The sequence below is a fragment of the Porites lutea genome, chromosome 5 (assembly GCF_958299795.1).
Source record: "Porites lutea chromosome 5, jaPorLute2.1, whole genome shotgun sequence".
Classification (NCBI taxonomy): Eukaryota; Metazoa; Cnidaria; class Anthozoa; order Scleractinia; family Poritidae; genus Porites; species Porites lutea.
In genome coordinates, this window is record NC_133205.1 from 40,450,513 (window position 1) to 40,690,512 (window position 240,000).

At 39.1% G+C, this 240,000-nt stretch overlaps 14 protein-coding genes and 1 long non-coding RNA gene across 16 annotated transcripts in view; 9 read left to right on the forward strand and 6 right to left on the reverse strand.

The window, feature by feature from the left end:
• The first annotated feature begins 11,885 nt into the window (after window positions 1-11,885).
• LOC140937624 (AFG2-interacting ribosome maturation factor-like) lies at window positions 11,886-18,924 on the forward strand. Of its 2 annotated transcripts, none has more exons than XM_073387179.1 (5): window positions 11,886-12,209; window positions 14,749-14,825; window positions 15,515-15,617; window positions 17,341-17,459; window positions 18,197-18,924. In XM_073387179.1, exons 1-5 carry the CDS (start codon window positions 11,944-11,946, stop codon window positions 18,238-18,240), a joined length of 609 nt encoding a protein of 202 aa, XP_073243280.1. In that variant the 5' UTR covers window positions 11,886-11,943; the 3' UTR covers window positions 18,241-18,924. The 2 variants fall into 2 exon arrangements, with proteins under 2 accessions (XP_073243280.1, XP_073243279.1); XM_073387178.1 differs by having other exon boundaries at window positions 18,423-18,924.
• LOC140937626 (coiled-coil domain-containing protein 180-like) lies at window positions 18,599-57,038 on the reverse strand. The gene is made up of 47 exons (XM_073387180.1): window positions 56,875-57,038; window positions 56,325-56,503; window positions 55,480-55,568; window positions 55,189-55,246; window positions 54,923-54,974; window positions 54,720-54,786; window positions 51,663-51,700; window positions 51,003-51,137; window positions 49,648-49,810; window positions 48,663-48,759; window positions 47,519-47,638; window positions 46,638-46,717; window positions 46,131-46,219; window positions 45,262-45,309; window positions 44,619-44,693; window positions 44,402-44,530; window positions 43,482-43,526; window positions 42,908-42,967; window positions 42,744-42,799; window positions 41,922-42,048; window positions 41,445-41,531; window positions 40,943-41,096; window positions 40,071-40,155; window positions 39,561-39,642; window positions 38,656-38,749; window positions 37,348-37,460; window positions 36,649-36,716; window positions 36,510-36,552; window positions 35,861-35,964; window positions 35,160-35,220; window positions 34,514-34,629; window positions 33,594-33,678; window positions 32,724-32,822; window positions 31,654-31,847; window positions 28,683-28,792; window positions 28,077-28,147; window positions 26,836-26,885; window positions 26,444-26,536; window positions 25,880-25,946; window positions 25,130-25,274; window positions 23,930-24,090; window positions 23,330-23,467; window positions 20,562-20,673; window positions 19,907-19,978; window positions 19,696-19,788; window positions 19,256-19,332; window positions 18,599-19,029 (listed from the first exon to the last, which is right to left on the reverse strand). The coding sequence occupies exons 1-47, from the start codon at window positions 56,947-56,949 to the stop codon at window positions 18,901-18,903; spliced, it is 4,485 nt and encodes a 1,494-aa protein (XP_073243281.1). The 5' UTR covers window positions 56,950-57,038; the 3' UTR covers window positions 18,599-18,900.
• Window positions 57,039-59,388: 2,350 nt separating this feature from the next.
• Window positions 59,389-79,441, forward strand: LOC140938378 (uncharacterized). Its single transcript, XM_073387865.1, has 13 exons — window positions 59,389-59,572; window positions 62,248-63,034; window positions 63,529-63,731; window positions 66,633-67,114; window positions 68,281-68,795; window positions 69,185-70,064; window positions 70,412-70,678; window positions 71,398-72,352; window positions 73,127-73,780; window positions 74,214-74,374; window positions 75,477-75,728; window positions 78,696-78,851; window positions 79,046-79,441. Exons 1-13 carry the CDS (start codon window positions 59,389-59,391, stop codon window positions 79,310-79,312), a joined length of 5,763 nt encoding a protein of 1,920 aa, XP_073243966.1. The 3' UTR covers window positions 79,313-79,441.
• Window positions 79,442-81,280: 1,839 nt separating this feature from the next.
• Window positions 81,281-86,836, reverse strand: LOC140937632 (26S proteasome non-ATPase regulatory subunit 5-like). Its single transcript, XM_073387188.1, has 3 exons — window positions 86,008-86,836; window positions 83,800-84,285; window positions 81,281-82,128 (listed from the first exon to the last, which is right to left on the reverse strand). Exons 1-3 carry the CDS (start codon window positions 86,828-86,830, stop codon window positions 81,920-81,922), a joined length of 1,518 nt encoding a protein of 505 aa, XP_073243289.1. The 5' UTR covers window positions 86,831-86,836; the 3' UTR covers window positions 81,281-81,919.
• A 2,295-nt stretch (window positions 86,837-89,131) lies between these two features.
• LOC140937623 (DNA polymerase subunit gamma-2, mitochondrial-like) lies at window positions 89,132-97,226 on the reverse strand. Its single transcript, XM_073387177.1, has 5 exons — window positions 96,656-97,226; window positions 94,116-94,305; window positions 93,067-93,217; window positions 91,045-91,239; window positions 89,132-90,071 (listed from the first exon to the last, which is right to left on the reverse strand). The coding sequence occupies exons 1-5, from the start codon at window positions 97,102-97,104 to the stop codon at window positions 89,860-89,862; spliced, it is 1,197 nt and encodes a 398-aa protein (XP_073243278.1). The 5' UTR covers window positions 97,105-97,226; the 3' UTR covers window positions 89,132-89,859.
• A 78-nt stretch (window positions 97,227-97,304) lies between these two features.
• LOC140937622 (dual specificity protein kinase TTK-like) lies at window positions 97,305-111,517 on the forward strand. The gene is made up of 14 exons (XM_073387176.1): window positions 97,305-97,421; window positions 99,176-99,512; window positions 100,078-100,184; window positions 101,206-101,412; window positions 102,031-102,294; window positions 103,179-104,038; window positions 104,761-104,912; window positions 105,500-105,752; window positions 107,318-107,440; window positions 107,740-107,916; window positions 108,489-108,692; window positions 109,308-109,553; window positions 110,502-110,592; window positions 110,924-111,517. The coding sequence occupies exons 2-14, from the start codon at window positions 99,280-99,282 to the stop codon at window positions 110,953-110,955; spliced, it is 2,949 nt and encodes a 982-aa protein (XP_073243277.1). The 5' UTR covers window positions 97,305-97,421; window positions 99,176-99,279; the 3' UTR covers window positions 110,956-111,517.
• Window positions 111,518-118,374: 6,857 nt separating this feature from the next.
• On the forward strand, window positions 118,375-119,485 carry LOC140938379 (somatostatin receptor type 2-like). The gene has a single exon (XM_073387866.1). The coding sequence runs from the start codon at window positions 118,463-118,465 to the stop codon at window positions 119,483-119,485; it is 1,023 nt and encodes a 340-aa protein (XP_073243967.1). The 5' UTR covers window positions 118,375-118,462.
• Window positions 119,486-123,958: 4,473 nt separating this feature from the next.
• Window positions 123,959-125,269, forward strand: LOC140938811 (neuropeptide FF receptor 2-like). Its single transcript, XM_073388339.1, has one exon. It carries the CDS (start codon window positions 123,959-123,961, stop codon window positions 125,000-125,002), a length of 1,044 nt encoding a protein of 347 aa, XP_073244440.1. The 3' UTR covers window positions 125,003-125,269.
• Window positions 125,270-129,351: 4,082 nt separating this feature from the next.
• On the reverse strand, window positions 129,352-130,640 carry LOC140938772 (tachykinin-like peptides receptor 86C). The gene has a single exon (XM_073388301.1). The coding sequence runs from the start codon at window positions 130,520-130,522 to the stop codon at window positions 129,467-129,469; it is 1,056 nt and encodes a 351-aa protein (XP_073244402.1). The 5' UTR covers window positions 130,523-130,640; the 3' UTR covers window positions 129,352-129,466.
• Window positions 130,641-135,815: 5,175 nt separating this feature from the next.
• Window positions 135,816-136,730, reverse strand: LOC140938380 (tachykinin-like peptides receptor 86C). Its single transcript, XM_073387867.1, has one exon. The coding sequence runs from the start codon at window positions 136,728-136,730 to the stop codon at window positions 135,816-135,818; it is 915 nt and encodes a 304-aa protein (XP_073243968.1).
• A 7,787-nt stretch (window positions 136,731-144,517) lies between these two features.
• LOC140938611 (MFS-type transporter SLC18B1-like) lies at window positions 144,518-172,521 on the forward strand. The gene is made up of 13 exons (XM_073388109.1): window positions 144,518-144,658; window positions 145,382-145,450; window positions 149,165-149,252; window positions 151,490-151,570; window positions 151,747-151,817; window positions 154,686-154,784; window positions 155,602-155,699; window positions 159,258-159,353; window positions 160,536-160,610; window positions 165,058-165,124; window positions 166,856-166,882; window positions 167,289-167,335; window positions 171,915-172,521. The coding sequence occupies exons 1-13, from the start codon at window positions 144,539-144,541 to the stop codon at window positions 171,982-171,984; spliced, it is 1,008 nt and encodes a 335-aa protein (XP_073244210.1). The 5' UTR covers window positions 144,518-144,538; the 3' UTR covers window positions 171,985-172,521.
• A 4,089-nt stretch (window positions 172,522-176,610) lies between these two features.
• LOC140937807 (tachykinin-like peptides receptor 86C) lies at window positions 176,611-178,566 on the forward strand. The gene has a single exon (XM_073387379.1). The coding sequence runs from the start codon at window positions 177,117-177,119 to the stop codon at window positions 178,233-178,235; it is 1,119 nt and encodes a 372-aa protein (XP_073243480.1). The 5' UTR covers window positions 176,611-177,116; the 3' UTR covers window positions 178,236-178,566.
• A 2,697-nt stretch (window positions 178,567-181,263) lies between these two features.
• LOC140938381 (MFS-type transporter SLC18B1-like) lies at window positions 181,264-203,042 on the forward strand. Its single transcript, XM_073387868.1, has 16 exons — window positions 181,264-181,465; window positions 184,549-184,644; window positions 186,048-186,121; window positions 187,245-187,392; window positions 189,764-189,832; window positions 191,318-191,405; window positions 191,931-192,011; window positions 193,447-193,517; window positions 194,279-194,377; window positions 198,086-198,183; window positions 199,001-199,096; window positions 199,971-200,045; window positions 200,465-200,531; window positions 200,934-200,960; window positions 202,240-202,283; window positions 202,979-203,042. Exons 1-16 carry the CDS (start codon window positions 181,340-181,342, stop codon window positions 203,040-203,042), a joined length of 1,323 nt encoding a protein of 440 aa, XP_073243969.1. The 5' UTR covers window positions 181,264-181,339.
• Window positions 203,043-212,645: 9,603 nt separating this feature from the next.
• On the reverse strand, window positions 212,646-213,548 carry LOC140938382 (short transient receptor potential channel 4-like). Its single transcript, XM_073387869.1, has one exon. It carries the CDS (start codon window positions 213,546-213,548, stop codon window positions 212,646-212,648), a length of 903 nt encoding a protein of 300 aa, XP_073243970.1.
• Window positions 213,549-237,542: 23,994 nt separating this feature from the next.
• The window catches only part of LOC140937540 (uncharacterized), a 2,467-nt gene continuing 9 nt past the window's right edge, over window positions 237,543-240,000 (forward strand). The window contains exons 1-3 of the long non-coding RNA XR_012165486.1: window positions 237,543-237,862; window positions 238,323-238,407; window positions 239,156-240,000. The exon at window positions 239,156-240,000 is cut by the window's right edge and continues 9 nt beyond it. This is a non-coding gene — a long non-coding RNA (uncharacterized lncRNA). The remainder of the gene's footprint in view (window positions 237,863-238,322; window positions 238,408-239,155) is intronic.

Here is a 240,000-nt window from a genome sequence, read left to right on the forward strand (position 1 = left end):
ACGAAAATTAGCCTTACATAAGGAAAAAATATAAAAAATTAAACTTCAGAAAATTGTAGGGAAGTTTTTAGATAAACTTCGAAAATTGTACCTGAATGGAACGCTCATCTAGAAAGTTTTAGCTTTATTCAGGCGCAAAAGAAAATTCTAGACAATATTTGCTTCTCTGAACAGATTTTTTACAGAAAGCTGTCAGATTTCATGGAAATCTCGGAACTTTGCTAAAGCATCTTCTGACATAACACAATAATATTTCCGAAGTAGCTTGTTGATTTATTAGATATTTCAATGAAATCACTTCCCCCAATCAGTTATACTTATAATTACGCTACCTCCCTACTTGTTTTTTGCCACCTTTTACTGTGCGGCCAATTCTGTGAACCTAAGTGACACCTGAAGATTTAGGCTTCGATTATTCCATTCCTTTCTTCTACGTCCCCTTTTCTTCTCAAAATTGAAACTGGCAAAAAAAAAGTGACTGCAGGTTATAGCGGGATTATCCTCTGCTAGCAGAGTGCAGAGGCCTCCTTTCCCTGGTGTTTCGCAGGCGGGAGGAATTAGACTCTCTTCCTGTCCTCTATTAAGCGGTCACCTATCAGTTTCCAGAAATTTGCTTTCCATATCTACTGTGAATTTGACTTCTATTTAAGCGGACGCGGGAAAAAAGCTGAGGAAAAAAGCTGGCCTCTGCCAGCAGGGGGAGCGAGATTGTTTTTTTGATTTATTTATTTACACAACAGGGCGTTTCCTGGTGTTTAGAAATGTCCTCGATTGCAACATTTTTATTTAAAACCACCATTGGTTGGCTCGTGAATTGGGGAAGAAATGTGACGGCAGAAAAGCTAAATGAAGGCGACGTGGCGGATAAAAAAGTTCGTGATTTGATCGTGCGTGAAGTACAAGATATCAAGTCAAAGTTGGACGGATTATCCAGAAAGGATCTCCTGGCAGCTGTGGATTTCTTTGAAACAGGAGTCAGGTTTCTCTTTGGAGCACTCGATGTAAAACCTAGTGGTGAAGCCAGTACCGCAAAAGAAAAGTACTCTGTGAGAATCAAAGAAGAGAATGATGACTTAGCAGATGTCGTAAAGATAGTTTCCTTTGCCTCAGAGATGGAAAAGACTCAGAAGATTGATCTTGATGAGGCGACAAAGATTACTTTTTCTGAAGCCGAAAGGAGATTCAAAATGGCCCGTGAAGAAGCAACAGATGCCTGCTACAACGAAGCTCTTGAGGTTTTTGACCGGATCTCAGCCATTCGATATGGTATCATGGCAACAATACTAGAATCAGTGGTAGAAACAGCGAGAACCGCGGGTGAAATGTCCCCAGAATCTGTAAAGATTGCATTGAAGAGAGCGTTACCCTGGTGCGAACAGTGGCTTGAGGAAATTCATTGTCTTCCGGCTGTTGAGGAGTGTTTTAAAGCGGAACTGGAGAACGGTCTCCTCGGTCGTTTTGGAAGAGAAGAACGGAGGAAGATAGTTTCCATTGTATGCCAGATAAATCGCGCTATTTACAGCACGACACAAGCAGCCGGTGCACCCTGGGTGTGGCCCTCTCTTAACACTGGGAAAGAGGAAGTTGTCCCTCTGCTCCATCAAAGAATTAGAAACGTCTTGTGTAAAATTGATATGGAGCACTACTGTTGTGTTTCGAAGCGTCCGTGGGGTATTGCTGCAAACAGCAAGGCACAATTCCTGATAGCAGACAATGATGATAAAACAGTGAAGGTATTTGATAGCAACGGCCAGTTTGAGTTTAAGTTCAGTCCTGAAACTGATGACGCCGATACAAAGTTAGACATTTTGGATGTCGCCACAGCAGACAAGGATGACCAGATCTTTTTACTGGTAAAACTGGAGAAGCCTGGGGCTGAGGAATGGAACAGGGAAGTGCAGGTTTTTAACAAGAACGGTGACCTACAACGAAGACTTCCTGTGAGGAGAGGGGACTGTGACAGACTAGCAGTGTGCAGCGGCGAACAATGCGGTAAAAATCTGCTGTTGGCAGGTGACGTTATTGATGTTCACGAGCTGAGTGGTGAGTTTGTTCGCAGCTTTGGCAAAGAAGTGTTCAAGGATCCATCAGATATTACTTCTACTTGTGATGGTGACGTCATGATACTGGACCGAGACGATGTTTTCTTATTCGATGTGAAGGGACATCGGCTTGGCAAATTTAATATCAAACGCGAGAGAGATGACTATTATCGCATTTCATGTCACCCGGCAAGCAAACATTTCGTCGTTGCTGGTAATGAACGAGAGACACACCGCCTGACACTTGCTATATACACTGTTAATGGCAAATTTGTTCGCAGAATTCAGTTGGATGAAGAATTATTCAATGTGGTAGATGGAATAACAGTGACCGTCGATGGTCGCATTGCTTTGGCGGTTCAAGACAAGCATTGCAATGGCAAAATAACAGTTGTTTAAAACTAAACAATTTGAAGACACAAGTCACCAGTTATTAAGTCTATTTTCATGAATGGATATACTAAGCTTACTAATGATAAATTTTTGGTGCATTTGGTTGGCATCACTGAACATGACTGGATTAACCACTTATACTGTAAAAAAAAACTTCATCCCCTCTTCAGTTTACTTATACTTGAAATAAATCTAATTGTGTTATAGCGCTATAAAGTTTATAACCTTTAAAAGGAAACCAAAAAATGAGATACATACGGTAACGTTCTCTTGTTTCTTTGATCAATTAGTGATATAATAATTATCAACTAATACAACACAAGGGACAAGGCAGCCAAGGGACAGTTGAGCAATTTTATGAACGGTAACATGTGTTAGGTCAGGGCGCTAGGGGTGTGAGTTTATGATGTATATACACTTTATACCTGTATCTATTTCGCTAGTTTTTTTGTATGTATAGCCAATCATGTAATCCTTTCCTTCAAACTTGTTACTTTCATTTCCTATGACGAAAACGAAGAACTGATATTAGGGAGCCGTTACAGTGTAAACAAAGGCCGTTTTGAGGAACGCTTGACAACTGGAAGTGAGCCCTTTTTCCTTTGGTAATATGCCATGTGCTGGGTTTCAAATTTGTTTCATTTGCTTAATGTCGTTAGGGTTAAAAAGATGCTTTGCCTGAAAATCTGTAGAAAACCGGCACTGCCCAGAAACTATTGATGCTTTATTTAGTGAAAATTTGGAATTATTTTCTTACCAATAAGCTTGATTACCAAAATACAAATTAAGATCGACCTAAGCGAGGCTTTTGAGCCCATGAGACTGAGCATCCCCCACGTCCCACAAACCAAATTGCGTTACTTCCGATCGCCACCAAATTTGGCCCACAGGAAGTAGATAGTTTAAACCACTCACGGTATTAGTTTCAGTCCCCAACCGTTGATATATTTCACGTAGCGAAAAGTTCTTCTTCCTGGAGCAGATTTCAAAAGTAGCCTTTGGCATGAGATTGTGTTAGAGCATTTTAAGTTTCAGGTGGCCCGAACCTATTTATATATGCGCGTTGGTTATTTTGTTAAATCGCGTTTTTCGGCAGGAGCGATTTAACCGATTTCTATGATTTTTGGCATCCTAATTAGTAAAGAATGGTCGAACTTTAGGAAAAAGATATTTATTTATCTTTTAGGTATAAAAACGTTTGAGATATACCCTATCAGACAGGAGATAGTCCTACAGCAGTTTTCCTCTATTTGTGCGTCAACTTTCACAAATGTGTTAGAGTTGCATTTTTAAGTTAAATTTGACCAGCTATTTGTACAGTGAGAGTTCTACGGTCACGACTGACTTCAAACTTGCAGATATAAAACTAGAGAGCTCTGAGGCTTATTTGCTGAAGTTAGAGAAACATCTGTCCTAGGGTTTCAAAATTATTGACATTTTTTTGTAAAAATGCGGTTTTAAACATCTGCCAATATCTCAAACGTTTTCATACCTACAAGAAAACAAATATTACCTATTTCCTTCAAGTTCGACCATTTCTCATTCATTAAGGATGCTAAAAATCATAGAAATCGGTTAAATCTTTCCTGCCGAAAAACCAATTCAAAAACGTAACCAAGGCGCCTATAAATAGGTTCGAGCCACCTTAAAAACCTGAATCTACAACAAAAAGAGTTAGAGAAGCTGTTAAATGACAAGGATGTTTTTCTAAACCAAGTGAATCTGTATTGTATTATTTTCCATTCTGTACAAATGGTTGTTGACAGCCTTTAGTGAGCTTAAGCAAAGACATTTCCTGAGCAATGCTCATCAAATAACTGGAATCCAGTTATTTGATGAGCATTGGACTTTTCGGCATTGGGCAACGGTTTGCCCAAATTTTCATAACACTTAGGTCATGTTTTATTGCGACCAACCAATTGAATCAAGGCCGGTTTTGGTTGATTTGGTTGAAGTTCCCGAAAGAACACTTTTCCGATTGATTTTGGTTGAAACGCTGTTTTGACTGGGTATATTAATTTCCAGACCTTCTTGACCTCTGTCTTCTTCTGAACAATCAGATGATGAATTAGAATAGGTAGCATAACTGTTGATGGAAACTATGGGGAAACCTGAACCTCACATTACAGTCTACTTTAATTTGAGAATGAAAGATCTGAGTTACCAGCGCCGCGACATGCCGGATGAAAAGAATCAAGATAAGAAGAAATGTGTTTTATTTTTGGTGACTGACCGGGATACATTTCATTAGGGTGGAATTTCTTTGAATTAGATTTTTTCAGGTAGAAAATAAAGTTGTCTCAATAACTTTGATTGTCATCCATTTGAAATTTATGGCAGTGTCAAAACAAAGACCGAGTTTTTAAAATTATTTGTCCTCTTCAAATAGTAAAATATATAAAATATTTGAGGCATTGGTTATAGTTTATATTTTAAAACATCGTTCCTTTTCTCCTGTCATTTTATGAAGTGCTTTTGAAGTTGCTATCATGGTATGTTTACAAGTTCTCCTCTCAGTATTTCGTGAGAGTCACACTAGCATTTCACGCAAAGTTTTAGCGCGAAATTCGCGGCAAATTACACAACACTTGAAACTCGACGCCTTCTAAAAGATCAGCGGACGCTACCCACTTATTTCAACCAAGTTCTGAGCTGGTTGAAAAAGTTGATCAACCAAACCAACCAAAAACGATTTTTTGCCAATAGAACACGAAAAAACCCAGCGAACCCACCAACCAAAAATGGTTGGTCCCAATAGAATACGAACTTAATAAAGACACTTTGCAAAACAAATCTGGAGGCGTTGTGGCATGTTAAAAAGGAAAAGGGCTATGTTCTGGTTGACATGGGTCACTGAAAAATTCCTTTGCTTAGGTGAAAGAGACAACTTTTCTGTTGTGATTCACCCCTAACTTTGCTTATGTAAGAAGGTCAATGGAAATACCTTAAATCAGACGGGTAGGCACCACTGGTTGCCCAAAGTGACTAAGAGGCAAAATGACGTGTTTAGTGCTGGCGTCATTTTCCGTTTCCGGCGTTTCGGAACAATGCTTGAATTGATGTCACGGGCAAAATCAGCCAATCACACATACGTCTGTCTCCTCTCGTGTTCTCGTGAAGGACAAGAGCGGACCCAATGAAAGGGAGTGGTGGAGATGGAGCCTACCTCACTAGTTAAGTAATAAGTGACGAAAAATTAAACTGAACATTTAAGTTATTGTTTGTTCATTAATAGCTGTTTTTTCTGTTAGTTTTTTAGTTCTAAAAAAAAGTTAGCTTAATTGGCACTCAATCAGGCTTATCCGCAAGGAGTCTCTGTGGATCTTACTAAAGATCCTTTATGAGTATCATTGTCTTCAGCTAATTATTTTAATGTATTTTGCCATGTAACTTTAAAAAATCATATCTCTGGTGTTATTTACAGTTCAATATCAAGCTATACCTCATTGGAAAGGGAAAAGAATACCCTTTCGAAAAAAAAATATTTCGGTCATAGGAAACCCATAATATTCCGCCACAAAAAAATTAAAAAAGCATATTTTGCAAAAAAAATTTTTAAAATTTTAAAGAATGTCATTTAGCTAGGAAACTTCTTTATTTTGGGTGATATGGTAGTAAGAAATTTTTTTCATCAATATGTAAGCAAAAAAACCCGAAAATCGTTCTAAAATATGGAGCGACTAGAAATTTTCTACAAATTCTTTTCTTCACGCTCTCATGATTATGCTAATTGGATTATCATAATTAGCATAATCCTTTGGCGTCACCTCGTGACCCCATGTTTACTTCACTGAGACGCTTTGTTTCCTCGATTCCCAAAAAAATATCGAGTTAGAGACAAGCAGACATGAATTTGCTGATAGAATTCATCAAAATAAGCAAGAATTTGACAGCGAAAAGCGAAGCGAAGGCAAAACGGGAAGGAAATCGTCGCCGTTTCAAGAACATGTGGCACAGAGTCGGCGATCGGCGATTTGCATGCACAGATTCTAATTGTTTCCTAACCTCGATTTTCGCGTTTAGTTTGCTTGTTATCCTCCAAAATCCTTCAGAATAGTTTGTTTGACTTGTATTTGGTTGATATTCGTCAATACAAGCTTTCATTATTCGCAAAACCGGCTCAAAAAAATTCCCCGCGACTCGCCATAAAATTCCAAATTTTCGAAAGCTCGGTGTGTCACGGTCAAAAGTCCACAGGGGCTGGAACTAGGCAGGTGATTGGCTAAATCTGTTAACTTCCTGTGAGCCAAATTTGGAGGCAATCGGAAGTAACGCGATTTTTTGCGAGTTTATTTTTCCGGATCGATGTCACAACATCGACGGCCCTAGCCGCCGGAGACAATGAGTTAACAAAGATGATTTTAATGATGATCTTGCATAATTTAGGAAAGTCCTTCAAGTTTCAATAGTGAGAAATTACATTCTCATCACTTTTAGGTAATGTTACATCCGAATTCTGTGAGTGACCTTTAATTCTTTAGTTTGGATGATTTTTGTCTTTGTGTATACAGTGTATAGGCTTTGATAAATAGGCCATTTCCGAGTTCCAAAAAATCTCACTTCCAAAGCGAGGCTAAGTGCGAAGCCATTGATATGAAAATGATTTTTAATTATGATGCAAATAAAACTCATTTTCACAACAAAGGTTTCGCACTTAGCCTCGTTTTGAAAGTGAGATTTTTTTAAAACTCGGAAATGGCCTATTGTGCTGGCAAACATAGCATGCTATGCTACTAACAGTGCTCGTATATTTCTTAACTATTTCCAATAATTATGCTAGTTTTTGTAACAATAATAAATATTAAATGAGAGATGATCATCGCAGTTATATACGCAACTTTTGCAGTTTGGAAAAGAAAGCCGGAAAAAAATTCAGTCTTGTACGGGATTCGAGCCCTTGACCTCTGCGATACCGATGCAGCGCTCTACCAATTAAGCTAATTAATAAGCCATCTGGGAGCAGGTCGTTGAATTGGTTCGTTATAAACCCGTGAAAGGATGATGATGAAGTTATGAATGTATGAAAGTCATGTAATATTGTGTGAACTGCGGAGTGAATAATAAATTAAGGCTTTCTTTTCGCAACTGCAAAAGTTGCGTAATAACTGCGATGATCATCTTTCATTTAATTCTTCACTCCGCAGTTCGCATATATGATTTTCATATGTTCATAGTAATAAATATGAAACTTATATTGCGCATATACAGTAGGAATATTTTCATTAAGTACATACTAAAACAGTGGATAGTGTTTTTCGCGCGATCTGATTGGCTACTCAATCAGTGCATATCCTGCATTAGTATATACACACTCAGTGATCTTGGTGATTTAAGCAATCTGATTGGTTCGCTATCTCGGCTTATTCAACAATATTCACCTCCTAGCGAGTGGATAATGTGTGAGCTCAGTGTTTTTCCCACTTTTTTTAGAGAACGATCTTTTAAAAGTCGACAAAATTCAAGGGCTGACTTTTTTTAAGGCAAGAAAAGACTTGGAAGGATTCAATACGGCGTTTTTCAATTTACTGTGGCTGAGTTTTGTGCTCAATGGATTGTTTACAACTCCCGTGTATTCGCGTAGAAGAAGCCGTTTCGTGAACCCAGCGTTTCCTAACAAGAAAATTTGGGCTCAAAAATCGAAGTTTATTTATGACAAACAAATTTAAAAGGAAATGTGTGCAGAAATTCTACGTTTCAAGTAAACAGGAAAAAGAATGATACAAGAAGGCGACGTCTTACCTCGAGCAACGGAGCCGCCATTTTTGTCAGCACTTCATGCGAAAAACGACACAACAAACCCTTTTGGCTATAAACTTGACGAGTCAACACAAAACAACAAAGCTCTACTTTTCTTCTCAGGTAAGGAAACGGTTCCATTTAAGCCATTTAAGCCATTACGCTGTTGTTTGCGAAATGATAAACTTGTGAATTGCCATGTTTGAAAACTCTGCAAAAATCTATTTTTAAACTTACGCGTGATTTGATCTGTCAAGCAAATCGTACTTTTTAACGGTTTCCTCTCTGATTTTGTTGAGATCACTTCGTCTGTATACTCTAAAACAATCATTCTTTTTAATCTCGGTGAATAGTGGCTTTGGGAATATTTACCTCGCCGCTTTCGCGGCTCGGTAAATATTTAGCCACTATTCACCTCGATTTCAAAGAATAATTGTTAACTATTCACTGATTCACCTCCAGTCCCTCCGAGCGAGTGACGCCAAATTCGCTTAAGTTGCGAGCAAAATGGCTTCCGGGTTTGCCGCCGTAACAAACAAAGAAATTTCACAACTAATCAAGCAAGCTGAACCCGAAATACACGAAGAAGGTGACGAAGTTCAGTTTGGAAGTTTTAACAGGTAAAGCTTTGTCTTTTTTACTTGAATTTATCGATTAAACCGGTGAAAAAGTTTTTTGTTTACAAATGCAAATTAAGGTTAAGTCTTGCGTTACTTTATTTAGTTGACTTGTGCATAATTATAAATAAGCTTAAAACGAAATTTAATAATCTTTTTTACAGAATGATTTCAAATACAAAAATAATTCACAACTCCTTTTGAAGAAATTTCCCCGCAAGAGCTAAACAAATGCCTTCAAAAGTTTTATTTGTCGGCAATCAAAAGCGACGACCGCGGCCGTTCGGTCATTGTGCTCAATTATCTCAGTGTTTTAGTAAATACTAAAACAATTATTTACCTCAGTGTCGGTGGCTAGTGGTGGTTATTTACCTCGCCGCTTCGTGGCCTCGGTAAATATCCGCCACCACTAGCCACCTCCACTTCGGTGAATAATTGTTATTAATTTTTTTCCAAGGTTGCAATCTGATTGGTTTCGAGAGCGGGTGGTATTTTAAGATCTTGCCCGTTAACCCGGGCGGAATCTTTGGTAACCTGAGATCAGGCCGAATTTTAGCGGTTCTCGTACATTCTCTCTAACGGCTACCGCTAAAATTTTCGTTTCGCCTTGCCCGCCGGAATGTTATTACAAAGCGAAACGAAAATTGAGCCTGATCTCAGGTTAAATCGTTCGCAGCTTCATGTAAAAGTTTGTTTGTTATTTGTGAATGAGCAAAAACCGTCATTTTTCAAACCAATTTCTCTTAAAACTTGCGCTATTAGAGAGTTTTAGATACGAGTTTACCGCGAACCTCTAACCGCGGTTTGCGGTTACCCGTTTACGGTTCGACGTGCAAACATAATTCGATTTAGATTGGCAGTGGATTAAAGAAGTGGACTCTGGTTTATTTTTCCATTTAGGAATAGAAGAAATATCAATCAGTGAAAATAAAAGAAATTTACAATAACACTTGGTTATCTAGCAGCAAAGAGCTGTAAATTCTTACATTAGTTCTTCTTGCAAATTTACGGCCGCCATTTTGAATCAGCAGCCATGAATGGCACTTGTTTCAAGATCCAATAGGATTTATCAAATTTAGCATTTCGCCCGAATTTGTGTCTCTGTTAATGGATAAAGACCTGCTCCACAAGATTTTTGTATCAAACCCGTCCTACTTCAATACACATAGGCTGGCGAGTGAAGGAAATTTTTCCTGAAACTTTTAAATCTCAGTAACAAAAAAATAAAAGCGCTATTCACCAGCCTAGGTCAGTTCGTATTGGGAGAAACTGTGCCCTCGGTCTGAGTACCGCCCTCGGCCGTCAAGACCTCGGGCACAGTTTCTCCCACGGACCTGGCCTGCCGGTGAATAACATATCATATGTATATATGCGCATTAGTGATTACAGACGATAAGATATAAAAATAAGTCAATTTAAAACCTATCGTCAGTTAAATTCTATGTTAAAAATAATAATAATAAAATGAAATAACATAAAATAAAAACTAAAAACTAAAAATAAATGAATAAGTCAAGTAAAAAGCTATCTTAAAAAAGTTGTTTTGAGAGCTCGCTTAAAAGATGTGAGGCTCGGAATGTTTCTGATCTCCGCCGGAAGACTGTTCCACAGTTTGGGAGCTGCGAACTGAATGGCTCGGTCACCAAGGGTAGGTAGGCACCGTGCGCTGGCTGGTACCAACAATTAAAGTTGCATTCCTGGACCTACGATTATATCTTGACTGGGCAGCGACAGCAATAAGATCAACCAGGTATTGTGGTGCCAGTCCATAGAAGCACTTGAATGTTAATAACACAATTTTAAATTCAATTCTGTATTTGATGGGCAACCATTGAAGTTCCTTTAAAACAGGAGTGATATGACAGATACGAGGAGTGTTAGTTACAAGTCTGGCAGCAGCATTTTGGACTCTTTGAAGTTTATTAATGCGAACAGTAGGAAGGCCGAATAATAGGCTGTTGCAGTAGTCCAATTTGCTGGTAATAAACGCATGGATAAGGGACTATGGTGGTTTGATGAGACAAATACTTTCTGATCCTACATATTTTAGATATAATAAAAAGACGTGCTGCAGATGCTATTGACATGACCAAGCCTATCTAGATTAGAGTCGAACCATGATCCCAAGTTTTTCACTTGTTTTGAAGGACTTATCCGAGATTCACCAACAAAAAGGTGTGAAGTCTTTACTCAGGAAAGAGGATCGGCTTCAAATTCAAGGGGTTTTTTGTCGTGGTGGCCATGGATCTAAACATTGCTCATGCCGATATTTAATAATTTTTCGTCGAGCCCGAATGGACTCGATCTGAGTCAATATCGGCCTCATGGGCTATTGACTCAGAGGCCATGAGAGGGAGAGGAATAATTGTTTTAGTAAAATCCAACTAGTTGGTCAAAAATATCGAAAATAACAAAAGTTTAGCTAGTTAAAGCTAGACTTTAATGCTTTTTTGCCGCCAAAAAGCCCGCGCTTTTCGTTACTAGTGGGCTATAACATATAGCCAAGAGAGAATGAGGTATATATAGCCTAGTAGTAGCTCAACCAATCAGAACGCAGCATTGATAACAGACCACTAGTTATCATTGTTTATTTGATACGTTTCAGTTGGTTCGTATCTTTTCGTCGTTCCACCTACGAGTCGTTTCGCCAACGTCCTATTTAGGTCCTTTCGCCAATGAGCCAGGTCAGTTCCCCAGCTCAGTTCTTTACCTAATCAACGGGCGTAACGAACGAGTTGTACACATATTTATTGATTTTAAGTATTGATCATAGCTGAAAGAAAGAGGAACATACATGTGTGGCGCTCGTTTTGTTTCGTACGCTAAATGACTTAAGACGTTTGTGAAAGGGGCGTTGACGAAACCACGCGTTGGCGAAATGATCGGTCACCTTTTTAGCCTGTTCCAAGCGTTCAGATAGTGGAGAGCGGTGCGGAGTGAAGAAGGCGATGTAAAGTAGAGGGGGACTGGGGATCACCTTTTTGGACGACGTTACACTTCGTTACCACTATAAAAATAACGAAACACGCTCCATATAGACGTACATGACGGGTTCCGCTGACCAAACTTCAAAAGGCCCTGGGGGCCCTGGGGGACGATACTGGCAAGATGGCGTCGAAAGTAGAGTATGTCCTTATTTCTTGAACTGCGATGGAATGGAAGAAAGAGAGTCTTTGTGTCTCGAAAAGATCGCAAAAACTTATAAAGAAGTTGAGCGGCAGCTTAATCTTTGGAAGGAAACGGATCGCCACTCAACTGAACAGATTCAGTCTCTGAGAAGTCCCCTGGAACAGCTTCACTCGTGCGAGAAAGATAACTTCAGTGACTCCCCACTAAGTAACTATGAAGGATTGAAGCAGAAACTTCAATTCAAGCTGCTTAAACAAACAGAGTGCATTATGGCAAAACTTCAGCAAGATCTGTAAGCATATTCATCCTTTTATTCTGTTCTTGGTTGGCGACCACATTAAAAGGTGCCATAAATTATTTGTTGACAAGTCAATAAGCTTGTTATCTTATCTCGTGCAAAATGCAGACGGTTTTAGTCCCCTGCAAGAGAGAAAAGCTTTTGTTTTTGGCAACCAAGATGGCCGCCGCTATGATGTCAGCTGAAAACCAACAATAGGCCATTTTTCAGTTGTGTGCTCAGTGCCCTGGCCTTTGAATAGAAGCAAGGATGGTGGTGACCTTGTTTTGTTACAAACCGTCCTACTTTTCATGTGCAAAGCATGGTATTCTCATGCTAACAAGCCCGGGAACATGATCATTTACATATGTGTCACAGCTACCGTGAAAATTTCACGCAGTGAAAAAGTTTATAATCGCCGTGAAAATATTTCATGCTGTGAAAAATTTCAGTCACCATGAAAATCTTCCACCCCGTGAAAAAGTTACTGTCTCTGGAGAAAATCTGCTCATACAGACGAAACATTTTACTTTTCCACTCACTCTTTAATTATCTACAATGCCAATTTCAGAGATTTAGTGCTGGTGTGTATAAGTCATTCAAGATCCAATTACCAGTATTGAAAGCTACATGTTATTCATTGTTATCTAATAATTGCTACCTTTTTTCTTCTGAACATGCTAATACAGATTTTTTTTTTTTTCCTATTGTAAAACAGTTTTTCTATCATAATGAAATGTAACATTGTTTTCAAAAGTGAATTGTTTAGATGCCATGCAAGCCTTTATTTCCCCCAATGAATGTAACGTGTACTTTTGATTTTTGATTTTCGGTAAAACAAATGAAATCGCTTAAAAAGTGAATCACCGAAGATCGCCAAAGATAATCAACAACTGCATGATTCTTTCTTTGTATTCTCTAAATTTACAACCAAAATATCGTCTAAAATTTGAAAGAGTTTGCAAGCTTTTATCTCTTCCATGAAGTATGCAAATGCTAGACTCTGTGGTGACAAGATGAAATATGTAACGCATGTTTTGATATTGCATGATATCTTTTGGATTTATTTCATTTTTACCCTTCTGTTCAATCAGATCGTTGTAACGGTGAAATTTTGAGTATAACATTTAGTAAGAGACAAGGAACTTGAAATGGAGCATGATAAATCAAGTAGAGTTTGCACGTGTGATGGGGCTACAAAACTGCAGATAAGAGCAGTCACTTCACTGCAATGCGCCTCGGTATCCTGGTTTTAGGAATTGCAGTAATAGTTGGTCTTTCTGCAAAGAATTTTGTTCGTTTTTTTGAGTGAAAACCTTGCCATATTTGGTAAATAACTAAGCATCTCTGACATCGACATTGGGAATATTTGCACGTTGCGATGAAGAAAAAAAGAGCCAAGTCACCGACTGTTGCAATTACAGACAACGTAAACATATTGACATGAAACACACGCAGTTCCAATCGTGCATATCTAATGAAATATTTGCCGTGGACACATACAATATGTAAAAATATTGACAAGAAATTACGAGATTTTGTCCCTAGTGTGATTGTGATTTGTGGCTTTACAGGCCTGAACACAATACTCTAAATACATTTTTTTTATTTTTTTCATTAGCTATTTAAAACGGGTGAATATTCTGAGAGAAATATTACTTTTTGCATGGATCAACTTCCACAAATTTCGCTTGACATGACCAGGTATTCTCGTTTTTTACAGTTCGAAAAGCGGCCAAAAGAGGCGAGAAAAAACACAAAACAAAAAAACAGGTTAGATTTCATTCACCCTCGATATGTTTCTCGGCGTGAAAATGTGTTGACTCTTAATTTCATGGCGTGAAAGTTTACACCGGTTAAATAATCACAGCATGGAAGTCTTCACTGATCTTTCACAACATGATTAGTTTCATACCAAGAGTGAAAAATTATCACATGGAGTGAACGGGCGTAGAATTTGAAATTCACGCCGTGAAAACTCTAATTCACGCACCGTGACCGTAGAAAAAAATCACAGTTTTTAGTGAAATCCATAAGCCCCTTTTTCGCATGAAGGGTCACATATGAAAAATAAGAAGGTTTGTAACAAAACAATGTTACTGCCATCCTTGCTTCTGTTCAAAGGCCAGAGTACTGAGTACACACTGTAAAATGACCTATAAAGATTTTGTAGCTTATTTTTAGCTCATTATTAGTTCACTTAGGAAAAAAACCCTTTTTGGAAAACTTGTACAGTGGAACCTCTGGAGGATACTTTGGGTTTTGGTGACAACCAGAGGTACAGATGGGGTCATAATTTCAATTTAATCTCCCAAGAATTCCTCTGACTTGAAGCAAGCTCCATCCCCCCCACCGCCCCCCCCCCCCCCCCAAAAAAAAAAAAAAGGAATGAATGCTGAATGTCTTTTGGTGTGCTCTATAAAATCCTTGGTCAAATCAAATTACCTGGAAAAAAAGTACTAGCTAAACTTTTCTTAGAAACTTAATACCAAAACTCTCAAAATGTCCTTTGAACCTATAATGCAATATTTCATCTATAGATTTTTTTTCCTAGGGAAATGTACAAGAGTATTTCAATGAAGTTATCATCACTCTGGTCTAGTACTTTGCAAGTTTACAGCCTCCATTCAAGTATGTAGTAATCACTGAAAAATTACAACACAGATGTTGCTGAAGGCTGTAATCTACGAAAAAATTCAAGGGAGCCCAGTACTCTGAACCTGAGAAATCCTGGGTGCCCCGCGTATGATTCCTTTGAAAAAAGGCTAAGGTTTTGTAGATGCTCAGGAGAAAAAGTTAGGCACCAAGGGCCACCGGGTGCTGCTAAAGCACAGCCTTGTCATTCCAAGAGCAATGACACCCTCGTTACAACTAACATCAACTTGAATTGTTCAAGCTTTTAATACCAAAATGGAGGTGGCTAGCTAGGGAAAGGTACAAGCTCTTATGAGAAATTTCCTAAAGCAACCACCTGGTGACATGACATGCCGCCACAAATAGAATCGGTGATTTCACTTATAACCTGAGTAAACAGCCAGAATTTTGCAATGCCACTACAGGTTCCACATAAAATTACATCTGTTAACAAATGCAGAATTGGATTTGAGTAGTGCTTCTGATTGGTTGTCCTCTGAGGAAAATTTGTTTCAACCAATCCGAAGCACTACCCAGACCTGGGTAGTGACATGTCATCAGTATGGAATTTCTGCAGTCCTTCCTCAGATGTCATTTCTCAGGGAAAACAGTGGTGGTGTCGTGAAAAATCTTTAAAAGTACATAATTAAAAAAATTGACAACTAACAGATTTTTTTGTGTTTCAGGTGCTCTGCCCATGAGTGTAGTATGTGAAGGAAGTCCCACTCAGCCATCAATAGCTGACCTTCTGGAGTGGCTTAGTGATCTTGAAAGAATCCACAATGAGTTGTATCCAAAAAAATTTAATTAGTTCCTCCCTAAAAACTAGCTTCCAAAAGTAAAGTACTTGTAGGCAACTGGCCTCAGATGTTCAAATTCCAGTGGATTCTACCCACTGGGTAACATAATTGGTTTCTCTAAGTAATTATCTCCTGGATGGTGCTTTATACAGTGGGAAGCACTATCCAGCATTTGAACAACTGGGGCCAGGTACTACTAGCCAGTTGTTGTCCAAAAGTGGATAGCACTATCCACCAAATATAAAATCACTATCCACTGAATAACGCTATTAGTTTTCCTAATTTGTGTTTTACTTATCCACTAGACAGGGATTTATCTTGCCTAGTTGTTCAAAGGGTGGATAAGATTATCCACTGGATAAATCTCTATCCAATGGATAGCGCATGGCAATTGGTTTTCCCGCGATACATGTACACTAATCCACTGGATAGTGATTTATCTGGTCTCGGCCAGGTTGCTCAAAGCTGGGTTAAGATAACCTTAGGTCAGTGCAAAATTTGAATTCTATAATAGAGGTTTAAGTTCATTTTCCATAATTTGGTGATTGGACGCTCTAAAAAGGATACCGAAAATTATCAGAGAAAATGCTTTTGAACAAAACAATAAGAAACCTGAGTTAAAATTTATCCCTGGGTTAGGGCTAATCGGCCCTCAAACAACTGTGCCCTGTAGGGTAGTGCTATCCTGGCCTGTTCTCAAACTCATCATGAAAATGTACTGTGAAGTTTTATTTGGGTATGGATAAACCATCAAATGTTTTGAAGGCTTGTATTGAGTTTTGTCTGTTTACAAGAATTGGTGTTGAACATTTGAGTGTCAAAACAGCTGACATTCAGTCATTTGTAAGTTCATTTCAAAAACCTTTATAGCTGCTCCTTGTGCTTCGAATCCACTTCTCTGTGACTGGATATCAGATGAAAGACTCCCTCTCATGTTTGCTATATAACAATTATTCATTTTAATACAAACCTTAGGAATGCTGAAAATGCCTTTCCTTTTTTTTAAGTTCCAGGCAGTTGAAGAACACGCGTTGTCATTAGATGCAGGGGGTCAATATGATGTTTCTAGTGTTAAATAGCCTAAAATCAGCATTTCACCATATATATCGCTATCTAGTGGAAAAGCATTATGAAAACCAATTGCGATATCTAGTGGATAAAGATTTATCCAGTGTACAACGTATAGTGCTCTCCGTGCTCTCCACCTTTTGAACAACTGGGGCCACTAGACTATTAATTTGTTTTTGTCAATTACAAGACTCTTCTGGGCTCGAAAAAGACTTTAATTCCAGCTTGTCCTTTGGGCAAGCAGCTGTGACATTTTACTTCCCCGAGGCAACTTCTTGCTTGTCTTAGTTAATGATTTTGTAAGAGGATGACTTGCCTGAACCCTTGCTTATTGGGTAAGTAAGCTTTAAACGTTTCTTGCCCAGCAAGAAAATCTACTTTTCTGGACTGCGGAGTGGGACTTATTTTGAGCCCTGCTTTTTATGGATTCTGCAATTGGATGGGATTTAAGATCAATTGTGCAAAATGGAATCAAATTCACTGTCATAAGAAGTAATGGGACTTTTTTCGAGCCCTGCTTCTTATGGATTCTGCAATGGAGTGGGATTTAAGATCAAATGTCATGATAATGTGCAAAATGAAACCATCACATAAGAAGCCTGTTGAAACAACCTTTGAGCAAGGTCCTTGACATACTTATCCAGATATGAAGAGAAGACTGAAATACTGAGCAAGATAACATACACAACAACAATGGTTGATGTACACAAGGCTGTCGGAGACTGGAACTCCACACAGGGCAGGCATGCTCATAAAATAAGAGGTAAGGGAAATACAGGATGTCTGGCTATAACCAGATGTGGGAATTGGTTAATGTGTAACGATTTGATTTAGCAGCTTTTGCTCAGCTACTCCCACCTAACCAACTGGCAAGCTTTCCTACCCTAAGCAGCTGCATTACCAGCAGTTAAGGCTCCTTTCACTAGATTTTTCATAATAATTTTATAATTGATTCACAATAACAAAGTCTTCTTTAAAATGTCAGGCAACTTTCAGATGGCCCATTTAAGGTTCTTGGTTAGTCAGGACCAGCCAAATAAAAGCGAGTGCAAGAAAATTGAAGAGGCAAGGACTGGGGATTCCACCCTCTCTTCCTTCCCATCTTTTTTTTATCCATGTTCGCTTTTCTTTTTGCTTGTCCCGACTGAAAGAATGGAACAAGCAAGTTTATGTCATTCCTTTCTATTCTTAGTCAAAGAAATCTTTAAATCGCCTCAGGTAAGGGAATCTAAGACAGCCTTGAATTCTGGATTCAACACCATGGATTCCAGATTCCATGCACTGGATTCTCTGTCAGTGGAACTTGGATTGCGGATTCCTTGAGCTGTATCCTGGATTCCAACTTCCAGGATTCCAGATTTTACAAGATTCTATGAGCAAAAAATTTCCCAGAATTCCCTTACATGGGGCGACTTTAAATAATTTTTAGGTCGTAGTAAATTTACTTTTGGGTATAGTGTAATTTCGACAGTGCATATTTTTCTTTTTTTGACTGCTTAGATATCATGGAACAAGTGGCGGTATTTCTGGCAAGTAGGACTTAAACAAGCTGGGTTTGGGCAGCGGCTGCTACTGTAGACTGTCAACCCTGTCATGAGCCTTGCAAGTCAGTCTTTTGTCATGAACATATACTTTTGAACCTCCATCGATATAGTTTTGAACAATCAATGGAGGATAGAGCGCACACTTGCTTTACAATCTCAGTTGTGTTCTCGGTTGTGGTTAGGCCAGTGGTGTGACAAGCGGTGGTATCAACAAATGCTACATCAACTAACAACAGAGGATTCACTGTCGATGCCGACAAGGATCAGTACGATCTGGAGCTACCGTTGAAGCAGATTTTTGAGTCAAACAAAGTCTATTCCTTGCTGTTTGTTATAAAGAAGTTTGGGTGAAACGAACTTTGAAAACAAATTCTGTTTATTTACATCTTGACAGTCGTGGTCTGGGAGACTCAATACACGATAATAAATACCTGTACAAGTACATCAGTGCCAAAAGAAAAGCGCTGGGTATAATAATTTTATACATTTGTTTAGTATCCAATGTTTACTCCACTACAACAGCAAGCGTGGAGTGATCTCAAGCCAAACTGTACATAAAAGTTAGACAAACTTCCAGGATTAAGGACTTGAGTTAACTTTGGATCCCAGGTGTTACACAAAGCCAAAGCATGTCTTTTCTCACTTTTTCGCAATGCAGTCTCAATAAAGTTCTTTGATTTTGCTGATTGATCGCTTCCAGCTTCGTGTCCATCTTTCTTCATTCTGGATTTGTGCATTCATTGCTTCTCGAATGGCCTTCAATCTAGCCTCGAACTTTTCTTTGTAATCCTAAAAGATTTGACAGATGTTTATAATCAATTACAAGATAATCGTGGGCAAGTTAAAGAGAACTGATTGATAAGAAATGATTGTACATTTCAGGGCCCATAGAGCGGCTCTAATGACGATTAGCTGTAACTCAGGATTAGAATTTTTTAGGATGAGCAAAGAAGAAGAAGAAGAAGAAGAAGAAATTACGAAAAAAATTTATAAAATGAGTACTACTATCCCTTACATCATAAGCCTTGTTCCGTGAATGGATCACTGCCAAATGACCTTGTGTTGTCTTGACGGTTTTGACGGTGGGGGTTCGTGATGAAAGTTAAGGAAAATACGTTGCTGGATCTTAATTAACGCGTCGATGGGTAGTCGCCATTTTAAAAGGTACCTTTCTTTCCTTTCCTGTGTTTTTGGACAAAGATCGAGGCCATAACTGTGGAACTTTCCAACACTGATAATTCAATACCATCCCTGTTCTAGTTTTGAACAAAACAAGCAATAATTGTGGGACTTTAAAATACGTATTGGCATTAACAATGCCATAATTCAAGTTTTTCATAAAATATTGGTCGAAAGACCCGAAAACTAGAAGAAGTGCTTCTAAATAACAACTTGTTTAGATGTTCGGTCTCTTCAGCTGGGGAGAAGCAAACTGTGAACTACACAAAAGGATATTAATCTTCTTGTCAACAGACTCTTCCAGGACAAGTTCGTTAGTTGGTAAGCCCTCCCAAACAGTACCTCCAGACGGGAATGGTGCCAGTTTATCTAAAAATGAGATAGGGACAGAAGATTACAGAAAAACAACAACAGTCAATGGGCTAATTCTGTATAAATTTACGACTTCTCAGGTTTCTTATTTCTTGGGTCAATTTCTGATTCTTACCTTTGTCGTCCTCACTACCGGTCATTTTCTCTCTCAACAGTCTCTTGGTACTCTTTGGTTTGGGTTCAACCTCTGTGAAATCAAACGGTTAAAATGTTAAGCCTACCCCAGGGGTGAACTAGTCACTCCTATTTGAATGTTTCATGAAGTGACCTACATCGCCGGACGCGCGTGAATAAGCTCCAGTTGTCTTCCGCTTTAATTCTAGTTGCATTTGGAACCCCATGACTACCGGATTTAACATGAAAACATTGATTTACGTCATCGGTATGGAATTTCTGTCGCTGAGTCGCAGACGTTCCTCCTCGTGAAACGTCCCTTAGCGGCGATGAGCGAGGAGAAACGTCTGCCGTTCGCTGGCTAGAGGAGACTTACCCACACTCAATCAACAGCCTTTCGATGCTACACGCAAAATCATTTTCCTCCTCTATCTTCGCTAATCCCATATTTTTTTTCTCGAACTAAGTTAGCAACTGTAACTCTGAAAAGGCATACACTATTCTTAATTCCGTGCTGGCCGGATTTGTACTTATGACCTCCCACAACGCCACTGAGGGGTTCCTTCACTCGATGAACCCATTGTGAGGTTGACAATTTCCCTGCCGTTTGAGATACAACTGTCCTAAACAGATAACACTGAAGTGAAATCACTTACTTCCGACTTCAACATCATCCAAGGAAAGGACTGCGTCAAACTGAAGCAACATAGTCTCACATGTCTGAGCCAGCTTCTCGATAAACGAATTTGCAACCTGAGCTTCTAGTTTCTAAAAGGCAAAGTCAACAATAATAACGCGTCAAATTCGAGTTTCGTAGAACAGGCGCCTGAGAGTAAGGCTGAAAACTCTTTAAAGAGAAAAATAATCAAGCAACAGTCTTAAATCATGAAGTACAGTAAGACATGTTGCTGAAAGCAGACCATTAATTTACGCGCGCATTCATATCGAAGTTAAAGTAAACAATTAAAGTGCCGCCATTTTGGTGTAGCTGGCCAATCCTAGGGGAGTAAAATATTGCTTTTTTGTAAACGCGCCACAAAGCTCTCACTGGCGAGTTGTTCAAGTGGCTAACGAAACACAAACAATCTCCTTAGCCCTAGCAGGTAAGTTTATAATTCATATCCGAGAAGAATATAAATCTTGATGTACGGTATACTGTCTCAGACTTCATTTATTTGATCATCTAACTGTTGTCCACATGATGATAATACCGAAAAATTAATTAACAATTGTTGAATGAGGCTGAGTAGGATGTGAAGAATTACGCAGATCAAGGAGGGTGTTATCCTCCGAGGCTGAAGGCATCACCTCCTCGTACACTTTCAAACTTTTAGCCTATTTATCGGCACTGTTTCAGGATATAAACAGATGTTTTATCTTGCAGATACTCCTCAAAAAGTATACAGTGGAACCCCGCCTTACGACCACCCCGTTAATGCGACCACTTTTTTGTGGCCCGAACAAAAGCCCACTCATTTTCTTATCTGAAAATCCCGTTAATCCGACCACCCCGTTATTACGACCAACGACCACCTTTGGGAGTCCTGAGTCGTTATTTTCTTTATAAAATTACCCCGTTAATACGACCAGTCAAAATGCTTGGTGGGGCTGCTGAATGAAAACAGACACAATCTGACAAACAATAACCCATTACTAATATTTTATTTTGTATTTTATTATATTTTTTATATTGTGTTAGTGGTAAGCATGACATCCGGTAAATTGCTGTGTGCAGTAAAAAGGATGCATGAATAAATAATACAAAAGATCTGAAAGACTTCACTTTGCAGCATTTCGAGGCTCTCTAAGTTATTTTGCCTTCTTGTTTCTACTGCCTTCCACTGTGGCTTTTCTCTTCAAGTCCATTTCCTTATCTTTTCTCCCAGAACTTTAAACTTTGTAATAATTGTGAAAGTGTTGTAAGCTACAATATAGAAAACGGCTCTTTGAGACAAATATAAATCAACCTTTTTGCAGTTAATTAACAACCTTACAACCGCAATTCAATGCAACTGAACAATGTAACAGTAAACGAAACCGAGTAATGAGAAAAAACACTGACTTGTTTCAGTTCCTTGTTATGAAAGGAAAGGGTTTGTGATGTAGTACAATGTAGTTTAAAAACATTTTGCATCATAATTTGACCCTACCCCGTTAATACGACCACCCCGTTAATACGACCAAATTTCCATGGCCCGAAGGTGGTCGTATTAACGGGGTTCCACTGTATAACATCCATCGAACAACGTGTTTTCACAATTCGTGCATTTTTCCCCTAATTTAAGTCAGAAAATTAACTGAGCTATTTTGTCTACGGATAGCCGTAAATGCAATTTTTTTTTTAGTTCACTATTGCCCAAGCAGCCTCGTTTCCAATCAAATGTACCATCGATCAACCTCGTTTCTAATCAAAATACACCATCGAGTCGATGGTATATTGCTTGCCCAGTTTTCCAAATATGGTGAGCGCCAGTTGGTTATGAAGAATTAGCTGGGGAATTGGAGCCAGTCAAACACGGCCAAATATTTTGAATGAATGATAAGGTCTATTATTATTACTTTGTCGGGCATTTTGGGGTATCTTGCGGGTTAAAATGGAGAATTTGGCGGGTAACAATGTATTTTAGACCGCTGAGGTTGACCAAAGACTCAAAGAGAGGATATGGACAGTCATACGATGTAAGCAGCCAATCAAAATCTAGAAACCAGTGCAAAGTTCGCGCCGTTTTCTTGCATCATTTGTGTAAAAAAAAAAAAAAGCTCAAATCACGGCTGAAAACAAAGAGAACAACAATTGAAACAATTTGTAAATTCACCATCTCCTTAGCCAGAGGAAGAAGATCTACAGAAGTTAGAGAAGCTTCTGATGTACATAACCCTGTTGTAGCTCCATGGCAGGCGGCGAAGTGCATGTAAGTTTTGCGGCTTCAAGCCGAAAGCATTCAGATCAACCCACTAAGCCAAACTGTTATAAGTTTAACACCTGAACATTTAATTTCAACGTTTACAAATAACCTTTCTTGTCATTATAATTGTTGAACTCTCAAATGGCACAATTTTGTAATTTCTAGCCAGTTTCACATGAAAGTGTATTTTTCATTGAGAGAAAATAAAAGCCATTTAACTTGTAAACGCCAGACTGGCTTGCCATTTTTCTCAATGCCCTCCAAAGTAATAATGGTAGTAATAGAGTTTATGCTCTATAATATTGGTCTACAGCACCTTGTCTACAGTGCATGTCAAACTGGTTTCAAACGAAATAGCCAAGCCTGCGAAAACAGCCACCTCTTATCGCTCCTCGTCGCTGAGGACCCCATATAAGCGACCGTATTTGCAGGATAGAATTACCCTGATTAAGCCCAGGTTCATAAAGATTTAGTTGCTGTACGAAGCCATATTAAAACAAGCTATTCTGGTAACGCACCGCTAACGCTTCTGCATGTTGTTTAGCTCCATCCAGGGCCTCTTGTCTCCGTCTTTCTTCACTGGCGCAAAGTGTGTCCATCTCTGTTCGGTTGTGAGGATGGCCCAGAGACGGGCGCAGCTGAGATTGATGATGATTCTAAAAATAAGAGAAAAGGAAAGAAAATGTTACAAAGCCTTGTCACTTGATTCGCTAATTCGAAAGGCGGCATTTATCCTGAGAAATAGACAACTGGATGGCCTTTATTCATAAGCTAGGTAACCCTGATGCAGCATAGCATACTGCATGGGACTCAAACTGCATTTACTCCTTATGACATGCACATACTTGGTCTGTCACAAAACTTGGTTTTAAAAACTACTTCAATTAATGTGGAAAATAGATCGTAAATTACTTTTTAAAGACTGCGATAAAATAGTGTTAGGTTTTTTTGTTGTTGTTTGGTTCCATATTCCTTGGCCAATCCCAACTCTTGGAGGTGCTGAGCCATTGAACAAACTGGCAGTTAGTTATTATCGAGCCTAAAAACACTAGGTTCTGCCTGGTGTGTAAGTGTGTATAACAATTATTTTAATACTCGACACTAATGGTTTTAAATACCTTTCTTTTCTCTAATTCTTGTACTCTGAGCTGATAGTCATTTTCCAGTGTTTTTCTGTCTTTCTCTAATTCAGCCAGTTGGTCTGTGATTATGATCTGAACAACCAGCGGTGGAAGGTGAACTAACATCACAGAAAATTTCTGTAACTGCGAGCGAAGTTCTGCAAACAAACGAGGCATTCAATGAATTAGACAAAATATAATAACGTACCTCGTGCCGTGCACAGATAAAGAAATATTCAAATTTTGATGAGGGAAAAAGAGTATCTGCTTTAGAGAAGAGAAAGTCCACATGCAAATTTCGAGTTTTCAAAATATTTTAAAACTCCCTAAACTTTCATGAAGATTGCGAAAACCGTCGGAAACCGGTTATAAAAATTACAGATTGTAATTGTCTTTATGGACCATGCATAAAAGGAGGTTTGCAAAACCAGTGATTTTGTTACCTCTGCGTCCTGCGTCCCTGACGTATAAAAATCCCTAAACACGCAAAATATTTCATCTCATGCGTCCCGTAGTACGCAAAGATCGATCGATCGATCGATCTGAATATGTGTCTTTGTAGAAATATCCCGTTCGTGTAATTTCTGTGGCAGTTATTATGGTTATTGTTGAACGACGCATATTTCTTTTAGCCTTTGTTGTGCTTTAAAATAGAAGGAATATATTTTAATTTCAGTGTACTGTAACACAGAGTGTTGCAGTCTGTCTTCAGATTAACTGTCTGGTGACATAATGGCCCAAGCATTTTCAATTTCGCACTTGTTTTTGTTGTTGTTGTTGTTTTTCATTTAACTAGGACTCATTGGTTCTTGACTGGGACTCGTGAGTTTTCACAAGATGAGTCCCAGGAATCACCATAACTATTTGTAACAAAATCACTGTTGCAATGTATAGTTGTGAATAAATACTTTATATTTACGGACCAAACTAAAGTTTCTTTATATTTCTGGTAGTCATCAGATCTCCTTGATAGAAATTAAGAACTTAGTTAAGAACCTACTTAGCCTTAATTGCCAATACCTACCCTTAAATAAAAGAACCTTTTTTTGCCAGACCTCAAAAAATGTAGGTTCTTATACGCGGATGTTAACTGTAATACAAGGACTATTGAACGCCAAGAAAAATCTTATGGTAATCTGAGAATCAGGCTTAAAGCTTTAGATATCGAAAAGGTCAACGAATACCCTGTTTACTTACCTTGAATGCAGGAGTTATGATACTCCTCGGACTGAGTCTTATATGACGTCAATCGCTGAACTAAGGCCTCTGCACACAGGTCAAAATTATCATGGATAGCCTGGGGGCGAGTAGGAGTCCGCTGACCTTTTTGGCGATAATACATCTGTTGAAATAAAAACAGATAAGAAATGTGCAGCTGAAGCCTGAGAAAACAGCCGACATTTCGCGAAGCCACGAAAGATTTTCCCGCGAAATGACGTCTGAGAAACGAGCACAGAAATTCCATACTAATGACGTGTCATTACCTAGATCAGGGTAGTGCTTCTGACTGGTTGAAACAGATTTCCCACGCGGCACGACCAATCAGAAGCACTACCCAGTTCTGGGTGGTGACACGTCATCAGTATGGAATTTTTGCGTTCGTTTCTCAGACGTCATTTCGCGGGGAAACCGTTCGTGGCGTCGCGAAATGTCGGCTGTTTTCTCAGGTTAGTGTAGGTGACGAAAGCCTTAGTCGCAGGTAAGTGTCTGGATGTTTGCCGACATGATTCCTTTATTTAAACGGAGAACACAAAATCCCTAAACTCAAAAACCACCAAAAAAATCCTTTCTCTTGGATTTTCTCGACGCATTCTTGTTTCTTCCAGGCTTAAAACTTACAGTCTATAGGTACCGAGTCTTTTCAGGATCTCTTGAGTTTCGGACCGAGCTGTTTCAATACGTCGTCTTAGCATCATCATGTTAAGATGCGTAAATCAAAAGAATTACCTCAGATGTGGCAAGTAATCCCTCTAAGCCTTCTCTTAATATGTTCCTGATTCGAGCCATGAAGTGCCTTGTACAAAAAATGCAACACTGTTAAAACACTTCCGAAAAAACAACACTGTTATAACACTTAAGAATTATTCACCGCTTCACTCAACCATAACAGATCCCTTGTGTGTTAATAACTCTTATTCATACAATTTTTTTAGTACCCTCAGCTACTTGTCAGGCAGTGTCGCTAAACATGAAAATAACATTAAGTAAATAAAAGAAGCTTTCAAAATCAAGAAATAGGGAAAATAACGTATTACACACAAAAAACGCTGCAATGCTTTCAAACTTATAACCTGATGTAAACCTTGCTGGGGTCTGTTATTGCGCATCGAGTTTTCAGATCAAGAAATATCTACCATGATGAACAGACCTCATTCTAAGTAGATTCTCAAATTGATCGTTGATTCAAGGGAGAAAGAGCAACAAAAGCAACAGATAAAAAAGCCCCAGTGGACCTTCAATAGCCACATTGTTTTAAGCATGCATATGGAAACAGAGATTTTTGGTTCTTACCTGTCTTCCTCCATCTTCTCGCCAAACACCAGGTATTTCTTGTCGTATCTGGGTCCCATAGTATCCCGTCTGGATGCACTTGACTTGCGATTTCTGAAAAAGAATTGGATAAATACAACTAGAAAAACTTATCTCCTAAACCCTTGCAAGCAATTGACCTGATGAAGGAAATCGGCACACACCGTAATATTCTAAGCATGGTCGGCTACTGGATGAAGACAGACCCTATTATGTTAATAATGGAATATGTACCATACAGACGGGGATCTTCCTCAGTGTCGGCCTTTGAAGCAATATAATTAATCATATCACTCATATGATATAAAAGGAAAATACAGAATGATGTTTAATAACTCAACACTTTTTATTTATAACAAACATCTCAGTCTTACCCAGCGCTTCTCTGTCTTCCTCCCTGTTTGTCCTGGTCCTTTAGCGTTCCCTGAAAGAAACAGGCAGTTTCATTGTACGGCCTTAATGCTCAAAGCAAACATTTTGCTACGAACTGCTTCAAAATCAGGACCCAGTTGTTCAAAAGGTGGATGTACCGATAGCGCTATCCACTGGATAAATCACTATCCAGTGGATAGAGTGGTTTTCGTTTGAGTGTCGTAAAACCAAAACCAAAGTAATTACTCTGGCCAATCACATAGGACACAGACAATACATTGAACCAATCAAAACTCGAAGTAATTACATGTGGCTGACGCAAAGCGCGGGAAAATGCATGCGAGCGCGTTACAATTGGCTTTGGTTTTACTTCTGATTGGATGAAAAGGTGGCGCGAATCTTTTAAGCCAATCGCATCGTGTAGAAAGTGCAAAACCAATTACTTTTCGACACTCAAATGAAAACCGCTCTAAATATTAGGGAAACCAATTGCGCTATCCAGTGGTTAGAGATTTATCGGGTGGAAAGCGCTATCCACCTTTTGAACAACTGGGACCAGGTCAAAAGAATACGGATCCGTATCTTTCAATCTTTCTCATTCCATTCTCCACTTCAAAAACGTGAAGGAAACTGAGCCCAGTTAACTAGCGCAAAGACTCCTGGGATAGTTACTTGGGACACCCCGGTCAGCTATAGGCCAATTTTTTCCACTGTCCCCGGGAACAGTCCCAAAAGTCTTTGCGAAACTTAATCGATCTAGTTTCCTTCTTGTTTCTATAGTGACGAATAGTCCAGTTTCAAATTCGTCGCGGCCACTGAATAGAAGCACTGAAGACTTATTTATACAGGGTTAGTCTCGACCTGAAGTAAAATATTCACAAATACAGGCGAGAAGGTGCCTGAATTTGAGTTTAAAACAATAGACACAGTTGTACACAGGTCTTCTTCTGACTCGAATTTGAGAATATATTTACCTTGTGTCGAGGCTAACCCTGTACAAATGAGCGTTTCAGGTGCTTCTATTCAACGGCCGTAACGAATTCGAAACTGGACTACTGAAGAGGGGATGTCTCTTAGTGTTACGGAAACCACTGTTAACAATTGTGTTCTGGGCATTGTACAGCGCTTTTGCAGTCCTTTTTACGACGTCAAGTGGTCATGGAAGCATTCGCAACACTAACAGCCTACTAAAGGAAAGAGATCGCTATAGTTCAGAAAACAAAAGACAATTTCTTTCAACTACCTTTAATTCTGCTGGGACTGTTTTTGGTCTTCCATCGTCTTCTGCGGCCTTGGCTACTCTCGACAGAGATGCTAGGAAAGTTCGAAAAATAATAATGATAATAAACAGAGTATCTTCGTAAGTGTATCATTAATAGACACGGTCAAAAAAATGGGTTACTTAATTGCATCTACGAACCAAACATCAACGTCCGTTTTAATCACAAAATCTATGTTGTTGATGCTATCTAAATAACAAACAAACAACAACAAAACGCGAAAATGCGATTTTCTTAATCACTATTTTTGTTCAATCAAATCTTGCAATTGGTGAGCAGAAGAAATGAAATCTCGATTTCCAAAGGAGCTTCGCTTCCTCCTTCCAGTCGAAAAAGGACGTGGGTTACCCTCTTCTACCAAGTTTAAAGTAAATATAGAGGAGACGTCGTTCTGTCACGTTGCCATGTTAGCAAAATTTCTGGATCTGGAGGATCGAGAAATTTTGCATCCATGGTAACATGAAGTCACACTTTCACTCCATTTAAGCCTCCTTTAGACTATCAACTGGCCGTGCTGTATTTTCAAGACACGTCATATCGCACAAAGAAAAAATAAATGTCTAACTTACGAGAGCTCTTGGGTTTGTCGCCTTCTTCACTTTGTGGGTCTAAGGCATCTCCTACCTCGCTGCTTTCGATTAAAACTTTCTGTGACAGTCGCTTTTTACTTTTCTTTGATCTAAAAACGATTTAGAGAAGAGCAATATATTAAGCGAAGCATATACAAAAGAAAACGTCTTCGCACAATGCAGAAAAAAGAAGAAGAGCACAAAACAGCATGGAAAATAAAGAGAACTGAACAAGAAGACATTCGGAGGTGGAACAGTAGCAAGAGGAGCCCAATAACGAAGGAAAAAAACCATCACATAAAGACTTCTCATCCAGTCATTCTAAGAAACTTTTAAGATGTTATTATAAAGTATAAGGAAGGCGAAATTGTTAAGTTTCGCAGACATGCAAGATTTAACCTTTGGTTTACAATAGCAGTCTTAAAACGGGCGTCTGGGGTTGAAGCCAGGGAAAGGTAAGAGCAGTTGCTAATTGTTTCAGCATTTATTTTGAAAAGTAGAAAGGGTTTTTCCACAGCTAGCCTAAGAAAACAGCCGACATTTCACGACACCACCACTGGTTTTCCCACGAAATCACGTCTGAAAAACGACTGTACGTAGAAATTCCATACTGATGATGCGTCACTATCCAGATCTGTGTAGTGCTTCTGATTGGTTGTGCCGAGAAAGAAATTTTCTTCAACCAATCGGAAGCACTACCTAGACCTGGGTGGTGACACGTCATCAGTGTGGAATTTCTGCCCTCGTTTCTCAGACGTCACTTAGCGGGGAAACCATTGGTGGCGTCGCGAAATGCCGGCTGTTTTCTCAGGCTATTCCCCAGCGTGAACGCCATGCTGCCTGTGTAATTGTCAAGTTTCGCAGACATGCAAGATTTAACCTTTGGTTTGAAAAAACAGGCGTCTGGGCTTGAAGGCACGGAAAGGTAAGGGCATTTACTAATGGTTACACAAGTTATTCTTAACCCTTCACGTCCCAAGAGTGGCCGCAACATCAATCTTCTTCTAACAATATTAATACATGAACAAGAGAAATAACATGAGAATCAATTAATTGACCACCAACGGAAAAAAGCATTGATTTGTTAACAAATTCTCTCAACTGATTTCTTAAGGAAAAGTATAGAAGTCAGTCTAAAGAATTTGTATGTGGATATTGGGGCTTAAGGTAAAGGGTTACAACGAGAAAGGGATCCACCATCCAGGCAAACATCAAAGAAACAAGAAAAAAAAAATGAATGAAGTTAGTAGTAAGAGACCTTGAAGAAGAAGAAGAATTAAATAGAAAACGTACTTTGGAGAAGTTTTTCGTTCAGTCGGTGGCGTTGCAGGAGGATATTGAAGAAACTGATGGAAGGTCTCAGGAGTAGGAAAATAACACGTCCAGGGCAGATTTGAGTCCGGGTTTTGGACCTTAGCCAGTTTTAGACTTGGGGTATGAGTCCCAGGGCTTAGCTGCCCAGAAGAATCACTGGAATAGGGATCTTCATCTTCGTCTTCTTCCATAATTGTACTGACAGAGGATATGTCCAGTCAGGCGAGAGAGAGATAGAAAAACACGAGTTGATAGTACAAGAAATGAAGCTTTCAACAGAAAGGAGTTGGAGCAGTGCAATAAAAGGGTGTCGCTATTCAGGTGACACGAAGAAGAGAATTTACTCAGAAGAGGAAATTGAAGAGCGAGCGATGACGAAAAAAATATATCAACGACAATGAGCGTTAACCCTAGTAAAGGGAATCAACCAGGAAACCACACGAACCTCCGCGGAAATCCAATCCACGACCTCTAGCGACCGAGCTTAAAGGCCAGACGGGGGCAAGTAGTGTAAAGGGGATTGAGGTGGTAAATCATGGGCAAGAGAGAGTGAGGCCTGGTACATGAACATCATGATAAATATTGTGCTGTGTAGCAGTGTGACAGAGAAATTGAAAAAGAAAATTAATTCACAGATAATATCCTCTTTTCCATCATTTAACGCCTTTCAGTGCTACGCAGCACAGCATTTGCAGGTAGTTATAGCTGTAAGGCGCATTTGATCATATTCAGATTTTAATTTGCGATGGGCTTAAAACAGGAAGAAAGACAGAGTAGAACGTCTTGTCGATTCTTGTGAAGTGAGGTATATTTTTGCCCAACAGTAAGACGAAACAAAAGTATAAGAAGACCATAATGACGAGAAAATGTAACAAAATGGCGCCACTGTTTAGTAGGGAACAGAAGGGTTTAAAACTTAAAGAGAGGCTGCAGCATGTTACGTGTAAACTGAAGGGATTAAACTTTATGTTAATTGCACTGAGAATTTGTTTTTGCCCTTTTAATAGAGGAAAAATAGCGGGATTTTCCACTGTTGAGAATCAGATCACAGATTCACAGTCAAAGAAAGAGATCATATCAATAACCTGTGGTTACTACAAACGTAACCTCGAAGACATTGGGACAAGAGCAAAGATAAGAGCTCTAAAAGATGAATTAAGGCTCTGATCCCATTTCAAGTGCAAAGTGGCAAAACAAAAGATCGTTACGTAACAGGTGAAAGATAGGAATCTGGCTATCATAGAAATAAAGGGGCTAACAGAGAAGAGTTTGATTGATACGACAACGGCAAATTCAACATCATTGCCTGGCTATAAAGAAGAAAAAATCATTTCAACCCCATTAAAAATCTAATTCAAATGGGTTCGTGATAAATAAGCAAAGATATCAGTGCGGTATGCGACACTTGACTGAAATGAACAATTCGAAACAAGACGGCAGAAATTCTTTTCGTTACGTTAAATATATATATGCACACTTGTTTAAAAAAAAAATGTTGATCCCTCGCTCTGGCAAAGATATATTACATTAAAAGTTTCCTAATTCTGAGCGACTGAGTTTCAATTTTCGAATATTTCATCCGAATCGCTCTGAGTGAGGAAGCTTTTAATTTAATACGAACATCGTTATTTCATCCTAAACAGGTTTTATAACTCACTTGAGAGCTCCTTTCGGTGCTTTATCCTCCTTTTTCCCCTCGTCTTTTTTCTCTTCATTCTTCTTGAGTCCAGCGTGTAGTATAGCTAAACTGGGTGTGGCCGGATTCAGAAGACAGTTCAAGTACAGCGATCGCTCATGGAATGTCTGCAGTATCGGAATCAGGCTGCTCTGAACCTGGCGGGCTGTTACTTGCTAAAGAAAAGAAGCATAACGCTAGCTAAAGGGCCTGCATGTGTCTCGGCTATCTAGTTCCTTTGTTAATATCGCAAATTACAACAGCAAAAATAAACTTTGAAAAACTGCTTAAGTCTAACAAGTTTTCAAAAACCCACAAATTCAATCCGTTACAATCTTCTTCAAGTCTGTCCATACTTGCCTGCTTTTGTATTTGCTGTGTTATTAATACCTTCTTTTAATGTTTTGGCGCGATTATTTTCATGTTTCACTCAATTTAGTGGCAGTTCCTAAAGGTGATGTAACACAGAACGATTCGCAACCACGATTTGTAGCACAACACAGGGTTGCAATATTGGAACAATGTTGCAACCATTCGAAACAACGTCGCAGCAATGATGCAACGCTGTGTTGCGCTAAAATCGTCTCCTGTAACATCACCTTAAGGTCCGAATTTTGATAAATTTCGTGACACAGCTCCTTTAAGTTTCCTTGGCATAATATTGATGTAGTAGATCACACAAGCTATAGCAAGATATAATGAACATTGAACGTTGCTACATTTCAGTACATGACATTGACGATATTTATTGTGATGTCCCTGCTTGTTTGTACGACCTTTTCAAATAAGCTGTTACAAAATTTAGTTTTGATTCAGTTTGTAGATTCGCAACTACGTAGTTTTGTTGAAAAGATACATGTTGTAGAAAACTCACAAAGAAACTCGGCACGCATACAGAAGAACTAGTGAACAAAATATACCAGTAAAAATTCTGAAACCTAGTGTTCATAACCATTCGATCTTAATTCTCCAGTTCTGGATTGCTTAGCTGGACGCACAAAACATATACTTTTTCGCACATAACAAGGGAATATTCAATATGTTTCTCTGACCTCCTTATCTAGGTTTGGTTTTTCCACTGCATCAATGTGGCGCTCAAAGGTAGACAGGTAGAGAGCGAGCTTTTTAGCTTGAGAATTACTGAATGCGACCTAAAAAACAAAAAACAAAACAAAACAACCTCACACTATATCCCTGCTGCAAAACTGAGAAGATGAACTGGGTCAAACGACAGACAGTTAAACCTGTATTAAGCGAACTGGTAAATTAGGAAGTCACCCAAAAAACACCCTCCAACTACTGTGAAACTAACCTGTATTCATGAGTCACTTCTGTGAAGTGTTTGCGGTCACCTTTTTCAGAGGTGCCAACGAGTTATTTTTATTTTCTTTACCTCCATTTAACGACCACTTTGTCAAGATGGGGCAAAGGATGTACTGTACATGGTTTTAGTGATCTTTAGTGTTCTTTTCTTTTGGCACAAGGAGAGGTAGTAATATCTTGAGGTCATTCTTGTGATGGATATTTCACTTTGTCCATATCCTAGTTTTCTTGATTAACTCTTAAGTTTTTTTCAAACCTGTATTAATCGCTCAGTTGGTCATTTCCTAAGAGTTGTCGTTTAACTTTAATAAATTTTCAGTTATAAAAATACAAGAAATAATTGTATTTCAGAAAATAAGGAAAACCTCTTTGGCAATCCCTTACTTGGAGGTCACCACAAGTAAATAAGACTATTTTACAAATGTATAATTAATTAGCAGAAGTAATAAAAAAAAAAATCAAATAGGTTAGTGTGTCTTAAAGTGTACGGTGAGGTGCCAATATAATACAAATAATACAGGTTTAACGGAGGTTTAACACAGATTTTTATGTTTAATACAGGTTTGACTGTGTTCACTTTTTTTGTTAGTGGAGCTCACCTCGCTCTTGACTTTAACTTGCGTATTTGTCAGCCACCGCGTCACCTTTTCCATGAAAGTTAAGTCGAACAAATGGTTTTTAAATCTGAAAAACAAGAGGTTAATTGTGAACGCGCCCAAAAAATAACACTGCCCGGAAACCAGAAAAACAAAACACACACACACAAATACACCACTCTCCAGACATCATGACGGCTCCTTTTAATTGTATTTCAATCAAAAGATTTTCCACCAATTATTTTTCTAGGTTTACAAACTTCCGGGAAATAACACGAAAACTGATTTCAGTGCAAAGCTGATCTTAAAGATAAGAGGATTCCATTGTAATGCAAAGAAGTAGTAAATAATTAGTTCTAGACTGTGAAGAATATTTTACCTTTCCTACTTTCTTTAAAAACAGAGAAAATATTCCATGCGAGACGAAACGGGCGAGTGGTGATAACTATTATCACCTCGCACGCTTTGTACTGTTGTAAGACAAGAAAACGATTGCTTGAAGCCTATCATTCTGATAAAACTCGCTCCGGTTGTATGCGAAAAGAAAGACAGCACATGAGTAAGTTCAAGTTCTCATTGAGGGGCTAACTAATCTTGGACCCAAATCTCTTGTAGACAAAGTCGACGAGATCTGGGTTCGAGATTACTACGGAGATTACTATGTTACCCGGACAACTCGCAACAACGAATCTTAGCGCAACAGAGCGATGCAACATTGTTGCGACATTGTTTTGCATTATCACAACATTTTTCCAACATTGTTCAACTAAAAATCGTTGTTGCAAATACAATGACTGTAAGTATGCATCTCAGAGAACCGCTTCTCCCTGCCTTCTTATGGCTCGTTCTCCAGGATCCCTTTAGATCAAGAGAATCGAATCGCAATTCTGGTACTCAAATTAACTGCACTTATGACAGCCTACCTATCTTCCAACTTTCCAGCATAATCGGTGGCTGCCTCTAATCTCCTGGTCTCCATTCCCTCCAGTTCTGCCATGAACGATCCTTCAGAAGTGTCGATCTTGTTTGCCATACGTTCCTGTAAGAGTGTTCAGTTTATTTTTTGCCATAACATATACAAAACTAGAAGAAGTTCCAAATAGCGGTATTAACAAGCTAACAGCGAGGAAGCCCTAGCGAAACCACCAAGCTTATAACGAATAGGCTCCCTCAGTTAATTATTCCAACGAGGTATAAACAGAAGTATACATGCAAAATCAATGGCAGAGCTACAGTAAATATTATAGTATATCAAATGATTTTATTAATCATAGTTAGGCTAAAAATGGAAAGCGAAAGGGAAAAAGAATGCGAAAAAAATGAAAATGAAAAGCAGAGGTAAGAAAAAAAATTAAATCAATATTTATGAAAAGAGGAATGCTTTCAGCTTAAAATATAGCAAAAGGAAGAGATACTTATTGCATTTTGAATTTCAAAACTAAGACGGTTAAAGAGTTTAGGACCTTGGACCTTGTAGTCAGAGTAAACATTCTCTTACAAAATCGTCACAGAACAAATAAAAGAACAAACAGAAATGAAAACGTCAAATCTTAGCAAAAGTGCACTCACTAATTTCTTTCTGTACTCATCAACTTCGTCCGTCGAAAAATTGCCTCCATCAGAAAATACTCTGAAAATAGAAAGTTATCTTGTTAACTGGAACGTAATGGCAGCCTCCCATTACACATTTACATGTCTTAAATATTCAATATGAGATTTGACGGTCTTTAGCCTCCATTTCATGGAAAAAAGGGAAAGAAAAGAAAAGGAAAAATGACAGAGAGAGAAGAAAGGATAGCGATATTACTAACCAGGAAGGTCAACTCAACACACAGGTGAACACGAACATTATTGGAGAAAATTCCGTTAAAGAGGCTATGTGACGCTATTTGCTATCTTCTAAAAAAGCTAAAACGTTTTTTCGCACCATGCAATTGAATTCCAAAAATAATGATCCAGTTTTGTTATTTAACACTACATTTAGGCATTGAAACTGTTTCGTCTGATGCAACGAATGGCGAGGATGGACATGAATTGTAACTTGAAAAAGTCAGCCAAAATCAGTAAAACAAAGTAAGTGCTCCCTGCTAAGATTTGTTTGATATGTTCTTCATAACTCATTTTGTGTATGTTGGGTAAAGGCACTTAGTAATGACCTCAGCACATAATTGGCTTAAAATAGCAATATTCTCGTGACAGAGCCCCTTTAATGATCAGTGTAAATTGATAAAACATAAATGAGTAATCAATGAGCAGCATAGTTGTCTTACTTGAAAGTTTTTCTGAATCTTGCATTGGAGTTTCGAAGAGTGCTGAGCATATCATCCAGATCATGTCGAAACTTTCTGAGGGAAGTTCTGATCACATCCATGTACTAGGAACAAATACAGAACAAATGACCGTCATCCTTTTAACCTTACAGAGAGTCAAAAGATGTAAAGAAAGGCAGGGACCAACTCTAGGTGTCCGTTTTACAGAGGTATCCGTCTTATAAAGAGTCAAATGAAGGGAGTACAGAGAGGCAAGGACCAACTCTAGGTGTCCGTTTTACTGAGGTGTCAGTCTTATACAGAGTTAAATAAAGGGAGAAAAGAAAGGCAGAGACTAACTCTAGGTGTCCGTTTTAGAGAGGTATCGGTCCTTACTCGTTTTAGTTGACTCTCTTTAACACAGGCACCTGCTAAAACGGACACCTAGAGTTGGTCTCTGCCTTTCTATACTCCTTTTTGTTACCCCTCTATAAGAAGGACATTCTCAAAGACCATCTGGCGACACATAGTGCCGGCACCAAACGTTTCCGTCTTAAAGAGCGTTGACTGTATGTCAATGTTTAGCATTAAACTTATCTAGTGTTCACAAAAGAAATGAATGAATGAAGAGAGAGATAAAAAGCAAAGATTACAAAATCGTAGTTCTTACTTGCTCCACACGCCCAGAAACTTGATCTTGGATGACTAAAAGCCTGGAAATAACACAAATCAGAACGTCAATTTCATAACATTCGATCAAGAACATAGTTCAATCATATTGATTGACAGTTGACAAATGAAATACTCACTCGTGAGTCTTTGTTGCTGAAGTGAAGGTCGCCTCAAGCTCTTGAACCGACTGTTTAAAAATATCCGTCTGAAAAATAAAATGGAGAAATTAACTCTTTATTTTGTGGTTAAAATATTAAGGGAAATTTTAAAATCTGCATGGCACCTTATGAGGTAACGTATATTATGGTAATTTTATTTGTTACCATCCGGGTGATCATGCATGCATTAGGTCGACAAAATATGTTGATATTTCTGCGAATATTTTCTTAACCTATCTCTGTATTGAGCAAAAATGTTTACAGGCGATCATTTGACTTCAGTCACAAGTTAAATAAATAAATAAATAAATAAAATGATTTAATAAACAAACAACGATTTAGAGGTAGCACATCTTCTTCTACCTGAACCCTGGTCGAATTGAAATTTGGAAATGTTTGTTTTTGAGGAGAGGAGTACCCGGAGAAAAACCTCTCCGAAAAAATGAGAGAACCACCAACAAACTCGTCCCACATCCAGCGTCGACGCTGGGATTTGAACCTGGACCACACTAATGGGAGGTGAGTGCTCTTAGCCATGCGCCACCCTTGCTCCACCTATAGGACTACACAGGACCCTATGCAGGACCTTCATATAAATAGCGGTTGTGAGAGCGTTTCTTATCAGTGTTTATACTAGATTGACTAGTTCAAGTTTTGATTTACAGCTGTCATTCTTACCTCCTTATCGTGTTCTTCGACCATCTGCTGAAACCTGGCTTTGAATTCATTGAGTGACGTAGTGACACCTTTGCAGTGGCGCTCAACTCGTTCACGGTGCATCACCAACTCCGCTACAGATTACAATCAAAATGTCCTCATTAACAAGTTTAAGCTTAGCCTGTAAACATGCTCTCTAGCTGGAAATAAGACGAACAGAAGCATAGACGAAAAGTCCAGCTTGGAAACATTGCACGCTTTAGATATAATAATTTCGATCGTTAAATGAGTAATTGGCAACGTGACGCAGTGGACTAGGGGTCGTCCAAGCATGAAAATGTTCCAGTTTCGACTCTCGGCTGAACTGTTTCCTTTCCTTTGTTTGTTATTTTTTCCTTTTGTTTGACTGTTAGTTTTGTAGATCATATTTTTCTCCCTACTGGCTTGTTTTGCATTTATTTATACTGCTGGCCCCTTACAGTTTCACGCGTTTTGCGATAAACGTAATTTTAGTACGATGGAATACCGGATTCAGAAATGTCGAACTGTCCATCGTTCCTTTTTTTGAGCAGAGTATCAGACAAATTGGTACTTCAAACTAAAATTCACCATTTGTTTTTCAAACAACACTGCACAAACAAGAATTTAAGCACAGTTTGCCATGAAAAAAAAAAAAAACAAACATCTAAGGCCCAGTTCAAACGTCGAACTTTTCATGTACCGAACCTAATTCCTTCAATTAAGTACATGAAAAGTTCGACGTTTGATTTGGGCCTAATTCAATGCAACATAAACACGCACAAATCCTTGAATTTCTATCGATGCTTATTGTCCTAAACTACCCATCTCGAACCTGGAACAAGAGTAAGTGAAGCTCACTAGGGCCATTTATACGAGGAAAAATAAGACGCGTCTTACATAGGACGCGTCTTAAATAAGACGCGAACTATCCATATAAACGGCACATTTCGTCTAAGACGCGTCTTATTTTAGAACAGCCCTTAACACGTGTTCTTAGATAAGACGCGTCTTAGCTAACACGAGAAAGACTTCGTATAAATGACCTTCGTGTCTTATATAAGATGCGAACGCACAGTACGCATGCGTTCATTTTTGGCGTACCACGTTGGATTGCCGTTGCTACGGGCAACATCATGACATGAAAATGAGTCAAGAACAGAAATAAGACGCAAACCATTTATACGAGCTGTTCCCATCTTAGATAAGACATGCTCGTATAAATGGTACTGTTCGCGTCTTATTTAAGACGCATCTTATGTAAGACGCGTCTTATTTTTGCTCTAATGGCCCTACTGTCTGTCTCTTTACCTGCTCTCACGTTATGGACATCTTGTTCTGCTCTGGCGGCTCTTGGTTCATGCAAATGGAGGCGCAAATCTAATTCACTGTTTAACTCCTCGACCTATGGTGGAAAATGCAGCAACATTAAACTCCCTCTCTTTTTCTGGGTCATGTTGTTCAAAGGCGGATTAGCAGTGAAAATCCTGCGTTAGTCAGTACGATAGGTAGTAATTATGCTCTGTTTAGAGTTCACGGGTTTTGAAAGATTCAGCCCAGGTGGATGACCTTTTTACGTGCGTCCGTTAGGGAAACAAGCAGTAAGCTGCTCAAAAAACAATAGAAGAAAGAAATGCATTAAACACCCGCGTATAAGAACAAGGGGATTAAGGACATCAGTTGGCCATTAAAGCTCCATATATATAAGAACTAATTCAGTCTGATAAATTAAATATTTTCTAATATAAAAAGCAAGAGGGTAACAGAATAAGAAACTAATACAAAGACTTATACTGACGTACTATAGAGTGCTAGACCAAACTAAGTTTAAGAGCCATAAATGTTATGTAATGTTACAACTACTTAAAAACTTGATGTTGAGCTGTATTGCTTGATCTCTTTTATGAGAACGGTAGCAATTTTTCATCCACAGTCCTTAACTTTGGACAGTAATGGAAAACTAAACAGAAAATGTCGTCATGTGGTCGAAATACAGATTGAAACGAAGCCACTGTAAAAAGCCTGAAAAATATAAGTTATGAGCCCTAGCCGCCCGTCAGGCCGAAGGCTGGCGAACTGATACTTAACTTCACTTTGAACTGTATTTAGAAATTTATTCTTTACATAAACTTCATTTCAATCCATCACCGCACACAAAAACAATGGAAAAAATAATTTCAACCAAGGATAAAATTCAACCACGACAAATTCGATACCTTGGCTGACACCACACTGTTGGCTCTGTCCAAGGCCTGGATTTTCCATTCTTCAAGGTGCTCCAAAAACTGCATTCGAAGGCTGAAATATTAACACAAAAAATTACCCGGTGCTTCACCGTGTCAGATAGCACCTCGTATGCCACGTGCACCGTGTCAGAGAGTACCTGGTATGCCACGTGCACACCGTGTCAGAGAGTACCTGGTATGCCACGTGCACCGCGTCAGAGAGTACCTGGTATGCCACGTGCACAGCGTCAGAGAGTACTTGATATGCCACGTGCTACCGTAACCTTCTTTTAGTGAGCTTAATCTTTACCTATTTTTTTGCATGCACTACCCGTCTCAAAAAGACTTGCACTTGCGGACAATGCTTTGTTGAATGACACGTAATTACCAATAAAGTTTTGTTCCCGTTGCTGCACTAAACTGACTTCTCGGGAAAATCGCATCGACTGAACTGTCTAAATGGTGCAAGTCACACACCACACTCAATTCAAAGCAACTTACTGTCGTCTAAGTTCTAAGAAAAGGTCTTCTCTGAGAATAATGGATTCGATGTAGCATGGTAAAGCATCGTCCTCATCTTCCTCGTCTGAAACACAGAAGAGACACGCTTTTTCAGACAAAGATCAGTTCTCATCTGGGTCTTGTGAAAACAAAATCACACTACATACTGTGACATTGAGTAGTGTTGCGCGAACTGTTCATGAGGTACTTAATATTTTAGCTGGCTATCAGTTTTGAGTGAATATACAGAGGATTATCCCTGTAGATTCAGGGCATAAGCTGGAAAGACGTGCTACCAACGAACCAACGAAATGTTAAAGATAGGTGGGGCATTACATAGGCCAAATGGAATGTCACATCAGCTGCAACCTCTCCCGGAGACAAGTGATATAGCGTGATTCGGTGGGTGTTGGGGTTCATTTTTACGGCTTATAACAGAGTGAGCGGGTATTTTCTTAGCAGAGCTTCTTTGTTCTGTTTGTTATTGCAGCGTCCTGACGAACCACAAAAATGGCAAAATAGAAGTTGACGGCTACACCCCGCTCTATTTTAGGTTCTATCGAGGTCGTGTAATGTCTTGCAAAGCTTCGTAGTATGCACAGTTTTGCGGATTTCAATGTGTCTACTTGGTAAATTTTTGCTGATAAGGTCTCCTTCGTCCCTTGCAGTTAGTGTTCATGAGGCTATTAGGCCTGGGTTTGAAACAGTATCCTAGCAACATGCAGCGCAAGCTTAACAAAGATCTTACTCGACTCATGCAGAGTCTTCCTCAAATACGCCAAAATTGAGCAAGCGAAAAAAACTCTCAGCTTGCAGGGTGTGGTAATTCCAAAGGCGCAAATTTGTCTACAGTCAAGATTGTGGCACTGTACCTTGTGTATCCGTAAGAAAGGTCATGCAAGTTTTCATGCTTTTAATACCGTCTGGAGTCTCGGGAAGCAGACCGTGTTCCCCTGGTTCAACCAGAATGTAAAATGTGGTACCCTTTGATGTTGTCAGCACATCATCAATGGACGGAGGAGTTTTCTAACCAAAAAAAAAACATCAAAAGCAATCGATAAGTCTTCTCCAACTGAAGCAGACAACTGCCTATTTAGCATCTGTATGTCCGGGTTCCAGCCTGGCGTCGCATTGTTTTCTTAAACAAGAAACTTCAATCCACATTTTCTCACTTCTCCCAGGTCACTATATAAATGGGATCGGGCACCATACTGCTGGGGCGAAGCTGTGATGGACCGGCATCTCTCGCCTACATAGCAACTGTTTGCACTGTTCCAACTTTCGCAAACAACTTGTGTGGGAACATTTGCTATGCAGGCTACACCCGTGCGGGCCTCGGGGTAACTGAGCGGTTTTAACCTTTTTCACACTCACCATAGCTTTGCTCGCTTTTTTCTTGGACTTATCATGGTCGTGTTTTTCCTTCTTGTCCTTTTTCTTTGGTTTTGGATCTAGTGTCGACTACAAACAAACACAAAGAATAAGGTGATGTTCTACTACAAGCCACGCATAAAACCATTCTTAATCAACGGTCCCATATTTGCCAATGCAGATTGTCTAGAGAAAAAAGAAAACGTGTTATCAATGGACTCACTCTGAGCAGGGAGGAGAAATCAAAGTACAGGTTGGCGTCGCCAGTCATGACTTGACGAGAATATTACACCAGTCAGGAAGAGAAATAAAAAAATTGCAACTCTCTAACGAACAACTCCGTGGTATGCGCCCAGTTGTGTGAATTTTTGAATTTCTTTGTCCGTTTGTTTTTCTCTTTGCCCGCTCTATAACAGGGAGTTCACAGTCCCTTTGTGTATCTAAATTTATAAATCTAAATACACAAATTTGTTAACTCACTAATGATCGTCGTCGATCCACTTGAAAATACTTGCACACTTCGCCATCATACTTTGTCAGTTCCTCTTGCACTAACTCAGGATAAGAGCACGACGTCTGTATTTGTTGGCCGTGGAAATCACTGTATCTGTAGACATAAAAGCGCGTGAAATGTATACGTACTTATTATCGTCCGTACAAATAATGGCATTCCAACCATACGAGCTTCCTTTACACGGGCTGACTCAAAGTCCTAGACTTCGCTTCACCTCCATTCATAAGTGTTAAGAAATTGACGAAAGTAATTTAAGTGAATCAGCCTCCATACCAAAATGGCCTCTTTTTAGCAATTTTATGGTGCAGAGGGATAGTCCTTCTGCTACGAAAAATGCTTTTCTTTTATGCTTTAATCGTAGATATATCATTCATTTTCAATATTCTGTCAATGGATTTGTCATTTTTGAGCTAAAGAAGTCAAGCGAATGAGTTTTATCAACTCTGCTGGGCCAAAAGAAGCTCTATCTTCTCTTATTCACAGCTTGTTGAAAGAGCGCTCGTGCGTTCGAATTTGCCGCTTCGGCGGTCAAGAATAGCTAATGATGTCCACTCATTCTGCGCGATGCGTTAAACTGAAGAACTGGGAACCCTATGCAAAAACGCCAGGGAAGGGATACGTAGAGAAATCGCGAAAACAAGACAAGGGGAAATAAGATGCTCGTGACCACCTCCTCTCTCCCCAGCTTCCGCGCGTCTTTTGCATCAGTTTTCACGATCTCTGAAAGTGCAGTAGCGAAGCTTTGTTTGTCATATATATTTGTTTTCATGAGTTATGGCCACACTTACAGTTGCTTGATCTCCCCAAGGGCTGCTAACGCCTTTTGAAGGCTGTCTGCTAAAGCCTACGAGTGATAAAAGAAAAAGGAAATTTAGAAATTAAAATTAAGAAATTCAGTGGTCGATCAACTGTCAAAATGTCCCATTTTCTTAACAGCAAACAGATACTATACCTGCTCCGATGAGTCCTGTCTCATCTTGTCCATGATAATGTCCAAGTTTGCTTCTCTCACCTGCAAAATAAACGCAAAAATAATAGATGTCGAGTTTTTCATCAATCAGAAAAAGCTGACACGATTCCTTTATAAGTTTCCAAACTTAGTTTTTGACTCCTTAGTTTTTAGGACCTGATAATGAGCAGATACAGAATGAAGTCACTATAGGAATTACCTACTACAACAAATCAAAACCTAGCCAAAGTTTCAGCGGTCTGGTCGATAGAATACGAAATTAAGCCGCATTATGCAGCATTTTGTTTCTTTCTTCAAAACCTGATATATACCACACAAAAACACTAACAGAAAAAACAAACGTAACGTTACCATAACGCCCAATAAGTAGCAGCCAAGCAGAAAACGACTGACAGAGCAAGAAAATCGCACAATATACCAATATATAAGTCGTTTGTTCAGGTACATTGTACATTTAGTCGGTTTGATGAACATTTCCTGTCATGACGAATATAAATATGTTTTCTTTGCCGCAAACTAAACGTACATGTGCATTTCGTTCGTTATCTGCGCTCACCTGGTTGAGACCATCATGGTCGCGCCGATTGTTCTCAAGCTGCTCCTGAAAGCAAAATATTAGAAGTACACCTAAGTACATATGGACGCAAAGGGAATGCTGCTTTTACCAAACTAAGTTAATTGGCTCAAATGAAATTTTATCGAAGTTCTCGAAGCTATAAGTAGCGGAAATATTTCTCCAAATTCTCAAAATTATTCATACGCAACGAGTTATGTCGCTAATGTTTTATGTCATACTCAACACAAAAACTAGAAAACGCAAAAAAACAGAAAAAGAAAAAAAGGCAAGATTACAGAACGCCGCGTACAGCCAACACTCATGCTTCTACTCTTTGCGGTAGAACTTAGGGATTAGATTTAAAAACAAACAAGAAACAAAGCGATGTAAGTGATACCTTAGTTTTTAATGCATGTAATATCATCAATAAAGTCTCATTAAGAAAAGAAGCCGTTTAAAGTCGGGAAGTTTCTGCTAAGAATTAAACTTCAGCTTGACTCTGATTGGCTTTAGATTTCTGCGCTGGTTTTTTGGATTAGTCTTGGTTAACTCTTCAGCCAGGGTACGCTCAAAATACCAGACATTTAATATTATGTTTTGCTCCAAATGCTATTGGAATCCGAGGACGACAACGAGAGTGAGATTTTCTCAATACTGAGTAGTGCCGTGCGCTTTCGTGAACAAACGTCATTTTCTCGGGAAAACGCGATAACCGTCATCGTTCTACTACGGGTTTTAGCGGCATAGACCATAGTGTCACAAACAGGTTATCAAATGTCAGTTGCCATTTTGCGATCGGGAGAGGGCTCAATCTCCTTCAGCATAAATAACCATGCTAACTTTCATGGTGAAAAAAAGAGTACAATGAAGCTTAATGAAGCATAATCTCGTTCTCGAATCTTATATAATCAATATTGTACCTGTAGCCTTCTTTCCTGTCGAGCCAAGCCGATCTCGTGTAAGTCCCACATATGAGCAGCTCCTTGCACGAATTTGAACAACGACTTGATAAGCATCTCGTGAAAACTAGTCAAGTTGTCCAAAGCACGCTGAAATGGGTAACAATCAATCATCCGGTCATTAATAGGACAAGAATAAAAATAGCAGTAATACTGTTAACAATTTCACAACATTTACCTCCATTTTGTCAACTTCGTGTTCGAATTTCGTCTGCTTTTCACCAACAAGAGGCAAAAATGATTCGTTCATCACCTAAAAAAGAAGAGCATGAGACGCAGCCTTCAATAAAGAAGATAAGAAGTCAAAAATTTAAAAGGCTAGTATATCCTAGTATTTTTTTAAATTACAAAATGCAAAGTTCGTCGTCCGAACTTTAATTAACTTGATCACAATATCTTCGTGTTACAGGATAATGTTTTCTTTTTTGGTAATTTAACAGCTTTTACTATTTTTTTTTTTTTTTTTTTTACACTAAAATAATAAACACAAAAACTGAAAAAAAAACTTAAAACCACTACAAAGCTACAAAACGCAAAACATCCAAACAAATCTCATTACACATATTCGTTTATTAAAGAACACATAGGCCGCAGGCCTAAGGACTAAGAGTTCAAGAGGTGCCATGCACGATCGGTTTTCAGTAAATAATTCTTTACCTCGGTACTTCTTGCCTTATCCGGATAATTATAATAAACCACGGCAAATTAATTGTTCAAAATAATGACAATAAGTGTATTTACAGATGTGAGCTTCGATGAGTGAGAAAGAAATAGCAAGAACTTTTTTTATGTAGGAATTTACAACTGACAATTACGGATACCTCTTCAGTCCTAACTGCATCTAGAATACCTCCTGTTCGAAACTCTTCCTAAAAAAATAAAAGAAAGAAAGAAAAAGAAGAAGAAAAGGAGCTTCGTTTTGGTTTCTTCATAGCGAATAGAAAGACAAAATAAGTTTTGAATGATACTACTTCTTAATAAAGATTGTATTTTTTTCTTAGTTATTATTGTTACTGCGGTGCTTTCAATATCAGGACGTTTCATGAATCCAGTCTTTCAATATCTTCCTCTATTCTCGTATAATGAGTGCGTTTTCTTTCACACGGCCTGCAGCTAAGCAGATTTACTCTGACATGTGCAGCCATGCAAAATACGTTTACATGGATGGATGCTTACTAAACACTAAGCTTGACAATAATACCGAAGTAAACTGATATCCAACAACTGTTTCTCTTTTAAAATTTACTGAAAAAAAAGTGTGAAATCAGTAGACCTCTCTGCAGGATTGGTGTGGCACGGCAAAATGAACGCTGTTTTGCTGCTTTTGTTATACCAACATGACCGCCGTGTAAAAGCTCTATTGTCATAAATTTAAAATTCACAAGGCCATATACTACAGAGAGGATGGTACAAGACTGTGACGGAAATTTTTCGTTTGGGCGAACAGCATAAGCAATGATTGGTTAAAGGTTGTCCTTGTCCTTGTTCTCCCGAACGATCCCAGAAGTTCTTGCGCCCAAAAGTTGTGTTAACTTTACGTTTGTATGGTTTCCTTATGCCCCAATTAAATTATGAGTCTCCGTCACCATGGTCTAAACAATTTAAATTTTAAAAAAGTAAGTCTCTCTCCGCATTCTAAGGGAGAAAAAAAATATACATGAGAGATACCGCTATATACAATGGATACAACCTTGACGTTGTTGATTTCGTCCATGCACTGCTCAATAACACGGTCGTACTCTGCCTGGATGATGTCTTTGTATCGTGCATGAACTCCCTCTGAAAAATAAGAAAAGGTCAACAAATGTGGAAGCATACATCATTTAAATCTGAAAATGATGTATTGCTTCTTCACGCTCCTCACTCCGAACATAGCCCATATCGGACTCAAACTACTGTTACGGCTAAGATTCATACAGAGTTTTAATTTACTTTCGTAATAACTTTATTTGCAGTTTTCCATAAAAACGTAAAATGCCACAATTTTGGAAGCAAGCTTTCATTGGCTAGGAAAAATCGTTCGTCTGAATGGGAAAACTTGCCGATTTTTTCCACTTTCAAAATTATTAAGGAACAATCGCCAGATGAAGGCCAGCAGTACGCGGTTATTGTTGTGAAATCCGAAAAATTGTTCTTCTACATGCCTTAACTATGGCGTTTAGAGAAAAATTGGACAAGGGTAATCAACGGTTCCTACCGAGTTGACGGTTTAGGTCAATGAGAGCAGAGTTCCATTGGTACACAGCGGATTTAGTGGAATTGGGAGGCCTCATGTTCCTGTTATTGACAAGATCATAAAACAGCTGTTAAGTCAAGAACTGGATAAATATTGTATAAATCCTTGCACATGTACAATGCATTTTTTAGTAGCAGTTAGTTACTTACTGGCTTGCTCGAGTTTCTAAATCTTCCTACCCAGTTGCTATCGACTTTATCTCAAATAAGGTTTCTGACTTCTAAAACCGTACCAACATCTCAGTTGTAAAAAGAGGGAACTGTTAGTGAAATGGGAGGCCGGGGAGCGCTTAGCTTGCCCAAAGTGACCCTTAGTAGTGTAGTGCACAGGCAGAAAGCAATTATAAGTCATGAATCGTCAGTTTGACGAAGTCTAAGTGGAACAAACGTCGTCCTCAGCGATTTCGGATGTGACGTCACCTGTCAAGCTTGTCGGGAAAGTTCGCACTCGGTTCCAAGCCTCCTCTGGTAACTCGAACAGCGCGAACTGGCCTGGGTAGGAGCCTGGAAAAGGGCGTCGAGTCAGTAGTCCGAACAAGTCCTGTGGGATTTGAACCTTCTTCTTGCGTTAAAACATTCTTTGTTCCAATAAAATTTCATAGCTGCCGCCAAGCTAGTGAAAAGGCTCTATGTAATCCCTAAGAATAAAAAATCCCTTCGACAATCGGGCCATTGTTACGAGCGCAGCGATTGTAGACACAACCATTTCAGAGATAGACTTAAGTTCCATTTTAAGCTTGGCTTTCATCAAATCACTGCAATCACTGCCATCCATCAGATCGCTGGACTTTTCAGAGCGATTATATGAAAATCAGGCTTAAATTAACACTTCAATAAACAAACCTCAGTGATTCAAGGAGCTCCATCCTCTTTTTGTTCACAGCACTTTGTTCGGCAGTGAACAACTCCATCTTCCTTTTTAATTCCGGTGGATCTTTGACGGAAGAGCTGTTCATGAACTCGCTAAATACATACACAAAATATAATAAATTCTTTGCCTGTTCCCACCTAGCCTGTTCTAGGCTCCAAGATAGTCGGGTCCGCGAAATTAAGAAAGCGCGAGGCCTTTTACTGACCTTCACTTTCGCGCCATCGCTACTATCTGACAGCCTGGAACAGTTTAGTTCTCGCCAAGTATTCCCATGTAGATAGTGGAGAAGACGCGAGGAGAACGGAGCAAAAATTGGGGAAGGAGCTAGTTTCATTGTTTGTTTGTTTCTTTTTGTGTCTTTGCATGCTTATTTGTTCGTTCGTTTTTTTGTTGTTTTCTTTCCACTCCTCCCTCCCTTTTGCGCAAATCCCCGCTACCTGAACGCCAGGGGCAGTCTGATGCTGAAATTCCCTTCAAATTCAGAGGAAAACAAAGGCGTTCTTTTCACAAAGGGGAACAAGAGTGATAAAATACAGAGATAAATCAGGCCTGCGCAACAAAATGAGTCTTACAAGCGAAGCTCAACAGCACTCGCACGAACTCTGTGAACTTGATACCGTATATAAGTTGGTGGGCAACTTTAAACATTCAAAGCACCGAAAAAACGCGTTTTTAAGGTGTTGTGTCGTGCTCCTCGAGTGTATGTAACACCAGTGCCCTGTCAACACTGCTTAGTTTTCAGCATCTACATCTACATCTGCAGTTTTAATTCACAAAGGTTGCCCCAACGCGGGCGGTTGAGTTGCGGGAGTTGAGTTCTTCGGTGCTTGGCGCCCTTACTACAAGAAATGTACAATTCCAGCAGGTTTTCCCTTGTTCCCTTCTTCGCTGTTATTTTTATCTGAGCACAGCGCCGAAGCCGAACATACAGTGTGCGCGAACAGTAGCTGCAGTTTTAAGCAATATGTGACGTGTTTCCGTGACGGGTGCTACCGTTTAAAATATTACTTACATATAATTTTCAATGTAAAATGGTAGGACGAAAATGGCTGTGGGCTGAAGGGCGGGTGTTTGAAAGGACAGGGAAAGGGGAAATTTAGGCGCAGATGATCTTACTAGAATTTCTCTATTGCCTCTCGGCACTTCAGTTGTCTCCAGTCCTCTACTCGACCTTGCCACGCGATGTAAGATTGCCTCTCACGCTCCACGTCAGCTTCAAAATCAAAATCATTTCAGAAAATATTAGATACGTGAAGGGGAATACTCAACAGGGCGTGGTTTCTATCCCAATTCTCTTCCATCCTCTCTCCCCTCCAGCGACAGTGGAACATCACACGTTGAACAAACGTCATATGTTCCTCAATTATTTTTTGGAAGGCAGTTAAGTATTGCTCTCTCTAATGCCCGTTTCAAACGTTGAATTAGTCTGCGTGCAAGCTCTCTCGTGGCGAGCGAAGCGAACCGTCAGTGAACGCGCCATCGAGCGGCGAAACTACAATCTACGCGTACATATACTCCGTAATTGTCGCTGGTCTGTCAATGGCAACGAATGAATGTCCATAGCAGACATGTCTAGGAATGGTACAAGGAATTATTGCTTATCAGTACAAGTAGTTATTGCTCATTAAAGCCAAGAGAGAACGTGTGCAAACAAAATTCGATATTGACCAGATAAAAATTTCTACAACCTCTGCTCATTTCAGTTGGTCCTTACGAGCAGAGGTACTTTAAGAAGACAAAAGAGACGCTTCATTGCGGGCGACAAGAGGAGCCCGCATCCTAATCTCCAGGTTGTTATTACGCATGCATCGCATGTATGTAGCCAGCATTCGTTTTAACTTCCACTAAGAATGAATAGAGTGCATAGAGCGTAATTTGACCACGCGCGTTTGGACCTTCTACCCCTCGTAATTTGATCACGCGTGTTTTGACCATCTGTAACGTGAAACTTACGCAAAGCACTTCGAACGTTAGAGCAAAAGCGTTTTGAACTTCGATCGTTGCCACCCGCACTCCGTAACGTTTGGTTATTACTAGTACAGTTATTATCAAATGGGCAATCTACGATAACTGCACCACGAGCCCCTTTCCCCTGACTTACCACTCAGCAAGTTAGAGATGAGGTCAGCATACGCCCTTCTGTTCATCAGAATAGTAGAGTTGACACGCTGAGCCTCTCTTTCCAGAAGTCTGTGTACATCAGGTGGCATCAAATGTGCCACTCTTTCTAGAATTTTGTTAAACCCTCTCAGAGTCTCACGAATCTATCATGGTAAAATAAAATAAAATAAAAGAAACTAATGAGCACAGTTTAATGTCACGCCCCAAGGGAAACAGTGCATTTTGTTGGCCCTTGACACTCAGTGTTCCCCAAGGCAAAGCTAAGGTCACATACCAGTCATGGAAATCAATTTAAGCAAGACACTCCTCGCCCCATTAAGGGAATCCAGATTCCGGAATCTGCAAAAATTTTGCTTGTGGAATCCCCAGAATCCTGGGCTTTGGAATCTGCAATCTCACTATTAAAGGATTGGAATCCAAAATCCAAGACCCAGTGACAAAGACAGGGATCCTTTGCCTGGAATCCAGAATTCAGGACCCTTGCATGGGGCATCACTGCTATGAACCGGTCACTTGTACTAGGGGTTGCAGTTACCTTTTCCTACTTCTGATAAAGCTATACTGTTGTCTTTACCTAGACGTAAAGTTGTACAACCGGTGGAATTTGCTGGAAGCAATGTATGTCCCAGGCCCGAGTTTTTACGATGTTGGACATAGCATTATCCACTGGATAAATTACCATCCAGCAGATGCAATTGTATAGGGGAAACCAATTGCCTTATCCACTAAACAGAGACTTAAATCCAGTGAATTGTAGTGTTATTTTAAACAACAGTTGTTCAAAGTAACACTATAATTCACTAAAACCAGAAGTAGATTCAGAGATTAATTTCTGTTAACAACAATCTCGGGGATGAGAGGACACTACAGTTTGCACTAAGTATTCATGGATTGAAATTTGTGAGCTATTTGATGCCAATGTCTCTGTCAGTATAAGTAAATTATATAGTATTGTAGGTCACGCAACATCAAGACTGTTAACAGTCACATCTTGGAGCAAAGCCTTGGGAAGGATCAGGGATGTCACTAAGATTTCAAGTTGCTGGGTAAATACAAAAAGGACGCAGGGAATAAAATAGCTAGGGATATTTTTTGGTCCTATTTTTCTTCTATTTTCCTATGAAAGTAGCCAGGGGCCATGTACATTATATTACCTGGCAGAAATCCTCGGCCCCCGCCTCTTAATGACAGTCCTGGAAGGATGCAAGAACTATTTTTCACACAACCTCATTCACTCCCTCAGTCTCAACCATGAGCAGATTTAACACCCTTTTACAGCCAGTTATACTTGTCTTGGTACAAATAAAAATAAGAGACTGTAATTAGTCTACTCACTAAGTCTCCTCTGTCAATTTCAACTTGATCCAAAGTGACATCCAGCTCATTAATCCATGATTGTCGATGGACAGAATGTTCTGCAACACTCTCCCACAGCGCTTCCAAGTCAGATAAGTTATGAAGAAGTAGGTCCTAAAAAAACACTTGTCTACTATAAAATCTGCTGGCGCCTATACCGTTAGCACAGACCTATCAAAATAGTGTTAGTCAGACATAACTGAGTGATTTCTGGAATGCTCATTGGTCTAAACTATGGCCTGCAGGAGCACAAATACATTATTCAGTATAGACTATGAATATAATGTTCAATAAATAATATTAAGTACACAGTTTGTTTTTCTTTACAACTCTCCTTACTGATTTTCCAAGAAACTTCATTGGAAAGCTAGCACTGAAACAAGGAACATTTTGGTAGATAAGGAGATAAATTTTTGATCACAAATACACCTACCTTTCCTTCAGATAGAATTTGTTCTTAAAATTTGCCAAAGTTTACAAAAGCTCCTGATAAGAACCATAATGTGTATTCTTTTCTTCAATTTTTTTTAAAGGAGCCTTGTTGTTGCCGATTAAATGCTCATGCATGAATTATACCAAGAAAAAGATTATAACGTTCAGTAACTTGCATATTCTGTGACAAAATTTTTAAATACTTACATCATCACATTCTATTGTTTGAAGTAGTTGCTCAATTTCTGAGAAACAATAAATGAACAAAAATAAGTTCATAGTAATTATCAAATGCCATAAGTGCAAATTTCTTTCATTTGAATTTTTTTATAATGCATTGTACAAGAAATGATGTTTCTGAAGCTCAAAAAATTACCAGAATGTAGAGGGACGTAAGTGCTACAGCTAGTGCACTGATTACTGCTAATTAAGTTTCAGCTGGAAGTATTACTAGAAAGAGTTTATTAAACGAAGAAGGTTTTGTATGCTATTAGAAAAATATCATTATTCACAGAAGTTCTCTCTAGAAGATATTTAATAGAAACTTTATAATCATTCATAAATACCTGTCAATTCCCGGAGTACAAAAATCTGGAGACATCTAGCTAGAAATCTTTGCATTTGTAAGAATGTCATTTCCGACAATGTCTGAATACTCTCCGAAAATCACCCGCAGGCCTTCTAAATGTTCCCGACATTAATAACAGCGTGCAAAACCCGTACCTACTTTCTACCGGGCGTCGATAAAACCCGGAACATGGAACATTCCGGAACATGCCGGAACATTCCAGAACATTCCGGAACATCCCGGAACATGAAAAAATGAAAATAATTTTCATGAAAATAAATAAATATTAAAAATAATAATAAAAATAATAAAATCAGTTTTATAAAAATAAATAATAACGTAAAATAACAAAAAACCGAAAGAGAAAGAAATAAAGAAAAACAAACTCGTATCATCTTCGGGTATGAGAAAACAATATTTTGTCGCAAATAATTTGTGGGGCGAGGGTCCATGGAAATGACAGTAATGAGTGAGGGTTTGCTTCTAAATTCAAAATATATTCAAATGGGTCGCAAGGAGGAGGGTTTCAAGCTTTACTCACACAGCCACATCTTGTAAATGTTTGCCATGCGGTTTAACGGTTATTCATTTATGGCTTTGCGACCGTAAGAAGAGCTTAGGGGCCCATCGCAACTTAATTACCGACTCGGCTTGACATGACGTACTGCACCGACATTTCAGACCATCGCAGAACCGTAAATGGCTAACTGCCAAATGATTAACTCATGGCAAACAATTACAAGAGGTAGCTGTGTGAGTAAAGGTTGTAAAGCTTGAAAACCCCCCTCCTCGCGACCTATTTTAATATATTTTGATTTCAGAAGCAAGCCTTCACTCATTACTGTCATTTGCATGGACCCTCACTCGCCCAACAAATTATTTGCGACAAAATATTGTTTTCTCATACTCGGAGATGAGTTTCTTTTTCTTAATCATTTCTTTCTTTATTTTTTTTTTGTTATTTTATGTTATTTTGTTATTATTAATTTTTACAAAAACTATGTTATTATTATCATTTTATTTAATTAATTTTTTTTTTCATGAAAATTAAACTCATCGCTAATGATGAGCTTGGGAACTGGTGCCTTAAAGGTCAGCGGGGGGCCAAATGCAATAAGCAGAGAGGAGGTATCCATGGCAACCCTGGAAGCGGGAACCACCCCAGGAGCAGCCACTAACCGGCACCGTCACACTGAAAAAATTCAGTGGAGATACTTACCTGAGAAAATACTTACCAAACCACCAGGCAGGGAGGGAGGAGAGGGAGCAAGAATCCGCAATGATTCGCAAGAAGGCAAACATTGATCCGCGACTATCAGCAAGAATCCGCACTGATTTGCAAGAAGGCTAAGAAATGATCCGCTACAATCAGCAAGCAAAGCTACAATGCAAAGCAACACTAGCAAAAGGGCACACAAGGAGCCCTGCAATTCCCCGCGGGCCGCCCTGTAGGTCACATACTGAAGTGGGAGAAGACTGCTGGCCAACTCGCTTGAGTTTAACTTTGCCTAAATGATATTTAGCCACATTTACTTTTATTTTTTCATGTTCCGGGATGTTCCGGGATGTTCCGGGATGTTCCCGCGTGTTCCGGAATGTTCCATGTTCCGGGTTTTATCGACACCCCTTTCTACCAGGTATTGTGCAATTTGATTGGTCGATTTCTGACCAATTACAATACTCGTTAACCCATTCGCCCCTGAACCGCCCGTAACCCCCCGTGCGGATCCACGTCCTTTCTACCCTTTGTGACGTCATCAGTTTTAACGGTCAAGGACAACTTTGTCCGCTAACTTGTGCAGAGTGAAGAAATCTTTCAAACCATACCAGAATGAGCACAATTCAGTCAAGGACACCGGAGAAAGAGGCAAAAAACCATGTAACATTGACCTGAAAATTATCTCCATGAAAATCTTGTTCCGTTGCCCACCTACCTTTCCTTTCACCTAATCCTAAGATCCTAAAAGCTTTCCTAAAAACTATTCCCACCAAAATGAAGCCTACTAAATGCCCAGCAAGAGAAAAAAAAATGAGGCAAGAAAAGCAAAAAAAGAGGAGAGGAGAGAAAGTGAAAAGTAAAAGTCAAGACTGCTGTGTCACTTTTAAACCCAAAAACTACGTCGAAATTTTGCTTTCTGCGCATGCCAGAACTTCGCAAGCTGATATTTTGCATCTGGATCAGAAGGCCATCAAGTGTACGACCTGTAAACCGGTTTTGTGGTAAGTTTTAGCTCTTTATAGCACGACAGTGACCAGAAAACCACTCGACTAGCTTCAAAACGCGTTTTTCGGCAAAATCTCCAGGAGCGAATGGGTTAAAGATATATCAATTTGGTTGCATTGCTCTGTTTTACGTTTTCCGATCTTGAACAGCTCAAATAAGAGCACTAAATCCACTTCTTGTTTATTTTCCTTTTTGACATCTTGAAAATAACAAAATTAATGAAAGAATTTTGACAAAGGCCACGGTGGGTATTTCCCGGGAGATTTGGTGCTCTAACCGGGAGACCAGGAGACTCGATGAAAAACTTGGAGATTCCCTCGAAAACTGGGAGAGTTGGCAGGTATGATCCATATGACCAAGCATTAAATTCACTATACTTTCCCTAAGATTAATTTTTACTAAAAAAATTGAAGTGTATTAAAAAAATAACAATTTAATGATTAACTTAGACATGTCATGAACAAACTCTCACCTTTATCATTTTCAAGTAGAACCTCTTTTAAATTTTCACATGATTCAAGAATGCGGGGCTCCAGTTCCTGGCAAGATTGTGAAATAAGCTATGTTAAAAAAGGAAATCAAAAGACTTGCAGGGTCCTTATTCCTCATGTCCCGCGAGGTGTTCGGAAGTATCTGCTTGCTTAAGAAACCTCACATTATAACGAAGTCACTTACAGCATTGATGACTCCAAATTCCTGATACATATCCTCCAAATAAGACTCATGCCTTCAAGAAAAAAAAGGGCATTAGTATATAAACAGTCCCACGTAAGTACCTGTATTCCTAAAAAAAACACACTCACACACACACAAAAGAAACCGAGAAAAATAGTAAGCTGGAAAGTACCAGTAGACTAACAAATTCACTACACAATGTATTTGGCACAGTATATACACAAACAGTTATAGTCAATGTGAATTTTCAAGTAGCTGTAGCATACCTTTCTTTTCTGCTGGACTGTAGTCTTTCTATGATGTTTGTCCTCTTTTGAGTTGATTCTTTGAAACACAATGATTTTTTTGGTTACAAGGAGAGTTTATTAACGTTCATTGCCACTATAATGTAATTTCAGTTCTACCACTCCACGAGACACGACACAATAATTACAGTTACAACAGTATAATGTTGCACATGTATTGTACCGGTTGTTGTATTCTTATATTACAAAGAAACTCAACTGATAAAACAAAAATGACTTTGAATACATGACAAGGAAAATAGTTTTTCTTACTTGGTGTATCTGGAAGTCCTCTGACTTCTAAGGCTTCAAAATAGCTTTCTGGTGTAGAATTTTTCTCTATAGAATCAAGAGCTGCATATCTGAAAAGGTGAAATTAAAAAATGATAAGGCAGTTGAAGTTTACAATCACATACTATCACTATCATACATACACTGTAAGGACTTTTTGCATGTTTTAAAATGTAGGTCTAAGGAATATTTTATTTTGTTAAACCCTTCAAATGTTTCTCTTTTTCTGATTTGCTAAACCTCCAGCTTATTGCTCATATTACTAGCTAGCATTGACCAAATTTAGAAGATGTTTGCTGATATCAATACAACTGCCACATCTAAAAAATCAACATAAAGAAGGCCCACATCGGCCTTTGGCTGCCTACTATTGACCTTTCAATAAAGTATGTATTTATGAGGCTCTGTAAATGTACTTCACGCCCCAGTTGTTCAAAAGGTGGATAGTGCTATCAACTGGATAAATCACTATCCACTGGATAGTGCAATTGGTTTCCCTAATACTTATCCACTGGATTTAGTGATTTATCCAGTGGATAGCGCTATCCAGTTTTTGAACAACTGGGGCCAGCGGTTTTGGTGGGGCTAATAATTGTTAAATATTAGCCAGCGGGCAGAGGTTTCTTTCTTGATGGCTTTTAGCATTTACAAAGTAGTTTGCGTGGCAACTATGTGACAGACAAGGCACGCAAACGGTTTCGTAAATGCTAAAAGCCATGCAACAGAGAGGACCTCTGCTCGCAGGGTAGCTAAATATCTGTCAGCTTGCATATTCTCTTTCCACACCATTTTACATACATAGAATGGTTTTCATACATTGGACTTACTTTAGATGTACAGGATTCTCAATGCTGCTCTCATTTGGTCGACCATGCATCCACCGCTTCTGCCGTTTTGTCAGAATACCATGGCCTGTTGTAGCCCTGGCTTCTCTCACCAGTGGAAGTAATGGCTCCTTAGGTTTTGGTGGGAGCTTCTCTTTTTCAAGTGCTTCTACTAGACTAACCTGTAAGGTAAATTAATGTCATAAATTTCATTAATTTTAAATTCATTCAATTTACAGTCTGAAATTCGCAGTCTATCATAAATCGTGCCAGAGGTGTCTTATCATGCAATTGTAATAAAATATTGAAATTCAGATATTCCACAAGGTGAATACACAAGCAGCGCGCTATTAAGTTATTAAAGTATGAGCTAACGGCTACCCTGCAGTCGGCAAAGATATGTTGAATATTGATCAACGATTTGGCTTCGTAAATAGGTCGTATATAGCGACGAAAGAAATAACAAATTTAACCGTTACCTAAATGCCGATCGACTGCAGTGAACAAGAACAAAATAAGCTTCATTCACTCAAAACAACAACGGACAACTGACCTCTGCATCAAAGACTTGCCGATAAACCTCATCATCGGGTAGTAATCGACGCGGAGTTACTTCAGTCTGGGCCATAACAAAGTCTCCTCCTTCTTCTTTAGGGCAGAATTAAAGCTAATTTCAATCGTTCACAAAATCCGCCATTTTGATGAAGAGTTTGTTTGTTAGCAACACAGTCTACCCAGTCTACCAACGGCCAAACACATAGCTTAGTACCTCATGTACAGCGACACAAATTGTACGCTTTGTTGCTGGGATTGGCAAAGGGATCATGAGGGATTGAGAATCGTAGGTTTATAACTTTAGTGCCCAAATCCGTTGGTCACAGAGTGGTATTTTCTTTCTCATAAGCAATTTTGAATATTCTCCTTTATTCCTTGCTCATCCACGCGAGGATCAACTGGCCCTGCATCACATGTCTGCGACGATAGAGGCTGATATCAAGTCAGGTGGGTAGTGACTACGTCGGACAGGTTCGGATATTTTAGTCCAAAAAAAGCTCTTCCTTTTTTAAAATTGATACCAATCCTTAGTGTTACATAATGTCCCAAAATTGTCTTTTGAGCTACTGATGCAAACGAAAACTATGTTTTCAATCAAGAGACAAGACAGTGCGCCGACGACAAATGAAATACACAGATGACCACTTCCGGCTTATTGCTTCCAAGAACTCAAGGCAGAACTTCTTCATTAGTGTTCTCCTCGATAACTAGAGCAAAACAAAAAATGAAGCCTGTGAGTTAGCAAATGAGAAATGTCTGCAACAAGGCAACAAAAAGATCCAAAAATAATGCAATTGAATTAAAATGAGAACAAGTCAAGTCATAACGTGATGAAGGCGTACCAATCCTCACCCGCAGGGATATTTTGAAGAACGCTGAATGTCGAACGTCGAATGGCTTTGAAGTTTGGTCATTTACATTAGGGTTAGGAAACTGACTGAGTCAAGTTTCAGGTTAGTTTTCCCAGTACAATGACCCTAAATAAAACCTGATTCACTCAGTTTCCTGATTATGCTGTGGCTATATGTCCGGTAGCCGGTCAAGAGGTTTTCAAAACACCAAATGACCGGCAGTCCTATATTCTCAGTAGATTTGACAAATCGAAAAAATCCAGCTAAACCAAACTATCAAATGTCGATTAAGAAAAGTCAAGCGATCCTGAAATGCTTTATAGATCTCAAGTCTAGCGTTTGGTTTACGTGGGCTCAGAAAACGAAACCATGTTCTGTGACACTTCAGAGAGAACTTTTGTTCAGCTCGACTGCCGCTCAAGGTGTTGATAACACTAAATGACCAGCAGTCCCTATATAGGGTTCACAGAAAAATCCGGATCAATTACAAAACGAAGACAAATACGTTGCATCAGGCTAAAACGCTGTGCCTGGCCCCAAACTGATACTCGTTATCGCTCGCTCACACTTTTTCCGGCGTTGAGATGATCAAGATAAGGTATTTGTAGAAAAGGCCGGGTCAAACTACAAACCCAAAACCTATTGCTTTCGTTAAGGATCGGAGACTAGTTTGCTGGTATGGGTACGTAAAAATACACGTACTAGGTAAATGTTTGTTCCAAAGCAGGACAGGGTTGTTAATCGTGTTTTTATTGGCTGCAACATATATCTGCTGCGTTCCTTACCCTTTGCCGGGCGTTGAAATTCTTGTTTTTGATAAGCATTATTGATAAGGTCTTCGTTTTGTAGAAAAACCCCTTCAAACTACCAAACGAAGACCTTATCAGTAACGAGTTTTTCAACGCCCGGGATCTGGTAGAGCGTTTTAGCAGGGGTCTTCGTCTTGTCGTTTCACCTGGTCGTTTCTACAAAACGAACACCTTATCTATATTATGTATCTCAACGCCGGACAAAGTGTAGCGAGCGATAACATGTAGTATTTTGAGGCCAAGCAAATCGGTTTAGCCAACCGGTGTCTTCGTTTTGTAGTGTAACGCAGATTTTTTTACAAAATGAAGACCCTATCACTGACGTGCCTGTTGCACTGTGGAAAAGAGTTCTATGAGTTAGTCTTCATCAACGTGTTGTCTTACATCACTTTGTCTATAGGTCTTCGCTTTTAATGGGTCTTTGGTCATTGATCTTTGGTCTTCGGTCTTCGTTTTAATTAGACACCCCAGCCACTGCAGACGATTTTGGAGAGACGAGCAACTTAGTTAAATTATAGTGAAAAGGCTATTGAGGCGATTTTTTCGAAGAATCTTATTTGAAGTAGTCACTGATTGCAAAGGTTGTCACTAATTTTTTTTGTAACAAGTTGAACACGTAGCGTCTTTGTACAGGTAAACAAGAGTCGAGAAAAAAAACGAGACTCCGATTCAAGATGGCGGTTTAACAAGTCAAAGCTTCAGTACTGAATTTAAGACGGTCACGCAGAGTCACGCAGTACTAGGATTATTGTAACATCTTCTTTTTTCTCTATTCTTGGAAGAAGATATTCCTAAAACACTAGAAATGAGTTGAAATCGAGGAAAGGATAATAACAGAAATAACTGTATAGTATGTCCAAAATCAAACGGAAAACAGTTCCTGATGATAAAAAGCAATCTAAAAATGCTAACACAGTTTCAAGGTCGTATCATAAGACACCTTCGCTGCGTCGGTTCTCGAATGGTGGGGTCCGCTTAGCTGGGGGCATATTACAGCTTTCTTCTGAATGGTGTAGCTTTCGGCTGGACTGGCCAGGTGAGGGTGTTGAACGTGACTCTACAGAATAAAGTTTCTTTGGACTGGACTGCAATGGGTTCGCCTCTGACCTGGTTTTTTAAGTTGGGGCTTGAGATGATAGGTGGATTAGGAGTTCCTTCCTTATGTTTGTCTCAGGCAACTTAACGGTCTTATCGAGCTCAGGAGCCGTGTCAAGGTGCTGTCTGTTGCACCTGTAGGTGGATCCGCTTGAATGCACTTTGTCGAGTCACCTCAGGTTTATTCCATGAGTGAATGGTTTCATTCCAACGGTGTCGTCAGTGGTTTCAAGGCGGGCAAATTATGAGCTGATCGAATGTGATACTTGTCGCAGCTGACTCCGGGCAAAGTTGCTCGGACTCATGAGCACTGATTTTCTGCTGGGCGCAAGCAAAAATTTTAGAGTTGGTAGAAAAGTTCTGGTCTTTTTTCCCATGGGCCTTTGAGCTGGACTGCTGTCTACATCTTGTGTAGGTAGTCCCTAATGCTAAGTAGTGCCATTTACTGATCCTCGCCAGATTTGATGGTCTTGCGAAGCATTCGCTTTGGCAACTTTTATTGGCGACTGAGCTTTACCATCGGTGTTTTTACTGTGATGGGGAGAGATTGTGCGGTGTTTGAATTAGAAGTTAGCAGAGACGAATTGTAAGCCATTGCCTGTAACCAGTTTCTTATTAACTCCATTCCTTGCGAGGTGAACCTTCAGCTTTGTAATGACTGTGCGGACGACTTGGTGTAGTTCCTTGAAGTACAGTTGGTAGGTGGGTACAGGTGTAGCTGAAAATATCAGCCCCGATCTTCCGGTAGGCTCTTTCGGGAATAATCATGGCTTATGAGTGACTCCTTACATTGGGTGTGCTCAAATTCCATGCACGTTTCACAGGTTTGGATCCACTCCTTAAGTTCTTTGTTCTTCGCAGGCATGATGCAACTCCTTGATGGCCACAGTGGACGTCTATCTCTATTTCAGATCTCAGGCTCCCAGGCTCTCTCCACTACGAAAAAAAATGAAATGGCCATCAGTGACTGCAAATTCATCACGACAGTCGAGGTGTGACAAGAAGTGAGAGACGTGGTTTTTCCTTTAGCTAGCCGTCTTGGATGTTTTTCTTCAACTGAACCGGGTCACCATTGGATTGTTCGTGCATCTTGCTCATTCTTTCATCAGACGTGACGAAATGGGTAAAAGAGGTGACAGTTTCAAATTCATCTCCGCCATAACTGGTGCCTTTCGAAAGGATTGCACTGCCAATTAAGCCTGTTATCTGGGCTAAGCATTACTTTGCCTTTGAGGTACTGCACTTTGATGTTGCAGGCCAGGGCGCGTACTAACCTAACCTACTAACCTAACCTACTAACCTTGAAGGCGTTTGGGAGTCCAGTCAATTGGCTTCTTAATAATAGGCTCCAAGGACTTGTGCTCTAAACATATTATGACAGGTCAGCCAAACGTATACTGATGGCATTTTTCGAGAGCAAATGCAATGCCAAGCATCTCCTTTTCGATGGTAAGGTAGTTATTCTCGGCATTTCTGAGGGTTCTGCTCTCGCGGGTTTGTGGTTGCTTCTTACAGGAGATCGCCTCCCAGACGTATCCCACTGTTTTCACAATGAATTGACAGTTCCTTCGTAGGGTCAATTTAAAGTAAGCGAGCACAGGAGCTTGTTTTAGCAGACTCTTGTCTTCCTCAAAAGCTTTGTCCTGAGCAGCGTCCCAGTTCCTCGCAGTATTGGCATGGGCGAGAGCGTTTATGGGTTGTTTTATTTCTGAGAGTCTGAATACGATCTTTGACAGATAGTTAATATTTCCCTTTAGTCTTTCCACCTCTGCCTTGTTAGTTGGGGCTCGATCCTTATGACAGCTGCTACCTTTGAGGCGTCAGGCGTAAGGGCTAGGCTATTGAAGATGTGGCGGGTCCATGATTTCCTCGCCCTTTAAGGGCTTTATGTGAAAGGTTGCTGCCTCACTGGCGCGGCATATAAAATCGTGCGTGGACAAGAGCTCTTCGTGCTCCAAAAATAAGAAATTGCAAAGGTGCTTAATCAATTGCAAACCCAATTAACAGGAAAATATTTCTTAAGTGTTGCTTATCTTATTTTAAGCCATTTCCATGCTAAATGGACGCAAACCGGCCCCAAAAGGAAGATTTTGTCAAAATTGTGTTTTTTTTTTCGGTCGCCAAAGGGTTAAATACTACTTTAAGCTGAAAGAGGCTTTTATCTACAACAAATCCATTTGGTATCACACAAGTAGATTTGCTAGGAGAAGAAATATTTTCTCACGTTATCTCCGCGTACTCTAGTTCCAAAGAAAGGTTTTCCACACAGCCGTGTCCTTCCTTTCGGAAGTCCACCGTTACGTTGCATTTTGCACTTCATTATGCTGCAGAACGTTGACGTGTAAACAAAGATGTTCGTGTCGTGACCTGGGAAAAAGTTCACAATTCACGTGAAATCTTTTTTTATGATAATAATTTATCTCAGTTTAAAGACGGTATAAGAAAGAAACTGCGGTGGAAGAGCTATTCCGAGACGTCACTCAGTCTGTTGGTGAGGCAAAATTGAAAACTATTCATGGCTTTAGAAATGGCAAGGAGCTTTTAAAGAAGAATCGATTGAGCGTTAGTTTCGCATCATGATAAAGTTAACGTTGTATTGATTAATTATTAATTTAGTCATTTATTTATTTGTTTTTACAGGTGGCAGTCCCTTCTCTCAGTGGTTTAAAGTTGTTTTTGTTGGCGATGTAAGAGTTGGCAAAACCTCACTTATAAAGGCAGTCAAATGTGAGGTGCGACCTAAAGAGTACAGGCCAACAAGAGGAGCCTGGATAACACACTATGACTTATCAGAGAGATGTCGGCTCCACATAACGGACACCTCCGGAAAACAAGAATTCAAAGAACTTACTAACCTATATTTGAGGAATCTACACTGCGTTGTCTTCGTGTTTGCTCTTGATGACCCCTCAAGCTTCAAGCGGCTTAATCACTGGCATCAAATCTTCACTAAAGCGTGTACAGGCGATCCTTCTAACGTTGTAAAGTTTGTCGTAGGTACCAAGACAGATGCACCTCGGGAGAGCTTAACGTTACAAAGAGAAGCGATGCTGTTCGCCGAGAAGATTGGTGCGGAAATGTGGATCACATCAGCTGCTAAGTCGTTTAATGTCTCTGAGCTATTCGCTAGAATTGCTGAGAACGTCAGTCGGCAAATGTCCAATTCATCTTACACTGAGCTGCTACCGAGAGAAAGCGACTTTCCAGATGGAGAAGCTGGTGACTTGTACGCTAACATGCTGGATGACGTGATTATTGCCCGCGGCGCTCTTGTAAGTTACCCTGATCCAGTTCTTTTGGACACCAATGGAGAAGAGATCTCCGATCTTATCTTATCACATCACTGTGTTACTATGATAGGACAGAGCAGGACTTTCAAGTGGGGAACATGGTCCAGTCAACGGTGAGAATATTAAAAGCCTGTGATTATACCAATCTCCCATACCAGTTTTCTACAGTAGGTTCTATGAAATGTCACTGCCAAAGTCCCTGGATGTGAGTATATATTTATACGGAATTGATGTGTATAGCTGGTCTTCTAATGAGAGAATTAAATAATTGAGAAGCCAGTCCATGTTATACCATTTCATACCTTTTCACGTATAATTAGGAACCTATGCAAATGTTTTGGCTAAAATCTCCACCTATTATCAGGATCTGTTGAGTATACGATAGTCTCTCAATTGGGGCGGCTGGGTCGACCAATTAAAAACTTGGGTAGAGGTGAACCGCTGAGAGAATGGCTTTCATAAAGCAAATAATTTTATTTGCTTCCAACCATTCTGCCCACCTGGCACGTGCTCCTGTGAGTGTATCAGCGCCGGCAGCACGCCTGAAAAAAATTATCGTTTAAAGTACTTAAACTCAAAATATATATATATTACTCAATTATTTTAGATCGAAAGAAGCAGTGATGAAGGAGAGCCCAGGAACGTTAAGAAAACCAGCAAACAAACTTTGGTCTTGCGCCATGGCGAATGCACCACCAAGCACCTGGCAGCACGAGAGCCTGGAGGGTGTTATCAAGTTTGGTACTACAATCAGGCGACAGCCCACTAAAACAGAATTTAAGAACATCAAAAAACTTCTTTTCACTTCACGTAAGTGATCACTTTCATTCAGTAGACGCTTGTTGAGGTAACGTGATCTTCCTGGCTAAAAACCATGGGAAAAATATTTATACTTGAAATCGCGTCTTGCAAAACCGCGGGAGAGAAGATAGACAAAAGCGAAAACAAATCATATCTCTTAGCCAGGAATCAAACGCGTCGTCAATCGCATGATAGTAGGGAGTTTAAGCACGGACGTTGTTGAGCGACGAATGTCAACCGGAAGTGGACTTTTTGCGCTCCTTGGCCGTGATTTTGAACAACTTATAAGGCAAATCATCTCTATAAGTGTAAAGACACTTAGCAATACAAATTTGGTTCCGTCAAGGCATATTAAAAGAGAAAAAGGCTCACTTCCGGTTGACTTTCCAACCTCAAAAACGTCGCTACTTAAACTCCCCAGACAACTCTACCCCTATAAACATCACGAAATGCTAAACCCTCCATTTTATGTGTAGCCAATTTTTTTAAACCTACCAAACAAAATTTGCCGTCATTTGAATGGAAAGACGTCAAGAGGCAGGTTTCTTGAGCCCGATTTGCTCCAAAATCACACGAACGAAGGAAAAGGAAATAAGTAAAAGAAAGAGCGAGGAGGAAGAAAGGAGTAGAAGAGAAGGCATATTAAAAGAGAAAAAGGCTCACTTCCGGTTGACTTTCCACTCTCAAAAACGTCGCTACTTAAACTCCCCAGACAACTCTACCCCTATAAACATCACGAAATGCTAAACCCTCCATTTTATGTGTAGCCAATTTTTTTAAACCTACCAAACAAAATTTGCCGTCATTTGAATGGAAAGGCGTCAAGAGGCAGGTTTCTTGAGCCTGATTTGCTCCAAAATCACACGAACGAAGGAAAAGGAAATAAGTAAAAGAAAGAGCGATGAGGAAGAAAGGAGTAGAAGAGAAAAATCAATGGTTGCACTCTTTATGTTTACAATGGCTACTTTGGCCGAAAAAAAACTGTTGGACACAAAAAGTCCAATTGGCGGTAACGTTTTCAAAATTTCGGCCAGATGTGTAACCTTGAAAATTTTTCTGAAAAACGCCGTTTGAAGCTGCTCGTACCACGTTTTGGTCATAGTCTGCCTAAAATGGCAGAAAACATTGTTTACAAGTCGAGCATTAGGCTAAATTTTGTTGCTGATGGAAAATTACAGCTTCCGATGTTGGGACATGTAGTTTTGTTGCTAGGCGACTGCGGACACCATTCCATATATGTAAAGGCACCGGTTATCCCTTCCCGGAAATAACCGATTTTTTAACGACGTACTTGTTGTTCTTGACTTTACCTTAAACTGTTGGGTTACTTCCAGCTCTAGTAGCTGGTGAACGTGCTTTTTTTAGGGAAAAAACGAAGAAAAAGTGAGAAATTGAGAAACGAGAGAGGAAGAGGTTCACGCGTCAAAGCAACTCACCTTCATGTTCACACTTCGCTATACCTCCGCTCCAAATATTACTAAATAAACTTAAGTACTACGGATTACAACAAAGTGAATACAACTGGTTTCAATCCTACTTAAATAATAGGAACAGCAGGTGCATGCAAATGGTGTTGCTTCCAATACACGTTTTATCTCCACTGGTGTGCCTCAAGGATCGATACTAGGACCTTTGCTGTTTATTATTTTCATTAATGACCTTCCAAAGTCTTCCACCTTTTTTTCTACCAGATTATATGCAGACGATACATCTCTAACAGCTTCTGGAAGTGATCTTGACAGTTTATTGCGTGAAATTAACAATCATTTACCAGCTGTCTACGAATGGTTATGCAGTAATAAATTGACCTTAAATTTGACAAAAACTAAGTTTCTTATCTTTATGCCTCGTCAAAAGGAAAGCTACAATCTTTATCCACCACTAACCGTAGCAAATGTTCATCTAGAGAAGTCCTTTTGTGTAAAATATCTTGGTGTGTATATTGATTGTCACCTTACTTGGCATGACCATATTGATTACATATGTGGCAAAATTGGCAAAAATGTAAATATAATGGTTAAGTTGAAGCATTATGTATCAAAAGCAACACTTATTAGTGTGTATTATTCTCTTATTTATCCTTACCTTACTTATGCTTGTACACTTTGTGGAAATAATTATAACGCTCCATTGTCTCAAATCGTAAAGTTACAAAACAAAGCGGTTCGTGTTATAAATGATGTTCCTTTGATGGAGTCAATAACTCCACACTACACATCCTTAGGCCTTCTGAAATTTCCTGATATTGTTAAACTGAACACAGGTATGCTTTTTTATGATTATTTCCACCATGAAAAGTTTGCTAATATACCTGTTTCATTAGTATCTGAACTACATAATTACAGTACCCGCAGTGCATCATCCAATCAAGTTGCAATACCTACATTTCGAACTAATCTTAGGAGATTTTGCCCCAGCATTATTGGAAGTTTCTTTTGGAACGATATTCCGCAATCCATTAGAGACAAACCATCTAAAAAAATGTTTAAAAAAGCACTTTTACGCTGGTACCTGGCTCAATACTAATGAATCAATATCCCTTTTACAACTTTCTGAGCTATTTTGTCATTTTTCCTTTACTTTTTTAATTAGTAATCTTAAGTCCTTTGTTATACATAACTTTAAAGGGCACAATATTAGTTTATCTAGATGTGCCCCTCTCCTCTCCTTCCAATATATAATGTAATTCAATTTAAGTGTCGTAATTTCTATTTTACGCGTTTATTTCCTTTGTAAATCTTTATCTGTTACTATATTATTTTTTTTTCAGTTATATTTACATAACTTTGTATCAGCTAGGAATTGGAGGAATAAATAAAATGACAAAAAAAAAATGAATGAAAATACCTCCTCTCCAGGGAATACGTCCGAGATGACTGTGGTGACTTTTTGTGGTTCAATTCCATTTAGGTGACCATTTAGGGTGGGAAAGAAACCATGGATTATTCTACATGATGCTCCACACGGAAGAGGACAGTGTTTTGGAGGTCGGCCTGCACTCGGTGTTTGACCAGCAGAGTAGGACATCATCTGCGGAAAGAGTCGTTGTTGAAAACAATTTCCATTTCAAGCCTACACGAATTTGTGGACAAGCTGCCTTTGTTAGCTTGTCTTACACTCACTCGGCCGTTGTTGCGGGCGAAGCCAACGGTGTTTCAACATGGGGACACGGAGATTGTGGAGCACTTGGCCTCGATGAGTACCTGATTGCGAATTTCAGTCCTCCTTCTCCAATCGCTGTAACGTCAATCAGCTGCCAAGTCAAACAGGTCGCCTGTGGTGGAGACTTTACATTGATTTTGACCACCGAAGGGCTGGTGTATTCTTGCGGCTCGGGTGCATTTGGAAAGTTAGGTCATGGAGACGAACAAGACAAGAGGTTGCCTTCTTTGGTACGTATCCCTTTAGAGTTCCAAACTGCATTTTTCGGAAGAATGAACGTGATAAATAGTCTCACTCAAGTCTCTTTGTAGCGCTGCCGCCTGATGTCGGAGAATCATTTTTTTCTTTGTTGCTTGCTCGCGACATGACCATTTTGACATTTTTCTTGTTTAACGCTGTTTTTATTCACTATTTTTGTGGTGTCTGTTTTCTCTTAAACTCTACTCTGCTCAAGTAATATCTAACACTGCTGATCATGTACGCTGTTATATTTGTCTGGACCCTCAGCTAATCAACAGAAAATCGAGAACAGTTGTTTCTACGGCTGTTTTAGGAAATTTATCTTGTTTCATCCTCGAGGACTCGATCATCGTTACATATATTTGTGTTTTGGCCCGTGTCCAATTTTCCGCAGGCTGAGCTCTATGGAGTAGAAAAACGACTGAAAAAAACGATAAAATCTGGTCCCTAAAACTGGTCAGAAAAAAGCGATTTTTTTGTTGAAAAATCTTTGGTTTTGATCTAACATATATGTTTTTGTCAAGGAGTTGTTTCAAGGCTGCTCGGACCCTCATAAAGAGCCAAATAGCTCTTCTTCTTCTCCTTTGATTACAACAAATACACTATTCATATTCTCCACACTAAAACTCCTTTGGAACCAGGAAATATTGTTTAGGAGACAATCAAACTAATTTGTCTATTTTATGGTTGTCATTTTCCCTCAATATTACCTTGATCTTTCTGTTTGTGTTAATACGTAGAGGCGTTAAAAGGAGAAAACATATAGAGGATATTACATGGCCGCGCGGAGATACGAAATGTCTCTTCTCGTGTTGAAAAATATTTCACTCGTTCGCTGCGCTCACTCGTGAAATATCTTTTCAACACGAGAAGATAAATTTCGTATCTCTAAGCGGCCATAATGTTCTAGTTACTACATAAACACCAATGAAATACCAAACCATTTCACTTTAATTTTTTTTTGGTGTGAAAGGCGCGATTAATTATGTAGCTATAGTAACGGTGATCTTTTCACAAGTGAAGATAACATGTTATTTTCACTTGTGAAGATATCTTATTTTCGCGCGAAAGCTCTCCTGGTATTTCATTGGTGTTTATATAATAAAAGTAAAAACTGGTTTCTGTTGTGGTCAACGCATTTCTCTTATACTTGTAGATTGAAGCCCTGTGGAACATGAAAGCCATTGCAGCAGCGGGTGACCATGCCGCGGCAATAACCAACAGAGGATTCTTGTACCAGTGGGGAATGGAATGTGCCGATGAGCAGCTAACACAGTTTGTATCAACACCCACTAGGGTGGGGCAAATCGACAACATCACTGTGACGTCACTCTCGTGCGGCACGCACCACACTGTCGTCGTAGGAAATGGGCGGTGGTACACTGGAATCCCGTATTCGTGGGGACGGGGGTCGTATGGTCGTCTTGGCGTAGGTCATTCTAGAAGTCTCTTTTCTCCAGGATGTGTCAACGAACTTTACTATAACTCAGGCAAGGTTATCACACAAGTTTCGGCTGGAGACAAACACACCGCATTTTTAACAAAGGATGGAGAAGTTTATACGTGCGGTAACAATGCTTTTGGACAGCTCGGTTATCTCACCGCTTCCGGCTACAGCGATGTGCCACGTATAGTTTGCCTCGGGAAGAACGCCACAGGAGATGAAACCAGGTTTGTTGTTTGCATTGTGTTTTGGTTTAGGATAAACTGGATTCCTATAGTAACAAATAAAGTGATAAATCGCCTCTTAAAAATGGCGAACGATTTCCACGAAATATTGCCCTTTACTCGAAAATTAAACTCAGTTAGAGCATCATCGTCACTATCATCTGGTGGAGTACGCCACATTCTACTGTTCTGCAAACAAAATTCGAAAACTTCAACTATTACAAACATTCGTTTGTTGCCGTTGATAGTAATCCGGTTGACCTTCAAAAGACAAGAAAATAAAGACCCAGTGTAAAAAATTTTTAAAAAGGTGCTCTTGCCTCAGTATCCTGGATAGATGAATTTAATATCCTTCTATCTTCTTTTGACAACTTTTTGTTCTTTGAACTTAGGGCTAAGGAGCTTTTTTGCAACGACAACTACACAATGGTCTTAACTAAAGATGATGATGTGCTAGTGTGGGGAGCCTGCTACTATGGGTCAAAATTGGAAGATCCAATTCCTTTCGACGTCAACGACAAAACTAGCTTGAGAATTACTGATATCACCACATGCCGTATCTTGGGAGGAGAGACATTTTTTGAGCTCGTAGTTGCCTTGACAGATGACAGCAATCTGTTATTTTGCGCTGGATTGAAATCTGATAGTTATTGCCAAGCTGCCGACGATTCAACGCCTCCAGTCCCATGTAACAAAACAAATCTGAAGACGCTTTGCTCCGTGGAGTCTGTTCTCGTCAGCGTCGATCAAGAAGGCAATGTCTATTACACTGACATCGGTTCATGGATTTCAAGGTTTTTACCTTCTTTCCCTACAGGTCATAACAGCCCGGAAGATTTTATTCAGGGTTTGTTCTGCCAGATGAGAGAATATTCAGACTCATCGAGTCCACAACCCGTAGAGTTCACGGCCATTACATCATTTAATGAAAGTACTGTTGCAGTTGTTGAGGCAAGTCTCAGTACCTTCCTCTTCTGTTCAGACATCGGTGATGTGTTCAGTTGGTCTCCGTTAGTAGGCGGGCATCTTGTTCACCACAAGGAACTGAACAGTGAAATAATCGTACAAATCGCCTGTGGAGCAAGCCATTTTGCCGCTTTGTCAGACAAAGGCATTCTGTTCACATGCGGCGAGGGTCGTTCTGGCCAGTTAGGTAATGGCAGTTTTCGCAGTATCGAGGCATTCCAGCCCGTTCCGGTAACAGAATTTGACAGGGTGCAGACTGTATTCTGTGGCTGGGCAAGCACGTCTGCTATCACAGAAACCGGAAAGGTAGGTGCAGTTTCTGATCAGAAACATATTATTTGCTTTTCTTGCTTATTGTGTGATTGACTCTACCATAAAAAGGGGCGTGGATGATCGCCTCATTAGGTGGTGACGTTAAGCCGTTAGCCTTGCTTCCTTCATCGATGAACTCGAACTTCAGTGATCAGGCATATCATACATTAAGCTTATAAATGGACTGATAGCGAAATCCAGTAGTGCCTTTGTATGCTGGCATCCGAGTTCACTGTCCATAAAGAAGACGAGGCGTACTGTCGTCTTATCGTCCGCGAAATGAAAAATAAACGTACCCTATGTTTAAGAAACTTGATTCTTTCCATTTTATCGTCCTTTAGGTATATTTTTGGGGACAGCTCGATCTGCGACGAGGAGAGAAGATAAGGAGAAAAGAAACGAATGTACGTTCACCGATGAACCGCTTTGACCTTGTACAACCCAAGCTGAATCAAGACAACACTTATTCTTTAGGTCCAGTAGAGTACCAAGTGGAAGAAAGTGGTGATACCTGGGGCGCAGAACATCAAGTTGCTGTTGTTGGCAAGCCATTTTTCGTCAACATTTTGCCAAGAGATCTGGACAAAACTGAATCTGGTTCTCGTATGGTAAGAGCACATTCCTGAACTCAGAAATTTATGTTGATAATATTAAACTCTGGTAATTGACCTAACTGGTCAGAGTCTTCAGACCCAAAAACATCACGGTTTAACGGACGGGTGACCGATAACATGGCGATCTAATTGAACAATCAGGCCAATAACCACAGCCACCTTGACTTTTAAGATGCCTGGCTTCTGCACAGTACAGCTTGTCGAAAGGTTCGTCTTTGTTACCAACATTCCTATTCAGATTCAAGACATTCAACCGGACGATCATATTCTAGGTATATTCCACATATCAATTAGACTGTCAGATCTGGCATTCCGCTCAAAACTGTTTCTCTATCGTATAGCACAAAATCCCTGATGATTGGTCTCCATAGAAACAATTCATTTTTTGGCTTTAAGAAACATTGAGAAACTCAATTACATCTAGAGCAACCATTCAGTAAGTAACACTTATCTGGCCCACGAAGAAAAACATCTACGTTTTCAAATGAATGAAAGTAAGTCTTGGTGAGCGGTTAACATTCGACTAACAGTGCATTGTTAGTTTCTTTATGTTGCCTGCTCAAAGCTTTTTGGCGGGAAATAGTTTCAATTTCTTGCGTATCAGGTGACCTTGAAGTAACTAATAATATGCGCGCTCTTAGGTTGAAACTCCAGAACTATTCCCACTTTTATGAGAAATTTATAATAGTCACTTTAGTGTATTCTTTTGACAGGAGTTTCGTGTGGTTGCAAGCAACTTCCAAGACCCAAGTCAGTTGCACACTAAAGGTCGCATAACCGAGTCTCAGACTATTGAACGGACTTTCGTTGCTTCAATATATTTTCATTCAGAAGGACCTTTCAACGTCCATATAACTAGAAATGGTCGAGATGTACTCGGAAGCCCATTTAAGGTGACTCTGGAGAAAGGTGTCATGGTGAAAAGGAGTAAGCTGTCTTTGATTGGTTCTGACATTGACTGCATGAGAGTAGTTGGAGGCGTTCTCCAGAAAGCCATCGATATCAAAAAATCGGAAATTGAGTTATGGGGAATACCCAGTATAACCGCCGACTTGTTGACGCAAGAGGCACTGATGCTGGCGTCGATGACCGACAGTGGAACGTACATCTACGTCTGGGATGCCAGCTGTGGCAGCCTTGCGGAAGAGAACCTTAACTTTTGGTTGCACCAGCTTACCGTCTACGCTCCCTCAGCCAGTGTGATTCTACTGGGTGTGAATCTCAGTTCCACGCACGCCAATGAAATGGACTTGAAGCCTTTCCAGATGGTAAATCCACAGTTAGGTCAATCCATTTTCGCCGGCACCACTTTCACATCGGAACCAGTTAAACTCTTGGAGGAAGTGTTACTGGTGGCTGGAGGAACGAACACCTGCCTAAATCCTGTGTGGCACCGATTCGAGTCTCTGGCATCTAAAGTTATCAAGAAGAGAGAGAGTGGCGTTGAAATTCTTGACGAGACAACCTTTAAAGACCTTGCTGGCGAATGCGGCATCCACGGCGATTTTCTCTGCAAGGAAGCTGTTGAGCATCTTGAGATGTCAGGTATAGGTCTTGCTGTAAGAGAAAGACCTTTCTTCACAGTACTGCAGCCTCTTTGGTTGGCGAGACATCTTACTGAGATTGCCAAGACAAGTCAGAACGGATCATTAGACAGGAACCTCTTAGGTATGCAAATGTGTGTGTGATGAACGTTGGTGGTGTGTTATTTTCAAAACCTCTAACCTTAACAATAGCTCTGATTTAGACTTCATTCTTACATTTACAAAAGGTTATTTTAAAATAGGTCAAAGGCTTAGCGTGTACTATTGAGTCGTGGTCGAACGTAGCAGGTTGCTAAGCACGACAATCGCGTAACGACGAGTGCAACTCAAGCTTCTTGAGTGCATAGCAATCCTCCCAAGTGTACCCATAACTCAAACATAACTCAAAAGTACACGCTAAGGCGTCTTCCATTTGTCTTAAACCATAATCAAAGGAGAAAAACATATTTGCTAACAGATAATAAGGTCGGGAATGACGTGAGTGTTGCCATCCGCGCGTATCATGGCGTATGCGGCTCGTTCTTTTCAAACGCTTTTCGATCGAAAATGTTTTTGCTGAGTAAGTTATTTCCGCCTTAATGTGGTTTGTAAAATCCTTTTTACGTTATCTTCAACGACTTTTGCCACTTTCTCTATGCAAACAAAGCATAATCATGCAGAAATTGGTGAGCATTCACTCATGGGAAAACAGTTTGACTCTTGGGGGGTGAGGGGCTTTCGCCCATTTTCCCTCCCCCACCTCCGACGACTTACACGCAGGTCACCGTACAGCTCATCTGTTTTTGGCCCGTCTGTAAATGTAACATGGGATTTAATGGTGTTACAACAAAACTGGTGTTTTCCTTCTTTGTTTTTTTTTTAATAGTAACTGATTGATCGTGCACTTTCGTTTCCTCAGACATACCCAAGCAGCATGTTGTTAACTTCCTTATCAGAAGACACCTAGCTTTGGAACAGCTCGACAAGAGAACTGTTGATATCATTCCTTACCTGTCGTCCGTTCCCGAAGAGAGCTGGCTATTGGTGGATAAGTCAAAATATACGACTTTTAGACATCTGGTGTTGTCCGTTCCACCATATCACCTCCATTCAATGTTTCAAAATCTCGCTGCTTGTATCCTGCAAAAATTCCCCTCTGTATCACTTGGGAAATACACGCTAGTATCCTACGCCGGTCAGTTTCACTTCCGTCTTGACTGTGGTCCTTGTATCGTCAATAGGAGTGTTGCAGAGGTGCGCTTAACAGTAAGAGCGCCTGGTCAAAGCATTTGTACAAAAGCCACGGAAGAAGTTTTGTGTTTTCTCCAAAATTGTATCAAGGAATTAGATCATTCATACGAATTCACCGTTAAGGTATCGTGCAGCGTGTGTAGGCAATACTATATTGATTTGATCGAAGTTCAAGAGGCGGCAGGACAAGGCGAGACTGAACGTTCGTGTGGGCGATGTCATGGCAACCAAATGTCGCTTTCAGACTTACTGAATGGTTTCACTGAGAGTCGACCAGCACCAGAATTTGATTGGCGTCCTTTTTATAGAGCTCTAGATCCAGGTTTGTATGTACACCAGACTCAATTTACCTTTTTCTTTCTAATCAAAGATCAAACGCAGCTTCTATAGACGATGAAGATTGTGAAAACTTTAGGTGTAATCGAGTTTGACATTTAAAGAAAAAAACACGTTAGTTTTCCACTATCAGTCCGAAGTTGTTAGGCACAGTTATTGTCATGATTATTATTTTTTATGTTTTACGTTTTTCAAATAAGCTTTGTTCTCTCTAGGATCAATGAAAAAGATAGCGTACGTTGCGAAGAATTTTGGAAGGCATGTCAACCTTGTGTTTCCTGAGATCCACTTTTGACTCATACTAATTTGAAAGTAGAGAAGCGACAAAACCTCCATCCAATATTTCGCATTTTATTTACTTGACAATCGATTTATTTACTAACTTAAATTAATTTTTATTCAACTTTTTGTTCCTACAGGAAGTCCCTACTCCAAGAACGATATTCCCTCCGCAGACACTCTGTTACGTCCCTTGATTCGCTACATTGGAGATAGGGAGGACAGACAAGAGGCAAAATTGTTGGGGGAAATAAAAGGGATGTTCGAAAACATGACCAAAGCGTTCGTGGACATGAAAAACGTAGGTTTGTTGTTTATAAACTCTACGTACATAATGGTCAAGATTACACATGGTATTTTGGTTAGTACAATGTATTTGAAGCCGTAAAGTTTCCAAGATATGTTCACAAATTTTATACTAATGGCTGTTTTGTTTTTTGCATGTTTGTTTGTTTGTTTGTTTTCCCCCACGTTGTGCGCAGAAGAGTGAGAATGGACCTTCACGGCGAATTGAAAGGCTTCGTGTGTTTATTAGTATGCATCCGTCGGTATCATCACCTCTGTTTTGACTGGCTACAAGCCCGTGTTTGATTACTGTTAGCACGTTTTCTCTCCCTCATACCTACGGACAATTGGATGAGGTTTTTGTGATATCCAGAATATTTTAGGTCAAGATAGGTAGCCTACGAACGGGCTTCCATGTGGAGCGGGGGGAGGGGGGGAAGAGAAAATCGGCAAGCGTGAGCATGAGCGTGAGCGCGAGCGCGTGGAGCTTGTAGACTTTGTTTTGTTGCCGCCCATCCGCCCATTTGCAATTATCCTGTAACTCATATTTCAATAACATGTCATGTACATTCCGTGCGCAAACAAATTCCACAGGGGGCCCTCACAAATTGTGGGAATATATCATGCGATGAATTCTTTTATAAAAGGTCGGAACAGACATCTTTTTACCTGAAATGTTGTGTATTATTGTTCTTCCGCTGAAAACGGCGAATTATAGCGATTTGAGGAGTTTCACCTTCGACGTTTACCTGACCGTATAGTAGAGAGACAGGTAAAGGTCGAATGTAAAACCCCTCAAGTCGCTGTAATTCGCCCTTTTTAGCTGCAAGAATGACCTCATAGAAAAGAATTAATCGCATTATATTCAATTCCTCTAAATTGAAAACAGTACAACGCTCAAACAAATTGTGTGGGCCCCATTTGGATTATTCAATTATCTGCTAGCAGATAACTTATCTTTAGGTTGCGCTGTCTTTCTAAAAAGAAACTTTAGCTAGGCCCTTAGCCAATGGGTCGACAGATATTGCAATGACTTATAATAGAGAAGTGAAATTCTTCGCTTTTAGGTTGCTGGCTTGCTATAATTGTTTATTATCATTAACCTCTTTGTTTTTCAGTACGACACTCCGAGGACTGTCTGCATTCTTCCCGAATTCCAAAGAGCATCTGTTGCTAAACGCGGTGCGCTGAAAATGTTATTGACGTATGGCAAGCCAAAGTACCGGCTCTTCCTTCTTTGTGAGGGGAACGGGGATGGAACGGGTGTGCACTTTCTAGACTACAGCAGACACAAGGGTTACAGACTAGAAACTCCTTTAGCTGCTGCCTTTATCAAGGATTGTGCGGAATTGCTGAGGTTTACTTTCCAGGTGCTTGCTGTCGCTTATTTTCGAATCCCTCATAATATACTCTGTTTGGTCCCCACTCTCCCGTATATTCGATATATTGTTCTCCGTTTGCAAGGTCCATTAGAAAACAAAATTGATCCAAAATGAATCGCGCAATATTTCGCCTTTGAACATGCGTTCTGTTGCACACTGCGTTACATCATTATTGACCAAGCGTGAGGTGAAGATGGCTAAATATTGACCACATTCGTTTTGCGTTTCAGTTTTTATGGATCGAGAAAAAGTCCAGAGTCAATGACAAAGCACAAAAGAATGAGGCCAGCATTAGTAGTATGGTAAGGGATGGTATGTACCTTTTTCGCAGGGGAATCTAAAACCGATGACGTCATAGCCTCTTAATCAGTCCGGAATATCCCTAAATTTAAGGACAGGGCCAACTGGTCATGCGACACTTTTCAACCAATGAGAAGGCGCGCTTGTGTTTATCAACAAACAAATCAAAACATCGCCCCAGTTATCAAAATTTTCAAAACAACGGTCGGAGTCGGACAGAATCAGTCATCGTTTCGGGGCTCTCAGGCATATTTTTAAGACTTTTGATGAGGCATACACAATTTTTTTAAGTGGATAGCGTATCGGAAGCCATATTGGAAGTGTCTCGTGAAATATTCAGCAAATTTCGTGGCTTATTTCTTCTTTTATCTTTTAAACAACGCGATGTATAGGTGAGATTTTAGTCGGTTTTCAACGTAGGTGAACAAGTATCTATTATTTTTTCGATTCACAGAGTTTTTACGAAGTTCTAGATATTTTTCCTCGATTGTCATATCGATTAATTTTTGTCATGTTGAATGTGGAGATGGTAGACAACCTAGAATTTTGGTAGACAATTTTTGAATTCCGAGGTCCAAAAAACGTACGTTTTCCACTCCCGGGTTTCTCACAGAGCCGTGTTATTACTTTTTTTCGCATTAGTACGAGCCTTTACCTTTTTTCTTTTCAAGGCCAAAACAACTTTATAAGTCTTATTGATCTGATGGATATTCACGTCTAACATCTCGCCTCACTTTGCCGAATTTGCGGAGATGAAATTGAAGATCATAAGCGCAAGGTAGATACTAACCGCTTTGTTTCTGAAATTCACTAATCTGGAAAGATTTAATGTTGTTGGATTCTCCAAATGTTCATCCACCGGTAAAAAACAATCAAAGAAACAAGGCAAATCTCAATTATAAATGATGTATTTCGCAACTCATTGAACATGCAATGATTATCTGGGATAAAATTAAAACATTGCAGGTACTACAGCAAGCAAAGAAAGCACCAGATGCGTGAAGTAAACGCGAAACAACACAAAAAAACAAACAAGAAAAGTTAATAAATTTGAACTACTTTCTATTCTTGTTATGATGACTGGTACTTTGATTCTTGTCCTTCAGAAGTTAATGGGTAGTACAATCCTGTTTTGTACGATCTCAACAAATTTTCACACTCTCTTTAAGGCTATTTTTACACGGGACCAGTTTGCTTCTATCAAAAATCTTGCAAGCCATGCCAGTGAAACCACGACCTCTGCGATCGGTCCGGAATCAGTTCGAACACCCCAATGATTCCTTGCAATGATTAATGCTCTTATTCTATTACATGAAATGTTTTCTTTGAAATATTAAATGTGAAACCTAGACGAGTACTGAAAGCTCATCTTTAATTCTGTCTGACTCCGTCCGTTGTTTTGAAAATTTTTGATCACTGGGGCGATGTTTTGATTTGTTTGTTGATAAACACAAGCGCGCCTTCTCATTGGTTGAAAAGTGTCGCGTGATCAGTTGGCCCTGTCCTTAAATTTAGGGATATTCAGGACTGTTAATAAACTGTGGAAGAATCTCATTATAAGGATAAGGTCATGTGCCTTTTGAAGTGGTTCAACCGGTTCGATGGGTTTGTGCCATTTCCAAGTGGTTCAACCGGTTCGATAGAAGATTCATGAATGTCCCGCTAGATATTGAGATTCCCCGGCATAAAAGGTTAATTTCATCCTTACCATACTTCTAACTTCAAGCCATCTTGACCGAACCGAGAAGTTTGATCAAAAAAGGATTTATTGTTATATGGCAAAAAAAAGCCCGGCGTTTTACCTGCTTTACCGCTGGTTTTCCAACATCAGATCTCCCGATGCCGACATAACAAGTAGATCATTAGAAGCACTGGGTGCGGTTCCTAGAAAGATGATTAAGTTTAACCCAGGATTAAGCCAAAGTTTTAAGCAAGGTTTTCTTGTCTAAGAACATGCAACTAGACCTTAAAAAAAGCTGTTGAGCCTTTACCCCTGGTTACGGTAATAACAACACAAAACGTTACTCTAAGCAATATATAAGAAAGTCACTGCCATGAAGTTGAATCCACTGCAGACCCTTTTGGACCTTGCTTTTCAGACAGCCTTTTGAAGATGTCCATTGTGCCGTGTTGAAGGTGTTTACAAGCCTTGCTAAGTACAAATGGGCTCAGGAACACATGACAACTTGTCTAGCCGTGCTAGAAGGAGATCATAATGACCCTAGTACAAAGCATTATTTTCAGTCTTTTAAACTAATTCTAGTAACTATTCGAATCGTATTTACAAATAGTGACTGAATAAATTAATGCCATGTTTCTATTGGTCAGTAAGTATTAAAATGAAGGTCCAAAATAGCTAACAAAAACAAATAACAGAGGCGTCTAACGGGTTTCATAACCAGTCCACTTTAATTACTATGATCTTTTCAAGTTCTGTCCATCCTGCCTCCTTTTGTAATTGCTGTGTTATTTATGCCTTCTTTTATAAAGCTAAAGCAGTTATTTTAATGTTTCACTCAGTTTGGTGTCAGTTCTCACGGTTTTATTATTATTATTATTATTATTATTATTATTATTATTATTATTATTATTATTATTATTATTATTTATTTTGATATATAATTTCGTGACTCAGTTCCTTTAAATTGTTTTCAGATTCTTCTTTCTATTGGCGCCGTCTATGCATTTGGAGTTGGCGTGGGTCTCTTTGCGTTGAAAGATGTTCAAGAAACCTTAACCAACCTGCTCGGTATTACTGAGAACAGTAGTGCTGTGCTATGCGCTGTTCAGTGGAAAAATATCTTCAAAGAGGTTTGTTCATGTGAATTTAATTTTTCTTTCCAGGTTCTCATTTATTATGAACTAAAAGAGCTTAAAGGAGAATTGAAGGAAAAAATGTATCCTTTAGTTAAGCATTTCTTAGACAGCTCTATGTAATTGAACATTTACAAAATATGTAGAAATATATAACCTTCGTTGACATCTCAATTTCTTCGTTGACACAGATGGACGGGTTTCTAAAGGAAGTCCAGGAAAGTTCAAGCTCAATTTCTCAACCCCAGGGCCTCGAGACGCTGTCTGGAGCAGGGCGTGGCTGTCAATTGGGTGGTAAAAACTACGAGCATCTCCGAAAACTTTTGTCCGAGTGGGGACCTAAAGATGACTTCGGTGGATTGCGACAGGAACCTCGCGATGGATTAGGAGCAATCTGGGTGTGTGAGGAACACAGAAAATACAGCAAGGAAACTAGAAACGTCATGGTCATGCCATGAGCTGAGGCGAAACTAAGGGCGCTTTCCAAGAGTCAGAACTGGCCGGCCGGACCAATGCCGCACCAGTCATTTTGACACAGCAATAAGCTTTTTCAAATAGTTTTTGCTAAAAAGGTCATCTTCGTGCATACCATTTAGGATTTAACATATCTGGCTGGATAGTTTTGTTTAAAAGTGAAATTCTCATTACGAAGGGAATGGTCCGGCCGATCAGTTCCGACAAATGAAAAGCGCCCTAAGAAACTATTTTTGGCCGACTTACTACCTTTACGCCATTTCGAAAAATGCTCAACAAATCGAGCTCATAGAAATGACGAAGTAGTCGCAGCAGTCGTTAAAGCATATTTCCCTTTGTAAACGGTCGTTGCCATTTATGTTGGCTTGACATGAAGTACTTACCTCTTCAACGGTCGATGCTACCATTGGTAACCAACCTTTAGTCAAGATAGATGTAATATATTCCCTGGGTTAAGTTACCACAACGCGCTTCTATAATACGTTGTTGAATAGTCTTAGAAAGAACAACGTTGAAGTCCAAGTTGAATTTACGTTAAAAGTTATGGAAAGGGCTAGGGAGACCTGTTATTGATATTTAAGTTACATCGACAGTTGGCTAATTTTTGTTTTTTGTTTTGGAAAGGAAGATACCCTGCGAGCAGAGGCTACATTTTTGCTGTGTTAGCTGGCGTACGAAAAGTAGCCTGGGTACTTTTCGCACGCCCGCTCACACTGCGAAAATGTAGCCTCTGCTCGCAGGGTAAAAGGAAGAGGGATTAGGATACAAAAGGCTATAGGTCCGGGTTCGACCCTAGGTTGCGATTTTCGTCGGCTTTTTAATAGAAACACATTCAATCTGACAGGTTAAAAATTTTCCAAGTGTCTTAAAAATGGTAGCGACAGTTTACGAATATTTCAAAGGACAACTGGGTCGTTGACGTTGTCGTAGTAGGGAGCTTTAGCAACGATGACGACGACGGCAACTATAACGTCGAAAAACAAGTTGTTTTGTAAACAGGACAACAGCTATGCAAGTGCATCACACTTTTTTGGTAATACACTGCTCGTATTTGAAGAAGATCTGCGCCTGACTTAACGTCCCTTTATGTCCTGAAACTACCGAGGAACAGACAAAAGTTTTGAAAATGGAAAATTTACAGAGATTAGGAAAGGATGTCTTTAAAATGGTTAATAATCTAAACGAACAAAAAATCAATTAATAGATTCAGTTTTCATGTAATGGGAATTATGTAGATCGAGGAGGTTCTTCATATCATAAGAAACGCGAATAGAATACCTACTAACAATCAACTTGCCTTTGCTACTCGCGTTTTCAGCAAATATTGGAGAGGTTAAGCATCAGGTTTACGTCAAGGGCTAACGCGAATTTGTACCACGTGACCAAGTTTCCTCTTTACTTGTAGTTTACGGTTCATTATTTCTACACAAGCCATAATTTAGTAGTTTTACGCAATTTTTAATCCATAAGAATTGTTTCGAGCCGTTTTCAGCTGCTTATTTTCTATTTTGAAAAATTCTTAACTTGAATCTGACGTTTACCGTTTGAAATGAAGCTTAAACCCTCTCTTGATATTACCTTGCAATACGTAATATATATCTTTGGCGTCATCCACGCTAGTTCCAAAATTGACGAGATTCGCACTTTGCGATATTTGTGATGGTGATATTAGTGATATTTGGCGTAAATACCACGAGCGATATTTCGAAATTGTTATAGGTAATTTCACGAGCTGTTAGGCGAGTGAAATTTGAGACAATTTTGAAAGATCACGAGTGGTATTTATGCCAAATATCACTACAAATCATGCTGTTATTTGTTTAAAAAGTTACTACCCACAAAGGTTTTGTAATTTTCGCATGTAGGTATTTCAAATTAAGCTGAAATACCACTGCTCTAAGCCAATCAAATTGCAGAAATTTCTCATGTAGTAGTATAAAAGTATAAACACCTTTTTGAAAAAATATAGATTCAGTGTTTATTAAGTCAGATTGTTAAGTCGGGTCAGATTGTGTTCTTTCTGAGAAACTCATTTTCGTATTTTGTGAATAATCAAAAAGGGCAACCTTACATACTTTCAACAACCCTTTAATTTGCTTAAGAAACAGTCTGTCGTCTTCTTTAAAGGATTAAAACTAAGATGAAATCATTGAAGGCGTTCGTGAGCCTTGTCTTTTTGTCCTCTCTATGGATTTCAAGCGTTAATGTTAAATCCCACCCTTAATCATGGTGACAAAGCAATGAGAGTGACTTTTTGGATGAGTTTTAAAAACTGTAGCTAAATGCTAATGTCGTCAGCAGGATTTTTTAACCAAATATCACGTTTGGTCTGGAGAGCATGCTTGATTCGAATAGTTATTAGACTTAGTTTAAAACACTGCTAACAATGCTTTGTACTACAATCATTATATGATCTCATTCTAGCAGCTAGTACCTTCTTTTTCAAAATTGTTATCGATTTTTGCTTAAAGTTCTTTCAGTGTTTTTGTCTTGTAAATTAAGTACCTTTTTTAAAATAAATTTGTATAAATATCACAGTCAAGCTATCGAAGTCAAGAATGTCTTCAAGCTGCGTTCAATGCACAGCTGTTCTAGTCTGCTCCTTCGAAGGCTACAGCGGCCTGTACTCGGACGTAGAATGGACCTTCGCGTTCATATTCACGCAGTCGCAAATGAAACGGCTTCTCAAACGTTTCCTTGGAGAATGGAGACCGCAAAAGTGCTACGATAAGTTCATACTTCTGCTCTTTGCCAGCTTTGTCAGTTTCTGTACTCCTGTCCATCAGGTATTCCAGGAAACCTGAGAAAAAGAAATTTCCTCAGAAGTTCGTTTTAAAGTAGCACCACGCAAACTTACTTTGATAGACCCAAACTCAGACAAACAAAATTGAAATTAAAATAGCGAATTCCTCACTAATGAAGAAAAAAAAAACCACACGAACAAACAAATAACAAAACTCACTCTGACATCATTCTTGTGCTGTGCTATTACGCCCTTTGGGGTTGGGCAAGTGCTAACAAAGGCTCGATGCTATCCAAAGGTGACCGGTCGTTTCGCCAACGTCACGTTCGCTAACGTCAAGTCGTTTCGCGCACGAAACAATTTAATAATAAGAAGAATAATAACTTTTTTTGGTGTCGATGTATTTAGCTTAACAGTTTTAATAAGCTAATTGGGGACTCTCTCCTAACTGCTGGAAAACTAATCTATTACATGACTTTTAAATTAATGATCTTACCTAAAACCTGAAAACTATATACAAATGTACGTGACTCAGGATTTACACAGGTCACAGCAGTTACTATTATTATCTATATGGCTCGAAAGGTCCACACCGCGTATATGTTTCTTGAATGCTTTGAGGCTTGTTAAGTTTCTTAGCTTACCACTGACCTTCGACGAAATAAAAGGTCCCTGGTACCGCAGCGAATACCTCCCATAGGCCACTGTATCAAAGTGGGGTAGTTCAAAATCCGAGTTTTTCAGGCGTTGTTGTGTACTATTGATCCTGCATGAGCAACTCAGAATCACACCCTGGTGACAACCAGTATTTTACTTTATACATTAGTATTGCAATTGAAAAACGAGTGCTGTACATATAACTCGTTATTTAAGCTATTGTTTTTTTGGGGGGGAACTGACCCAGCACGTTGGCGAACCGACTTAATGCGTTGGCGAACAGGACGTTTGCGAAACGACTCGTAGGCGAAAGGACCGTTAATCTAACCAAAACTCACTCACAAGGTACTTAACGGCCATACTGGAAGAGATATAGAGACGCACTGGGATAAGACAAACAAATGAAATAACCATTTTTGCCAATGCCTCTCTGCTCTCCAGCATGACTGTTTTATACCACCCACTCATATGGCAATTCCTTACGATATGATGAGATGAAGAGAAGTATTGGCCGGTTTGCACCAGCCTGTAAATATACAAAAGGTTCACTTCAAAAGGTTTTGTTTCCATTAGAAAAGCATTTTGTTGCTCTCGCTACATTTCAAGCACCTCCATAAAGTAACAAAAATAAATATAACGTGATAAAAAAAACCACAGAGCAGGCTATTTACCAGCAAGGCCAAGAAGTTACTTTCGGGACTACCGAGAAACAATTACAAATCTATCTAGTGGATAGAGTAAGACATAAATCTGCCTTGTGAGTTCCTCAGCCTAAGTCACTCTGCCTTCCTGAAAACTTGCCTTGGGCCCGTTTCTCGAAATTCCCGATAACTTTTCGGGCCCGAAAAGCTGTTTTACGTTTGCCGTGTTTGCATTCAAGATCAAAGTTTCAATATTAAATTTTGAAGAAGATTAGATACAATGAAAGTATCAGTTAAGCAAAATTGGCCGTTTGTGAGAAAGGAACTGTGCTACTGTTCAACAGTTGATTTTAAAATTTGCCTTCGGATACGAGAAGTTACCGGGCCTTTCGAGAAACAGGTCCCTGGTTGGTAACAGATGCTATTTTACCTGGACACGTTGTCATGTGTTCTTGAGCCCATTTGTACTTAGCAAGGCTTGTAAACACCTTCAACACGGCACAATGGACATCTTCAAAAGGTTGTCTGGAAAGGTCCAAAAGGGTCTGCAGTGGATTCGACGTCATGGCAGTGAAGAGCGACTTTGCAAGCAACGATAGCTCATCAGAAGGAACATTGGGTGAATAAAATATAGATACCAGTGCTTCTAATGATCTACTTCTTATGTCAGCATCAGAAGATCTGATGTTCGAACACAAAATTTTCATCACCTCGTCATTACAGATTGTGTTGTCAAAGACAACCCTCAAGCCTGCCTCTGACAGTGAAATAGCACCGACTGTTTCTATTGCAATAAGCTTAGGTGCTGGATCACAAGCTGTCAGGAAGGAGAAAACATTCTGTAGGAAAGCAGGGTACTGCTCTGTCACCTCCACTGGTCTGGATTGAGCTAGAAAGCCAAAAAACCTGATGATGCCTAAAGGGTAAAAAAAAATAAGATACTGTATTTATTTGATTAACCGCCCTGGGCCCTTATTAGATTTTTGGACGTTGAGAGTACGCGCTTATTCGAGGCTGGGTGCTTATTAAATTTTCAACATTTTCAGCAAGTGTAGTATGTTTATTTTGCAACAAAATAATAAATGGTACTAACAAATCATGAAGATGTAACAAGGCAAGGTTTCTGTAAAATACTCTGAAGAAAACTCCGTCTTATGGAAGTCTCTTATTAGTACTTATTCAATTTTGGGAGGGTGGGGGGGGGGGAAAGTGGGTGGGATGGGGGTGGGCACTTATTTGAATCTGACTGGGAGTGGGAGGGACGTGGGGTGGGGGTGGGTGCTTAGTCGAGGCTGGGTGCTTGTTAACGTTCTGCCTTTAGGACAGGTGCTTATTCGAGGTGGGCGCTAATTTGAGGTTAGGCGTTTATTCGAATAAATAAGGTACTTTAAGTTTGTAAACAATATAAAAAATTCATCACTTAATGAAGTTTCGAACTCAAATCTTCTTTCATGACAGACGAAAGGCACCCCAAACTGCTTTTTAAAGAAGCTGTACCAGTTTTAACACTTTCAACACTGTTAACAAAATCCTTCCATAGCCCAAAGACTAAAATTAAGGCTGCTTTCAACAGGCTGTACAGTTGACATGGAAACTAATTTGTTGTTAGCCTGCCAGGTATGGATCAAGATGATTATGTCCTCTTTGGTTAAATAGGAAATGTCATCAGAAAACAAACATGTGTTGTAGTTTTTTCCTTTCAGTCACTTTTGTCAATAAACTTTGCAGCGGTACCTACTGATTTAGGGTACAGTGGTGTATTTCCATTGACTTTCCATGAGTGAAGTTAAGTGTAAAATTACAACAAAAATGGCCTTCAAAATCATCTCTTTTATGCTGAATGTCAACAACTCTAAGTACTGACTGGAAAGTATTTACAATCCAATTCCAGTTGGTTGAATTCACCATTTAAACCAGCTTCCTTAATATAACTCTTTTTGTTGTACAGTACTTTCAGGTTTTAAGCTTAAAAAGCTGTCAAACACAATAGAATGCCACAATAAATAATGTCAATGATAACATGTCCTACTACTTTCAAGAGATGGGGGAGGGAAGCATTATTTCTTGAACAAAGGCTAATAATCGAGCTCACTCATGAGATTACCTGTTGTGAGAGCATTAATGGCTACTGCAAAAAATACCATAATAATATTCTGAATTCACTGTTGGGGCACTGCTTCATGTAAGCCCTACTTTTGCAGTATCTTTTCTGTACGATTTTGAACATACACTGTACAATGCATCAGTTTGTTGAAAAATTCCCTATTCAGCCTACCAGTATTTGCCCACAAACACAACTGTGCTAACGTTAGTACCTTTGTGTTTTTAATACATTGAGGAGTCTGGCAATGAGGACTAAAGGACTCTTAAATAATTAGAAACAGAGCAACAGGTTCTAGTGCAAGCCTCCAAAATGTACCCTTAATTGTGCTATTGTAACAAAAAAGGCCAGAATTATTATGCATTATAGATTACTATGGTATTTTTGGAAATCAGCCAAAACTGCACACGCACAAACGATAATGTGAATGTGAGGTTTACATGAAGCTTTACCCAAATGGCAATTTCATTTACAAAAATATTATGGTACTTTTCAAAGTGGCATATTTGGAGAGAATTCTCAATTCTAGACACTTACTTGGTAACATAAGAGACATCAGAGGGTCAGCATCACCACTTAGTAAAAGGTTATACAGCCTTTTGACTACACCAATCTCTTCAGCAAACATCAGACCATTTTTCCCTGAATCAGCCATCTGTGTTAGTAGTTCAATGCAGTTTAAACGGAGCAACATATCATCACCATCTAGCTCTTTTCCAAGCTTCTCCAGGATTCCACACCTTTTGCAGTATTCAAAGGCTCTGTCAGACAAAGCCTGGATAGTGACTATCAACTCGTATACTCTGAAGCGAATGACATCTTTTTTCAACAGAAGGGCCTCGAATTCACTTTTAATCTGGTGTTGAAATAAAAGTTCGAGTCCTGAATCATGTTTAGCGGTATTGACCAGAGTTTTTGTAGCTAACTTTGCACAGGAAAGGTTCTCATCGCTCAGAGCACGAACGGTGTAAACCAGGACATCAACGTTGCCTAGAAGAGCTTCAAGCCCATTTATTGTAGCAGAACATCTTTCCAGTTCACTCAAACAAAGCTCACGGACTTCAAACACTGGATGATTCATTCCTTCGATGACAAAGTCGTGGTACTGCGTTATGACTGCGTCTGCTTTTTCCAAAGACAGCAGTTTCTTTAGGATTCCTTTGCACACATCAATTTGTTCTTCGTTTTTAGCGCTTAAACACCCGAAAAGCAAATGTACCGGGATGTGGGGTACCAACTCCCTAAGACTGAAGGAAGGGCTGTTGAAAAGCGCACTGAGGTCCTGTAAGGCTGCCATCAGTTCTTGGCCAGATGAAATTGAAATTCTTTGAACAATTTCCGCACACTTCTCGGCAGCCATCTTTGTCAAAGATGAGCCCACGATGATTTTGCTCTAGCGGTGTGCGCCCGAACAGAAGGTAAGTACGTCATGTATTGGGAATAATTTTTACCGCTGTAGGAAGCCCTTCCAAAAAAAATTTCATTACATGTTCAGGTAGCTGAACACAGTTTCTCTAGCCTGTGTATAGCCGTCCCCTCCGCTCATAAAAAGGGAGGGGACGGCTGTACACAGGCTAAGTTTTATTTATCATGAGGACATATGCAGCCGAGCTCTTGGCCGAGGACAAGCTGAGAAAAATGCGCAGAAGTTGTCAGTAGAAATACTGTACAGTCGAACCTCTATATAACGAACCTAAGGCCTGAAAAAGAACCTCGATAAAAAGAAAACCTTGGTATAGCGAACACATTTTGCCAGTCCCTTGACCCTTCGTTATATCGAGGTTCCCGTTGTATCCTGTTTTGGTCGCCTTTGAAAGAGCGTGATCTCAGCGCGCGCACAAGGGTTATCGGGGGCGCCAACCGCGGAGGAACAAGGATCGGACGTCAGTATTAAGAGGCGCACAATGCTGCCGCTTCAGTCCTTGATTCATCTCACTTCACCCACTCAGATCAATGAAGGGGTTCGAAAAACGTGGGTCTCGGAAAATTTTGCCCCGATCTCGAAATCTCGGAAGCTTTTTTAATGAGTCTTGTAGTTTCGTTTTCGAGTTTGATACAATTTTTTCGTCTTAAATAGAGTCTATTTTTTTCTCGGATTTGTCATTTTTTCGTTTGGTTTCTAGAAGTCTAGCCTGAGAAAACAGCCAACATTTGGCGACGCTGCCACTGGCTTCCCCGCCAAATGACGTCTGAGAAACGAGCGCAGAAATTCCATACTGTGGCCTGCGTACCATGGCGGTTTTGTCGAACCGGGCGCACGAGCGGCGAAGCCGCGAGAAAAATAAAGTTGCTCCAGCCCCAAACTCCGCGTGGTTTCTCTGCCCTCGCCCTCCTTTATTACTTAGCGCGCCCAACGATAACCGCCATGCTACGCAGGCTATCCATACTGATGACCCGTCACTACCCGGATCTGGGTAGTGCTTTCACCGTTTTCAAACTTTACGCAACAACCTCCAACAACATGCAACAGGGTGTGCAAACGGACGCAACATGTAACATCCAACAATGTTGGGAGTTGTTGGCCAACAATGTTGAGTCCGTTTGCACGAGGCTTAAGGATGAAAGAAACAAGGCTTAACGTCACCGCTCAATGACGCGACCATCTGAACCGAGAAAGGGGATTTAGTCACAGCTGGCATGATCTCACCAGATTTTTAAATGAGACTTTGGTTGTTGACAATTTACATCGGAAAACCAGTTGGTTCACGGTTTGGCTAAATGGTGAGCAATTTCGTCCAGAAATCGCGTTTACTATTTCTACAAATCAGTTCTATTTACCGAAAAACGGCCGCGAAAGCCTGAAACTGGTATCAAAGATGGCTTTGAAGAAACTGAACACGAATTTCCGTTTGGAATATTCCGTCCGGAAAAACTGGACTACCTTTTTAAATGTTTCGTTGCGTCAGAAAAATTCTCGCAGGAACGAACCAAAAAGTCGTGGACTTTCCAACTGAATTTTCCCGAAGCATGTTGTAAATGGTAAACAACCCTTGGTTGATGGTCCGGCCAGAGTTTGAATTCACGGCCTCCCGCTCACCTGAGATGAACTCTCCCAACTTAGCTAACCGGGCGGCGTGCTTGTGGGGAAATGTAAGAACGCTTGTTTTGCAGTCTTCTTACGGGCAATAGGGAGCTTAAGCAACAAAGACGGAGATGGCTATGAAAACGTCACTTAAAAGTGAAGTCGCGCTGCGTCAAACTTTATCGCGGTCATTCCATCTCGTTCGATTCGTCAAATGTTAACATTTTTTCCTGGAGGCTACAAGTTTGATCGGCTAGGCGTCTAAATTGTCGCGCGATAAAGGTGTTTCCGTTTAAACGCACGAATTTTCGATCGATGTAGCCTGCCTCGCAGACGCTCTAAACCTATATGGTTTAGACAAGTGCGTGGGCCGACTGCAATGCAGGCTAGTCCGGTGCCGTGTCATAGTAGCCTTAAACTCCCTACTTGATGATTTGACGCTGGCGGGGAAATAACTTACTTTTGGTCACTGTACTCCTTACTCTACAGAACAGCTTCTGTTTTGTGTATTGTTAGGTAGTTACGTGACAGACGTTCGAAAGGGAAAGGGAAAGGGAAGGGAGTTTCGGCGCGAGACCGCCGGCGAGGGAGAAGGGAGGAGGGGAACCCCTGCAAGGACGCTATTGTTTGTTAGGTTGTCTCATTTTTTTAATTGCTTTCTTTACCTTCACTTATTTCCTGCCTCGATTTTTTTGCTAATAGTCCTTATTCACTACATCCGCCATCTTTGCACGCGATTTAGGATCGATGAGATAAATGCAATGTCACGTGGGATTTAAGGGGGGCAACCAAATGATAAAATTTGCCAATACGAGTGATCGCAATCGAATTTGATCATTCTGTGAAGACAAGATGATGGCGGGTATCGTGAATAAGGTCTATTTGTTGGGTACTTGTATTGCAACTTGTAAATAAAGTTTTTGTTATAGTTTGTTTGCTTGTAAAGGGAAATTTAAATACGTCTTAACGAAAAATAAAAGAGCGAAATTAAATCCGTTTTGCATTGAATGCCATACGACGACGAAAAACAAAATACAAATCCGTTTTTCAGTATGTGTTATAGGAAAACGAAATATAAGAATCCCTCTACCAGTGCCATATGAAAACAAAACTCGAAAGGGAAAATTCAAATACGTATTCCAAAAACATAACAATACAAGATGCCACGGAAGACATGGAATTCCGTTTTCCAATGCCATACAAAAACGAAAATTAAATTTTAATTCCATTTTCCCATGCCTTTGAAAATCGGTTGGCACGGCTGTGTTTGATGTCGTCACCCATTTCTCGTCCCCATCTCTTCCCTTCCTTGTTTGTGGGTAGGAGCTTTGCGTGACGACCCTACAAAAACACTTTGTTTTGTCACATTACGGACTCAAACCAAGGTGCTTTCTGACGGTGCTAACAACGTCGGAGACATGCATAAATTCCTGCAGAGTAGTGTTCCTGCTTCTAAACATGACTATTCCATTGTTCAGTGTTGAATCAATGATTGTAACACAGTATGGGGTCCCAATTTCGTCATGGTAAGCGTAGCACTCATTTGTACTACCTTGCAATAGGCAATGTGTGGTGATACCTGAAAATATCAATTGAAAGGAGAATAGACATTCAACAGGATGAATAACATCCTTCATTTTGTCACCCTTTTTTTAAAAGGCTGGTTTCGAAGGCGAACGAAGGAAAGCGCAAAGCGAGCAAGGAGCGCGAGACACGCGCGATGGCGGAAGGCGCAGAAAAGATAAAATTGAATGGAACAAACAGTGGGGTGTGGACAGGCGTCCTTTTTTCTACGCCTTCCCCCACCGCGCGTGTCTCGAGCTCTACGCCTGTTTCGTGCTTCGCTCGCCTGAAAAACGCCAATAAATCGCGCCTGCTCTGAAGGCTAAGCGTGCCAAATGAGCCAATCTTGTTTTTTGATTGGCTACTCGAGCGGGCAAGATGGACTAGTGGCCGATCCAGGGGAGGGGCCCGGGGGTTCCGCCCCCCTTATTTTTAGACCAAACTGAGGTTCAAAAGGCGGTAAAAAAATTTGTTTGAGAAAGATCTGAAATGAATGGCAGAATGATGAATGTATCAGTATGTATATAATAAAAACAAAAACAATACCACATGGAAAGTGTTTTGTACGATATTTACGCACTCATCATTCGTAAATAGGGAGTTTAAGAAAAAGGAAAACGACGGCCGGTGTGATAACGTCACTTAAAAAGCACATTCGCGTTACTTCAAACTTTATCGCGCTTATTCCATCTCGTCCAATTCGTCAAATGATGGCAAATTTTTCTGAAGTTGAATTCTAAAGGAATGTGTCGAAGTAAAGAAAAAGAAAAAGAAAGTCGTTGTCTTTTGTTCACGGTCTCCACAAAGCGCATCTCAGGGTCTGGACGACCGGGCCCCCTCCTTATCTAAGGGTCTAGATGACCGGAACCCCTCCTTATCTCAAGGTCTGAAACTGGAACTGTATAGTGCTATGCTACATACACTGTAACACAAGTCTCGCGATAATATTCAAAATCGCCAATATCTCTTTCACTGGCTCTTTCACTTACCTGCTTCTCGAAGTTCTGATGACAGCTGTAGTACCACATCACAATGCTCCTTTTGTTGCGGTGTTTGACAAACAACAGCCACCTTAATAGGAGCCAGACGTGGGTGCAGATGAAGCACTGTGTACACGCCTACATTGCCACTCTCGTTTGAACGCTCCTTTTCCAGGTATGCATCCATCAAAAACGAAAGAAATCCTTTAGCAAGAGCAGAGGGTGCATGTTAAAAAAGCAATTTCAAACACACACATACTGCAAAACAGCTGTACCTTTAGCCTATGTTCACATCCTACAGTATAGCTCTTGCGCCGGCACGAACACCACGCCGGATTAGCCTCCTCCGCAGGCTTCACCATAGACTTCAAAACAGTCGGGTTTTTTCTCAAAACCAGTGAAGAAATCGGTAAAGCGTGACGTAAAAGTCTTAAGCCCGCGAAGCGCGCAAGTCCAGACCTTTTGTTTGACTGCTCGCGCGTACTTGAATGCGCAAAAATACGGACTGTTTTGCAGTCTAGCTTCACTGTGCTCTTGTAGAGAACAAGTTGGAGAATGGGGAGAGAACAGAAAGTGACGGTCAGTGTAACCGTTACAATATGAGTTGCCTGCGGAGGAGGCTAATAGGTGAACGACTTTGTGACGCCAAGGCCCGTTGCTGTTCATACTATATACGATAGCTTTGATAGCTTCGTGTCTACACGAAAACCATCCAGTGTAGTGTGAAGATAGCCTTTAAGGAGCTGAAAATTCATCAAAATTAAGTACCGTTAAAAGACCTTAAAATGATCAAAAATATTAAAGCTCAAAACATTAAAAGGGACGGTATATATAACACATCAAATAGAAAAGAAGGCAAGGATTAGCAAACCTAAAAAAGATAAAAAATGAATTAGGAGCCCATGGGCACTTTCGGTTTTTTGTAAACTTGACTTGTTAGCCTAACATTGACAAACTGTCTGACCTACATACATATATTACACTGTAAAATACAATAGGATTGAATATAGATATTGTAGAAAACGTACTTCAGCCACTTAAGACAGAATCCATTAGTAAATTGAGTAATTCTAAAATTCAGTGGACAAAAAATCTTGAACCAGAATAATTTTGATCATATTGCATTCTTTTTCACATTTTTCAAGGGCTATAGACGTAATTAGTAATCTGTAATAACACCAAAGAAAATTTCTTATGAGCGCACGCGAAAACAAATTTCCAATTTCACAAAATGACATCTTACACATGAAATTTTCAGAATTTTATCTGTGTTTTCACATTTTGTGTGAAATTGACATTTATTTTCTCAGGCTATCATGAGAAATTGTCTTTGGTGTTATTACAGATAACTAGTTATACCCATAGCCCTTGAAAAGTGTAAAAAAAGAATGAGATATTGTTTAAATTATTGTGGTACAACGTTTTTGTCCACTGAAAATTAAACTTACTCAATTTCCCATTGGATTCTGTCTTAAAGTTTCACTTATAAGCCCCCCTCCTCCCACCTATAAGGTCATCGACCTGTCAACAAAAGAATACATCAAGCCATTTTAAGCCCCCTGGCCCTAATATAAGTCCCCCCCGCCCCCCTCCCCACCATCTAGCTTGCATTGAAATAAAATTGATTTATTAATGGAGCTTTGAAGTCCAAATAACCAGTAACTGCAAAACGTATTTTGATCAGCACTGCTATAGCTTGTTTTGAAGTGCTCTTTTTCTCATATAGACCCCCTCAGATATAAGCCCCTCTGTTTACAGGCCTTCCTAAAACACCTTATGAAGATGTATAAGCTCAGGGCTTATATAAAGCAGCAGTTTACGCTATCCAATTTTACACTGTCTTAAGGCCTGGCCCCGGTTGTTCAAAAGTTGGATAGTGCTATCAATGGGATAAATCGCTAACCAGCGTAGGAGTACGAAAACCAAATGCTTTGTCGACTGGATAGTGATAATTTTTATATTCAGAGGATAGCGCTATCCCATTTTTGAACAACTGGTGCCTGGTGAGTTGGCCAGGACATATTCTAATACCTTTATTAAGGTCAGTTTTGATCTGGATGGCATGTAACTTTGATTCTTCACTAAAGGGAAGTTCACTGCATTGCTTGGTGTCCATGTGTTGATGAAGATCAGATATAACAATCACGGAATCAACTGTTTCTTGTCCCCATGGAAATGCATACTGGAGAGAGATGCGAGCATTTTTAACATAATGACCTTGAAGCATGATGATAATGATGACTATTGATGATGATGATGATGATGATGATGATGATGATGATGATGATAACAAAAGCTGATATACAGAGAACTCCTCGACATCATCATCATCAGTATCATTAGTTACAAGATTTACAACATCAAAAAAGATATACGAAAACAAAGAAATAATCATTGGTACAATAAAAACCTTGTTTCAGGTAAATCCCCCTCTAGTGAGTGACCACAGGGCCACCAACTCTATGACAACAGTTTAAGAGAGTCTGTAACAACCAAATGTGTTACACCACATGGTAAAAACAAACAAAACAACAACAACAAGTCAGAAGAGGTGTGACAGTAACAGTTGGAGCTGGCTACCAAATTGGCAGTTAATGTAATTCACTCTTCAATTGAAAGTCTTCAGAAATTAAAGAAAATGTCAAAAGATGTAGTAAAAATAAAAGCATTTTTTAGGTGGCAAGAGTAGAGTAAACATTATTGGGTAATTTTTACTGTCAATATTCTCTGTTTAGATCTTTTAAGATCTTTGATTTTTATCAAATTTTATATTCATTTTTCTTTATTTTTTACAGCTTTTGATATTTCTTGTTAAGCACTTTAGAGCCATGTATAATACACTATATAAATAATGAATTAGTTTTAGTATTGTAAAGACCTGCAAAAACTTTGTTAGGCTCAGCACAACAGAATCCCTACATAACAAAGACAGGAAAATGATAAGCAATCATTGGATTCAGCTTTGATATGATATGAAGAAGTATGAATGGAGGAGGGTGTTATTTGCCAAGACTGAAGGCAGAAGGCATGGGCACTGTTCATGTAAGTGTCCCTCCCTAGTTTGTACTTGGTAACCTCACCTGTACAGAAGTTTGACTGGTCAAACCAGGTTCAAGATCTACCTGCTCTTCATACAGACTGTAATTTGAGCGAGTGTTGGCAAATCTTCTCCACCAAACAAGCCTCTGTCTTTTCCAATGATTTATCCAATCATTTGCTCTATTTTCAGAACAAATGAACTGAAGAAACATTTCCTCCATTACACAAGATCTACATTGAGAAAGATATCAATGTGAGGGGACAAATTTTAAATCTGAAGCCTTTAAGGTGACTCGACCCAGTTTTTTTGGGGGGTACCATCCTACTTTAAAGCTTTCTGGTATCCCCACCTTTACTTTTATTGTAAGTCTAACACATAGAATGGATAACATATAGATCAATCTACAACATAACACAAAATTTTTGGTGATCGGAGTAAATGTCACCTGGTTATAATGCCACGCCCCTTTGAGGTCTGAGTCGAAAACCTGCTGTTGCCGGCATTTTTTCGTCAAAATCTCTTGGCTACACATAGTGCGCATTAGTGCCTTGCGCTGAACAGAGTTTCAGCAAAATCGCAAAGACCCAATTCGAGAAATTCAACGGTTTCCCAATTTAGGTCATAATTTATGCGAAAATGATAACCAAACTTTACATGGATTACATCTAATAAACTATGAGATTCATCTCTTTATTTTGAGCATCGTTATAACAGATGGGTCCTTGCAAGTCTGCAAAACAATTTAGGGCCTTGTAAACGCGCGGGATTTCAAGCAAAGCAAACATATAGAAATTATAGTTTTCGCTATTTGTTGACGTTTGTCAGCGTTTAAGAGTCAATCTCACGAAAAAAGCATTTTCTTAAAAATTCGTAGTTTTTTTTCCTTCAAATTTTTTCAGGGCCACAATTGATTAACTAACTACCCGGACTCTGAATTTCATGGTCATTGAAAAACTGTGACATTACCTTCTATAAGCCCAAACTTGAGTAAACATTGAAGATTTTTAGCGTTTTGGCTGAGTTTGTGCTTTGGGAGTTGTCTATTGTTTCTAGTCTGTCATGATACTGCATTCTTGTTCAGCACGCGTGCAATGACCGCGCTTGCTTATCATTTTCACATATATTATAACCTAAATTTGGAAACCGTTGAATTTCTCGAATTGGGTCTTTGCGATTTTGCTGAAACTCTGTTCAGCGCAAGGCACTAATGCGCACTATGTGTAGCCGAGAGATTTTGACGAAAAAATGCCGGCAACAGCAGATTTTCGACTCAGACCTCAAAGGGGCGTGGCATTATAACCAGGTGACATGTACTCCGATCGCCAAAAATTTTATGTTATGTTGTAGATTGATCTATGTTATCCATTCTATGTGTTAGACTTACGATAAAAGTAAAGGTGGGGATACCAGAAAGCTTCAAAGTAGGATGGTACCCCCTAAAAAATACTGAGTCGAGTCACCTTAAGAGAAGAGGATGACCTATGCGATGACCGGACACAACATAACTCACAATGGCCTGCTCTCCAGTTAGCTTGATTAGCTCAATGGATAGAGCATTGCGTCCGGTCATCGCAAAGGTCAGGGTTCAATCCCAAGTAGAGCCTGAAATTATTTTAGGTTCTCTTTCAACCATGTACACTGTACCTGTGAAGATCATGTTCACTTTCATCTTTCCATCCACAGTTCAAAATATGATTCATTTCATTTATCTCAATTCATGTCCATCTCATTTATAGAAAAAAAGATTTCAAGACAAACTGATTGGTTTAAAACAGATTTCCTTGCTCAACTCTCTCCCAAATTTTCACTAGCACCAACAAGACAGCTTCATTTGATAAAATTCAAAGTCTCTCGATTACACTTATCAAGACCATGCTATGAGTAACGGTGAGAAAAATTTTGCCAGCACTGTAGCCAGATGGAAATTCTCAGTCAGAGAGTGCTATTAGGCCCTTCTCAGCTACTCATTCATGTGGTACAAAACTGCCAAACTGGAGAGCAAGGGACGCACTGAGACAAGACAAACAAAAGGCTTACATCATTTAAAATTTTCCCTTGTTTGTCTTGTTCCACTGCATCTCCTGCTCTCTAGCATATGTATATACATATGCTCTCTTTCCATATGCACGCCTCTAAATCTCTCTATTAGCTAACATACCTCACATACGAAATAAGACTGTATTGAGAATTAGGACTTAAACACATTAATAATAACGAAGCAAAGAAAATCAGGAAAGTTCAAGTTGCTGGGTATATGCCCTAAGGTGGATTTCCACTGTCATTTAATAAGTATGTGCATATTTTATGGATGTATGCACATAAAAATTGTGTGATAGTGGAAAGTCACTCTTAAGTACATTGTAGGTGGAGAATGTTTTGCTTTTGTTTCCAATTAAAATAGCCAGGGTTTATGCTCATAGTAGCCCAGGAAATCCCCAGTACCTGGCCTTATGAACGGTCCAGCTCAGGGTTAATTATATGTTTGCATGTACATATAGGACGAAGCATTGTGCTATAATTTATTATCACTCATCCACTTACAGTCGAGTCTTAGTTTCACTTGTCTAGTAGATGGCATACCTAAAAATATATTTATCCTTTTCTGGGTTCCCAAAGTATTTTCTGTTTCTCGCAATCCCAAAAGGTTTTTGGATCCCAGGAATGAACCTTACCAATGAGGTAAGAATGTTGGCATTCTCAGAAGTCCACTCGGTTGAAATTGTAGGCTTCTCGCTTTTCCCAAGATCACTGATCACGTTCCCTTTATCGTGTTCATTTCCCACATAACTACGGGCAGACGATTCATTTTGACCATTCAGTGTATGGATAATTTCTCCAGTCGTTTCAAAGCCATAAATGTTTGCTTTTGACTGAACCACATCACACCACCAAGAATTTCTCAAGTTACGCCTCAGCTCTGTGCCGAGAGGTCCAAATTGGTAAGTGTACGTTGTTCCAACGCAGGATTCCATTGAAAATCCACGGGTTTCGCAGAGTCTTATAACCTTCTCAAGCAAACTACGAGACATGAAGAAGATTTGGATGGTCAAGATACTCACATCTTGTAGAGAATTATAAGGAAAGTCTCCAGGAGATTTTACGAAATCCGGCAAAGTTTTGCCGCCGACTTTGCCGCCATCTTTGATCCTCGTTGTTGATACCGCTGACAGAGAAGATCGTGTTGATATCGCGCCTCTGCGTTTAAATTCTCGTCAGCCAATCACTATTGGTTTAAAAGCTGAAACAGCCAATCAGAGAAGCGCTGTATTCGAACACGACTTCACGTGAATCGCTTGCAGACAGCATCAAAGAAAGATGTCGCGAAGTTGCTTGTTTTGTCAATGAGGTAAGAATCATTTTTCTCCATTTTGTACTGTGGATTCCTCTTTTTTCAGTGATTTTGTCTTTTATCCTTTTGGACGAGCAATTTGCGGGAGTCGCGTCAACCAAACCGTGAAATGCCCACAAACAAGTTGAATTGAACCTTACCAGGCTCAATGCAGTTGACCCTTGGCAGTTGATTGTAATTGTCGGTCGCAGAAACATTTCCTTGAAGTTTTAGTAAAAATTTGAAAGCGTCACGAATAAATGATGCAAGTATTTAATGTCTAGAGTTAAAACTGATTTAGCCTAGCTTAAGCTTATATGTATTCACTAAGCTTATAAAGTTTAAGACATTTCTGAACATGCCACACTAGGTTTCTATAAGATTTACACCTCCTTTTCGCTTGCACGTCAGTGTATGTACACTGTAGGAGACGATCCTGACTTCGATATTGGGCTTCGGTATGCATCTCCATGCAGCTGGCATGACAGGACGGCATGCATGACATGTACAGATCACTTATCTTAAAGTGATCTGTTGTAGTCATTTTCATGCAAATTACTGTAAACTGAAGTCAGGGAACTTCTGACAGCTGTTTGTATATGATTATACCCTTAAGGAGATATACAGTCTTTGTGCAATTCAGCTTAAACCTCTATCCCAATAGCCCTTCTGACAACATGTATTTCATTGTAATTATGTTTAACACTTTTGAGACTGGAAGAGTTAATTTACCGGTAACCCTTTCAGTCCCAATGACCAAAGTCAAAATTAAGAAAAAAAAATAATAATAATAATTCAAATGCTCCAAATTTAAGAGAAACAAAAGGCACCATGACGTATGAATCTGGCTAGTAGATTTCATTTGAAAGGTTACCTACAAGATATCACCGTGACTAAATAGCACCAAGCCTGTCTCCTATACTACCAGTGGAATATATAACATATTATTACATACATATATACAGTAAAACCTGTACAGGACTGTACATGTAAAGAAAAGCATGAGATTTGCTGTCTCCTTTGCTGCTTATTATGGGTAACTTAATTTGTTATTTAGCTTGCATGGCAGGCATTGGAAGGGGAAGGTGGAGCTATTCGTTATTAAGTGGGGCTGTTTGTGGGCAAGACGAATGAAGTCTTGCAGTGTGATTAGCTATCCAAGCCGGCAAGGTGGAGCTACAGGTCTTGTGTAACATGTACCAAGCATTCCATCATGAATTTAAATTCTCATACCTTCAAACAAAGTGGTGTCTCTTTTAAGTGGACTTGGTCACTCTGAAGACTTTGTAATATAAATGGGCCATTTCACTTCTACCAAACAAACACCTTGGCTGAGAAAAATAATAGTAAACTTTTGGCAATGTCACCTGGTTTTTCTGCAAAATGAAATCTGAGGAGAGAGTGCAAAAATTCCATACTTCATCTGATGACAAGTGTTACTACCCAGATACAGGTAGTGGTTGATTGATTGCTTGAGGCAATTTCCCTTGTGGCATAACAAATCGGAGAGTCACAATCCCAGATGTAGGTAGTGACACACGTCATCAGTATATATAAGGAATTCTGCACATGCTCATTCCACACATGTTATTTCATGGGGAAAGCAGTAGTTGTGTTGTCTATTGTCAGCTGTTTTCGTAAGCCAGCAATTACCTATATAGTTACTCATGTTGTACATTAATGTATTATTGATTTCAATTGATTGTCAGCCTACAATAAGTTATATTAACTGGTGTAACTCATCTTTAAAAGCTTGTTATATGACTTTCCAGGTTTCTTATGAGGACATACAAGCTCATTGGTTCTTTAAATTGGCCATGTAGGTTGAATTCAGTCTGCAATTTCCATTGTTTACTCAAGACCTTTTGCATCAGTAATGGAACCTGAGGCAACAGCAATTCAGAAAATCCAAGACAACGGCAATCGCCCAGAGGATTGGCTGGAGTTCCTGTCCCAACAAAGAACAAAGTCTGGTCCAGATCTTTCCACTGAAACCTGTCAACACTTAATCTTTCTTTATGAGAGAGCTGTCACTCAAATATCAGCTGAAGACAACAAAAAGAATTTCTCTTATGCTCGTCTTCTTGTGGAATGTGCAAAACTTCAAATGTAAGGTTCTAGTAACTTTACTTGTTGGTACTATACTTGCTGCCTGTAATAAATGATCTGTTTATGGAATATTACTGCGTCAAATCTGTTTTAAGCAAAGCCATATTAATTGTCACCCTCCATTAAGGAGTCACTAATTACTTAAGTCCCCAAGGGTAACTTTTTTCTGTTCATTGCTTTCACCTATTTTAAACAACAATTAACCTGAATTATAAAGCATTCAGTTGGCCATTTCCCAAACGTCACACCACTTTTACACAAGTTTAATTTCGTGCTGCACAGTTTATCAAAAATGAATAACCTTATGAAGATACGTGTGTGTAACGCATTTGGCCATTGTCCCAGTTTTTCAAAACGTGGATAACACTATGATATCTATCCACTGAATAAATCACTATCCACTTTTTATTATTATTTTATTCTTTGCACAGTAATTATATTAAAGAAATTAAAGTAAAATACAATATACTGTCTGGCAACTATGTCTTGTTTTGTCTGGCTAGTCATGGTGACCTCACGACAGGTGAAATTGCTTACAGGACTGTACTATCATGTTGTGTTACAGGAGAATCTCAGAAGATGATGCCAGAAGAACATTCCAGTTGGCAAGAAGCAATGCCAAGCACTTTGCTATTGTGTTTGTTGCATGGGCTCAATTTGAGCTATTGTTAGGTTTGTTTTTAATACCGTACAATGTCAATGATATTTAGAATAATTATATTATATACCAAGTAGAGCATACAGTCAGGTTGTACTGTTTTAATTGTGATATAATCTTCAATACTTCTTTTAACTTGTTTTAGTTTTAGCAAAGGTGTCTCTCTTCATATAATGTAAACACGTGTTCAGTATTAAATTATAGTAATTACAATAGCACTTTAATTATTGGATGCAGCTGTGTTATGGTATGAAAAATTACGCACTGATCAAGGAGGGTATTTGGCCAAGGCAGATATTAAAAACACCCTGCGAGATCTGCATAATTCTTCATATCATGTCTGAAAGCCAGATATAAAAATTGTTTTATCATTAATTCAAACTATTTTCCAATCAGTCAATAAAACATGCATACTGCAATCATGCTCACATGAATAGCCCACATTCGATATATATATTCGCTATCATTTTTCTATATTTGGTTTGGTTTTCTTTGTGCCCATTATAAAGTCTCTTCTGGGAATTGGAAGACAATGGATCATGAAAAATTTGCAACTTTGACCCTTAAGCCTCGAAGTCATGTTAGAATTTTAATATATTGGACGTGGGCTATTACAACAGCCGCCAAAAATTAGAAGGATTTTCTTGTTTTTATAACAGACAATTTGAACTTTTTTGTGCTTAAGGGAAAGATTTTAGGACCGTTTAAAGCTTTCAAAATTTACACGGATTTGTATGGAGAACCTGGACTCAACCATGACTGGGTGTCATGAGCTATTTTGCTTGCACAAATCCTTCAAATGTTTGACGGCTGTTGCAATTGCTACTTTTTGAGATATACCGCTGAAACTTAACAGGTTACCTAATTTTAATATGCTCTTTCAGTTCCTGCTAACAAAATTTTCCAAAGGTGAACTGTTTTTGCATTAGCAGAAAGCTGATAAAGTGTCTGATCAACTATTGCAAAAGGACAATTCATGCTGGTTTGCATTCAGAAAAAGAAGACTAAAATTACTGTATCTATCTTCCATTACAGGAAACAAAAGCAAATGTAGAGGCTTGCTTCGCAAAGGAAAAGATTTTGAGGCAGAGCCCAAAGAGTTGCTGTTAAAAGCATATGATAACTTTGTTGAAGGAAAAAAGATTTTGATAGATGACAGAGAGGAGTTGACAGGTTTCACTTACTTCAGAGGCAAACAGAAGAGTAGTGACTCTTCAGTTGATTCTTCTCCTTTAAGCACAGGTACACCAATCTAGAGTTATAACTCGTTTTTCCTATTCACATGAAGGTAAACAGGTTGAAGAAAATGAGATTCAGCATTAGAAAGCTGTTAATGATTGGCTTTAACAAGTGATTTAATAGTGACCTTATGATACATCATTTCTGCCTCATGGGTAGACTAGTATCTACCACAGGTTAGAGAACATGCTTGCCATTTCAATAGCTATACAAAAGGAGGCCATGATTTTCTAGATGTGGTAATGGCATCACTTTTCTACCTGGTAGCGGAGCCATTTCTCTGAGGTAAGAGGCAATCTACCTGACTGTGCAGTGTGTTTACTGCTATTAATATGCGGGTATTTACCTGTACGCAGAAACGATGTATTTTAAAGTGTCTGTTAACTCAAATAAGCAGTGTTACCTTGTTGTTTCATTTGCACTGAATTTGTAAATTGCCAAAAATCAGTAACTTTTATAACACTGAACTGTAAACAATAGTAAACAACGCCGCATTCAACTAACACCTTCAAACAATTCACAGTGTTCAAGATTTGGTGAGGTGGAGCACAGTACTCCACTGTTGTAATTTTACAACTAAAATTTGATTTTTCAGTGTATTCCCCTTCTGAATTTCTACAGGTGAGGACACATCAACAAGCTCTCGATTCACTGACAGTGGCAGTGCCAAATTCGCAGACAACACCAGTGCTGTAATTTCATTCAAGCTCCCCAGCATTCTAGAAAGCTGTGGTAGGCAACCACTGAGCAGTAGAAGAAGTATTAGCAGCAGCAGTGATGAAGCAGACACCATTCCATTCCAGAAAGGTCATTTTAGCCACCTTCAGAGGGGCTGTCAATCTACTCAAAAAGCATCTGTCAAGTCTACACCAGACGTTAAATCAGGTGAGTTGGGACACCCTCGGGATGCGACAAATTTGTCCGGTCCTTGTCATAATTCTAGAGCTGACCGCTTACAGGACTAAAAAAGTACAGAGTTTTTATGGGAGTCAAAAAAATGGAGTTTTGTGAAGGTGGCCGTAAGTAGAACTGTCCGTTTACAAGAGTGTCCGTTAGGAGAGCTTCCACTGTATTTTGTTAAGCAAACTCCCTTTTTTCATCTGACTTCTGACATGTTAGCCTGACAGTGTAGCAGGTATTTCAGTTCTTTGTATTTTTCGTTTGTGGTGGTCTTAAGAGATGCGACCGCGCAGAAGCTGAGCCGAGGTCAATCAAGAAAACAAGGAGGGAGTGGGAAGGGGGAGAGGAAGAATATAGAGAGAAAGAGCTAGGTTTAGAGCGTCGGCTTGGAGCTAGGCCTGCTTCCCCTCGCTCCCTCCCCCTTCGTTTTCTTCTTTGACCACTGTTCACAAAGGCTACTGATGTGTTTATTTATGAAATCTATTCAAAACTGTATCAGTCGCTGAGGTTTTTTTTTAGGGCTCCACAGATGTTCCAGGAATAAAAATATAAAAAAATAAATAAACCTGGCAACTTCAATGTAAAAATGCTGGGACGCGAGGTGTCTGGTCCAGCGGCTATTTCCATTTACTGGTACTATTTTGCCCTTTGCTCAAACCACCATTTTGTAAAAAATTGAAACCGCAATGTTAAGAGTTAAAAACTTACAGGTTCTTTTCTTGTTTCAACGCCTTTCAATCTGGTATTTTTAGGGTTGCGTCCTATAATTTTGGCATGAAATGGATCACGTGACGCTGAGCTGCAAACGGCTTATTTAATTACTGTAAATCAAACCTGATTGCACTTGTCTACTCCGCCTTCCTCCGTAGGTAGCAACAGCCTCGCTGCAAGCATGAATTTGTCAGTCCGGCGTAACAAGACGAGACGTGACTTTGGTCTGCCAGTAAGGGTGAAGATGACGCTTCCATCCGTCAAGGAGCCTGGTGACGATCTTGACGGTATCAGTGCGCTGGAGTTAACAGTGGATGAGTCTCAGCAAAAGAGTCAGCCTGAAATGATTTCAGTTGCTCAAGAAGCAGCACCAACCAACGGTAATTCATGTGTTGCTTCTACCTGTCATACTGCAGATAGAAAAATCGATGAAAAGCCCCTTACTGGGAAGTGCCTCCACCCAGCAACGACTCAGAATCAGTTTAAAGGCAAACAGGACGACTTTGAGGAGAGTGTATTCACATCACAAGCACAGGGTAACCAACTTCCTAGTCAGCAGCCAAATAAAACCTTGCAAGAAGGTTCACAGACAATTCCAACAAACCCTCTGTCAGCAACCTTAAATAATGGCAGCAGAACACAGAATGATCATTCAAGTCATCGACAAACATTTCCAATTCAGCAAATTCCCACCCCTCAAGGATCAACTGCACTCGTCTCCAGCAGCTCCATCGGATCAAGCGTGCTTCAGAGGCCGAACTCAGGTTCAATGCCACCCAATTTGGGGGACAGTGGCTCCTTCATTCAGCATCCTATCCCACAGGCCAACCACAGTGGACAGTTACAAGGGATCCCAGGCCAGCTTCGTGACAATGGATTTGCCTCTGCGTTCACGCCAGAAATGCATTTTGTCAACCCAATGATGCCTATTGCACCAAAGGCTCCTCAGGGTATTATTGTCGTAAACGGTAAAACCTACCAAAAGTTGGGCACTATCGGCAAAGGAGGCTCCAGCAAGGTGAGTGCTTTGGGATCTACTTTACCCCAGAAATTGTAGAAATTCAAGAAGATTATTAACTTCAGTGTGGCCAAAAAAATGAAAAAACTAATAGAAGCAAGGACTGCCGGAGAGGTATCATTTTAATGGACAAAATGGGTTGCTACTGAAAGTTTTAATACTGCATGACCCCATATTTAGGACAGAGAGGGAAAAACTCTACCTCGTCTAGCGGCGCGACCCCTTGATCCCATATAGGGGACGTCACGAAACCGTAGCCTCCCACGCGGACGTTTTTTTTTTGCTCGTCACGCAATCCTCATCTGCGTGGGAGGCTAACCCAACCCCGAATAGCGTTTACTTTCCTTAAGGCTACTATTGTTTGAGATACTTGAATTTATCGCGGATTTAGGGGACTGGGTATTATTTGAGTGTCTTAAGTTTGCAATTTTTGCTTAGACTTTGCTGACTAATACAGTAGCCTTCCAGCTGTTTTGTTTTAGGGCTAGTTTGCATTGCTTACTTTGTTTTTACATTGTTTTCCCAACCAATCCCGTGAGGTCTTCTAAGAGCTGCAAGGTCGTCCCCTACTGCAAGTTACAACTGCGGCAACTAAATTTTGCTGTTTGCTGTATACTCGCCAAAATCGCCAAATTTAGTTTCCACAGGTAATAGTATCCTTAGGTTGGTGTTTTTTCGTGTGCGTGCGATGTCACAAGTACCGAAATGTATTCTCTGCACAGGTATATCAGGTGTATGACGGCAAAAGAATTTGCGCCTTAAAGTATGTGAACCTGGAGGAAGCAGATGATTTTATCGTTCAGAGTTACGTTAACGAAATTAATCTTTTAAAAAGACTTCAAGGAAATGATAACATCATCAAACTGTTTGACTGGTGAGTACGGTAATGTTTCTAGTCCTTTCACGCACGCACAGTAAGGAGCTTTAGCAAAGACTTCGGCGACGGCAAGGAAAACGTAAAAAAAAAAAACAAGAACAACAACAATAGGTGTAATCAGCAAAAAACAACTTTGCACGTGCAGCACACTTTTTTTGTACATTTCTTTGCCATCACTGCACGTGTACGACGTGAAGTTCCCTCAAGCGACGTTTTGTAGAGGGCGTAAACATAACGCAACGAACATACCTCCCTCCTCTTAGGGCCTGTTTACATGGATTGGGGGACCCCGGTCTAGTGGGGTTGGTTTCTTTTGTTTTCACGCTCTGGAGGACACAAAACAAAAGAAACCTACCCCACTAGACCGGGGTCCCCCACTCCATGTAAACAGGGTCTTAAACTTGGGTTCGGTCTCCAAGAATTCAATTCCAGGAAAATTCACCTAAATTAGACATTTTCGGCGAGTCGGAATAATCGCGACAAAGTTTCGTCGCCGTAGTCGATGCTAAAGCTCCTTAAAATTCACTTTTGTGAGCGCGCAATTTGGTTGACCCAATAAACCTTTCTTTTCCTTTACTGAATAGGGAGCTAAGCCAAGAAAAAAGCGCTATAATCTTAGTTATGGAGTGTGGAAGTATTGACCTTGCGGGCTTCTTGCGAAAAAACCGCAACAAGATGTCCAGAGGAGAACTGCAAGGATTCTGGAGGCAAATGCTGGAGGCTGTTCATGTGGTCCATCAACAAGGAATCATCCATAGCGACTTGAAACCCGCCAACTTTCTTCTTGTCGAGGCTCGTCTAAAACTGATTGATTTTGGGATCGCCCGTACATTGCAAGTAAGTAATACCACACCCTTCCAGCTTCGATGACGTAAGACCTCGTCAAGGGACGAGTGATTTTTTCCCATAGAAAAGCAGCAACAATAACAACAACAGTGTGTATGTCGTGGTTCAGTTTTAATCTTTGGTTGCAGTTTTATTTCCCTTTGTTTTAGGTTATGGTAATGTATGATAACGAGTTTAAATGAAAGGGAAATAAAATTGAAACCAATCATAAAAGTAAACCACAACATACAAATGTTAAACGACAAGTCGCATTGGAGGTTACGCGGACATTCACACGCTCAGCCTCACTGAATCACAACAAAGGTTTGGAACCAATTTTTTTGTTGGTTGAAACAGTTGATCAACCAGGACGCGCAAACATCTAACCAACCGAAAATGGCACACCCTAATCATTGGAGCCGTTTGAGTTTCTGAGAAATTGACCACCTACCCCTCCCCTAAACCAATATTTTGCCGTAAGTGAGAAGTTTTAATGTTGACTTAGGGGAGGGGTAGGAGGTCAGTTTCCCAGATGCTGATCCCATCTCTGTGTATTGTCGTTCGCAATCATGTGGGTAATCGTGTTATAAAAACATAATTCTAAACTTTGCGGCTAAAAACTGGAAGAACTGTGATTTCAAATGAATGTATGGTTGTCACCGTGGTAATTTTAATTTAGGCAATTGCAAATTAACCCGAAGAAAATTTCGGGACTTCAACCGTTAGTTGTTATGTACCTTCATTAGTGTTGTCTCAGTGCTGTGGGAGTGCTTGTGTACAGGTTGAAGAGGCACATGCAAATAATTGCAAACCACATAGTCATTAAGATGGGCAGCAACAGCTTTTTCAATAAGTTTGGAAACATACTTGAGATTGGACACACTGAACGAAAGTCAGCAAAAACCTCAGGGTCAGTATTGGCTTTCTTTAGCAAAGGTCGAAGAATTGCGCATTTTAGTTACCTTGAAGTCTCACCAGTAGTAAGTGATAAGTTAATAATCCTCGTAAGCATAGGTACTAAGGTAGAATAACACCTGGCCACGATGGATGCTGGTAGAGGGTCAAGTGAATGTTCACGACTTAATTGATCCAGACTTGATCAAAACCGAGTAACTCTGTTAAACGTTAGCGGTTCAAGAAACTTGAATTCTGAAACACAGCTTGAGCTCAAGCAATTAACAGGAGTTGTGGTTTTTTTCCATTGGCAGACCGGCCACGCGCGATTTTCCCGCGGATGCGTTCAATCTTCAGCACGAAAAGTCAGCAAACGCATTAGAAAGTTCAGCACCATTACTGGGTTTTGGATAGCAAGCTTTAGAGTTCCTCTGCAGAAGCATATTCACAGACTTAAAAATTATAGAAAATTGAGCCGGCGGAAATTTCATGACAACCTCCCGTGTGAATTCACTGCTCATTACGCATGCAGGAAAGTAGAGCTAAATCTGAAATCTGCCACTACCAACGGACTCAACTTTCAAATAATAAATTCATTACTGGAATCTTGGGGGGTACGCTTGACTTGGCTTGACTGTAATGGTATACATGTAAATGCATGGGTTTTCTTACTTGACCTGCAGGGAGACAAGACAAGTATAGAGCTTGACACACAGGTTGGGACGTTGAATTTTATGTCCCCAGAAGCCTTTCAAGATATTTCTCCTCGTTTTGATAAGACAGGAAATGCTAAACCAAAAATGAAGGTAAGTTTAGAGTAGAGTTTAGTTTTACAAACTACGAGAAACGTAAATGGAACACGACATTCCGTTCGGAAATTCCAACCGGGAAAACGGGACCATCTTTTTAGATTTTCCACTTTTTCTGGGAGTTTTCCAGTGGGAGGAACCGACGAAACGAGTTCCATTTACCGCCGAACCGGAAATTCCGGAAATTTTGACTAAATGGAAAGCGTCTCGAGAAGAGCGCGCTCAGTTCGCTAACAGCGGCTGGTAATAGAGCCAACACGACACTCAGCTTTTTCCCTTCTCTTATCTGACAAAAGATTGGCCGACCTAGTGACGTATGGTCTCTTGGATGTATCCTTTACATGATGGTGTACGGTCGCACACCGTTCCAACATATTACCAACCATCTTCAAAAGCTGCAATGTATTATGGATCCTTCTCACGTCATCGAGTTCCCGGATATCAATGACAAGCACTTATTAGATGTCATAGAGGTTTGTTTAGTAATCTGTTCGTGTTTTACTTAATATTTACAGTGTATTTATTTATTTATTCATATTTGTATTTATTTTTATTTTCTCGTTACATCTAATAATACAGAAAACTGATCTACTTTGTCATTAGGTCCTCGCCGCACTCATTTGTAACCTTTACATTGTTAGACCGTTATGGTCATTCATCTAAAACAGAACCCGAAGTAGGATTTTTGTCAAACTTTACCAATTGGCTGTTTATGTTTTAAAAACTTAAATTTTGATATATAATCAAGGGTCCCATGTTCGTTTAGGATCAGGAGCAACTTGTACACACCAAAAGATTCCCTAAAGGGGATCTGTGAGACGGAGACACGGTTAAGAGCTTATTGCGGCTTCGCTTAATGCACTGCAAGTCATCTTTGGATATCCCAGGAGCATCATTTCGGTACGACGAGATTTTCATAAGAAAAGTTACGATTTCAACAAAAATTATCTAGTCCTCCAGAATAGCTGCTTTTGGGTTCCCAGGGATGAATACAGGTTTGACCATAGCTTGGTTAACGTCCGCACTTGATCTTGTTGATTTTCAGGGCTGTCTTCGCCGCAGTCCCAAAGAGCGCTACACCATTCCGCAGCTTTTAGCTCACCCTTTCATTAGCTCCTCAGCGCAAGGGAATACATCCTCGTTTTCAGACCCTTCGGTGGAAATAGACTCGGACAGAATGTTTGACTGCCTGATGGAGTTTGCCAAGGCTGATGTCAACTCTCCTCGATCAATACGAGCTCTCAGTCAGGTAACAATTTACACTGTATGATTTGAAGTGCTGAAAGTTTTCTTATAGACGTTTTCTCATATCAGAAGTTCACAACGGGATGAAACGTGTAACTCGCGCTCAATCCTCGTGAATATTCATTGTTTTAAGTACCATATTTGGGAACACTCGCTGTGGCCTCAAAAAAGCAATTGGACAAAGCAAACACATGAGAGTTGCACTTTTCAACCCCTCATGAGTTTCTACTCTTACATATAGTGAGCAATAGTCCGAAAAATAAAATAGAGTAGCTACGAATATGTTGTGGTTCAATTTTATCCTTGGTTTAAATTTTATTTTCTTTTGTTTAAAGCTCATTTTCATATATTATCATACCCAAGAACAAAAGAAAATAAAATTTAAATCAAGGATAAAATTAAATCGCAGCATTCATCTAATGACTACAGAACAGTTGGAAGAAGATGGTAAAAAGCCCGCAAACAACATTCGTAATTAGTTTTGTTGCCAAACAGACATCTGGTTTCAAAAACCTCTTTTGACATGTGTAAGCAGCAAAGAAAGTCCACTGTTGCCGAGGGCTGGGCCGAGTAAGGTCTGGGGTTGAGGCTTGACTGTTAGTGTTTTATTATTCACCAGAGCTTCCTTAAACAGCTGCGTGCTGGAAATAAAATCAGTGTCTCATCAGCTGTACCTGGCAGGCACCATATTCATGTCAACTCTCAGCATGCAGTGCCATCGATTCAGGTCCCAGGCCCTGCACTCCGTCAGCCGTTGGCTGGAATTGACGTTCAAGCATTAAGTCAGGCACACAATGCATTGAAACCGCCTCACGTGTCAGGGAACGACAAGTACATGAGATGGAACACAATTGAACGTGATAAGGTATTTTATTAACGTTTGTAAGTCGCGTTCTCTCTGTAAAAGACTGCTTATAAAGTATTCATATTGTAGCTAATAGACAGATTTAGTAAAGACACGGTGACAGCGGCGTTACACCACCAGGGTCTACGTCCCCTACTCTTTTTGAACAGTGGAAAAGCTGTGAGGTGGGACTGACAGTTTCTCGGCGGACTGACTAATGACAGAGTGGCAAGTTGTCCACGGGAAGTAGTGCTCAGTCCTTTCCGCGCGCTTTCGCGTTCTCATTTTTCGTTGCTTGGTTTTTACACACTCTATTTGCAGTTAGCCATTACTACACCTGGCGGAGGATCATGAGGTTATTCCTATAGTAAGATCTCTAATGACAATTCACTCAGCCCAGGAAAGGTTGTTGACACCACCAGGGTCTACGTCCCCTACTCTTTTTGAACAGTGGAAAAGCTGTGAGGTGGGACTGACAGTTTCTCGTCCTCATCCGAGAAGATTAGAAAGTCTAACCGTTGTGCAAATGTCATTACAAAGGTAGCACTTTCCTCTCAGTTATTAAAAGACCTGAGTGTTGGTCCGGCTGGGTATTAAATCCCCGATCCCCTCTTAGAAGACTGGCGCTCTCCCAGCTGAGCTAACCAGGCGGCGGTTTGCTCAGTAATCTCTTTTGCTAAATCTGCCTTTGTAGTGGGACGTTCTTTTAACTTTGTGGTAGAATTTTATTTTATTTTTTATTTTAGAGGACTACAACTGTGGATGGTCGCTATTGTACTTGCCCTGTTAATAATTGGCGTGGAATGTTTTAGAGTCTGCTTGATCTTTTTCGTTGTCGCCCTTGGCGATTCGAAGAGCTTCTGAAACGCAGTTCCCAATAATGATGAACCAAATTTTCTGAGCATTTAACTTCTTCATTCTACATATTCAGTTGTAGATTTTTATCACCCTTTTATTGTTTTTGAATAGGAAAATGCAGATCTAAACGCTGTATTGAAGCGTGAGCTTGCCGAAAAGTATAGAAATGCAGTTCCTGCTGACATTTCCGAGTCAACATTTGGTAAGTACTGTCAAGAAGGTTTTCACTGTGGTTTTCTCTGTGGATTATTATTATTTCATGCAACTCGCTTTTAGAATAAGCGCTTCATAATGGATTCAGTGAAAATCAACCATTTGCAAAAAATAAAATAAAAATGTGTTGATTGCCGTAGAAAATAATGGAGCTGTAAACAGTTGAAAAAGATTTTTCCTAAGGATTCTGGTGATCGAAGCTAGCCCTGTAAAGATGATGGTTAAGGATTTTTTTACTTTCTGTTGGTCGCTTAACTGTAATCTAGAACCAAGTTAGAAATATGGAACCTGGACTGAAAATATTTTTGTCTGTGTTACAGAACAGTCATGGAATACAACGACAGGAAGATGAATAGTGCACTAAAATCAAGAAATCGACGCTGGCTTGTGATAATTTAGGATGTTTTATTCAGACCCTATGTAATATATGTTTCTCTGCTAAGTGCCATACTGGTTCTCCCAAACTTCAGTATACCTGCCTTTAGTAAAAATAAAAATACGAGAACTCGCATACGAGGATTTTGGATTGGCGTAAAGTAGATTTGTCACGTAATTTATCGAAATTCAAACGGTGAGAACTGCCACTAAATTGACTGGAAAAAAACTCTCAAAGAAGGTATACAAAAAGAACCACGGATGAACAAACTCGAAGGGAGACTGAAACGGATTGCAATTGTCTAACAGTTTTTCAAAAGGTTCATTTCAGTTCTTTGTAACGTTATTAATATATATGATAATTAGCCTTTGCGACCTTGTTAGCATGTGCCAAATACAACAGTATTCTTACTTTCATTTCACACATATAAAAGAAAATATAAATAGGCGGCCATCATGAAAGGGGTCTACACTAAGACGTGAATAAAAGTTAGTAGAAGGACAGCAGCAAGTGTAAATAAAAAGCTGCGTTTAATAGATATTAAACGGTGTATTTTACTGCTTCCTGGCGAGGGAAATGGGGATTAGAGAAGTGAGGACTGGTCCACACTTGCTACGTACGGGTGCCTATGACCTTGTAAGAAATAGAAATCGCAGTCGTAGGCGGGAATTGTTATTAAAAAGGGACTGTAACCATCAGCCATTTTGATTTAACTAAATGCACTCCATTTTACTAAATTCCGTAAAAATCGAGGTAATCTTGATAGGATATTGGATCTTTGTATAAAGGGTTCTTAGGATGCAAACAATTTATAAGATATCAATTCCGGGAAAAATAAACGTTGAAAATTTAACTCAGCGTTAGTCGTTTGGTCATTTAATTTTCTTTTTCCCAAATTAGTAACTTTCTAAAAAAAAAAGCCTAGATTTTATTAACAGCTAAAATGACTTTGAGAGAGTTATAATATCCTTAATGATGTAGTACTAAACAATTCAATAAGTAAAAATAGACATAAATCCTTTTTTATAGAAAAGAAGTAAATTTTGAAAAACATGGCTGTCAAAACTCCGTTGTCATGGTAGAGTCACGCACACGATGACTTTAAATAATTTAATTCCAGATAAATTTTCGGAAATAAAGCTAAGTTTAGCGGTCATTGCTTTAATGGTATTGAAGTTATTTAACTTCTTAGCGAGGGGTGAGTCAAAAGCTCCCCGAGGTGGATAGGGTTAATTGTGCGTTGCCTTACGTGTTGTTGACTTTCCCCTTCCGACACTGCAACATATTACGGAACTACCCTCTTACATTTTCGACTTGACGGGTCTCACGTTAATCAATTAATTCACTGCTGCAGTTTCCGATTTCTGATTGATTTTTTCATTTTGAAATCAGTCAAAAAATAACATTCATACATAGGGTTTATAACTCAGTCCAACTAAAACCAAGGTTAGGCAATAATTCCTTCCGTTCGAAGTTCTATGGGTTGTTGGCTTTTCAAATATAGCTAACATTGTTTGCTAAACTGTCTCGAATAACTTTTAACTTGTTAAATGCGTGTGGTATGGACAGGTGGTGTCGATGTCGAAACAAATGGCGATGACAATCTTTTCTTCGTCTTCAGAATAAGACTAATTTGTTGGTTTAATATTGTGGTTTACGCTGAAAATACGAATTTTCACCCGTGCAGGTCAAAAAACTCGTATCTTCCAAAACCGCTTTGGTGGTTTAGACGGAGCAAACTGAACAAAACAAAGCGACTGTGTTGATTCTTTTCTTTACACGCACCTTTTGCTCTACTGGCTTTATCATTGCTCATGATCGATGAAATTGCTGACAAATACCCCCTTAAGCTTTATTTTAGGCTAAAATTCAAAATTTTTCTAAATTCGTGAACCTGTTAGCTCATTAGCTTTACAATGCGATAAGGCATTTTTGCCTCCAACAAAATGATAATTTCTAATTCAGCGAAGCAGAAAATACGAGATCTCGTATAATTTACATAATATTTATTTCGGATCACCCGAATAAATAACATCATGTTTTCCACTATTCAGTTTTGTTATTCCCTGACCGCCCAAGTGTTCTTTTTTATTTATCATCTTCAAGCCTTTGGATATTTTGATTTTTGGGATTTAAACTCTGACTTCATCCCTACTGAAAAGACAATCATGGCGCATAATAATTATTCATTGAAAATTTGTGAACCAAACAAAGATGATAAGGTATATTTATATGTTGTCCGACCTGATAATACTAATTAGCCGATCAATTTTAGAATATTATGATATTGCAGTTTCAACGTATTAGAAAATAAAAAGACTGAACTGTTTGCTATTTTCAGGCCTTTCAATAAAACTTTCGATGAGAACTATAAACCAATTTCGATATCCTCAAGGTCATACTTGAGGATTGCTTTAAGAAGCGCTATTGGCTATCTTTTTAAAGGCTAAAACGGTCTCGGGATCAGTTGAATTTCAAAAATAATGGTTCAGTTTTGTTTTTAAGAGTATTTTGAAGCATCGAAACTGTTCGCTGTCTTCTGTTGCCTCGGATGGCAAGGGTGATTGACATGGATTGAAACTTAAAAAAATTGGACCAGCTTTTTCAAGTTTAAATGTTATGCTCGCAAAAATCACCAAAAAAATTATTATGGTTAGTGATTCTTGATGAAATTTGCCTCACATTTTCGTCAAAACTCTACAGGAGCATTCTGTGTATAGTTGAGGCACTAAATAATTATTACCACAAAGAATTGACCTAAAACAGCAATAGCCCCTTTAATTCAAACCTACGATATGCTCACTGTCTGCAAGTTTTTGGTTTCCATGGCAACAGACCAAGCGTTTCCTCGATCTAAATTTAGAAATATTTTGCTAAAAATAACACCAAAGCGTGGGCAAGATTGCTGATTAGAAGTATGCGTAGGTGGAACAGAAAAATTGAAAAGCAAATTTTGCTTTTGAAAATAACTTTTTTCGTGTCACGTTTACTTGTAAAGCACATTGTTGATTCAGATTCACCTATTTTGAAGAAAACAATAGCCAATAAGCTGACATTATTTTCAGTCCATATGCACCAAGTCCGTTAAAAGCAGGATTGCGTTTCTAACTCGAAAGCAGATGCCATTCAAGTAAGCCAATGACACTGCAGTATTTTATGATTTCGAGAAATTAAAGGATATCGTCAACTAAGCATTTTCGTATTTTCAAAAATAGCAATATCAAAGAAGAAGAGCAGGAAGAAGTTAACTAGCAAGAATTTCACAGAACTGCGGCTCCGATAATAATGTGGCTGGTTACCGTTAATTTGGAGGTTCACTTCATGGACGTATTGGAGACATCAAGCGTGTTCGCTGTTCTGATGGTTGCTGCCATCTTGTTGGTTAAGCGCGGGTCGCGAAAATTGGAACCATTTAGAAATGGAAGATCTTCTGTTTTTTCGGAAAAAAAGCCAATTCCCGAGGAAAATGAAGAACACAACTTCTTCCAGGTAATTTATGAGCCCGCAAAAATAATATTAGAGAGTTTTCCTTCTTTTCTTTTTAAAACCTATAGTAATTGCATCAAGTTTGAAGAACTTTCTAGTCATCTGTGCAGAACAAAGAAGGTCGTTATAATGTTTAGTAGTTGGTCTATTTAATGGACAGTTAATTTTTCCTTTAACTCATAGATAACAGAATAAATGTGAAAAGAAGACTGAATAGCACATTGAAAAAAGGAAAACTTACAATCAGCAGCTTTTATACATTTCCCTAACTGAATGACCTTTTCCTGTACCTAATAAGCCGGGTTTCCCTATAAACTATTATAAGAGCTAGTCTGCCGCGGTCTATGATACCAACGGGCGTATCCCAGGCTATCATATGCACCACAGATAAATTTTACCATTTATTTAGTCATCGCAGACAAGCTATTTTGGTATAAATAACTTGATTTGGGTTTGGAAGAAACCACTGAAGATCATGATCATGAAAACCAGGCTTTACTCTCTTGTAAGTCTACTTTTGTTTAATTTCAGATTTCCTACGGTCCCAGTTCTACAGCCTCGTCTACAGATCTTGAAGAAATAAAAATTGACAACAATAATCTATTAATTTCGAAGGAATATATACTTCTTTGGAATGAAGCGCTCTAACAACAACTTTGTTTCGATCTCCCAGCCAGACTCAGTGATGCTAGCATGTTTCAATGGCACTATTGCTTTTATGTACACTGAATAAAGCATTGACTACGTAAACTCCCCTGTACAAAATGTTTAATTAAAAATATTTTGCTGATTTTAAAAGAGAAGCGATAAATTGAAAATTGACTGGTTTGATGAGAAAAAAGTGTGGATATGTATAAGTTTTATCTTGTTAATAGCCTGTGTAGTAAAAATATTATAAGAAACAAATTCAGTCACCGCTTGTCAAGTTAATCGTTATCCAGTGTAAAATTCAGTTTAAAACGCATCATTTCCCTCCAAACGTGTTTTTCAGGAATTACATTAATCTATTATTCTTACATTCGCATCTAATCGGGCGCTAAAAAAATTAAAAGTTAATCAAAATATTAAAGTTAAATATGAGGCTGTTCGTTCGTGCTCATGGAATCAACTCCAAAATCTCTTGTGTAGCAATTTATTTCTTTTCAGTATTGTCAAATCTGGATGAAACACATGCACTATCTCGATCTTTTCTAGTGTCTTCGAAACCCCGATGGAAGAGAAGAACGGCGGTGCACGTGTACGCGGCGCTTTTTCGAAAGGAATCTGTGCTGGAATCAGAGCAACAAGCCGTCTTTCAAACTGATCATTTGTTCTAACAACTGGAGATAAAATTACCTCCCTAGCTAATCAAAATCGAACTTTTTGCTGGATCATTCGTTTTTGAGTCGTCTATGACTGTTCTTAGAGAAAAAGTAAATCAACTTGTGCACTATTAACCATTTTGTATATATTTCGCAATGGACCGGGTACAAGCAAAATGTAACTGCCGCAGGAATATTAGCTCAGTCGGTAGAGCGCTTGACTGCAGTGCGGAAGGTCGCGGATTCGATTCCCGTGGCCGGACCAATAATCAGGGTCTTAAAATAACTAAGAAATGAAGGTACTCCCTTTGCACTGCAGGCGGCTTGACCTTATAATTCGCGTACGTAAAATGGCGGTCCCGTCTCCTATTGGAGACGTAAAAATAGTGTCCCCTATTAGTACTTTCTCGCTAAATACCTTGACACTCAAATAAAGTGCTTCTTTTAAAGTTCCGTCCAACTCCGGGAGGTACGGAACAGAAGGCACTGACAACCGATAAAAACGTGAAAAAAATTACCGACTACCGATAGGAAAAATATTAACTGACTACCGACATTGACTGACGTGATCTACTAGTTTGTTTCCAGAAAGAAGAGCATATTGTACCATAAATCCTCTGATTAAAACCCATTTGAGTAGAGATGAGGGGCTTATTTGAGAGAGGGGGGCTTCTTTAATTTAGAAAAGACGATGGTATCAGTTCTCCATGAGGAACTAGGATACAAAGTGGAAAAGCGAAAGTACGAGAAGCCGAAGATCAAAAACAATCAATGGTGAAATAAACGATCATGTTTCATAAATAAAACAAACCGGAGTTAATGGAGTTGAAGTCCAATCAAGTGAAGCATTGTTACAAGTTCAACACGTTTTATAGGGATCAAAGTCATGAAACTGAGTGAAATACATAACAAACATTAATAATTAACATGCATTTTCATTTATTAACGGAGATTTACCGACAACCGACAAAGGTCGAAAATCAGATCTCAGCGTTATCATGAAGCTCAGACAAAGCCTCAGCACTGTAACTGCTTTTTTTCTTCGCATGATCGTTTTAGCTGATATGATTCGTGATAAATAAATTTTCCGAGCATAAACAACGTATCAACACATTATCAGATTCCATCTGGACAAAACTGTTTGTTTAAGATACCGTTTTTTTTTGTTTTTTTTTTGTTGTTGTTTTTTTTCATTTACGAACGCGGAAACAAGTTACAATCACATTTATTTTGTCACTTCAAACCGTATTTATTAGGCCATGTCCACACGAATCGGAACACTTTTGGAAACGTATGCGGATTCAGAAATATCCGGATACTTGTGTGGCTTAGTCAGATTTTGTTTTTTATCTTGTCACTTGATAATGATGTCATGGCAATTTGCTAATTTTTCCTTCTTCAGATATTATCACAGTTGTAAATTTTGAAGATCGATTGTTTACTGTTGTTGTGACATGTAAGCATCCTATGTTTGTAAAAAAAAAAAAAAATAGAAAAAGAAAGAAGGAAAATATATGAATGAAATCCCGCTTTTATTAAGTTAACAAATAAAATACAAACCAAAAGTAAGTGAGGGAGGAGGGGGTGGCATGTTTTGTATTGTTTCCCTCCATTTTTGTTGGTTATCGTAATAAGCAGACTATTTCTCTTTCGCGTAGGGAAAAGTTAATAACACGCCTATCTATTTGAAGGATGCCTGTATTTGTTCGCGAGGAGGTCAAAATTGTTGTAATAAGTGACAGCATTTAACCAAAAGATATATTAACGGATGTCTTCATTAATTTCGTACAACCAAGGTAAAGTTTAATGAAAATGAATAGAAACTTGGAGTAATTGCGTACATTTACATTTTTGTCACAAAAATAAATAAATTTTAAGTGCTGGAGTCCACTGAATTTTCAAGCGACTCCAGCCTTTTTTAAAATAACCTTAGGCTGTTCAAATAAAACCGTCAATCGACTTTAATTGAGCTTTATCGCTGTACCCTGCAACAAGAAAACGATTTTTAAGAAGGTTCTAAATTTAAACTGATCCCGCTGCAATACTAGTTAATGTTCCAAACAAGGAATATGCAGGATATTACATTATGGACACTCACAGCGGAAATTACTCGTAAACTGCCTTGGAAGAACAAAAAATGGTTTCCTTCATCTTTTAAATGGATTTTATGTCGCATTGTATACTAATCCTTAGGGTCTTTTGTCTTCGGAAATGGAGAGTGTATCTGGTGGACTTTTTTAACACGTATTTGAAAATAAAAATATGACAATTTTTATTCTATTTTCTTTCGGCCCGAGATAAAACAGTATCGTATATAGCACATGTAAAGGCTCAAATTAACTTTGCAACAATGGCAGGAAAATTTGAAATGTAAAGTTGTCTTTTATGCTACAATTGTCTCTTCATCGACACCTGTCGTAGATCCCATGTATTATAAGCTTAGTACGCGGCTGCAACACTCAGCATGATTTATAATGATGTAAAAGCTCTGGAGTTTACATTCAAGCCACTAAGACTGAGTTTAATCTCAGCGGTATTCCAGCGATAACGAAACCATACGATATTCATGGATAACTAGCCAGCGCGAAATAATATTCTGAACTTTTTTCAAGTGCTTCAAGTCTTTTTAAGGATATTTCTGGCTTTAAATGGCCTTTTAGTGTTGAAAATCTTGTCGATGTTTTTCATATTACAAGATGAATGGAAGCAATATAAACGCATCGCTAGGAGATGGGCAGGTATCATCAGAAGACATTGTATTTTCCGCCCTATACTCGATTATAGTATTCTTTGGGGTCTTAGGAAACACTGTCGTTATTATTATTGTAGCAAAAACACCATCAATGCACACCACAGCCAACTATTTATTGACGAACCTAGCCGTGGCGGATATGCTGACCTTACTGTTTTGCCCAGGCATGTACGACTTCGCTATAAACAGTTTCAGGATTAATCCTACACTAGGGGACATTGTATGCAAGCTGTTTGCAGGGAACGCAATCGTATGCATCACCTTTGATGCCTCCGTATTGACCCTCTGCGTAATCGCCCTCGAACGATACGTGGCTATAGTCAAACCGTTTAAAAGTGCTCGTTGGACCATCGCGTCAAGAAATGCAGCTTCAGTTATAGTTTTTATATGGCTGGCGTCTTTCATTTTGAGCTTCCCAGACAGTTTATGGACTAAGTATAACGCGGCACACACGGCTGATATGTACCCCTGCATTCGCCCATGGACTTTAAATCACGGGCCAGCTGTGAAGGCTTACATCATTGGCCATTGCCTTCTTATGATCGTTCTCCCGTCAATTTTGATTTCGTTTTGCTATTTTTCCATTCTAAGAGAACTCAGATGGAATTTAGCGGATCCAGTGCTGGACGAAACTGATAAAAACAACACAAAAAAACTTCTGAAGCTTCTCTTCTCTATAGCAGTTGCATTCTGTTTCCTCTGCCTACCATTCGCGGGATTCTTCTTCTACGTGTGTGCTCTAGAACCCACGCAGGTGGAACAAAACTACGCGACCTTATTTTTAACGCATAGGATTGTTCGCGTTTTGATATTTTTCAACTCCTTTGTTAATCCACTGTTATACGCGGCTCAAAGCTCGAATTATCGAAAATCGCTCAAAAGAATCTTCTGCAAAAGAAATGCAAATATTTGCAGCAAAGAAATTAAAGTGGGAAAGCGTTTGGGGAACATGGAGGAGCAAGTGTAATCCCTTGTTAATTATATTGACACGGATTTTGAGTCATAATAATTTATACTTCGAATAGAAACTGACCAAACTGAAATGTAAGTCACTACAAGAGATGTAAATATTAAAATAGTTAATCTCAGATTTTATGAAGTCATTCATACAGTTTTCATAGGCCTTGGCGTCTCAGTTGTCCAAGAAATCCAGATGTTGAAAATAAAAGACCGGGTATTATGTCAAGGAGTTTACTTTAGGAAGAATGGGCGAGTGTCGAAGGTATACTGTCAACTTTTTAATTTTTTACTTGGGAATGGTCATTTTTGACTGACGCGTCATTTTAAGAAAAATCTATAAAAACATTACGTCTTTTAGAATGTTAAAAAAGACTGCTATTAGCTTTTGAATTGGAGTAATGTTATTTAAATTTGTGACCGTCATTGTGCACAAACAAACGGCCATTAGCACATTCATTTTTTATTTTCTAATTTTGGGAAGACTGTGATTCCCTAGCCTATAATATAAAAATCATTGAACAGCAACATAGCCTGTGAAAAATTGATCACAGAGAAGGCTAAGAGCAATAATATTGAATTAAAAACTTAAAGAACACTGAAACGGAATTAATATATATCATCGACCACCAGCAATCTGTAGGTTATAAATCTTCTTATCTGATTACTACATGATTTTAAACGTTAAGTATCTAACGACGAGGAGTAAATTTGATGTCAATTAATCCCTCAAAACTGGTGACAATTGAGGGAAGTCGCAAATATATAAAGGTTGGCCGTTTTGTGAAGCCAAATTGAGTTACGGCTCGTGGATATTGAACGACGTTCGAAGGAAGGAGCGAAAAACGACTTTGTTTTTAGAAGGCAACCACTATTCCATCACATGCATTTTTTTTCTTTCTTTCGATACCTTTTTTCAGTCTTGTCAATAAATGTAAGGCTAATTTATAACAAACACCACTAATCATAATTATGAGTTTATGAATTTGCAGCCATAGCTTGAGTTGAAAAAATAAGAATTCACTAATCAAAACTGAGAATTATGGTAGTACCTCAGGCCTCCTGCACCTAAATTAAACGAGAAACAAATTGTTTCAAGTTTCAAGATAATCCTCTTCTGTATCCAGAGCTTCAATGGCAGACAGTTATAAAACCGACCAGTTATGGCGCTGTTGAAAAAGAAATAGGACGCTGAATACAAGGTACAGAAAAAACAACACCTAAATGGCCCATCAAAGAAACTTTTCTGAAGTTATACTGCATGTTCTGAAAGCAGTAAAAAGTGTAGACAGGTAATAAAATTTTATTCAGATGTGGACACTTTTTCACCCATTAACCCAAGGATCGATGTTGGGAACATTTTTCTTCTTGCTATATATATCGAATAGCAGTGGAACTGTGGAAACATTTTACATGACATTTACAGTAATATCAATGTTACCATCCCCCCCTTTACCGACAGATGGTATTACGGGCATCTTTTTAGTAAGTCAAATGCTATTATCTGCCAGCACGCTTGGTCAGCGCTATTAAAAGACTGAGCTGTTGTGAATGATTTCTTGCAATCATACGTGGTCATGCTAGCTGCTCGCTTACGGGTGAACAGAAGACAAGAGACAATGCTTGCCTAGTCCCTAGAGACTTGTAACTCCGCTGATGAGGGGAGAGAAAGTCAAACCAACACACGACACTTTTGTTTTTGTTTTTTGTTTTGTTTTTGTTGTTGTTGTTGAACATTCCCTTACTTAACTTTCTAAAGTGCCACGCAGCTCATCGGATTTTTTTCCTTTATTTGTTTGTGTGACTTTTCTATTCTGCTTCTCAGCTAAATTGTTCGTTTATAACTTTGCTTTTATTAGTTTTTTTTTACCCGGGGAGGGGGGGGGGGGGGTACTGCCATATATGGGCTATGTAGGTATGTGTCGCTGTGAAGGGTATGGTTTTCAAGCAGTTTACTCTAGTATAGGGTATATAAATCAGAGAGTTTGGGTCTAGAATAGGGTATCATTTTTCAGGAAACCGATCAGTTGGTTGTAAGATTTTATCTAGACTAGGGAAACAGCTACTCTAGGATAGGGGAGATTTGGGGAGTTTACTCTATATAGTATAGGGTGGCAAAATTCAGCTGAACTAGCCCTGGTATACGTTAAGAGTTCTCAGGGTCCCAGCGGCACATCCCCACCCAGAAATTCGTAAAGTACCCCCCCGGGTTTTTCCCCAAGGCGTTAAAATCCCGCAGCCATTTGCCTTCCTTGCGGTTAGGCATATGGCAATCTGTGGTAAGGCCACAAGCAATTTAATGTTGCGTCTGCGATTTCCAATTTTAAAAAAATTCTCTCTAAAAATATTTTTCCGTTTGGAACAGTTAAAACAGAATCAGAGAACATTTGGATCTGTTGACAGTGACTTTATAAAAAGCAACAGACCAAAGAACACAAGCAAGATGCTGCGTTACTTTTAGGGGTTAATTTATTACAGCAATACCATATTCGGAATTAAAAATTAGCGGGAAAAATGAAGTAATCTTCGAATTTTTTTCTCGTTTAATTTTCGCTTTTGGACATGCTGGCTATCTTGTGATCTTTACTGAAACAAGTAAATAATTACTATGACGGTCGCAAGGTGAGTAATTACAAATCTTTACATAAAGAAAATGTTTCAGCTATAATTGCGAGCGGACTGTTATGTCGAAGACGTGACGCCATAAAGATGCTAATCGAGCATGATCTTAATGTTCGCTGAAGCTTAGAATTGGTTATGAGGACCAGCTCAGTCGCTAATGAAACTGTTAAACATTATGGCGTTACTATCAATAAAGCCAAGAGGCTTCGAACAGGACAATCATTATACTCGTAGAAATGTTAAGCTTTGTGTGTTATAAACCAGATACATGTAAATATAAGCCGGCCTACAAAAACCTTGATCTTTCCTCAGGAAATATTTGTAAACTTGAGCATTAAATTTATAGGCATGCTGAGTGATATTTCAAGCGAAAAGTTGATCCTTAACTACCTGGGTCTAACAAATACACTGGGGCATTAATTTACTTGTGTTTAACAAATACAGCAAAAATACGCGGGGGTGTTAATTTGCCTGTGTCTAACAAATACACTGGGGCATTAATTTGCCTGTGTTTAACAAATACACTGGGGCATTAATTTCTCTGTGTTTAACAAATATACTGGGGCATTAATTTGCCTTTGTGTAACAAAATACACGGGGGAAACTATCATTACTGACCTTTTTAATGGCTTTACTCTAGATATCAATGGTTGAAATAAGAACTTTAGTTCGAAGGGATAACCTGAAATTTTGGCCGCAGTAGTCGTAAAAAAAATTGTCAAAAGTTTTTCACCTACCCTAGCTTTAATCTTCTATTAAAGTGGCGCCAAAATATATTGTCATCAAACCCATTCAAAATACCCTTTTATTTCAGCTTAAAACACATGAAAAAGAATAAATCTTTAAGAAAAGGGTATTGAAACAATACTCCACACCCTGGCCGACAAATAGGGATACAAGCAAACGCAAAAATTAAAACAGAGGCAGATTAGCAAGTAACAATTCCAACTCGCAAAAAGCAACTAGAGCCAGTTCAATATTTACAAGCTATAAGTTTCACCGAGGAATTGAATTATAACGTAATGCAGAGAAAATTCTAGCAAGTGATTTGAGGCTAGTACACTCACGGGATTAGTGATATCTAACGTTAAGGCCTTAAGCCACTCTAGCATGTCACATTTCAAATAACACGTTCACAGCGCCACAATTTCAGGTTTTGTCCGAACGTCTTTCCCAGTTATAAAACGGTCATTAGCTACCTTTATATTAAGTAAATGATAAATGACATGTTTACAGATGGTTGAACGTTAATTGGTTGCATCATTGTTAAACATATTTTAGTATTTAAAAGGTAGATATAGGCATATTTTTATCCCCTAAAAATTTTTCATCTGTTCGGAATTCCTAACTGAAAGCCTAGTGACCAGAAAATTATAAGGATCAAAAGTTACCTAGTTTTCGAAAATTTCAGCCAGAAAAAAGGTTCCCGGAAATTCTAGCTGACCTTTTTAGGGTAAAAATCCGCTAAAAATGGGCAATTATACCATTTTTTAGATGTTCGAATATCCTAGGAGAGGCAGGCAAGCAAGAAATTTTACAACAAATGTTCCGAAACTTCTAGATCTCAAATCGTCTTCCGAACAGATATTTTCCGCAAATTGACGTCCCACGTATAAAGAGGGGTAGTTTTGTATCCATTCAGAGTGCTAAGTCATGGCAATTTAACTGCAGGTGGAAAAATGAGGGCCCGATATTTGATAGTCAGCTTTTATAATATTTTTAAGCCAATAAGAAAGCAGAATACAATTCTTCCAAAAAGATAAATTACCGCCCTTGCGTTCATTGGTTTTAATATCAAGTGAAAACACTGTGCATAAGGTCAAACTTGGAGTTGTCAGTTCAAGTGTTTTTATTTTCGGAGATGAACAGAAGCTATAACTGCTCTTTACCCATTTCTTCTGAAGAAATCGTTTTCGCCACATTGTACTCGTTGATCGTTTTCTTTGGCGTCTTGGGGAACGTAATTGTTATCACCATCGTGCGCAACACCCCTTCAATGCACACGCCAACGAACTACTTACTGTTGAACCTGGCTGTTGGCGATTTGATAGCGCTGTTGTTTTGCCCCGGTTTCTATGAATTTGCCCTAAAAAACGTCCACCTCGGTGCAACAGTTGGAGACGTCATGTGCAAGCTTTTCTTTGGAAACGCCACTGTTTGTGTCGCCTGGGACGCCTCGATTTTAACTCTTTGTGTCATTGCAATAGAACGGTTCGTTGGTATCGTTAAACCATTCAACAACGAGTGGACTCTCACGAAAAAGAGAGTATCCCTGGCTATTGTCATTATTTGGGTAATGGCAGTTACTTCAAGCTTTCCGGACATTTTATTGACCAAGCATATCAATAATCGAAGTCCCTTACATTTCTGCAGACCTTGCACCCGTCCATGGACCGTTCTTAATCAGTCTTTCCTGGTGAAAACTTACACTGTCACTCATTCTGTCGTTTTGATCGTGTTTCCCTCTGCTATAATTCTATTCTGCTATATTTCTGTCTTCTCAGCATTGAAGCGGGGCCCAGGAGACTCGCTACCAGACAAAATGAATCGAAAGAAGACGCAAAAGCTTTTAAAACTTCTGGTTTCTTTAGCAGTGGCATTTTGCGTATTGTGTCTTCCGTTTGCAGGATTTTTTTTCTATGTCCTTGCGCACGATGTGAGGGACGCTAAATCGGAGACATCTTTGTTACTCACGCTCAGAATTGTTCGTTTTCTTGCCTTTTCCAATTCTTTTGTTAATCCACTGTTATACGCTGCTCAGAGCTCGAATTACAGTCTTGCTCTGAAGAAATATTTATGTTGTAGAAATAACGCAAACGCTGGTAGAGACCAAAGTTTACGAATGGCTAACAGGAGTAGGAAATATAAACGTGATCAAGTTGTGAAAGCGGAAGAAGGAGTTTAACGTAACACCTGTTCGAACGCATGTCCCGAGCCTGCTTACACAAATCCAACCTAATTACAGCTGTCGGCTTATAGTAGTTTCCAAGTGAGAGCCGCACAAATTTTTTGCATCTTAATACTTTCTTTTGTATCTTCCAAGACATTTAAAAATGAAATAAAAGGAACAATAAAAGTAAGAAAGAAATCCTTTTTGAAAAAGAAAAAGCCCGGGGATGTTCTTAGTAATTGAGGACTGACTGACGTCAGTGGAGCATATCATTAAGGGACTGGGGGCTAGGAGGCGCAGAGGGATTATTCGCAAGAGACTGAGAACTAGTTCAAAGAGAAACAACCTTCTTTTAATGCTTGACAAGTAATGTATCTTCCCCATTGTAATTAGGAAGGAAACGCTTGACTTTCTATCGGAATAAAAGTGCGTATGATCCCAGGTTGTTTTCAATGGATTGGCTTCTTAATATTTTCTGCTTTTCAGAAGTTTTGGGCAAAAACTACTGAAATATTATGGAGCTGAGCGTGGCTGAGTAGTTAGCTTGTCCAACCTGCAATCTGCGCCTCCCAGAAATGAGTTTCAGTCTGTTCTGACCAATCACGGCTGGATTTTTTTCATCGGTATTTTCATCACCTCGGACATGCTTCGTTAATATAGCCCGACGTTAAAGGAGCAATGACACGAAATTTATCGATTCCAAACAGTGGGAACCACCACCAAAATGAGTGAAACATAAAAATAACAGCTCAGGATATGAAAAGAAGGTATAAACAGGAAGAGAAACAGATAGACAAACTTGAAGAAGATTGAAACGGGTTGCTTTTGTGCTTTTGAAAACTTGTCAGCTTAAAATTTTTCAAATTTCCATTTAATTTTGTTGTTTGTTGCGTTTGATGTAATATTTGTATATAGAAGATATTACACGGTGGCGCGAAGATGTGAATTATATTTTCGAGTGGCAAAAAAATATTTTACGTACAAGCGCAGCGAGTGAGTAAAATATTGTTTTTGCCACTCGAAAATAAAATTCATATCTTCAAGCCGCCGTGTAATGTCCTTTCTATTATATGGACAAAAAGACATTGATAAAATAATAGAGGGAAATTACCGAAATTACGTCATCGATAAACTCACGTGCGAGATTATGGAAAATAAACGACTGGGGTCCCGGATGTAGTTTTTATGAATTTTACGAGTGGTATATTTTCCAGTAAAACACTCGTGTCTATATAATAGATTTATATATTTGATATTCTTGGGAGACTAGATTTGTTCGACACGAAACTCTCATTTTGTCATTTACAAGGAATTAATGAAGTTTCATAGCGAATGAGGACTATCTTTTTGAAAAGCTAAAACCTTTTTCGCATCAATTGAATTCCAAAAATATTGTTCCAGTTTCGTTGTTTAAGACCGTATTTAGGCTTATTTAGGCACTTAAAAATGCTGTCGCCTGTCGACTTTTGCAACGATTGGCAACAATGGACACGAATTGAAGCTTGAAAAAGGTTGGCCAACGTTTTCAAGTTTGACGGTATTATCCCTGCAAAAAACTACTAAAAAGATATGGTTGGTGCACCCTATGAAATTTATCTGATATCTTTCTAACTATACAGGAGCATTTTGAGTGTGTTCTTCCGTTCAGCGGTGACCTTCAAGGAAACTTCTATGATTCTTTGATTCCTCTAACACTGAGTGTTTTTTTCCCAATAGTAAGAGCTGCCAAACTAGGTTTTGAAGAATTCACCAGTGCCACCATTCTCGACCTTGTTAAGAACGGCTTTCTTCTTGTGTAGGGGAAGGTTGGTGAGGTTCAACCCCACTATCTGGTCATGCTTATAACTGTGGAGCCGTCCAAGTCTAGAATGTCACGATGAACGTTTAAACTCTGGATTAGGAAACTTCTTTCCATTCGTGCCCAATGTTCAGTTACTCTAGAACTTTTAGGATTCCCAAAGTCAGATGTTTCCAAGCACTTAGTTTGGCGCGCTGTTGGTATGGTCGACCATTGAACGAGTAGCGTGCTTGTTTGGACTCATCGCTTTATCGCTTTAAGAACGAGTTATGTTACATGTGTAGCGTGGTTGTTTCAACTCATTGCTTTAAGAACGCACGAGCTACTTCATATGTGTAGCATGCTTGTTTCGACTCATCGCTTTAAGAAAGAGTTATGTTACAGATTAGGCCTGATAGTCTCGACTTAGGGCTTAAAGAACGAGTTATGTTACAGATGCAGCGTGCTTGTTTTGGCTCATGGCACGACTAGACTTCCAGAGATTCCATCGGAATCGATATGTTTCCAGCAGATCCGATGGACTCCATCGGACGACTTTCCAACCCTCCTCAAAGTATTGATTACACATCCGGTTTCATCTTATGACTAGACTTCCGGTAACTCAACTGGACTCGAATGTACTTCCGCGGTTTCATTCTTCGACTAGTCTCCTTTGGAATCCAGGTTTTGTCCACTGGAATCTAGTTGAGAGTATTGGATATGAATGGATTTCTTCCGCGAATCGTTTAAGGCTCTCAATGAACTGAAGAACTTCAAGCCAGATTTTCTGTGAGATTTTTTTCCTGTTTACATCTAGAAACCTTAAGATCAGACTACATAATTCCTTGGCCTTGTCTGACAACTAAAAACACTCAAACAAAACCAGCACGCAGACGCCACTTTTGGTAACAGGGCTACAATGTTATGCGCATGAGTTGAGGCCTGTAGGAATAGTTCTGTGTAAAGTACCATGAAAGTCACAATAAGCCGACAAAAAAAATAGTTTTTTGCCCTAATTTGCGTGTAACACCGATCTTGAGCCAAAAAAATTGGTTGTATGATCAATAAATGAAAAATTTGTGCTATTTCTGCTAGCATTATGCTAGCAGAGCTTTTTTTCGGAAAATAGGTGAAAATTAAGCTCATAAGGACGAATTATGCCAAAAATTATGCTAGCACAGTCTATCAAACCCTATAAATGGCTCCTAAGAAAATGAATTAAAACCGAGTAAGAGCCAATTAAGGGCATTCAAATATCAGAATACGGTATAGTCAGTTTACATTTTTTCTGTGCAATATGGGAGGGCGAAGAATTTCTAGATGACCGTTCCATTCATGTATAATTTCAAAGTTTATCTCATAAATTCCCTACGATTTTCTGTAGTTTAATTTTTTGCATTTCACTCCCTGGATTAAGCTATTTTTCACAGAAAAAGGAAACCTAAAATTTTCGGATTCGAAGATGCGATGGAAAGAGGAATCAGAAAAATCCTCACCTTTGTAAAACTTTAAATTGCATCTAAAATTTTCGGTAAAATAATACTGAAGCCCTGTTAATTTCGAAAAGTTTCAAGTTGCCCTAGGATGTGCTACCCATAGCATCTTGTTCCAGAGCTTTTTAGAAGCCTAAAAATGCCGAGGAAGAGAAGAAGTTAACTGAAAATGGTACCCCAAAGTCAACTATTGCACTGAAAACGTATTCTTTGAAAAAAATTTGCTGGAATGGCCGAATGGTAGGAAAACAAAATTCCAGTACTCGAGCCTTGCACACTGGCAAGTCTTGAGTGCAACGCTTGGACACTGCTATAGCCAATATTACAGGTGTGTCACTGAACTTTTGGCTGATTAAATTGGCGAAAGAACAAAGTTTAATTTTTTGCAATAGTAAATTTACTGCCTGTGTTGTTTTGAAAGAACATTAAATATTCACTCACCATTTGTTGTGTCAGTTGCTGTGCTGATAATTAGTATTCATAGGTCACGTGCAATGAAATAAAATGTCATCCTTATTAGTATTTTGTATATAAAGAATGCTAATGAGGATGAGATTTTAAAAGTTTGACAGTGTTTTACTGGGGTTTAAAATACGAGCACGTGACGGATTTTAGCGGACGTGACAGGTTGTTGAGCTCAATGAGTTTTGGAAGTGAAGTTATAAATTGCTTCTCGCTCAAGTAATTGGATTTATTTAAGTCTTTCGTGACAAGTATAGAAGAAGTGATATTAGGCCTCTGCTTTTTTTTACTTTCTGTTATTTAGTCACTCAATCATTGGTCTTGTGCCCATTTTTCATTAGGCTAGATAAATACAGACGAACGGAGTCGCCTTTAAAAAAGGCTGCCTTTATCGTAAAGTAAACACATTATGACCAACTGGTGCAAACATTCGATCAGAGTGCAAATAGTATAAAGTGTGACAGTTTTTGAGCCACATTAACTTTTGATCATATCACCATATTTTATCAAACTTTCAGGTTTTTAATCTTCATTGTTTTGACATAAATGTGAAATGAGCTAACTTTTACTATTCTTAATCTCTAGTGACTAATCTTGATCTATATTTTTATATTTTAAGTTATATATTTGTGGATTTGTTGGGGTATTAATATTTTCCTGCAATTAGATATTACCTCTCTGAGTTATTTTCTTTATTTTACACGCTAACCACAAAAGTTTGAGGCATGTTAGAATCCTGCAGATTATTCAGTGATCTGTTTGAGCATTACATGTATTCTCATAACTACATAAGGACTGCTGTTTTAAAATTTGTCCTTGATTTTTCATTTCCAAATCATTTCTTCCTTTATTTGCATTTTCTCTAGAAAGACAGCAAAATAATCTTTTAAATCCCTGTCTATAATTTGGGCTTTGTGCGGCGTAGAGAAGAGGATTTACGAAAGAGTTAAGAATGAGGAGAAAACGAACTGTTCTGTGGATCAGGTGAAGAGTGTCAAAGTTTTCGATTATCGTAACCTGTGAAACAAAACTAACATACAAGAAAAATACAGCGAATGGCATGCAACAGATTACAAAGGCGGCTACGAGAGATGCAAGCAATTTAAGAAGGTGTTTTCTGGATTTCTTCTCCTCCACATCGCCTGTGCGTTCTCGATATATATCCCCCAAGAAGTAAACTCCGTAGAAAATACGTAAATAACAAAATAATATAACCACAGCGGGAACTATCATAAATACCGAACAGAATACGCTTATGTAGGCCTTTTTTAAACCCTCCAGATTATTGAGAGTCCAAGGTCGATTACATGGATATTTTTCAGCTCTTTCGTCATAATTGTTGGATAATATTCCTGGTATACAGACAAGCGTAGCTAGCGTCCATGTAGCTGCAATGGCGAAACTAACGTTTTCTTTCCTGAGTCTTGAGTTTGTTTGAAACGGTTTAACTAGTGCAACGTATCTTTCAACAGCAACAACAACCAACATAAAGATGGACTCTAGTATAGTTATAGAGAGAACCGCATTTCCTACGAAAATCTTGCAAACAAAGTCTCCGATAGGTTGACTTAAACTGACGCTCTTTAACGCAAAGTCATAAAATCCAGGGCAAAATAGTAGACTTATCAGATCTGCCACCGCTAAGTTCGTCAGTAAAAAGTTTGTTGTCGTGTGCATTGATGGCGTTTTACGCACGATGGTGATTATGATAACGTTTCCCAAAACACCAAAGAATACAATGAAAGAGTACAATGAGGCAAACACTATGTCTACGGTAGTAATGAAATTAGTGTTGTTACTCATAATTCTGTTGCCATCCCTTTGAATCTTCTGCCAGGGTCACCAAGACAGCTTCATTATTAATCAAGGTCATATGGAACCTGAATATTGAGGCAAAAATCGTAACAGCAGAGCTCGACGCGCGCGAACCGCGCGCGAGCGAAGCCCCATAGCTAAGTAAATCTACCCATCCCTGAAAATTTGGTAATCACTTTACCGTACGCCGACCGTATCGCGGGCTCAGGTGTCGACCCATCGAGGTCGAGTATTTTTGAAGTTATCCGCCGACAAGTTGCTAGTTTTCAAATGATCGAAGGCTCAAGTTTAATTGTTTTAAAATTCATATTAAATATGTTGTGTTTATCTTTTGTTTTATTTATTTTATTTTATTAGCTTTGCCCTGATGAATACAGAAAAAAAACTGAAGATATGCAAATACTAGTAATAAGAACGTAGCAATACACTAATAATAACTGTAATAATTTGGGCAGGGAAAGCGCAACAGCTTAGGCCAATTACTGTGGACCCAACCGCACACAGGTACAGGCAGGGAACACAGTTGCTTTTGACTTTTCTCACAATTGTCACGCGTTGGTCACGCTCTACGTCCAATTTTTAAGCTCTGATTGGTTAAAATTTGACAGATGAGTTCATGCGGAAATTTATGCAGCATCTTGAAACTTGCTTACTTTGAAAGCTGAAGCTGACAGAGTTTTGTGTCAACTTGTGATGTTTTTAACTGTCTTTTTCTACTGGATGTACAAAATGAAATTCAGCTGCTATCAATAGTCTTCTGTTATTCATGGCTAATTTGTTTATTGGGTTTTTGGTTGCGAAATTCGTCGCTCGTCAAAGTCTGGAGTCTGATTTCGGATGGCATCGTTTTCGTTTTTCACCTTGCTTGACGCGTAAGAGGGTTAAGTTGAAAAGTCTGAAGCGATTCCGGCCTTACTTGATAGCTTCCAGGAGATGCATCTTGAATGGTAAACCTGAGTAACTACTGCATTTGATGTTTGTTTTTTTACATAAACAATGTCGAGCGTAGTTTATGCGGCTATTTAGTTTATAGACGTTTGTAAGATCTGAGACAATGATCTGACCGGGTATCAGGTTCGATATAGGCTTACAGAACTTTAAAAGGCCTTTAGACATTTTCTCACCGCAAATAGAAAGAAAACGTCCCAAAGAATATTTAGTTATAATTCTGGCTGTAAAAGAAAGCTTTGAGCGATTTTCTTGCCTCGAGGTCATCTTTGAAAAAAGCAAACACCGTTAAGCCGGCTTAAAACATATACTTAAACTTTAAGCTTGAAGACTCAGGATTTTTAGAGACACTTTAATTCTTGTCTTCGTGAATGAAAATTGTTGTCTCTGGATATGTTTCAGAAAATTATATTTCTTTTATTGATTGTCAGTAGTCTCTCTTGCAATTTTAATCGCTGTGCCGTTTGTTTTCAGTTGTTCATGAACATCGCTTGCAGTAGTACTCAAAATGCCGCGCGTATCAAACGCTTTTGAAGATTACACATCGTTATAAAACCACTAAATAAAAAGTAAACATGATAAATTCTTTATTATGTTGAAGCGTAACTCTGTTAATGTTCATTCAAACACTCCACAGCTCGCAACCGGTTGGCCGTATAGGTGATTTTGAAAAATTTTAGCGGTTTCGCTAAAAGCCCACGCGGGCTTCGATCGTCCTAAATATTGAATGAGTACAATTTGTATTTCAAAATTGTGAAATACTGCATTCTGTCCGAGGTCTTTGTGATAAAAACAGCGCCTCGTAGTACTGTTTTACCCCGGATGGGATGTATAAGAAATGTAAAAGGTTGGTTTACACGCCCCCAAATTTGTTCGCAAGATTTTGTAAAGCAATTGTCGAACGCAAAAATTCGGAATGATTTGTTTTCCAAAAATTAGTCTTTTTCAGGTCTAATCTACTGTGATCAAGAGCCATTATGGCTCTTAAATGTGATCGAAGATGATTGCTATTTTAAGGCTATCAACTCGATGTAAGGTTTGGCTCTCTCTTGGACTGTTTGCAAATTAGTTTTCTCTAAAACCACTAAATAGCCTCTCCATCCCTCAAAAGTCACATGAATTTGCTCTAAAGTTAACTGATTTGTGGAATACAAGTTTATTGTATTAATAAATTACAAATTTATTAATGGGAGCTTCGCTTTTAGCCCTGGCGAAATCTATATATTATTGTCTACTTAAAATAAGTATTCGTCAAGCTGGATTAAGTAGGAACGTGTGGGTTGAATGAAAGGATCTTGAAGCATTGAAAACAATCGAATTACCGGACATATGTGTGCTATTCAGCTGTCATCTACACAAAGGCGTTTTGAGGTAGTGACATTGACGACATTTAAAAGTATAATCACGACAGAAAAGGGTTTTTAGTAAAACAATACTGTTTTCAGTGTACCAAAAGCTATTTAAAATTCACAAACTATCTTTTTAACTGAGAAGCGTTGTGAGAGCGACAACTAGGATAGACCCTATTTTTTAAAACTGCGGCCTATTCATCATTTATCGGCCATTCCGGTCAGTCAGTCAGTGAGTGAATCAATTAATCTGTTATTCTATGAAACAGTCAATCAATCATTTCTTTAGTTTAAGTCTTAAGCCAGGAACATTTAGCTCATGATTCTATATCTGTTTTCCCCAAGATTAACGCCATATCCGTCTAGTTATTTTATTTTAGATATAATTAAAGGTATAAGAAAGAAATAGACCTTTTCGCTTGTATATTTTTTCAAACTTTCAGAGACGTAATGTTCTCAAGGGCATTCTCCTTTTATCGTTAGACATGTGCAGATGGATACCGCGACATTTGAAGGAAACAGTTCTCTGCATGGGGTAACATCACATGCTCTGAAATAGGATAACAAAACATGTATGCGAAAAAGTCTATTCCCCCATTCAAATCTGATTGAGAAATGCATGAGCCCGGACAATTACCTTATTAAGATATTTTCAAACTTGACAAAAAAAAAACCTGCTGTGACGGTTCTGAAGAATTTTAAAACGTGCCCACGGAGTTTTACATTTTTGCTGTTCTTGCTTTACGTCTTTTAACCCTATTCATACCCGGGTGGGCTTTTGCAGCACCACTCACGAGAAAGTTGAATAACTTCAAAACAGTTTAAGCTATGACCACCAAACTTAGCGACTTTTCCTAAAATTTATCTGGGAACATTTTAAAGTCACCGAGACGTGTATGCCAACATTAACGTTACTGTGGCAACCCTAGTTTTGACCACCATGTTTTTCAAAATTTGCGTTTTTTATAAAAATAGGTGTTACCCCTTATCTTTATTGATGAAATTATTATATTACACTTAATTCAGCATTGTCTTATCAAAAATATTATAACTGTTAAAGAAATCTAGGCCTTTTAGTGACTAGTTTGATCATTTCTCTGGGAATTTCACATTTTGTAGAGGTATTTCGCTCTCTAAGCATCTGTTTATGCTCGTATCAAATTTTCTTTTAAAAATTCCTTGATTTACTGGGGTTTTAAGTAAACTGGCCGGAATACACTTGGCGAATCCAAGATGGCGTATTGTTGCAGTTCTATTTAAAAATGAATGATTTTTATACGGTGGCCCATTAGGGACATGGAAAGTTACTCTTTTTACTAGCAATCGACACTTAGTAACTGTCGATCGACACTTAGTAACTGTCGATCGACACTTAGTAACTGTCGATCGACACTTAGTAACTGTCGATCGACACTTACGTAACTGTCGATTGCCACTTAGTAACTGTCGATAGACACTTAATAACTGTCGATCGACACTTAGTAACTGTAAGTGTCTATCGACAGTTAGTAAGTGTCGATCGACAGTTATTAAGTGTCTATCGACAGTCACTAAGTGTCGATCGACAGTTACTAAGTGTCGATCGACAGTTACTAAGTGTCGATCGACAGTTACTAAGTGTCGATCGACAGTTACTAAGTGTCGATCGACAGTTACTAAGTGTCGATTGCTAGTAAAAAGAGTAACTTTCCATGTCCCTAATGGGCCACCGTATTTTTATCATCACAGCTATTGTTAAAGATTATTTATATGTTGGGCAACTTCTTGATTTTATCAAACACCTTTTTATCAAATTTAGATTCTGCCATATAAGTTAAATAATATGAAGTCATAATGACGTCATATTACGTCATTGTGTCAATCAAGTTATGTCCAGAAATTGAAGGATCTCCGGAGAACCCCTTCCCCTAACCCCTGATTGCAGGAAGCAAACGAAAACTTGGTCTGAATAGGTTCATATAGCGTGTCGGCCTGATTAAAAACGAGCAACGGGAAAGATTAGTGCTTTTTCGAAGGCGTTCCCGCATTCCAGCAATAGGTTCCCGTGTTCTAGTTAAAATGCCAAGAACATTGTTTCGTACATTCTTATTTACTGTTTTGTTCGTTTGGACCCTATGCCCTATTGTTTACACACGCTTTTTGCTTGAATTTTTTAAGATCATTTGTAGTGCAAGTCTTGAAAGTGGTTGACTTCGAGGCATTTGCATTTAACATTGATTTCGTTTCTAATCAGTAAATCTCTACCGTTTCTTCCTCGATCGAGGTCAAGTCATACAACAGTTTAAGTGTCTTTTCTTCCTCACTTCTAGTTCCTGAGTTCTTTTAATTTACTGTTGTTGTTGTACGTCTGTCATTTGTATTTCTATGCAACTTGTTATTTTGTTATGTATCATTTATGGTAAAGTGACGAATTGAAACCGGTGACGAGCTTTTGCAAATTGGCTGTAATAGCCGCAAATACATTTGAAAAGAATTCTGAATCTGGAGTACAAAGTTGACCAATCTTGGTACAATTTACTTCAGGACATCACTATCACTACAAGCAGAAATAAATTTTTGGCTAGAAATGTTTAAAAAATAGTTACTTTCGACCAGCTGAACTACGGCCTACAACCGAAACGGGCGAAATGACTGTTTCGCCTGTTGAAGACCGTAGACCGTGACGTAGTTCAGACGGTCGAAATCTTATTATTGTTATTATTATTATTATTATTATTATTAATGCTATTATTATTATCATTATCAATAATTATTATGATCACTATTATTATCTCAAATCAAATAATAATCAAACTTGACAAAAAAGATCACTTACAAGGAAAATTCTTCGACCTCTAGGACTATGAGATACATAACAATCAAGACTTAAACTTTTCATAACTTTGAAATGTTAACAAGATAATACTAATTTGCGTAAGAGAGATAAAAAAAACTAATTGCATTCGGATTGCAGGAGAAATCAAGAATAAAAATCTTACAGAGTTTTAATTAAATTTAAAAATTCGCTTGAACCCATCTCGAAAATTAGAGCTTTGTAATGCGTAAAGCAAGGGATTACAAAACGAATTTGAGAAAAGAAGAAAACGAGCCAGTCTATGAACAATATACAGTTTTTCATAGTTATCTTGAACAAAATTTGCACCAAGAAAAGTCAAGAACATGAAGTAGATGGAAAACGGTAGCGTACAAACAATGAATATTACAGTTAGTCGTATAAGAAGGGAGGCCAGTTGCTTCTTTGCTTTCCTTTCTGCTTCCGTGCCAACAGACTCCGAGCAGATGGTTTTGGTAAAATACAAGCCACGAATTATTTCAAAATAGCAAGCTAATAGTACAAGGGAGCTGACAAAACCAAAACAAACACACGTGAAAATAATGAAAGGCTTGTGAAGGGAGTACTCATCCAAACTCCAAGGGCGTTTGCATGGATATTTGTTGGACTCAGTGTCAAACGTGTTAGCTTGGATATCTGGTACGCAGGATAACAAAGCAATGAGCCAAAGCAGAGCTATGACATATCCAACGGTGTCTTTAGTTAATCTTAAATTACGAAGAGGCTTTACCAGAGCCAGATATCTTTCCACTGCAATCGTACAAACTGTCAGAACAGCTACGTTAATGGTAACTGGAACTACAGCATTTCCAGCAAACAACTTGCAAATCACATGTCCTGAGAGGCCTTGAATACGGACGTTTGTCAAAGCAAAATCATAAAGCCCGGGGCAGAGCAACAAAGTTAGCAGATCTGCCAAAGCTAAGTTCATCAACAGATAATTTGTTGTTGTGTGCATTGACGGCATTTTGCGCACGATTGTAATTACGACCACGTTTCCTATGACTCCGAGAAAAACTATGATACAGTATAATGTGGTGAAAGCAAGATCTTGAGCTGAGGTCATCTTGTCTTGTGAATGCAGATTTCCTTGGTGCTATCATTTATTTCATGTTCAAGCATGGTTTCCACTAGCCAATTGAATTACTAGTGTCACTCGAGCTATTTATCAGCAGCCGATATCAGCTGGTTTTTCCGCACTAAGGAGTGTGAAAACCAATTAATTTTCACCTTTTACTTAGTCAAGTGTATTCTTTTCATCTCAATAATAAACATAGTCGTCTTGATAATCTGAAGCCGCAAATTCAAGCTAATGGTAATTACTCAGGAGATCAAAACCTTTAATGGCAGGTCGTCAATCAGTCGCTGCATAGGCAAGTGTTAAAATCGCGCGGTGACAAATAGTCATGCAGTAAGAAGTTCGCTAATTTGAGGCTTAAATTGCAAATGTATAAATGCAATATATGTGCCGGTGTTAATTCATCTAATGGAAATAAGAAAATATAGAAAGACATAAAATTTGGTATCCAACCATGTTTTTGTTTGTTTTCTTTTTTTCGACTATATAGCAGCCCTCAATGAATTATTGTCCCATTCAAGAGCTCGAAAAATCTCTCAAGTTTCTTGACGGCTTTATGACGTTATGGTTGATCAGTTGTCATAGCCTATGCTTAGGAAATCCAAATGGAAGCAAAGAGGCTTTTACAAATAAGTACATGTATAGCCGGGACATTATATCAGTGACAAATGTGCAGATCACATTGACCTTTTTATTTTTGTGGAAGGAGGTCGACAGAAAGAGAACGATTCAGTAATTCAAAAATGTGTTTTTAATTACAATTATATAAAGAAAAGCAATTTTGTGAGGGTTGAACCCCCTTACTAAAGACAGTTTCTGCAAAGTGAAGCTACCGGAAATGCGATGTGCGGTAATTTACCATAATTCGTTCTATTCATTTCAGAAGCTACATCCAAAACTAACAATACTCAGAAAAGTTTAAAAATTGCATATACATGCAGGCCCTTAATAAAACTTGGCTGCGCGTGGTTTTTTCACCTACATTCTAGGTAAAGTCTGGTTATCATACGAAACATTACTACACATTCGAATAATTGGTTATTAGGCATGAATGGTGTATTCAATTTTATGAATGAAACAGTTGTACAAATTATTCAATGCCTTTCCCTACTGAGAAACACGAAATTAGGTGATAAAGCTTTCATTGTATATGTTTGCTTAAACCTTGATAGGTGTCAATAGGACCATTTCAACGAGGCAAAATAAAAAGCCGCTTGACATGGAAAGCGACTGAGCTTATAACAAGCGCCTTAATAACCTAATAAAAGGTGTTAACAGCTGCTCTTACATAAGACGCATCTTAGCTGAAACAACGACTCGTACAAATGACCTTCGTGTCTGTTATATGATGCGAACACATAGTACGCATCACTGGCACATCCAGACCCTGAGATAAAGGGGGGGGGGGGAGGTGTCAAAAAATTCGGACCTCAGTTTGGTCTAAAAATAAGGGGGGCGGACCCCTCCCCTGGATCTGCTACAGCGCATTCAGGGCTGTCAAAAAGTTTTTAAATAGCAGGCTGATAATGAATAGTAGGCGGCTTTGGAACTCGCACCAAAGGCACAAGTTCTTGAGGGCCGAGGCATCTAGCAACATTTTGAAAAACAGAGTCTCAGAAATAGCGTTTCCAGAGGTTTTCAAGAGGTATTTTGCACCGCGGACGTCAGGTTGTTTCGTCAGAATACACACAAGACTGGGAACAATGCCGTCGAAATGTCCCAGTCATCTAAGACATCGCGCGGTTTAAACGTTTTACAGATCTAAACCTGTTAGAATATGCGTTCAACGTCATTCAAAACTGGGAAACGGATTCCTTACAATTTTATTCGATGGTGCTTACTTTTTGTTAGCAGCTATGGTAGAAGGAGATCAAGGTAGCCGGCTAAAGAGAGCTAACTAGCCGGAGGTTTTGGTTGGCTACCATTCTCGTCCCCAGAGCCCGACAGCCCTGCGCATGCGCTATTCTTAGATTAAGTAGGTATAATTTTCTCGCGTCCGTTCGCAGACCTACAAGAAGAAGATATTTAAGTTATTCCAAGTTGGGTGTAGAGACTATTTTGCTTTCTGGCCTCCGCCTGTTTTTCTATGGCATTTTACTTGTTTTTAATCTTGATAAGTCCCACTCAATCCGGAGTCTGTGGATGTTCCTCACACGATCTTACTTGGACGTCTCTCTGCAATGTTTCCAATTCACAAAAACTTGACGCCGTCGTAGCTTTGAAACAAGCGGCATGTCAGGATGTCGCTACTACTGGCAAAACAGAGGTATTGTTTTGGGGAAACGCTTAAAGAATTCACGACGAAGAGTGTCGTATCTCTCGCCACTAACAGACACAGCACGGTTGAAAAAGCCGTGATAAAGCTCTCATTAGAAGTTCACCTTACACATGATCAAGCTTTTTGGGAAACTTAAATTGAATGATAAGAAAAAATAAAGCTAAATTTACAATTTCGAATCTCTATCGTTGCCTGTACTGGCGCCTGTGCAGAGCATTTCGCGCATGCTTATTACGTTTTTCTGCTCTCAACGTAAGTAGGCAGTAGGAAAAATGCTAAATGTCAAGATTGTTGCACTACAATGTTGACTTTTTTCCATATGAATTATCAGTTGTCTACTTAAAATCGCTCTCATGTAATCAGACCCAAGCGCTGCCTTGAACTAAATGATTGAAAAGCATGGAAACCGTACCAGAACGTCCCTGGTCTAATCAAGCTCAGAACATAGTTATTTTATCCACATTATTCCTCGTCATCTTCATAGACGCCGCAGCATATTCATTGTATGCACCATTTTTCCCAAGCGAGGTGAGATGTTCTTCAATTCTATTCATTGAAGGCATTATTTACAATATTTTCAATGTCTCACTGTTTTTCGAAATGAATTTTCGAATGTAGTGCCTTTATAGAATAAGTTATACCTAGTAGTGCCCACTGATAACAGATCTGAAAATGCAAATTTTCTGTTAATTAAATGCTTGTCTTTGTGTATACCTGATTAATTTAAGCCTAAAACCAGAGCTCATTTTATTACAGTCACTATCTATAGAGCATGGTGTAGTTCCAGAAAATATCCATGCCCCACTCCCCCCCCTCCCAACAAAGGGCACTTTTTGTTTTAGACCCCTACCCTCCTGGACCGAGTTGTTCAAAGCTGGGTTAAGATAACCCAGGGTTAGTGCGAGATTTGAATTCAGATTTAAAAGCTTAAAAAGCATTTCAGTTTTAATTCTTTTTGTTTGCAAGTCGATGATTGAAAGCTCTAAATGTAACAGAGAAAATTATCCGAGAAAATGCTTTTGAACACAAGAAAGAGAAACCCGGGTTAAGCGCTAATCGGCCTTTGAACAACTAGGCCCTGAGGAAGTGCTTGTCATACCCCTCTTTCCCCAGGAATTTCCGTGATTTTTCCATTTTGGCTGGGTACCCTTGGAAAGGATATATTTCCGTCAAAAATGTTGTTGCACTGTACTATTATGCGAAATGTAATTGCTTTTGCGATATAGTGAGAAAAAAAATTTATTCATTTTAATACATGATCTAGTAAACTCAATTATTCGTTGTAGAGGTCTTTGATCAACGGTAGGCCACTGCCGGAGGACCATGGAGGCGAATACCTTCTTATACTACAACACTACCAACACTACACGAAAGATGCCAACTGTAAAAGAATTAGTTATACATTCAAACTAAACACCAAGTGAACTTCTTTCAGTTAAAACATGATATAAAAGAAGGCTTAGAACAGTACCACATCACGGTGAATATAATCGCAATACCATAATAAGCAACAGATAGATAGGCGGAAGTTTATTCTTGAGCCGATGACAACTTATTTTAATACAAAGATCAAAGATCATCAATGAAAACAACAATTCTTGTTTTGAAACACTGGAAAAAAGACTTGGAAAGGCCACTCCCATTCCCCTCGGAAATCGCCTTCTTTGGACCCCCCTCCCCAGAGAACTTCCTTTGCCCTCCTTGGGGAGAGTATGGATATTTTCTAGAACTGCAAATTCCATAAAAAAAATTTCAGTTTTGCTGTAATTAATTCCATTGGGTTATAGGTTAGTTTACAAGTTAATACAAGCATAAGCATAAGTAGCGGGAGGAGACGCGCTCTTCGATCTTCCTAGATAAATCCTCTCCTCGCAGGGTAAAGCATAAGTAAACAGAGCACGAAAATTTATTCATAACTTTACTATACAGTAATTACTTCCGTCTCATATTAAAAGCTTAGATAAGTCGTTTCCACAAGTGTAATTAAAAGCGACTGAAATTTGCGAGTCAATCGATAATTCCCTGCAAGCATTAGCAGAAAAATAAACCATCCAAGTTACAAATCATAAAAAAAACTCTTGATAACCGCGCCTTTTTGTTCAATCAGTTCTGCCGCTAAACTTTGGAATGATTTACCGCCGCCACACATAAGATTGGCCCCTTCTGTCCTGAGAGCATTGTAGTTTTCATTTGCCATTTTATTGCACCTTTGTTTTAAACATCCATGCCACACTCATGGGAATTTATCTCTCTTTACTTCAAATCCAGCCTTTGATCATGATTTAATTCTGGTGGAAAAAGCAGTGTAATTATTATGTTACTTTTTAGGCCTTATAATCACAACCTTATTGGTAAGCCTTCTCGCCCGAACTTCTTCTTCTTCTTTTTTGCATAAAAATAATGTAATATTTTTTTCTTTTTATTTAAAATCTTTATTTTTTTATTAGGGAGAAGATAAGGGAGTATCCACCACTGTTGTAGGATTAATCTTTGGAACTTATCCATTGGGAATGTTTATCTTTTCTTTAGCGTGCGGATTTGTTGTAAGTGGTTTCCGACATTAATTTACGGTACAATAAATGACAGGTCAATTATAAATTACTTTACCTGTTGGCTCTATTTAAATTGTTTCCTAAGCAACTTTAATACACAGATGACATTTTATATCACAATTACCTCGATTTACACGGGTTTTAATTAAAATAGAATGCGTTCAATTGATTCTCAAAAATAGTAGATCCAAGATGTCGGATGGTTCCAATTCCTTATTCAATAATATATGACGTGATCACAAGATCACTTCCACTGTTAAAGATCATAATGTGTTAGCCAACTTTATGATTTTATCAATCAAGTTTTAACTAGTTGTTGGAAATGATGAGTACATTTGTATTATTCTGTGTAATTTCTGTGGCTGCTTCATGAGCGGTTGTTAAGTTATAGCGTAGGGGCCTTCGGACCCCCGGAATCAGAAAACGTCTGGTCTGAATACGGGAAATAATGACAGAGATATTTAAGCACAAACACTTTAATTTTTTTACTAAATGAATTGTAAACTCAATCTTTCAGATAACAAAGTTTGGTGCTTTCTCCGTGCTTTTGTCAGGATGTCTTGTTTGCGGAGGGTCCCTTATTATGTTTGGGTAGGCTTTCTTTCTTTCTTTGCGGATTCAAAAATATGTAACCTCAGATCAGGCTCTGTTTTTTCTTCGATTCGTAAATTTAAAAAAAAAACATTACGACGGGCAAGGAGAAACGAAAAGAGAGCCTGATACAAACCTTTTACGAAACGTCTGCTGCCCACTTTTTTCGATTGATTGACATTTGCCGAATCAGCCAACCAAAATTACTTCCGTTGCATGCTTTATTAGTATGCAAATTTATCATACGCGGGATTAAAGCAGACTCGCTGACTTAAAAAATAGCTTTCATCTTTTTTTGTCTTTTTTTCGCAACTAACAATAAAACAGTCATCCAATCACATTTAACTTCTTGCGAGATTAAAGGAGATCCTGAAGGTTATTTCTGCTGCCATAGAAGGTAAAACGTTTTCGAAAAGACGGCGAGACGATGTTCTAGTTTAAATATTTTGGCTGGGAGCGCTCGATTTTTGAAATTCTGAAATTTCTTTTTCTCTTTTCTGTTGCCTTGATATTTTCCGCGGCAATTTCCGCCAATGTTCAGTGCATAAATCTTTAAAACTCTTGGAGAGATATATTGCCAACTTTTTCAAAGGATATATAAATTATCTCAGAACAAACAAAACGAGTTCTCAAGTGCATTTAATTTAGTCCACTCGCAATTTGTGAACTTACTAAACAAACAAACGTCTTAAAAAAGTATTTTTTCATAAATCTATTATTCTCTATTATCACCCGCTTTGGAAAGACGAAACGACACTAATAAAACTGCATGCTCAACTGACCTAAAACGAAAATAAAAACAGTATTGCTTATTAAGTGCAAACTCATTTTGTAGTTCTCCTTAGTGTTGTGTTGTTGTTTTATTGTAGGTCCGAAAAGCTCGCTAAATTTATTAATCGAAAACAGCCAACGAGCTCGGACAACAGTTTTCCTGGTTTATTTTTACAAAAAGCGAAGGCAAACAACAAGTCTTTTACCTTAACTGCACTAGCAGCTTTTATAATAATGCCTACAAAAATTCCCGTGAACAGCGATGCGATATTTTTCGTCTATTTTAATAAACTAAAAATATCGTCACAGCTAGCGATTGAGGTTTCTTTCGCAGTGACTGTCTATACTTGCGTAACGTTCAAAAGAAACCAGTTTTAAGATGGACAGTATTTTGACTTGCACTTGTTTGTTGGTAAATCAAAAGGCATCTTGTTCGCTGTCAACAAACCTGCAGAGGGATTGAACTCCGCGATTGAAACTCACATTAGTTCCGTAAATGAAGCAAATTCTGAAAAGATATGGACAAACATTTGAATTTTCTGAATTTGCATGACACGTATTAAGACATATTTTCCTACCACAACACCGTAAAACACTAAAAAAAAGATAGCAAAATCCTTTTCTTTGCTGACGGCGGATCATTCAACTTCCGTTTATTTCAACAGTCAATCAGATCCTGTGGCATTGTTCTAACAGCCAATCAGCGTTGCGGCCAAAATCTGGCCGCAATGAGCACAAACTTCTAAGACTTTGGATCAGGCCCAATTTTAGCGGGAGCACGTAAGAGGCAATGTATGAGACTGCTTAAGTTGGGCCTGATCTCAGGTTAAAAATATCCGGATAAATGTGGACCGAGGCCTAAACGAGGCATTTGGCCCACGCGAGAACAACAGCAACAACAAACAAAAAGTCAAAAACAACAACAACAAAAAATAACACCATTAACCTTAAGGCCATCAACAAAGAAAACAATAAGCCAACCAGCAGGTTTTTTTGATCTCGGCAAGACTACAGACCATCGGCAATCTACAGGCCAAATACAGGGCACAGCCTTCATAGTACAGTCCACACCCTTAAACCGTTTACAGCTTGTAAGAATAAAAGCTGTGAGTACAATTGAAAATGACGCGTTACATCTCTGCTACAATGATACATGGTTACGACTACGGATAAACGTATATGCAACTAATGGCACTTCTATCGAAAAAGCAATTAGGAGATGGCAAGAAAATGAAATGGGTGTAATTATTATGGGTAAAGATTTACATGTATGCCCCAGGCCGTACTTTATAGTTACTTGAAATGATGGCGGCACTTTGAAAAGAACTAAAAAAAAAATGATTCATACAAATTTTATGTCGGCTTAAACCTTATTCCTTTCGCTTCAGTAGTTTAAGAACAACTTGTCATAACAGCCCGGAAGGTTTCCTTTCACAATTTTGGGGTCAACGAAACCCGCGTTATATATGAATACGTTTATGTTTCACAGTGAACTGCATTTGTATAGATGAAAAAAAGCAGTTCATTTTGAAACATTTCTTACAGTAACCATCTAATTTGTCTTATTTTGTTTTAGACTTTGTGCCTTTATTTCCGATACAGCTATGTTCGTAGCTTTCTGTTTTCTGCTGAGAGCGACTCTTGCAATAGGAGGGTCAGCATCAGAAGTCGCAGCCTTATCCATACTCATAGGGAAATTTCCCAACAATGTTGGAGCAGTCACAGTATGTTATTTGTGTTATGATAGCGGAACAATTAGTTCCTTTGGTAAAGCACTGGTCTGAATAACGTGAGGTCGAGTGTTCTGTCTCAAAATAATTCAGGACAAAGATGCTGCCTGGCGCCTGCAAAACCTTTGCCTGTCTTGGATGACAAATCCGGCAGAGCTCGGCAGGGAATAAAGCCAATGTCCTAGATGGTAATACACGCTTTAAACATGGGAATAAGAGAGCATTTTTGTCCCAAGCATTTACTAAGTAAAACATGCAAAAGAAAAGTGAACACTGATTGGCTCGTCTGCCTGCCTCCGCCTACTTTGATTGCATGGCCAGAGTGACTCAGATTTTGAGTTTCCGACGTATGTTGTCAAACGCAGAAGTACTGGAGACTGAGCCAAAAAAGGTTGAATGTTCATGTTAATAAAGACTCGTCCAGTTCCCTTTATGCCGAGGATATCCTTTTGTTCTTAAAACTGGAGTTAATAAGGTCCATTTTCACTGGCGTGAAAAAAAAAGAAGGAACTATAACGAGGAAATGCTCGACTCATTAGCTTTTTCGTTCCTTTTTTTTTCAGTGTTTTTACAGTGAGAAAATTGACTTTTCAATCACATTTTTGGTTTTCTCTCTACCCAACGAAGTGACACCTTTTAATCAATTAAAATTGACTTGACACAAACCTCTTTATTCCTAATAACCTCTACTATTTTCTTTTGTTTTCGCTTTCTTAGGGAGCCAGAGCGACATCTTATGGAGTTGGGCTTTCCCTTGGTCCAGCTTTAGGAGGATTTCTTTACTCGGTATGTTAAAACAGAGAAAGCTTTATAAATATGAATGCTTTTTCTCGCTGCTTAATGTGGCTCCATTATCCAAAAAACGCATTAAGCTATGGTAGACTTTTTGTCATAACTGTTTTAATTTTACGAAACTTTGGAAGGAACTACATCATTCAGCTATGAAAAGAAATAATCGGATTTTACTGATGTTAAATAATTTTTTACGAAATTAGCGGTTAAGTGGATCCATCGCATCTAGTAAAAAATGTTGCTGATATTTTTGACTGAAATTTCTGGTATGGGCTTTTATTGATATAATAACTGATGCCATATTAATTTCAGAGGAATCGTTGGAGCAGAAATCCGTAACTAGAAAATCCTTTGAAATCCAGCTATGAATTGAAGGAACCACCAATTTGAATTTTCTAATTTTCTAATGTTTGCTAATTCTTGAAACAAAGCCGATTACCAATCGTGTTATTATTTAAGAGGTACTCCTTAGTATTAGAAACACTATAAATTGCTCCAAGCCTTGCTCTGAAGCGAATGACTTGTTCCTCAACATTTTTGGAATATCCTTCAACAGTTTTGGCTGAAACCTCCCCTACATACATTTTTATTACAATGCATCTTCATTGGCTTTTTCTGCTGTGCATTGCTGCAAATTAGACAAATAGGTGCTCGTCCTCACGTGACAATGATTTTCCAGGTCATGAAACGGGAGGGTTTTGATCTGAGAGTACAGTATGTTGCCCAGTATCCGGTCACTTAAAACAAAAAACGCTTTGCAGCGCCCTTTTTAGTTTTCGGTAAACAAAGTATTTCGAATGGTAGCTGAAGATTTCAGCTTTAAAATGCAAGTTTTGGCGGGTTTACAGCTTGAGAAACAGTCGCAGAAGGCGCCGTTCTGTTCGGAAGGGAATCTAAGACAGTCTTGGATTCTGGCTTCCAAGGCGTGGATTTTGGATTCCAGGTACTTGATTCCGGTCTTTGTCAGTGGAACCTGGATTCTGGATTCCAATCCTTAGTAGGATTCCGGATTCCTTGAGCTGCATTCCGGATTCGAAAGCCCGGGATTCTTGATTGCACAAGCAAAATTTTCCCGGATTCCACAGGCAAAAATCTCCCGGATTTCGGAATCCGTATTTGGCCTTACATGGGGGGGACGGGTGAGTAAACTTTTCATGGCTAATATTTATGCTGTCTACATTGCAGTAAAACTGGTGTTGTTCATATAAGGGTTGGTAATATGTAATATTTTCAAAGAAACTGGTTTGTATTTTTACGTGAAGATACTTAAAAAAGTCAGGTTGTCAGAAAATTTATTAATTCTTCTCGAAATTCAATCTGTCTGGAATAACGGAGGCCAGGAACATTCACTAAGTACTGATGCCAAGTGCCCAGTGTCCGGCCAGTTTTTGCTTTCCTGTGTAATGAATTGGTTGCGTACATTAACCGGGCAAGATTTATGTCATATCTATAACAATAATTAAAGCTTAGGTTATACAATGTAATTCTACTCAACTCCTTATGGAAATTTTCTTGACTCATTCAGAGGCGAATAAGAGGCGAATTGATTTCCTATGCACGGCTTGTTTCGCGTGACTGCAGTGCATTAATTTTTCTTTATATAACTGGAAGCGCGAAGTTGAAACGGGGATTCTCACACAAATGGCGGGGGCGGCAGGGGCGTAGTCAGCAGCCTATAGACCTGTAGGGCCGAGCCTACAAATATTTTGTTTAATTGCTCTAAATTATGCATTCTTGGGGTGAGCTAAAAAGCTTAAATAGCGGTCATAACTGTTATCTACGTAATAAATCATATTAACTAAAAGAGCCATTAGCATTGTATTTATTTTTAAAAACTTGTTATATTACACATTCTTTGTAACTAGTCTCCTTTCAGTTATTTTTCTAGGAGCGAGTGTTAATTTTTGTTCTTATTTCTGACAACCCGCATCGATTATAGCTATGCTAATTAACTGCGGTTTGTAATGTTTATAACACACTTTCTTTATAAAAATGACTTGTTGTTTTTGCTGTTAGTGTTGGTGAGGCCAGTGGGTACTAGCCATACGTACAATTTTCAGGATATGTGGAAATGAAAGTCAGTTAGGCCTACAACTAGTCGAAAAGCTGGTTAAGCCCCTGCATGGGGTTGCAACGGCCTGAAAAATTTGTCATTAAAGGGACTGCGAGATGTGAAAGAAGGAGGAATTAGTGCTAGAAGACGGCAGCCCAAATGTGGAGACTGTGCACGAAGAAGATCAACACTGTACATCAGACTATTTGGGAGAGTGACCTTTGACCGGCGGAATGGCCCTTCTCCTTTTTTTTTTTTTTTTTTTTTTTTTTTTTTTACAAAAAATGAAGGAAAAAACTGGTTCGCAGATTGGCTAATTGAACTTGCATTTTATAGGAAAAATATCAGGATTTTTGTTAGTTTCTTTTCTCATTTTTTTCTCTCCACATCTCCAACTTTATTGATCAGCCCGCTCGTCATTTGTTACGTTTTGTTTCACGATGCTAGGTTCCCAGGTTGATTTATATTTTTGGAATCGAATGCCAGGCCACTTCGCAAGCTTTTGCAAGTGCAACAGAAGATTAAGGGCCTGTTTACATGGAGGCGGGGGACCCCAGGTAGGTGAGGCAACCGGCTTAGGTGTGGTAACCCGCCTGTCCATATAATCTCTCATTTTAATTTGATCACGTTTACATGATAGGTGGGGTGACCCGTAAAGGTGGGCAGCCCGGTCTGCCAGACCGGGTTACCCTCTCAGCCGGGGTTAAATTTTGCCATGTAAACGTTTCAAGGTGGGGTAACCCGCCTAGCCGGGGTCGGATTTGCGATACATCAAATTCGCGCAAAATTCACTTTGGCGTTGGCTTTGCATCATTATTAAAGTTAACAATTGAGAGCCACATCACTGAGGGTTTCAGCAAGAGCAGCAAGTGAGTGTAGAAGAGCATTAATCGCCAAAACACGTGGTTTGCCAGCATTTTTCTTGTTTACGTGCTTAGCGACCATTCAATAGTCTTGAGAAAGTGCACCCCGGGATAGCGGGGTTGTGACATTGCTTATAAAGGAAGGTTATGTTTTTACGCCACCTAAGCAGGTTACTTCACCTACCTGGGGTTCCCCACCTCTATGCAAACAGGCCCTGAAAGTCGCTTGTCTGTCGAAATTTATGTATAATTACATTGTTATTGTTGTGGCCGGATACTGGGCAACATAGGAGCTCTGCCAAAATATTAATTTCGGGATGGAAAAGAAGGCAAAAAAAAATGAAGCTGTCTTTCATCATGTTAAGGACTAAAAAGATTGTCTATGGGCCAAATTTCAGAACTATTGCGACCAAGAAAGGAAAGTTATTGCAATGTGTTAAAAAGAAGTGGCCGGATACTGGGCAACATGCTGTACAGTGAAACCTGTATCAAGAAGACACCCACAGTTACCCACGCCAGAGTCTGCGTACCAAAAATGGCTTTCTAAGAAAGTTCGTAACTCTTCGTGACTTTATATAAGAGGTTGTCAGCCTTCTAGTACAGGATGTCCGCTTAACATGGGGTCTGCTTCGTACAGGTTTCTCCGCTGTCATCATTCCGATATGATAAAATGTTCATATTTTAGAAAAAGGGAAATTATCCTTCTAAAACTCAGGCGAAGTCTTATTTGGGTCACGTTTTACAGCAATAAGTTGAACGTCAGATCTTTTATAGTCTTATTCTCACACACAGGTCGGTGGCTTTACAGCTCCGTTTACTGTGATAGGCTGTGTTATGATTTTCACAACTCCATGGGTTTTCCTGTTTTTACGAAGAACAGGTTAGTAAAGAAAACTCTAAGCTTCTTTATTTTGCATTGAAGAAATCTTTGGCCAACTAGCCTGTACCAGATTCTTGGACAGAGTGGACGAGTAAAAAAAGCGAGCATTTTCACGTCGTAGTCGTGCAAAAACGGAAAAGAAATGAACAAAAAAGTGTGACGTGCGAAGTTGTTGTCTTACCTATTGAATAAGGTTATGATCATGATTGGTCAAAATTGACCAATCATAGGGTTTACCAGGAGCTGGTATACCGGAATGAGGTATTGAAAACAATGCTTACAGGCCCCACTTACCCGTCTCTCGCCACCTCCCCCGCTGTTTTCTGGCATCTTTTCTCGATGCGCTTTCCGTACTATCTTAGAGCCTGGAACGCGCTACCCCTTACCAAGATTACGAATGAATATTTTGATGAATTTTTAAGGTGGCTTAACATAGCTTAATGTGCATCTTAAGCTCTCTAAGGAAAAAAATTCAAGGACAAGCTGAGAAAAGTTCCCATAGAAGAAATGCCAGTAGAAATTTCTTTTACAAATAGCATGATCTCTGCGCTCATTTGCGTTTTGAGCATGTGTACTTAGGGAGTAATGTGAGAGTGCTCGCTTCAGTTGACCGTCATAGACAACGACGATATCTTACAATCCAAGAGAGGATAAAGGGGACAGAGAGGGCATCCCCCATACACACCCTATTCCATAGGTAATTCGTCTCGAGTTATTTTTAAGACCACAGATCCCAAGGGGGATAAGACAACAGCCAATCACATAGCGCGAATGTGTTCCGCGTGGATGACCCGTGCTCAGAGCCACGCGTCCTTCACGAATTGACGCTGAAAAAAATGGCGGAAGACGCGGAGAGCGATAGTGCTATTCGTTTTGTCGACGAGAACGAGTAAAGAGAGATTTCTACTACAGCGGACTGTCAGCGAAATGGGAATTAAAAAAGAATCGCCCTTCCTCTCTTGTATAGAGCTAACAGTACATCAGGGAAATCCTTAACACACTGAATATTCTCTCAGGATCATTTATAATTTGCAGTTTGAAGAGAGCAATTCCTGGTTGATATTTATTCTTTTATTAGTCGTTTATTATTCAACAAAAATAACACTTGGCATCCTACTTGCTTTATTGTACAAACGACCGGTTTCAATAGACCGGCGAAATTTCTGAAATTACTGAGGTTACGACAACTTCGTGTTAAACTGATTTCACGGGTTGTCAAAGAGTCCAGCAATTCCCTCTTCCCAGGTGAGCGCCGACTCATTTCGCTTCAATATTCAGAAATGCTCTCGATCTCTTTACGCTTTCATTGCCATTCGCCCGACATGTTTTGCGCGGCGTTTAGTCATGCGAAACCTCCACGAAACATCCACGCAGCGCGCGAGGTAACTTTATCCCGATTCTAAAAATAACTCGAGACAAATTACCTATGGAATAGGGTGTGTATGAGGTATGCCTTCTCTGTCCCCTTTATCCTCTCTTGTACAATCTAATCATTAAATTTTAATGAAATTTTGCAGAAATCCTTTTCATATCGTAGTTCAGTCAATGAAAGCTTCAAAATGAAAGTTAAACAAGGAAGTTTTGCGACACAGTCTAGTTTTATAGAAAAGGAGATCATCGCAGTTATAGAGGCAACTTTCACAGTTGCGTAAAGAAAGCCTGAAAAAAAAATTCAGGCTTTTACGGGATTCGAACCCTTGATCTCTGCGATACCAGTGCAGCGCTCTTACCAACTGAGCTAACAGGCCAATTGGAAGTTTCTTATGAAAGCTTCTTCACTAAAAATGTCAAAACCTGTCCGTTATAATTTAGCTTAAATGAGGGTCACTAATTGTAAGCTGTGTGGAAATTTATCCGGAAACCTTAAGACTGGATTTTGCATAAACCTACTAAATTCAAAAGTTGACGCTTGTTTTCAACGATCATCCATGTTCCTACGGCAACGATCAAAATCTCGCGTTTCATCTAATGAATGTAATATCTTATAAATATATTTTGTCTATGCCAAATTTGGGCTTTACTAATGAACGGTAACGATCCACAAACTAAAGCTGCAAAGTTCGGAGAGCAAAATGTTTCTAAACTTACCTTCGGAAAATGTTTGGTTGATTTATCTATTTGCGCTGGAATTTAACACAATCTAATGTTCACTGCTATTTTTGGCTGAAACTTGTGTTTTAATGTAAACCTAGTAGTAAACTACTCGTGGAGTTTACTTGTGTTACCATTTTACTCAGAAAAACAGACCGACGAGAAAACAGCGGAGGAATCAACAACCATCTTCAAGGCATTACGAATTCCTGGTACATTTATATCTGGTATGTACACAGAGTTTTTCTAAATGTAAATATAACTTACAACAATAGATCTTGAAACATTTATGGCTAGCATAAGGTCTTTTTTTTGCCACCAGTCAGAGCGCTGTTAAGCAGGACATGGCAATCGAGACATTTATTTCAACACTTCATTGACAATCGCTGTATGTTGTTTCTAGCGCTTTCATTTGCCGTCAGTGGTTGTTCCTTTGGATATACAGAGCCCATTTTTGAACCCTATATGATACAGGTAAGCTTTTAGCATTAGTAGTAGTAGTAGTAGTAGCAGTAGCAGTAGCAGTAGCAGTAGCAGTAGCAGTAGCAGTAGCAGTAGCAGTAGCAGTAGTAGTAGTAGTAGTAGTAGTAGTAGTAGTAGTAGTAGTACTAGTAGTAGTAGTACTAGTACTAGTAGTAGTAGTAGTAGTAGTAGTAGTACTAGTAGTAGTAGTAGTAGTAGTAGTAGTAGTAGTAGTAGTAGTAGTAGTAGTAGTAGTGGTGGTGGTGGTGGTGGTGGAGGTGGTGGTGGTGGTAGTAGTACTAGTAGTACTAGTACTAGTAGTAGTAGTACTAGTAGTAGTAGTAGTAGTAGTAGTAGTAGTAGTAGTAGTAGTAGTAGTAGTAGTAGTAGTAGTAGTAGTAGTACTAGTACTAGTAGTAGTAGTAGTAGTAGTAGTAGTAGTAGTAGTAGTAGTAGTAGTAGTACTAGTAGTAGTAGTAGTAGTAGTAGTAGTAGTAGTAGTAGTAGTAGTAGTAGTAGTAGTACTAGTAGTAGTAGTAGTAGTAGTAGTAGTAGTAGTAGTAGTAGTAGTAGTAGTAGTAGTAGTAGTAGTAGTATCATTATTATCATTTATTTATTTTTCTATTATCTACTTTCTGTCCTTTTGCTTGGTAAGTGATCATGTTGTTTCTTTCTAATGTTTGTGCGAGCCAATCAAAAGTCAATCAATCAATCAATCAATTTATTAATGTCACAACGTGGGATAGGGTTTCCCCGAGTATCCGAGCAGGAGGCGCCTGTATAAAACTCATGACGATAATAATAATTATTATTAAAAACTGAATCATTGCAAAATGCAATTCTAGCATTTTGATTGGCTTAGCCGTTATGGTATATGAGCTATTATACCATGCTCTCCATATATGGTCAATCTACGCGTCAGTTTAAAATTGGAAGCTAGCTGAGATTTTTTTTCGCGAAGGATAGAACGGCGCCCGAAGCAAATCGTTTTAATTCATTTCTTAGAATACTGGAAATGCAATTTCATCGAAAGAAAAAAGACAAAAACAAACGAAAAAGCCACAAGAGCTTGTTTGAAAGTTTGTCCAAAAACACATGAAAATACATGGAACTAAAGTACCTTGACCAGCTACGAAAGAAGACAGGTGTTGTGTTTCTTCATGATCGCGAAGCCATTCGCCGATCGAGTCACTCGCCGATAGATAACTGCGGCTTGCTCATCCGACATCAAGAATATAAATCACAAGTAACCAGCTACAAATACAGGCTATGCAGCCATTCACTAGAGCAATCGAGGCGGCAGTATAGCTTCTTTTCTCGTTCAGCAAAACCAGCTTGTGGCTTCAAACAACTTCACAACAAGCGACCGAGGTAATAGTTTTTCTCCGTTGTTCTTACTTTTGTAACTGTACCGAAAATCCAAATTCACAGTCATTTCGACGGCTGTCACTTAAAAATTCTTTTCCTTCACATTATCTGCCAGATTTTTCAGCTGTCCTGCTGTGTAAAATCCTAGAATCCCGATGAGTTTTTAAAAAATTAATGTTCATTGCTGCAATGTTTTGATTTTCATTCATGCAGTCCAGGCGAGTCCGTTCGCGCGTTGACAGTTTTTGATAGACGTGTGACACGTGAATAGCGGAAGTCCCTTGTCTTTTCCGGTTTGTTCTAGTAGGGGAGATTCAACGAGTTTTTGTGGGCGTTTTTAATAAAACAATGATTCCACTCGCGCTTGTTGGATATGAGATGATTATAGCCAACTCGGCGCTACGCGGCTCGTTGGCTATCTGCATCTCATATCCAACGCGCCCTCGTGGAATAATTGTTAAATAATAATACAACACATGACAATAATTTAAAAAGATTAAAAATGTATAGAACAAATAAATATTAAGTTATCTGGGAATGTATATCATAACTCGGAACCAAAAAACGTGAAGTCCAAAGACGTATATTGCTTTTTCATAACAATATTTCGGCTGGCCATACCAGCATTCTTCAGGTTTACAGATGTTACTGAATTTATGATAGGAATTACAATATTATAATATTGCAGATTCAAGTTTCTTGTTCAGAGTTTTTTTAATCCCTACTAGTAGTTTACTACAATATCTAAGGTGTGGAAGTTTATAAGCCTTCTACAGCATAAGTGAGATCTCAGCAGGCAACAGCTTTCTAATTCGTCTCAGAGCTCCAACCTTGGCATAGACCTTCTTTAAAACAGTTGATAGGTGGTTATTAAAGGACAACTTATCGTCGATATGAACACCAAGAATCTTCAGGAATGTACTGATTTATTTCGATAGCATGCAGATTCGCCAATATAAAGGGCAGGTTCTTGAGGGTGCTTACCCAGGATCATTGCTTGGGCTTTCTTGTCATTGACCGTATCAAATAATTTAGGGCAAACCAGGATGAAAGATTCTAAAGATCTTGGTTAGGAGAGTTTCAAAGCTGAAATTTTGGTATTTGATTTATAGGCGGTAGTGTTATCGGCGTAGAGCCCTAGGGAAGAGACTTGAACAGAAAAGTAGGACAACCAAAAACATCGAGATTCATTGTTTTGTTTGTTTGTTTGTTGTCGGTGTTTTTCGAATCCTCGTGCTTGGAATTGCAATGTACCAGTCGAGGTCGCCATCGAGGGACGAAGGAAAGAAAATTTAGGGACATTGTTCCCATAGAAACCGGCGGTCTCTCTGTCTTTAGGCTAGTCTCAAACAAATTGACCAACGTGCCCAGGGTACAAAAGAGGATGCTACTTTTGGTTTGCATTATGTAATAAAATAAAGTTAAGAGCGTCACTAAATGCGCACCGCTGATGCATTTTTGCTATTGAAAGATGCCTAGTTGTGACAACTTATCCTTTCATTCCACATGCAGCTGGGCGAAAGTACAGTCAACATTGGGCTTATGTTTTTGTTATTCTCTGGGGTGTTCACTCTTTCTGCAGCAGCAGTTACCTCTATTGTCGATAAGACGGTGAGTTTATTTTATTAACCAGGATGTTTGTCGTTGTTGTTGTTGTTGTCGCTGTTGTTATTATTTCTTTAAAATATAGTAAGCGCCGTCTTATTCACCTCTCTTCTCTTGTTAACCCTATTTACAAGCCCAGCATAAATTAAACTGCATTAAATATACTTTTTCTGTTGTTGTTGTTGTTTAATCAAAATCTCGTGTTCTGACCGAAAAGCAGTAAAACTACTTTATTTCCTCACACAAGAATTAATTACTTTGTCACACAAAAGGTGCCAATCTCGAAGGAATAAATCAAAACAAAAGCATTCACAACAAGCTTAGAAAATGTTTTACATAAAAACTCGTGGGCCCGATCGTTCAACGGAAAAACACACCTTCTCTGGATCTCCACAATTTTTTTTAAATGAAATGGAATTGGAAAAGCATTCAACTTGTCCATGCGGGGAAGAAGCTAATAAAGCTGGTGTGCTTAAATTTCGGTGCTTCACCTAGCAAGAAATGCGCTAAACATACTGAAGATAAACCTTTGATAAGTTTCCCCAGCTCAATCACACTATGGACAAATACGGTCAACCCTGGCCTTTTTTGTTGTTACAATTTCCTATTCTTGTTACCGATTGAAATCGTTCAGTTCAATTCAAGAGTATCTGAAAAAGAAAAGCGGTACCGCTTATGGCAAGAAAAAGCAGTCGAAAAACACTGAAATACGAAAAAAAACCACAAGTCAATTTCAACGAGTTACTACAATGGGCCCTGAAGTGCGTTGTGTGTACATACGTTCATTTCTCATATAATTTTTTATTTTTATTTTTTTCATTAGAAGAGGTACCGAGGCTTCCTTATTTTGGGCTTCACTAGTTTTGGTATTGGATATCTTATGCTCGGTCCTGCACCGTTTCTGACTTTTCTTCCGCAAAGGTTTGTAACGACATGAAGAAAACGAATTCGAATGGGGTAGAATGCAAATAATTTTAAAATTGGAAATATCTGAATGGCGTAACTCTTCATCAATCAAAAAAAAAAACATTAAAAAAAAAAAAAACGGTTTTGTAGTTTCTACAAACCAGACAAAACAAGACATTTTTGCCTTTTACAAAAAATTCTGTTTGACAGATTTTTTTTTTTTTTTCTATAAACAATGTTACACACAAAATCGTGAACTTTATGCTATGCTGCCAGGTTAAAAGAAGAAAACAAGGCTAAATTCAGCAAGTAAACACACATTGCCGGCTCCGCTGTGTGGCCAGTACCTCACGCATGCGTACAGCCATATCACCCGGGCAGTGGCATCCATGGACAGCTGTGTCGCCGTTATTAGGACTTGGCAGTGTGTGCTTACTGGCTGTATTTAGTATTGTTTATATGAAAAAAAGCCTTTAATTGAAGGGTTCTCGGTCCCCATTTTTTAGGGGCCACGGTTTCTTAAGTTTATATATTTATTTTTTTACGACAATTTGAGTTTCTTTTAGAACATAAATTATATTTTACATTAATTGCAGTTACTAACACTTAAATTGGCTTCTGATGCTAAAAATATAACAATTTTATAATGGTGATATGTTTCCTTGCTGAATAAGACGATATATAAGTCGGCGGAGTCTATAACAGAGTCCACCTTGGAATTCGATCTAGCAAGTTTATATCACCAGCTGAATTGTTCAAGCGTCATAGCGGATTGGCCGTGATGTTGCTTTCCATATGAGAAAACTGACAATTCAAATTGTAAATCTATCTCTCTTATTGTTGGTGATGACATTGACTGAATGTGCGTCGCTCTCACAATACTTGATTCTCGAACTCTTGATATTCAGTTAAGGTTACTCTGTGGAAGTGTCCTAGTTCCAGACGCGTAAATGGCGATGGCCAAAATCGATATATATATTTATTATATGAACACCAATAAAATACCAGGTGAGCTTTCGCGCGAAAACATGATATCTTCACACGTGAAAATAACTTGTTACATATCAACGTTGCTATAGCTACATAATAAATCGCGCCTTTCGCAGGATAAAACTGTTTCAGTGAAATGGTTTGGTATTTCATTGGTGTTTATATGATAAATAGAGTATTACATGGCAGCTTGGAGATACGAAAATTTCTCTTCGAGTGTTGAAAGCAGCGAACGAGTGAAATATTTTCAACAAGAGAAGAGAAATTTCGTATCTCCAAGCGGCCATGTAATATCCTCTCTCCATATATCTTATTGGACGGTTTAGTGTGTAGTATCGTGGGATATTTTTACGAGTCAAAATACAAGAGACGGGTAAAAAATATCCCACGATACTACACACCACAGGCGGCCCAAACTCATTACATGAACGCGGACGTGACTCTTGCTTGCGAGCGGTGTTGTGTTACAAACGGTTATTTACAAAGGCTTGTATGGGATCGATCGGTTTTTCTTAAAAGAGATAAAAAAATGTTATGTTTTTAAATAAAATCGACGTACCTTATTGCCTTGTTGTATTCTTTGTTGTTTACCCGCGTCTCAGGCCGTTTTGAAGCGTTTTCGGCGAGTTAGCGCTATTTTGGTGTTCTACTGCTAAAAGAAAGACAAGGCAGAACAGTGATATCTGAAGTGTCCTTCGCTCGAGGCGAATAATTCCACTGGAAAATTACCCCCGGCCTCAATTCCTTCAGAAATTCAAAGCAGAGATGTTGCAGTTCCATGTCCATTCACGCGATTCGCAATTCCTCCCACAGATCGTTCACTAGCGATGCTTTCATCTCTTGCTCGATCGGCTTCACGATTTCAAAATAGGCTCGTCCAAACTGCCGTGGACCCGTTCACCGATCGCATAGTATGTCGGGTAACTAAAATAAGCCCGGTGAGGGTAGCCAGAGTGGCTAACGGATTTGTTTGTTTGTCGAGTGCGGGCCGCTGTCTACCCTCGCCGGGCTTATTTTAGTTACCCGACATACTATGCGATCGGTGAACGGGTCCACGGCAGTTTGGACGAGCCTATTTTGAAATCGTGAAGCCGATCGAGCAAGAGATGAAAGCATCGCTAGTGAACGATCTGTGGGAGGAATTGCGAATCGCGTGAATGGACATGGAACTGCAACATCTCTGCTTTGAATTTCTGAAGGAATTGAGGCCGGGGGTAATTTTCCAGTGGAATTATTCGCCTCGAGCGAAGGACACTTCAGGAATCACTGTTCTGCCTTGTCTTTCTTTTAGCAGTAGAACACCAAAATAGCGCTAACTCGCCGAAAACGCTTCAAAACGGCCTGAGACGCGGGTAAACAACAAAGAATACAACAAGGCAATAAGGTACGTCGATTTTATTTAAAAACATAACATTTTTATCTCTTTTAAGAAAAACCGATCGATCCCATACAAGCCTTTGTAAATAACCGTTTGTAACACAACACCGCTCGCAAGCAAGAGTCACGTCCGCGTTCATGTAATGAGTTTGGGCCGCCTGTGTACACACTAAACCGTTCAATAAGAGTTTTATTATTCAAATCGAGATGTTTTAAAATAGAACACAGTAAATATACGTAAAACGAGAATGCGTGACAGATTAACGTGACTCCTTTTGCAACGTTGTTGCTGATTGGTCTAAAATGAAAGAATTGTCAAACTAGTTTACCCAGCAAATCAAATTTTGTCAGATTTCTCGGGTTTTCTTCGGCGCTTCGGGGTGTTACCTTTCAAACATTTGTTAGGAAAACAGTGATGGAATTACAAATTATTATGAGGCTAATGATGGTCTCCCGGTTCTTATGTAAAACCGACTGATAAACTGAGCAGAGCAAATTGCGATGGAAATACTAAAACTCTCCCACGAAATGAAGGAGTTTTAAAAAGCCACTCGTAAACAACGGACTTGAACCTCATCTTCGCCGGGTTTAGCACTAAAGTTAAGTCTTTAGAGAACGTCTAGAGTCTTCCATATCGAGTTTCCTCACATTTTAAAAGGACTAGAAGTGAAGACTGTTAAGCTCCTCAGCGGGGATTGTATTTAATCAGCGTTGTTTGAGTCACGGATTGTCATCGTCACCATGCATCTCATGTACACGTTCAGGTCTGTTGTTATCTTCTCTGTTGTATTTTGACCTTATATGAATGTTTCTTTCTTCTAACTATTTTTAATAAATGACGACATTTCATTGTCAAGGCAACTTTATTCTAAAACCTCGGTTTTATTTAACCCTACAATTTCGGGAACCGATGCATTTTCTGCCATGTGTGACGTTTGCAGAAAACCGGTCAAACCGGTCTTCTGGAGTACAAATAATGCTGTGAGATATTTGTACTCGTTTTGGATGTTGTTTGTACTCTACTGAGTGAAGTTGAATAATAAACAATGTTATTTGTATTAAGAAAATGTTTTCTAGCTTAGTGGAAGAGCATCTAGATAGAAAGAACTGTAGAGAGAAAGGTTGTAGTTTCCATCACACCCGGACCGACTGAGAAAAATATTTTAAAGAGTCACATCTTTGTTTCTCTTTTTTTAAATTTTATAGAAACGTGTTGCTGGTGTGTATCAGCCTGGCTGTTGCTGGTCTTGGGGGAGGAATTTCCCTTGCGCCAATAATGCCAGATTTAATAAGAACCGCCAGGTAAGCGCTCTTTTGCTATTCCTGATGAAAATGAGATAAGTGAATGTGTCTTTTTATGTTTTAAATAGGATAAATATTTGGTTTGTAGACAATGAGTTGGCAGTTAATATGACTAACACAGACTTCGTACTAATTGAGAGGAGAAGTGTGACGTCACGTTACCATTGTAGAAAAATTTCTGGATCACAACAACAGGGAGTCTTTCAACGGCGACGGCGAACAGCAAAAAAACAGTAGGTTTAGATTGGCAAAGAAAAAAAACAACTTTGCACGTGCATCGCCCTTTTTTTTTCCTTCTTATAGCCATTGTTGCAAGACTGCAACATGAAACTTCCTAATTTCACGCCCCCGGTTCATGGAGTAGGTCAGAGTACAACACAAAAATTTCGTTTTTTCCTTTTAGATTTAACCCAGAAAATTTCGCCAACATTTGACAAATTAAATGAAATTAAACAAGATCGATGAAGTTTGAAACAGTAGTGCGAATCCACCTAAGTACCGTTTTGGTTTGTTGTCATCCAGAAATTTTGCTACCATGACAACTTGGCGTAACGACTTCTCCTCTCTGTTGGCTTTAGAAAGAAATGTCAAAAATTAAGAAAGTTCCTTATATCACCATCCATGGAATTCTTGTATAGCAGGTTTCTTCAGCAAAGTCACCGGATCTAACCACAGATAAAAAGCTAACTGGTACGAGTACCACGGAAATAAGCTAACAATAACAGAGTTACGAATTAATACGATCAAGGCAGAATTCGTACCAATTGGCTTTAGACAAAAATTGTCAAATGTTAGGGAAGTTCCTGATCGATATCACCATCAACTATGACTGAGATTCCTCCTGTTAAGCAGGTTTCTTCAGCAACGTCACTTGGGCTAACCATTCATTAAAATCTAACGAGGCAAAACCATAATTATAATCTTTAACTCATGACAACTTGCAAAATCGAGTTTGTTTTTCTCTGCACGATGAAAGTGTGCATTTTATTTCTAAAATACAACCATTAGACCAGATTAGTTTGAACATTCTCCACTATGGTCTCCAAATATTTTCTTTTGTACGAAAGGAAACATTTATTTCTAAATCAATATTTCTCTACCGTACTTCAGTAATAACTGCTTGTTTACCTGAGTAAAATGTGGCAATAAAAATTGTTCATTCATGTTGTTTTTAATTTACAGGAAAGGCGGAATGCCTGACAATTTATCCTCAAATGCCGCTCTATCGAGTATTTTTGGGAGCATGTTTTATTTAGGGTAAGTTTTACATTTTGTCAACACTGGGTTGTTTCAGTCAGTTTGACTTCGCAATTCGCGTAAATATAGCACATGTCTTGTAACAAAATGGAATTAGATAGATAGATGGATGGATGGATGGATGGACGGACGGACGGACGGATGGACGGACGGATAGATGGATCATTCTGTACAAATAGCAATAGCTATAAAATGTTATACTGTACAAAACTTAATATATAGATTTAGCCAGGGCTAAAAGCGAGGCTCCCATTAATAAATTTATAATTTAAATTAAACAATAAACTTGTATTCGAATTCCACAATTCAGTTAACTTTAGAGCACATTTATGTGACTTTTGAGGGAAAGGCTACCTGATTTTAGAGAAAAATAATTTTCAAACAGCCCAAGAGTGAACTAAATCTTACATCGAGTTGATAGCCTCATATGTACACCCAAAAACTGGTAATCATCTTCGATCACATTTAAGAGCCATAATGGCTCTTGATCACTGTAGATTAATTAGTGGAAAAAAAAAATCAGGCCAACTTTTTTGCGTTCGACAACTTTACTTTGCAAAATCTTGTCAACAAGTCTGGGTGCGTGTAAACCAACCTTTTATACCATTTATACATCACATCTGAGGTGAAACAGTAGTATGAGGCACTGTTTTTATCATACCGGCAGACCTCGGACAGAAAGCAGTATTTCACAATACAAATTGCACTCATTCAATATTAATAAACTGTTAAAAAAATTTCCAAAATCACCTATACGGCCATCCGGTTCTCACTTGTAGTGCGAGCTGTGGCGAGTGTTTGAATGAACATTAACAGAGTTACGCTCCAACATTATAAAGAATTTATTCTTTTTATTTTTTATTTAATGGTTTATTAACGCGCGGCATTTTGAGTACTCCTGCAAGCGATGTTCACTGAACGACTGAAAACAGTCGGCACAGCGATTAAAATTACAAGAGAGACTACTAACAATCAATAAAAGAAATATAATTCGGTGAAACATATACAGAAACAACAATTTTCATTCAGAAAGACAAGTATTAAAGTTTCCCTAAAAATCCTGAGTCTTCAAGCTTCAAGCTTAAGTTTATGTTTTAAGCCGACTTCCGGGTGTTTGCTTTTTTAAAAGACGAACTCGAGGCAAGAAAATCGCTCAAAGCTTTCCTTTCCGGCCAGAATTATAACTAAATATTCTTTGGAACGTTTTCTTTGTATTTGCGGTGAGAAACTGTCTAAAGGCTTTTTAAAGTTCTGTAAGCTTATATCAAACCTGATACTCGGTCAGATCATTGTCTCAAATCTTACAAACGTGCATAAACTAAATGACCGCATAAACTCCGCTCGACTTCATTAAATTAGATCCAAAAAAACAAACATCAAATACAATAATTGCTCTGGCTTACCATTCGAGATGCAGCTCCTAAAAGGTATCAAGAAAAGCCAGTATCGCTTCAGACTTTGCAATCCTCCTACGCATGAAGCAAGGTGAAAACGGAAAACGATGCCATCCGAAATCGGATTTCCGACTTTGACAAGCGACGTATTCCTCAACCAAAAAGCCAATAAACAAACTAGCCATGAATAACAGAGGACTCCTGATAGCAGCTGAATTTCATTTTGCACATCCAGTGGAAAAAGACAGTTAAAAACATCACAAGTTGACACAAAACTCTGTCAGCTTCAGCTGTCAAAGTAAACAAGATTCAAGATGCTGCATAAATTTTCCGCATGAACTCACCTGTCAAATTTTGACCAATCAGAGCATAAAAATTGGACGTAGAGCGTGACCAACGCGTGACCATGGTGAGAAAAGTCAAAAGGAACTGTCTTCCTTGCCTGTAACAGCTGGCTGAATTTTCGCGTCCGAAGTCAGTTTGCAATCAAAATTTTTTAAAATTGTGTAGCACATAAACACAACATAATTCATATGAATTTAGAAAAAACTTGAACTTGAGCCTGCGATCACTTGAAAACTAGTAACTTGTCAGCGGATAACTTCAAAAAATACTTGACCTCGATGGGTCGACACCTGAGCCCGCGATACAGTCAAGTGATACTGGTCAGCGGGTACCCTGTTTTGACAGCTGTCAATTGATCAAATTGATGTCCAATATGTGTGCATTATCAGTTTGAGATTCAACATTGTTCGCGATCTAGTAAAACAATTAACTGGTCAGCGGACAGCTTCCAAATAAATCACGTCACCTCCATGAGTTGACACATGAGCCCGCGATATGGTCATGGGATACTGGTCAGTGGCTATCCTGTTTTGACAGCTGTCAATTGACCATATTGTGAATGTCCTAAAATCCTATAAAATCCTATATTAAAGATGTGGACTTGCCAAGACACGCCTGAGACACCCCTCCCTTCCTTTTGATAGTCTCCCCTACCCCACCCGTACAATCTGTAGACGCGTAGGTACGTATGTACGTACGTACGTACGCTCGGTCAATCACGTGACAACCAAACGAAAAGAGGTTGACCATATTCCATGAGTATGGGGCTCTGTCCCACGCGCGCTTCGCGCGCGCGGGAGCCCCCCTAAAAACTTGATTACTGGAGCATAATACAACAGTTATCAGCTTTCTGTAAAGCCAAGTTGTGCCAGATAAACCGTGTTAAACATAGTGTATTCAATCAGCAAACGTTGTGGTGCGGGATAAGCAGACAATTCTTAGCCCATTTATTGAACTAACCAACTAATCGCAAACAAAAACAATTGTTTACACTGCTAGACACCAAAAAATCAAACAATCTGTATACGTTTGATCGGCCAAAGTAAAGGAATAAACAAAACCACTTAAAATAACTGTCAATCATCAGAAAAATACAACTGAAATCGTTACGAAGAAATGGATTACAGGATTTTAATCAAAATATAAAAAAGAACCAAATTTAACTGTCCGCTTGTAAAAATCCGCAATGAAACTTGCTTACTGTTCAGCGAATATACACTTGCTACTTTACACATCACACTTTCTTCGCATAAACTCATACCGGCACTTAAAACACACTGCCGGCAAATGCACCTGTGCTTGGGAATTCAAGAAACCATTTATCTTTTGTTTGATTGCTGCATTCAGCCGATTCAAGCAAAGATAAATGAACAATTAATTATTACTCTGCTATTTCGTCTAGTACTTCTGAAAGCAACATCGAGAAAATACAACTTTTTTTGGTTTGTTTTTAATTGCAAGTAAAAAACAAAAAAAAAAAGAAAAAATACACGGAATAAATAGATGAATAAAAAGAAAAAAATAGCGAATTTACCCACTTACATGGCAATACTTAAATTACAAATATCAAACTAGAATACAGCAGTACTAATTCCATATATTACTGTTCTTAGTATAATCTATAATTAATGTTTACATATTTTTTTGCTTTCTTTGTGGTGAAAGTAATATAACAAATATTCATGGTAGGTGCAGATATTACTACCACTTGTTTAGAATTTTGCAACAAGTATTACTGGGAGGCGAGAGTTTGATAGCATTACTCCGGCTTTACGTGAATTGAAATGGCTTCCCATTAAAGTCGTCTTTCTAAAAACGCACTAGTAACATTCAAATGCCTTAATTGTTTGACACCTCACTATTTATGTGAGAAATTTATCAAAAGAAGTCGTACACAGTCGTTCCACCAGCAACAGTATGGATACATACCGGATCCCCAAGTATCGTACTGCATGTGGGTCAAAGAACTTTTTCATGCATAGCAACTAAGATTTGATTCTTTTAAAATGTTAAGGTGCGGTTGGTGCAATATGTCTGTTTTTCTCATACGCAGATAAAATATTTCATTCTACTTACGATTTGAGGGGAAGTTTGCTCGTTGCACCTTGCCCTGTTGCCATTTCTGTCTTCTAAAAACTGTGTCAAAAAGGCAGAAACTGTTCTTAAATTCAACTTAAAATATAATTGAGCATCGATTGACCGGAAATCGTATGAACCAAAAAGAAAAGTACAAAAAAAACGCTACAAAAGCAATGAAATCTAATAAATCACTCCTCCGGCAGGAGGACGTCGTTTGTCAGGGGTATGCCATGCACAATGGACCTTCTCAACCGCACTTTGACGGTGGTGTCTTCTTGAAAAGTCCTCAGACTTAAGCTTCTTATAGAGTACTAAAGTGATGACGTCATAAAAATTAAATTTGTGAAACTATGGGATTCGTCGTGAAGAGGCCTACTTGCCAAAAACTAGCATTGTGGGGCAAATTGTCTCTGAGATATTAGCCCAGTTACGCTCTGATGACTCCATACAAATCCTTCTAAATTTCCTGAAATTTGACTTGGGTCTAAACGTTATGAAAAAATGAAAAAGAATAAGCTATGAAGAGGTGTTTTTAGTTTCCTGACCTGTTTTCAATTTAAGCCAACACGTTGCTTTTTCAAGGTTATCCAAGTCTTCAAGATGTTTTCTTGTTCATTTGTTATTCACAGAGCCACTATTGGGCCAAGTATTGCCGGAGTTACTGACGAACACTTAGGTTTCCAGTGGTCAACAAGTGTAAGTTACATTTTAACCAGTAAATCTCGCTTGTCTCTCTTGTATTCAAAGCCCAAAGGCGAATGCGTGTGATTTGCTGCACAGTGATCAAGGATATACCGTTACCGCTATGTGTATACCTGTGTGGTACTGCTATTATAGCTCCGTCTTTGCCCATGTTGAAGGCCACAGTTAAAAGCTATCTATCCTGATAACATGCTACCCAGCTACAATGGAACTTCGATTAAACTAAGTGCCAAGGGACTGACCAAATACGCTCGCTAAAACGAGGTTTCGTTATATGGAAGTTCTTTACCATATATTTTACTATTTGGGGCAGAGAATATCGCAAGTTATATCGAAGACTTCATTGTATAGAGGTTCGTTAAATCGAGGTTCCACTGCCACGATTAGCTTGCGATATTAACAATTACCAAAAGATAAAGTTACGTAACTCGAGGGAAGTAAATAATATGAACAAGTAAGTGTTTAGATAGCAGCAACAATATAGATAGCCGCATAAAGAAAACAACTTTCCTTTCATGTTTCTACTTAACGTCCCTCATCTTCAGTGTTACATATTGTGAGATCGCTGTTGAATCAGAATCCATGTTGATAACATGAAAAACCGACTCTCTCCCTGCAAGTAGTTTAGCGTTATGAATTTAGACGTTTAACTACCCAATATTCAGAATATTGTCAACGCAATGTAACCAATGCAACATCGCGCGCAATTTACGGCCGATACACAGGAGGGGCTTTGATCCCGGAAAATGCTCCAGCCTCATTTTGCACGTGTCAGTACACACAAGGGAGCGTTTTCAAGTTCGCTCAATTTGCCCCTGTTCAATATCGTGGAGCATTTTGCGGGGTGGAAATTCTGCTTCCGAGGATGAAGTATACCCACGAAATCGTTGGTACACACGGAGGAGCTTTGCTCCGGAAGCGTGCCCCTGGAGCATGCTCCGGGAGAAAAATCCCTCGTGTTTATCGGCCTTTAAATTTGCGTGCGAACTCACTATAGAGGCCTTAAGATTCTAGGGCGAGAACGACTACGACTACGACTACGAGATTTAACTAAAAGTTTTTTCGCGTATTCACAAAAAGTAGACACCCCGGAAAGCTTCACTGTACTTTTTTTCATTAAAAAAGATAGCACTGTTATCTATATTGAAGGAGGTTAAGCCCACTCTCGGTCGCAAAATGATAAAACTCGTTTGCGCCATTACGACATTCTCGCTAAAACTCGTAGTAGAATGACGATGGCTACCAAGTTTTCCCGCCAAAATGACGCTGGTCCACGCGCGCGCACTACCGGCTTAGTATTGAGGAAATCTCGTACTTGTCTTAGAATCTAAAGGTCTCTAATATAACAATGAAGATGAAGGATGTACCCTCGAAACAATACACCTCTTTAGCTTGTATGTTTAGTTTTCCCAATACAGGTCATGTGATAATACTCTAGGGAACCGTTTCTTTCAAATTTCGTCTTATTCACGTGCATATCTACGCATAATGTATGAAAAGACAATGGGTCAATTCCCCCTGGGACCTCTATTGGGAAAACAAAACATACAAGCTAAAGAGGATTTTTGTCTAATAAATTTGTAATTCAAAGTTGTTTTGGTTATGAGGCTATCAACATGTAAGTGCTAGAATATGAAATATCCTCACGGCATACCAGAATATCAAATGTATTTTCATTATTATTATGCGTCTTTATTTCTTTTCTCTTCTATTCTTCTTTTATAGATCGCAGGCTTTATCTGTGTTGCTCACGTAAGCAATTCATATTTTACCTTATTAGTTCAATGTTTTTTGTTTTTTTTTTCTTTCTGTACACTTATGAATAATTCAATAAATTACAAATCAACAGATTCCTTTGAGAATAAAAAAATGAAGAAATAAATTTATTCTATTCCCTCATTTTGAAATCACTGGTGATCCTTACGATCTGATTGGCTCTCAGCAGTATGATTTATTCACGAATCACCACTGTTTTTTCCTGTAAATCAAAGATGTTCTAAATCGCGTCATTAATGTTCTAAATCACGTCATTTCTGTTTTAAATTGCACCATTTCAGCTCAATGTCGCATCGTTTCAATTACAAGATGAAATGTAAAAGCCTCCTTGTTCCCGCTTTTCAACAAACCTCTAATATATTTGCTTCTTAATTCTTTTCAGGCCCTGCTGTTGTTAATATTTACGGTGTTTAAACCTATCTCTGATTGGTTAGTAAATAATTAGCTTGTATGTTTTGCTTTCCCAATTCAGACCACATCAATTAATCAATCAACACATTTATCTCACTACTTTAAACACAGAACAAAAGCTGATTTCCTGGTGGGAGTAGACAAACACGCATTACAAACAAATAGAAGCAGTATAGTGTTTACAAAAGTTACAAAGTTTCAGTGAAAAACTAATTACGTAAAAAAGTATACAATATAGCTAGTTTTGATGTTCTCCAGGGAATTTGTACTTTAATCTTTTCATAAATCATGCAAACAACTCATACTTTTGTTCTTGGGCCATCGTAGCGTAATCAAAATAAAACACAAACAGCGGTGATAACACGTGATAAACATTGTGAGCTTTCGCGTTTTTGTATAAACATGACGCTTCAGTATGCTAGTTAACACACACGTGGCCCAAGCGTAACATAAGTTTGTATGGGAAAATAAAGAGTTTGTATGGGAAATTAGACTTAGATAAAAGAAATGAACTAAAAGCGATAAAAGTTATCAATTAAGTGTAAATATTATTACCTGGCGTCGTTGTCTTTGTCAGCGCGATTTTGAGTATTTTTATTATCACACTGTCAGGCCAAATGATGTAAAAGTACTCAAATCGCGCTGAAACTTCGTAAAAACAAAGACGACGACACCAGGTAACAATATTTACCCTTTACTGATTGCTTTTATGGCTTTTAGTTCATTTATTTCATCAAAGTTTCGTTTCCCATACAAACTCTCATATTACGCTTGGGCCACCTGTGGTCAACATACATTTTCAAAAGTGATCTAAAGTGACCGTTGCAGATTATGGCGAGACTTTATACAGATTGACAAGGAGTCTGGAAATGATCTCAGTCTCAAAAGATTAAGGGCCCGTCCGCACTAGCAGACAATTTTGTATTTGTCTTTAAAACCGATCTTAAATGAAAAATTTATCGTGGCAATTTCTGCTTTGAAAATATTATCTGCAATGGAAGCTATTTACTCTGAACAGGCCGTGGTACTGTCATTGCTTAATGGAAAGAATAACGGCTTTACAACCAATGATTGACAAGAAAAAAACATGTTTTCGTCTATTTAGTCGATTTTGTCCAGTGTTTACACGGGACAAATTTCGCCCTCAGTGCCTTTGAAGATTGTCTCGTCTGGGGAAAAAATTGTAAAATCCCGACAAACTATCCGCATTTGTTAAGCAAGGGTGGCTAAATCACGTAGGCAGGTGGATCGTGGGTCGTGGGTTGTGAGTTGCGTGCGAGTCCTGCGTCTTACGTGTTTTAACACTTAAAAGTCTACACGTAGTTTTTGAATAAAGCGAGACCGGTCCATCTCTTTTCCTCCGAATATCAAAACGGTTTGATATCTGTAAAAAGAAATTCAGAGAGTAACCAGAATGTAAAGATGTTTAATATTTTTAATTATATTATGCAAAGATTATCTAATTAGTTGCTTGGGAACGCTCTCATATAATTGGCCAAAAACTAATGTTGCCCACTAGAGTGCAAGCAAAAATAAAAGTGTAGTAGGAGAGAGAGGTCTTGGGTCGTGGGTCGTGGGTAACTGTTGTGGGTAAAAAAAAGTGTAGAAAAAAACATGATAAAGTAAAGTAATTGAAAAAAAGAAATAATAGAAAAAAGTTGTAAAATATTTATGAAACGAAAATCTCCAACTTCTTGTTGCCTTTTTCGACACGGCTTCTTCTTCGTCCTCTTACTGATATTTCCTTAGCTGCGTGGGACATTGCTCCCCTTTCACAACATCACTGTATAAAAGACATGTTGCCGATGAAGATCTATCTATACCTGAGCTATCGCCGCGAAATAAACGAAACAGAAGTAAATTAAACCTGCAATTTGCAGAAAGTATGGGACAGCTCTGACTCGCCGAATAGACTAGCTGATCTACAATTCCAATGATCAGCGAAGATTTTTTTCAAAACACAGTGGAATGCGATCACCGTGAGAAAGGTGAGGGAAAAGGGGCAATTTTGAGGTATTTCATATTTTTGGATAAAGTCTTTCTTAAAGAAGTTTTAGGTCTCTTACCTTACGAAGGAACCACCTGCATTCCCAACCTTTCGAGTTAAGGCGAGACTGTATGTAAATTTTATTGCCGTACGGAAATACAATTTTTTCGCTTCTTTTTTGTTGTGTTTTGTGCACAAAATCTTTGCTGTAATAATTCGAAATATCATTCCTTAAACTGAAAGGACGTTTCGGTCACAAATGTTGACATCTTTGAGAAAAAGCAGTTCAGTCTTCAGTTTTTCTATGGCCTGCTTCAGGTTTACATAGTATACAAAGTTTCTTTTATTTTTCACCTAAATGCCTTTTTAGTGTCGGTTTGTACTAAGAGGATTCGCGTAAATATATGCTTTGCTGACCACGTGGAAGGGGAATAGGACTGGTATGTATGCGGAGATTTTCGTTTCAAGAATTTTACAACTTTCGCTATTTATTTTTTTTAATTGTTATCTTTTTGGAAGACTTTGTTTTTACCCACGACATTAACCCACACCCACGACCCACTACCCACGACATTTAGCTACACTCATGTAGTAGCAGTGTTGTACGCGCCAGTCCTGCTACTGATATTAACACACTTGCCTTATTTGTTAGTCGGCGCAGCCTGAATTTTTTTTTTTCAGTACCCGAGGAAATTTGCTAGAAGAGGTAGTGAAAATTCGTGAAAATTGTTAAATTTAAAAGTGAAAAACTGGGAACGCGTGGTGGGTGTAAAGTTATCAAAAAAAAAAAACAAACAAACCAAAAAAGCCTATGTTCATGAAGTGGGGGACCCCGGTCTAGAGGGGTACTTTTCTTTTGTTTTGTGTCCCACAGAGCGTGAAAACAAAAAAAACCAACCCCACTAGACCGGGGTCCCCCACTCCATGTAAACAGGCCCTAAATCAGCATCTAAATGCATTCAAACACCTCCACCAGGTCTATTAGGAAGGTGTTTATGAATAAAGTTATATATAACCATCAATATCAAAGGTATGATTAGAGTGTGTTAGCCACGTTTCAGAAATCTCTATAACAGAGAAATTGCTTTTGATACTAGCCAAATAGTTGACCAAGTTATCAAAATTGCGATTAAGACTACGGATATTCAAATGGAGCAAAGAAAAACGAATGGCGGAATGACCAGAAGAAGAGCTAGTTTTGTCCAATAACGGCATTAAATTTGTGTTCTGTATAATATTCACACTGAAGTTTATCAAAGTTAAAATTAGAGTCTGGATGCAAATCACCAGAATTAGAAGTATTTGTAAGAGGAAAACAACTCTTACCACCCAGTCTCGCTCTTAGGTGGTGTGAAGTGGGAAAACAAAACATACTAAGCTAAAAACTGGCCTATTAACCAAAACTAGTATGAAACCCCCGGAAACCCCCCTTTTGACTCGGAACACAACAACGAATCAAAGAGGTCGCCAAAATATGCTATTATTGAACAAGAGCTTACTTTCTTGACTTATGACTTAAAATGTTTTGTCCTTTACGAGGCAAGGAATGCCGGTCACATGGAATTATTTCGTACTAACTGAGGATACAAGAATGGTACCAACAACTTATTAACGAGCCATTTCATCATCGGCAGAATCCTTTGAAAAAACTGCAAGGATTTTTCAGGCTACTTGTTATTCAAAATTCGTCTGCAAGTTTTCCACCAGAGTGACAGTCACATTTTTCTCCTTGGTGAAACAACTGTTGTGCTTTTTGTTATAATTAGTGGGATTCCATTAACAGTTCTGTCAAGAGGAAAATGGCCAAGTTGTATAAAATTAAATTAGTTAAGCAACAATCTTTTAATTTCTCTCATGATCTTCGTAGAAAATGCTTCGTCCCCTCGTGCAAGATTATGTTAAAAAATGGCAAGGACAATTCAGCAGTTTCAGTTTTCAAGCGCGCGCACCCTGTGAATCAGAAAGATCGGTTTTAGCCCCAAAAATGGGGCCGTTTCGGAGAGTAAAATACAGTCCTATTATTGAGTCTAATTTGGCTCCCTTAAATCAGGGCCAATAGCACCAATTACCTAGAGATAATTTGGACCCAAGGGTTAAAATAGGCCCTAGCATGGCTTGTAGTGGTCTATCTCACTTTCACACTCGTGTATGAGGGCATCATCACTCATTCCTTCAGTACTTGTAAACTGCACCTTAAGCAGTCTGGCAAAGTTCCCCAACCAGTGTTGTAAATTATCCCTGAAAAGCCCTGTGGGGAGTGGATAATAAGATATTTACAGAAAAGACTTTTGATCGGGCTGTTTTGGCTTAAATTGTACTCAAATGGCCCCAGGAGGGGCTGAATAAGACTTTGGCCTGCAGGGCTGAATTGGCACTTTCGGGCTGAAACAGATCTTTTTTAATTTTCAGGGTACCTTTTCTTAGTAACGTAAAGTAAAACGGTTAAACTTTATTTCTGGGTGACCCAATCAGCTCGGGAGGTGGTCTCCATAGAAATAAAAACAAACAGCAAAAGAGAGCACTGCTGATCCTAAGGATCATTGCATTGTAACATATAGAAGATGGAAATAATATCACATCTCCTAATAGTCGTTCCTTATATGTTTTCAGGGTCAGAGATAATAATTCTGGTCTTGCTGAAGAAGAGGAAAAACCTATGCTTGGAAACTCTAGATCCTAATGGGAGCCACAAAAGCGGGGAAAAATACGAACTTCCCTATTAAATGTTAAGCCCCGTCCACACGTCGCCACTTTTGTTTTTCTCCGGTTTGGCCAAAGGCCCGGTAAAAACAGTCACGTAAAACGCGTCCGTTTACTAAAACGCTCACTCAACTTGAGTTCTTATTTAAAACACGACATCTTACCGTATTTGTTTGGATGGCGGATTATCTGTTCTTCCATTGTTTGAGTGGAGTGACCTGTAACTGAATGCATTTACATTTTTAACAGAGATGTCCCTTTTTTCACAAGCGAAACGTTTGAGGTTGTTGTCCTCTTTTCGCTGTTCTTCAAGATTCATTATTTAATTCTCAGTACCTCAGTATTCTACAGTTCAAGTAAATTAGCATTCACGCATCCAAACCGGCTCGCCTCTTTCACTTCTACTTTTCGAGGATTAATTGTGTGATTTAACAGAACGATTCGCTGAAAAAGGAAAAACCGAAATATCCTGTTAAGATTTTCGCTCAAAGGGTGAAAAAACTCTTAGAAAAAAACTACTTACACTAGCGTGAATGTCCGCGCATTTGTCTCTGTGCGAAAGAAAATAAGTTGTACAAATAGTAACAACAATAATAATAATAATGGAAACTTTATTTGTGTTTTTGAATGTACAATTGTAAATCTCGCTACGTATAGGCAATTTACAAATGCTGCTTGAGATTGGATTATTAAAAAGAAAACAAAAACAAAAAAAACAAAAAAAAAACAAAAGCCAAAAAAAAAATCAAAAGATGTAATATGTTGCTCTAATGGCTATATTTATCATTTTCTTGAATATATAACGTTGCTGCTTTTTGTCAATGCCAATGTCATTCATCATGTCTAAGAACGTGGAGCATTCATCGGAGAAAACGCCAAGGGAACTGATGGAGAGATTTACAAATCTCACACATCTGTAATTTCTACTTATTTCGTTGATCAAGTTCAGATATTTTTCTTTCTTACGCACTGCATTGTTGTTAAGGTTGGACTCGAAACCGACTGTTAATTCTAGAACATACAGGCACTTGGACTGGATTAGGAAAAGAAGATCTGGACGATAATTTTCACCAGTTATTATTGAGGGATTCAGAAAACCATTAACATCTGCATAGAGTGAAGAGTTGAAGTGACTTGGCAATGAAGTTAAGGATTGAGTCGTGTCTCCAGGTAAAGCGATCAAGGTAATGTTGACAACCAGCGACAACATGAAGGAGTGATTCAGGATTAAGACAAAAGGAGCAATCAGGACTTTGTGATAATAATAATAATAATAATAATAATAATAATAATATTAATAATAATAATAATAATAATAACAATAATAATAATAATAATAATAGTAATAACGACAATAAGAGAAAATAAATGTTTGTAAGAAGTTTGAGACTTCATGCAAATCAACAAGGATGAAGTTGGAAACATACTTAAGAAACACTCCCTCCTCAATGAGTACTTCAACAAAAGACCAACAACAAGCCTTATTCCATCCAAAAAAGATGCAGACAGATTCAGAAGAGAATTTGACACACAAAACCTCGACAGGGCAGCAAATGAAGCAGTTATAAAATATGTGAAGAGAGTGATGAAAAGGCAAAGCAGCCCATGATACGGAAATAAAGTAGTGGGAAGAAAGAAAATCACGGACGATAACCGAAAAGAATAAGAGAAGCGGATGCTGATGATCACAAAACCAACGAATGGCTCAGAATTACGGGGCTGAAAGCTGTAAATATTGTAAATATCATATTATCCACTCCCCTCAAGGCTTTTCAGAGATAATTTACAACTCTGGTTGGCAGACTTTGCCAGACTGCTTAAGGTGCAGCTTACAAGTAATGAAGGAATGAGTAATGATTCCCTTATACATGAGTGTGAAAGTGAGATAGACCACTACACCGGGCACTACGTGCCCTACTCTTTACGAAGAGTGTGTGGGTTCTTTAACGTCCCACAGATTTATTCCATGCGCAAGGGCTTGTGAGACGGGGCCTACGGTTTATCGTCCTTATCCCAGAAGACTGGAAAGTCAAACCGTTTGCAGATGTTATTACAAAGGCAGCATTTTCTCCTCAGTTATTTAAAGACCCTGAGTGTTGGTCCGGACGGGGTTTGAGCCTACGGCCTGCCGCTCAGCCGACAAGCGCTAATCTCATTGAGCTAACCGGGTGGCTAAGAGAAAGGGTCTAATAATTGCAACCCTTCCCTCCCAAGTCTTTTTTTGCAAGAATTGTAAAGAATGACACCAGCCCACTATGCAGGGTACGCAATAAGCAAGAAGAAACGGTAGATCATATTATATCTGTGTTCCGAGCTTACAAAAACTGACTACCCAGAGAGGGCTAATAAGGCAGCTGCATATTATCCACTGGAGGGCTACAGAGGTAGTATGAACACAAGCCTGAGACTGTCACTGAAAATGAAGAACTTCAAATTCTTTAGGATATGCAGATACATAAGTAAAGAGAGTTGTCTGCAAACAAGCCCTGATATATTGTTCAAGGACCATGATACCAACCGCGGTTGCAAGCTTATCGATGTGTTAGTACCATCCGACACAAACACCTCTACTAAGGTCATTGAAAAAGCCTCGAAACACAAAGACCTTGAGATAAAAATCACGAAAATGTGGGGAATGAAGACAGACTGTGCTAGTTAATAGGGAGCTTAAGCAACAGCTACGACGACAGCAGTGAAAACATCACTAAAAAAATGAATTCGCGTCCTTTCAAACTTTATCGCCTCTATTTGGAACCACTCAATTCGTCAAATGTAAGCGACTTTTCCTGGAGTTGAATTCTTAGGGGCTTTATCCATGTTCAAATAGAGCGAGTAAATTTGTCGTCGTATGTCCACGTTTCCATAAAAGGTCGCATCGGGCGGTTTCACGTCGTAGTCATGCAGTGGACGTCAAAGAAATGTACTAAAAAGTGTGATGCACGTGCAGAGCTGTTGTTTTGCTCATAAAACCAATTGTTTTTTGACGTTGTCGTTGTCGTCGTCGTCGTTGCTTACGCTCCCTATTATTGGTACACTGGGACTCATGAATGATTGAATGGATCAGAATTTACGAAAGATCCTTGTAGCTATAAACATGATTGCGTTTGCCTTCACAACCTAAAGAAATAACAGGCTGTGATACACCTCTTAAAAGAAACATAGGGACAGTCCTGTTATCAAACACAGAAATATTAACGGTCGTGATATTGCAAATGATTTCGGTGAAGTGCAAGACTGCAATGCACACTGGTTGAAGGTGCCCCTTTAAACTGTATATTAAGAAAAAAAATTACAAATTTGAGCAAAATGGTCGGTTTGAATAACAGAACACAAAATAGCTCCTGTATAGGCCGCGTTTACAAGGGTCTTGTCAAACGGACAAAAACTTACACGGATCTGTCTTTCATTTACACGGGACCCACGTAACCGTTCAAGTTTTTTGCTCGGTTCCGTGTAAACGGCTTGCATAGGTAAAAATTCGTCCGTTCGAAAATTGCCTGGACCCGTGTAAGTAGACGTTAAGCTTACAAGTCGGCGTCCTGTACAACAGTTTCCTTCAGCGACATTTTAATATACCAAGTTATTCCCCTCCAATTTCCGAGCTGTTGTTAACGTTTCTTAGACTACGAGTAGTCCCCATTTTTCATCAGGGATAGTAGAGCGAGCGGAACGCTAGACTTGCTCACAAGTCGAGCTTTTGAGCGCGTAGCGCGACTGTGAGCGCGAAGCGCGATCGTACGAGCGCGGAGCGCGAGCGAGCGGGCGCGAAGCGCGAGCGAGCGAAAGCTCGTGCCGGGTCCTACCACACCAGACCAGAAAACCAAGCGAACGACTTTGAGAAAGTCTAGCGGAACGCGAGCGCTCGTCAAAATCACCCCACGCGAGAAAAGAGAGATGCGGTGGGGAGAAAGAAAAATGGGGACTACTCGTAGTCTAAACGTTTCTACGCGAAAAAATAAAATTTATAGTCTTGAACAACAAAGCAGTTTGCAAAGCGAGGGCGCTGCAAGATACAGGCACCTATAAAAGCCGGGAAATTTGGCGCGAAACTCTCTAGCTGTATTTTTCACGCAAGTGGAAAAACGTCATTCGCGAATCGGATTGGACGTATCACTTTTTTCAATTGTAACAATCATATAACGACAACTTTATTTGGTGAGTATATCTCAGTATGTAAATAATGAATGAAATTTGCTATACTCACGTTCTCGATTTTTTATCTTTCTTCCCTACATGTGGCAACATTTAAAGTTTATTGCCTTTCAACATGTAATAATAAGTTGCTACATGACAATTTATAGGGACCCCCTAGTTTTTCTCGTCGTGGGGTAGAAATTAGCAAATGCTTGTTACATTTCGTTGGCGGTTTGAAAGATTACACGCAATGACAAAACTGAGGTCTTTTGTCTCTCAAAAACCCACAGATAATCACCTGCTATCCCATCGCTAATATAATATATTCTAATGGCTTTCTGAAAATTCTGCAATGAGCTTAGGAATCATACTCTGAGTTTTCTTGTCCGTTTTTTAATTTAGATTTTGTTGCTTTATAATCAATCGAACATACATTAGACAACAAATATAAATAGAAATTACCTGCATAAAACGAACAAATAATATCACATTTGCAAATTGGCGCCGTCTGCAATCGGCCTTAAGTAGGATGATTGCTACATGCTAATAATACTATGACAACAAATTTATTAGCGAGAAATTGTATTCTTAACTCGTTAGTATGAAAGATGCGGTCTTTCCTGACATCAAGCGATCACTACTGTGACAATGAGGCTTTTTAAGAGATTAAAACCTCAGAATCGCGGGAAACTTTGGAAAATGATATTCAACGATCCCTTCGTTTTCAAAGGCTTGTTTGGCTAAAACGATTGTTTCGTCAGAACTGTGTAAACAAGCTCTAAAACCGACCGTACACCTGTCTCATCAGCGCGAGTGCCAAGGACGGGCCTATTGAAACGGATCGTAACAGATATAGGACCAAGCCTACTTGGGATTCACTTGACGTTTCCTTGACAGTCCATTCAATGTTTGTGTCACTGTGGGGAACTAAAGAGGAAAAAAGATTGTCTAAGTCACCTCAGGAACGGAGGAAGTTATATGATGAGTAGCACAACGACACCCTCAGGACAACAAGGTAGTTTCTTTGCAACCCAGGACATTCTTTTCGCCGCTTTCTACGCGGCAATCGTTTTTCCAGGCGTCATCGGTAACGGAATAATAATCACTATAGTGCGCAAGACGCCATCGATGCACACCACAACCAATTACCTGCTGATGAACTTGGCCGTGGCAGATTTACTGACTTTGTTACTCTGCCCTGGTCTTTATGACTTTGCTTTAACAAAGGTTCGTCTGCAAGGGTTCCTAGGAGATGTGATCTGCAAGTTGTTCGCTGGAAATGCTGTTGTCCCAATCACCATAAACGTAGCGGTTCTGACAGTCTGCACGATTGCAGTGGAAAGATACCTGGCTCTGGTAAAGCCTTTTCGCAATTTACGATTAACTAAAGACACCGTTGGATATGTCATAGCTCTGCTTTGGCTCATTGCTTTGTTAACTTGCGTACCAGATATCCAAGCCAACACGTTTGACATTGAGTCCAACAACTATCCATGCAAACGCCCCTGGAGTTTGGATGAGTACTACCTTCACAAGTCTTTCATTATTTTCACGTGCGTTTGTTTTGGTTTCTTAAGTTTTCTAATAATTTTTATATGTTACTTCGAAATCGTCCGTGGTTTGTACTTTACTCAGACAATTTGCTCGGAAACTTCAGCCAGTGAAACAGAGAGACATGAAAAGAAACAGTTGGCACGCCTTCTTATCTGGCTTGCGATTATCTTTGCTGTTTGCTCGCTTCCATTTGCTTCCTTTTTTCTCTATCTTATTTCCGCCAACCACGCAGCTGTCCTCGATAAATATGAAACGCTGTATTTATTGCATAGAATATCTAGGTTTTTGCTTTTTGCAAATTCGTTTTTTAATCCGCTTTTATACGCACTACAAAGCAGCAACTATCGCAACAACTTTAGGCTTCTCTTTAAATCCAAGGTACGCTGTTGTAAACCATTCGAGAGTAATTCCGTTCAAGATACCAGCTATAGGCAGAGAACTACAGGAACCATTCTCTCTGATAACTGTGAATACGCCTTGAAAAGAATCACGGAAAATACGGGAAATTGTCAGTCAAAGACTGACGACAAAATCGGGGTCTAACCTCGTATTCAACAGCTTCAATCCGTTCAAAACATGAATCTTAAAAAGTTTTGTTGGCTTAGTTGTGGTCTTCGTCTTTTTTTCACTAGCTTAATAAAAAGGGACATTTTTTTCGAGCAAAACGAACGTATGGTCCCATATATCTTAATATTATAATCAGCAATTGTTAAATTAAAATTGAACGAAAATAAATACACCTGTCACTTTTGCTAATGACAGATTAATGAATAGAAAAGCTCGACTGAAAACGGTATTTGCACTGTTGTAAAAATTAAAAGGCGACTGCTATGCACAACCAAACTCACGGACAATTTTACACTAGGAACCATGACTTTAACCTTGGTATGACTTAATAAAACTGACAACAAACAAAAGTAATTTCATTTTTACTACTACCTTTGCTCTTATGTACTCTCGTTGTTGTTGCTTTTTTTTTCTATTTTATTTATTTTTTGGAATTTGGATATTCTTCTTCTTATAACAGACCCATGGCTATGAGTAATATTAAGCCCAGCAGGCCAAAACAACGATTACGGTCCTGTATTCACTTTTATGGATATCAAAATAGTCATTAAGATGTCATTAAAACTTGTCTGCCCAGCCTGAATGCAGCAGTCGTAGAGCAATATTGTATAAAGATAAGCCCAAAATATAGGAGAGTCAAACACTGGCCTTTTACGGATTCTTTCCAAAAGCGATTAAATTTATAAGCCCAAGGGGATACTGAACAAAATTTTATACGGGGAGGCTTTGCCCCGAGGTCCAATCCCCTGACCTTTTATACCATATTTGACAGAAAAAGTACCCCTTTCTTGCATGTGCCTTTTATTGACAAATGGCACCCCTTTCATAAACGCAGTTTAGAACGCTGGACCCGTTTAAACCACTCAAATGCATAGTTCTTTTATGAATAAATCGCTAAAACAGGAAGTTCTGATGCTGATCTTCTTCCCAGTCATAAAATGGGCCTGTTAGTCTTTTTTAGGTCTTATCACAGACCGTAATGACAGATATCCGTACAATTTCACATACTATAACTAGTGAAATGCTTATCCTTAGCATATACCTGAAGGCTGAATAAGGTAGCCCTTTGTGGCGAAGCCTCCCCGTATAGACAATAATAGGGCATGCCCCGGGGGATTTTAAACTTAGTTTTTGTCGAATAACTATCAATGACTCCTTGCATTCTAAACATCATCTCCTATTGCGATGAACACCTGCTTGCTAAGCACCAGTTCCGTTCTCCAAACATTACTCCTTTTGTGAATGCGTTGTATGATTATTTCGAGCCCTTGAAGACAAAAATCACGCAACATGGCATAATCGCCGAGAAAGCAAGAGGTGATGGTTGGAGTCAAAGGAAAGGCGGCTAAACTGAATAAAAGTTTTTACGAAATAGAAATCGTTTATTTTGATATCAACAAGGCGAAAGATAAAGTTAATACTTTTATCTGTACAAGTCCGGGAAGCTGTGCGATTTACCGCCGAACCGCGCGAGTGCTTGAGATGCAAAATTTCATGCTGGCTTACATGAGAGGGCGGACGTACGTACGTTCTCCGTACGGACGATTTTCTCAGAACCAAAATTTCTTGGATGCATAGATTACCAGATTTTCTTACCTATAGTGCTTCGTTGCGCGCGCTTGGTGCGCGCGAGAGCTCTGCTAAGATACCTCTAATATGATAATATTGGGGTGTTGGTTGTTCTTGTATTGTTTTAAGACTATATTACACTTAAAATGCATTAATTAGTACAGGGAAGTAACGAGTGTGCCCAGTTCAATCATCGGGGTAGGAGTCGTTATCTGCCTCCTTTTTCAGTGATAAGGTTAGTTCCATCGAAACAGTCTAATCTGCTAATCTTAGCACAAATTGCTCCACTGCTTGTGACGGCACAAACTTTTGCGAGGATGCCGCGCGAATGGTAAACAACAACGACAACAAAATGGCGTTGCAAATCATCATCGTAAAAGATGCAGAGGTGTCCCCTTTGTCTCATAATTGTATATTCCAAATTTGAAACAAGCCCTTAAAAAGCGGAAAACATTACTCCGAATAATACGGTCACCAACGGGCCACAAAATAATTGGCCGTATTATCGGAGCAGGGTAAAATTTCATGACCTCTTGAACAACAACCGGAATGTAGAAATCGTGAACAGTAATTGTAAAAACTATTTGAAATCTTCCTTTAGTACATAAAACACTTTTAAAAATCGGCAATTAACCAGCCAGGCTGGTATTATTATATATTTTTAAAACAACAAAGAAATAGTGTTGTCAAGCAAAGATGGCAATAACACCCGGGGGGCACTTGGGTATTTTTTGGGCGGGTATGTGCTGCCCGGGACTCCAAATTGGCACCCCGTTCTAGAAAAAAATTTCCCCTAAAATTGACACCCCGTTCTAGAAATGGGCCAATTTTTTATACCCCGTTCTAGAATTCGCCCTAAAACTGATACCCCGTTCTAGAAATGGGCCAATTTTTTATACTCCGTTCTAGGGTGCAACAAGAGTACAACGGTTTGCTTGTTAACGCATTGAACCGTATTTTTAAAAGCAATCTGTCCTTAAATTATTTCAAATGGTTGCTTACAAAAGTGGAGCTTTGATGCGTTTGAAATGTTATACCCCGTTCTACCAAACGCCTCTGAAATGGATACCCCGTTCTAAATCAGGAGCTTCAAAATCACGACCCCTTTGGGCGGCACATACCCGTATAGGTAATGTATGGGAGTACCCCCACCCGGGCAAGAACAAGAGTACTCATCTCATGATTATAATGTTTATAATAAATTTCTTGAAGAATCTTACATGCTATTTATTTAGTTTTATTTCCGTTCACTTTATTATTTTTGTTTTGGATCTTCACGTGTATTTGAAAGGCGCCGACAAGTCACAGGGAAGAGTTTATGTTGCACACTCTGCACACTCGCGTCACGAACCACTCATACGCGTGTCACACACTCTACATTTAGTCCCAGGATCCCTTCGGTAGTGAGTAGGACCGCCTGGTGAAAATTGTCAATGTGATATTGAAATATCGCGTGACTAAAAAGGTCGAAATATATCAGACCCAAGAACCAGTGTCACTTATTGCTAATCATGGAAACCATGCCAGAACGTCCCTGGGCTAACGCTCGGATGATAATTATTTTAGCCGCCCTTTATCTCGTGTATTTTGTGGTGTTCGCAGCATATGCCGTTTATGTGCCATTTTTTCCAAGCGAGGTAAGATATATTAATTCTGCATTTTCTTGTACTGAGTCTGTTATTGACCTGCAGTGGTTAATCATACGCTCATTGCATTTCCCTATTAAAAGTCGTATGTGCTGACTTAGGCTGACTTAGTAAAAAAAGATTTCAAAACAGCCGGTGCATTTTTTTTCTGCTCGGCTTGTGAACAGAACAGATATGCATGCATGATTAACTTGTTTCGGACTATGCATAAATATTGTCTTGCCTTTCTTTGTAGTGAGAGTTTCAACAGTTCTTACAACAGTTTTGTTTTTTAACTTCTTTAAAGCAGTTTTAGTCAGTTCAAGTGTTACAGGTCAGAATTAAATCCGGATTAAAATTTTTAAACAAAATTGATTCTCAATGTTCTTTCTCTTAATAGCCCTACTATTCATGAATTAGGGCTAGGAGACAAAGGTAAATGAGAGTCAACCTAGGCTGAAAACATTTAAGCTTGAATATAATTTAATTTAATTCTATAACATCAATGTTGTGCTTAAGCTTCATCCTTGATGCAAATTCTATTTTTCTTTATTTTTGAGTTTAGCAAGGTATGATAATGACTTACTGATCAGAAAAAATACAGTGTACATCAAAGAAAAATAATTGAACCACTACAGGAATCCATCAACACAGTCAGAAGAGAGCACGTTAAATTTAGTAAACTTCACGAGTTTGAGGGTAATATTTTAGGGAAAAAAAGTGAAGGTAATGAAGACAGTAAAGTCACCACAGACATTTGTTTGGCCAGGTGGGGATACAAATTTCCATTTTCCCTCCAGAATAATGTCTATAAAATCTGAAACTTTGCAGAGTCTTATATTTTTTTACTTTTCAACATGAGATGTCAAGGCACTCTTAAGTAACTCCAGCTCTATCTAACAGGTCCATGTAATGTAATAGTTAAGTTGAAAAAAATGGTTGCTTTATTCTACATGTCTCACCCACTTGGAACAACCCTTGAGGGGTTTGGTTTTTTCTTGTTCCGTGGAAGCCAATACCTAGCCTGTTCCAGGCGTTCAGGTAGTGGTAAGTAGTGGTAAGTAAAGAAAGCGAGGAAAACTAGAGGGGGTACTGGGGAGGGCGGTGCGGGAATGCCATTCTCTCCCCCCCCCCCCCCGCCTCACTTTCATTTTTTCATGCTCCTTGTTACTTCACACCACTCCCACTATCTGAACACCAGCGCTTGGAACAGGCTAGCCTATACCAGGTCTGCTGGGGAATTTGCAGGTACAGACGTGGGAGCCGAAGACTGAGGTTTTTAGGTTAAAGGGGCTATATCACTTTTATTTCTATCTTTTTTAAAAGCTAAAACTTGTCTTTGCATCAAGTAAATCTCAAAAATAATGGCACTGTATTTAGGCATTCAAACTGTGTCCTGTCAGCTGTTGCAACTTGATGCAATGATGGACGTGGAATTGAAACTTGAAAAGTTGGGCAACCTTTTTCAATATTTTTGTTGTATGCTCAGAAAAATTTGTTTGATATCGTCTCTTTCATAACTCTACATGAGTAGCATTTTGTGTATGGGAAACAAAACTGGCTGACTTCAAAACAGAATTGACCTAAAATGGCAATATCCTCATGACACAGCATCGTGAAGGGTTAGGGTTGCAGTTACCGGTACATGATTTATAATCAATTGTACCTGTGCACCTGCAAATTATACTGTTTTCCTATTCTTTATCTGTGGGACTGTTTTTTCAGTTTTGCCCCGAACTAAAATTTTCATTTGAATTTTCCAGACTGATAATATTTTTTTGTTATTTTTGCCATGAAGTGTTTTGTTTCTTGTCACCTTGTATTTCATCAAAATGTGAATCAGTCGGCCCAACAAAATAGGGGTGGGTCTGCAAATTACTAGGCATGTAATCATGCTATTCAAAATAAGATATGCATAGAAACTGTAGATGGCATGCTTTGTTGGTGTTGTCTCGATCCTCACACAGAGCAGCCAGTTTTGTTTTCCCTTGCTTCATGATTGTAGCCCTCAGTTCTTCAAGACTATCAGAAAAATAAATGTAGTATTTTGCTTGAAAAGCTATACTACTCATGTTGTATATATGGCTTTTATTCCTGATGACAAAATACAGCTTTGTAGGTTCAAGCATGTATGAGATCTCTTCCCCAGTCACAAGTCAGTTACCTATCAAAGTTTTCTTCAAACTGCTAAAATTGATAGCATCGGAGGTAGTAAAAGGGAAATTTTACCATGTGTGGTGACTACGAATTTTGAGATGGATTTATTACTTCTTTTGTTTTCACAGAAAAAAGAATGTTCTGTTTTTGGATTAAATAAGAAAATTAATTTTTTTTTTCTGTTTTACTAAAAATAAGTCTGTTAGGTGATGGAAAAAAAATAAATAAATAAAGCTGTATATAAATAGCAATAGCAATGTTTACAAAGGAGAGAAATAAGCTAACAAACTTGAGGTTGATTAAGTTATTGCCCAGAAACATATAACATTTACAATATGTACTTTTCAGTGTCATGTGACTGAATCACGGGCTCAAGTGTACAACTGATTGAGGCGACATGTTTTTTTAAAGTTCGCCCTGACCAGTTATGGCATTCAACTGATTGCTGCACAGAAAACTTTACTTCGGAAAGATATTTCTTAAAACTGCCCACGAGAGCATTTCTTTAGACCTTTTTATAAATAAATATATAGGTAAAAGTTTCAAGCCCAGTCCTCTCAGATGGAGTGCTAGCCATAGTTGAATTTTGTGTTTTACTATTTTGCCACCAATGCACCAAACCAATTCTTTGGAAAAATAAGCCCTCTAAATAGCCAGTAAATTCCACTCAAAATCATTCTTAATCAAAAAATGTATTGATTTCGGACACAGCGAAGGAGATTCGCGTTATCGTCACGTGATGCCACGTCAGGGATGAAAGGTTTACACTAGTATTTAGATACTACAAAGAAATTTTCTCAAGAATAATCGGCAGTTATGTTCCCAATCTTTTCCGTTTTCAGATGTCATATTTATTTATTTATTTATTTATTTATTTATTTATGATTAATGCAATTTTTAAAATCCACTTCTGTTTTCTTTCCGTGATATCTCTATAGGCAGAAGACAAGGGAGTATCCAGCACTGTTATAGGATTAATCTTTGGAACTTATCCATTTGTAGTGTTTATCTTTTCTGCTGTGTTTGGATTTCTCGTAAGTTCCTTTTTTACTTGAAAACAGCACCATTTGTTTTCTTGCTGGCTTTTAAAGTCTTATCATATGGCTGATACCGCTAGCGGCCAAGATGAGGCAAATCCTCAGTTATGATTGGTCTATTGTACTTTTTCCACTCGGGATTTGGTTTTGGCTATGTAATAAATCCTCTTTGTTCAACTGACCCTGACAGGTCCCTTAACGGGTTTTTCTGAGGAGTTGGGTTTGGTGGAAACATCACTTGCTTTGGCAGAGATACCGTAAAATTCCGAAAATAAACCTCGGGGCTTATATTTTACCATTTTCGCTTTGTTGTACTTTATATTTGAGGGCAATTTTCCAAGGGGGGGGGAGCTTATATTTGAAAAGGCGATCTAACGGAGGGTTTTTTGCGTTACCCGTTTGGGGGGCTTATATTTGGAGGGGCTTATACATGGAGGGGCATATTCTCGGAATTTTACGGTATGCAGCTTTCCAGAAAAAAGGGGAAAAAAAAAACAATTAAGATGAAGGCACATACCATCCGTGCGGAGTTTGTATGCCTGCTCAATGAACCAATTTTTTTTCGTTGTAGTTCTCATCACCATTACTTCATCATTTCTACATCGCTTCCGTTATTCTCACAAGACCTTTATGAACTTATGCATGTTTTACCGCAGAAGAGCAAATTTCACCATCAAGCCCCGTTTTGAAAATGAAAAGGTGCAAAGTTTTGCATAAATGAATTTCCAAGGCAGTGGGGTTGAAAGGAATATCCACTCACAAAGAGTGCAGAATAAAAACGCGAAGAATTTTGCTTACAAACTAGGCTTGGAGGTGAGGTTTGCTTGCCTGACGTAATCATCCCATAAGGGCCATTTGCGCGTGTCTGCAGCCATTTCTAAAATAAGCTGTGTTACAGTGAAAGCAATGACTCATTCTATAAAGGATAAATACGAGTCTTGATGATTTCGCGAAGGTCAGGGCAAAGGGCCATCTGCAGAAAATAAAGAGGAAGAAAAAGCCAAGAATAAAATTCCAAAGAAAATAGCCTTCACTTACAGCTGTATATATACAGCTGGGACTCAAACACATGATCGAACGTATGACAGAACTCAGTATCTGGCTGACAAGATTTAAAATTGCTCAAAAGGTTGTTTAAAATTAGTGGTTGACCGAAGTGTTTGTCGCGCTTTTTTTAGTAGCAAGAGAGGAGCTTTATCCTCTCTTGTTACTAGGCAACTGCAGACCCCAACCCGACGCATAAAAGGCGACTCGAGATACCACCGCGCTAACCGATTCATGCGCCACGCGGATTCCGAAAAACTTATAGATCTTACTGGGCGAGAAATGAAATAGAGATTTACGAAAACTGTCGCTTAGCTAATTGTTTGCTAAATAGTTTTTGTATCTTACTTTTTCAGATACCAAAGTATGGTGCTCGCTTTGTGCTTTTATCAGGAATTTTTATCTGCGGAGGATCACTTATTTTATTTGGGTCAGTTGTGGCGTTAAATAATATTTAATCACTTCTAAACGAAAAAACCTTACAAAGATTAGATTTCGCTTAGGAAAAACCGGAATTCCTGTGACAAACTATCCATGCACTTGAGAAAATAAACTTTATGCCTTTGCAATCGAATAAATGTATCTCTGACACAAATACTTACACTGTGCGCTCGCGATCAAATGGTTAGTAAATACACGAGAGCGACGAGAACCTAATGGATAGTGCGGCTGAGCCCGCGATACAGTCACTTGATTGCCTTCAGCAGCCTGGCCGAGTGGTCAGCGCGTCGGACTTGCAATCCGGCGGTCCCGGTCAAGTTCGAGTCCCGCTCTGGCAACTTGCTGGACTTGTTCTCGGTCGTCCCGAGTTCAAATCCTCGGCCACGCTTGTAAAATTAATAGCCAACTTGTTGCCTCCGGCCAGTTGGGGTTTTTAACCCTGTTATGTTGTATTTGAATTATTTGTTTCTAAGTATTTGACTGGAGTGCCTGTAAACGAGCTGGATAAGCTAATTGCACTTTCCACTGTAAACAAACCCTTAAACCTTTACTTTTTTTTAGAAAGGATAGATAAAGGTAATATAAAATGAAACCCTTAACGTTATAACAAATTTCAGTCCTTTTCAACAAGTGAAAAGAAAAAGGAAATGTATCAGGAAGATGGATACGGATTTGGGTAACTGCCACTATTGTTGAGAGGAAACGTTCTTTTGTATGCAACATTGGCATATATGATTTCAAATGGCGGCGCGCTAGAAGTTTAATATTCAGAAGCAACAATAGACGATTTTCGTCTTACATAGACTGACCTTCAGGCTAATTTGATTCCCTCTTTGTTTCGAATGGTACGCGCGTTGGACGATTTCCGTTTAGATAAAGGGTTGGTCTTTTAATAAACTACATACTAATTTTCTTTCTAATAAAATCATTTTGCTTTCCACACAAAACCAATGCAGTTTTGATTGATCTTTCAAACAAATACAATTTAACTTGTAATGATAGTGGAGGTTTCCTTAAAAGCGTTACTGTACAAACAGATGAAATGCACGAAAATGAAGTATATTATAAGATATGTCTCACAGTAACTATCTACTTTCGTCTTATTGTCTTAGATTTTGTGACAGCCTTTCCGATACAACTATTTTCACAGTTTTCTGTTTTTTGCTGAGAACGACTTCTGCGATAGGAGGAGCAGCAGCCGAGACCTCATGCATGGCCATACTGATAGAGAAGTTTCCCATCAATGTTGGAGCCGTCACAGTACGTTACTTTTCATAAGATAGAAACAGAGTTAGTTCAATTAGTAGAGCGCTCGCCTGGGTCTTAAAATAACTGGTGAAATGGTATTGCCTTTGGCCCACAAACGTCTAGATTTCAAGTGCGGATAACCACACGCTATTTTCTTTCCAAGCTAACCCTGGCTATGTAAATACGATAAACAAACAAACAAACGCTGTGGAGCGGTTTTTCAGGAGTAGAGACAGTACTTTTGTGTTGCATTTTGGCCTTACGTTTCTACGCTTGTGATTGGCTAATACGTCTTACGCCACTTTTTCAACCAATCAGACGTAAAAGCAGGGCCAATTGTGATGTGCTCGCACGTACTTGTTTTCCCACGCTTTGCGCCGACAACATATATGTAGATCTGGTTGATTTATTTCGCTGCCTGTGCGTCTTGTGATTGGCTGTGCTCTTTTCCAGACTTTTATCTTTTATAAATTTGTAAACCTTAGCTGTTCCATCAGCCTTGCCTTCAATTTTAAGTGATATCTTTTCCAGACTGAGTTCTTCAGGGCAATCTTCGTCTAAATCCTGGGGTACCTACCATTCACCCTGAAAAATCAAATGGTCGCACCATTCTGCTTGCAGGAGTTTCAGAAACCATGGGCTGTGTTTTGAGGCGATGCAATTTTCTACTCTTTTTAGTTTGTTCAGCAGATTTGGATATAGTTTGTAACTGGTCGTTCTCCCACAACGTCAAACTTCATAGTCTTATGTTTATGCACACGATTTCGACTCGAAATCCCCTGGTTTATCTCAATCTCCTTTCTATGAATTGCAGCTCCAAGGGAATTTTATAGTACCGCGAATGATCCCCTGACCACAAATGATCCCGGGAAAAATTGAGGAATGGAATGGATCGTAGTTGGATATTAGATGAAGAATGGGGCTGTTTACAACGTAACTTCCGGGGGAAAAAAAGGAACTTTTTCTTCTTGCCCTCGAAAGAAAAAGGGAAGGAGGAAGCCAGATCACAGGCCCGTGCGTGTGTGTGTGTTGGGGGGGGGGGGGGTACTGCCATATATGGGCTATATAGGTATGTGCCGCTGTGAAGTGTATGGTTTTCAAGCAGTTTACTCTGGGATAGGGTATATAAATCGGAGAGTCTGGGTCTAAAATAGGGTATCATTTTTTTATCCTCGTAAATCCAGGTATCCTTCCTTTTTTCTCCTAACAAGCGATATTAATTGAAACTTCGACTCATGAATTGTTTTTACTTCGAAGACAACATGACAACCGCCTGGAGGCCGAGCGAGCGAACTCGTAAGTGATAAATTTATTCATGTGTACGCGTTAAGGAAAGGCAATTCGTTTTATCTTTAATACAGAGGAAATAAACTTTATATGGAAAACCACTAGCGCATCGGAATGTCTCTTTTTCCAAATCTAAACTCTGACAAACACTCGGACTCGCTCATCTGACTCAGGTTAAAAGTTGGATAATCTTCATACGGAAAGCAGGGATTTTTTCATTCGAAAAGGTCAGACAATTCTTCCTTGTCAATGAAATTAGACGTACGGCTTAAAAATAAGATTTTGATGCGAACGAACACTATCACAGTTTAACATTTTTGCATCTTAAGTTTTCTTTTTCCCGCCGACACTGACGTTCTCGTTCCAGTCTTTTCCCAGTCAACAGATGCCGTCGTCGTGAACTTCGTCGTTGTTCTTAAGTTTCCTATGTATACCTGACTGCCCTTGACGAAACAAGAGATCATTTAAAATAAACAAAAGTCAGAATGTCCCCGAATTTATCAATCTGCACAGGTTTCCGTTTTTTTCGAAATAGCAACTTGCTTACAGCTCAGCTACAATGCGTGGCTATTTTCTTGTTTCTTTGATTTAACGATGTTTTAAGATTAGTGTGGTAAAGTTTATTTCTTGCTTGCTTTTATTTAATTGAACAAAGTCTTGAATGTATTTTTCATTAAATTTTTATTTATGTATTTATTTGAGAAGCAAACTTTTACTTTTACTACTTTTTGCAATAACAATAAAATTGACACGATGAGCCGTTAACGGAGTCCAAGCCATTGTATTTTTCGTTTGGGATCATTTGCGGTCCATTTAGGGGATCATTTGGCTTTGTGGGGATCATTCGCAGTTGGGGATCATTTGCAGAGGTTTTCTCTTTATATCACTCACAGTATCTAGTAGGTTATATTTACTTGAGTGCTACGCGGCTCATAGTTCATTCAGTTTTGGTATGGTTTAAATATCCTTTTGTTCTTAAATCTTAATCCCTCCCCTCTTTTTCTGCGTCTCTTTAGACCTTTTTCGTGGAGTGCCGTGTAGTCTGATCCTAACCCTGACCAAACTCTATAACTTTTGTGTGGTTCTGGTTTCTTAGGGAGCAGCGGAGACATTTACTGGAATTGGCTTTAGCCTTGGTCCAGCTTTAGGAGGATTTCTTTACTCAGTATGTAAACAGAGGAAAATTTTGTTTCTGAATGTTTGCGGATGTAAGGCCTAGGCCAAATCTGGAACTGTTCGTGAGACGAATCAAACTCTAACTTGGGTCGACCTAAATTAAGTTAAGATCGTCTTTTGGGTCAGGCGGAGATTGACTTATTGACGTGGGTGGGTGGGTAGTGGGTCGTGCGTCGTGGGCCGTGCGCCATGCATCGTGGGTTGTCAGTGCGTCGTGCGTGATAGCTCATACTTCTTCGAGAAGACTTTTGCTCGTAGAATTTGAAGGTACCGTCTTCCTTTACACGACCCTTCGCATTCATGAAAAAGTTTCTCCGATAAAATTCAGTAAAGCAAATTTATCAGCGAAATATGTCTTCCCCGGCCCTCTCCCATTTTCCCGCATGCTTCTCGCACACTCTGCGTTCTTAATAAAATGCACATGCGTCCAAGAAAACCACTTCCGGTTAAAAGAAAACTCTAAGATAATCGCGGCTTTTGTTTCACTATGTCGTTGTAAAAAAACCTTCCAGTATGTTTTTTAGACCAAATTAGGCACTAAGACGCACGACCCACTACACACCCACCCACGCCAATTAGTCAATCTCGCGTACCAATCAACTGAATCATGCCAGTAACAAATTTTCTTTCGAACGTGGCTAAATATACATGATCATGCAAATTTTTAATTTATTAGTTTAGTTCGTCGCATTTGAACATCGACGTTTGTCATGGAGACGATCTTCAGACGTCCTGTCCGTCTGAAGTAGACGGATAGAACTTGTTGGGCGATCCAAACTCACTCAGACGAACTTAACTGAGCCAGACGTCAAACTTTTCATGAACATAACTCACTATGTTCGGTTCGTCTTATGAAAAGTTCAACGTTTGGGCGAGGCCGCACTAATAGTGCGCGTCAATAGATCACAATGATTTACGAGGTTATGAAACCTGTGTGTCTGACTGCTGCAACTCAAAATAGAAAATAGACTTTCTCTTTAATACAATAGTTCTACTTAGTATTAATTATGCATTATCCGTCTACACTGCGTCCGATTCGGATCTTACACCTGCGCAATGTTCCTTGGACCGCTGTTTTAAAAGGAATTACAGGTCTAAGCCTCTAAGTGTATATGATTTCTTAGAGAGGCAATTAAGATGACAAAATTTTTAGAAAAGTTTCAAACTCAACCTGAAATCCACTCTTATCTCTTATCCGTATCTCTTATCTCTTATCTGCCTATTTCTGGGACACATTTTGTTTCAAAGATCTGAGTTTAAACTGTTATACAGAATATATTATGCCTGACAATGGAATAAAATATTAGTTAGAAAGACTTGACGGCTCGAAAATTTGTATTATCGTGTTGATATGATAAACAGTAAACGACAAGTATAGAGATAACTTGGTCTATATTGTCGTTTGCCATTAGTCGTAGTCCTAATGTGAAACTAAGTCTCTAATTATCTTCTTTACTCTTATTCTTACACACAGGCTGGTGGCTTTAAACTTCCCTTTATTGTGATGGGCTGTGCTATGATTTCCACCATTCCAGCTATTGCAGCTCTTTTACGTGGAACAGGTTCGTAGTCATCTCTGATCATCTTGTCTTCGTTTTAAGAAATGCCACAGGATAAAGTACCCTGCGAGCAGGGGTTTCTCCAGGCCAGAATTTACGCTTTGAAGGGAGAGAAACCATTGCCAGCAACCTTTTCCTTTAGTCATAAGGCTCCGCTGGGCGCGCTTCGCGCGGGCGCACGCTCCGCTATAAAGCAGGGTTGTATCAAAACAAGGTCAACTCCAGCCTCGTTTTGAACTGAGTTGTGACTGTACACTCTACATGATTACACGATTTTACTAATCACTCTGCACCGATCTCTTACCCTCTGATAGATGCCCTTCGTTTACTTTTATTCGCCTTTGTTAATAGTTATTATTCATTCACAATATTTCGCCGTTTTTATTGGCCCAAATCCCCCCGGCTAAATTTTCATAACCATTCAGCTGGCGTTGACCAAGTTTGGAAGATGCGAGTAATGTACCATCGAATCCTGGCCAATCATGGTTCCATTATAATTTAGATATCTTGTGTTACCATTTTCCTTAGAAAAACAAGCTGTTGAGGAAACACAAGAAGAATCAACCTCCTTCTTCAAAGCATTACGAATTCCTGGTGTATTCTTGTCCGGTATGTACTCAGAATTAATGTAGTATTATTGGCGCGTGGTCAACGTCTTGAGGTCTCATCCACACTAATGCGTTTTTGCTTGAAAACGCACCTATTTCGATGTGTCTAGGCCTTCGTTCCACACTCATACGCTAAGCGTTTTCGATTTGAAGGGCTCTTGAAAGTGGATCAAAACGAAAACGCATACATATCGTATTAGGGTGGACTGTCGAAAACGCCGCAAAATGAAAACGATGACCAAAAATATCGCAGGCGCGTGTGTTTGAAGGATGCCCATAGAGTTCAACTTACGTTACCACGTGCAATTCCATCGTTTTGGAAAGTTTTAGTGTGAACAGTCGAAAACGTATCAAAACGGTAGTGTGGACGCGAATCGACGCAGACTTTTGAAAACGGATTTATTTTTTAGTGTGGACAGGGCCCAATTGTTAAAGTAAAGCGTGCTCTTTGAATGGACAATAACCCATTTATTATTTTCCCAAGGACGAATCCCTACGAAAGCTAGCTCGGAGCACTACGCATCATTAGACCTCTTGAGCTTGTATGTTTTGTTTTCCCTATAAAAACCTCAAGGGAATTTGCCCCTTTTGTCTCGCCTGCCGCGGGTTTATACGCACCATAACCCACTTCCGACACTGTCGTCATTTCCGTACTGTTTCTACCAACTCTAGCTTTTTTTCAGCGAAAAATCTTGAACAGTTCTCACTTCTGATTGGCTAAAATAACGCCGTTTTTCTAGCAAATCGCAACGTGTTTTAAGCAAGGGAAACTGTTCATTCGACGAAGGAACTTCATTTTTCGAACGAAGAAGTTGATAAAGTGTTTCCTGGGTTCAAAAATCCACAGTCGTGTCTTATCAGGTGTAAAGACTCTCGGCTTCACCTCCAGTTTTTAAACCTTATAATACACTCCTACTCGTTTTTAAACAGTACTTCAACTTTTATTTTCTTTTGTTTTAATCTCATTGCCATCCATTACTGAACATGTCCAAAACCAAAAGAGTATAAAATTTAAACCGAGGATAAAATTGAACCACAACATATACCCCAGAGCGCGCACATAAGGCAACGAAAGGCTGTCCTTCAAGCTGTAAGCAGTTTTTTTCTTGAGTACACGCTGAGCCGTTTACTGCGCTTTTCACAAACACGCGAACTGTAAAGTTCAAAAGCCGCCTTCACAATTGCATTTTTCGCGGCTGTCAATCATAATTACGATCAAAATCAAACAAATGAAAAACGCGTCCGCGTGTGCTACTGATCTATGAATGCACATAAGAAGTAGCTTCTTCTTGCAAGAATTCTTAAAACAGCTTTTACTTCTGATTGGCTGAAGTGGCGCATTTTTTTTAGCCGACCACAAAGCGTTACATAGCAACCGCAAAATTTATTCAACTGTATTATTTATTTGGAACTCCTTTTTTCTCTCTTTTTTTAAGCACTTTCTTATGTCATCATCGGTTGCTCCTTTGGTTATTTAGAGCCCATTTTTGAACCTCATATGAAACAGGTAAGCTGGCTGATTTTGTCTTTCTCTCTGTTTCCTTGATACGTGATCATGGTATTTTTTTCTAGTGTCTGTGCAATCGAATCAGTAGTCTAACCTAACACGACGAGACATTTTTCTTTTTGACATTTTTTATGTATTTTTGTTTCAACTGGTGTTCACAGAATCCTCGTGTTTGGCATCAGTACAATAAGCCACTCGAGAGAGTCCAATAGAGCTCCGCTACAACACCAACCCTGTTATTTTATTTCAGTAATGAGTCCCACTAGAGCCGTGCGCACGAGCTCCTCTTAGGAGGCTTTTTAGTGAATACGGCCAGGGCCAACACTGTAACCTTTGAGAATAGCAAGGTGGTAACTGGTGCTTTATCTATCTGAGCTCAGATGTGATCCCCTCTCTTTAGCTCCAACCTAATTTCTCCACTAGTAGGTATCTCAGTGGACGAGTTGACAAGAATAATCGCCGTTTTCATTTGCGTCGATAGTAAGTCTCCATTGGGCTAACAGTAACAGGGAATGGTGTTTCCATAGAAACCCGCTCCCGACCTCCCAATCTCCCAACTAGGCTAACAGGGAATGGTGTTTCCATAGAAACCCGCTCCCGACCTCCCAATCTCCCAGCTAGGCTGACATGCACCTCAAGGTATAAAAGTGGATGCTACTTCTGGTTTGCATTACCATAAGATCAAGAGCCTCAATAAATGCAGATACATATATTGTTGAAAGATGTCTCGGCGTGTCAATAACTGATCCTTTCATTTACAGCTAGGTGAAAATTCAGTCCAGATTGGCCTTATGTTTTTATTATATTCTGGGGTGTATGCCACTTTGGCGCCAGCAATTGGCTGGTTAGGGGATAAAACGGTGAGTGTGTCTTAATTACCGATAAAACCTAAGCATAGTAACTCTTTTTAAAAATGAATTGACGAACCCCCTAGCCCTTTGATAAACCATGTTTTTCTCAGAAGAGGTACCCTTTACCTGAACCTTCAACTTAAAAATGGCACTCCTTTCACACATGTAGTTATTGCCAACGAGCAGCTTCGCGAAGACGCGAGGCTGCGAGGCGGCAGCCTAATAAAGCCGTGCGCGATTGTTCCAGGGGCAGAAAAAATCTCGAATCGATGTAACATAGAGTAGCGTAAGGCAACCATGACGTAATGCAGGGCAGAGAATGCTTTGTTTTCGAGCGAACACGCGATACAGATCAGAGAATCCACGAACCGTGTGCATGTTTGTGAGTCCGGTGCTCATCCCGTCTTTAACCAATCGTCGGGTGGATCATTTCCATCCTACGCAATATCTGTCGCATTTGCCCGCTGGAATTTTTTATTGTATGCCGCTCAGAAAAATTATAACGCAACGAAATTCTTTGTGTCTTTGAAGCAAAATAATTCGTAAGGCTTCATTGGCCCACCATAAATTTTTTTAGCTTTAAAACTTTAATATGATTTTTCGAGGATTTTAAGCTTGCTTATAAGACCACTAAATTTTACGCAAAATGACTTGTGCGCAACTTCGGACAAAAACACGAACTTCAATATCTCGAAACGTTTGCTGTGTTAAGTCGGGATTTCAAATTCTTTATGCAGTAGGACAGTTTAGTTCACTATTTTCAAAAGACAAATTAAAGCAAGGGGCACGCATACACCAAACCTATGATCCGTCTTCCCCGCGCATGTCGTGGGAGAACTGCCGTGCGATTCCCAGCCAACAGCTCCCACATGTGTTGTGTGGAGCTGGCGCTTGATAGACTGCTTTGCACCCACGTCAGCAGTACGGGGGTTTTGAAACGCGGGTTCACCAGTTCATTAACCCGGCGGCTTTGCCACGCTGGTGGGCCCCAATAAGGGCGGAATAGCTGTCTGTGACTGCCACCCCCTGCGTGATGTGGCTGTGCGCATCCGTGAGGTACCGCCCCGGCCGTGGTGGGTGTATGTGTGCCGCTTGCTTTAGTTTGCACTATTTTCAATGCAACCAGGAGCCCATCAAATGGAGCCTCCATCTCCCATACAAGCCCTTGGAGTCAACCCTTTCCCGAGTAGATTTATAATTAGAACGGTTCCCAGGGGAGACTCCGCGCGCCGACGGTGGGAAGAGCCAATCACAACGACTAAATGACACTGCTATTGTACTTCATGAAACAGCTGGAAATCCGGTGCTGACAGGCCAAACAAAATCATAAGCTAGTGAAACGTGACTTTAGCGTTTTCATCCCTCAGAGATTTTCTTTCTTTTCTTTCTAGCGGGTAGATTATACTGTGGAGAGTTTTAAACTCTGACTATGATAATCTTAATTTTGGTTGCTTGTCTTTCATTTAAAAGAGGCCATGAAGCTTACATGCGTAATGATTAATTACTACCTGCAGTCTGTAGTTCTGACAGGATTCGTTTTCTTTAGCCAATTTTTTTGAGCGTTAAGGTTCTTATTTCGGCTAAATTACTCAATATTAATCAAATTTGTAGTTTTTCAAGTTTTTCTCCGAAATGCGTTTGACTGAATAAATACTATACTGTGGTTGTTTTGTCCGTCAGTTAGTGTGATGATTCCCTGCTATGTTTTGTAACGCCGAGCCCAGCCATTGTTTTCTCGCAAAAAAGTGATCTACGGATGCGAATTCGAAGGAAAGAATTGGCCTAAACTTCTACATTAATTGCTGAGAATTCTCCTGTTAGTCAGTCATAATTCTTTGGGCGCAGATACAATCCATTTTGTTTTTCTTGAGATAAGAGGGTCTTTGGACTGGAGCGCGATGTCCCAAATTCCACCGTTAGCAAATTACTTTTGAGTTAGCTTTACGGTCGAGCAACTGTTATCTTCTGTTCAACTTTTCAAGTGCCAGTTTTATCAGGCAACTCTCATGGTGATACAAGTCAGTTATAAAGGAAGACTGCAATTTTTCTGAAGCATTCCTCCTTGGTTGCTACTTAGGTAATCGCTTTTGCACGCGGTGCTTAACTGGCGAAATCCACTCCACGGCGATAACAAAAATCAAATGATCCTGACACTTTTTCGGCGCTGATCATCGGAGAGTTTCAAATCGTCCACAGAACGCTTAATCGTCGACTCTTTTCAAGGTGCATGCTTAAATGTGGGATGTATGACGGCAAAAAAAAAAACAAACAAAAACAAACACTCGCAAAGAACCTTTCCGTGATCCTCAGTTCGCTGCCTTTGTCCCATCGCTTCATGCTCAGTCTCAGTCGGGTAATTCATTAACTTTTATTTCATCCCAGATCCCAGCGGCTGTAAAACTGTAAAAATGGACGTATAGTAGAAAAGGAAAACGGTCGAAAGACGGGCTTCTGAGTTCGACTTCATCCAACTTAATTTTTTTCACGTTGACATACGAGACTCACGGAAATATGACACTTTTCGCGGGAAGCAAGCCGTTCTATTTATAAATCTACTCGGGAAAGGGTTGACTCAAGAAATTAATGGAGATGGAGGCTCCATTTGATGGGCTCCTGATGCAACCTATTTTTCATCAATTACTGTATTTCATGACATTTCTAAACAAATTTGACAGCGCGAGCGTACAGGAAAAATCTTTGCTCGTTGGCACTTAGCGATAGCTATAAATAGTAATAAATATTTTTACAGGAGAATATCAGGCATTAAAGAAGACAAATTACAGCCACGTACACACCACAAATTACAGGTTTTCGAAGCCTTTCTCATACTTCAACTAGTGAAATCCCCGCCATTAAATTTTCCTCGAGTGTAAAAAAAGTACCCTTTTAGTTGGAACATCCCGTAAAGGCCATTATAGGGAGTATGCCAGGGTACAAAGGGTAGACTTATGCCTAATATCAAGGATAAAATGCTTTTAGAGGGCGTAATATTGCTCGAGTATAATAAGGAAAAGGCAAGGTCAAGGGGTCTCTTCGTTCTCCATCCGATGGTATTCCTGCTGGTCTAAAAGAATTTCTCTTTAGTCTCTCGACTTATCTAGAGCAAAGGTAATTAAGCTTCGGGAAGAATTAATTGCATCCCTAATCACCTTGTAACCGCGTAGAATGTGCGAACTTTGAAAATGAAACTGAAGTCTATCTCGAGTGAGGGTTTTTTTTTCTTTGGACTTGTTCTGGGTGGTCTTTTTTAACTCCATGGAAGACCTTTGGCCACCTGAATGACAAGGACGTGTGCGTTCCAGTCAAAAAGAGACCCATGAAAGATCTCACCAAAATAGTCAGCATTGCAATCGCCACAAGGAATGCTATAAAGCATCTTTCCAAAACGGGGATATATTTTGGTTTTAAAACTTGTAGATCTCAAGTTTCAATTTTCCAGTTTATTGACGGCTATATACAAACAAAATTTTTAGCACCATCTTAAGACGCATATTCTTAAAACGTCTGCTTAGAGTTATCTGTATTTTTACAAGTTACATATTAATATTTTTAGATATTTCATTACAAGACATATTCTTGTTGTATTTCGTTAATTTGCTTTCATTTTGTGAATACATTTTTAGCTGTAATGCTCATTAGATCATTAGTATGAATATTTGCGGGCAATATTAGTGAATAAATTATTATTGTTATTATTATTAATGTTTCATAATAAAGAAATGGTACCGAGGCTTCCTTATATTGGGATTCACTGGATTTGGTATTGGCTATCTTATGCTCGGTCCTGCGCCGTTTTTGACATTTTTACCTCAAAGGTTTGTAACTACCTTAGACAAAGATACAACAGGGTTCAATTTAATAAAGCTATTCTTTTGCAAGTGTAATTTACAATTGTAGCCATTGACTCTAAAACAGTGGCTACACTTGTAAATTGCATTTATAAAAGTTTTATTAAATTGGCCCCAGACCTTTTAACCAGCATTAACCCAAATAACCGTTCCATACCGGCTGACCGTTGAGTACAAATAGACTACAATCTTGGACAGTATAAAATGGAACAGCAAACCCCTATCCCCCAGAGCCATTTTCCAGCTTCCTTAAATGGGGAAGGGGGGGGGGGATAATTTTCCATCTATTTTGTCCAAGATTGCAGCCTCAATGTAAGTCAACGAACGCAGATGGTGAAGAGGATAAGAGTGTTCGATGTGGTAGCTCTCAACAAAGTGGCTGCTTGATAGAAATAATAGAATAGAATAATAGAATAGGTTTTTCTGCAATAAAGACAAATTGTACGTATTACGTGCATTAGGTGAACTATTAAATAAATTATACAGTTGAACCTCTCCACCACGGCCGCCTTGGGGACAGAAGGAGGTGGCCGCCGTAGAGAGGTTTAAACAAGAGTCAATGTACTATGGACTATTCAACAATGAAAAAAGTGGCCGTTGTACTGAGAGAGGTGGTCGTTAGTTGCTGGAGTTTCGACTGTAGTATAAGAAGCCTCCAAGTCGACCTCAGTGATTATGGCGTGCATGGCTGGCACTTGAATTTGTTTGCCCTGATAATGTATAAAGAAACATTTTTGTTTCTGTAAACATTTTTAAAATTTTGCTCTTTTCTTACATTTTTCAGAAAGGTGTGGTTTGTTTGTATTAGCCTTCCTATTTGTGGTCTTGGGGGAGGATTTTCTTTCGTGCCAATAATGCCAGATTTAGTTAGAAGTGCCAGGTGAGTGTTTTTTATTACTTTCTTACCGGGAAGCTGAAAAAAAAGCAAGCAAGGTCGAGGAAAGTGTTATAAGCCGAGCCGAAGGACGAGGCTGATAACAATTACCAAGATATCATTATCACCTTGTAAAGGACCCAACTACTGACTCAGTGAAACTTACGAACAATTGTATAAATAAAAAAAAAGACACATTTGAGAAACAATAGGGACCTTAAACACCTGTGTCTGGGGCGTAATGCTATCCAGTGAATAAATCGATATCTCTATCTTATGGATAGCCCAAGGGATTGCGGTGTCTAACGTTTGAACAACCCGGGCCAGGCTAACTTTCATCGGGAATCCTCTATTTAACTTAGAAAACTTTGATTCGCTTAATTTTTACTTCACCGCAGCCCTTAAATTCTCCAAATAATGGTTTCTCGGCCTTTTTGTAACCTTTTTTTTACGTTAATCGCACTGTTCAGAGCATAACAACGAAAGACACGAAGCAATAAAATAATGACTCAAGTTATAGCTTATAACGTTCAGCGTTAAATAAATGTTCACTAGGATCCGTGTGCAGCAGCCAAAGTAGCAGAGAGATTTAGAGTGGGCTGTTGCTTTAATGTGCTTGCAAGGTAAAATAAACATTGAACAAGCACATCTCTTGACTTAAAACTTCAATTTCTAACCCGTGTCTTACAGTTGTTTGGTTAATTCTCTTGACCGTATCATATGGCTGTCGGTAATATTCAACTTTTTAATTGTAAATCTATGGTACGAACGTAGTAGGATTTAATTAACAATCAATATCTTACCCTGCATTGTCTGACTGACAATCAAGTGAAATATCCCGGCCTGTAAAAAGTGTTCATTCATGATGTTTATTATGTAGAGCGAACAGGATGCCTGACAATTCATCCACGTATGCCGTTCTCTCGAGTATTTTTGGCTGCATGTTTTATCTAGGGTAAGTTTATCACGGTAAATTGTAGTTGGTCATGTTGTGGTCATTTTTTGGAATTGTTTTGTTAATTCAGTCCGGCTATAATCTCGTTGCGTTAATAGAATTTTTAAAGAGTTTCCCCTGTTGTTGCACATGCGCTGTACGTCACTTTATTTTATTTATTTATTTATTTATTTATTTCGTTAGTAAGTTGGTTAGTTGGTTACAATAGTTAGTTAGTTAGTTAGTTAGTAAGTTGGTTAGTTAGTTAGTTAGTTAGTTAGTTAGTTAGTTAGTTAGTTAGTTAGTTAGTTAGTTAGTTAGTTAGTTAGTTAGTTAGTCGTTCGAACTCTCCTTTTTTAAGTGTTTTCAGTTTTGTGCCAACATGTTTCTCCTTTAAGCTTAGCCAAGTTTTCCAGGAGTTGTCTTTTTTTTATTTACAGGGCAACAATTGGACCAAGTATAGCTGGGATTTTTAGCGAAAACTTAGGTTTTCAGTGGGCCACAAGTGTAAGTTTTTTTGTTAAGATATTATCTACTAGCTCGTCTTTCCACTAAACCCCGACTACATGTAATTTGCTGCTCACTTATCGGGGATCTACCGCTGTGAAACACAAGGAAAGCGGTGAATATAAATGCAAACTGACCGATGAATGAATATCTATTTTGGTTGCGGCTCATCCACCAAAATGCTGCAGCACTCCCCCGTTATTAGTCGTTATCCGATTCCCCCCTGAGTTTCCGATGGGTTTAACCTCAAGACAATCCAATAGCGGTCGGGCTCTCTAACCGGGCTTTGGAAGGAAGATACACATGACACTACTCAGGACAGCATTAACAAATGTAACTTTCTTACCTCTATTGTTTTTCTTATTTTTATTCATTTATTTATTCTATTTTTTTCGTTTGTAGATCGCAGGTTTCATCTGTTTTGGCCAAGTAAGTAAACTATGTTACTGCACCTCGCCATGCTTTTTCTGCATAAATTTACATCTTCTCAATGTGAATTTAATCACTATTTACTCTAAAGCTAAGTTCAAGTATATCTAAACTGCACCTAAATATGTTTATTTACAAATATTAAGGCTTGAAATCAGTGGTTGCATGAAATGATGCCTTAAATTAAGAATACGTTGTACCTAGAGTGCATTCACTTGCAACATTAGCGTATAGCCGTCGTATTGCCCGTTGCAATTTTTTATCACTGTATTTTAGCTTAAAAACAAAAAATTTCAGCGAGCAAATGCGACGGCTGGACGTGTATGCTTCAAATGATCCACCCTTAGGCCCCGTTTATGTGGGGAGAAGTTGCTCCAGCTAGAAGACTCACTCGCCTACCCGAGCTACCCTAGGGGGCGGCCACCTTTTCATACATTTCCTTACAAAAAGTGGCGAATCGTTTACATGGAAGGGTCACTCCTTAGCCGGGCCAACTTTTCATCATACAACCACTTTGACTCAGCCAGCCGTTTCAACCCGGTCAAGACTTGACAATTAGAACATGCGCGAGCGCTCTTTTAGACAATCAGAGCATGCGCTACGCTGATGGGGCGGGTTAAAAGGGTCATCTTTCTTCGCATATAAACGCTCACTTAAGTTGGCTCGGTTGGTAGGGTGGCCCTTCCACTAAGGACAGCTTTTCTCCATATAAACAAGGCCTTGCTTTCCTAAAAGAGAAGTAATATTCCGCAGCATGTCACGTCACCAAAAGAAAAAGTCGAACCCGTGAGATCCCAAACTTATGGCGGATGACTATCCAGAGAGTTACAAAACAGCCGCAGAATTTTTTTTTTAAAGAAAAACGTAATTCCCAGTTGAAATCATATTCAGGCTAGGAACAGCATTGTTGAAAAGGGATGATGATAAACTTAGTTTGATGGTAGAATTTTGGTTTTGAAGTGAGAAAGATGAAAAGAAAACGATCTGAGTTCCGGACGAGATTTCTTGTATTCATTTTCATTTTATCACCTCCACAGGTTGCCAATTCCAAATCAGATATTTGAAAACCGCCGGCAAAGGCCATTTATTGAATCTGTCGAAATGGTCAAAGACTACTTCAACAACACTGTGAGAGATCGCAGAAGTTCATGTTGCCAAACTGGCCTTGTGGTTGGGGTTTGAGACAAAACGCTTCGAAATGCGTCCTTAAGAAATGATGATTAAAATTTTTGAAATATTTGTTAGGCATAAAATACATTTACTTCTTGATTGTTTCCAGGCGCTGCTTCTGTCAGCCTTCACGATGTTTGAACCGGCTCTTAGGTTAGTAATTAGTACAAATGAAGTGTGGGGCAAGGTAAAAGCCTACTCGCAGACATGCAGTCTTGCTATTTTCTAGCCACCACGTAGGTCACGTGAACCGTGAGCAACTGAGAACACCGCCTTGGTCGCCTGTCGTTTGTTTAAGTTCGTCGATTTACGATGGGGCTATTTAGAACCAAAAAGAAAATTTTCACTTCCAACTTTAGCTCTTTGTCATGAATTTTGAGGTGGTGGCAAACTCAGCTCGTTTTACAACAGCTAGCTTAATAGTTAAGTTACTAGTTCGCGGATTTCCAGAAGGCCCGAAATTTGTCACTCAGAGACAGCGAAACAAAAGTAAACAGGCCACCAAAATGATGAATGAGGGCATCGTTTCTTGGCTGTTCTCTGCAGCAAATGTTGGATGACCATATGGAATTATTCCGTTATTTTCGGGACATAAGAGAACTACCATGAAGGTAATTAGCAAGCCTTAGCTTTGTTCACCCTCTTAAATCATCAACACAGGAATCTTTAAAAAGTTTATCGGGTTTTCTCAATATATTGATCTGTTAATTAAGCCATAAATTCGTCTACAACTGGACATTTCGTCAAAACTAGACTGACAGTCAGCACTATTTATCCTAAGGGTCACTTTGACTCTGCCTTTTTGAACTATATAAGATGTTAATAGTGCTGCCTCATCCTTTTTTTAGAATAGACGACGCAAATTCTGGTCTTGCTGAGGAAGAGAAGAGGCCGATTCTTGTGAGCTCATAATTTTAGTGGCTGCGGACCACCAGAATTAGCCAACAAAAACGAACCCTACCTAAGAGCTTTTACAAAGATGTGCTCTAAACTCAGCGATGAAAAATAATGAAGAACGAAAGAAGGAGGTTACTTCAAAAGAGGAAACGACCATTGTCAATGGTTCCAGAGAGGAACATGTATATAAACGGATAAAAACCGGAGTAGTAAAGGTATGGGGTCGTATGCCATTACAAACATAAACGGACTTCAATGGGCATAGCCTAACCTATGAACTGAAATAAGAAAGCCTTATTGTGTAAACCTATTAAGGTTTCCTTGCAACTTGCAAAGTGCGTGTAGTCAATTGAACAATCTGAAACTGAACGCGGACTTAACTTATCATTGAAGCTATGCGGACCTAGTAACTAGACATTTCTCGAGTTGTTATGATTGCTACATGCACAACTCCTTTATTTCCATGGTTACTTTTGGTTAGATTGGCTTGTCTCCATGGTTTGTTCAGCAGTAGCTGCTGTTGCCTCGTTGTTGTTCCCCTCCTCTGAGTCAGTCGGCTCGATTTCAGTATCTAGATAATAAGATCTCCTGGCCAGGTACCTCAAGACAAGTTGACGAAGCACCTTTCGTCTCTGAGGAAAAACAAAATGGTTGTGGTAGCACTGACAAAAGTCAACCGTTAAAACTTGTAATTGAGAGTAAAACTGTTAGAAAAGTTAACAGTGTCTATTAAATTACAGTGTCATTTGCAAGCTCAAGTGTCAACGTAACTGTTCAGAAATGAGACGCTGTTTAATAATGTTATTCGATTATTCGTTTAAGCAGAAAAACAAAATACTGTTTACCTTCTGTTCACCAATTCTTTTAACTCTCGAGATTGTCCTAGTTTTAGGCCTCCTCTTAATCAGCTTTTCAAGAGAATCCTAAACACGGAGAAAATCAAATTGTTCCACAAACGAGATACTGTAATAAGTAAAGTTAACATTTTACATGTAGGTAGTTTTTGTTGATGTAATTCCAAGCTGTAGCGAAATATGTGGATTGAGTTCTTCTTTGCTGTAACACCTTTGAAACTCTTTCAATGACGTTTTGTTGATAAATGAAATGATAATGAAACTTAGAGGCTGTTTACATGGAGGCAGTCGGGGGACCCCAGATAGGTGAGGTAACCCGCTTAGGTGGGGTAACCCGCCTGTCCTTATTAATAATCTCTCATATAGTCAACCCACCTATCAAGTAAAGAAACGTTTTAGCTCTACAAAAAATAGCAAGTAACATTTCTCTCAGCCCATTTAACTGTAACTGCTGTTCTTGCTATGTTTTTAGCCAATAGTTCGCCTATCTTCCTCGTGAAACGAGTGAAATGTTCCGCCATTTTGTATTCACTACCAAAACATCTCAACCTTGTCCCCAGGTCTTTTCGGCTAACTGTTCATTGCTGCACACTTGACGTCATTTTTCATATATCGCAAAATTCTTCCAATTTTGGTCTACAATAGCTGGTTATGATGAATTATGCGTGGGATTTTAGGCAATCAGAAAAGAACAAATATTTTGAATAAATACTACCAATATATTTTAAACTAACCAAGATGGGTTCGGGGCAAAAGGCTTTAAAAAGACGTTCAATAATCCAGCCGACTGGAAGCAGCACATACAAGATGCTAAACGGTGGCGGAAGAACGCTTTTCTTGTAAATCCAGTTTAACCACATCTTTGTCCTCGTAAACTTCCATTCAGTGTCCAAGTTTTTCTGACGATCATTTAAAATAAATTTATTTAGTCAGAGTAATCTTTGCTCAAGTATAGCCAGGTCAAGTATTGCACGTAGCGAGGAGGGTTATAAGTTAAACAACCCATCGCGGTCACGCATTTTGAAGTGATTCGCTGATCAGTCGATAATTTATTACTGGATGGCGGGCTTATAACTTATAAGTTTTAACTTGTGTGATAGAGGTATTAACTCGATTGCATCATCAATTTTTAACCATTGTGGTACTAGCGCGAATCAGGTGGTGAATAACGCACGCGCAAGTAAAGAAAAGTCTATAATTGTACTTTCTTAAAATCGCAAAAAAAAATAGTCAGTTGTTACTAGACATACAGTAACCCAAGGAATCAAATTTTCAGAGTTTCAAATTTGAGGACCATAATGAAAACTTTACATTGACTTTTTGCAGGCTGAGATATATTTCACCTCTCTACATGAAGTAACCTGTGGTTATGGGCCCCCTCCCCTCAAATTTTTTTTTTTTCGGGAAGTGGCGTATTGTACACATGCTATACAGTACACCCTCCACCTAACGAATGGCCAAGGGACTGGAAAAATATGTTGATATAACGAGGTTTCGTTGTATGGAGGTTCTTTTCCATATACTTTACTATTACTGAGGCGTCGAATATCATTCGTTATACAGAGGTTCATTATATCGAGGTTAAACTGTACGTGAAGTAGTTGTCCTAAACAGAATGGATTTTTTTCTTATTGTCATTGGTGCAAGAACTAGCCCATACACTGCCGTTTTTTGGGTCGTCACGCAACGCTCCTTCCGAAAAAACGGCTGCTGAGAACGAGGAGCATTGCGTGATGACCCAAAGAACGTCTGTTTAGCAGGCTATGCAAGAACGCGAGAACGACTTTTTGCTTACCGAAATCCGCGTATAGGATTCATTGAGTACTGCAATCAGCATGTTAAGAGCGACAAGAACGGCTACAATATTGAACACCCCAAACAGCGTCAAGCCTGTCCACCAGATAGTCTCGTAACCTGCCTCTGCAATCAAAAATCCTTCACGTTCAACTTGACCAAAAAGAGACCAGAAGATCACATTTGCACTGCTGTCTAACCTGAAATAATAACAAACGATTATGATTAACTTTTCCCCATAAATTACACAGCTAATCAGAAAGCTATAAAACGCTTCATATTACTGGCATTGTTTACAAAACAAATCGGGCGCCTTTAAAATTGTTTCGTGGCGAAAAAATTGAGCAGTTTGCATAATCGACGAGAAAATTAAAATGAAAAAAAGTGATCAATAGTCCCACAAAATGGTATATAGCTCTTTTCCTCCCTCATTGTCACAGAAGGAAATTGTAGAGAGCCTACAAAACAACATTACAAAGGGAAAACCATCGCAAGAAGTAATATTATACTTTATCACCATTTTCCTGTCTTCTGATTTAAACCTGTCGTATTTACTCTTTCACAAATTGTCGCTCATTTTGCATTTATTTCCGAAAATGAAGAAAAATAACTCACTCATTAAAATTCCGGTTACCTATTTTTTGCGAATAATTTTTGACTCAGAGAGATTTGACAAAAAACTGGGCAATGACATTTTATGTGCAACGGGAAATTCCAGTAAGATGAAGCCACATGGAAAATGCTTTGTACGTATTTACATATTCGTTGTTCATATTAATATATAGATTTAGCCAGGGCTAAAAGCGAAGCTCCCATTAATAAATTTATAATTTCAATCAAACAATAAACTTGTATTCCAAAATTCAGATAGCTTTACAGCACATTCATGTGACTTTTGAAGGAAAGGCTAAGTGATTTTAGAGAAAAATATTTTGCAAAGAACCGCCAAGAGTGAACCAAATCTTACATCAACTTCACAGCCTCATATGTACACCCAAAAAATAGCAACGATCTTCGATCACATTTAAGAGCCATAATGGGCAGGCTCTTGATCACCGTAGATTACAATTAGGCCTGGAAAAAAAATCAAGCCGAATTCTTTGCGTTCGGCAAGTTTACTTTACAAAATCTCGCCAACAAATCTGGGTGAGTGAAAACCAACCTTTTTACCATTTGTACATCACATCTGAGGTGAAACAGTGCTATGACGCACTGTTTTTATCATACAGACCTCTGACAGAATGCAGTATTTCACAATTTTGCGATACAAATTACACTCATTCAATATTCAGGACGATCGAAGCACGCCTGGGCTTTCAGCTAAACCGTTAAAATAATTTTCAAAATCACCTGTACGGCCAGCCGCTTCTCACTTTCACAGCTCATGAGCTGTGGTCGACTGTTTGAATGAACATTGATAGAGTTTCGCTCCAACACAATAAAGAATTTATTATGTTGATTTTTTTGTTTATTTTATCGATGTGTAATCTTCAAAAGCGTTTCATACGCGCGGCAGTTTGAGTACTCGTGAAAGCGATGTTAACACTGAACGAGTGAAAACAAACGGCACAGCGATTAAAATTACAATAGAGACTACTAACAATCAATAAAAGAAATATAATTCGGTGAAACATATACAGAAACAACAATTTTCATTCACGAAGACAAGTATTAAAGTGTCTGTAAGAATCCTGAGTCTTCAAGCTTAAGGTTAAAAGCCGGCCTCCCGGTGTTTGCTATTTTTAAAAATGAACTTGAGGCAAGAAAATCGCCCAAAGCTTTCTTTTACAGCTAGGATTATAACTAAATATTCTTTGAAACGTTTTCTTTCTATTTGCGGTGAGAAAATGTCTAAAGACTTTTTAAAGTTCTGTAAGCTTTTATAAAATAACTAAGATAGTACGCGCGCTCTGATTGGCCGAGAGCAGTGTTTGCATGAGAGTATGTAAACATGGTTGAGGCGTCAAGTTGTTTGGCTTTTCGCGCGCTAATCACGCAAGCATCAAATTTGAAAAAGTTTTCGAGTTCAAAACTCGACAAGTTTACTTTATTTACCCATTCCTTCGTCGGCTGAAACATGGAAAATCGTTACAAAGAAGGTGAGTCAATTTTTCTTCGCTTAAGCTGACATTTTAAGCGAGAAAACTCCGTATTTTGCAAAGCATCTTTTTGCAAAACAAGAACTCATTACGCGTGCAAGACTTCGTGGACTAGATTTTGCGACTGGTAAGAATTTCTCTTTTAATCAGTGCCATACAAAGAGTTTTGCGTTTTTTTCTAGGGAAAGTTATTTTATAAAAGCAATAGAAAACTTTTTTCCTGTGTTTGCATAGCCTGATATAAACACTCGAGGCGTTGGGAGAATTCTCGACGGTTATGCAAACCCTCGACTTCGTCTCGGGTTTGCATAACTGTCTCGAATTCTCCCAACCCCTCTCGTGTTTATATCAGGTTATGCAAACACGGAAAACGTTTTCTATTGCTTAAATATCAAACCTGATGCTCGGTCAGATCATTGTCTCAAATCTTACAAACGTGCATAAACTAAATAGCCGAATAAACTACGCTCGACTTCATTAAATTACATATAAAAAATAAACATCAAATACAATAATTACTCATGCTTACCATTCGAGATGCAACTCCTGAAAGGTATCTAGTAAGGCCAGTATCGCTTCAGAGTTTTCAAGCAAGGTGAAAAACGAAAACAATGCCATCCGAAATCGGATTTCCGAGTTTGACAAGCGACGCATCTCTCCACCAAAAAAACAATAAACAAATTAGCGACGAATAACCGAAATCTCTTGATAGCAGCTGTATTTCATTTTTGTACATCCAGTAGAGAAAGACAGTTAAAAAAATCTCAAGTTGACACAAAACTCTGTCAGCTTCAGCCGTCAAAGTAAACAAGATTCAAGATGCTGCATAAATTTTCCGCATGAACTCACCTGTCAAATTTTGACCAATCAGAGCATAAAAATTGGACGTAGAGCGTGACCAACGCGTGGCCTTGGCAAGAAAAGGTCTTCCCCGCCTGTGTTTCTAAATAACTGGCTGAATTTTCGCGTCCAAGGTTAGTTTGAAATCAAAATCTTAATAGTGCGGGGCCATAGTGACATAAACACAACATATTTCATATGACTTTTTAAAAAAATAAACTTGAGCCTGCGATCATTTGAAAACTAATAACTTGTCAGCGGATAACTTCAAAAAAGTACTCGACCTAGATGGGTCGACACCTGAGCCCGCGATATGGTCAGGTGGCCAGCCAGAGGATACCTTGTTTTGACAGATGTCAATTGATCCATGGATATTATCCATGATTGATCACAACATTGATGAGCAATCAGTTTTCTCCTGGGCTCCCAAAGTGGTTAGAAAGTGTGAAAGTAAGCATTGGTTGTCCTGTGGTGCGGACGGATAGTTAAAAGCTGGCTGAATTTTCGCATCCGAGGTCAGTTTGAAATCAAAATTTTAATTGTGCGGCACATAAACACAACATATTTCATATGAATTAAAAATATATATACTTGAGCCTGCGATCGCTTGAAAACTAGTAACTTATCAGCGGATAACGTTAAAGAAGTTCGACCTTGATGGGTCAACACCTGAGCCCGCGATACGGTCAAGTGATACTAGTCAGCGGATACCCTGTTTCGACAGCTGTCAATTGATCACAACGTTGATGTCCAAAATGTGTGCATTATCAGCTTTCCTGTGCTCCCAAACTAGCTAGAAAGTATGAGATTGAACATTGGTGCCCTGTGGTGCGGACGGACGGGCGATGTACGGTCACGTTCAGGGCGGATAAAGGTTGGGCGGTGAAACGAGCGCTCCGCTCTTCATTTAATGTGTGATGCGGAGTAGTACTGGCACGAGCGCTCTTTCCGCGCTTCCGGTGCGCTTGAAGGCCGGCGAAATTTTCCTTTTTGCAAACCGGAAATCCTATTTTCTTTCTGCAATTTCAGGCTACAATGTTAAATAGATAAATTCGTTTCATAACAATATCAATAAACAGTTTCATATTTTTGTGTCTGTACGTCTATAAGTCAAACTTGTTGGTCGTATAATGCCAAAATTTGAGTTAGATTTGAAAGTGTTGAATACCTCCTCCTTCCACTAAATATCACCTAATCGTCTTTCGCCGTTTCGTTTGCAAAAGCTTAACACTTCTTAACCTCAATTTTTGCATATGTTAAAGGGGGGAAAATTTTATATAACATAACAAAAAATTAGATTGATATGTATTGATATAGTGGCGTTGTACTTCTTTAAACTTTGGTTCTCGGGTGAAACGCGCCATGGCGATTCGCCATGCGTTGCAAATCCGGCAACTGCATGTAAACAAAATTTATTGCGGTTAGTTGTAAGGTTTTTTCTCCGTTTTTCTCTCTAAAACAAAACAAGGTAAACAGTAAAAACTGAGGGGAAACTAATTTTGAAGTTTCGAAGAAACAGAAAGACGTATGAGATGTTTTTTTCAAATTAAAAAGAAGGATGATGGTGATTGAAATTAGCATAATTTCACCTTGCGCGAGCTGCCCGCATTTATAAAATACACGTCATCTAGTTATGAAGTACGATCTGCTGTTTTTGCCATGGATGACATGGATGAGATTTTCCTTCGTGTTTTAGACAATACTTAGTTGTTTTTGTTTTGGAATAACATCGACATTGGCGAGTAGCAGAACGAAAATATAATTCAGTAGTAGAGCCATGGAAGTAATAAAAGAAACCCTTTGAAAGAGATGTTTGTCTACTCCAACTAAACCTCCCGCAAAAAATAGCAACATTTGCCTCTCGGAGACAGCGTACCAGCACAAGGAACGAGGAAGAAGTGCAAGAAAACAAATCAAGCTGCCATAATTCAGTGACAGCGGCTGTGTCTATCGTAAAAAACACATCACAAGCCCTGACCGAAGTCGAAAACAAGCGACATACCTAAGCAGAGTCCCAGTCCACTGCATCACACCTTTTTGCTCGGACGCGCTCGTTTCACCGCCCAACCTTTATCCGCCCTGGTCACGTTATTACCAAATTTTCTGGGATGGGTAGATTTCCTTAGCTGTGGAGCTCCGCTATAGAGTACTAAAGTGATGACGTCATAAAATGGAATGTCTGAAATTAAGGGATTTGTCAGGATATTCTGAAAGAACAGAAATGAGCATTTCGGGGCAAATTGTCTCTGTCCTCTGAGATGTTAGCCGGTTATACTCAGAAAACTCCATACAAACGCTTCTAATTTTTTTTTAGTCGACCCAAAAAAATTTAGAAGGGTTTGTGTGGAGTTTTCTGAGCATAACTGGGCTACGATCTCAGAGACAATTTGCCCCGAAATGCTCATTTTTGGCAAGTAGGCCTCTTGGACATTGTTTTTTCATAATATCCTGACAAATCCCTTAATTTCAGAGATTTTATTTTTATGACGTCACACTTTAGTACTCTATAATTACTTAAGATAAATCTTTTATACTTACCTTTCCAGCTCTAGCGAAATCTTCTCCTCCGTCCCCGGTGCGAAGTACTCTTTGGCCGCGTTATACTGCGAGTAAAGCTTTGTGAAACTCACAGCAAATGCCAGAAAAACGAAACCAAAATAAAGAAAGAACTTTGCTGCATCGATAAGCATCTGTATAAATGCATTTAGCAATGGACCAATACTGGCGTTTTCCTGACTCAAAAATGAAAAATTTAGGGCAAATGCCTGGAGAATTCCCAAGGATAAAAAGCTTTCGGCAGACAGCATGATCGTGTAAGATCTCAACACAGCATGGTCTTCTAGCGTCAGAGAATGGGATCCGCTTGGAAGAGTTACCCTTCCAATCAACCAAATTACGTCGCCAAGGACGAAAGACACCACCATTGTCGAAGCCAGATAGTTCCAGTGATATGAAAAAAAGCGGGATCTTCCATTGTGAAGCACGTCTTTTATGAGGTCTACCAGTAGACCAATGACAAATATTCTGACATACAAATCTGTGAGAGGAATACAAGATGAATCATTTAGCTTGCCCCTCAATAAGGCAGTCTTAACTTAGTGTATTAACAGTGATAAATCTCTTTTCATCGATATATCTTACCACTAAACGAGAAGCCTCCCAGAAAATGACTGGTACTTGATGTGACTGCAAGCAGATATAGAAATGTCTGATAGGACCCGGCGTAGATGAGGAACCTCACAAAAGGAGAGCGAAACATGCTGGTCACTTTATGTTTGGGGAAAAGGCCTTCAAAAACAAACCAAACCACTAAAGCCAATGGGCACAGCAAGGCAACCACGAGTAGTAACACTGACTTTTTCCAAACACCTTTCACCTCCAAGAAAGAGGCGTTTTTATAAACTTCCGAATTCAGTACCAGCAGACTGTAAGGATGGGCGACAAACTAAAAAGAAATATTAACAGTTAGTACCAAGAGATGGTAAACTAAACTTGGTGGCAAGCGAACTTAAGGATATTGCATCAAAATCTCTTCAAAGCCTTCACCCAGACGGGCTTGAATGCGGATCGTAGCCGTTATAACGCAAATCTTATTTGATTTAAAAAAATTAAAGAAAGGCTTAAAACATTCCTTCTTAAGACTTAAAAAATTCCTTCTTTCTTAGTTAAATTGAATCTTTGTTGAGCTACACACCTTTTATTTTTCTTTTTTCTCTTTTTTCTTTCTTCTTTTTTTTTTTTCTTTAAACAATTAATCGAAATTTTCATTCAGTACCCTTAACTTGTATGGCTTACCCTATAGTTCCAGGAAGCCTATAGTTTACCAGCCCCTGGCTTCTATATAGGCTTCCTTGCCTTCACCACATTTGATCTTTTAAATAATTTAGTTAGAATATTGTATATTATCTTTAAGGTATTTCTGTATGCTGTTGTTGTATTTCTTGTTAAAGGCAAAATAAAATGAATGAATGAATGAATGAATGAATGAATGAATGAATGAATGAATGAATGAATGAAAGATGGCCTTATCATTAAAAATAATCTTGAATAGACCTTTTTCGTTTTGGCAAGAGCAGCAAACTCCAGAATGTTAAGAGAATCTGTCTCCAGCGTAGAAAACGTTTTCCTTCGCTCTTCGCTTCCATAACGCATCTGATCTCTTCCTGTGTGCAGCATTCCTTCAGGAGCGACACAGTAAACTCTTCACAGTCATTACAAAGCGTAAGATACTCCTTCCTAAATTCGTATTCTTGCTCGGATATGTCACGGAATTCCTTGCTCAGGGCACAAGCTCGAAGAACTGGGTCAGGACCACTCCGCACGTTTTGGAGAAAAGAAGCCGCGATAAACACAGGGCTGGCCATTGTGCGGTATTCATTTAAACGGTGTACTGTACTATGGAGCTTCTCGCTTGAGACATCAGTAAATTCTGTCGACATTCGCATAGTTTTGGGATCCTCAATGGTGAATCCGTGTTCAAGAAAAAGCTTGACAATTTGAAAATTCTGCAAACGGGCCGCCAGGTTGAGTGGTGTTGTAAAAGAAGTATGACCTCTGACAGAGAGCATTTTAGGTGACGGTGTCTGAGGCTGTTGATCACAAAACTGAAGTAGTATCTCTACTACCCGCACGTCACCTTCATGCACTGTATTCAGCAAAGCGAGCTGTAGGCTAGCTCCGCCACTCAATAGTAAAGTTATTGCATCGTCTCGATCGGACGCATCATTCAAATCAGCTGCTACTTGTATAATTGTTTTACCAGAGCTGTCTAGAAGATCAAGGTCTTTATTTGCTCGAGGTAAACCAAGTTCGCTCTTGATTTTCTTTAAATCACCGTTCTTTACAGCCTCGTAAAGGTTTGGTTGTGACTGGTCAATCGATGGAAAGTCGCTTTCTTTAAATTTGTTAGCTTGCAAAGCATCTTTTAATTCCATTGGATGCAAATCAACAAGAAATGGTCACCTGCAATTTAAAAAAAAAAACGTTCCGTAAGCGCAGCTGAAAGAAAAAATCCTTTTAAGAGCCTGATAGTATCTCTGTAGGCAGTGGATAGATCTGATACCTGTACGAATTATTAGATAATTCCTCCTTTTATCCAGCGGCCTTGTGGGAACTTTGTGAAATAGAAAATTAAGGAAACCCTAAGTAAATCTGGTCTGGAGAGGGATGGTTCCGCCAATATAAACTTCACCAAAGACAGTGCAGTGTCAAACTGATTCTGTCGTCTTCCGTGTTAACAAGGACCGCTCCATTCGCAGAACGGAGTAGACCAGTGTGCACCTGACACACCGGCAAGTTAAGATTAAGATCAGTACGAGTGATGATGTTCCCATGATACCATACTCACGGCATAAATGGGCCTTTTAAGTTAAGCCAGCGCTGGAAAACGCTATAAAGGATTGGCGAAATTATCAACTGATACAGGAAACAAGAGGTGATAAGAAGGACAAACATGAACACAGTGTGGGATTTTTTTTTCCTTAGAGACATTGTGGGATGTTTTATGGAATGTCAGGTATTTTCCAGGAGACTCAATCAGAATCATCTTACGGCAATACCCTTTAACATTACCGTGAAACAAGTATATGCACCAGCAATAAACTATGGGGGAAGGGTAGGGATTTTATGAAAAGCTCCCAGACGTCATAAGTACAGACATAGATACAGCTACAAAACAATCCGAGGACATTTAAATGCAAAAATTGGAAAAAGATGCAGTGGAAAACTGTCATGGCGTTAGCTAGCCCTGCTGCAATGAAGTACATAATCAGAGATTCCTAAAATTTGCTGCGCTGTTAATCTCGATCCTGGCGAATTCCTGCTGTCCACATAAAAAAAGAAGTGGAAGATGGTCTTAACACTAACAGCCCTGGTGGGAAATATCATAATCATAGATACTACGTTTAGGTAAAAAGAAGTTTTGGAAGAGGGGTAGGAGTTTCCCTAGCTGAGGAAGCAAGTGTTCATGAAGAAAAAATCAGAAACCCAACAGTCAAGTTCGAGCTAGAGAAACTGAAGTACCCCTGGACACACCACAACATTTGTTCCACTGGTGATCCTAGAGAACCACGGCCAACTGACCTGGAAAAAGTGGCCACAACCCTCAAAATAGTACTGTCTGACACAGCTGCCAAAGTCCCTGGTAAACTTTGTCACACAAAGAACCCTAGGTGACAGCTGAAATCTTAAACCACCGCGACTTAGTGAGCAGAAAACTGAAAAAGTGAAAGAATAGTCGTGATTAAGCAATGTGATATTAAGATGTTGACCGCAAAGCGAGGCATTAAATTGGCCAGGAAATCCTGGAATCTAAACACTGTATGAAAACTAATAAAGCAGGAACGCTTATATTTTTATAAATGGACAAGGAACCGACAGCTACCAAGTAGGGAACGACTAGCTTCGTTAAAGTACTTAAGAGGAATATTCTCGACAGAAGATCAAGAGATACGTATACGAACAGGATGAACTGAGTGGTCCAGCGGTGTTTGACGGCCCTTCTGCAACTGAAGAGACTGAACCATATCATCCGAGAAGAATTTAGGCAGTAGTAAACTCGCTGTACGAAAGGAAAGGAAGAGAAAAACAGCTGCACCGGTACTCGCTGATAGAGAGAGTCTCACAGGTATTTGCAATAAGATCTTGCAGAATGAGGAGTTGCCAAATCCTTGGACTGAAGCTACCATAGTGTCCGTCAGAGTTAAGTGAAAAGCGAAGTCTAATTTTACCATAACTGAGCGATTTCTCACACGCTAATTGGTCGACAGCTATGTTCGATATAAGCAATAGAAAACGTTTTCTGTGTTTCCATAGCCTGTTATAAACACGAGAGGGGTTGGGAGAATTCGAGACATTTTATGCAAATCCGAAACGAAGTCAAGGTTTTGCATAACTGTTTAGGATAAGTAAATAAGTTCTCTATTCCTTAAACATCAGTGACACACTCCCCTGCGGTTCGTGTGTCACTTCTTTGTTTTTACCACATTTTGACGTCATCTGCGATCTATTACTGATCAGACGCACGGCAGCATGGAATCTATTTCTTAAACAGACCATGGAAACGAAGTCATGGTGGTGTAATTTGTTTTTCTCTTTCTCGCGTGCCCGTTGTTCTGAGAAACTTCAACTGCGTCTCGTGGCTTCACTTAAGCTTTCAACATTTTCACGTCATTTTTATTATGATCGATAAGATTACAAATCATGGAAAATTATTGTCGACTTGTTAATTGGATAAGATTACGCGGGATCGGACTCACTTACGCCATATGCTTGAGTAACGATACATACCATACGACACGCTACAAAAACGTTTTCCTTTGGCCTTTTAAACCGGCAACATTTTGTTGCAAAGAGTAGGACTACCCTCTACTTTCTGCAACAACTATTCGTAACCTGCAAAAACCTGAACAAAAATCTGATCCGAAAGCTCGAGCGTGTCCAGAGGCGCGCTACAAGGTATATTCTGGACCCTCCATTTATTTGTGACCAAACATACAGGGACAGGAAATACAATAAATCGAAGGGGGTAAACATCACACTGAAAAAATGTAGACAGAGACGGTGGCTTTAAATTTTGCAGTTGAATCCATTGTTAAATAATCAGATGGCAGGCTATTCCAGTCAATGATAGTTCTCGGCCAGAAGCTGTATTTGTACGTTTCACGGGATGGCTGAAGTGGAATAAATTTCAGTGTATGAGATGCCCTGGTTTTTAGGGGGGACTGATGATGTACATAGCAGGGGATATCAATAGCGTCCTTTATGTACATCAGTGTCAGTCTAGCTACTTGTCTTCGTTTTTCGAGAGTTGGCCAATTTAGTTGCTTTAGGGCCTTGGTTACGCATCCCTCCTTTTCCGTGTTCGTTCTTGTTACGAAGCGTGCTGCCCTGTGCTGAACCTGTTCGAGCCATGATGTGATATGCTCTATAAGGATCCCATACACTACAACCATTATACTCCAACGTTGGTCTCACTAGCCATTTGTAGCCTTAAACTTTAACCTTTTGTGAGCGATGATGCAAGTTCCTCTTGACAAAGCCGAGAGTCGAATTGGCTTTGTTTGTAATGTTCAGGATATGTGGCTTCCAGTTTAGGTCCTCTGACAGAGAAACTCCGAGGTAAGGATAGTGGTCTACAGCCCGGCTGTAGGGTATGGCTAAGCATAGTGTACGGGTGTATAAAAGGATACATGGTTCTGCAAACGCGTAGAACGTAACACTTCGATGGTTTGAAGGCCATTTGCCACAACTTTGCCCTGCATCGTCGGAATTGTGTACCAGACCATCAACAGGGTGTCGTCAGCAAATAACTTAATATAGGAGGTAATATCATTACCTATGTCGTTAACGAATAACCAGAAGCACAAGGGACCCAACACTGTTCCTTGCAGGACTCCTGATCTCACGCAAGACTTCTCACTGTACTCGCTTTCAAGGACCACCTGTTGGATTCTTCCAATTAGCCATACCTTTATCTAGGGTAAGACTAAACCACGAATGCCATAGTACTCTAATTTAAGTAACAGACGTTTGTGTGCTACTTTATCGAAGGCTTTAGAAAAGTCTAAGATCAAAAGATCAGTCTGCTGGTTCATATCATTTACTGACCGAGCCAGATGCTCTACGGCATTGATGAGATGTAGGGATCGTAACGTCGACGGTGAATACACTCGATTTTGAGAATGGTTTCCTTTTCTTTGAATGAGGAACAGAACATATGAACTTAGCGCGACACCATCCCTTGCGAATTCTCCCATTCAAATACTTTTGTGACTCTTATATTCTTAAGTGCAACGAGCGCACTTAATTTCGTTCGCTCCGTAAAGTGCTACCCTTCGCCGCGCGGATTCTCATAAATCCATTACTTTCTTTGTGAAAGGACCTCAGAAAAGTACAGTATCTCTCGTTCCCGCAGTTGGAGTTAAATCTTCTTTTAAGTGGCGCTCAGGCACACAACCACTCGATGGAAACCGAGGGTCGAAACCGCATCGATCGACTCAATCGCTAAGACGTGGAGTCACAACAAAATCCTTGAGGCCTCACTAGCCTCCCTTTCGGGTACGTAGACCCGGGCCGGCCGAGAGGTCCGCCATATTTGCATTGGGTGTATTTATGAAAGTGTTTATAGTTATTTGTGTACATGCATGAGAAATAAATGCTCAATCAAGAGTGAATTTGTATGAAATGTTCAAATACAAGTCATATTAAAGGTGATAAGTTTTTCAATTCTCAACATGCATGAGCTTGTTGAGACATTGGTTGCCAGAGGCATAGTTTCTTAAATTCCCAGACTGATAGTCAAATGAACACTTTCCCTGACCAAATGAATTGACAATTTGTTCAGATATTAATGAATTCCAAATTCCAGTCAAAACTTCGTGTACTGGACAAAGAAGATGTAAGAGAGAGACTTCTTTGTTTTCTGTTCAGGGAAAATCTGCTTAGTATTGTTCCATGGGTTTTTGTTCTTTTGTTTTATGTCATCTGTGTCCGGTACACAAAATAAATGCCCAGACTCCCATCACAGCCATCCTCTCCACCTTTTTAATACATGCATTTATCGTGAATATAAAGTGCAGAATGGATTGAACGAATTTTAGCGCTCGGTGAGTTTTGTAAATGAGATCAATGACGTTGTATATATTTTAACAGTTTTAAGCTTTTTTATATTTATAGGATGTTATTATTTATTTAGGACTTTATCATTATCATTTTATTATACTCACTATTGTAAGATTCTGTTATATTATATTATATATTATATTGTAAATACACAAATCAGCTTAATAGCTGCAAGCTGTTTACAAACAGACTATCTATCTATCTATCTCTTATAAGAAACCCTATATCAGGTTGTCGTTTGATTTCTTGAAACAATATTCTGCCAATGGAACATGTTTAACTTCAGTGATATGTCACCTCCCTCTGACTTCTTTGAAAGAGTTAAATTTTCCTTGACTTGTACTGAAATTCCCTGACTTGTTAAATTGTCCCTTACAGGGAGAAGAATTTATTTTGTTGGAATAGTAACATCTATCACACACTAATATTGTAAAGAGACCCAAAATACAGATGTTCTTTTCGAATATTAAATAGGATCGAAAATAGGAGGCCAGCAATAATAATGCTTGACTTAAAAGATACAGCTGTGTTTATCTATAAGGCTGCTAGTAAGTATACATAGATAATATATTTTACATGTCCTTATCGGTGTTCTTGAAAAATAAAGCTTACTGTTAGTGTAAAACCCATTGTTGCTCACGGTGTAAAGGCTTATCGGCTGTCCAGAGACCGTTGGAAATATATTCTTGACGTGCATTGTACAGATCGTGTAACTCTTGCTGCCTATCGCTGCATCGAAGAAGATAATTTTGACTGTAAACTTCAACCGTTGGCTGATCTTCCTGATCTTCTGTCGCTTTTGAGTTGAAGCTTCGGCAGTCGGTGTTCCCTCTCTCCATCGGTTTCGTTTACAATGTAATTGTAGTATCTTGTCGCTGCCTCTTTACATGTTTGTGGTCGCTGTGTTGACGACGTTGCCTTCGCTCTGCTAAGCGATGTTCTTTCTGCCTCGCGGTTGTCTTCTTCGATCCGCCCGCCGATGAATCTCCAGAAGACTTTCGGTGGCAAATTTTCGCCGGCGAGGATTTCCAGCCACTTGTTGGCTTGCTGTTCTGTGTAACTTGCATGGGAAATTGCTCGTGATTCACCGATCGTACACATTGTTTCACAGACAATGAATAAACACATCAACCCCTCATGAATACAACATGACAGAATGCGCCCTGGTCATCGGCGGCATTTCTATGTTGCCTGGAAACAAAAAATGCTCCATGACGTAACGCTTCATGACGTCATTGGCGGGCACCACAGAAAGATAGATAGAGAGATGAGGAATCCAATTTTGCAGCTGGCTAAGACCACGCGCGGTAAACGCGCTCCGCGCGCGACTAGATTTTAAACTCGCTTCGCGAGAAATTAACAGTTCATCACAGAGGAAGTGCTAAATAAGTTTTTGTGCTGGATGTAGCACCATCCAGCACAAAAACCTAAGACCTTTAAAACTGGGGATACTTTGAGAAAAGTATGTCCAAGATCACCAGTATCAGTCTATCAAATTTTCTTAGCCTTCAACAAGCCCTTCACAGAGTATGGCATAAACCTAGCCCCGCAGTCATCCACGAAGAACTGCAACATCAAAAACGAGCATGAGCATCATACGAGTTTAAAAATTTACACTTAGGTTAATAGCCGGTGTGAGCATCTTCAATGGCAGAGTGGGAGAATAGGTTAAAACAACTGTTGGTGGCCATCAAGATTTGCGCTCCCATGCACCCCTTTGAACATCTCTCTAGAAACCCCGCTTAAAACGCCACAGCAAAACCTCTATTGCCTATGGTGTTGAAAAGCTGCAAGAAAACTAAGGTAATAAAGAATTTAGATAGGTAAATGACGGTAAAATTTGCGTGAAAGGCTATTTACCTGTGCGGTATATCATAAAACAATCATCTGTCGCAGTTAACGTTATCATTGCAAATGAGTCATATGCTGTAATTCAAATCCTATTTTGCTACAATTTTTATCTTTCTTTACCTTTTACTGCGATAACGAATAACGAGGCACAAAAAAGAGGAATTACCTTGTGTACCAAAGACAAAATATGTTCAAATATATCAACGATAGTTAGAAAACGAGTATTGGTGGAAATGATAATATAGAAATTTAAAGTTCACAGTTTTAGGATATTCCTTGGCGCGTCCTTTTTGAAAAATTAAATAAGATTCATACTAATCTAGTCATCTTCGTCCAGCAAAGATGCTTAGATTGATTTAAACAGTACCTTCACTGAATCACCAATAATTAAACTTCGTTCGGCTAGACAAAGACCAACTTCACAGAACTAAACATTGCATGCAAACTCACGGCTGCTAAAAATAAATTTCTAACCTTCATCCGCCGAATTGATTTTTCATCAAAATACTGGTTATTGCATTAAAGCTCCATGGAAACAATTTTTATTTAAAATTTTGCTCTCTGTCGGTTAAAAAACAGAGTCAAACTTCCGCTCTCTTCTTGACCTTGCATGCTTTTGGCCAAATTTCCCGAAACCAGTTGATTGCTTTTCGAATAGGCCAAGGTGAAGTATGATCAAGTGTGCTTTAGCATCCAATTCAAGTTTCTTTCCAAACAAGTAGCAAATTAAGAGAATTTAGTTTTTTTTTTGTTTTTTGTCCGACTGACTAGATCTTAGACTAGACTGAACCTCTCACTGTGATCCATGTATTTTTCCACGAATGTAAAGTCGTATACTATTACCATACTATTTTATTGAAAATATGTTTACATACTTGTAAAAATCATTGCATTTAGGATCACAATTCGATGTTTTTGGGTCCTTGTCACGCGAAGAAACCCCTAGAGGAGTCTAGGTGCAAAGCTACAATAGTTAAAGAAGCCCTAGAGGCGTCTGCGTGCGAGGCTAGTTTAAGAAGCCCTAGAGCGGCCTGGGTGTGAGGCTAGTTCGAGAAGCCCTAGAAGGGGGTCTGGGTGCAAGCCTAGTTTAAGAGGCGATAGAGGAACACCGCGGCAAAACGCACTGCGCATGGGCCAAAATTTAACATCCGGTCATAGATGATTGATCCAAAAGGTCTAGATAGCAGCAACAACATAGATAGTCGTATAAACATAACTTTCTTTAATTTTCCAGACATGTTTCGACGGTACATCCGTCATCTTCAGTGTTACATATTTTGAAATCGCCGTTGAATTTAAAGCGCGCGCGATCTTACAAAGTTCGTTACATTGCGTTGTCAATATTGCGTACTAAAACAAAAAATAAATGAGTGACGCTTAGTTCTTTGTGGGAAAGAGTCAGGTTAATGTGTTTCATCTGCTGGTTGAGATCGGGCTTCTCCCATTTTATAAACATGGATTCCTTAAGCTTCACTTGGTACTTATATGTTTCTAAATATATTTCTAAATATATTCAGACAGCAGTCAAGGGAGGTAAAACACATTCCTATTCAGGAGTCGAGCCCCAGGAAATACCTAAGTTCTTCTTTTAAATCCCTTCTCTTGGGCACTTCTCAGTCACGGCACAGAGGAGTATACGCAAACTTGCTAACCGGTTATGTAAACCTATTGATTTAAGGTTAGTCTTCACTACTTTCAAAGTCAGGAATCTTTTTAATGTGAAAGATGCTGTCCCTGAGGGGCTACGCACGCACGTGCACGTGTCTATAAATTTTCGTGTGCAAGTTGTAATGCTTGTTATGTTGGTGAAACCAGCCGACACGTCTCCACACAAGTGCGCGAGCACTTACTTTCAAACAGGTCTTCGAACGTTTTTAAACATCTGCAGAGTTTAGAGTTTTGTAGAGCATCCTGCACACCGGATTGCTTCGAGATCCTGGACTCTGCAGCGACTAAGTACCAAGTGAAGCTTAAGGAATCCATGTTTATAAATGGGAGAAGCCCAATCTCAACCAGCAGGTGAAACACATTAACCTGAATCTCTCCCTGTAAGAACTAAGCGTCACTCTTTAATTTTTTGTTTTAGTACGCAATATTGACAACGCAATGTAACGAACTTTGTAAGTTCGCGCGCGCTTTAAATTCAACGGCGATTTCAAAATATGTAACACTGAAGGTGACGGATGTGCCGTCGAAACATGTCTGGAAAATTAAAGAAAGTTGTTATGTTTATACGAGCATCCGGTCAGCTTTTTATTTCCGGTCTAGTATATAAACCAATTGCGTAAGCATAACTTTGCCGTCGCGCCAAGTTAAAAGCAAAAAGGGAGAAACAGACAAAAAAAGGGGGCGAAAAAAATCACTTCATTCGAAAGCTGATATATTTTCTAGTGTCAAACTTTTGCACCACATGGTTATCTGGTTGTACCAACGCTGAAAATGATGTTTGAAGTTTGTAGGTCGCTAGCGCTCGACATGATGCGCGAATTTGTTTTACCTGGCTTTCTTGCATGCTACCGGTTTGGCATGTTAAAGTTAATTGAGAGAAGGCGATAACTAAGAAAAGAATCTATAGCAATACTTATGAAAGAAACAAAAATAAAGACGTCATAATTATCACTAACACTAGAACCAACAAATAAAAGTTTAGTCCGCTCAATAATTATTTTATTATCGGAGAAAACAAGAACTGCACACAGAATGAAGCCGAGCGCGCGAGAGAGATTATGATCTGACTGGAAAGTGTGACTGAAAAAGTGACCGGAAATGCTCAACCTAGCGCATGCGTAGACTTTTTGCATCGGTGTTACCTAGAGGCGTCTGCGCGCGAACACCGCGGCAAAACGCACTGCGCATGAGCACCAAATTTAACATCCGGTCAGCTTTCATTCTCGTCCCCAGAGCCCGTCGTTTCTTGGTCACGTGGTAGGGAAACGAGGGGCTCTGAAAGCAGCCGTTACGGGATGTCAGAAAATTTCCGACATCCGGTCGCGCGTGTGCAGAAGTTACAAATATCACTGCTCATGCTCATAACGGATTTTTGTCCCTCGCCGATCCACTGGGGGAAAAATTTTACTTCCTGAGCTCTCTCTAGAGAGTGGCTTCTTTGGGGTGTTTTGAAAATTCACCACTTCACCCAACTTGGATTCACTGGTAATTTGCAGTTAAAAGAAGAAGACAGTAACAGAAACCGGCTGAACACACTGTTGGTTTGCAGAATTGGGACAATTAATCGGCAGACTATCGTCTGAGTTATATGAGTTTTTTTTTTTCAATACGTTTGGCGTTTCACATATATATTATAAATTACAACGTACTAACGCGTTACAGACTAAACCTAAAGCTTCTAACGATGTTGTACCATTTGTTGTCACATATAACCCAGCACTTCCACGCGTTTCTAATATCCTACGCAAACATTTTAACATCTTACACTCTTCTAACCGTTGCAAAGACGTCTTTAAGCAACCGCCTTTTGTTGCTTACAGACGTAGCCCTAATCTTCGTGACATTTTAGTTAAAGCACAATTACCCGTTATCTCCAACAATCATTTTCCGCCAGGCTCCTTCCGCTGTGGACAAAATTGTGCCACTTGTCCATATATTACTAACGGCCTCACACGTTATACCTTTTACGCGACAGGTGAACTTCGCATATTACTTGTAACACTAAAAACCTGATCTACATGGTTCAATGTAACCGTTGTAAATTTACAATATATAGGTGAAACTAAGCGACGTCTCAAGGACAGATTAATTAAACGATCACAGACGTGCAGTCGACAAAATTAACATTAAAACTAAACCCACTACTGTTTCTGAACACTTTCTCTCTCACTCTAACCATTCTCATACTGACATGAAGTTAATCCCACTAGAGAAAATTCATTCTTCACGTGACTCAGTTCGTAAGGCCAGGGAGTCGCATTTGAAAGATAAGGCCATGATCCTTGAACCTCATGGCCTAAACCGCCGTGAAGAATTATTGTAATCCATCTCTTTAGTATTTTTCCTTTCCAGTTTTTGTGTTGTACGTCATTTCCGCCTCTCCCTTTTAAACAATTTTTATTGCGACATTCTCCATATATAATACTGTGATTGCTACATAAGTTCAGTAACATCTGTAAACGTGAAGAAGGCTGGTATGGCTAGCCGAAATATTACGAAATTTAAGAACCAAGACGATGACTTTGTCGACGATGACCGGAAGTGAGTTACAGTGTACTGCGCAAGCGCGACTGGTAAATTTCGTCGTCGTGGTGTCGTCGACGACGCCAAACAAAGTAGAATCACTTCGTCCTGCAATCCACAAGCTTCGGCAGGTACAAATCCACTGTTTTAAGCGATTTTTGAAGTCCTTTGCATTTTCTTATCCTCGTAAATCCAGGTATCGTTCCTTTTTTCTCCTAACAAGCGATGTTGATTGCAAATTCGACTAATGAATTCTTTTTACTTCGAAGAATGACAACAGCTATGGAGGCCGAGCGAGCGAATTCGTAAGTGATAAATTAACTTGTACGTATTTAGGTAAGGCAAATCATATCATGTCTTTAATATAGAGGAAATAAACTTTATATGGAAAACAGCTATCTTATCAGAATATCTCTTTTTCCAAATCTAAACTCTGACAGACACTCGAACTCGGTCATCTCATTCAGGTTGAATAGTCTTCGTACGGAAAGCAGGTGTTTTTCCCCTCGAAAAGGTCAGACAACAGAAAAATTCTTCATCGTCAATGAAATTAGACGTACGGCTAAAAAATAAGATCTTGCATTGTTTTAAAAGACGCCATTGCGAAAAACTTTGTTGCGAACGAACATCACAGTTTTACATTTGTGTTTACATTTAGTGTCGTCGTCAACTACCGATCTAGATCTAGATCTAGATCTCTTTTCTAGAGATCCAACGTTTACAACTAGCAGGATCTTCGTCCACGGTTCAGTTGCAGTTAATGTAATCCTTTATTACTAGGTGCGAGGCTAGTAAAAGAAGCGCTGGAGGGATCTACAATCAGGGACAAAAGTAGTTGACACAGTTGTTTAAAACGGGTGCTTTTAACAAACATTTCATTCATTTATTATTTCATTCCTTTTAAACGCCGTAAATCCCCCGACCCCCCGAATCAATGTTGTCTGAAGTAAAAAAAAGACTTGAGGGTCTAAAATTCAACATTGATTTTGGGGGCAAGGGGTTGGGGTAGACAGGGGAAGGGGATAAGTATATCCACTATGCAAAATGGGCCCATTTTACGGAAGTGTGTCAACACTTTTGTCCCTCATTGTCTGAATGTAAAATTGTGCTACTGCACACAAGTTGAGCCGTGTATAACACTGATTTTAACTGAAATTAAAGGAATGAATGACATAATTATGTTATTGGTGGTGGGGGTGACATAGACTTATTCGCGACCGAATTATAGCAGGGCCAATTCGAATTACGCGATGACGTAATAAAAGGGCTGCGATATCCAGAATTAACGTCGATATGGTTTACAAGCTAAAAACTGACGCTGAAACTCGCGCCTATGTACAACTTTTGATGAATTTCAAGGGGGTGCGTACTGAAAATATTTTTAATAAAGTGCATATTTCTCGTTCTTCACTTTATCCTACTGTTAAGGCCCAAACGATCACGGATAGGGTAAGGATTGACACGTAGTGGGGATAGTCACTGGCCGGCCACGGAAAGATTGAGCGTTAGTGAGGAGCGACCGTCACTGCGTTCATTATCGAAACTACGGAAAAGTGAAGGTAAATTCATGGCCAATTCAATAAAAAACTAAGGACAGCGTAGCAAACATTGCAAGTGTACACGAAAACAATTACTTTCAATCTCACCTCGTGACACCCTGTGTGACATGATAACGCAACGCAAATAGCGTGACATAAGCGCATATGTCTGTGTATTTCGACTGCATTTCTCAAGCGAAACCCTGTGTTTTTGTGTATTGTCGGCAGAGAAAATGAAAAGAGAGCTTTAAAACGTGAACTGGTATTTGACTCTCAAAGAAAACGACAGCTCAAACTGAGGAAAAAACTGCTTCCTTCGTGTTACAACGGTTAACCACGTTTCGGCAAACGGAAAGTAACATTAGTCTGTTATGACCTCTTAATGTCGATATGTATTCTCGTGGTTAACCGTTGAAACTCCTTATTTGCACCACATCGCTGGAATTTTTCTTGCCAAGAATACGTATTGCCAAGCACTTTCTACATAGCGGGATCTTCTTTTGCCTTTTGTGAGGAATTAGCGCATAAAAAAGGAAAATTTTCCAGCGCACGGCCGTCATCGATCACGTGTTATCCCGCTTTGCTTGTCATCAGGTGAACTTCTGGGCCAAAGTAATTGCTGTTTTGGCGATGATACAAACTGGTGTGTCTATTTTGAAAACAATTTCTTTGGTATTATGTGATTTACGAGCTGGGAAATGAAATAGTTGTCCGTCCAACATCAATAAACAATCATGCCACTGAATAAATGGCAGGCGGTCATGTAAAATCATTACAAAAGTACATTCCTAACCTCGACGCCTACCTACGCTAAAGGTTTGGATCAGTTAGGTTAGAAAAGGTCTCAAAAAAATTAAAAAACACATCTATTATATGTAGGGCACAGCACAAACGGCTGGCCCATCATTTATGAGGTTCATAACCTGTATATTGTTCACGTCTTTTCACTAATGGCAAAGGTCACAATGTCAAAAATATTGCATGTCCCCTCTATTACTCTGCAGTACTTCATTCGCTTAAGTTAACCATTTACCAGAACAATTTTCATTGTACCTTAATGTTTCCATCCTTTTTCCACTATTGATAATACTTGTGAAAACATTACATCCGCAGCAACGGCATTGATCACAACGCAAATCATTTCGTCTCGACCCGACAGGGTATCAGGAACGCGCGCGGGGGTACAAGATTAAGTAATGACATACGCTTCGTACATTTTACTCTACGCATACTACAAATCAGGACGAAACTCTATAAATTGATATTTAAAAACAAACAATTTGGCCCATAGAGTAACGTCATCGCACAAAAATTCAGCAGCGTCAAAAAGCTAGCCGGAAAACACAGATACATATTTCAGACAATCAGGGACAAAAGTAGTTGACACAGTTGTTTAAAACGGGTGCTTTTAACAAACATTTCATTCATTTATTATTTCATTCCTTTTAAACGCCGTAAATCCCCCGACCCCCCGAATCAATGTTGTCTGAAGTAAAAAAAAAGACTTGAGGGTCTAAAATTCAACATTGATTTTGGGGGCAAGGGGTTGGGGTAGACAGGGGAAGGGGATAAGTATATCCACTATGCAAAATGGGCCCATTTTACGGAAGTGTGTCAACACTTTTGTCCCTCATTGTCTGAATGTAAAATTGTGCTACTGCACACAAGTTGAGCCGTGTATAACACTGATTTTAACTGAAATTAAAGGAATGAATGACATAATTATGTTATTGGTGGTGGGGGTGACATAGACTTATTCGCGACCGAATTATAGCAGGGCCAATTCGAATTACGCGATGACGTAATAAAAGGGCTGCGATATCCAGAATTAACGTCGATATGGTTTACAAGCTAAAAACTGACGCTGAAACTCGCGCCTATGTACAACTTTTGATGAATTTCAAGGGGGTGCGTACTGAAAATATTTTTAATAAAGTGCATATTTCTCGTTCTTCACTTTATCCTACTGTTAAGGCCCAAACGATCACGGATAGGGTAAGGATTGACACGTAGTGGGGATAGTCACTGGCCGGCCACGGAAAGATTGAGCGTTAGTGAGGAGCGACCGTCACTGCGTTCATTATCGAAACTACGGAAAAGTGAAGGTAAATTCATGGCCAATTCAATAAAAAACTAAGGACAGCGTAGCAAACATTGCAAGTGTACACGAAAACAATTACTTTCATTCTCACCTCGTGACACCCTGTGTGACATGATAACGCAACGCAAATAGCGTGACATAAGCGCATATGTCTGTGTATTTCGACTGCATTTCTCAAGCGAAACCCTGTGTTTTTGTGTATTGTCGGCAGAGAAAATGAAAAGAGAGCTTTAAAACGTGAACTGGTATTTGACTCTCAAAGAAAACGACAGCTCAAACTGAGGAAAAAACTGCTTCCTTCGTGTTACAACGGTTAACCACGTTTCGGCAAACGGAAAGTAACATTAGTCTGTTATGACCTCTTAATGTCGATATGTATTCTCGTGGTTAACCGTTGAAACTCCTTATTTGCACCACATCGCTGGAATTTTTCTTGCCAAGAATACGTATTGCCAAGCACTTTCTACATAGCGGGATCTTCTTTTGCCTTTTGTGAGGAATTAGCGCATAAAAAAGGAAAATTTTCCAGCGCACGGCCGTCATCGATCACGTGTTATCCCGCTTTGCTTGTCATCAGGTGAACTTCTGGGCCAAAGTAATTGCTGTTTTGGCGATGATACAAACTGGTGTGTCTATTTTGAAAACAATTTCTTTGGTATTATGTGATTTACGAGCTGGGAAATGAAATAGTTGTCCGTCCAACATCAATAAACAATCATGCCACTGAATAAACGGCAGGCGGTCATGTAAAATCATTACAAAAGTACATTCCTAACCTCGACGCCTACCTACGCTAAAGGTTTGGATCAGTTAGGTTAGAAAAGGTCTCAAAAAAATTAAAAAACACATCTATTATATGTAGGGCACAGCACAAACGGCTGGCCCATCATTTATGAGGTTCATAACCTGTATATTGTTCACGTCTTTTCACTAATGGCAAAGGTCACAATGTCAAAAATATTGCATGTCCCCTCTATTACTCTGCAGTACTTCATTCGCTTAAGTTAACCATTTACCAGAACAATTTTCATTGTACCTTAATGTTTCCATCCTTTTTCCACTATTGATAATACTTGTGAAAACATTACATCCGCAGCAACGGCATTGATCACAACGCAAATCATTTCGTCTCGACCCGACAGGGTATCAGGAACGCGCGCGGGGGTACAAGATTAAGTAATGACATACGCTTCGTACATTTTACTCTACGCATACTACAAATCAGGACGAAACTCTATAAATTGATATTTAAAAACAAACAATTTGGCCCATAGAGTAACGTCATCGCACAAAAATTCAGCAGCGTCAAAAAGCTAGCCGGAAAACACAGATACATATTTCAGACAATCAGGGACAAAAGTAGTTGACACAGTTGTTTAAAACGGGTGCTTTTAACAAACATTTCATTCATTTATTATTTCATTCCTTTTAAACGCCGTAAATCCCCCGACCCCCCGAATCAATGTTGTCTGAAGTAAAAAAAAAGACTTGAGGGTCTAAAATTCAACATTGATTTTGGGGGCAAGGGGTTGGGGTAGACAGGGGAAGGGGATAAGTATATCCACTATGCAAAATGGGCCCATTTTACGGAAGTGTGTCAACACTTTTGTCCCTCATTGTCTGAATGTAAAATTGTGCTACTGCACACAAGTTGAGCCGTGTATAACACTGATTTTAACTGAAATTAAAGGAATGAATGACATAATTATGTTATTGGTGGTGGGGGTGACATAGACTTATTCGCGACCGAATTATAGCAGGGCCAATTCGAATTACGCGATGACGTAATAAAAGGGCTGCGATATCCAGAATTAACGTCGATATGGTTTACAAGCTAAAAACTGACGCTGAAACTCGCGCCTATGTACAACTTTTGATGAATTTCAAGGGGGTGCGTACTGAAAATATTTTTAATAAAGTGCATATTTCTCGTTCTTCACTTTATCCTACTGTTAAGGCCCAAACGATCACGGATAGGGTAAGGATTGACACGTAGTGGGGATAGTCACTGGCCGGCCACGGAAAGATTGAGCGTTAGTGAGGAGCGACCGTCACTGCGTTCATTATCGAAACTACGGAAAAGTGAAGGTAAATTCATGGCCAATTCAATAAAAAACTAAGGACAGCGTAGCAAACATTGCAAGTGTACACGAAAACAATTACTTTCATTCTCACCTCGTGACACCCTGTGTGACATGATAACGCAACGCAAATAGCGTGACATAAGCGCATATGTCTGTGTATTTCGACTGCATTTCTCAAGCGAAACCCTGTGTTTTTGTGTATTGTCGGCAGAGAAAATGAAAAGAGAGCTTTAAAACGTGAACTGGTATTTGACTCTCAAAGAAAACGACAGCTCAAACTGAGGAAAAAACTGCTTCCTTCGTGTTACAACGGTTAACCACGTTTCGGCAAACGGAAAGTAACATTAGTCTGTTATGACCTCTTAATGTCGATATGTATTCTCGTGGTTAACCGTTGAAACTCCTTATTTGCACCACATCGCTGGAATTTTTCTTGCCAAGAATACGTATTGCCAAGCACTTTCTACATAGCGGGATCTTCTTTTGCCTTTTGTGAGGAATTAGCGCATAAAAAAGGAAAATTTTCCAGCGCACGGCCGTCATCGATCACGTGTTATCCCGCTTTGCTTGTCATCAGGTGAACTTCTGGGCCAAAGTAATTGCTGTTTTGGCGATGATACAAACTGGTGTGTCTATTTTGAAAACAATTTCTTTGGTATTATGTGATTTACGAGCTGGGAAATGAAATAGTTGTCCGTCCAACATCAATAAACAATCATGCCACTGAATAAATGGCAGGCGGTCATGTAAAATCATTACAAAAGTACATTCCTAACCTCGACGCCTACCTACGCTAAAGGTTTGGATCAGTTAGGTTAGAAAAGGTCTCAAAAAAATTTAAAAACACATCTATTATATGTAGGGCACAGCACAAACGGCTGGCCCATCATTTATGAGGTTCATAACCTGTATATTGTTCACGTCTTTTCACTAATGGCAAAGGTCACAATGTCAAAAATATTGCATGTCCCCTCTATTACTCTGCAGTACTTCATTCGCTTAAGTTAACCATTTACCAGAACAATTTTCATTGTACCTTAATGTTTCCATCCTTTTTCCACTATTGATAATACTTGTGAAAACATTACATCCGCAGCAACGGCATTGATCACAACGCAAATCATTTCGTCTCGACCCGACAGGGTATCAGGAACGCGCGCGGGGGTACAAGATTAAGTAATGACATACGCTTCGTACATTTTACTCTACGCATACTACAAATCAGGACGAAACTCTATAAATTGATATTTAAAAACAAACAATTTGGCCCATAGAGTAACGTCATCGCACAAAAATTCAGCAGCGTCAAAAAGCTAGCCGGAAAACACAGATACATATTTCAGACAATCAGGGACAAAAGTAGTTGACACAGTTGTTTAAAACGGGTGCTTTTAACAAACATTTCATTCATTTATTATTTCATTCCTTTTAAACGCCGTAAATCCCCCGACCCCCCGAATCAATGTTGTCTGAAGTAAAAAAAAGACTTGAGGGTCTAAAATTCAACATTGATTTTGGGGGCAAGGGGTTGGGGTAGACAGGGGAAGGGGATAAGTATATCCACTATGCAAAATGGGCCCATTTTACGGAAGTGTGTCAACACTTTTGTCCCTCATTGTAGGTGCGAGGCTACTTTAAGAAGCCCTAGAGGGGTCTAGGTGCTAGGCTAGTTAAAGAAGCCCAAGAGGAATCTGCGTGTGAGGCCAGTTAAAGAAGCATCAAGGTGGTCCACATTAGCCTAAGGTAGCAGGCTCCCGATCCGATTTTCCCTTCCTCCCAATCCCCTACGCCTTTCGGGAGGTCAAGAGGGGGTCTAGAGGCTAGTTTAAGAAGCCCTAGAGGGGTCTAGGTGCGAGGCTAGTTAAAGAAGCCCTAGGGGAGTCTGGGTGCGAGGCTAGTTAAAGAAGCCCTAGAGGGGTCTGCGTGCGAGGCTAGTCAAAGAAGCACTAAGGTGGTCTGCATTAGCCTAAGGTAGCAGGCTCCCGATCCGTTTTTCCTTTCCTCTCAATCCCCTACGCCTTTCGATGCCTGCTACGCGTGCTAGGTCTGCGTGGGCGCCATGTTTTTAGAAGACCTCGGAACAGTGTGCGCGGGAGGCTAAACAGAACTCGCTCAGTGGCTTCACGTACTGACGCACCTTTTACGTTAGCTTACTGACCATTCATTTTCTGTTTTATTCCTGTTGTCTCCAAGGTAGATAATCGACCATGTAAAATGTAAACAAAGAAATAGGAGCGTTTTGAAAATGACCCTGTGACTCAATAGCAAGGGCTGATTTAGGGGTGAGCCTAGCGTGCCCCGCCCCCTTTTGTGGTTTATTTAATATTTCAGCATTACATGTTCAATATGGAATCCAGGCATGTGCTAAATTTAAGCGTCCAGAATGCACTGGATTGCATCTCAGAAATCTTCAATCTCAAAAATTTTCCCGGAGGTGCATGTTCCCGAAACTCCCTAGAAAAGTGCGCCATTCGCAGTCCCGATAGGCGCTGTTGCGGCCATATTGCCACTGTATCCTCCGTCCGCCCCTGAATAGTACGAAATATACTAACTATATATAATATATAGATTTAGCCAGGGCTAAAAGCGAAGCTCCCATTAATAAATTTATAATTTAAATCAAACAATAAACTTGTAATCCACAAACCAGTTAACTTTAGGGCACATTCATGTGACTTTTGAGGGAAAGGCTAAGTTTTTTTAGAGTGAAACATCTTACATCGAGTTGATAGCCTTATATGTACACCCAAAAAATAGCAAACATCTTTGATCACATTCAAGAGCCATAATGGCTCTTGATCGCAGTAGATTAGGCCTCGAAAACAAATTCTTGGAAAACAAATCAGCTAAGCTTAAGTTAATTATGTTTTACTCTAAGCCGGCCTCCCGGTGTTTGCTTTTTCCAAAGATGAACTCCTTGAAGCAAGAAATTCGCTCAAAGTTTTCTTTCTACAGCCAAATTTGTAACTAAATATTCTTCGGAACGTTTTCTATCTATTTGCGGTGAGAAAATATATCTGAAGGCCTTTGTAAGCTTATATCAAACCTGATACTAGGTCAGATCATTGACTCAAATCTTACAAACGTGCATAAACTTTCCGCATAAACTGTGCTCTACTTCATGAAATTAGATATAACAAAAACAAACATAAAATACAATAATTATTTAGGCTTACCATTCGAGATTCAGTTCTAAAAGCTATTAAGAAAGGCCACAGTTGCTTGAGACTTTTAAACCCTCTTACGCATTAAGCAAGGTGAAAAACGAAAACGCTGCCATCCGTAATCGGATTACCGAATTTTGACAAGCGACGCATTTCTCAACCAAAAACCCAATAAACAAACCAGCCATGAATAACAGAAGACTCTTGATAGCAGCTGTATTTCATTTTGTACATCCAGTGGAAAAAGACAGTTAAAAACATCACAAGTTGACACAAAACTCTGCCCGCTTCAGCTGTCAAAGTAAACAACTTTCAAGATGCTACATAACATTTTGCGCATGAATAACCTGCGAACAGAGTCTCCTTCGATCTTCCTAGATAAGTCGGGAAGAGGAAGGAACCTCCGTCGACATGCTCCAAATTCAAATTTTTCTGCGACGTAAATCAAACCGTTACCGTAGCATCCACTGTGTTTGTCAGCAAATGTAAAAGTTAGCGGAAAGGTACCGGTTCGTTTTCACCCTTCCATAGCTGTGTTTCCTCTGGATTTGGAAGCTCTGTAGGAACAATTTCACCTTTGGAATCTTAACTTACCATGTTTCAGTGTAAAGAAGTTAAAAAAGTCTTAGAGCTAGGGTAAAACTTACGGTGCTTTTCAAAAACAAAAACTTAACCTTGAAACACATAAAAGCACAAAATGGATCGAAATCCACCAATCACAAATCACAAACTACGATCTTTTGTTTCCTAAGAGGTTCGCTAATATGTAAAGGCGAGAGAGCGAAGAAAGCGACTTTTCTTCAGATTTTGATTGACGTCGTAGAAAAACACAAAATTGAAATTTTTGGCATAGCAGGTCGGGTGTTATCCACAAACAGCTGTAAAAGCATCGATCATTTAAATGCAACATGGATTCTGTAGCCTCATGATCTTATTTTGAATTAATGTTACAGCAAACACTAAAGAATAAGCATAGATATTGTTTCTTAAATATTTTTATTCAAAACCCATTTGCCCGGGGGCCAGGCATTTGCCATCCCCCGGGCCATTCCCGAGCTTTTGACACGCACGCGGTCTCCTATCAGAATATAACTACACAGAAAGTTTAACTGGAAAAAAAGCAGATTGGCTCATCTGTCAAGGACAGGAATAAATTGTAGAGGGTTGTAAAGGCATGTTCTCGATTTTACATGTATGTATGCATTTCTTCATTGCGTATCAAGCCAGAATTACGTAGCGAAATTGCAGCTATCGATGTGAATCAACGGTTTTTGGTTATTGAATCAAATTTCTGTTGATATTATTAGAAGAACATCCTTTCATATTTATAAGACTATTCATAACATATAACTTTACAGTGCTCTATTAATTTTAATGTCAATAATTTTATATCAATACTAAAACCATAATAGTCTTAATTAGAATCCTCGCGCTATTACAAACGGAAGACGTTAATTGAAACAAAAAATCCCACAATAAAATGCTTAAAGTGGCACTATTTGACTGTGCGATCAATGAAAAAATGTTGCAGTGTTGACGGAGGACGGGGCATTTGCCCTCTTTTTTCGTCCCCACCTCAGGGGATTTGACATCTCAAGAGTCCCCACCCCCGGGAATTTGCCATCGAAGACAAAAAAAATGCTAATGCCCGGGGTCAGCCCGGGGTGAGAGAGGGGGCTGGGCGCAGGTGGAATTGACTGATGCATAACACTAACTGGATTGTGGATCCGTTTACGCAAGTACAATCGGCTAAGTACATGGTTAAACCCAAAACAAAATCCATCTCGAATCTGAGTGCATTTTCCAATTTTTCTAAAACTGAACGTTCAATCTATAATTTTCTCAAAATTCCTGCATGAAACTGATTGAACCGGCAGCTATTTGTTTTGTTATGGAGCGTGGGCGCAGAAAGAGTCAGCAAAACTCCAGAATATGCGTGCGTGCACAGATAAAACTGGTTTATCCAGTATAAAACTTGTCTGCCTCATCCAAAAAGCTGGATGATCGGCAGATCAAACGATTTAGAAGATGTCGGCAGAGTCGCTTCCTCTTTCCCGACTTATCTAGGAAAGATCGAAGTGACTCTGTTAGCAGGGTACCGCATGAACACATCTGTCAAATTTTGATTAATCAGAGCATAAAAATTGGACGTACGACGTGACCAACGTGTGACCATGGTAAGAAAAAGTCTTCCCCGCCTGTATTTTTAAAAAACGGGCTCAATTTTCTTGTCCGAGGTCAGTTTGAAATCAAAATCTTAATAGTGCGGGGCCACGGTGACATAAACACAACATAAAGTCCAAACACGCCTGATCAAAGTGCGTTCTTTACATTCTATACATTCTTAGTGAAAGTCCAAACGAATGCTGGCTACATACCTGCGACACATGCATAATAACAACCGGGAGATTAGTATTGTGGGCTCCTCTTGTCGCCCGCAATAAAAAAGAACGCTGGTTCAAGTGCGGATCATTGTTTTTGTGTCGTATTTGGTAATGTTATGTAATCCAGGAAAAATTAAGGACAATAGATTTTGGTAAAATGAGCTGTGTATGTATCTGAACTGTTGGGAGAGCGCCGGTCTGTGCGAGAGGGAGGTCGCGGGTTCAAACCCCGGCCGGACCAACACTCAGGGTCTTTAAGTAACTGAGAAGAAAGTGCTGCCTTTGTAATGACATCTGCAAATGGTTAGACATTCTACTCTTCTCTGATAAGGACCAAAAAACCGTAGGTCCCGTCTCACAGCACTTTCACTGATCTGTTCATGTGGGACGTAAAAGAACCAACATCACTGTTCGAAAAGAGTAGAGGACGTAGACCTCGGTGGCGTGGCTCTGCGGGTTGAGGGATTGGGTAGGGATGGCACCTTGCATGGGACCTATGAGTTCCGTTCGTGCCTATTCCCTCTGGGCAGGCCTGTGTTCAAAAATGCTGGTAAAAAAAACTAAAACAAGTAGTAGTCGATAAATATAAAAATGAAAATATCATAAAAACTGATGCAGTACAACTTGTAAAATCTATAAAACGTGGCTAAGAAAAATATTTATGCGGCTTATCCGTTGAAATCTAAATAGCTTCGCCTTCATCTACTCAATTCAAACAAGAAGAAGATTTATGTGTAGAGTTACAAAAGGATGCAGATACTTACCTTCTTAGACTTTCCAATATTTTGAGCAACATCTTGGAATAATTTCAAAAGCACCTCAGCAACTTTGCCTGTATAAGTTTTAGAAGTTCACATTAAGTGAGGCAAATCAAGACAATACATGTCTATGGCCATGCAAGTTTTTTTTCAGTATAAATTTGTGGCCATGGTCTAGAATGACAGCAACCTGTATCTTTGTGTTTTTGTTTTTGTGGGGTTTACAAAAGAACTATGCAACTCATTCACTGTAAAATATCTGCATGTTACCGTGTATCTACCAAAATCATTGGTCAAGAGTTTGTAGGAGAGAGTAAGACTATGGGAATTTATAAATGAAGCGCCATTAATATCTGCAAAATTGGTTTTCAAGAGGCAACACTAGAATATACCAAACATCATTAAATATCTTAAATAATGTTACGGTAAAAACAATGAGGAAGCAATTTTCATTGTCACTGCCTGCATTAAGATGTAAAACTTCCACTGTCAATGTCATTCTCAAGGTAAAGTTCAAAGTTGGGTTAATGGGTGATTGGTTTTTCTTCAACTTAGTTTTAAACGATGTCTTTTCTGGAATAAATTAGAATTAAGACTAAAGAGAAAGTTGTAGTTGATTAATTTTTAAAAAAAATGTATCGCTTTTCTTTTGAAAAGGGAATAATAAAGCTAGATACAGTTGTTCCTTGCAGTTGTGAAACACATTACCTGCCACAAGTTTCATATTTTTTTCCGATTGACCTCTGGTGTATGGCCTCACAAAGGAAGAATGAAATTTCCTAGCAGTGTCAGAAGCAGCCAGAGAAATTGCTGTGTCATGTATCTCATCACCACTGTAATGTGTTGAAATGTGATTTCGTAACAATGAATGCCAGATTTCTACCTTCTTTTCTGTTATTATTGATAGCCATTGCTCTTTAAAGTTATAGTAGGCAGGAAATCTTTTGGTGATACAAGTCACTTAACATGGATTGAGTAGATCTGTCATAATGATGTCGCTCCCAGATAATGAAAATAATGGCTAGACGAATCATGACATTTACGTACAGTTCCAGATTACCAGAGCAAAAAATGCTGTCATATTGAAAAAAGACCAGCGGCAAAATTTCTTCAAGTAAATTAACCAGGTACAGAAATTCAATATCTTTGCAGAACTTGAATTTGGCCAGGACTTTATGTCTGATTAACAACCATCCACACAAGGTTCCTGTAATAATGAGGCTTGTTGGTCAAAAACCTCCTTATAAAGTCTTGCAAAAACTATGTGGTGGCTTTTAATGACATCCTCATTTATATTTAAGCAGACATGAAAAGGTCCTTGTTCTGGAATAAGGGACAAATAAGGGTGTTCTTGGGAACTTGTTTCTGGTAGCTGAGCAATTATTTTTTTGGTGTAATACCAGGTTGGCCAATCTCCAGGCAGTGGAATAACAAATAATTTACAGAAATCATGAAGGGGAAGAGCAGAATGGAATGTATGGTTAGGTGCAGCCTTGTAATCCTCCATGCTTTTCAAGCCTGCCTCGAATTCATCTATTAAAACACAAGTGCTCAGGGTAAGAAGTTCATCTTGTGCCATGCCATTGTATACTCTAGAAATGAAAGTAAAAATATTGTTACTTGTGCACCATGATTGCAATTTAAGACTTTATATAATGCATACATAATGCAAGTCTATTGTAGAGAAAAATAAGTCATTACCTACTGGGTTGCTGGAACATACATAGTACAAGAGCACATGTACATGTAGTGTATTTCCAATTGGGTGTCTTAGTGTTTTTTTTTTTATTGTTTTTTTGTGCCAAAAAATTCATGCAAACCCAATCAACTTGGCAAAAGAAGACATAATTTGTTTTCTTCATGGTTCAAATGCTATTACAGTTTAAGCATTCACTGCGATTTTACCCACCACAGCTTAGATGAAACCCTGTTAAACTGGACAGTTGTAGGAAAAGAGAAAACGTGAAACTCTTAATAAACACCTGAACTGTTTGATCTGTTTTTGTACATCTTTAGCCTTCAGCTGCTGACATTGTTGGGGAAGAGAGGTTAGAAATGAGTGGTGGTGGCTTTTAAGACTTTCTGTGAACAGTTCTTGTATGTATCTTTTTACAATACCACCTCTGCAAACAGTCTCCTGCCCTCTGAAAGTAATTTTCAAAAAACTGTGGACACAATGTGCGTTGGGTTTTTTACGACTGGTATTTCCAGGTGAATGTTCAGTAGAACAGAAGCCATGTGTGTTGCTTTAGACAATTTCAGGTTGTCTGGCATTCTGATTGTGTGAATATTATGAAAATCATCCAAGAGGAGAATCATAGAAGTACCTTCCTAATAAAATACAATCATGAATGAATAGTAGTAATAGTTAGTATATATGTTTTGAACATAGTAATCAAGTTGTTATCATGTTACATTCTTATTAGTCTGTGAACAGGCTCTCTGTTTAGGGAAAGGGTGAAAAAAATCTTGCCTTTCCCCAAACATAGAGCCTGTTCACAGGCTACCTTCTTATATGTGATAGTCCAATTTCTTTAACCTCTTACTGAGTTGTCAATAGATAATCATACATTAAATGCCACTAAAGTGTTCAGGTTATCCAACAATATTAAATTTGTCATTCTAAAAATTGTTGTGGTATTTGTAAATTTTCTGTCATTTAATATGAATAATAAGGCACCCTGATTCCAGTGGGTTGGCTATTTTTAAAACATTACTGTGTAGCCTACATTTCTGTAAGCTTTCAATTTATTTTATTTTAGAAACGGATTTGTACTTAATAAAAGTTAACAGGTATTTACATATTCAGTCGCACCTTAACTGACTGTTCTATTTTTTGCTTTAACAAGCTTGGATACTGCTGCCGTAAGTTGATGTTGTGCCTATCAATTGATCTTGGTGCTACTGAAAAGCCAAAGATAGGGCCATTGTTCAAGCCAGCTCTTGAAAGGCCATGTTGGTGCATGTACAGACCCAGGTCTTTTTGCAAGGGACATGACTTCTGGGATCTAGACAAGATGAACAACAAATAAGTATTTTTTTTTACCACAAGATCTCATTAGAGGTCAGCATTGTTTTCTATTTCATTCCTTGCCAGATACCTAAAATATGTCATAATATGGAGAAGAGCAACTGTTCTTTGCTCCTGCAGTGTTTTCCTGTCTTCTGACAGCCTGGAGTCGTCTCGAAGAATTGAACTGAGGAGGACATCAAACAAGCCTGGCGCATAAATCTCGGAAAACTTCCTCATATCCTCTGCATTGTATAATGGTTGGCCACTATTTTCATAGTGGCTGCTGAGGGCCTTCTGAAATGTCTCCATCATTTCCTCAAACGAAGGCTCTAAAAAATATAAATTTCTTCAATGTTAATTTTATTAGCACTTGATTTAAATCATGGCATGTGTTGTTGGAAAATCTTTTGAGAGACAAAAACATTGGGCATTGGGCTTAATGAGTTGAAAGAGAGAGGGATGTAAATTTTCTGATTTTACTCAGGAAAGTTTCTTCTGTACTTAACCTTTTTGGGAACTTGAAGTTTGCTGAATGTCCTTGTTTTTCTGTGGTGTTGGCTGGTTCATTACATTTTCCTATAGAAAAATATTTCTGTTTATATTATTTGTCCATCTGTTTTAGAATAAATTATGATTATTATTATTTTTAAAAGAAGACAGTGAATTAAAATTGCTGAAATT

What these genes read in the sequence shown, in the direction of transcription:
- LOC140938381 (XM_073387868.1), top strand. Translation starts at nt 181,340, where the DNA reads ATGGAAACCATGCCAGAACGTCCCTGGGCTAACGCTCGGATGATAATT. An exon ending in TCAATGTTGGAGCCGTCACA is followed by an intron (nt 187,393 to 189,763) that starts GTACGTTACTTT and finishes CTGGTTTCTTAG; the next exon opens with GGAGCAGCGGAGACATTTAC. An exon ending in GATTTAGTTAGAAGTGCCAG is followed by an intron (nt 199,097 to 199,970) that starts GTGAGTGTTTTT and finishes TTTATTATGTAG; the next exon opens with AGCGAACAGGATGCCTGACA.
- LOC140937626 (XM_073387180.1), bottom strand. Translation starts at nt 56,949, where the DNA reads ATGGCCCAGACTGAAGTAACTCCGCGTCGATTACTACCCGATGATGAG. An exon ending in ACGAAGTTGACAAAATGGAG is followed by an intron (nt 44,531 to 44,618) that starts GTAAATGTTGTG and finishes TACCCATTTCAG; the next exon opens with CGTGCTTTGGACAACTTGAC. An exon ending in CGACAAACCCAAGAGCTCTC is followed by an intron (nt 28,148 to 28,682) that starts GTAAGTTAGACA and finishes GAACTTTCCTAG; the next exon opens with CATCTCTGTCGAGAGTAGCC.
- LOC140938378 (XM_073387865.1), top strand. Translation starts at nt 59,389, where the DNA reads ATGTCCAAAATCAAACGGAAAACAGTTCCTGATGATAAAAAGCAATCT. An exon ending in GGAACATGGTCCAGTCAACG is followed by an intron (nt 63,035 to 63,528) that starts GTGAGAATATTA and finishes CAATTATTTTAG; the next exon opens with ATCGAAAGAAGCAGTGATGA. An exon ending in ACAAGAGGTTGCCTTCTTTG is followed by an intron (nt 67,115 to 68,280) that starts GTACGTATCCCT and finishes TTATACTTGTAG; the next exon opens with ATTGAAGCCCTGTGGAACAT.
- LOC140938772 (XM_073388301.1), bottom strand. Translation starts at nt 130,522, where the DNA reads ATGAGTAACAACACTAATTTCATTACTACCGTAGACATAGTGTTTGCC.
- LOC140937622 (XM_073387176.1), top strand. Translation starts at nt 99,280, where the DNA reads ATGGAACCTGAGGCAACAGCAATTCAGAAAATCCAAGACAACGGCAAT. An exon ending in TACACCAGACGTTAAATCAG is followed by an intron (nt 102,295 to 103,178) that starts GTGAGTTGGGAC and finishes CTTCCTCCGTAG; the next exon opens with GTAGCAACAGCCTCGCTGCA. An exon ending in GGATCGCCCGTACATTGCAA is followed by an intron (nt 105,753 to 107,317) that starts GTAAGTAATACC and finishes CTTGACCTGCAG; the next exon opens with GGAGACAAGACAAGTATAGA.
- LOC140938380 (XM_073387867.1), bottom strand. Translation starts at nt 136,730, where the DNA reads ATGACCTCAGCTCAAGATCTTGCTTTCACCACATTATACTGTATCATA.
- LOC140938611 (XM_073388109.1), top strand. Translation starts at nt 144,539, where the DNA reads ATGTTCGTAGCTTTCTGTTTTCTGCTGAGAGCGACTCTTGCAATAGGA. An exon ending in GCTTTATCTGTGTTGCTCAC is followed by an intron (nt 166,883 to 167,288) that starts GTAAGCAATTCA and finishes AATTCTTTTCAG; the next exon opens with GCCCTGCTGTTGTTAATATT. An exon ending in TTTAAACCTATCTCTGATTG is followed by an intron (nt 167,336 to 171,914) that starts GTTAGTAAATAA and finishes ATATGTTTTCAG; the next exon opens with GGTCAGAGATAATAATTCTG.
- LOC140937807 (XM_073387379.1), top strand. Translation starts at nt 177,117, where the DNA reads ATGATGAGTAGCACAACGACACCCTCAGGACAACAAGGTAGTTTCTTT.
- LOC140937623 (XM_073387177.1), bottom strand. Translation starts at nt 97,104, where the DNA reads ATGTCTCGTAGTTTGCTTGAGAAGGTTATAAGACTCTGCGAAACCCGT. An exon ending in CCAGTCAAACTTCTGTACAG is followed by an intron (nt 93,218 to 94,115) that starts GTGAGGTTACCA and finishes ATCTCTCTCCAG; the next exon opens with TATGCATTTCCATGGGGACA. An exon ending in ATCAGAACTTCGAGAAGCAG is followed by an intron (nt 90,072 to 91,044) that starts GTAAGTGAAAGA and finishes TGATATTTTCAG; the next exon opens with GTATCACCACACATTGCCTA.
- LOC140938811 (XM_073388339.1), top strand. Translation starts at nt 123,959, where the DNA reads ATGAACAGAAGCTATAACTGCTCTTTACCCATTTCTTCTGAAGAAATC.
- LOC140938379 (XM_073387866.1), top strand. Translation starts at nt 118,463, where the DNA reads ATGAATGGAAGCAATATAAACGCATCGCTAGGAGATGGGCAGGTATCA.
- LOC140937624 (XM_073387178.1), top strand. Translation starts at nt 11,944, where the DNA reads ATGGAAGAAAGAGAGTCTTTGTGTCTCGAAAAGATCGCAAAAACTTAT. An exon ending in GCAAAACTTCAGCAAGATCT is followed by an intron (nt 12,210 to 14,748) that starts GTAAGCATATTC and finishes TTTTTTTCCTAG; the next exon opens with GGAAATGTACAAGAGTATTT. An exon ending in GAAAGAATCCACAATGAGTT is followed by an intron (nt 15,618 to 17,340) that starts GTATCCAAAAAA and finishes ATACTTATCCAG; the next exon opens with ATATGAAGAGAAGACTGAAA.
- LOC140937632 (XM_073387188.1), bottom strand. Translation starts at nt 86,830, where the DNA reads ATGGCTGCCGAGAAGTGTGCGGAAATTGTTCAAAGAATTTCAATTTCA. An exon ending in GATGTCTCTTATGTTACCAA is followed by an intron (nt 84,286 to 86,007) that starts GTAAGTGTCTAG and finishes TTTACCCTTTAG; the next exon opens with GCATCATCAGGTTTTTTGGC. An exon ending in ACACATGACAACGTGTCCAG is followed by an intron (nt 82,129 to 83,799) that starts GTAAAATAGCAT and finishes TCTTTTTCTCAG; the next exon opens with GTTTCCTGGAATACCTGATG.
- LOC140938382 (XM_073387869.1), bottom strand. Translation starts at nt 213,548, where the DNA reads ATGGAATTAAAAGATGCTTTGCAAGCTAACAAATTTAAAGAAAGCGAC.